This window comes from Salvelinus alpinus, chromosome 7 (assembly GCF_045679555.1).
Source record: "Salvelinus alpinus chromosome 7, SLU_Salpinus.1, whole genome shotgun sequence".
Taxonomy (NCBI): domain Eukaryota; kingdom Metazoa; phylum Chordata; class Actinopteri; order Salmoniformes; family Salmonidae; genus Salvelinus; species Salvelinus alpinus.
The window spans coordinates 58,009,578-58,242,195 of NC_092092.1; the positions used below are offsets into that span (position 1 = coordinate 58,009,578).

The 232,618-nt window shown below is 44.7% G+C and overlaps 7 protein-coding genes and 1 pseudogene across 28 annotated transcripts in view; 2 read left to right on the forward strand and 6 right to left on the reverse strand.

Moving 5' to 3' along the window:
* Positions 1-1,676: 1,676 nt before the first annotated feature.
* LOC139581894 (opsin-3-like) lies at positions 1,677-5,514 on the reverse strand (annotated as a pseudogene).
* A 27,975-nt stretch (positions 5,515-33,489) lies between these two features.
* Positions 33,490-36,868, reverse strand: LOC139581312 (transcription cofactor vestigial-like protein 2). 3 transcript variants are annotated; one of them, XM_071410926.1, is made up of 5 exons: positions 36,744-36,842; positions 36,582-36,656; positions 35,344-35,555; positions 34,806-35,201; positions 33,490-34,535 (listed from the first exon to the last, which is right to left on the reverse strand). In XM_071410926.1, exons 3-5 carry the CDS (start codon positions 35,534-35,536, stop codon positions 34,498-34,500), a joined length of 627 nt encoding a protein of 208 aa, XP_071267027.1. In that variant the 5' UTR covers positions 35,537-35,555; positions 36,582-36,656; positions 36,744-36,842; the 3' UTR covers positions 33,490-34,497. The 3 variants fall into 3 exon arrangements, with proteins under 3 accessions (XP_071267027.1, XP_071267025.1, XP_071267026.1); XM_071410924.1 differs by having other exon boundaries at positions 36,582-36,868; XM_071410925.1 differs by having other exon boundaries at positions 35,344-35,740; positions 36,582-36,853.
* Positions 36,869-39,244: 2,376 nt separating this feature from the next.
* Positions 39,245-46,766, reverse strand: adgrg4a (adhesion G protein-coupled receptor G4a). Its single transcript, XM_071412098.1, has 16 exons — positions 46,716-46,766; positions 46,139-46,164; positions 45,386-45,528; positions 44,985-45,114; positions 43,994-44,100; positions 43,592-43,796; positions 43,274-43,439; positions 42,462-42,611; positions 41,859-41,978; positions 41,613-41,765; positions 41,385-41,506; positions 40,696-40,964; positions 40,277-40,382; positions 39,870-40,156; positions 39,624-39,725; positions 39,245-39,506 (listed from the first exon to the last, which is right to left on the reverse strand). Exons 1-16 carry the CDS (start codon positions 46,764-46,766, stop codon positions 39,346-39,348), a joined length of 2,298 nt encoding a protein of 765 aa, XP_071268199.1. The 3' UTR covers positions 39,245-39,345.
* A 15,396-nt stretch (positions 46,767-62,162) lies between these two features.
* LOC139581330 (ensconsin-like) lies at positions 62,163-126,658 on the forward strand. 18 transcript variants are annotated; one of them, XM_071410950.1, is made up of 21 exons: positions 62,163-62,255; positions 77,381-77,542; positions 79,360-79,440; positions 83,073-83,236; positions 84,553-84,661; positions 85,463-85,543; positions 86,956-87,060; positions 89,868-89,978; positions 90,498-90,596; positions 95,160-95,282; positions 99,015-99,157; positions 114,438-114,568; positions 114,720-115,012; positions 116,198-116,324; positions 116,428-116,608; positions 116,693-116,797; positions 117,061-117,108; positions 117,274-117,394; positions 122,393-122,579; positions 122,690-122,973; positions 123,106-126,658. In XM_071410950.1, the coding sequence occupies exons 1-21, from the start codon at positions 62,210-62,212 to the stop codon at positions 123,111-123,113; spliced, it is 2,709 nt and encodes a 902-aa protein (XP_071267051.1). In that variant the 5' UTR covers positions 62,163-62,209; the 3' UTR covers positions 123,114-126,658. The 18 variants fall into 18 exon arrangements, with proteins under 18 accessions (XP_071267051.1, XP_071267052.1, XP_071267056.1 ...); XM_071410951.1 differs by having other exon boundaries at positions 99,039-99,157; XM_071410955.1 differs by lacking the exon at positions 95,160-95,282.
* A 42-nt stretch (positions 126,659-126,700) lies between these two features.
* Positions 126,701-141,621, reverse strand: LOC139581332 (four and a half LIM domains protein 1-like). Of its 2 annotated transcripts, none has more exons than XM_071410969.1 (6): positions 141,466-141,621; positions 131,430-131,611; positions 130,771-130,948; positions 130,455-130,624; positions 127,686-127,872; positions 126,701-127,486 (listed from the first exon to the last, which is right to left on the reverse strand). In XM_071410969.1, the coding sequence occupies exons 2-6, from the start codon at positions 131,583-131,585 to the stop codon at positions 127,332-127,334; spliced, it is 846 nt and encodes a 281-aa protein (XP_071267070.1). In that variant the 5' UTR covers positions 131,586-131,611; positions 141,466-141,621; the 3' UTR covers positions 126,701-127,331. The 2 variants fall into 2 exon arrangements, with proteins under 2 accessions (XP_071267070.1, XP_071267069.1); XM_071410968.1 differs by lacking the exon at positions 141,466-141,621 and adding an exon at positions 134,733-134,913.
* Positions 141,622-146,202: 4,581 nt separating this feature from the next.
* On the reverse strand, positions 146,203-166,318 carry LOC139581314 (sodium/hydrogen exchanger 6-like). The gene is made up of 16 exons (XM_071410927.1): positions 165,578-166,318; positions 163,150-163,349; positions 162,446-162,523; positions 161,911-161,987; positions 161,674-161,786; positions 161,169-161,274; positions 157,537-157,678; positions 156,536-156,641; positions 156,321-156,409; positions 156,085-156,198; positions 155,726-155,837; positions 151,512-151,665; positions 151,271-151,301; positions 151,085-151,170; positions 150,788-150,893; positions 146,203-150,505 (listed from the first exon to the last, which is right to left on the reverse strand). The coding sequence occupies exons 1-16, from the start codon at positions 165,867-165,869 to the stop codon at positions 150,227-150,229; spliced, it is 2,085 nt and encodes a 694-aa protein (XP_071267028.1). The 5' UTR covers positions 165,870-166,318; the 3' UTR covers positions 146,203-150,226.
* Positions 166,319-167,783: 1,465 nt separating this feature from the next.
* Positions 167,784-178,329, forward strand: taf7 (TAF7 RNA polymerase II, TATA box binding protein (TBP)-associated factor). Its single transcript, XM_071410928.1, has 12 exons — positions 167,784-167,955; positions 168,148-168,224; positions 168,558-168,636; positions 169,092-169,225; positions 169,577-169,697; positions 169,846-169,904; positions 170,477-170,549; positions 171,065-171,178; positions 172,609-172,809; positions 176,641-176,753; positions 177,440-177,499; positions 177,990-178,329. The coding sequence occupies exons 1-12, from the start codon at positions 167,916-167,918 to the stop codon at positions 178,032-178,034; spliced, it is 1,116 nt and encodes a 371-aa protein (XP_071267029.1). The 5' UTR covers positions 167,784-167,915; the 3' UTR covers positions 178,035-178,329.
* A 17,715-nt stretch (positions 178,330-196,044) lies between these two features.
* The window catches only part of LOC139581316 (dystrophin-related protein 2-like), a 114,190-nt gene continuing 77,616 nt past the window's right edge, over positions 196,045-232,618 (reverse strand). Inside the window, exons 14-24 of one of the 2 annotated variants that reach the window (XM_071410931.1) lie at positions 226,588-226,745; positions 216,991-217,157; positions 216,726-216,840; positions 214,971-215,107; positions 213,348-213,413; positions 207,454-207,519; positions 205,870-205,986; positions 202,292-202,541; positions 201,215-201,332; positions 200,848-200,937; positions 196,045-200,604 (exon numbers count right to left, since the gene is read on the reverse strand). In XM_071410931.1, the coding sequence (XP_071267032.1) occupies positions 200,585-200,604; positions 200,848-200,937; positions 201,215-201,332; positions 202,292-202,541; positions 205,870-205,986; positions 207,454-207,519; positions 213,348-213,413; positions 214,971-215,107; positions 216,726-216,840; positions 216,991-217,157; positions 226,588-226,745 (1,304 nt within the window). In that variant the 3' untranslated portion in view covers positions 196,045-200,584. Of the gene's footprint in view, positions 200,605-200,847; positions 200,938-201,214; positions 201,333-202,291; positions 202,542-205,869; positions 206,020-207,453; positions 207,520-213,347; positions 213,414-214,970; positions 215,108-216,725; positions 216,841-216,990; positions 217,158-226,587; positions 226,746-232,618 lie in introns of both variants that reach the window. The other variant, XM_071410929.1, reaches the window with a different exon arrangement.

Genomic DNA, 232,618 nt, shown 5'->3' on the forward strand with positions numbered 1-232,618 from the left:
CTTCCCACTCCAACACATCATTACTCTTGCTTCCTACGTTGGCCCTCTTTATGCTTTCTTTACTAGACGCTCCACTGCTCTATTTCCCCCCCCCATGTCTTTCCACTACCGACCATTCCTGGCTTTTCAATTGCCTCCATTTAATCCGCACTACTCATCATTAACCTTTTACCACATTCAACGATCTCAAACTCACTTGTGGTCAAACAATCGGTCTCATTCGTTTCATTCGTTTCTACACAGCTCAACCTCCTGTCGCGGGGGGGCGGCGACAGCATTCAGCCCTCAAACGTCTACGATCAGTGTATATAACATTATCCTCACACAAAATCAAAAGATCAAGGAAACTGATTTGACGTGTGTCAGATTGCATAGGGAATCTCAGGTGCTCAGAACAAGAGTTAAGCTTGGAACGTCTGGAGCTGTTTTGCGTCACCCCTCCATAAAACAAATATATCAATGCACCATTTCATAACGTTAGGCACATTGTTTTGTTGGTGAGATGATTGATAATTGACCTTTTTTATTTACTTCATGTAACCCACATACACATGAGCATAGTTAGGAGCGATAGGGGATCCCATAGCAGTACCCTTAGTCTGGATAAAGAAGTTGTTTTGAAACATTAAATAGTGAGTACTATTTCAGTATTTCAGCCAACGTTATAATGCATGCACTGGAGGGTAGTTAATTTGGATCACAAAAAAAAAATGTTCCATGGCTTCAATACCGCTCTCATGTGGAATATTAGCAAAGATTTTTATAACTAAACCAAGAGAACACAGCCTGTCGTTTCCAATGTGAACAAATGAGTCAGAGGGCAGAACAATCAAGGAAGTGGGCAGAGCCAAGCATGAGCTAGCGAGATCCTATTGGCGCGTTCTAGTCTGCATCTGCATATTTCCGTCAGGGAACGCAACCTTTGTGCACATGCAATAACTCAATTCGCCTTGGCACTCTTAAACAATGCCATTTTTTTGGGGTTGCAAAGGCTAAAGTCTACATAACTTAGTCCACTCTGTTCATAACATTCTAGTTTTGGGAACCGAAAACTATTGAGATCAAATGTTTCATTGATGAGAGAATTTACAGTATGTCGGCAAAAATCTCTTGTTCCATCTTCTCCCACTGCCAGCCAGTGGGCTTCCTCTCACTACCATATTTGGTATTGAGTGGAAGCACCAAGCGGATGCTTAACATTTATACATCGGGTGAAATATCACTCATATTGTTCTTTAATAGTGTATAACCAGTCAACATCAAAAGTAACTAACAAAGTATTCTCAGGGAAAGGATAACATACCAGGAAGTGATGTTGCAGGCTAGCTCAGTGCTGCCCTCTCTGAGTAACTCAAGTTGTAGGCACACTGGGCTACTGCAGGCTGTCATTATCCTTGTATCGTCTGTGTGCGATTTTAAAGTAAATCGGTTCAAAGACATACATCTGGTGTATTAAAAGCAATTTCTTCCTTGGTGGCTTCAATGAGAGGGGGCAGTCGTTCTCCGCTGTTCGCAGGTCATGGTGTTCTGAGTTTGGATTTGTGTTGCGGTTCCTGTCCATTAGTGTTTTGTGTGGACCACAGGAAGAATAGCTGCTGCTTCTTCTGTAGCAAATGGGCGTCTGAAATAAAAATTCACCTCAGAGAGTGGTTCTCCCAGCCCTGTAGAGGGCGCTCTCAGGGGGTGTAGTGGCCCACCAGAGACCCGGTGTGCCACTCACTCCGCAGGCCACACGGGGGGGAATTGCTGGGGTTCCTGTAGCCTAGTGTATGTGGAGAGCCGAGCGAGTGCTGTTTTGGGGCCAGGGAGGGGTGTGAGAGAGGTGTCCCGGGGGAGTGTTCTCCTCTCTGCTGGGTGTTGAAGCCGTACACAGACTGGGGCTCCCCTCCTCACAAAGGCCACGAAACATCTGTGAAACTGACAAACACACACACCACTTTGAGTATCAATCTCTTTCACGCACACTGAAGCAATAGCATTTGACAACTCATCCATGAAAATAGAACACACTGTACTTCTAGTTTAGTATGTGTACTCTATTAACAGGAGTTATTTTAAATCCAGTCTGTGTTGATACTCGACTCCTCTTCTTGGCTCAAGGGAAGCCAGAGACGACAGATGTCAGCCAGTCCGTTCTTAAGTGTCATTGGTAGCATCTGGGAGGCAGGATTGCAGAGGGTGTTGAGAGGCACAGAGTAATTACTGGGAGTGTGTCCTCACAATGACAGGAGCCAGGGTGTCACTGTCAGTAGTCCTTGTGGGGACATTAGCAGTGTCACTCCACCCAGCCCCTGTCTGCTCTTCACTGACAAGTACTTTAACCCCCATTGATCAACCGAGCTCTCATAAGAGACCTGATTATCTGGTCAAGCTAAAGTCATGTCTATGAACCTGAACCCGGGTTCAGTACAACACTGAAACTGAACTAGAGTATTTAGCAAAAACATAATGTCAGCATGGTAGGACAAACCACATAAAATGAAACCTCAATGATATCCACAGTATGGACTCTGAAAGGCTGTCTGTGCTTGTTTTTCTGGGCTCACATACCAGGATGCAATAGAAGGCTGTCTAAGCTGCACCCCACTGCTGTAAAGGCTACACGACAGTTGAACACCATTGTCCCTCTGGTCTGCCCTCTAGCGCCCCCTCTCACCTGGTTGTTGAACAGCACGTAGATGACAGGGTTGATGACGGTGCTGCTCTTAGCCAAGACGGTGGGCACCACGCTGGCCACAGGGGTGACCAGGCCTGACCGGCCGAAGGTGGCCACTAGAGCCATGACGCCGTAGGGCATCCAGCATAACAGGTAGCACGACACCATGGACAGCACCATGATCAGGATGTGCTGCTCTCGCCTCTGGGCCAACTGCAGGTTGGTCTTAGCCACCTGGGAACAGGAGGGAGAGAAGAGTTGGACTGCCAATTTTTTTTATTATTGTTGCTATTATCAATGTGTAGCACCCACTTGTAATGCTGTGGTGCTAGTCATGCATGTTAGGGGTTCAAAGACAGTGGATCTTATGTAATGTGTGAAAGAGCTAAATGATCAACTGTGTCAATTTCACTTCTCAGAACAGAAGGTTCTTCTGCATCATGTCTTGGGGTTAAAAGTAGCCCAGTCCTGGCATGAGACCTCCCCAGAGTTGATTTAACATTGTGTAATGTCCTAACGTAGCTAATGAGCATGGCCGACTAGGGATATACCAGCCAATCAGGAGTAATAACAATGTCAGTTCCTGTAAAACATTTCCTCCCTGTCTGTCACCAGACACCTCTTAGATGCTCAATTAGACTGAGCCTTGTAGCCCATAACCGGTGTTATAAACACAATGTTCAACCATGTAGTGGCAAGAAAAAATGTGAACCCTTTGGAATTACCTGGATTTCTGCATAAATTGGTCATAACATTTGATCTTCATCTAAGTCACAACAAGACAAACATAGCGTGCTTAAACTAATAGCACAAACTGTATTTCTCGTCTATATTGAATACATAATTTAAACATTCACAGTGTAGGTTGTAAAAAAGTATGTGAACCCCTAGGCTAATGACGTCTCCAAAAGCTAATTGGAGTCAGCTAACCTGGAGTCCAATCAATGAGACTGGAGATGTTGGTTAGAGCTGCCCTGCCCCATTTAAAAAAAAAATAATACATTTGAGTTTGCTATTCACAAGAAGCATTGTTTGATGTGAACCATGCCTCGAACAAACGAGATCTCAGAAGACCTAAGAATTGTTGACTTGCATAAAGCTGGAAAGGGTTACAAAAGTATCTTTAAAAGCCTTGATGTTCATTAGTCCACGGTAAGACAAATTGTCTATAAATGGAGAAAGTTCAACACTGTTGCTACTCTCCCTAGGAGTGGCCGTCTTGCAAAGATGACTGCAAGAGCACAGCGCAGAATGCTTAATGAGGTTAAGAAGAATCCTAGAGAGTCAGTTAGACTTACAGAAATCTCTGGAACATGCTAACATCTCTGACGAGTCTACGATACGTAAAACACTAAATAAGAATGGTGTTCATGGAGGACACCACGGAAGAAGCCCCTGCTGTCCAAAAGAAACATTGCTGCACGTCTGAAGTTTGCAAAAGTGCACGAGGATGTTCCACAGCGATACTGGAAAAATATTATGTGGACAGATGAAACTACAGATGAGTTGTTTGGAAGGAACACACAACACTATGTGTGGAGAAGAAAATAAATGTGTTGATGGAATTTATATGAATGACTAGAATAATCCACTCTGAACCCTGAAGCCGTATAATCGTATGAGTATGAAATTGATTAGAATTATGTATGACCATAGTCTGTACAATATGTCTATAAACCTTATTTGAATAACAGACAGACTGTCTGAGCAAGATTCAGTGCCGACCTTGGCTGGGGCCACAGAGTACTTCCCAGTCTCCCTATCTTGAGGGAGGAGGGGGAGTAAGTCTCACGGAATCCCCTAATCTTGTCGGCTGGGTAGCAGGACATTGTGTGCTAAGGTTGGTGAGAATGTGTGTGCGTATGGTTGTGTTAGTGTGAATGTGTGTGCGTGTGTTAGTGAGTGTGAATGTGTGTTCATGACAAGCCAGTATAAAATGAATTGTTTTGTACCATAGAGTAGCGCGCTCTCGTAAATACACTTTCTGACTATTGTAGCTGGGCCTCCGTCTGATTCATTTCAACCAGTTTCCTACAAATTCTGGGTTTCAGGCTGAGTAGTTCATTGAATTGGGTTTATGAACATTGAGAACATAATTCTCGTGACAAAAAGTGACAGCACACCAACACCTCATCCCAACTGTGAAGTATGGTGGAGGGAGCATCATGGTTTGGGGTTGCTTTGCTGCCTCAGGGCCTGGACAGCTTGCTATCATAGACGGAAAAATGAATTCAAGTTTATCAAGGCATTTTGCAGGAAAATGTCAGGCTATCTGTCCACCAATTGAAGCTCAACAGAAATGGTCCTGTTGTGTCACCCAACGACCCAAAACAAAGTAGTAAATCAACAGAATGGCTTCAGAAGAAGATACGCCTTCTGGAGTGGCCCAGTCAGAGTCCTGACCTCAACTCAAGAGAGCAGTTCAGTAGTGTAGTGTAGGCTACATGGCTTTTGTCGCATGTTGAAATATTAGAAAACTAACTGAAAAACGAATTGGCGAAACCGTACCACTTGCAATCATGGTGTCCAATGAGCCATCTTACTTGGATACTTGCCGCGAAACTGAACGGAGTTCCGAAAACACACACGAGGATGTCGCTCACGCTGATGTTCAACAGAATGGGGTTGGTGGGCGTCCAAAGCGACCGAAACTTTGCGAAGATAAGGAGGACAAGAAGGTTGAGGAATCCCAACTCCAAAATGAGCCCAAGGCATACTGCCACCACCGTGTGGCCAGTCCTGCTCAGGCCGAAGGAGTCCTGGGGCACCAAGGTGTCCCCATCACTGACATTGGTGCTTAGGTTGGAAGCCCCTCTGTTAGTGGTGCTGAAATTCAGAACTGGTATGTGAACAACCATAGCGCACGCGGGCTAAACTAGGAACAATCTGGGTCGAAGCTGTCTCACGCATTCAAACTCGCGTACATGCTCGCTAACAGTCTTGGTGACAAAAAAAAGACATACAGTACTCCCAGTTAGTATCTCGCTCCAAACTGGGTGACCTCAGTGCAAGATAGTGAGTGTCTTCGCACCCCCTTAGAAGTCAACCAGGTAAGGTTACTTATCCAGTGGACCATGTCTCTGTGCATATGCTGCGTTCACACAGGCAACCCAATTCTTATCTTTTATTCACTAATTGGTCTTTTGACCAATCTGATGTGAAAATATGATGTGATTGGTCAAAAGACCAATTAGTGGATCTGAATTGGGCTGCCTGTAAAAAGTTTAAAAAAATGTATAGACCAATGAGCTATTGATTTTCATCTGAAAAGTCTGGATGTTATATTTGCCCCCTGACAGGGGCAATTGTAAAAGCTGGGGTCAAATGTAAAGCCTAAAAATGAACCAGATGAACTCACTTAACTTCAAAAACATTAATGTTTATGAATTATTATATACATATGTAATTATTTTGTAAGAAATATAAGTATTTTTATGTACATAACCAACCGTGACAACCCTATTTGCGAATGGCCCTTCGGTTCCTCAAAACAATGTTTAGCCAACATGTAGTGATGGAAATTATGCTAGTTTGAAATCTTTGACATTAATGCTCAGGGCAGTTTAAGAAAAATACAGCTGGTGGAAAAACCGACTTTCACCCCTTAAAAACAAACATTTGCCCATAAAACGTACAAATAGAGAGGGATTTGGCTGAAAATGTTCACGCAGGGAGAGAACCTAAATTGTTATGTATAGAGTGAGTTTCATCACTCTAGTCTGTTTTTGTTTGGAGAAATACAAGCATAGCACAGCATAGCCATTTATAGACTTAGAATCAATTATTTTTCATATAGAAAAGAATCTCAAAGATGTCATAAAGACTATTAGGATGAATAGACTTTTTCAGCCTTTGTTTTACGCCTTTGTTTTACGACGCCTGGACTACTGCAACGCCATTCTCTACAGGCTCCCTACCAAAACACTTGTCAGACTTCTTAGCTTTTATCCTCTGTCAAGTTACTTACATGGTTAGTCTGTCCTCATGTTTAGTATTCTCCATGGTCAGTCTGTCCTCATGTTTAGTATTCTCCATGGTCAGTCTGTCGTTATGTTTAGTATTCTCCATGGTTAGTCTCTTATGTTTAGTATTCTCCATGGTTAGTCTCGTATGTTTTAGTATTCTCCATGGTTAGTCTCTTATGTTTAGTATTCTCCATGGTTAGTCTCTTATGTTTTAGTATTCTCCATGGTTAGTCTCTTATGTTTAGTATACTTATTTAATATGTGATTTTATAGTTTTTTACCCCGCTGATTTTCTTGTCTGTGGGGGGGGGGGTCGATGTAAATAGTCCGGGTGGCCATTTGATTAGTTTAGTTGTTCAGCAGTCTTATGGCTTAGGGATAGAAGCTGTTAAGGTGCCTTTAAGTCCTAGACTTGGCGCCCGGTAGCAGAGAGAACAGTCTATGACTTGGGTGACTGGAGTCTTTGACCATTTTTGTGTCTTTCCTCTGACACCACCTAGTTATATACACTACCGGTCAAAAGTTTTAGAACACCTACTCATTCAAGGGTTTTTGTTTATTTTTACTCTTTTCTACATTGTAGAATAACAGTGACGACATCAAAACTATGAAATAACACATGGAATTATGTAGTAACCAAAAAAGTGTTGAACAAATCAAAATATATTTTATATTTGAGATTCTTCAAATAGCCATGCATAGCCTTGATGACAGCTTTGCACATTCTTGGCATTCTCTCAACCAGCTTCACCTGGAATGCTTTTCCAACAGTCTTGAAGTTCCCACATATGCTGAGCACTTGTTGGCTGCTTTTCCTTCACTCTGCGGTCCAACACATCCCAAACCATCTCAATTTGGTGGAGGCCAGGTCATCTGATGCAGCACACCATCACTCTCCTTCTTGGTAAAATAAACCTTACACAGCCTGGAGGTGTGTTGGGTCATGGTCCTGTTGAAAAACAAATGATAGTCCCACTAAGCCTAAACCAGATGTGATGGCATATCACTGCAGAATGCTGTGGTAGCCATGCTGGTTAAGTGTGCCTTGAATTCTAAATAAATCAGACAGTGTCACCAGCAAAGCACCCCCCACACCATAACTCCTCCTCCTCCATGCTTTACAGTGGGAAATACACATGGGGAGATCATCCGTTCACCCACATCGCGTCTCACTAAGACATGGAGGTTGGAACCAAAAATCTCCAATTTGGAGAGGACAAATTTCCACCGGTCTAATGTCCATTGCTCATGTTTCTTGGCTCAAGCAAGTCTTCTTCTTTTTGGTGTCCTTTAGTAGTGGTTTCTTTGTAGCAATTTGACCATGAAAGCCTGATTCACAGTCTCCTCTGAACAGTTGATGCTGAGATGTGTCTGTTACTTGAACTCTGTGAAACATTGATTTGGGGTGCAATTTCGGAGGCTTGTAACTCTAATGAATTATTCTCTGCAGCAGAGGTAACTCTGGGTCTTCCATTCCTGTGGTGGTCCTCATGAGAGCCAGTTTCATTATAGCGCTTGATTGTTTTTGCGACTGCACTTGAAGAAACTTTCAAAGTTTTAATGTTCCGTATTGACTGACCTTCATGTCTTAAAGTAATGATAGACTGTCATTTCTCTTTGCATATTTGAGCTGTTCTTACCATAATATGGACTTGGTGTTTTACCATATAGGGCTGTCTTCTGTACACCGCCCCTACCTTGTCACAACACAACTGATTGGCTCAAACATATTATGAAGGAAAGAAATTCCACAAATTAACTTTTAACGAGGCACAGCTGTTAATTGAAATCCATTCCAGGTGACTACACACTATGCATACACATGGATTTAGTACTGTAGATATGTGGTAGTGGTGGAGTAGGGGCCTGAGGGCACACATTATGTTGTGAAATCTGTGAATGTAATGTTTTTAAAATTGTATGAACTTCCTTAATTTTGCTGGACTCCAGGAAGAGTAGCTGCTGCTTCGGCAGCAGCTAATGGGGATCCTTAATAAATACAAATACCTCATGAAGCTGGTTGAGAGAATGCCAAGAGTGTGCAAAGCTGTCATCAAGGCAAAGGGTGGCTATTTGAAAAATCTCAAATCTCAAATATATTTTGATTTGTTCAACATTTTTTGGGTGACTACATGATTCCATATGTGTTATTTCATAGTTTTAATGTCTTCAATATTATTCTACAATGTAGAAAATAGTAATGAATGAGTAGGTGTTCTAAAACTTTTGACCGGTAGTGTAGATGCTGGATGTCAGGAAGCTTTACCCCCGTGATGAACTGAACCGTACATACTACCCTCTGTAGCGCCTTATGGTTAGATGCCGAGCAGTTGCCATACCAGGCGGTGATGCAACCGGTCAGGATGCTCTCGATGGTGCAGCTGTATATCTTTTTGAGGATCTGTGGACGCATGCCATTCCTGAGGGAAAAGGTGTTGTCGTGCACTCTTCACAACTGTCTTGGTGTGTTTGGACCATGATAGTTTGATGGTGATGTGGACACCAAGGAACTTGAAATTCTTGACCCGCTCCACTTCAGTCCCGTCGATGTTAATGGGGGCCTGTTCGGCCCTCCTTTTCATATTGTCCACGATCAGCTCCTTTGTCTTGCTCATATTGAGAGAGCGCTTGTCATGGCACCACACCGCCAGATCTCTGACCACCTCCCTATAGGCTGTCTCATCGTTTTCGGTGATCAGGCCTACCACTGTTGTGTCGTCAGCAAACTTAATGATGGTGTTGGAGTCGTGCTTGGCCACACAGTCATGGGTGAACAGGGAGTACAGGAGGGGACTAAGCACGTACCCCTGAGGGGCCGCAGTGTTGCGGATCAGCGTGGCAGATGTGTTGTTGCCTACCCTTACCACCTGGGGAGGCCCGTCAGGAAGTCCAGGATCTAGTTGCAGAGGGAGGTGTTTAGTCCCAGGGTCCTTAGCTTAGTGATGAGCTTTGTTGGCACTATGATGTTGAACGCTAAGCTGTAGTCAATAAACAGCATTCTCACATAGGTGTTCCTTTTGTTCAGGTGGGAAAGGGCATTGTGTAGTGCAATAGAGATTGCCTCGTCTGTGGATTTGTTGGGGTGTTATGCGAATTGGAGTCGGTCTAGGGTTTCTGGCATGATGGTGTTGATGTGAGCCATGACCAGCCTTTTAAAGCACTTCATGGCTTCCGAAGTGAGTGCTACGGGGCGGTAATCATTTAGGCCGGTTACCTTCGCTTTCTTGGGCACAGGGACTATGGTGGTCCATTGGATGAATCCTGGAACATATTCCAGTCTGTGCTAGCAAAATAGTCCTATAGCGTAGCATCCACGTTATCTGACCACTTCTGTATTGAGCGAGTCACTGGTACTGCCTGCTTTAGTTTTTGCTTGTAAGCAAGAATCAAGAGGATAGAATTATGGTCAGATTTGCCAAATGGAGGGAGAGCTTTGTACGCATCTCTGTGTGTGGAGTAAAGGTGGTCTAGAGTTTTTATTTTTTATTTTTTTTCAGTGGTTGCACGTGACATACTGGTAGAAATGAGGTAAAACGGATTTAAGTGACTTTGGGTGTCGTGAAAAGCACTTAAAATAAAATGTATTGTTATATTCAATTACTTATCCTACGTATTCTATGATCAAAGTACATGCAACCAACATACTACCACATCCATAATGAGATACATTTGTCAAAATCCCTTAATAATTCATGTTACAGTAGTTATATTGTTTTACTTTTTTTTTTAAAGAAAACTCATTGTGCCTGTGATAAAAATCTAGGCTAACATGCCATCACCCACACTACGTTGCTAGAAAACATTATTCCAGTGGCATTCATTAAATTCCTGATAGACGACTTTACCATTCTTTCTGTTTCAGCAGCAGCAACATGGCAACAATGCACCCATGTTAAGTTCCTGTTACTAGAAAATGGCCGGTAAGTGTGTCAGCAACTTGCTCAATGTATTCTGTTCTTCCCAGCAAAGTCCATCCATCAGACACTACCTCCTGCATTGCAAACCATCCTCAATGTGTCTGTTTGATTAATGACCACCCCAACTACCTTTGTCTTATCATCAACATTGTCGTGGACACTGTAGCAGTTCTCTCCTCTCACCAGCCTCTCTCAATCTACCTGCTGTGCCACAACCCCCCCCAAAAATAACAGAATCTAACGAAACCAGGGAGAGATGTCTGCCTTTCTGAATTTTGTGACTCCATGGAGTAGTGACCTGTGTGAGTGATGTCAGTGCCTTCTGTCAGCCGGTCATCATCAGAGGAGATCACTGTAAACCTCGGCGACCTGCTGGTCAATGGTGTAGCCGGGCGGTCGATCGCGTCCCCTCGCAGCCTCTCGCTGCCGTTATGTCTCTAATCATCCTCTACTCCGTCTTCAATCAGCTCCACTTACGTGTGAAGGGCTGCTCGCCACGCCGGCCCCTCCTGTGGTGCTTAGAACACACCTACGATGACTGACACAAGGGATAATGGGTGGGATAGAATGCTTGGGTAGGTGGGTGACTTGTGCGCTTCGGTTTCCTGGAGTAAAAAAAACAAACAGTATTATAAAGAGCAGCGCATCGCCTTTGAAGAGGTGTTCTTTTATATTACGAAGAAACATTTCCTATCTACGTCTCATAATGAATCCCTGCTTGTTTATTACTCCTGGTCACTGACTTCCTGAGTAACTAAAAGCCTACGAGTGAGTGGTCTTCGTGAATAACACATTGAAAACACACTGTTGATTGACATCTACCCCTTTAGCCACAGCTCAAGCTGCTGAAACCTGTGGTTTTGGAGAAAATGTGTATTCAGGAATGATACTCTTTATTCCCTCTCCACTGCTCTCTTCTGCCCTTCACAGATGTGACCCCATGCTTGGCTGTTTGGACTCTGAGAGTCCTCTTACACCTGTCACCTCCCTGTAGACTGGTGTCATAGGAGATGATCTGGTCTGTACATCACACCTATCCAACTGAATCCCCCTCCTAAGACTGTCATGATGATCAATATTGCTTCTCCAAACTATTACCTTTATTGGCACTGACTAATACGGCTACATACTGTATGTGGTTTGACAATGGATTGGGAAGGAAATTGGAATAGATTGACAATGTGGTTGATCAAAAGGAGTTGGCTGAAACTGATAGTGGTGTAAAGTACTTAAGTAGTTTGTTTTGTATCTGTACTTTACTATTCATATTTTTGCCAACTTTTACTTCACTACATTCCCTGACACCCGAAAGTACTTGTTACCTTTGGAAAAGAAAATGGTCCAATTCACACATTATCAAGAGAACATCCCTGGTCATCCCTATTGACTCTGATCTGGCGGACTTATTAAACACAAATGCTTTATTTGTAATGATGTCTGAGTGTTGGAGTGTGCCCTTGGCAATCCATAAAATAAAAACATTAGTGTGCCGCTTGGTTTGCTTAATATAAGGAATTTGAAATCAAATCAAATCACATTTATTTATATAGCCCTTCGTACATCAGCTGATATCTCAAAGTGCTGTACAGAAACCCAGCCTAAAACCCCAAACAGCAAGCAATGCAGGTGTAGAAGCACGGTGGCTAGGAAAAACTCCCTAGAAAGGCCAAAACCTAGGAAGAAACCTAGAGAGGAACCAGGCTATGAGGGGTGGCCAGTCCTCTTCTGGCTGTGCCGGGTGGAGATTATAACAGAACATGGCCAAGATGTTCAAATGTTCATAAATGACCAGCATGGTCAAATAATAATAATCACAGTAGTTGTCGAGGGTGCAACAAGTCAGAACCTCAGGAGTAAATGTCAGTTGGCTTTTCATAGCCGATCATTGAGAGTATCTCTACCGCTCCTGCTGTCTCTAGAGAGTTGAAAACAGCAGGTCTGGGACAGGTAGCACGTCCGGTGAACAGGTCAGGGTTCCATAGCCGCAGGCAGAACAGTTGAAACTGGAGCAGCAGCACGGCCAGGTGGACTGGGGACAGCAAGGAGTCATCATGCCAGGTAGTTCTGAGGCATGGTCCTAGGGCTCAGGTTCTCCGAGAGAGAGAGAGAAAGAAAGAAAGAGAGAAAGAGAGAATTAGAGAGAGCATACTTAAATTCACACAGGACACCGGATAAGACAGGAGAAGTACTCCAGATATAACAGACTGACCCTAGACCCCGACACATAAACTACTGCAGCAGAAATACTGGAGGCTGAGAAATGATTTATACTTTTAGCAATTCCATTTACTTTTGATACTTAAGTATATTTAAAACCAAATACTCAAGTAGTATTTTACTGGGTGACTTTCACTTTTACTTGAATCATTTTCTATTAAGGTATCTTTACTTTACTTCTTTACTACTATGACAATTGGGTACTTTTTCCACCACTGCAAACACTCAGCAAAATGGCTCCAACGTGGCAGGGGAAAGGTCAGACTCAGAGCTCATACTCCGAGGTCAAAAAAAGGTGACCTCACCACATAACCCATAGAGGTTATGTCACTTTTCTTTTTTTTCTTTTCTTTTTTTTTTTACTTCTGGCCTTAATTTTTCCTACCTGTGACCTCCTTTTCCTGCCTCATTAAAATCGTTTTTCTGAGTCATTACAGTCAGAGGTTAAAAGGTGAAGGCAGATTGAGGAGGAGCTATGAAGGCACAGAATCAGAATCAGAGAGGTGTTGAGTTATTTTCGGTTCTGTCATGTCAGTAAATGCAAGTCATGGTGATAGTTTCCAGTGGTGGAAAAAGGCTTCTCAGTTAAATGTTAGAGACAGATAGAAATCAAATGTATTTATAAAGCCCTTCTTACATCAGCTAATGTCACGAAGTGATGGGAAGGTGCTAAAATGAGTGCAGAGCCATCCATAATCCACAAGCATGTGGAGATACAGTAGTTGTTCCTCCATCTGCAGCTTTCAATGGGGGTCGTTGTGAGGGGTGGACCTCAACATGCTTGCCAGTCTGATTAGGAAAAGGGTGGGTGTGGGCGACGGCACCAGTACATACCAAGCCCATATCTATTATCATGTGTTTCACAAGGGTAGCCACAATCTCATTACCATAGGATGCAGCAGAAATTGTTCCTTAAGAGCTTTGTTGTTGTGTTGTTCAGTTTCATCTTTTATTATATATATATTTTTTGAATGGCAGGGCTGAAGAATCACACAAGAGCTCCTCCAGACATGTTGCTTGATTGACTGAGGCTGACATACTTCCCTTCGAATGATGTAAACCAGCATACTCTCTGTGTTTCATGTGCTCTCCACAAGCCTTGAGAGGAGGGAGGTGAAAATGAAAGTAGCCCTCTTCCTATGCTACTGCCTCACCTGTCTGCCCTCTTCCTATGCTACTGCATCACCTGTCTGTCCTCTTCCTATGCTACTGCCTCACCTGTCTGTCCTCTTCCTATGCTACTGCCTCACCTGTCTACTGCCTCACCTGTCCGTCCTCTTCCTATGCTACTGCCTCACCTGTCTGTCCTCTTCCTATGCTACTACCTCACCTGTCTGTCCTCTTCCTATGCTACTGTCTCACCTGTCTGTCCTCTTCCTATGCTACTGCCTCACCTGTCTGTCCTCTTCCTATGCTACTGCCTCACCTGTCTGCTCTCTTCCTATGCTACTGCCTCACCTGTCTACTGCCTCACCTGTCCGTCCTCTTCCTATGCTACTGCCTCACCTGTCTGTCCTCTTCCTATGCTACTGCCTCACCTGTCTACTGCCTCACCTGTCCGTCCTCTTCCTATGCTACTGCCTCACCTGTCTGTCCTCTTCCTATGCTACTGCCTCACCTGTCTGTCCTCTTCCTATGCTACTGCCTCACCTGTCTGTCCTCTTCCTATGCTACTGTCTCACCTGTCTGTCCCCTTCCTATGCTACTGCCTCACCTGTCTGTCCTCTTCCTATGCTACTGCCTCACCTGTCTGTCCTCTTCCTATGCTACTGTCTCACCTGTCTGTCCTCTTCCTATGCTACTGCCTCACCTGTCTGACCTCTTCCTATGCTACTGCCTCACCTGTCTGTCCTCTTCCTATGCTACTGCCTCACCTGTCCGTCCTCTTCCTATGCTACTGCCTCACCTGTCTACTGCCTCACCCGTCCGTCCTCTTCCTATGCTACTGCCTCACCTGTCTGTCCTCTTCCTATGCTACTGCCTCACCTGTCTGTCCTCTTCCTATGCTACTGGCTCACCTGTCTGTCCTCTTCCTATGCTACTGCCTCACCTGTCTGACCTATTCCTATGCTACTGCCTCACCTGTCTGTCCTCTTCCTATGCTACTGCCTCACCTGTCTGTCCTCTTCCTATGCTACTGCCTCACCTGTCTGTCCTCTTCCTATGCTACTGCCTCACCTGTCTGTCCTCTTCCTATGCTACTGTCTCACCTGTCTGTCCTCTTGCTATGCTACTGCCTCACCTGTCTGTCCTCTTCCTATGCTACTGCATCACCTGTCTGTCCTCTTCCTATGCTACTGCCTCACTTGTCTGTCCTCTTGCTATGCTACTGCCTCACCTCTCTGACCTCTTCCTATGCTACTGTCTCACCTGTCTGTCCTCTTCCTATGCTACTGTCTCACCTGTCTGTCCTCTTCCTATGCTACTGCCTCACCTGTCTGACCTCTTCCAATGTTACTGAATCACCTGTCCGTCCTCTTCTTATGCTAGTGCCTCACCTGTCTGTCCTCTTCCTATGTTACTGCCTCACCTGTCTGACCTCTTCCTATGCTACTGCCTCACCTGTCTGTCCTCTTCCTATAATACTGTCTCACCTGTCTGTCCTCTTCCTATGATACTGTCTCACCTGTCTGTCCTCTTCCTATTCTACTGCCTCACCTGTCTGACCTCTTCCTATGCTACTGCCTCACCTGTCTGCTCTCTTCCTATGCTACTGCCTCGCCTTTCTTCCCTCTTCCTATTCTACTGTCTCACCTGTCCGTCTTCTTCCTATGCTACTGTCTCACTTGTCCGTCCTCTTCCTATGCTACTGTCTCACCTGTCCGTCCTCTTCCTATGCTACTGACTCACCTGTCTGTCCTCTTCCTATGCTACTGTCTCACCTGTCCATCCTCTTCCTATGCTACTGCCTCACCTGTCTGTCCTCTTCCTATGCTACTGCCTCACCTGTCCGTCCTCTTCCTATGCTACTGCCTCACCTGTCTACTGCCTCACCTGTCCGTCCTCTTCCTATGCTACTGCCTCACCTGTCTGTCCTCTTCCTATGCTACTGCCTCACCTGTCTGTCCTCTTCCTATGCTACTGCCTCACCTGTCTGTCCTCTCCCTATGCTACTGCCTCACCTGTCTGACCTCTTCCTATGCTACTGCCTCACCTGTCTGTCCTCTTCCTATGCTACTGCCTCACCTGTCTGTCCTCTTCCTATGCTACTGCCTCACCTGTCTGTCCTCTTCCTATGCTACTGTCTCACCTGTCTGTCCTCTTCCTATGCTACTGCCTCACCTGTCTGTCCTCTTGCTATGCTACTGCCTCACCTGTCTGTCCTCTTCCTATGCTACTGCATCACCTGTCTGTCCTCTTCCTACGCTATTGCCTCGCCTGTCTGACCCCTTCCTATGCTACTGCCTCGCCTTTCTTCCCTCTTCCTATGCTACTGCCTCGCCTTTCTTCCCTCTTCCTATGCTACTGTCTCACCTGTCTGTCCTCTTCCTATGCTACTGCCTCACCTGTCTGTCCTCTTCCTATGCTACTGTCTCACCTGTCCGTCCTCTTCCTATGCTACTGCCTCACCTGTCTTCCCTCTTCCTATGCTACTGCCTCACCTGTCTGTCCTCTTCCTATGCTACTGTCTCACCTGTCTGTCCTCTTCCTATGCTACTGCCTCACCTGTCTGTCCTCTTCCGATGCTACTGCCTCGCCTGTCCGTCCTCTTCCTATGCTACTGCCTCGCCTGTCTGACCCCTTCCTATGCTACTGCCTCGCCTTTCTTCCCTCTTCCTATGCTACTGTCTCACCTGTCCGTCCTCTTCCTATGCTACTGTCTCACCTGTCTGCTCTCTTCCTATGCTACTGCCTCACCTGTCTGTCCTCTTCCTATGCTACTGTCTCACCTGTCTGTCCTCTTCCTATGCTACTGCCTCACCTGTCTGTCCTCTTCCTATGCTACTGCCTCACCTGTCTGACCTCTTCCTATGCTACTGCCTCACCTGTCTGCTCTCTTCCTATGCTACTGCCTCGCCTTTCTTCCCTCTTCCTATTCTACTGTCTCACCTGTCCGTCTTCTTCCTATGCTACTGTCTCACTTGTCCGTCCTCTTCCTATGCTACTGTCTCACCTGTCCGTCCTCTTCCTATGCTACTGACTCACCTGTCTGTCCTCTTCCTATGCTACTGTCTCACCTGTCCATCCTCTTCCTATGCTACTGCCTCACCTGTCTGTCCTCTTCCTATGCTACTGCCTCACCTGTCCGTCTTCTTCCTATGCTACTGCCTCACCTGTCTACTGCCTCACCTGTCCGTCCTCTTCCTATGCTACTGCCTCACCTGTCTGTCCTCTTCCTATGCTACTGCCTCACCTGTCCGTCCTCTTCCTAGGCTACTGCCTCACCTGTCTACTGCCTCACCTGTCCGTCCTCTTCCTATGCTACTGCCTCACCTGTCTGTCCTCTTCCTATGCTACTGCCTCACCTGTCTGTCCTCTTCCTATGCTACTGCCTCACCTGTCTGTCCTCTCCCTATGCTACTGCCTCACCTGTCTGACCTCTTCCTATGCTACTGCCTCACCTGTCTGTCCTCTTCCTATGCTACTGCCTCACCTGTCTGTCCTCTTCCTATGCTACTGCCTCACCTGTCTGGCCTCTTCCTATGCTACTGTCTCACCTGTCTGTCCTCTTCCTATGCTACTGCCTCACCTGTCTGTCCTCTTGCTATGCTACTGCCTCACCTGTCTGTCCTCTTCCTATGCTACTGCATCACCTGTCTGTCCTCTTCCTACGCTATTGCCTCGCCTTTCTTCCCTCTTCCTATGCTACTGCCTCGCCTTTCTTCCCTCTTCCTATGCTACTGTCTCACCTGTCTGTCCTCTTCCTATGCTACTGCCTCACCTGTCTGTCCTCTTCCTATGCTACTGTCTCACCTGTCCGTCCTCTTCCTATGCTACTGCCTCACCTGTCTTCCCTCTTCCTATGCTACTGCCTCACCTGTCTGTCCTCTTCCTATGCTACTGTCTCACCTGTCTGTCCTCTTCCTATGCTACTGCCTCACCTGTCTGTCCTCTTCCGATGCTACTGCCTCGCCTGTCCGTCCTCTTCCTATGCTACTGCCTCGCCTGTCTGACCCCTTCCTATGCTACTGCCTCGCCTTTCTTCCCTCTTCCTATGCTACTGTCTCACCTGTCCGTCCTCTTCCTATGCTACTGCCTCACCTGTCTGTCCTCTTCCTATGCTACTGCCTCACCTGTCCGTCCTCTTCCTAGGCTACTGCCTCACCTGTCTACTGCCTCACCTGTCCGTCCTCTTCCTATGCTACTGCCTCACCTGTCTGTCCTCTTCCTATGCTACTGCCTCACCTGTCTGTCCTCTTCCTAGGCTACTGCCTCACCTGTCTGTCCTCTCCCTATGCTACTGCCTCACCTGTCTGACCTCTTCCTATGCTACTGCCTCACCTGTCTGTCCTCTTCCTATGCTACTGCCTCACCTGTCTGTCCTCTTCCTATGCTACTGCCTCACCTGTCTGGCCTCTTCCTATGCTACTGTCTCACCTGTCTGTCCTCTTCCTATGCTACTGCCTCACCTGTCTGTCCTCTTGCTATGCTACTGCCTCACCTGTCTGTCCTCTTCCTATGCTACTGCATCACCTGTCTGTCCTCTTCCTACGCTATTGCCTCGCCTTTCTTCCCTCTTCCTATGCTACTGCCTCGCCTTTCTTCCCTCTTCCTATGCTACTGTCTCACCTGTCTGTCCTCTTCCTATGCTACTGCCTCACCTGTCTGTCCTCTTCCTATGCTACTGTCTCACCTGTCCGTCCTCTTCCTATGCTACTGCCTCACCTGTCTTCCCTCTTCCTATGCTACTGCCTCACCTGTCTGTCCTCTTCCTATGCTACTGTCTCACCTGTCTGTCCTCTTCCTATGCTACTGCCTCACCTGTCTGTCCTCTTCCGATGCTACTGCCTCGCCTGTCCGTCCTCTTCCTATGCTACTGCCTCGCCTGTCTGACCCCTTCCTATGCTACTGCCTCGCCTTTCTTCCCTCTTCCTATGCTACTGTCTCACCTGTCCGTCCTCTTCCTATGCTACTGTCTCACCTGTCTGCTCTCTTCCTATGCTACTGCCTCACCTGTCTGTCCTCTTCCTATTCTACTGTCTCACCTGTCTGTTCTCTTCCTATGCTACTGCCTCACCTGTCTGTCCTCTTCCTATGCTACTGTTTCACCTGTCTGTCCTCTTCCTATGCTACTGCCTCACCTGTCTGTCCTCTTCCTATGCTACTGCCTCACCTGTCTGCTCTCTTCCTATGCTACTGCCTCACCTGTCTACTGCCTCACCTGTCTTCCCTCTTCCTATGCTACTGCCTCACCTGTCTGTCCTCTTCCTATGCTACTGTCTCACCTGTCTGTCCTCTTCCTATGCTACTGCCTCACCTGTCTGTCCTCTTCCGATGCTACTGCCTCGCCTGTCCGTCCTCTTCCTATGCTACTGCCTCGCCTGTCTGTCCCCTTCCTATGCTACTGCCTCGCCTTTCTTCCCTCTTCCTATGCTACTGTCTCACCTGTCCGTCCTCTTCCTATGCTACTGTCTCACCTGTCTGCTCTCTTCCTATGCTACTGCCTCACCTGTCCGTCCTCTTCCTATGCTACTGTCTCACCTGTCTGACCCCTTCCTATGCTACTGTCTCACCTGTCTGCTCTCTTCCTATCCTACTGTCTCACCTGTCTGCTCTCTTCCTATCCTACTGTCTGCTCTCTTCCTATTCTACTGTCTCACCTGTCTGTTCTCTTCCTATGCTACTGCCTCACCTGTCTGTCCTCTTCCTATGCTACTGTCTCACCTGTCTGTCCTCTTCCTATGCTACTGCCTCACCTGTCTGTCCTCTTCCTATGCTACTGCCTCACCTGTCTGCTCTCTTCCTATGCTACTGCCTCACCTGTCTACTGCCTCACCTGTCCGTCCTCTTCCTATGCTACTGCCTCACCTGTCTGTCCTCTTCCTATGCTACTGCCTCACCTGTCTACTGCCTCACCTGTCCGTCCTCTTCCTATGCTACTGTCTCACCTGTCTGTCCTCTTCCTATGCTACTGCCTCACCTGTCTGTCCTCTTCCGATGCTACTGCCTCGCCTGTCCGTCCTCTTCCTATGCTACTGCCTCGCCTGTCTGACCCCTTCCTATGCTACTGCCTCGCCTTTCTTCCCTCTTCCTATGCTACTGTCTCACCTGTCCGTCCTCTTCCTATGCTACTGCCTCACCTGTCTGTCCTCTTCCTATGCTACTGCCTCACCTGTCCGTCCTCTTCCTAGGCTACTGCCTCACCTGTCTACTGCCTCACCTGTCCGTCCTCTTCCTATGCTACTGCCTCACCTGTCTGTCCTCTTCCTATGCTACTGCCTCACCTGTCTGTCCTCTTCCTAGGCTACTGCCTCACCTGTCTGTCCTCTCCCTATGCTACTGCCTCACCTGTCTGACCTCTTCCTATGCTACTGCCTCACCTGTCTGTCCTCTTCCTATGCTACTGCCTCACCTGTCTGTCCTCTTCCTATGCTACTGCCTCACCTGTCTGGCCTCTTCCTATGCTACTGTCTCACCTGTCTGTCCTCTTCCTATGCTACTGCCTCACCTGTCTGTCCTCTTGCTATGCTACTGCCTCACCTGTCTGTCCTCTTCCTATGCTACTGCATCACCTGTCTGTCCTCTTCCTACGCTATTGCCTCGCCTTTCTTCCCTCTTCCTATGCTACTGCCTCGCCTTTCTTCCCTCTTCCTATGCTACTGTCTCACCTGTCTGTCCTCTTCCTATGCTACTGCCTCACCTGTCTGTCCTCTTCCTATGCTACTGTCTCACCTGTCCGTCCTCTTCCTATGCTACTGCCTCACCTGTCTTCCCTCTTCCTATGCTACTGCCTCACCTGTCTGTCCTCTTCCTATGCTACTGTCTCACCTGTCTGTCCTCTTCCTATGCTACTGCCTCACCTGTCTGTCCTCTTCCGATGCTACTGCCTCGCCTGTCCGTCCTCTTCCTATGCTACTGCCTCGCCTGTCTGACCCCTTCCTATGCTACTGCCTCGCCTTTCTTCCCTCTTCCTATGCTACTGTCTCACCTGTCCGTCCTCTTCCTATGCTACTGTCTCACCTGTCTGCTCTCTTCCTATGCTACTGCCTCACCTGTCTGTCCTCTTCCTATTCTACTGTCTCACCTGTCTGTTCTCTTCCTATGCTACTGCCTCACCTGTCTGTCCTCTTCCTATGCTACTGTTTCACCTGTCTGTCCTCTTCCTATGCTACTGCCTCACCTGTCTGTCCTCTTCCTATGCTACTGCCTCACCTGTCTGCTCTCTTCCTATGCTACTGCCTCACCTGTCTACTGCCTCACCTGTCTTCCCTCTTCCTATGCTACTGCCTCACCTGTCTGTCCTCTTCCTATGCTACTGTCTCACCTGTCTGTCCTCTTCCTATGCTACTGCCTCACCTGTCTGTCCTCTTCCGATGCTACTGCCTCGCCTGTCCGTCCTCTTCCTATGCTACTGCCTCGCCTGTCTGTCCCCTTCCTATGCTACTGCCTCGCCTTTCTTCCCTCTTCCTATGCTACTGTCTCACCTGTCCGTCCTCTTCCTATGCTACTGTCTCACCTGTCTGCTCTCTTCCTATGCTACTGCCTCACCTGTCCGTCCTCTTCCTATGCTACTGTCTCACCTGTCTGACCCCTTCCTATGCTACTGTCTCACCTGTCTGCTCTCTTCCTATCCTACTGTCTCACCTGTCTGCTCTCTTCCTATCCTACTGTCTGCTCTCTTCCTATTCTACTGTCTCACCTGTCTGTTCTCTTCCTATGCTACTGCCTCACCTGTCTGTCCTCTTCCTATGCTACTGTCTCACCTGTCTGTCCTCTTCCTATGCTACTGCCTCACCTGTCTGTCCTCTTCCTATGCTACTGCCTCACCTGTCTGCTCTCTTCCTATGCTACTGCCTCACCTGTCTACTGCCTCACCTGTCCGTCCTCTTCCTATGCTACTGCCTCACCTGTCTGTCCTCTTCCTATGCTACTGCCTCACCTGTCTACTGCCTCACCTGTCCGTCCTCTTCCTATGCTACTGCCTCACCTGTCTGTCCTCTTCCTATGCTACTGCCTCACCTGTCTGTCCTCTTCCTATGCTACTGCCTCACCTGTCTGTCCTCTTCCTATGCTACTGTCTCACCTGTCTGTCCTCTTCCTATTCTACTGCCTCACCTGTCTGTCCTCTTCCTATGCTACTGCCTCACCTGTCTGTCCTCTTCCTATGCTACTGTCTCACCTGTCTGTCCTCTTCCTATGCTACTGCCTCATCTGTTTGTCCTCTTCCTATGCTACTGCCTCACCTGTCTGTCCTCTTCCTATGCTACTGTCTCACCTGTCCGTCCTCTTCCTATGCTACTGCCTCACCTGTCTGTCCTCTTCCTATGATACTGCCTCACATGTCTGTCCTCTTCCTATGCTACTGCCTCACCTGTCTGTCCTCTTCCTATGCTACTGCCTCACCTGTCTGTCCTTTTCCTATGCTACTGCCTCACCTGTCTACTGCCTCACTTGTCTGTCCTCTTCCTATGCTACTGCCTCACCTGTCTACTGCCTCACCTGTCTGTCCTCTTCCTATGCTACTGCCTCACCTGTCCGTCCTCTTCCTATGCTACTGCCTCACCTGTCTACTGCCTCACCTGTCTGTCCTCTTCCTATTCTACTGCCTCACCTGTCTGTCCTCTTCCTATGCTACTGCCTCACCTGTCTGTCCTCTTCCTATGCTACTGCCTCACCTGTCTGTCCTCTTCCTATGCTACTGCCTTACCTGTCCGTCCTCTTCCTATGCTACTGCCTCAACTGTCTGAACTCTTCCTATGCTACTGCCTCACCTGTCTGTCCTCTTCCTATGCTACTGCCTCACCTCTCCGTCCTCTTCCTATGCTACTGCCTCACCTGTCTACTGCCTCACCCGTCCGTCCTCTTCCTATGCTACTGCCTCACCTGTCTGTCCTCTTCTTATGCTACTGCCTCACCTGTCTGTCCTCTTCCTATGCTACTGCCTCACCTGTCTGTCCTCTTCCTATGCTACTGCCTCACATGTCTGACCTCTTCCTATGCTACTGCCTCACCTGTCTGTCCTCTTCCTATGCTACTGCCTCACCTGTCTGTCCTCATCCTATGCTACTGCCTCACCTGTCTGTCCTCTTCCTATGCTACTGCCTCACCTGTCTGTCCTCTTCCTATGCTACTGCCTCACCTGTCTGTCATCTTCCTATGCTACTGCCTCACCTGTCTGTCCTCTTCCTATGCTACTGTCTCACCTGTCTGTCCTCTTCCTATGCTACTGCCTCACCTGTCTGTCCTCTTCCTATGCTACTGTCTCACCTGTCTGTCCTCTTCCTATGCTACTGCCTCACCTGTCTGACCTCTTCCAATGTTACGCCCTCACCTGTCCGTCCTCTTCTTATGCTACTGCCTCACCTGTCTATCCTCTTCCTATGCTACTGCCTCACCTGTCTCACCTCTTCCTATGCTACTGCCTCACCTGTCTGACCTCTTCCAATGTTACTGCCTCACCTGTCTGACCTCTTCCTATGCTACTGCCTCACCTGTCTGTCCTCTTCCTATGATACTGTCTCACCTGTCTGTCCTCTTCCTATGCTACTGCCTCACCTGTCTGACCTCTTCCTATGCTACTGCCTCACCTGTCTGCTCTCTTCCTATGCTACTGCCTCGCCTTTCTTCCCTCTTCCTATTCTACTGTCTCACCTGTCCGTCTTCTTCCTATGCTACTGTCTCAATTGTCCGTCCTCTTCCTATGCTACTGTCTCACCTGTCCGTCCTCTTCCTATGCTACTGACTCACCTGTCTGTCCTCTTCCTATGCTACTGTCTCACCTGTCCATCCTCTTCCTATGCTACTGCCTCACCTGTCCGTCCTCTTCCTATGCTACTGCCTCACCTGTCTACTGCCTCACCTGTCTACTGCCTCACCTGTCCGTCCTCTTCCTATGCTACTGCCTCACCTGTCTGTCCTCTTCCTATGCTACTGTCTCACCTGTCTGTCCTCTTCCTATGCTACTGCCTCACCGGTCTGTCCTCTTCCGATGCTACTGCCTCGCCTGTCCGTCCTCTTCTTCTGCTACTGCCTCGCCTGTCTGACCCCTTCCTATGCTACTGCCTCGCCTCTCTTCCCTATTCCTATGCTACTGTCTCACCTGTCCGTCCTCTTCCTATGCTACTGTCTCACCTGTCTGCTCTCATCCTATGCTACTGCCTCACCTGTCTGTCCTCTTCCTATGCTACTGTCTCACCTGTCTGTCCTCTTCCTATACTACTGTCTCACCTGTCTTCCCTATTCCTATTCTACTGTCTCACCTGTCTGTTCTCTTCCTATGCTACTGCCTCACCTGTCTGTCCTCTTCCTATGCTACTGCCTCACCTGTCTGTCCTCTTCCCATGCTACTGCCTCACCTGTCTGTCCTCTTCCTATGCTACTGTCTCACCTGTCTGTCCTCTTCCTATGCTACTGTCTCACCTGTCTTCCCTCTTCCTATTCTACTGTCTCACCTGTCTGCTCTCTTCCTATGCTACTGTCTCACCTGTCTGTCCTCTTCCTATGCTACTGCCTCATCTGTCTGTCCTCTTCCTATGCTACTGTCTCACCTGTCCGTCCTCTTCCTATGCTACTGTCTCACCTGTCCGTCCTCTTCCTATGCTACTGCCTCACCTGTCTTCCCTCGTCCTATGCTACTGCCTCACCTGTCTGTCCTCTTCCTATGCTACTGTCTCACCTGTCTGTCCTCTTCCTATGCTACTGCCTCACCTGTCTGTCCTCTTCCGATGCTACTGCCTCGCCTGTCCGTCCTCTTCCTATGCTACTGCCTCGCCTGTCTGACCCCTTCCTATGCTACTGCCTCGCCTTTCTTCCCTCTTCCTATGCTACTGTCTCACCTGTCCGTCCTCTTCCTATGCTACTGTCTCACCTGTCTGCTCTCTTCCTATGCTACTGCCTCACCTGTCTGTCCTCTTCCTATGCTACTGTCTCACCTGTCTGTCCTCTTCCTATGCTACTGCCTCACCTGTCTGTCCTCTTCCTATGCTACTGCCTCACCTGTCTGACCTCTTCCTAGGTTACTGCCTCACCTGTCTGACCTCTTCCTATGCTAATGCCTCACCTGTCTGTCCTCTTCCTATGATACTGTCTCACCTGTCTGTCCTCTTCCTATGATACTGTCTCACCTGTCTGTCCTCTTCCTATGCTACTGCCTCACCTGTCTGACCTCTTCCTATGCTACTGCCTCACCTGTCTGCTCTCTTCCTATGCTACTGCCTCGCCTTTCTTCCCTCTTCCTATTCTACTGTCTCACCTGTCCGTCTTCTTCCTATGCTACTGTCTCACTTGTCCGTCCTCTTCCTATGCTACTGTCTCACCTGTCCGTCCTCTTCCTATGCTACTGACTCACCTGTCTGTCCTCTTCCTATGCTACTGTCTCACCTGTCCATCCTCTTCCTATGCTACTGCCTCACCTGTCTGTCCTCTTCCTATGCTACTGCCTCACCTGTCCGTCTTCTTCCTATGCTACTGCCTCACCTGTCTACTGCCTCACCTGTCCGTCCTCTTCCTATGCTACTGCCTCACCTGTCTGTCCTCTTCCTATGCTACTGCCTCACCTGTCCGTCCTCTTCCTAGGCTACTGCCTCACCTGTCTACTGCCTCACCTGTCCGTCCTCTTCCTATGCTACTGCCTCACCTGTCTGTCCTCTTCCTATGCTACTGCCTCACCTGTCTGTCCTCTTCCTATGCTACTGCCTCACCTGTCTGTCCTCTCCCTATGCTACTGCCTCACCTGTCTGACCTCTTCCTATGCTACTGCCTCACCTGTCTGTCCTCTTCCTATGCTACTGCCTCACCTGTCTGTCCTCTTCCTATGCTACTGCCTCACCTGTCTGTCCTCTTCCTATGCTACTGCCTCACCTGTCTGTCCTCTTCCTATGCTACTGTCTCACCTGTCTGTCCTCTTCCTATGCTACTGCCTCACCTGTCTGTCCTCTTGCTATGCTACTGCCTCACCTGTCTGTCCTCTTCCTATGCTACTGCATCACCTGTCTGTCCTCTTCCTACGCTATTGCCTCGCCTTTCTTCCCTCTTCCTATGCTACTGCCTCGCCTTTCTTCCCTCTTCCTATGCTACTGTCTCACCTGTCTGTCCTCTTCCTATGCTACTGCCTCACCTGTCTGTCCTCTTCCTATGCTACTGTCTCACCTGTCCGTCCTCTTCCTATGCTACTGCCTCACCTGTCTGTCCTCTTCCTATGCTACTGTCTCACCTGTCTGTCCTCTTCCTATGCTACTGCCTCACCTGTCTGTCCTCTTCCGATGCTACTGCCTCGCCTGTCCGTCCTCTTCCTATGCTACTGCCTCGCCTGTCTGACCCCTTCCTATGCTACTGCCTCGCCTTTCTTCCCTCTTCCTATGCTACTGTCTCACCTGTCCGTCCTCTTCCTATGCTACTGTCTCACCTGTCTGCTCTCTTCCTATGCTACTGCCTCACCTGTCTGTCCTCTTCCTATTCTACTGTCTCACCTGTCTGTTCTCTTCCTATGCTACTGCCTCACCTGTCTGTCCTCTTCCTATGCTACTGTTTCACCTGTCTGTCCTCTTCCTATGCTACTGCCTCACCTGTCTGTCCTCTTCCTATGCTACTGCCTCACCTGTCTGCTCTCTTCCTATGCTACTGCCTCACCTGTCTACTGCCTCACCTGTCTTCCCTCTTCCTATGCTACTGCCTCACCTGTCTGTCCTCTTCCTATGCTACTGTCTCACCTGTCTGTCCTCTTCCTATGCTACTGCCTCACCTGTCTGTCCTCTTCCGATGCTACTGCCTCGCCTGTCTGTCCTCTTCCTATGATACTGTCTCACCTGTCTGTCCTCTTCCTATGCTACTGCCTCACCTGTCTGACCTCTTCCTATGCTACTGCCTCACCTGTCTGCTCTCTTCCTATGCTACTGCCTCGCCTTTCTTCCCTCTTCCTATTCTACTGTCTCACCTGTCCGTCTTCTTCCTATGCTACTGTCTCACTTGTCCGTCCTCTTCCTATGCTACTGTCTCACCTGTCCGTCCTCTTCCTATGCTACTGACTCACCTGTCTGTCCTCTTCCTATGCTACTGTCTCACCTGTCCATCCTCTTCCTATGCTACTGCCTCACCTGTCTGTCCTCTTCCTATGCTACTGCCTCACCTGTCCGTCTTCTTCCTATGCTACTGCCTCACCTGTCTACTGCCTCACCTGTCCGTCCTCTTCCTATGCTACTGCCTCACCTGTCTGTCCTCTTCCTATGCTACTGCCTCACCTGTCCGTCCTCTTCCTAGGCTACTGCCTCACCTGTCTACTGCCTCACCTGTCCGTCCTCTTCCTATGCTACTGCCTCACCTGTCTGTCCTCTTCCTATGCTACTGCCTCACCTGTCTGTCCTCTTCCTATGCTACTGCCTCACCTGTCTGTCCTCTCCCTATGCTACTGCCTCACCTGTCTGACCTCTTCCTATGCTACTGCCTCACCTGTCTGTCCTCTTCCTATGCTACTGCCTCACCTGTCTGTCCTCTTCCTATGCTACTGCCTCACCTGTCTGTCCTCTTCCTATGCTACTGCCTCACCTGTCTGTCCTCTTCCTATGCTACTCTCTCACCTGTCTGTCCTCTTCCTATGCTACTGCCTCACCTGTCTGTCCTCTTGCTATGCTACTGCCTCACCTGTCTGTCCTCTTCCTATGCTACTGCATCACCTGTCTGTCCTCTTCCTACGCTATTGCCTCGCCTTTCTTCCCTCTTCCTATGCTACTGCCTCGCCTTTCTTCCCTCTTCCTATGCTACTGTCTCACCTGTCTGTCCTCTTCCTATGCTACTGCCTCACCTGTCTGTCCTCTTCCTATGCTACTGTCTCACCTGTCCGTCCTCTTCCTATGCTACTGCCTCACCTGTCTGTCCTCTTCCTATGCTACTGTCTCACCTGTCTGACCTCTTCCTATGCTACTGCCTCACCTGTCTGTCCTCTTCCGATGCTACTGCCTCGCCTGTCCGTCCTCTTCCTATGCTACTGCCTCGCCTGTCTGACCCCTTCCTATGCTACTGCCTCGCCTTTCTTCCCTCTTCCTATGCTACTGTCTCACCTGTCCGTCCTCTTCCTATGCTACTGTCTCACCTGTCTGCTCTCTTCCTATGCTACTGCCTCACCTGTCTGTCCTCTTCCTATTCTACTGTCTCACCTGTCTGTTCTCTTCCTATGCTACTGCCTCACCTGTCTGTCCTCTTCCTATGCTACTGTTTCACCTGTCTGTCCTCTTCCTATGCTACTGCCTCACCTGTCTGTCCTCTTCCTATGCTACTGCCTCACCTGTCTGCTCTCTTCCTATGCTACTGCCTCACCTGTCTACTGCCTCACCTGTCTTCCCTCTTCCTATGCTACTGCCTCACCTGTCTGTCCTCTTCCTATGCTACTGTCTCACCTGTCTGTCCTCTTCCTATGCTACTGCCTCACCTGTCTGTCCTCTTCCGATGCTACTGCCTCGCCTGTCCGTCCTCTTCCTATGCTACTGCCTCGCCTGTCTGTCCCCTTCCTATGCTACTGCCTCGCCTTTCTTCCCTCTTCCTATGCTACTGTCTCACCTGTCCGTCCTCTTCCTATGCTACTGTCTCACCTGTCTGCTCTCTTCCTATGCTACTGCCTCACCTGTCCGTCCTCTTCCTATGCTACTGTCTCACCTGTCTGACCCCTTCCTATGCTACTGTCTCACCTGTCTGCTCTCTTCCTATCCTACTGTCTCACCTGTCTGCTCTCTTCCTATCCTACTGTCTGCTCTCTTCCTATTCTACTGTCTCACCTGTCTGTTCTCTTCCTATGCTACTGCCTCACCTGTCTGTCCTCTTCCTATGCTACTGTCTCACCTGTCTGTCCTCTTCCTATGCTACTGCCTCACCTGTCTGTCCTCTTCCTATGCTACTGCCTCACCTGTCTGCTCTCTTCCTATGCTACTGCCTCACCTGTCTACTGCCTCACCTGTCCGTCCTCTTCCTATGCTACTGCCTCACCTGTCTGTCCTCTTCCTATGCTACTGCCTCACCTGTCTACTGCCTCACCTGTCCGTCCTCTTCCTATGCTACTGCCTCACCTGTCTGTCCTCTTCCTATGCTACTGCCTCACCTGTCTGTCCTCTTCCTATGCTACTGCCTCACCTGTCTGTACTCTTCCTATGCTACTGTCTCACCTGTCTGTCCTCTTCCTATGCTACTGCCTCACCTGTCTGTCCTCTTCCTATGCTACTGCCTCACCTGTCTGTCCTCTTCCTATGCTACTGTCTCACCTGTCTGTCCTCTTCCTATGCTACTGCCTCATCTGTTTGTCCTCTTCCTATGCTACTGCCTCACCTGTCTGTCCTCTTCCTATGCTACTGTCTCACCTGTCCGTCCTCTTCCTATGCTACTGCCTCACCTGTCTGTCATCTTCCTATGATACTGCCTCACATGTCTGTCCTCTTCCTATGCTACTGCCTCACCTGTCTGTCCTCTTCCTATGCTACTGCCTCACCTGTCTGTCCTTTTCCTATGCTACTGCCTCACCTGTCTACTGCCTCACTTGTCTGTCCTCTTCCTATGCTACTGCCTCACCTGTCTACTGCCTCACCTGTCTGTCCTCTTCCTATGCTACTGCCTCACCTGTCCGTCCTCTTCCTATGCTACTGCCTCACCTGTCTACTGCCTCACCTGTCTGTCCTCTTCCTATGCTACTGCCTCACCTGTCTGTCCTCTTCCTATGCTACTGCCTCACCTGTCTGTCCTCTTCCTATGCTACTGCCTCACCTGTCTGTCCTCTTCCTATGCTACTGCCTTACCTGTCCGTCCTCTTCCTATGCTACTGCCTCAACTGTCTGAACTCTTCCTATGCTACTGCCTCACCTGTCTGTCCTCTTCCTATGCTACTGCCTCACCTGTCCGTCCTCTTCCTATGCTACTGCCTCACCTGTCTACTGCCTCACCCGTCCGTCCTCTTCCTATGCTACTGCCTCACCTGTCTGTCCTCTTCCTATGCTACTGCCTCACCTGTCTGTCCTCTTCCTATGCTACTGCCTCACCTGTCTGTCCTCTTCCTATGCTACTGCCTCACATGTCTGACCTCTTCCTATGCTACTGCCTCACCTGTCTGTCCTCTTCCTATGCTACTGCCTCACCTGTCTGTCCTCATCCTATGCTACTGCCTCACCTGTCTGTCCTCTTCCTATGCTACTGCCTCACCTGTCTGTCCTCTTCCTATGCTACTGTCTCACCTGTCTGTCATCTTCCTATGCTACTGCCTCACCTGTCTGTCCTCTTCCTATGCTACTGTCTCACCTGTCTGTCCTCTTCCTATGCTACTGCCTCACCTGTCTGTCCTCTTCCTATGCTACTGTCTCACCTGTCTGTCCTCTTCCTATGCTACTGCCTCACCTGTCTGACCTCTTCCAATGTTACGCCCTCACCTGTCCGTCCTCTTCCTATGCTACTGCCTCACCTGTCTATCCTCTTCCTATGCTACTGCCTCACCTGTCTCACCTCTTCCTATGCTACTGCCTCACCTGTCTGACCTCTTCCCATGTTACTGCCTCACCTGTCTGGCCTCTTCCTATGCTACTGCCTCACCTGTCTGTCCTCTTCCTATGATACTGTCTCACCTGTCTGTCCTCTTCCTATGCTACTGCCTCACCTGTCTGACCTCTTCCTATGCTACTGCCTCACCTGTCTGCTCTCTTCCTATGCTACTGCCTCGCCTTTCTTCCCTCTTCCTATTCTACTGTCTCACCTGTCCGTCTTCTTCCTATGCTACTGTCTCAATTGTCCGTCCTCTTCCTATGCTACTGTCTCACCTGTCCGTCCTCTTCCTATGCTACTGACTCACCTGTCTGTCCTCTTCCTATGCTACTGTCTCACCTGTCCATCCTCTTCCTATGCTACTGCCTCACCTGTCCGTCCTCTTCCTATGCTACTGCCTCACCTGTCTACTGCCTCACCTGTCCGTCCTCTTCCTATGCTACTGCCTCACCTGTCTGTCCTCTTCCTATGCTACTGTCTCACCTGTCTGTCCTCTTCCTATGCTACTGCCTCACCGGTCTGTCCTCTTCCGATGCTACTGCCTCGCCTGTCCGTCCTCTTCCTCTGCTACTGCCTCGCCTGTCTGACCCCTTCCTATGCTACTGCCTCGCCTCTCTTCCCTATTCCTATGCTACTGTCTCACCTGTCCGTCCTCTTCCTATGCTACTGTCTCACCTGTCTGCTCTCTTCCTATGCTACTGCCTCACCTGTCTGTCCTCTTCCTATGCTACTGTCTCACCTGTCTGTCCTCTTCCTATACTACTGTCTCACCTGTCTTCCCTATTCCTATTCTACTGTCTCACCTGTCTGTTCTCTTCCTATGCTACTGCCTCACCTGTCTGTCCTCTTCCTATGCTACTGCCTCACCTGTCTGTCCTCTTCCCATGCTACTGCCTCACCTGTCTGTCCTCTTCCTATGCTACTGTCTCACCTGTCTGTCCTCTTCCTATGCTACTGTCTCACCTGTCTTCCCTCTTCCTATTCTACTGTCTCACCTGTCTGCTCTCTTCCTATGCTACTGTCTCACCTGTCTGTTCTCTTCCTATGCTACTGCCTCACCTGTCTGTCCTCTTCCTATGCTACTGTCTCACCTGTCCGTCCTCTTCCTATGCTACTGTCTCACCTGTCCGTCCTCTTCCTATGCTACTGTCTCACCTGTCTGCTATCTTCCTATGCTACTGTCTCACCTGTCTGTCCTCTTCCTATGCTACTGTCTCACCTGTCTGCTCTCTTCCTATGCTACTGCCTCACCTGTCTGCTCTCTTCCTATGCTACTGCCTCACCTGTCTGTCCTCTTCCAATGCTACTGCCTCACCTGTCTGTCCTCTTCCTATGCCACTGCCTCACCTGTCTGTCCTCTTCCTATGCTACTGTCTCACTTGTCCGTCCTCTTCCTATGCTACTGTCTCACCTGTCTGTCCTCTTCCTATTCTACTGTCTCACCTGTCTTCCCTCTTCCTATGCTAATGCCTCACCTGTCCGTCCTCTTCCTATGCTACTGCCTCACCTGTCTGTCCTCTTCCTATGCTACTGCCTCACCTGTCTGTCCTCTTCCTATGCTACTGTCTCACCTGTCTGTCCTCTTCCTATGCTACTGTCTCACCTGTCTTTCCTCTTCCTATGCTACTGTCTCACCTGTCTGTCCTCTTCCTATGCTACTGCCTCACCTGTCTGTCCTCTTCCTATGCTACTTTCTCACCTGTCTGTCCTCTTCCTATGCTACTGTCTCACCTGTCTGTCCTCTTCCTATGCTACTGCCTCACCTGTCTGTCCTCTTCCTATGCTACTGTTTCACCTGTCCGTCCTCTTCCTATGCTAATGCCTCACCTGTCCGTCCTCTTCCTATGCTACTGTCTCACCTGTCTGTCCTCTTCCTATGCTACTGTCTCACCTGTCTGTCCTCTTCCTATGCTACTGTCTCACCTGTCTGTCCTCTTCCTACGCTACTGACTGTCTCACCTGTCTGCTGTCCGTCCTCTTCCTATGCTACTGTCTCACCTGTCTGTCCTCTTCCTATGCTACTGTCTCACCTGTCTGTCCTCTTCCTATGCTACTGCCTCACCTGTCTGACCTCTTCCTATGCTACTGTCTCACCTGTCTGTCCTCTTCCTATGCTACTGCCTCACCTGTCTGTCCTCTTCCTATGCTACTGCCTCACCTGTCTGTCCTCTTCCTATGCTACTGCCTCACCTGTCCGTCCTCTTCCTATGCTACTGCCTCACCTGTCCGTCCTCTTCCTATGCTACTGTCTCACCTGTCTGCTCTCTTCCTATGCTACTGCCTCACCTGTCTGACCCCTTCCTATGCTACTGTCTCACCTGTCCGTCCTCTTCCTATGCTACTGTCTCACCTGTCTGACCCCTTCCTATGCTACTGTCTCACCTGTCTGCTCTCTTCCTATTCTACTGTCTCACCTGTCTGCTCTCTTCCTATGCTACAGCCTCACCTGTCCGTCCTCTTCCTATGCTACTGTCTCACCTGTCTGTCCTCTTCCTATGCTACTGTCTCACCTGTCTGTCCTCTTCCTATGCTACTGCCTCACCTGTCTGTCCTCTTCCTATGCTACTGTCTCACCTGTCCGTCCTCTTCTTATGCTACTGCCTCACCTGTCTGACCCCTTCCTATGCTACTGTCTCACCTGTCTGCTCTCTTCCTATGCTACTGTCTCACCTGTCTGTCCTCTTCCTATGCTACTGTCTCACCTGTCTGTCCTCTTCCTATGCTAGTGCCTCACCTGTCTGTCCTCTTCCTATGCTACTGTCTCACCTGTCCGTCCTCTTCCTATGCTACTGCCTCACCTGTCTGACCCCTTCCTATGCTACTGTCTCACCTGTCTGCTCTCTTCCTATCCTACTGTCTCACCTGTCTGCTCTCTTCCTATCCTACTGTCTGCTCTCTTCCTATTTTACTGTCTCACCTGTCTGCTCTCTTCCTATGCTACTACTGAAACACAATGCAACACCCCTCTCGATGTCGTCCCTCTTTTTTTTAGTGTCAATGGATAAAGAATTTCACAGTTATGTTTGACACCTTTTAGCAAAGTACCGTTCAAAAACATTTACAGGGCGGAAGATGCATTGTCATGGCCACTTTGTTCTAACCAACATTTTAACAAAAATTCTCTGCCCAGTTCGGAGAGGAAAAATATTTTATTTGTATTACTGAATATAATCCACTATGCATCAATAAAATATCCACACATGAAAAATTAATGAGAAAACAAATTAACATTTGAATAGTCTAATATTATTTTCAAGTGACATTTTGTACATTTGGCACCTCTTCCCTCTTCATGTTTTCAGCCATATGGTGGCAGTATGGTCACACTTGTTCTAAATGGCTCGAGGTCTGTTCCTGGGAGAGTAATGTACACTTTCCAGGCAAAAGATATTTCATCTAATCCAGATCAATCCAGATGTCCAGATGTTTTTGCACTTCATTAAGATGTAACAGATAAATTTTTTATGTTTAATCCAAAGTCTTACAACTAAATTATTACAGTAAAAGAGCGTTGTGTCAATGCCTACAGTGCAAAGTAGATTGCTGCTGAGCATACGAAGTAGACAATTCCTGAATAACCTTTTTCATAAAACTCTCCATAAACCCCTTTCATTTTCATGGCAATCATTTATAAGGATATCAACTGCATTTCATTCATTTGCTATGAGCTAAACCTTATTAGCTGGTTCCACATCACAAATGAAAATCACATCAGAACCCCCTCCTTCCGAAGTCCACACATTGAAGGAAGAAACAGCTATTCATAAACACCAGTATTTCAATAAATGTTTGAAATTGTTAAATTGTAAAAAATTAAAAATACAATTACGTAGGAACTTGATGTAAGTATGTAATGTAAACTTTCTCCACAATCGAAACAGGCTATTTTTGATTTTTGATTTAACACTGACCCCCCCCCCGACTCGTTGAATTATAATCCGGTTTGCAAACAGGTTAGTCAGAAAGTGTTTTGTTTCTGAGAGGCCGTTCCAGCTGTTGCATTTCAAGGAACTGTAATCCTTCCGAGAGTGGCTGTGGAGGAGGCCGGTTTGGCAGGAAATTGTCTGATTACCAGAGGGAGCACAGCATGCATGTGTTGCAGACTCTTCTCTCTCTTCCCTGCGCACTGACACTTCATTTAATACCAATACAGGTCCTTTTTCTCCAGAACTATTCCTGAAAGAGGGAAGAATAGGTGATGAATAACTCAAAACAGACCTTTTGAAAACCAACCAAACAATCAAATGATATGAAGTTGAGAAAAAGCACTGAATCACAGGTACTGTGAAACCTCCCTAATCTTCACAACACCAATGAATTTTGGATGGTAGATTTATCTGACAGTGATCTAGGCTACAGTTCACTATCTAATCTATGTGTAAGAGAGACGTCTTCCTCTTCCTACACATGAATAGTGATAAGGGATCTGTGTTGAGGAAGCCATACCTGAGTCAGGGTTCATGGGTTCTCTGAAGACCGGGTGACCTGTCCAGCTAGGGAAAAGCTCTGGTTTGGAGCCTGAGACCATGTCTGCAGCCACCTCTGACCGGTCACTGTGGAGGAGATTGAGCAGGGAGTTGGTGTAATGCTGTCCAGTGACCCCCAGGCCCTCAGGGGACATGGCATGGGGATAGGCCATGGCGGGCAGGCCCAGACCACCATGTTGCCTGGAGGCGGAGGCCCAGGGGCTGGGGCTCTCGTCTGGGGAGTCGAGGGCGGGGGGGTGGCTGGAGCTGGACTCCTTGGTGTTGCTCAGCTGAAGGGAACCAGAGACAGGGGCAAAGTGGCCTTCAGACCAGGACGGGGTTGAGACACCCCACTGACAAGACGTTAAGTCAGACTCTGAAACAGATTGAGAAAAAGTATCTAGAATTGTATTTCATTGTGTACATTTCACGTCAGTGAACACTTGTTTTCTTGTTCGGTGCACACAGCATCAGGATGATAAACTTAATTGCACAGTATGAGATATGAGTCTGCTCACCAGATTTGACAGCTTTGCGGCTCTTTTTGCCCTTCCCGCTGGGGGCCTTGTTCTTGCCGGCCTTGCCGAGGGCACGGGTGAAGTGTTGGTCCACCATGCTACCAATGTCACCCTGGAAGTAGGTGAAGATGACTCTATCGGACTGCACCTCTGTCTTTACAACTTCCTGGGGGCTACCTGAACGAACTGCCATCGCTGACTCAACTCAGATCCTGGTGGAACATAGTAGAGTACAGTGGAGGCTGCTGAGGGGAGGATGGCTCATAATAATGGCCGTAACGGAGCATATGGAATGGCATCAAACACATGGAAACCATTTGTTTGATGTATTTGATACCATTCCGCTCCAGCCTTTACCAACGAGCCCGTCCTACCCGATTAAGGTGTCACCAACCTCCTGTGGTAGAGTACAGTAGTTGGAAGGTAGAGAACATTGATATTGTGAATAGCAAATCCATCTGTAGGCTAGGCTACTCATACAGCATGTGATTGTTTCATTAATTGGAATTATGCCGTTTGTAAGTCTATCATTTAGGATATGGATTTAATTTGCTTTGCTTTATCTTGGCCAGGTCGCAGTTGTAAATGAGAACTTGTTCTCAACTAGCTTACCCGGTTAAATAAAGGTGAAATAAAAATGTAAATGTTATAACTCTCTCGGTTTGGATCGGATTTCCTGACTTGGATGGAGGCTGTAGCATCCAGGGGAATTAACCGATCATCTCGCCATGAAGTAGTCAAATAGTTATTTTTTTATTTTGTTTTAATCAAAAAAAGGAAAGTCCTGAGGGGCTTATTTGATTCACCAACAGTTGAAAAATCCCCGTCAGCCGTGTATGTATGACCATAACAGAATGGGCAGGATAAGCTTTCCAAAACGTGACTGAAATTACATATTTTAATTGCAGATATCTGTTATTTGAAAACAATGTCTGCTCGTCAATACACACATTATAGGTACAAAGTAAATCGATGCTTATTGCTGTCCACATGTTACAAGCTACATACCTTTCATCACAACTTAGTGATAAAAATCTGATAAAAATCAACAACCATATAATATTGAATGAAAAAGTTCCTAAGTGACATAAATCAGAGAATAATAGATACACCATAAATGGTTGTGGTGAATTATAATAATCAGAGATGTATCTGCAAATATTGTTAATACCATATATTACATTGACAGTATTCTTAGATTATATCAGAAGAAAGGAATACATGACATGTACTCTTACCTGAGCAGGTGAGCTCCTCTGACCAAGGACCAAGTTCCTAGTTTGATTGATTGAAGGAACCTTTGCTGTTGTTGCCTACATGTAATTGCCAAAAATGAGTCAAAATATCATTCCTTTGACAACAGAACTGGCATTCTTCAAATGCTGCTGATATAACACAACCTTTGAAGATCGTCGTGCTCTCTCAAGTTTCCAGATTGACGGAGTAAACATCAAACTCTCCGCTTATTGGAGTCAGACAACCTGCCTCCATTCAACACATCCAGCGCTCCAGCTGTCTGCTGTGCAGTAGACATCGGGAGGGAGGGTGTGACGCGCTATAAACTCGGTATGATGAGAATGTAACTCAACAAGTTCCTCCACACACTTGCAGCACCTTTATAAAAACATTCCTTAGTGAACTGCACTGCCAAAAACGTCTGTTCACTTTTAGAAAAGAGTTTATGGGAACACATTCTCTATGGGAAGGGTTTGTCAGTTAGAAAGTTTGGAACTATCTACAGTTTGATATTGGAAGGGTTAAAATAAATAATAGCATGGTTATAGAATGGCTATTGCTTTGTGATATTTACATTATCATACTTTCTGTGCACTGTGCAAGTAATAATCCTAATGTCAATCTAAGACAAGCATTGAATGCTCAGTATAGATGGTTTCCTACGAGCAGAATGCAGACAGCTGAGCATTTTCAGACAGTAACGTAATTGCAATAATGCAATAAATAAATATTTTATATTCGTGTCACGCCCTGACCTTGATCAAATCAAATATATTTATATAGCCCTTCTTACACCAGCTTCTTACACCAGCTGATATCTCAAAGTGCTGTACAGAATCCCAGCCTAAAACCCCAAACAGCAAGCAATGCAGGTGTAGAAGCACGGTGGCTAGGAAAAACTCCCTAGAAAGGCCAAAACCTAGGAAGAAACCTAGAGAGGAACCAGGCTATGAGGGGTGGCCAGTCCTCTTCTGGCTGTGCCTGTTGGAAATTATAACAGAACATGGCCAAGATGTTCAAATGTTCATAAATGACCAGCATGGTCAAATAATAATAATCACAGTAGTTGTCGAGGGTGCAGCAAGTCAGCACCTCAGGAGTAAATGTCAGTTGGCTTTTCATAGCCGATCATTAAGAGTATCTCTACCGCTCCTGCGGTCTCTAGAGAGTTGAAAACAGCAGGTCTGGGACAGGTAGCACGTCCGGTGAACAGGTCAGGGTTCCATAGCCGCAGGCAGAACAGTTGAAACTGGAGCAGCAGCACGGCCAGGAGATCCTTTTAATTCTCTATTTGGTTAGGTCAGGGTGTGACTAGGGTGGGCAATCTATGTTTTCTATTTCTTTGTTGGCCTGGTATGGTTCCCAATCAGAGGCAGCTGTCTATCGTCTCTGATTGGGGATCATATTTAGGCAGCCTTTTCCCACCTGTTGTTTGTGGGATCATGTTTTTGTGTAGCTGCCTGTGAGCAGCCCAGAACTTCACGTTTCGTTTTCTTCTGTATTGTTTTTGGTGAGCTTCATATTTATTAAACATGTGGAACTCATGTTTAAGTACGCTGCGCCTTGGTCCATTCATTCAGATGAACGTGACAATTAGACTTGAAATTCTTATTTGAAACAGCTCTCTTTAGAAAACCAGAGCAGTATTCCATATTCATACAGAGAACCACAATGAAAGTCACAGCCACCAATGAAGAGGTGATGCAGACATCTTTTCACTAGTCAACACAAGGACACATTGCCTTGTAACCATACAGCTGAAACAACATGAGATGTTATGCTGTCATATGCTTGACACAGATCGTCATTGTCAGATGTGTTGAACTTTCCATTGAAATGTCCCCAAGTTCATATTCGGCACCTTTTGAATGGACCACATAGCCTTGTCTTTGTGTCAAAATGCAAGTGCTATTCATAAGCTGTATTTGAGATGGAGAAATGGAGAAAAGACTGAAAATAAAAGATTCTACCCTATGCTAAACCACATTCATCAACCTTCAAGTCTTTTAGAGGAGGCGGTAAACATAACGTGTTTCATTAAATGTCATGGATTGTTTCCTGTTAAAATGGTGAGAGACACAGCCCAACAGAATGCCTACATTACGAGGCTTTGAAAATATATGTTTCTATGAAGTCTAGAAAGGTTTTGAAGTGTCGTTGACTCTTTAAACTTCAAGGTTTTCATTCCTCTTCTTTATTTGCAAAAGTTTTTAATTTAACATCATGAAAAGATAAACAGAAACACATTATGGAGAAGAGAAATACAATTTACCAAATAGAATGCACAAGGTACCAACATATTGATAGTTTACTACAACAATAGTCCACTTACAATACACATCATTCATAGAGTTTGTGTCATTTAATGCACAGAACAGGCTAACACTTACACCTAGATTCTGTTTATCTCCTGAGGAAGTTGAGACTGCACTGCAGAGAGACATACGACAGTGTAATTCAGAATGGACTGAACTCAGGTGTCTGTTATGATGTCCTGAGCTCAAGCTTTTCCCATTGTTTCAGGTGAAGGATGTTATAGCACATGTTGTGTAAAGTTCAGTGTCCCTATGCTGTGAGCCAAGCTAGTTCATCTAGTGGATCTAGACTAGGCCCCCTGGTGGAGCTAGACTAGGCCCCCTGGTGGAGCTAGACTAGGCCCCCTGGTGGAGCTAGGCTAGGCCCCCTGGTGGAGCTAGGCTAGGCCCCCTGGTGGAGCTAGGTTCCCTGGTGGCACTTGACTAGGCCCCATGGTGGAGCTACAGTAGACTAGGCCCCCTGTTGGTAGGGTGTGCCAGAGCTACAGCTAGCTGTAGTGGAGTCATCAGAGATCTTCCTAGAGGAGGTGTTGACAGACTTGACAGATGGAGAGCGGTGCACCAGCTGGTTCTGCTTGGTCTTGCTGCCCATCGTCATGGAGCGGCTCCAATCTAAACCGGGTTAAAGGTAAAAATGAAGCAACTTCAGGAACACTCTCTATGAACCATATTTACATTTACTTTTGAGTCATTTAGCAGACAAACTGCTCGGAGGTCCCTCGACTGTACCTGAGTAGTCATTGAGCCTGAATCGGCCACAGCACAGATGGATCCTCCACTGCTTCCTCACATTCTCTTTCATCAGGCAGTGGAAGACAAAGATAAAGAACCCTGAAACATAGACAGAGAGAAAAAGAGAAGCCCCATTATCTCCTATTTCTCTCTCCGCCTGCCTGCTTACTTGCCTCTCGCTCTCGCTCTCTCTTTCTTCCATACCTTCTTGCACAATAGACACCATTATATTGGTCCCCTTACCTTGCAGACTGTTGAGGACAGAGAAGAGGTAGAGCATAGGGACCCTGGCTGGTCCCCAGGTAAAGAAGGCTATTGGCCAGGTGAGACCCAATAGGAAGGTGAGACTGGCCACCGCTCTCAAATCATGCATGGCACAGTGCTTGTTTCCTGTTGCTGCAGGCTTATTGGTCTGCATGTGGCGAATTTGGACCAGAACCACAATGAACACGACCACGTTAAAAACCAGGACCAGCAGCACGAAAGACACGACCGTGACGTAGAAGAAAACATTACTCTGTATCCAACAGCTGAGAAAGGGAGTGGGAGAGAGAGAGATGATTAATAACATGGATGTGATGAACTGCCACACACCCCTATCAATAACCTGTATCAGTAACACTGGTCAACTGGCCGTGCAGCACACTCACAATGGCTCAGAGCCCTGTAGAGAGTCAAGCGAGGCCTCAGATAGAACACTGCCATAGGCATCCTTCTCTATGGCCAGGACCAGGCAGACAATCACCAGAGGAATGCCTGTGTGGAGACAGAGAACTTTACCTCTTCATTCTATTCCCTCATCAAACATGGTCAGCTAATCCGTTAGATCAGGGCCTGTGTAAACGTTTCAAACACTGACTACAATACAAAAGCGTTGAAAAGGAAAGTAAATCACTGTCATTTACCTTGAATTGATTTATCTTTTCTTTTTTTCTCGACTCAAGGCTCTCAACACATATTTCAATTTTATTCCGATACAAGCAAATATAAAAAGATAATTGTAGTCATACAATTCTTACTCTAAAAGATTTTAATGCAAGTGTCCTTATTTTGCTTCAGACTGCCTTACCCCAGCCGAGGGCGCAGAACTTGTGGATGTAGAAGGGGACATAGACGTTGAAGACCTTGACCAGAGCGAAGTACATGTGGACGGCCTCCAGGCCCATCCAGGTGAATGAGGCTAACAGGAAGTAGTGCAGCGTGGCTGCCGTGCTGATGCAGAGACCGTAGCTGCCGAAGGAGGACAGCCAGGAGTCCAGCAGGAAGACTAGGTTCAGGCCCAGCAGAGCCACAGAAAGGTTGATGAGGATCTTAGATGGGTAGTCGCTACGCAGCTTCCTTTGACGGAGTGGAAGAGAGTGAGCGAGAGAGAGAGAGAGAGAGAGAGAGAGAGAGAGAGAGAGAGAGAGAGAGAGAGAGAGAGAGAGAGAGAGAGAGAGAGAGAGAGAGAGAGAGAGAGAGAGAGAGAGAGAGAGAGAGAGAGAGAGAGAGAGAGAGAGAGAGAGAGAGAGAGAGAGAGAGAGAGAGAGAGATGAATGGAAAGAGGGTGAGAATGAGAAGAATAGTGTGAGTGGCAGATGAAGCACAGGAGGAAATAAGCCAATGACACAGAGAGAAAGGAGGAGAGATGGAGAATGTGACGTGAAAGGCTACAGAAAAGTAGAGAACATAGTGTGTAGTAATATCACCAAATAGTCTGCCCTGTCTGTCCCATCCATGAATCTGCCTCCTTGACTATCTGTCCGGATGCTGACTTACTCAAAGACCACGTAGGTGAGTAGGCTGATGCCCAGGAAGATGGAGGACACACCACAGCCCAGGTAAGAGATGACCGTTAGGATCTCCTGGTCAGCCTCACTGATAGGAGTCCTGGACACATCCTGTAGGACACCACAGAGGTCAAAGGTCAATAGGAGCCTCATATCAGTCCAGATGCAGTGCACTAATGTCTTTTGTTTCCCTCAGTCGACAACAAAGATGACTCACCAGGAGCACGCCGAAATGGGTCAGGTGGTAGCATTGGCAGGTGGTCTGATAAGCGGAGGTGGTTGGAAGTGTCTCACAGCCGTTGCTGTCCCATCCACCGCTCCCATTGTTCTTCTGGAAGTCCCAGTATACACACTCCACCTTGTCGTTTTTCTGTTGGGGAAGCAAAGGGTGCAGCTAGTCAGGCTCTAAAGCAGAATCATCACTACGTTCAGTGGTAAGATGAAGCTATTTTTCATTCCTCACCTCTTTAGGCTTGAGGTGACGAAGTGTCACCACCACGGGATCCCTGAGGTTGCTGACATTGCTGTTGTTGACACTGGCAGACACCACATAACTATTCAGCGTCCAGTTGATTGCTGGGTCCTGTGAATGATCATAAAACTTTAACACTGAACTACTGTACATTTGCTGCAAGCTTTCCTTCTAAATAAGTAAACCATCCTTCATAGTTTCCTGCAGTCAAGTGACCACATCGCCCTCTAGTGGCCTCATGGGTGGAACGTTATTAATATTGTTCATCATTTCCAAAATTACTTTTAAAACGTTTTTAAAAATATATATTTCAGTTTTCTGTGATATATATTAAGTGTAATATTGGGATGCAAACTCAAAATGTAATACATTTCAACTCTATATCTGACATGGTACAGGTGTCTTCTTTTTTTAAGCCATAACCTTGTGTGTGAGGTGTATACTTTTGTTTCAAAGTAGATTTTTTTAAGACTACCAAGAAACACTCTGTGTGACCCTGATTTAGTCCACTGAAGTAAAAGGTTATTAATTAACCAAAAACCATGATGCACCTCATACGTTGTTTACGACATCAAGCCATTCTTAACCAGGTACCTTGAAAAGCTCCTGTATGCCATAGAAGTGGAACTGAACTCTCTTTTTTTTGTTTCCCTGGGGGAAGAAGTTGTGAAGGGACTGCGGAAGGGAGATGGACGCGACTGTGCCATCACAAGGCCGACTCAGGAATGTCTGGTTGACAAAGGTCTATAAAAGAAAGTGGTGTACAAATAATCAAAACGCATGTACAATAATTTATTCAAGTGGACAAATATAACTAAATTTCATCATGGAACTAAAGGTCCTTGTTCATTGCACCACAATGACAACAATGGACACGTGTTGGAATAAACAATGTTCTTGTAAAGCAATGTCCTTGTTTCTGTAAATCGTCATAAGTTCATTACTATTTGCTGTTTCAGCACAGTTGAAATGAATGCTACAGATGTAGGATCTTAATTTGATCACCCTGTTGCAGGAGAGCTTTTCTGCAATGCAGGAAATGTAAAAACTTGTAATGTCCACATAATAATTCACATTTGCTGTTATGCAGGATTATGTATCTTTTCCTTTTTCCATATAACATCTACATGTGTCATACATTTCTCTGTTCACTTAAGGACATGTCCTCATTTAGATGGAATAAAAACAGTCCAGTTAATCATGTAATTTATTTTTGGTAAGGAAGGGCTCAGTATATCACAGGGAGCAAAAAAGAACAGAACATTTATATTGACATATTGACAGGACAGTTATTTGGTTGCACTGCTGGAGCATGGACACTGTAACTCTGAGTTGTGATACTCACTGTCTCCCAGTCAAAGCCAGAATGTGCTTGATCAGACAATAGGGTCATGTTACAATTTTACCTCTGGATCAAGGCCAGTCGAAAACGAGGAGACACCAAACGTGAGGCCCTGGAACTGCTCGGGATCTACGTTGATCATGGAGAGGGCCAGGGAAGGGACGGTCACATTTAGTGACTCCTCAGGGAAATCCATCTGGTCCCCAATGCTGTCTGTGATACCCAGAATTCTGTTGGGAACATGATGGAAAATGTGAGTGACAGATTTGTCTTAAAGAACAGCAGAGGAGGAGGAAAATACACAGGTGACATCAAAAAATTAGGAAAAATTACATTAAATCTTGCAACCATATTCCCTCCCCCCATTGCCCCTTCCCCTTACTCGTTGGCGACCGCTGACAGGTCAGAATTGGACACCAGGATGTCAGCGATGATGTTGACAATATCCCCGCCGAGCTGAGGGGTCACTGTGCTGACCCACAGAACCTCATCCAGCTTCTGGACCACGGTGGCCACCTGAGAGTCACTCAGGTCCCCCTCGTCACCCAGGAGGTTCTTAATCATGTCCACCACATCTGCTGAGTTGTCTGGGAGGAAAGGACACAAAGTCCAATGTTATGTAACACACTGCACTTTGGAATATTTCAATATAATACTACTGAAAAACACAGGGGAAGAGGCTAGGGAAGAACATGCATGCCATAGCTACAGAACAATACATAACAAATGACTGTTATTTCACCAAAACATAGTGACTGGTATTTAGACTGCACAAGGCACTTACTTGCTGTGACGGTGACTTTATCCAGATCAGAGATGGTGATTACCGGCTTGCATGCCTTCAGGTTTGGCTTAGCCCATTTGGCTTTCTCAGTCACTCCATCTAACTCACTAAAAGGAAGAAGGGGGCCAGGAGAAAAAGAGATGAAGGTGAAATGAGCAGAAGACGAGAGGACCAGTCTTGTCTTGTTCTGATCTGTAGTCAATAACCAATTTGTTACTATTTTGCATAATTGCACACCTTTTTTTACGATGATCAAAAAAAAAGATCTTGTGTATTGACATTTCAGGGAGAAGGGTGTACTACGGAGGCATCATGGGAAACATAAGTCAAAGGGCTTTCTTTCAATTATAGGTGATGATCCTTTTCTTTCCCTTCAATGTTTACTTCCTGCAGTAAACCTTCCCCTGGTAGGCTTAATAAACATTGACATAATGTATCACTGCTTGCATAATACACGCTAGGACAATGTTTCACTCTGACACCAGAGGCGTTCCGTCCACCCAATTCAATTGAAGGAAATGTATTCTTGCTTGATTGCTCGCACTGAGTGTTCCACCAGTGTCATCTCTGTGACTGAGTGATTGTGTGCACATAGGTAAGAGCGTGTGTGACAGGGTTGCACTGTGTCTAGAAGACATTTGAAGGATCTCTTCGCTGAGCCGTCTCTATGGCAACAGGTGATTTTACCCATAGAAATATGATTTTGCCCTCTGACCGTAGTCACAGCTCTGCTATTGAACAGGTTAAAAGACATATTCTGAACCCTCAGAAAGACGTATAGCGCTAAGATGATTCAGCAAGAATAAAGCTTTTGAATAAAGCTAACAAGATCTACCAAACCATGGAATATAATGCACATCATTTTATTTCACAGTATCTACTATATAAACCACCATTTATGGTACTCCCACCATCATCACTACAGCCATGAGATTTTCCGACCCCAATTAACAAGCATTATTGCAAATGTAACGTTAGCTGGGCCTTTCACCATTTCCTGGAAGCCCTTGATCCACGGTTCTTCTCACAGATCATAGTTTTTGTCATCTGGACCTCTGTGATTGGCCATTTATACACGCCCCAGAAACTCTCATGGGTGTCCTTATGGCAGCTCCCAGGATCTGGAGAGGGGAAAATAGGTTAATAAGTCAGGCACGTTCCGTCCTCCTTTCTCTCTTTCCTCCTTTCCTCTCTTTCTTTCTTTCTTTCTATATTTCTTTCTCTCTCTCTCGCTCTTTCTTTCTTTCTTTCTTCCATGCCTCCCTCCTGAAAGTATGATCTGAGAAAGTATGATTGGTGACAGCAGTTGGGTGGACACCATTCATTCACTCTAATATAGATCAGAAAATTGAATACAGATGGAGGAACGGTCAAAGGTCAGCCATACTGTACCTATATGTGAAACGTGGACATCTCTGCGGTCAACCTGGATCTCTTCATCAACATGGTTCCCAGACAGAAGGTCAGTGATGAGTGTTTGAGTGGTCGTGACGTTACGTGCATCAGCATCCTCAACCTGGAAGGTACATCTAAACCTACAGACAAAATGTGGGATGAAAACCCAAAACCAACCTGGCAACCAACCTGGGGCCGCAGGTAGCCTAGTGGTTAGAGTGTTGGGCCAGTAACCGAAAGGCTGCTGGATTGAATCCTGAGCTGACAAGATAAACATCTGTCGTTCAGCCTCTGAACAAGGCAGTTAGCCTGGTAGACTGTCATTGTAAATAAGAATTTGAAGTTAACTGACTTGCCTAGTTAAATAAAAGGTCAATTTAAAAAAACAGATTCAGTAAAAAAATGGTTACTGAAATGTCAACAGCATACTAAAACAAGTTGGGGAAAAAACAAAACACAACATGTTGGTATCAATATCTATCAAGTCTACATAACAAAATGGCAACTGTTTTTTGCCATTTAAAAAAAAATCTCTTACCTTTTTATTATCTCTTACCTTTTTTATCATCTCTTAACTTTTTGTTTATCATCTCTTAACTTTTTTATCATCTCTTTCCATTTTGATCATCTCTTAACTTTTTTTATCATCTCTTTCCATTTTTATCATCTCTTAACTTTGTTATCATCTCTTTCCATTTTTATAATCTCTTAACTTTGTTATCATCTCTTAACTTTGTTATCATCTCTTACCTTTTCTCATGTCTCAGCTCAGCAGTCTAACAGAGAAGACACCACAATTAAATATGCACTATACATCTTACTTAACCAAACACAATTCATGGCTTGTGGGCAATAAATTGTTTACTCATATTGAAAGCCATAAACTTACAGTGTGGTAATAAAGATTATGCACATTCATTTTGGCAAATGTATAACTGGTTCCTTACTGCTGCGATTATGATTCAATGTAGTTACACCCTAAATCAATTTCCATTGTTGATACAATCATCTTTTTAAAAACAGCCTCACCATCTCCAGTTCTTGAATCTTTTTATGATCATTGACTCTACAACAAAAACACATGGAACAAGCCCCCGTTAAAAGGCACACCTCAGGGTCTTGTTTTTCTTATGCTACACAACATGTCATAATGTAGGTAATGCCAGGACTTACTTATAAGTCGAGTTTAAAATATTGATGTTTAATACGTTCATCTGGGCTTTCCCAAGCTTTCTCTGAACCTGTAACCCAGACAAAAAGACGCTGTATCGACCGTTAGGCTGAAGAGAATGTTATTATACGTTTATCATCCTCCAGTGCTTCTTACCCACTTCTGAATGGTCTCCCCTGGGTCGTTGCCAGTTACAGTAGTTGTCATATTCAGTTTCATATTAACTCTGTAGAAGGTGGATGCAATGCCTAATAACAGCATAACAGTGGAAATGATTGTACATTTGAACAGCCTTCATCTCTCAACCTAGGTCTTACACCTATGGAAAATAAACTTATTTCAGAGTCACTGATATTTTTCTATGAAAATTTTGTAGCGTTAGCAGACAGGTAATCAAATCTGTCATATTGGCTGACCTGGTTTTGTTGAGTTGAAGTCTAAAGATTCTCTGGTTGTAGACAGGCCAGTGGGATTTGCAGGCACTCCAATGGATGGTTGCGGTGTCTCTGTAGAAGTGCCAGGGTCTACAGACAAGAAAGGAACCAGCTTCTTTAGAATAGATTGGTGAAAATGTAATGGAAGCCAATTTCAGGTCAACCTTAGTGCATAGCAGTTAAGCATTTCTATTTTATGAAAGAATTGTGTCACCAGATGCAGTAGTGCTGGTTGGTGAGCCAGTAGTAGTTCTGGTTGGTGAGCCAGTAGTAGTTCTGGTTGGTGAGCCAGCAGTGGTGCTGGTTGGTGAGCCAGCAGTGGTGCTGGTTGGTGAGCCAGCAGTGGTTCTGGTTGGTGAGCCAGCAGTAGTGCTGATTGGTGAGCCAGCAGTGGTGCTGGTTGGTGAGCCAGCAGTGGTGCTGATTGGTGAGCCAGCAGTGGTGCTGGTTGGTGAGCCAGCAGTGGTGCTGGTTGGTGAGCCAGCAGTGGTTCTGGTTGGTGAGCCAGCAGTGGTCCTGGTTGGTGAGCCAGCAGTGGTGCTGGTTGGTGAGCCAGCAGTGGTGCTGGTTGGTGAGCCAGCAGTGGTTCTGGTTGGTGAGCCAGCAGTGGTGCTGGTTGGTGAGCCAGCAGTGGTGCTGGTTGGTGAGCCAGCAGTGGTTCTGGTTGGTGAGCCAGCAGTGGTGCTGGTTGGTGAGCCAGCAGTGGTCCTGGTTGGTGAGCCAGCAGTGGTGCTGGTTGGTGAGCCAGCAGTGGTGCTGGTTGGTGAGCCAGCAGTGGTGCTGGTTGGTGAGCCAGCAGTAGTCCTGGTTGGTGAGCCAGCAGTGGTGTTGGTGTCAGTGGGAGGAGAAGCTGTTACGTTGGGGAAAGCCCCTGTGAGGAATGAGCAAGATATTACACAACGGTGTGCATAACAGCATGCAAAAATGTGAATGTGCAATCCATTTGCATCCATGTGCATGTGTGGGCATGCTATTTGTATGTGTATATGTGAATATGTACAGTACCAGTCAAAAGTTTGGACACACCTACTCATTCAAGGGTTTTTCTTTATTTTTTACTATTTTCTACATTGTAGAATAACAGTGAAGACATCAAAACTATGACATAACACATATGGAATCATGTAGTAACCAAAAAAGTGTTCAACAAATCAAAATATATTTTAGATTTGAGATTCTTTAAAGTTGCCACCCTTTGCCTTGATGACAGCTTTGCACACTCTTGCGCTTTCGCCCAACAAGCTTCATGAGGTAATCACCTGGAATGCATTTAAATTAACAGGTGTGAATTGTTAAAAGTTCATTTGTGGAATTTCTTTCTTCTTAATGCATTTGAGCCAATCAGTTGTGTTGTGACAAGGTAGGGGTGGTATACAGAAGATAGCTATATTTGGTAAAAGACCAAGTCCAAATTATCGCAAGAACAGCTCAAATAAGCAAAAAGAAATGACAGTCCATCATTACTTTAAGACATGAAGGTCAATCAATACGGAAAATTTCAAGAACTTTGAAAGTTTCTTCAAGTGCAGTTGCAAAAACCATCAAGCTCTATGATGAAACTGGATCTCATGAGGACCACCACAGGAAAGGAAGGCCCAGAGTTACCTCTGTTGCAGAGGATACGTTCATTAGAGTTACCAGCCTCAGAAATTCCAGCCCAAAGAAATACTTCAGAGAGTTCAAGTAACAGACACATCTCAGCATCAACTGTTCAGAGGAGACTGGTTGAATCAGGCCTTCATGGTCGAATTGCTGCAAAGAAACCACTACAAAGGACACAAATAAGCAGAAGAGACTTGCTTGGGCCAAGAGGCATGAACAATGGACATTAGACTGGTGGAAATCTGTCTTTTGGTCTGATGAGTTCAAATTTGAGATTTTTGGTTCCAACCGCCATGTCTTTGTGAGACACAGAGTAGGTGAACGGATGATCTCCGCATGTGTGGTTCCCACTGTGAAGCATGGTGGAGGAGGTGTGATGGAGCGGGGGTGCTTTGCTGGTGACACTGTCTGTGATTTATTTAGAATTCAAGGCCCACTTAACCTGCATGGCTATCACAGCATTCTGCAGCGATTTGACATCCCATTTGGTTTGCGCTTGGTGTGACTATCATTTGTTTTTCAACAGGACAATGACCCAACACACCTCCAGGCTGTGTAAGGGCTATTTGACCAAGAAGGAGAGTGATGGAGTGCTGTATCAGATGACCTGGCCTCCACAATCACCCGACCTCAACCCAATTGAGATGGTTAGGGATGAGTTGGACCGTAGAGTGAAGGAAAATTAGCCAACAATTGCTCAGCATATGTGGGAACTGCTTCAAGACTGTTGGAAAAGCATTCCAGGTGAAGCTGGTTGAGAGAATGCCAAGAGTGTGCAAAGCTGTCATCAAGGCAAAGGGTGGCTACTTTGAAGAATCTCAAATCTCAAATATATTTTGATTTGTTCAACACTTTTTTGGTTACTACATGATTCCATATGTGTTTTTCATAGTTTTGATGTCTTCACTATTATTCTATATGTATAAAATATAAAATAGTAAAAATAAACAAAAACTCTTGAACAGCTAGGTGTGTCCAAACTTTTGACTGGTACTGTATGTGTGTGTATGTGTATGCGTGTGTGTCTACCCACCTATGGGGCGTACACTGAGGCTGCTGGGGTCTGCAATAAGGGTGACTCGGCCAGAGTTGAAGGCTACACTCAGCTTTCCAAAGATCTCATTCTGGGCCACTCCAACATCAGTCTCAGGACTAACACTCACATAGACCAGACAGCTGACACTGTGGAGAGAGACACTACAGTGAAGCAACACAACATCAGACTAGAAACTATAATGTCCATTATGCATCCTCATGCTGGCATACTATTGACTTTCCTGAGGAAGATTACTTATGCATTCTCCTCGTACCACTGGTCAGAAGTTGAGTTGAACTTGAGTTGAATTTTTCTTGATTCCTGGAAACAGACACATATTTATGATTTTAGTTGTAACTTGTAAGGTCTCTTAATTACAATTCTCCTACTTGTTCATGAGTTTACCTCTCCCCTCGTCTGTAACCTGACAAAAGGGTTTACGATGAAAGCCTGTCTGACAGTTTCCTGCCTGTCCTGTTGAATAACAACGTTATCTGGAGTCCTTCAGTGCTGTCCCTATCAGCACGGTGCTTCTCTGAGGATATTGCAATCCTCATTATGGAAAATCAAAATGAGGCACTGGATAGTGACGTACCTGAGCTTTCTCTGTGTCTCGCACACTAGGATTATAGCCCACTTGACAGATCTGGCTGTGTGGGAACACAGATAACACTAGAGATTAGACGAAGGGGCATGTGTCCACACAGTGTTCATTTCAATGTTCTAGGTTGCTTCAACACACACATACACACGTCATCTATATTCACACAAGATGTGATGTATGTTAAAATAACAATTGCATCCAACCGACTGTTGAAAGTCTAGACAGTGTTGTTCTTTATGTTGGTTTCTCATATAGATATGGCTTCGCTATAGTACACGCACATACAAGCACCCACAAACATACACGCACACTTGCACACACGTACGCACATACGCATGCACATACAAAAACACCCCCCCCCATTCGAGCAATGCTGTACATTGTATTCCAATGGACAAATCCGTTCAATTGACACATAAAACTACCTTGGAGATGACACAAAGATGTCACGCACAGAAATGTTCCCAGGAAATATGGTCCCCAGCTGATGGAAAATGACAAAAGAGACAAATAGGGTTCATATTCAACTGGGATTGAATATCATGGCACCTTTATGAAATGGAAAAAGCAATCCTTTATCACATTCTTCTTACCCATATGCGTATGATGTCCTCTGGGGAATTGACAGACTTGTCAAGAGGGTGCCGTTGTGCTATGACGACCTTCATTTTAATTTTGAACATTGACCATGCTGGGAAAGGTGACCGAGACAATCCAACCGGAGAAGACAGGGCATTAACCAGATATTCCATTATAGAAATCACATACAGATGTTCCCTCACATTACCTACAGATGTTCCCTCACACATTATATCAAGAGGATGAAATCTCCCTACTTACTCAAAGAATACATATTTTGTCACAATCCTTTTTACCCCTTTACTGTACATTTGTTCAGTGGGACCCTTTGAATAGAATAGAATCGTGCCCAGGGCTGCCTTTCTCAATAGGACTCAAAATAGAATACAGTAGAAGACAATAAGTACGGAAGCTAACCACACTGGAGGCTAGTGTCATCTTCAGGTAGGCAGCTCTGGTAGTCCCAGTCGCGGGTGTCCCAGCTCACCACGTTCCCATCGGCACAGCTATGGGCCCTCACCTCCTCAGCCGTCTGCTCCCGCCCCCACATCCTGAACAGGCTGATGTCCCCCAGAAAGTTCTTCCCATCCTCAAACTCCATCACCCCATCTACTATGTTATGGGACACCCCCAGGGTCAGGGTGCCATTGTGGGCCAGTTGCCGGGGCAGGCTAGCGTTAACGTGGGCGTCCAGGCGACTGCTCCCATTGATGTAGAGCCTGAGCCTCTCTGAGTTGCTGGACCAGGTGAGGCAGATGTTTTGCCAGTGTTCCAGGGGCAGGTTCTCTGGTACCGACCACTCCTGCCCAAACAGCCATGCCACCAGGAGCCCTACCCGGCCTGCAAGCCCCAGCTCTACCTGCCTCTCGCCAGGCGCCTTGTACACAAAGCCGGTCCACTCAGGCGTCATGATCTTCTGGCACAGGTGCACACACACACTGAGTTCTTCCAGGGGGGGCATTACACACTCCTTACCCAGCTGCCACATACATGGACGGCCCAAGAACACCGCCTTCCTACCCCACAGGCTGGGGCTCGGAGAGCCTGGCACAAACACAGAACCAACGTCACACACTGACATTGAACATTTTGGGGACAATTGGACAAAACCTCCTCTAGTGGAGTTCAGTCTTCAGCCATAATGCATTCTATTGACACTACTTTTACACTAGCATTTATACAATTGCTTCATAATCACTTAATTAAATATTGGTATGTGACCAATACAATTTGATTTGATTTATTTATGGCCATACCGGAACATGGAAGACAGGTGGTTGCCAGTACACACAAACACACTGTCATGAAACAGGGCCTCCTGGCAGAATCCATCACCAGTCTAAAACAAAAGAGGAATATCTCTCCATGTAAATATCATGTCAGAAAAGGGGAACAGTGAAGTCTATCTACAAATAGAACCGTTATCAGACAAGAGTACAATATACAGTACCAGTCAAAAGTTTGGACACACTTACTCATTCAAGGGTTTTTCTTTATTTTACTATTTTCTATATTGTAGAATAATTGTGAAGACATCAAAACTATTAAATGGAATCATGTAGTAACCAAAAAAGTGTTAAACACATCAAAATATATTTGAGATTTGAGATTCTTCAATGTAGCCACCCTTTACCTTGATGACAGCTTTGCACACTCTTGGCGTTCTCTCAGCTTCACCTGGAACGCTTTTCCAACAGTCTTGAAGGAGTTCCAACTTGTTGGCTACTTTTCCTTCACTCTACGGTCCAACTCATCCCAAACCATCTCAATTGGGTTGAGGTCGGGTGATTGTGGAGGCCAGGTCATCTGATGCAGCACTCCATCACTCTCCTTCTTGGTCAAATAGCCCTTACACAGCCTGGAGGTGTGTTGGGTCATTGTCCTGTTGAAAAACAAATGATAGTCCCACTAAGCGCAAACCTGATGGGATGGCGTATCGCTTCAGAATGCTGCGGTAGCCATGCTGGTTAAGTGTGCCTTGAATTCTAAATAAATCACAGACAGTGTCACCAGCAAAGCACCCCCGCTCCATCACACCTCCTCCTCCATGCTTCACGGTGGGAACCACAAATGCAGAGATCATCCGTTCACCTACTCTGTGTCTCACAAAGACATGGCGGTTGGAACCAAAATCGGAAATTTGATTTCCACCAGATTTCCACCAGTCTAATGTCCATTGGTCGTGTTTCTTGGCCCAAGCAAGACTTCTTATTTGTGTACTTTAGTAGTGGTTTCTTTGCAGCAATTCGACCATTAAGGACTGATTCACGCAGTCTCCTCTGAACAGTTGATGTTGAGATGTGTCTGTTACTTGAACTCTGTGAAGCATTTATTTGGGCTGGAATTTCTGAGGCTGGTAACTCTAATGAACGTATCCTCTGCAACAGAGGTATCTCTGGGTCTTCCTTTCCTGTGGCGACCCTCATGAGAATCAGTTCCATCATAGCACTTGATGGTTTTTGCGACTGAACTTGAAGAAACTTTCAAAGTTCTTGAAATTTTCCAGATTGACTGACCATCATTTCTTTTTTTCCCTTCGATTATTCTTTATTAATTTTTTTATTAACCCCTCCACCGCCCCCCATCTTCGGAGGACAAATATCTTTTTTTGCAACATATATATATGTAAATATACAGTATATATGTCTTAAAGTAATGATGTATTGTCGTTTCTCTTTGCTTATTTGAGATGTTCTTGCCATACTATGGACTTGGTCTTTTACCAAATAGGGCTATCTTATGTATACCACCCTTACCTTGTGATTGGTTCAAACGCATTAAGGAAAGCAATTCCACAAATGTACTTTTAACGAGGCACACCTGTTAATTGAAATGCATTCCAGGTGCCTATCTTTTTTGGTTACTACATGATTCCATATGTGTTATTTCACATTTTTGATGTCTTTGCTATTAATCTACAATGTAGAAAAATGGTAAATGGTAAAAATTGTAAAAAATTAAGAAAAACCCTGGAATGAGTAGGTGTGTCCAAACTTGACTGGTACTGTACATGCAAACAACACTATGACTTACCTGTGTCATCCCCCAGTCCAAAAAGCAATGTCCTTCGCCAGATAAAACAAGCAAATGAGAGTTGAATAAACTGTCTCTTACATGTCTATAACACCAAATGGAAGGTTAAGAGAAAAAGATTGACCTCCTGGGATAATAGTCTTTGTTGAATGAGGGAGACTATAATGTCTTTCTCTTTAAGAAGACCTGCACGCCCTCTCCTTTTGTACCCTGGCTTACTTATTAATCAGACACAGAGCAATAAACATAACTAAGGCAACGGAGGGCAGATTGACCATGATATCTACAACTTTAGTTCTTCAAATATGGAAATACGTATATACAAATTCTACCCAACTTAGAATTCTACTCAATGTATGTGAAAGGCTTTGGGTGAATGGTTTTGGGTGATTTACTTGGTCCTGTCACTATATTCTGACTATAACACATGTTCCTGTTGATTGGTATGGAGCTAACAGACAGACATGTCCAGAGAATCAGTAAGGAGTGTTGGGAAACTGACTGGTGCCTTGACATCTTATACACCGTGTGTTTCTAATCCTGGGTGCTGATTGGTTAAAACCGCAATCCAGACGGTGTCTATTCCACAAGTTACCACCTGCTAAATCTATGACCTTAAAATGCCTATTTACTCTGTTCCATCTGACTGCGCAATCCACTGTCTCATCAACTCAGCCAGGCAATTTATATACTAGATCTACATTGTAAAAAGCATCTAGGCATTATCTACCATTTCTTTTAGACTAGCATTTGGTTTTCAACAGTGGAGATTTGTAATAACCTTGCTCTCTGTCTCTCTGAAATTTGCAGCATTGCGTCAGTATTGAAATTTGATCTCCTCTAGCATGTCGTGGTACACACCTTCCACGTCCATCATTATTCTCCATAGAACGCAAAGCCTCTTGTTGATCATCCCTTATGTAATGTACAGAACGTGTGTGTGTATCCGTTACTTATCTAGTCACTTTGCCCTACTATAAGTACATACAGTGCCTTCGGGAAGTATTCAGACCCCTTGACTTTTTCCACATTTTGTTACGATATAGCCTTATTCTAAAATGGATCAAATAAAAACAAATCTTCAGCAATCTACACACAATACCCCATAATGACAATGTGAAAAACTGTTTTTAGAAATGTTTGCAAATGTATTAAAAATACCTTATTTAAATAACTATTCAGTTCCTTTGCTATGAGACTCAAAATCAAAGTCAGGTGCATCCTGTTTCCATTGATCATCCTTGAGATGTTTCTACAACTTGATTGGAGTCCACCTTTGGTAAATTCAATTGATTGGACATGATTTGGAATGGCCCACACCTGTCTGTATAAGGTCCCACAGTTGACAGTGCATGTCAGAGCAAAAACTAAACCATGAGGTCGAAGGAATTGTCTGTAGAGCTTCGAGATAGGATTGTGTAGAGGCACAGATTTGGGGAAGGGCACCAAAACATTTCTGCAGCATTGAAAGTCCCCTCGAACACAGAGGCCTCCATCATTCTTAAATGGAAGAAGTTTGGAATCACCAAGACTCTAACTAGAGCTGGCTGTCCGGCCAAACTGAGTATTTGGGGGGCTAGGGTCAGTTTGTTATATCTGGAGGACTTCTCCTGTCTTATCCGGTGTCCTGTGTGAATTTAAGTATGCTCTCTCTAATTCTCTCCTTCTCTCTTTCTTTCTCTCTCTCGGAGGACCTGAGCCCTAGGACCATGCGTCAGGACTACCTGGCATGATGACTCCTTGCTGTCCCCAGTCCACCTGGCCTTGCTGCTGCTCCAGTTTCAACTGTTCTGCCTGCGGCTATGGAACCCTGACCTGTTCACCGGACCTGCAAAAATTTAGGATCACCACTTTATTTTAAGAACGTGAAATGTCAGAATAATAGTAGAGAGAATGATTTATTTCAGCTTTTAATTCTTTCATCACATTGGCAGACAGACCATTGGCCACTCTACCATAAAGGCCTGATTGGTGGAGTGCTGCTGAGATGGTTGTCCGTCTGGAAGGATCTCCCATCTCCACAGAGGAACTCTGGAGCTCTGTCACAGTGACCATCGGGTTTTGGTCACCTCCCTAACCAAGGTCCTTCTCCCCCGACACATTAACTACTGCAGCATAAATACTGGAGGCTGAGACAGGGAGGCAGTTGTCACACTGAGCATTGTTGGTGGGTGAGCACACTGGCAGTTGTGTGGCCTGTCCTGTCTGTGGACCTGATAACAGACGTAACAAATAGACTTTGTCTGTCTGTCTGTCTGTCTGTCTGTCTGTCTGTCTGTCTGTCTGTCTGTCTGTCTGTCTGTCTGTCTGTCTGTCTGTCTGTCTGTCTGTCTGTCTGTCTGTCTGTCTGTCTGTCTGTCTGTCTGTCTGTCTGTCTGTCTGTCTGTCTGTCTGTCTGTCTGTCTGTCTGTCTGTTAACCTGCCCCTGGCTCTACACCTGTGCCTACTGTCCCAGCACTGTGGCTATGGTGATGGGGAGAGGGGGGCTTCTGTGTGCCGTGTGCTGAGGGGCAGTTCAGTGCCTAGACTGGGTTAGCCTCCTGCTGGCAGTGCATTCGGTGTATTCTGCTAAACCGCCAGGAGAGTGCAGCGTGCTCACCCACCAACAATGCTCAGTGTGACAACTGCCTCCCAGGGTTGGATATCTATAGGGGGCTGGTGGCACCTTAATTGGGGAGGACGGGCTCATAGTAATGTCAGGAACCGAATAAATGGAATGGGTTCGAACACATCAAACACATAGTTTTTATTCCAATAACTTCAAGATAACCGAAGCCACTGTAATCTTAGAGACCAGTAAGGAAACAGGATTGGTCAGGATCATCCCCATAGGCCATTCTGCATACATCATTATGTGTGGTGTTTATGTGTGGTGTTTATGTATGGTGTTTATGTGTGGTGTTTATGTATGGTGTTTATGTGTGGTGTTTATGTGTGGTGTTTATGTCTGGTGTTTATGTGTGGTGTTTTTGTGTGGTGTTTATGTATGGTGTTATTAACTCCTGATGTGGACCTGTCGTGGACCTGTCGTGGATGCCCTCACAGCAGACAAGGTCAACAGCCAGCCAACAGATTAATGCTGTTTAGCAAACAACTACAACATCACCGTAAGCTTTCCACTGGTAGCTCCTGTTGATTTTCAAATGATTCTTCTCAGAGTGAGAATTAGTCAACAGAATTTCATTTAATCAGAATTGGCCATCACTATTTCCAGGAGAAGTTCCAAAGGAGTTACACTGAGTAATAGTACATGAAGTCGTAAAACTAGTTGTGTAGATGAAGGTTATGTGTGTATTGTTGAGCTACAATAGTGACACTGGATACGGTTCATGTCTCCATGGCTCTTATTGGTTCAGTGACTTCGACATCGACCTACCTACTACTTATGTTGCTCTGGGCCTTTCTACTGTTCATTGAAAGATTCAGTGAGTTTTGCCTTTACTGAAAAGAGAACACTAGTACCCCCTCAGAGAGACAACCAGTACCCCCTCAGAGAGACAACCAGTACCCCCTCGGTGAGACTACCAGTACCCCCCTCAGAGAGACTACCAGTACCCCCTCAGAGAGACAACCAGTACCCCCTCAGAGAGACAACCAGTACCCCCTCAGAAAGACTACCAGTACCCCCTCAGAGAGACAACCAGTACCCCCTCAGAGAGACAACCAGTACCCCCTCAGAAAGACTACCAGTACCCCCTCAGAGAGACAACCAGTACCCCCTCAGAGAGACTACCAGTACCCCCTCAGAGAGACAACCAGTACCCCCTCAGAGAGACAACCAGTACCCCCTCAGAGAGACCACCAGTATCCCCTCAGTGAGTCCACCAGTATCCCCTCAGAGAGACCACCAGTATCCCCTCAGAGATACCACCAGTATCTTCTCAGTGAGGCCACCAATATCCCCTCAGAGAGACCACCAGTATCCCCTCAGCGATACCACCAGTATCCCCTCAGCGATACCACCAGTATCCCCTCAGAGAGACCACCAGTATCCCCTCAGTGAGACCACCAGTATCCCCTCAGAGAGACCACCAGTATCCCCTCAGTGAGTCCACCAGTATCCCCTCAGTGAGACCCCCAGTATCCCCTCAGTGAGACCACCAGTACCCCCTCAGTGAGACCACCAGTACCCCCTCAGTGAGACCACCAGTATCCCCTCAGAGATACCACCAGTATCCCCTCAGTGAGTCCACCAGTATCCCCTCAGTGAGACCACCAGTATCCCATCAGTGAGACCACCAGTATCCCCCCAGTGAGACCACCAGTACCCCCTCAGAGAGACCACCAGTATCCCCTCAGAGAGACCACCAGTATCCCCTCAGTGAGTCCACCAGTATCCCCTCAGTGAGACCCCCAGTATCCCCTCAGTGAGACCACCAGTACCCCCTCAGTGAGACCACCAGTACCCCCTCAGTGAGACCACCAGTATCCCCTCAGAGATACCACCAGTATCCCCTCAGTGAGTCCACCAGTATCCCCTCAGTGAGACCACCAGTATCCCCTCAGTGAGACCACCAGTATCCCCCCAGTGAGACCACCAGTACCCCCTCAGAGAGACCACCAGTATCCCCTCAGTGAGTCCACCAGTATCCCCTCAGAGATACCACCAGTATCCCCTCAGTGAGTCCACCAGTATCCCCTCAGTGAGACCACCAGTATCCCCTCAGTGAGACCACCAGTATCCCCCCAGTGAGACCACCAGTACCCCCTCAGAGAGACCACCAGTATCCCCTCAGTGAGTCCACCAGTATCCCCTCAGAGATACCACCAGTATCCCCTCAGAGAGACCACCAGTATCCCCTCAGTGAGGCCACCAGTACCCCCCTCAGAGATACCAGTGAGTCCACCAGTATCCCCTCAGAGATACCATCAGTATCCCCTCAGTGAGGCCACCAGTGCCCACCTCAGAGAGACCACCAGTATCCCCTTAGTGAGTCCACCAGAGAGAGAGAGAACTTCCTTTGCCCTGTTCAAATAATACACCACTGTGGCACACTAAATGCTGTTACACAATCCAACTGTATGTTTTCAAAAACTGAAATCAGGTTTTCTGTGTCAAACAGGGCTATTCCCTGGGTTTCTCCCCTGAGGTCCTTTCTAACCTCCATGGGTTCCAGGATCTGTTCCAGTACCTACACCCTACTGTCCCAAGCCGCCGCCCTCCTGCCCCGCCTTGACATCGTTGCTAGGATACATCTCGCTCTGGTGGCCACTCACACGGTGACGTCCAGGCCCTAGGGACATGTTGCCATGACTCCAAGCAATCCAAGCTCAACTTGGCCTTTGTGACATATACACTCCCCTAAATATTTATTTGTACAGTGAAGCTAAAACATTTAATTTGTCTCTATATTGCAGTATTTTGGATTTGAGATCAAATGTGACATATGAGGCGACAGTACGTAATGTCACCTTTTATTTGAGGGTATTTTCATACGAAACTATTTTACCATTAAGAAATGAAATCACATTATGTATCTAGTCCCCTCATTTGAAGTATTTGGACGAATTCACTTATATGTGTGTTAAAGTAGTCAAAAGTTTAGTATTTGGTTTCATATTCTGATATATCAGCAATATTATACCCCCAGAAATATGACCCTCCCCTGTTATTGGTTATGGTGAGAGGTTAACATGCCTTGGGGGTATGATCTTTTTGTGTCTAACTTCCTCACTCATCATTATTCCCGATTCATTCAGGATTATCTGTAATCGTGGTAGCATCCACATTAATGTAGAAGTATTAAAGTAGTCAAAAGTTTAGTATTTGGTCCCATATTCCTAGTACGCAATGACTACATCAAGTTTGTGACTCTACAAACATGTTGGATGCATTTGCAGTTTGTTTTGGTTGTTGCAAACTATGTTGTGCCCAGTAGAAATGCCATTTTGGACTCACTTTACAGAGAATACTGAATGAATTGTGAATAATACTGTGTGAGAAAGTTACAGATGCACAAATATCATATACCATATATCATAGACAGAGGAGGTTAGCATTTTATATCATATTCCCAAGACATGCTAACCTCTCACCATTACAATAACAGGGGATGTTAGCATTTTATATCATATTCCCAAGACATGCTAACCTCTCACCATTACAATAACAGGGGATGTTAGCATTTTATATCATATTCCCAAGACATGCTAACCTCTCACCATTACAATAACAGGGGATGTTAGCATTTTATATCATATTCCCAAGACATGCTAACCTCTCACCATTACAATAACAGGGGATGTTAGCATTTTTTGGGAGGGGGGGTATGATCTTTGTGCCTCTGTAACTTTCTCACACCTTAATATTTACTCAATATTTACTATTCATTCATGATAATCGGTAATCATGGTAGCATCCACATTAATGTAGAAGTGTTCAGAAACATATTATATTCTTATTTAAAATAAAAGTGACTCCAAAATGACACTACGTTATTTACCATTCATTTCTGTTGGCCAACATAATCTGAAACACAACCAAAGCAAACTGCAAATGCTTCCAACAAGTTTGTAGAGTCACAAGCTTTATGTAGTCATTGCGTGCTAGGAATATGGGACTAAATACAAACATTTTGACTACTAATGAGTGAATTTGTCCAAATACTTATGACACCTTCAATTGGGGGTACTATATACAGTACAGAAAGTGCTTTCATTTCTAAACGGTAGAACAGATATGTATGAATGAAAATATCCTCAAAGAAAAGGTGACATTCTGTACTGTTGCCTCATATGAACCATTTGAACTCAATTCCAAAATGCTTGAGTATAGAGCCAAATGAAACGTTTTAGTTTCACTGTACAAATAAATACGTAGGGGAGTGTACTATATGTAGCACTATGACCTGAATCCTCATCATGGTATGCCACACCATGGGAAAGGGACACCAGTATAGTGCAGTTTGACATGAGACTCCTGGAAAATGTTCTAGTTCTGCAACTTATTGTTAGACAGTGGGGCTACCAGCTTGTTATATGATATCCAATTATGTCAATGTTCCTTTAGTAAAACAACTCAAAGGGAAAGGGACCAGAACTTGACCGTTTGAAACTTGATTTTTTGGTCTAGAAACTGCTATTGCTTGTTCACAGTGGGTTAAATCAATCCATTCAATGTATAGCCATTATATATGTAATACCCTTGAACTATTTTCTGTTGCATAAGACAGAATGGTATCATTTGTCTGCATACTGTAAGGTGTGAATAGTCAGCATTGTAATGTGACCTAGATTACTTTTTCATCTGAGTCACAGGATGCAAAGCACAGAGACTTGGCAATGAGGCCCTTTATCTACCTCCCCAGAGTCAGATGAACTTGTTGATAACGTTTGTATGTCTCTGTGTCCAGTATGAATAAAGTAAGCGGTAGTTTTGCGAGCCAATGCTAACTAGCTTCAGTGCAATGACTGGACGTCTATGGGTATCTGCTAGCATGCTTTTCAATGCGAAGCTAACTCTAACTTCCTTCATACTGGACACAGAGACATACAAATACTATCCACATGTTAATCTGACTCTGGGGAAGTAGACAACGGGCCCCAAAATCTTGAAGCATCTCTTTAACCATGTCAATGGGAAGGCCTATGATGAATACCGGTATAGGGTTTATGGTATCTCACTGCTATACCGGCCCAACCTCTCACTAACACTTCCATTATTTGTGATGGTTGTTAGTGTTAAATAACCTCTTCTGTATTGTTCAGGGCAGTATAACTGAACCCACAATGTATTTTGCTTTACCCTGTTTTCCATGTAAAATGAATGAGGGCCCCGCTGGCTAAGGCATGTGAGATGGGGTAGGACAGAAGCGTTAGTGTTGGATGAAAATAGACAGAACAGAGCGCAGGGAGGATGTGGTGTTTTCTTTATTTGAGGGGTTGGTTCACTACTGCTGCAAAGCAGTTCCTCCTGAAACTAACTCCTTAGACTCTTCAACTCTCTCCATAAGGTAAGTCCTCAAGGAAGCCAATGCCTTGACTTCTCTAAACTGCTTCTCTAATGTAATGTTATGACAGAAACAGAACAATATGATTGACACACAAATGCATCTCTAACTTTTATAGTGCATCTGACAAAGTTGAGCTTTTATGTTCTGACATAAATATTACTTTCTGTTTGAGTTCTAATTAATTGTATTCACACTATCATTCCCTGGGTGGTTTGATTACACTTTATATTCAACATGGCAAACTTTGATAAGCAACTGTTGCCTTCTCACAACCATAGATTTTCACGCTAGGTGGCGCTATTGCCTATCTATGGCCCGTTCCCTTGTTTTACTTGGATGTCCACGTAACCGCGTACTTATTATGCGCGCCTCTGTTGTCCAAAAACATTGAGAAGGAAAACTTCATAGAAATGGCGGAGGGTGCAACATCTCTGAAGGGTTTGCGAGCTCAAATGGGTAAGGAATACACTCAGCATAACTAATTATTAATGTGCCAATGTAGCTACTTAATGAAGTCGAATTTCCTCTACGTTGCTTGCTAAGTGACCCCTCTACCGGTAACCTACTCATTTTGAACATGTTTTGTGGCTAGCGAGCTAACCTTACCCGCTGACAAAAGGGGTTGGAAGTCCGCAACTCTGATCCCCTCCGGCTAGTTTGAAAGCTAGCTGTACAAACTACTAAGCTAGCTGCATGAAAATCAACGTTTACCGGCTCGTTTATTTTGCACTATATGTAACTAGTACAACGTTCCTATTGAATGTACTTATTGTAAAATAACATTTAAACCTACTCTAACGGAGTTAGCCATAGTAGCAGAACCAGAGAGCCAATCGTTGTTGGATCCAAAATTAAATGTAATCACCGGTTGGATCGGATCTGTATGCGTGCGCGCTGTTGAGGCGCCATAAATTGCTACCTAGCTAACGTTACACATCAAACTTGTTGAAATAGTTGCCTAATTAGTTAGCTAAGTATTAACTAATTTGCCAATAAACATAGTTAACTTTGCTAGCTGGGTAGCTACCTTATACCGTTCGCTAGCGTGCCTATTTTCTGACTAGCTAATTTAACTAATATTAGCTACAGTAACTACTTTATGGTCATCTTTGACATCTCCAAGTTCAAGCTAGGAGGTAACGTTAGCTAACGACTTGCTAGCCATTGTCTGCAAAGGAGCAAACCGTATTTTCTGGTTGGCTAGCTAGCCAGTTTAATCAGATTGACCCTGGAGAGGGCAGTTTATTCGAGTCATTATATTACATTACGGTAGCTAGCTGATTAAGGAGGCAGTTTTCCAACTTGTCTAGCTACTAGGCTGCACGAAACTAGTGTAAACTACACAAATTGTCTGTTGGCATGCTAAATGACCCTAGGCTAATTCTAGAACAATTATGTGCAAGTAACGTTAGCTACGTAAGTATTGCAAATTTTTTGTGCCTGTCTTAATGCCCAGAAAGGACGTTTGTTGTGGTATTCCTGAGGGCTTTGAATGAGAGTATTCCTGAGGGCTTTGGATGTTGACAGGTTTTGACCTGGAACTGGGAGGTGATTGGTGGTTTCATGGGATTTGAGAGGAAGTTATGGTGGTTTTTGTATGTTGCTTGCCTACCTAGCTAATTCCTCTCTAGAGACAAGTCACCAATGCACAGTTTCCCCTCATTGCATGTGGCTCATTGGTATTCAAGCAGTGAAGAGAATATGAAATTAAAAATATTTGTCTAAGCTTGTTCACATGTGACAGATTCCGTTGTCTTGGCAAAGTAGCTAGCTGCTACATTTATTTTATTTAACCTTTATTTAACTAGGCAAGTCAGTTAAGAACAAATTCTTATTTACAATGACGGCCTATGAACAGTGGGTTAACTGCCTTGAGGGGCAGAACTACAGATTTTACCTTGTCAGCTCGGGGATTCGATTTACATAACGATGTCTGACGTGGTTTTGCACTGAGTTCCACAGACACTGAACCAAAAGTCCACAAAGCTCCTCATGGGATGATAAGATTGTCCAGTTACTGCTAGTTTTCTTGGATGCAGTCAGTGATAAGGGGTTGTTTGTTTCTTGGGTATTTGGTTCCACTTTTTCACTGTACAAAATTGCTGAATAAGCCAACACTTTTTCTATGTCTTAACATTGTTTTACACGGAAGTTATTTTACGTTGTAAGCTGGGCCTCTTCCTGAGTGGCAGCCAAATGCACAGATGTTTACTGTGCGCCTGCATCAGGTCTGAATGCCCAGTTTGTTTTGACTCAAACTGTTGGACTGGGCTGAAATGCTAGTGTTTCTTACGTCAACATACCAGGTGTGAAGGGGTGTTTCTGAAATTAGGTCATATCTTTTCTTCATCCACTTTCTCATTCACAATTTTCACTCTGAAAGCTATATCCACTGAAATATGTGTCTTTGTGAAAGTATTTTCCAGAGATATTCAATCTTGCCTGTCAGTAGACTGCTGAGAAAGAGGGTGATGAGGGGAGGTTTGAAAAACCCAACCGCACTGTGTTCATACATAGGAAGGCTAACAAAAGAATGGCTGGAATCCAGTACAGCGTTAAAACACACAAATACTTGGTTATCTCCGCAAGATTGTGGGTTGTACCTACACTGTCATTATGAGTGTAGATCAGATGCCTGTGACTGGAACCTAGCAAGGCTATCTGAATCCTGGCTCTGCCTGGCCTGAAGAATCAAAAGCATGAAAAATATTTCTGAATTGTTCTGAGGGAACCAAAGGAGGAAATTGTTTAGCCTTTTTTGGTGCAGAAGCTTGTAGCAATGAAACAAACAACTAGTTAGGAGGAGCTCCTCTCATCCCTGCCTTCTACAGGAGGTTAACCCTGAGTTCAGAGGTCATGACCTTCTACAGTCTGAGATTGCAGAGCCCCCGACAGTGACACGGTTTGGTTCCATGGCAGGCATTACAGCACAGAGAGAAACGTGCCCCAGGCAGGTCAACTCTTTTATAGGGTGAATAAGAGCTGATTAATGTGTTGCAGTAAAATATCATGGAAGTTCGGATGTGCCCACTCATGCAAACGCCCCCACCCGCCCATCCTCTCACCATGGTGGAAAGATTTGGGAAGTAAATGTTGGCTACATTATTTGAATAAGAGGCCATAAGATAAGATGGCCCTCCCATTCTGACTATATAGAAGTGACTCACTGAAAAGCAAAGATAGGCCTAGTTTATATAATCAGCAAAAAAAGAAACGTCCCTTTTTCAGGACCCTGTCTTTCAAAGATAATTCGTAAAGATCCAAATAACTTCACCGTTCTTCATTGTAAAGGGTTTAAACACTGTTTCCCATGCTTGTTCAATGAACCATAAACAATTAATGAACATGCACCTGTGGAACGGTCGTTAAGACACTAACAGCTCACAGACGGTAGGCAATTAAAGTCACAGTTATGAAAACTTAGGACACTAAAGAGGCCTTTCAACCGACTCTGTAAAACACCAAAAAGAAAGATGCCTAGGGTCCCTGCTCATCTGCATGAACGTGCCTTGGGCATGCTGCAAGGAGGCATGAGGACTGCGGCACAGGTACAGGATGGCAACAACTGCCCGAGTTGCACCAGGAACGCACAATCCCTCCAGTGCTCAGACTGTCCGCAATAGGCTGAGAGAGGCTGGACTGAGGGCTTGTAGGCCTGTTATAAGGCAGGTCCTCACCAGACATCATCGGCAACAACGTCGCGTATGGGCACAAACCACCGTCGCTGGACCAGACAGGACTGGCAAAAAGTGGTCTTCACTGACGAGTCGTGGTTTTGGCTCACCATTGGTGATGGTCGGATTCGCGTTTATCGTTGAAGGAATGAGCGTTACATCTAGGCCTTTACTCTGGAGTGGGATCGATTTGGAGGTGGAGGGTCCATCATGGTCTGGGGCGGTGTGTCCCAGCATCATCAGACTGAGCTTGTTGTCATTGCAGGCAATCTCAACGCTGTGCGTTACAGGGAAGACATCCTCCTCCCTCATGTGGTATCCTTCCTGCAGGCTCATCCTGACATGACCCTCCAGCATGACAATGCCACCAGCCATGCTGCTCGTTCTGTGCGTTATTTCCTGCAAGACAGGAATGTCCGTGTTCTGCCATGGCCAGGGAAGAGCCCGGATCTCAATCCCATTGAGCACGTCTGGGACTTGTTGGATCGGAGGGTGAGGGCAAGGGCCATTCCCCCCCAGAAATGTCTGGGAACTTGCAGGTGCCTTGGAGAAGAGGGGGGTAACATCTCACAGCAAGAACTGGAAAATCTGGCACAGTCCATAAGGAGGAGATGCACTGCAGTACTTGATGCAGCTGGTGGCCACACCAGATACTGACTTTTGATTTTGACACTGCCCGTTGTTCAGGGACACATTATTCCATTTCTGTTAGTCACGTGTCTGTGGAACTTGTTCAGTTTGTCTCAGTTGTTGAATCTTGTTATGTTCATACAAATATTTACACATGTTAAGTTTGCTGAAAATAAATGCAGATGACAGTGAGAGGATGTCTCTTTTGTTGAGTTTAGATGCTTTGTGTCAGTTGACTGTATAAGCATTGAGCCTAGGCCTATCCACTCCATTGTGCTTGTTGGCCTGCCATGAGTGATGCTGATGAAACGTGATGTGTGGGTTACACATCTGAGACAGTCCTTGTGTGAACCCTAACGAGCCCAACTCTGGTCAGGGCATTCTGTCATTAGCCAGTGAGAATGGAGCTCAACCTGCTGTCGTCAAGGTGTCATCATCCCGGTGGCTCTGGAAATAGCCCCGGCTTACCTCTGAGTGAATGTGTCCCCAATAATCCTGGACAGTATCTGCTGTGTGTGTGTGCACCCTCATCACAGCTGTGCCCGGTGAAGGCTGTCATTATTAGACAGTGTGGATACATTCCCCTCCAGGCATTCCCCTCCATTCCCCCCAGAGGGAATGAGAGGTCACTTCACTGAACTCACTATTGTCTCTGACTGATATTTGTGTGTGTGTGTGTGTGTGTGTGGTGGGTGGGTGGGTGGTTGTGTTAAGGGTGGGGGGCTGTAGTTGTTACTGTTTCTTTGAGCCCTGTCTTGACGAGTGGCTGGACTCTATGCTTTATTTTTGGCTGACTGGTACTGAGCACTGAGGTGTCAATCTCACTGTAGCTTTGGACAGGAGGCACGAACGCAGCAGTCAGCATGTCTTCTTCAGCAGTGGCCCAATGTAAATGTATTGTGAATAGTATGTAATTTATGAACAAAAGGATATATGCCTCATACTCTTTTATATTGGTGTTCATTCATTACCCGTAGTGCTTTGAAGTTAGACATTTCCTGTTTGAATACTGGTGGTTTTGTCCGGCTGTGAACAGAACTGCAGCTGCATGATGGATCAGGCTGGCCTGCTTCCTGTTTATGACCAGTGACTGCCCTGTCTGTGGAGCCATGATGAGTGTTCCAGGACAAGACAGGAGCCCCCTGATGAGTTGGATTTTACTGCCTCCCCTAACTGCCTTGCCTGGGGGATGTTTCCTAGCCTAGCTAACCTAATCATTATAGCCAGTCTATTTACTATGCTATGTGTGATTCTAGAGAGCTAAGCTGTTGCAGTGCATATTGTACCCTAACTATCTAATAGGATAAGTTAGGTACTACAGACTAATCGGTTGAGGTGTTTCCCCCATCGCAGCAATGTAGTGCCGCTGTAGCTAGCAAGCATAGGTTAATTAAAATTGTATGTGCTCTATGGTTTGATGGAAAAAGTAGGTTGTTTTTAAACATATTGTATTTTAGTTGTGGACATAAAATAAAATAAATATTTTATCAGGTTAATCTCAGTCTCTTTTACAAGAGAGACCTGGCCAAAATGGCAGTACACAAAGTTGCAGACACATTTACAACATAAAACACGAAGCACTACAGTTTAAAAAAACCATACATTTACATACAGAAAAGCAAGATGGTTTGGGAAAGTGGCCCAACTGTGGGTCAAAACATTGATAGCCCTCTTTTATTTTCCATCATAGTGTTCAACCTAACTTTAAACACATTTTTAGATGGGACGAGCTCCTGTCATTTTAGGACCTTTTCAAGTTCGTTCCAAGTGGAAGGGGCAGCGTCCTAAAAATATTTTTTGCCCTAGCTCTGTACGGACCTTAGGCAAAATCAACTAGACACAGTCCTCTGTGCACAGACGATAGTTTTCATTTGACTGCTAGACAATGCAGTTACAAAAATAAAAGGGTAGCTGTCTCAATATGGCCTTATAAATATACATTTACCAATGATTTAATCTCTGAAGAGCTAACGAAGGCCAACCCACTCTCATGTAGAGGGTACAGTGATGTGAGAGCTTTGGAGTTAGTAACAAACCTCAGCTCATCATGGCTTTTATTTGTATTTATTTTTTTATTGCAGAAAACCAGTAGACAATGGCAAAATAAATGCAAACCTCTTTCTGGATGCTCAACACAAAGTACAGCTCATGTATTTTTTGTTTCATCGGGTAATGATTTGCAGAGTAATACTTATGGATCATTCTGAAAGAGACCTCTGACCTTGTTAACAAGAAGGTATTTGTGTGGTAATAACCAGACTTTTTCCCCCCAAGAGATATTATTGACAAATGTATTCCAGTAAGTTGTGACATAAGGTATTGATTCTATATCCCTTTTAAATAAAGCAGGGATAGATCTGTTCTGAGGGAGGAAGGAGAAACATATTTTCCCTATTGGAGAGTCAACTGGATTAAGCGAGGGTAAGAAGGTGAGGTCTGGCTACATCTGGCTACACCTCTAAATAACATGAGAGTTCCAGATGGAATAGCATCAGACTATGGCGAACTCTCTAGGTGTGACAGGGATATTGTAACGAGATAAATTCCTTATAATGATTGACAATCCTTCTGCATTAAAACGTTGACTCATCAGCAGGATATGATTATTAAACCAGTTCTTAAAAAAATAGACTTGTTTCTATACAATATATGTTCATTGTTCCAAATGAAATACCTATGCGGGGGGAAATTGTTTATATATTAACAACCACGCTAAGAATACTTGTCTATGAAAAGCAGATCATTTTGTAGGAATCAAATCATTGTTATAGTTACAAAGTAACATAAAATTGAAGTGGTCCCGTGTGGCTCAGTCCCGTGTGGCTCAGTTGATAGAGCATGGCGCTTGCAACGCCAGGGTTGTGGGTTCATTCCCCACGGGGGGACCAGGATGAATATGTATGAACTTTCCAATTTGTAAGTCGCTCTGGATAAGAGCGTCTGCTAAATGACTTAAATGTAAATGTAAGTCACCAAATAGGGAGAAGATTCAATTCCAAATTGAAGTTGTTTTCTTTAGGAAATGTTTAGCCCAATTTATCTTAAGTATTATTCAAAGTATGAAAATTGGAAAAAATTAGACCACCATATTCATAGTGACAGATTTCCTAATATAATGTGTATGATTTTTCCAGATGAAGTTGAAAAGCATCTGGTCAACCGGTTTACTTATTTTGTTAAGATGTAGGGACTGGGCTGCATAAGTAAGTCTGGAGATACCTTCAGCTTTAGAAACAATACTTGACCTTTTCAAGGATAAATCCCTCAGCAACCAATGGTTAACTTTTAATTTATTTTCAAAAATAGGTATGAAATTTAATAAGCATCTTTCCTGTTGATCCTTAGATATGGTAATCCCAAGGTACGTTACTTTTTCCTTGACTGGAATATTGCATATAGAGGGTATCACACAGTCTTTAACAGCAAACAATTCACACTTATTAAGGTTTAGGCAAAGACCAGATGCTTTGGAAAAAATATTTATCACATCGACTGCTCTAGGAATCTGGTCAGCATCTTTCAAAAAGAGGGTGGTGTCATTTACAAGCTGACTGGTGATGATATCTCTGTCAGCAATAGAGGTCCCTTTTTATATCGCTGGATTTAACAAAACTTGTAAAAGTTGGGTTGCAAGCAGGAAGAGGTTAGGTGAAGTTGGGAAACCTTGCCTAGTTCCTCTTTTCAATTCTAGGAGGAGTGCCATGCTCTAATTTAATGGAACTGTTCCCATTCGTCCCATGTTAGTGTCCAGCATGCGTAATGATGTCACAGGGACAAACATGTACAAGATATCACCATAATCAATTACAGGCACGAAAGTAGCGGAAACGATCCTCTTTCTCTCTTATAAAGAAAAACATGACTTATTATGAAAATAAAAACCCAACTTGAACCTTTCGATGTGGGTTTTAAAGGTGAGACACTCGTCTATCAAGAGACCCAAGTACTTGTAAGTTGCTTCTCTTTATACTCTATCTGCATAGTGACTATACGTGGGAGAGTCTGAGGTTTCATCTTAGATTTTGTGAAAAGCATCAACTTAGTTTTTTCAGCTTTTAAAAGCTTCTTCAGCTGATAGAGCTGAGTCTGGACAATAGTAACGGCAGATTGCAGTTCTTCAAAGGCCTTATTCAATGTTGCGGCACAATAATAAATAACTGTCGTCAGCATAAAAATTAAAACTAGCATTTGACACGTCATTATTATACCAACATTATTAAAGTGATTCTTTGGGATTTTGGCAATGAGGCCCTTTATCTACTTCTCCGTAGTCCGATGAACTCATGGATTCCATTTTGTATGTGTCTGTGTGCGGTTTGAAGAAAGTTGCTAAATAGTGATAGCCCAAATGCTAACTAGCGTTAGCCCAATGACTTGAAGTCTATACCCATAGATTTCTAATTGTGCTAAAACTAGTTAGCATGGGCTCGCAAAACTCCCTTCAAAACACACAGCTTTTGAACCAAGAGACTGCCTGATCAGATAATTCTATGTTGGCAAGTTTTTGCAACATGTCATGATCAACTCTGTCAAATGCCTTTGACAGATCGATGAAAAAGGGTGCCTTTTCTTGTCGATGGCATCAATGATATAATTAACAACATTTGTTGCTGCAGTAGAAGTGACATGCTGTTTTCTGAAACCTGATTGAAACGTAGATAAAATGTAATTGAAACGTAACTCCAATTGACAACGGATAGGCAGGCAAATTTGTTGTGTGTGTGTGCTAATGGTTTTGCTTAATACCTTCACTCAGTCACCATTGCTGTTGTCCCCATTGACATTACTGTTATAAAAACGCCACCCACGCTCTTGTCCGGCTTTGTGCTGCGTCATCCAGTCTGTCTGATTTACTGCAGCCAGCCCACTTGGGTCTAATGTATGCTTATCAATGCAAATCTCCATAGTGATGGATGCAGGTGTCCTCTCCCTCCTCTCGTCAGCTCTTTCAGTGTGCACAAGAACACCTGGCTCTTTCAGTTCTACAATACGTGGTCCTGTGTGGCTCAGTTGGTAGAGCATGGCTCTGGGTTCGATTCCCACGGGAAACCAGTAAGAAAATGTATGCACTCACTACTGTAAGTCGCTCAAATAAGAGCGTCTGCTAAATGACTAAAATGTAAAATACGTATAAGTCCGTGGTGAAAAGACCTGGATAAAAGCATTATATTCAATTGAAACCCCTATTGCGTTGTCCAGTTAATGTAGGCTAGTCTATGACCAATATTAACTTAGGATAAATTGATGGTTATCATTAGCCTCCCAGGTGTGGCAGAGTTAATGGGTTTGGACTGGAGCATAGGTGGTGTAACCAGGGACTCAGTCCTTTATTGTTGCTATGGTGTACTGTTATTTGCATGCTTTGTGCTGGAGGAGAGGGCTCACTGTTTGCCCACTGTCCTCCTTTGTGAGTGACCGAGAGGATGAGGACAGTGACTCAGACTCCCTTTTGCATATTCTCTATATCCTCTGGCCTGCTCTTTTAATCTGCGTCTGTGAGGACAGGCTGCACCTACTTCTAATCACGCTATCACACGAGCAGGGAATTATTTCAACTTCTTTTGAAGATGACTGTCTTCAGTGAAACTCTTTTTGGATCAACAATCTGAATGACCACTTCCCGGGCCAAGAGTCTGTCTATGAATAGTGTGAACACTCCAAAGGAACTCAGACCCCTCAAAAGATCCCCAGATGTGAATTGAACTGATACCATCTTGAGAGGTTGTCTGAGTTTGTTTTGCTTGAATTCTGTGATCTGTTCCCTTTTTTGGGGCAATGTGAACACAAAGCTCTCCAGGTTCGCTTGTCATTATTCCCACACCACACAGTAGACTACTGCAACACCGTTTCCCCTGCCATAACCCCTTACATTGGTGAGAGAAGATGATGTGCAGGTTCATGGAAAAAAAACGTGTGCTGTTTATGGATATTGATTAGAGATTGTCAAGGATGCACAGAAATTCAAAAATACAGTTTGTACTGACACGATGTTCAGCTTATTTGTTTGCAATATGTTTATCTATAGGCTAAAATAGCTTCATAAGCTGTTTATTGATTGTGGGGTTTGAATAGTGTGAGAAGACAACATATTTGGTGAGAATCATAACATGGGTACAAAATCCATTCTAGCTCTTAAAGGGGCAGTAACCTACATTGGGTGAACAATTTTAAATTAGGCATACAGCATTATTTAATCAGCAGTTATTCTACTGGTATTTTAATGTTACCAATAATATTTACATTTATCTTATTACAATTGTCATCTTTTAACGAAATGCTATCTATTAGCTTCCAAAATGTAAGTAGGTACAGTATATCTAGTTGTCCGATAGCACATTCTGATGGCGTGACTTGTCCTGTACTTTTACCCAGAGTGCATTGAGTGAATGTTGGAAAAATACACAGAACAAAAATATAAAGTGTTGATCCCATGTTTCATGAGCTGAAATAGAAATATGCACAAAATCTCTAATTTTGTGCACAAATTTGTTTACATCCCTGTAGGTGAGCATTTCTCTTTTGCCAAGATAATCCATCCACCTGACAGATCTGACGTACCAAGAAGCTGATTTATACAGCATGATCGTTACAGATGTGTGCCTGGGTACAATAAAAGGCCATTCTAAAATGTGCAGTTTTGTCAAATGACACAATGCCACGCACGTCTCAAGTTTTGAGGGCGCGTGCAATTAGCATGCTGACTGCAGGAATGTCCACCAGAGCTGTTGCCAGATAATTGAAAGTAAATTTCTCTACCATAAGCTGCCTCCAATGTCATTTTAGAAAAATGTGTCAGTACGTCCAACTGGCCTCACAACCACAGACCACCTGTAACCACACCAGCCCAGGACCACCTCATCCGGCTTCTTCACCTTCGGGATCTTCTGAGACCAGCAACCCAGACAGCTGATAAAATTGAGTATTTCTGTCTATAATAGAGCCCTTTTGTGGAGCAAAGCTCATAGTTGGCTGGGCCTGGCTTCCCACCCATGGCTGCACCCTTGCCCAGTCATGTGAAATCCATAGATTAGGGCCTATTGAATTTATTTAAATTGGCAATTTTCCTTATATGCACTAACTCAGTAAAATCGTTGAAATTGTTGCATGTTGCGTTTTTATATTTTTGTTCAGTATTTCTTTGTTCCTTTCTAAACATAGCAATGTGAAAGCAAAGAGTACTCTGACTTAAAAAAGTTGAATTGAACTGGCAGTAGAGTTAAGTCCTCGTTCAAAGGCAAGGGCAGTGTGAATTATATTTACCTTTTTTACCCAGAGCCCTGCCCAACTACATGACATGCCACCTCAGACCTGGCCCCTGATGACAGACCACAGACTTTCATTTGATAAATGTGGTCAATATATTGCCCAAGTGTTCATGTAAAGGAACTACTAATCTAAAGTTGGTCATTATGAAATTGACTGCAATCATTTTAAAAGCATTGTTCTGGATTTTTGCAATGAAGCCCTTTATCTACTTCCCCAGAGTCGGCTGAACTGGTGAATACCATTTGTATGTCTCTGCGTGCAGTTTGTAGGATGTTGCTATTTAGCGTTTGCGCAATTGCTAACTAGCATGCTAACTGTTCCCATAGACTTCCAATAATTGTGCTTTAAATCTACCTCAAACTTCCTTCATACTGGACGCAGAAACGTAAAAAGGTATCCACAAGTTCATCTGACTTAGGGCTCCCGAGTGGCGCAACGGTCTAAGGCACTGCATCTTCGTGCTAGAGTCGTCACGACAGACCCTGCTTCGATTCCAGGCTGTATCACAACTGGCCTTGATTGGGAGTCCCATAGTGCGGCGCACAATTGGCTCAGCGTCGTCCGGATTTGGCCAGCGTAGGCCGTCATTGTAAATAAGAATTAGTTCTTAACTGCCTTGCCTAGTTAATTATATAAAACAATAAAACATCCTGCACTGTCCACTTAAAAATTCTTTCAGTTGTCTTGGGTCTCTGAAAAGGTCTCTGCTTGGCTTGGAATGAGTGTGAATTGAGGCTTGGATTGACAGTGAGTGAGATGCATAAGCCCTTGTCTGGTCTCTCAAGCTGTACTCTGCATTGCTGAACAACAGTTGACATGTGACAGAACTGCCTAAGTCTTGGCAGGGCGAGGAGGACACCAGATGAATGGTGTGTTGTAAGAGTCCCTTTTAGGCTGATTTGATGAGGTTTTGAATTTCGTCTAGTGGATGATTCCTTATCTGCACCGACTTGGATCGGATTATATCTTTTCTCCTCTGTTTCGTACATTCAAGAGCTGTATATTGGCCTACGTTAATCTAATTTCACACCCTCTCATTGTGTTTTGTTTATTCCCCTGAGGGCAGGATGGATGTTAAAGTCGCTAGCTCACGAGACACCGCTACTTAACCATTCACCCCAAATGTATAATCTAATACTGAGCACCCCTCAGTTTCTACAGGGGCAGTGGGTTAGCTAGTTTGTGTATTAGACCTATCTGAGTCTTATGAAGGTAATCAGACAGTCAAAAGGCCATTGGAACACTTTTTACTTAACTGGGATTCCCACTCTGTGAAGCGTGATGAGAGGAAAAGTAAACTGATGTCCCCTTCCTATGGGATTATCAGCAGACTTTGACCGAGTCATTCATCTGTGACGACCTGAGTGAAAGATATTGATGCTGTTCCATTGAAGACTATGGTATTGATGCAGCTTTGTTTGTTTGCCGTGTTGGTTTTGTCCTCCCGTTGACTTTTGCTATCTGCTCTGTAAAGGCCAATGGCTAAAGAATAACATCAATGCCAGTCTGTTTGGGAGTGGAGGAGTGTTGCACTTAGAGATCCATTGTCTGTCGTTTGAGGTTTCTCTTCTCCAGTCAGAACCACACTGATATGGGCTAATGTAAAGAGCTGTAGCATAGTCCTCTTCTGTAGTCCACTTCATGTTCCTGATTTTGGAGTTTCCACTCACTGATAACCTGCCTTTTTGGTTTTATTGTGTTTGTCAGGCTGAGTTTTCTCCCGCATATTCTCGTCCTCTGTATATGACCTTTCCACTCAACAAAAAAACAGCATGGCAGATAGCAGTGAACACAGAGTACCGTCAGGGTCTTGTAAAGAGGGCCATTGTCACCACCACTCCCCATTGGATAATGCTTTAGTGTTGCTGTACTGTCTCACTGCTTAATGTTAGGGAGTTGGAGAAGCAGAGGTGCTTGGTTCCCTTTTGTTGCACTAAAGTTGTATGTGACATAAAGGCATTTAGACAGGACAGGTTATTTGATTACTTTGTTATCCGCCGTCTCACTCAGATTAGAGGTCGACCGATTAATCGTAAGGGCCGATTTCAAGTTTTTATAACAATCGGAAATCGGTATTTTTGGACACCGGTTTTGCCGATTTTATCTTTATCTCATCTTTATTTAACTAGGAAAGTCAGTTAAGAACACATTCTTATTTTCAATGACGGCCTAGGAACGGTGGGTTAACTGCCTCGTTCAGGGGCAGAATGACAGATTTTCACATTGTCAGCTCGGGGGATCCTTACAGTTAACTAGTCCAACTCAATAACGACCTGCACTCCACAAGGAGACATACTGCCTGTTACGCGAATGCAGTAAGCCAAGGTAAGTTGCTAGCTAGCATTAAACTTATCTTATAAAAAACAATCAATTAATCATAATCACTAGTTAACTACACATGGTTGATGATATTTCTAGATATTATCTAGCGTGTCATGCGTTGCATATAATCTGACTGAGCATACAAGCATACAAGTATCTGACTGAGCGGTGGTAGGCAGAAGCAGGCGCGTAAACATTCATTCAAACAGCACTTTCGTGCGTTTTTCCAGCAGCTCTTCGTTGTGCGTCAAGCATTGCGCTGTTTATGACTTCAAGCCTATCAACTCCCGAGATGAGGCTGGTGTAACCGAAGTGAAATGGCTAGCTAGTTAGCGGGGCGTGCGCTAATAGCGTTTCAAACGTCACTTGCTCTGAGCCTTGGAGTGGTTGTTCCCCTTGCTCTGCATGGGTAACGCTGCTTCGAGGGTGGCTGTTGTCGTTGTGTTCCTGGTTCGAGCCCAGGGAGGAGCGAGGAGAGGGACGGAAGCTATACTGTTACACTGGCAATACTAAAGTGCCTATAACAACATCCAATAGTCAAAGGTTAATGAAATACAAATGGTATAGAGGGAAATAGTCCTATAATTCCTATAATAACTACAACCTAAAACTTCTTACCTGGGAATATTGAAGACTCATGTTAAAAGGAACCACCAGCTTTCATATGTTCTCATGTTCTGAGCAAGGAACTTAAACGTTAGCTTTCTTACATGGCACATATTGCACTTTTACTTTCTTCTCCAGCACTTTGTTTTTGCATTATTTAAACCAAATTGAACATGTTTCATTATTTATTTGAGGCTAAATTGATTTTATTGATGTATTATATTAAGTTAAAATAAGTGTTCATTCAGTATTGTTGTAATTGTCATTATTACAAATAAATCAACAACAAAAATATCGGCCGATTTAATCGGTATCAGCTTTTTTGGTGCTCCAATAATCGGTATCGGCGTTGAAAAATCATAATCGGTCGACCTCTAACTCAGATATTTAAGCATGATGACTACTTTAGTATCCCATACACTCATGGGGCTTTGCTAGCCTATAGCACTGAACTGCAGAGACAATATTGCTGTTTTAAATGCTAATTTCCTCAAATTCTGCACATTTTGCCATCGGGAAGAGAGAATATTTGACAATTTAAAAAATAAATAATAATAATTAAATTCTAGTTTCCTGTAATTCTACACATTTGTCATGTGGCTGAGAGCGAATTCCATATTAAAACAATAACTGCATTTATACACATTTTATCATGGCTTATGCCTTGTTCATATGTTCTGAGGGACTCAAACATTATAACAAAGTCAATGCCATGACATTTTTTTTAATTTCAGGTTCTTCCTGGGATGTTTGTATAGAAAATCCCAGCACTGTTAGTGTTGTGACCAAAGCCCATCTGACCCAGTGTGTCACAGAGCCCTGTGTACAGCTGCCTGGCTGACCATTGATGAGGGGGAGGCTGGTGGCTAGAGGCTGAATAGATGGATTCTTCTGTAGTGTTAAATCATCTGAATCTCTCTTGAACATGCGTTCCTATGGAGGATAAACAAAGCACAGTGTAAACTGCTTACTCAGCAGCTCGTTATTCCAAAATCATTTTCGTTTCATTAGATGTCTTTTTTAAAATTCATTTTTATTGATCATGCTGTCTCTCTGTCTCTCTCTCTCTGTGTGTGCTTACAGCTGCAGCTGCGCAGGCACAGGCAGAGGAGCGGCGCAGCCTAGCAGGGAACAGCCCAGGGCCTGCATCCCCAGCAGCAGCAGCAGCAGCTAACACGCCATCCCCAGCAGCAGCTAACACGCCATCCCCAGCAGCAGCAGCAGCAGCGAAGTCTCCCCGACCAGGTAACAAAACAGCCCCTGCCTGCTGCATCTGTATAAACCCACACTGTCACACACACATGTATATATTATGCACAGGCCTACACAAGCATACATACCACCAGAATGACTTATGTCACCCTAACATGCTGACCAGACCGGACACGTCGCGTGCGCGAGCGTCGCAAAATAAATTTAGAAACCCATGTTATTAAATTATTGCACCCACACTGCTTGCGCGCGCCAACGAGCGTCTGCGACCCCAAGGGCTAAAATAGATGTCGTTCCTATTTCTGACGCAGATCGCGCTGCAAGTCTCTCCCATCTCCTCATTGGTTTATAGAAGCAGGTATCCACGTGCCATCTCCTCATTGGTTTATAGAAGCAGGTACCCACGTGCCATCTCCTCATTGGTTATACCCACGTGGGTGATAGAAAGACGAAAACTGTTTTGCCGGTTGTCGTGGCAATACAACGAAAGTTTAGATGCGATCACCATATAATTTAAACGATGAAAAGGCCTGGAAGGAGGAGAGATGACTAGAAACGATTCGGTTGGCCGTTTTATGTGTGGATTAATTGTTGGAGTAGAGATCCTTGTGCATTTCAGGTAAAATAACAACTCAATGTTTATCCCAGGACAAATTAGCTAGCAACAGCAAGCTAGCTAAACAGGACAAATTAACTTTAGCTAGCAAGTGCAAGCTAACTAGCTAAAATACCATACATGTTTAATGCTTTTCGACCTGTCCCCAAATTAATGTCAATGGTTCAGAGTTTGTTTTGATATTTTAACCTGCGTGTCATGATCGCGTTTGGCACGCGCCATCGTGAAACACCTTGCCCAAACCGGTTGCGCGCGTGCGCCATCGTGCTTAAATTTATTTTGTCCTGGGATATAAACATTGAGTTGTTGTTTTACCTGAAATGCACAAGGATCTCTACTCCGACAATTAATCCACACATAAAACGGCCAACCGAATCGTTTCTAGTCATCTCTCCTCCTTCCAGGCTTTTTCATCATTTATATTATATGGTGATCGCATCTAAACTTTCATTGTATTACCACGACAACCGGCAAAACAGTTCGTCTTTCTATCTCCCACGTGGGTATAGCTAATGAGGAGATGGCACGTGGGTACCTGCTTCTATAAACCAATGAGGAGATGGCACGTGGGTACCTGCTTCTATAAACCAATGAGGAGATGGGAGAGGCAGGACTTGCAGCGCGATCTGCGTCAGAAATAGGAACGACATCTATTTTATCCCTTGGTGTCGCAGACGCTCGTTGGCGTGCGCAAGCAGTGTGGGTGCAATAATTGAATAACATTGATTTCTACATTTATTTTGCGACGCTCGCGCACACGACGTGTCCGGTCTGGTCAGCATGTAAGCCTCTGCCATATTTCAAGGAGGCCTAGCTAATGTTGTATGTTTTTATCATGCACTAACATGATCTTAACCTCACTAGTCATAAATTAGGCCTACCTGCTGTAATTCATTGCAGAGTAGCCTAATCAGTCCCTCCGTGATTCCGCGATCACTATTTTATTTTTGTGCAAAATTAATAATTCCCTGGAAATCATGCAAGGGCTTGGAAATTTGACCGATATCCGCACTATTTCCACGTAACACAGTTACAGTAATATGACTCAAAGTGCATTAATGTCAGGTAGGCACATGATGGACACATCTGCCTGTCAGGTGATTCACTCAGTGACACTGCAGCTCATTATAATCCAACAACGATGCTCCACCCATGTCCACACTTTCTCCACCGCATGTGTGTGAAGGTGAGCGTGTTCCCACTTACCTGTGTGTGTGTCTGTGTGTGCATGCAGTCATTGATGGTGCTGCACTAAGGATAGACGAGCGTCTTCGTGTGGCGAAAGAGAGACGAGAGGAGGCCGATAGGCAGCAAGGTAAGAGCTCAGTCTGAATGGTGGTTCAGAATCCAACAGAACATTCTAGTAGCGGTCTCAGGAGACCTGTACACCATCCTCTTTAATGGGCCCAGTCTCTGACCCTGACCGTTTCAGCCCTAATTTTTTTATTTTATTTTTTTATTTCACCTTTATTTAACCAGGTAGGCTAGTTGAGAACAAGTTCTCATTTACAACTGCGACCTGGCCAAGATAAAGCATAGCAATTCGACACATACAACAACACAGTTACACATGGAATAAACAAAACATACAGTCAATAATACAGTAGGGGGGGGGGGTCTATATACAGTGAGTGCAAATGAGGTAAGATAAGAGAGATACGGCAATAAATAGGCCATGGTGGCAAAGTAATTACAATATAGCAATTAAACACTGGAATGGTAGATGCGCAGAAGATGAATGTGCAAGTAGAGATACTGGGGTGCAAAGGAGCAAGATAAATACAGTAAGTGGATGAGGTAGATAGATGGGCTGTTTACAGATGGGCTATGTACAGGTGCAGTGATCTGTGAGCTGCTCTGACAGCTGGTGCTTAAAGCTAGTGAGGGAGATATGAGTCTCCAGCTTCAGTGATTTTTGCAGTTCGTTCCAGTCATTGGCAGCAGAGAACTGGAAGGAAAGGCGACCAAAGTAGGAATTGGCTTTGGGGGTGACCAGTGAGATATACCTGCTGGAGCACGTGCTACGAGTGGGTGCTGCTATGCTGACCAGTGAGCTGAGATAAGGGGGGCTTTACCTAGCAGAGCCTTGTAGATAACCTGTAGCCAGTGGGTTTGGCGACGAGTATGAAGCGAGGGCCAACCAACGAGAGCGTACAGGTCGCAGTGGTGGGTAGTGTATGGGGCTTTGGTGACAAAACGGATGGCACTGTGATAGACTGCATCCAATTTGTTGAGTAGAGTGTTGGAGGCTATTTTATAGATGACATCTCCGAAGTCGAGGATTGGTAGGATGGTCAGTTTTACGAGGGAATGTTTGGCAGCATGAGTGAAGGATGCTTTGTTGCGATATAGGAAGCCGATTCTAGATTTAATTTTGAATTGGAGATGCTTAATGTGAGTCTGGAAGGAGAGTTTACAGTCTAACCAGACACCTATGTATTTGTAATTGTCCACGTATTCTAAGTCAGAGCTGTCCAGAGTAGTGATGCTGGACGGGCGGGCAGGTGCGAGCAGAGTGATCGATTGAATAGCATGCATTTAAGAGCAGTTGGAGGTCACGGAAGGAGAGTTGTATGGCATTGAAGCTCGTCTGGCGGTTAGTTAAGTGTCCAAAGAAGTGCCAGAAGTATACAGAATGGTGTCGTCTGCGTAGAGGTGGATCAGAGAATCACCAGCAGCAAGAGCGACATCATTGATGTATACAGAGAAGAGAGTCGGACCGAGAATTGAACCCTGTGGCACCCCCATAGAGACTGCCAGAGGTCCGGACAACAGGCCCTCCGATTTGACGCACTGAACTCTATCTGAGAAGTAGTTGGTGAACCAGTCAAGGCAATCATTTTAGAAACCAAGGCTGTCGCGTCTGCCAATAAGAATGTGGTGATTGACAGTCGAAAACCTTGGCCAGGTCGATGAATACGGCTGCACAGTAATGTCTCTTATCGATGGCGGTTATGTCGTCGTTTAGGACCTTGAGCGTGGCTGAGGTGCACCCATGACCTGCTCTGAAACCAGATTGCACAGCGGAGAAGGTACGGTGGGATTCGAAATGGTCGGTAATCTGTTTGTTAACTTGGCTTTCGAAGACCTTAGAAAGACAGGGTAGGATAGATATAGGTCTGTAGCAGTTTGGGTCTAGTGTCACCCCCTTTGAAGAGGGGGATGACCGCGGCAGCTTTCCAGTCTTTGGGAATCTCAGACGATACGAAAGAGGTTGAACAGGCTAGTAATAGGGGTTGCAACAATTTCGGCAGATCATTTTAGAACGAGAGGGTCCAGATTGTCTAGCCCGGCTGATTTGTAGGGGTCCAGATTTTGCTGCTCTTTCAGAACATTCGCTATCTGGATTTGGGTGAAGGAGAAATGGTGGGGGCTTTTGCGGGTTGCTGTGGGGGGTGCCGGGCAGTTGACCGGGGTAGGGGTAGCCAGGTGGAGCATGGCCAGCCGTAGAGAAATGCTTGTTGAAATTCTCAATCATAGTGGATTTATCGGTGGTAACAGTGTTTCCTAGCCTCAGAGCAGTGGGCAGCTGGGAGGAGGTGTTCTTATTCTCCATGGACTTTACAGTGTCCCAAAACTTTTTTGAGTTTGTACTACAGGATGTAAATTTCTGTTAGGAACGCTAAGGCTAGCTTTTTCAATCTGCCTGTATATTTGTTCCTGACATCCCTGAAAAGTTACATATCACGGGGGCTATTCGATGCATATTGATATTAGAGGCATGCGTAGCCAAGTGAACATACGGGTCCAGTAAATGGTTGGGCTCGCTGGGGATTCAGGAAGTTAGCAGGCCGGTGCTAGCAGATAGTAGGCCGGTGCTAACAAGCTAGCAGTTAGCAGACTGTGGCAAGCAGACCGGGGCCAGCAAGCTAGCAGTTAGCAGACCGGGGCTAGCAGTTAGCAGACCGGGGCCTTTGAGGGACGTAGCAATGGAGGTAAGTCTGTTTTTGCCTCTTCGTGCGGTGACGTCGATAGACCAGTCGTGGATTAGTAGGGTTCCAAGTTGCTCCAGGTAGCTAGCAGGCCGGGGTTAGCAGAATGGGCCTTCAGCGGACGTCACGCCTGAGGGGCCTGTTGGAATCCTCGGGCAGATTATGTCAGTATTCCAGTCGTAGAGGATCGGTGGGGTTCCGTGCCCCGTACAGTAGAAGGGGTCCGGATATTGTAACCCAGGAGTGGGCTTCGGTGGTAGCCCAGGAGCCCTAGCCAGGCTAGCTTCAAGCTAATTGGTGCTTGCTCCGGGATGGAAACGCTAGCCAGGAGTAGTCACCCGGGATTACGGTTAGCTAGTTGTGAAGAACCAGATGAAAATGTTCAGAGTCTGCGGTAGGAATCCGGGGATATGGAGAGAAAAAAATAGGTCCGTTATGCTCTAGTTTGAGTCACGTTGTACGAACTGGCGAGAGCTTTCCGAGCTAAAGGTTAGCTGATGACCGCTAGCAGTGGTTTCCTGACTGATAGCTGGTAGGTAGTTAGCTGGCTAGCTTCAGTTGAGGGATTCCAGATCCGAAGTAAATAGAAATACTTTAGAAAAAAAACAGATCCACGCCACATTGGGTGAGGCTGGTTGCAGGACAGTATTTAGAAGTTCAGGTTTAGGAAAATATTTTAAAAGATATGCGAAGAGAAAGATATAAAAAGATATATACAAGGGACACGACAGGACAAAGACAGAGACGTCTGACTGCTACGCCATCTTGGATCTGGATCTAATCAAATCATTGGATTAGCAACATACACAAGTACATACATTGCAAGTCCTCAGAGGCATTTCCTGTTAAGACAGGTAATGCCTTCTTTAGAGTGTAGAGGGACTTTACTGGGAGATTTAATGAGGTGACCTCTGGGCTGGTCACAAAGTAAACAATCCAATGTGTTTTCCCACCTTTTTTTCACCACACCCTTTCACACTAACCCATACTTGCACCCCCCCCCCCCCTTCTATAGCTACGAAGGAAACTCAGATCCTGGAGCGGGAGCGTAAGGCCAAGCTGCAGGTGGAGCGTCAGATGGAGGAGCGCCAGAAGAAGCTGGACGAGCAGCGCAGGAAGGAGGAGCAGAGACGCTCGGCCGTGGAGGGAAAGAGGAAGCAAAAACAGGAGGAGGAGAAGGTACAGGCCCCTGGGGTCATCCTCAACACCAGGGCGGCACTGCAGATACAGCTTGTATTATTGGGATATATTCTAGTCAACTCTTGGTGTATGCAGTGCTGGGCATGGAACTTTTTGGGCCACCAGCTACTGTGGCAGGTAGATGAGAAATATTTTCTTTCCGCTACAATTACTGCTGCATTTATTTTGGCGATAAATGTGCTCATACTTTACTTAATTCTTATTTATTCGCTAATGCGAGTGACATGCTTGCACTGTGGGGCCCAGACCACCCGCCAGCGTGACTGGCCGAATTAGACATCTTATCTTGATGTCAACACCGACCCGCATTTGGCAGGTGTTCATTTTAGGCCCTGAGATGCAGTGATTTGGGAATGATACAAATGTGTCTGGACCAGGCTATGCAGATGTACAAGTAAGCAAGAAGAATGTATTTCAATTGGTACTGGTGAACTTAACTCATCACGAGGTGGTTATGCTCAGGTCTGTGGTATTTTATGGTGTAGCCTAATTGGCAGAGTTAATGCTATGTCTCGGTTAGAGCATGGGTGAAGAACTTCAGTAAAGTCTGCATACTTTGGTACGTGTTATGAATGAAACCATATCCTGTTTTAGCTACTTTTCATGGGCGTCTGCTGCAGGAAGCTCAGTCCCTCAGAGTTCTTATTCCAGACACTTTGTTATTAGTGGCCTGCTGTTTTTCACCACTACAGCAACGGACCCAGAACAATTTAGTGTTGGTCGTGACATCTGAAAGATTTCAGAATTTAAAAGATATTATAGGGATATGTGTCTTTGTTTCAAAGCAGAACAGACAATTTGGCTTGATTGTTCTCAAATATGACGTTATCTGACATCTTGTTTGTCTCTCAAAATGATCTCCCTCACTTACCCCTTCTCCCATCACTATGGTCATATTGTAGTGAACTGTTATTGTCAGCTAGTCAGACAGAAAATGGCATTTCACCTTGAGTTACCTCCTCAAATCATTCTGGGACATATGTTCATGTTGTCATTTTTGTCCCATTATCTGTTTGACCTTGTTTATTTTGGTTTGGGAGACCAAGATTATTTCTGAATGACTTTGCATTCTGCCACTGTGCCCATCTCTCTCCGTATCTCTCAATCCCCCCCTCTCTTTCTCCTCTCCATTCCCCCCTCTCTCTCATCTCTCGCTCCCTATCCCCCCCCATATCTCTCGCTCGCTATCCCCCCCCTCTCTCTCGCTATTCCGCTCCTCTCTCTTTCTCGCTCCCCCCGTCTCTCTCCTGGTCGCTTTCTCTCCCCTCGTCTCTCTCTGTGTGTGTATGCTGCAGGAGCACTATGAGGCGGTGATGCGGCGGACCCTGGAGCGCAGCCAGAGAGTGGAGCAGAAGCAGAAGAGGTGGTCCTGGGGAGGGGTTTCAGAGTCAGACAACCGACCTGGTAAGGAACCCTCCATCATACCATTCCCACTCTGCTCTCTATACCATATAGATAGGACTACAAAATGTGTAGGACTCCACGTGTGTGTGTGTGTGTGTGTGTGTGTGTGTGTGTGTGTGTGTGTAAGAAGTTTCCGTTTCTGCTTTTCTGACAGCGGGACGCTGAATGACACAAGTCGGTTAAACTTGCTGTTGCATCCTCACATTGACTGGCTCGTTATTGGTTCTCTGTCAGCTGGAGTTATGTTGATTGGCTCTGTGTTTCTCAATGTTTTCTGTTTTTATTTGAAGTCTGACTGCCTTTAGTTAATGAAGCATACTATTAATGTGTAGTGACATAGCTGCCTCACTGTATCACAAACATTTTTTAGTTTTTGTTTCAGGCAAGGCATTTATTGTACATAGAGGGGCAGTTTCCCAGTAATAGATTACACCTAGTTCTGGATTTAAAAACTTGATCGAAGATAGTCTCCATTTGAAAGTGCTTTTCAGTCCAATTGTGCTTAATCTGTGTCAGGGAATCCGGCCCATACTGTATAAAACCAATGTACTTAGTATAGGTCCAAAATATGTACGTTATCAGTCCATTTATTTGACATTTCTGTGGTCTGATCCCATAGAGCCTCATCCAAGTCTTATGATGTGAGCCTGTTTCCCAGCAGCTGTGTTGTGGGCTCTGATGGTCAGAGAGGTGAATCTATTGATGTTTGTCAGTCAGCCCTGTTCCTCTTCCACTCTGTCCATGTGGGGGGGTTCATGTCTCTTCTGCCCTCTCCCTGCTGAGACCCTTTCTCACCCACAGGAGACCCTGACGCAGGCGCCTCCTCTCCAGTAGCTATAGTTATCTCCCCCGCGTCTCCAGAAAAGCCCCCCAGGACTCAAGGTGCTGGTTGATACCTGTACTATACCTACAGTACAGTAGCATGGACTGGCACTTATGTTAACCACCAGCCCTTTTCTTAGTCACTCACTCCCTCACTAATATCTTCCTGTTCTCCCAGGGATGGGTTGAGGTTGCTTGTATGCACAGATCTAGGATCAGCTTACCCTCCCCCAATCCTAAAATGAACCGTCAGGAGGGGAAATGCAAGGCTGACCTTAGATCAACATGTAAGGGGAACTTTACTGTCGCTTCTGTCCCACATGCCTTGGGCTCGCTGAATGGAAACGCAGCCTGTGGACTTCCTCTCCTTCTTTCACTCTCACTCACTCTAGCACTTCCAGGTCAGCTGTCACATGGAGGCACTGAGCTCTCTGAGCAGCACTGCTGTTGACTGTTTCACGCATGTGCCAACTAATGTCCACGTTCTCTTGACTGTTCACCTGTGGTGTCTATTCAGTTATTTTCAGGATTTTCAATTCTTTCCACTAACTGCTGTGCCTGGCTAAGAATTGGAATGGCTTTGGTCTGGCCCTTGATGTTCATGTATAAAGAATGTATGAAGTAAAGATGCCGGTGTAATGCTATTTGCCAAGCAATGTCGGCACTAAAATATGCATCAATATTCAGAATTTCCTTAGATTGATCAATAGTGATGGGGGGGAAAATCTGTAGTTACATCGCAATATTATTTCAATCCTATGACTTCTAGTATCGAATTATATATTTTTTGCTAGGTAGCATTAGCTAGTGCGAGTCGGCTGTATCTGCGCCAAAACTGTTATTTTTCGTCCTATGGCTTGTTCTCCATCTTTTTAAATAGTGAGCTAACATGTTGTGCCTCACTTTTATATCCATGGCTGATCAAAAACTCATGCTCTCTTGTGTCTCTGCAGCAGACATATAGGCTGCATTTAAACAGGCAGCCCAATTCTGACATTTTTTCTACTAATTGGTCTTTTGACCGATCACATCAGATCTTTTTCAGAGCTGTTCTGATTGGTCAAAAGGCCAATTAGTGAAGAAAGAAAATCTGAATTGGGCTGTCTGTGTAAACGTAGCCATAGTAAGCAATATGTTTTGGAACATCAAATTACAGTATCTAATCACAATACATCTAGAATCGTGAAAATCACAATACATATCAGCACCGAACTATCGTGATAATATCGTATTGTGAGGTCCCTGGCAATTCCCATCCCTATTGATCAATAAAACATTGCCCCACCAGTGCAGTATACCATAGACATGACACTAAATGAGTGTTGAATATTAGCTGCAGGCAGGACATTCGGACACTGCAAGACCCCTGCCCCCTATCTCCCTCTTTCCTCTCCCCCACGCCCAGTCTCCTAGTGGTCCTCCTGTATAACTCCCTCGTCCCTCCCTGTCTGTCTGTCCCTGCCTCCCCTTAGCTGACAAGCGCTCTACCTCCACAATGAACCTGAAACAGCCGGCCGATTCTGGCATCAACAAGCGCCTGTCCTCCTCCGCCACCCTCATCAAATCACCTGACAAAAGTAAGTCCCTACCCACCCTCATGCCCAGCCACTGTCACAGTTGTTGTCAACCTTGTTGACCCTCTTCTTCCTATGTCCAGGAACTGAGTGACAAGCTGATCAGAGGAGCATTAAGAGACTGGTAAACAAATGCTGTGGCTCGCTGTCTCTGATCTCAACCAATGACAAACCCAGCATGAACTTGTGATTCCATTGCATCCTTTTAGTGCTCCCTTCCACTTTTTAGTGCACTTTGTGACACAGGGAAGTGTCTCAGAATCATAAGGAGGGGTGCCAAAGTATCAGTAATCTGTTTATGATCTTCTCTCTCTCTCCTCTCCTCTTCAGTAGTCATTGTACTGTACCTTCCTTTCTTATTCTAATGCAGTTCATCCTGATTAGATTCACAAGGAATTGCACTGTTTCTGACCTTTTGAGAAGAATCATCATTCTGGGTCCAATCTAGGCTTATAGCGTATATACAATATACCGGGGTATTTTGAAATACCGGTGGTATGATTTTCAATACTGTCCCTATTTATTATTTTAATGTATTTATTTAATTTTATTCACAAAAAATCAATTGAGCCAGTCACATGGTATGCTTGTTTATAAAGAGCACGTGGAGCAAACTGACGTTTTCTAACGTGACGCCCACTGTTGAGCAGCACAAGAGAGGTGATCACGTTGCGCTTTAAATTCACTACTATTGTTTTCCGCCTAAATATCTTAAATTATAGTTATAACTCTCAAAGTGCTAAATCATTTTCTCCAGCTCAGGGCTCCAGTTATGCATTTGGCTTGCTAACTTGCTAGGTATAGGTGGCTAGCTTGCAAAGTCAAACTTCTGGGTTACAGCAGAGACAATCAATCCCCTCCTGGATCAATTGTGAGTAGCCTTTTGACATAGTTTATAATTTGGGCTGGGTTGTCTGTCCTTGCATTTACTTTATGTTCTCTTGTGCTTGTTAGCATTTAGGTAGCGTCCGCTATTGCAATTTGCTAGTACTTTTGTTCTCATCAATATATACAGTACCAGTCAAAAGTTTGGACACCTACTCATTCAAGGTTTTTCTTAATTTTTTACAGTTTTCTACATTGTAGAATAATAGTGAAGACATCAAAACTATGAAATAATACATATGGAATCATGTACAGTTGAAGTCGGAAGTTTACATACACCTTAGCCAAATACATGTAAACTCAGTTTTTCACAATTAATGACATTTAATCCGAGTAAAAATTCTTAGGTCAGTTAGGATCACCACTTTATTTTAATAATGTGAAATGTCAGAATAATAGTAGAGAATGATTTATTTCAGCTTTTATTTCTTTCATCACATTCCCAGTGGGTCAGAAGATTACGTACACTCAATTAGTATTTGGTAGCATTGCCTTTAAATTGTTCAACTTGGGTCAAATGTTTCTGGTAGCCTTCCACAAGCTTCCCACAATAAGTTGGGTGAATTTTGGCCCATTCCTCCTGACAGAGGTGGTGTAACTGTCAGGTTTGTAGGCCTCCTTGCTCGCACACGCTTTTTCAGTTCTGCCCACAAATGTTCTATAGGATTGAGGTTAGGGCTTTGTGATGGCCACTCCAATACCTTGACGTTGTTGTCCTTAAGCCATTTTGCCACAACTTTGGATGTATGCTTGGGGTCATTGTCCATTTGGAAGACCCATTTGCGACCAAGCTTTAACTTCCTGACTGATGTCTGAGATGTTGCTTCAATATATCCACATAATTTTCCTCCCTCATGATGCCATCTATTTTGTGAAGTGCACCAGTCCCTCCTGCAGCAAAGCACCCCCACAACATGATGCTGCCACCCCCGTGTTTCACGGTTGGGATGGTGTTCTTCAGCTTGCAAGCATCCCCTTTTTCCTCCAAACATAACAATGGTCATTATGGCCAACAGTTCTATTTTTGTTTCATCAGACCAGAGGACATTTCTCTGTCTGATCTTTGTCCCCATGTGCAGTTGCAAACCGTAGTCTGGCTTTTTTTTATGGCGGTTTTGGAGCAGTGGCTTCTTCCTTGCTGAGCGGCCTTTCAGGTTATGTTGATTATAGGACTCGTTTTACTGTGGATATAGATACTTTTGTACCTTTTTCCTCCAGGATATTCACAAGGTCCTCTGCTGTTGTTCTGTGATTGATTTGCACTTTTCGCACCATAGTACGTTCATCTCTAGAAGACAGAACGCATCTCCTTCCTGAGCGGTACGACAGTTGCATGGTCCCATGGTGTTTATACTTGCGTGCTATTGTTTGTACAGATGAACGTGGTACCTCCAGGGATTTGGAAATTGCTCCCAAGGATTAACCAGACTTGTGGAGGTCTCCAATTTATTTTCTGAGGTCTTGGCTGATTTCTTTTGATTTCCCCATGATGTCAAGCAAAGTGGCACTGAGTTTGAAGGTAGGCATTGAAATACATCCACAGGTACACCTCCAATTGACTCAAATGATGTCAATTAGCTTATCAGAAGCTTCTAAATTCATGACACCATTTTCTGGAATTTTCCAAGCTGTTTAAAGGCTGTCAACTTAGTGTATGTAAACTTCTGACCCACTGGAATTGTGATACAGTAAATTATAAGTGAAATAATCTGTCTTTAAACAATTGTTGGGAAAATTACTTGTGTCATGCACAAAGTAGATGTCCTAACCGACTTGCCAAAACTATAGTTTGTAAACAAGAAATGTGTGGAGTGGTTGAAAAACGAATTATAATGACACCAACCTAAGTGTATGTAAACTTCCGACTTCAACTCTAAAGAGAGATGGCTGTGTCACAGCTTCATGGGTGTCTCGTTGTCTCTCAGGTGCTCGTGTGAGGAGTTCGTCACTGAACCGGTTGCCTAGAAACAACAAAGTCGACCTAGACACTCAGCCCACTAAGGAAGGCAGACAAAAGCTTCAGGTGGAACAGACAGGTGCATATTAAGCCCCCCCCATACACCACTATCCTCACCCAACTCAGCCATCCTCTTCATGCTCCACACTCCATTTGATAGGTCTGAGCAACCGTTGCCTGATGTGGCTCTGAAGCTTTTGACAACGCCCTCATTCCGCACAGGAAACGAGTGCCTATAGAGATTAACATATTTGATCTGGAGAGTATTACGTGTCTAGACATTTTTTGCTTGTTAGAGAAACAAATATTTTCTTTAAGCCTGAATAGTTGGCAGATGCAGGCTATCATCATACAGTACCGTGGTGCTAGACATCATGCAGCCCTCTATCGAGAGAGAGAGCAAGTAATCAGATTATGGTCATAGTGTCATTTTGCCACACAGTCCACTAACGTAGAATTCAAGGCATATTGATTTGTACTGTAATGAGAACAAAATTACTCGTAATGAAATCCATGTGTTTCGTGAGGCCCTTTTGTGGGAAATTGCTCCTGCCCCCTCTGTCCTTGATAGACTGTAACCCCACTCTCCTGTCTGTAGGCCCCTCCCTGATGAAGAGAAGCTCCTCCCTGACACGCGCTGGGGGGGGCAGAACGCCGACCCCCTCCAAGCTCGATAAGGGGACGTCAGATGACCAAGGTGGCTAGCATGAACCAAGTTTATATTTTCTTGTCCTTGTCTGCATTACTCGGGCCTCCTCCTTTTGTAATAACAAGCACGCATCTCCTCCAACATTTGTCTGCTCATTCACTTCACTCATATTCAGCTCCTAGTACTGATTTGTATGTGCAAGCTAGGGAGGTTTAGGCAGTTCAGGCTACTGTTGGTGCAGTGATTGTAAAATGCCGCAAGCTAGGGACTTAAAACTTCCAAACCGGCCTTCGTTCCTTTCCTCCACTCTTTCCTCCTCTCTCTATAGGTGTGCTCTTTTCCAGCCAACACTACACCCTCGACTGCCCCGAACTCCTGTGCCTTTGTCTGTCCCTGGTCTCTACCAGGGGTTCTCTCTGGTGCCTCGTGTCACTAACTCACCCTGCTCTTTCTCTTACAGATCTCTCCTGTATTGTTGCTCGCCTGCTGTGTTTAACTCCCAGCTAATCTTGTCTTAACCTCTCCCCTCCACCCTTCTCTCCCCCCCCCCCCCCTCTCTCATTCCTTTGAGCTGCTAAGCCCCAGGAATGGCTCCTAACTAACACAATGTTTTGTTTGTTGGTCACGTTGTGTTAGTTGTTTTGCCTGCAGATGACGTTTGTAAGCATTGGATTTGACACATGGTCTCGTGCACCGCGCTGTGTCTCGGTGCCATCCCACTGTAGCTCCTAGGGTTTAGAGAGCACTGACATGGCCACTGACACCCCTTGTTGAAATACTGTGCTACTGCTACTAACTGTGTTGTATTTCTGTTATTGTATGTCTGTGTTAACCATATCCCACTGCATCCAACATACTGTATGTCTGTGTTAACCATATCCCACTGCATCCAACATACTGTATGTATGTGTTAACCATATCCCACTGCATCCAACATACTGTATTTCTGTTACTGTATGGCTATGTGTTAACCATATCCCACTGTATCCAACATACTGTATTTCTGTTACTGTATGGCTATGTGTTAACCATATCCCACTGTATCCAACATACTGTATTTCTGTTACTGTATGGCTGTGTTAACCATATCCCACTGTATCCAACATACTGTATTTCTGTTACTGTATGGCTATGTGTTAACCATATCCCACTGTATCCAACATACTGTATTTCTGTTACTGTATGGCTGTGTTAACCATATCTCACTGTATCCAACATACTGTATTTCTGTTACTGTATGGCTATGTTAACCATATCCCACTGTATCCAACATACTGTATTTCTGTTACTGTATGGCTATGTGTTAACCATATCCCACTGTATCCAACATACTGTATTTCTGTTACTGTATGGCTATGTGTTAACCATATCCCACTGTATCCAACATACTGTATTTCTGTTACTGTATGGCTGTGTTAACCATATCTCACTGTATCCAACATACTGTATTTCTGTTACTGTATGGCTATGTTAACCATATCCCACTGTATCCAACATACTGTATTTCTGTTACTGTATGGCTATGTGTTAACCATATCCCACTGTATCCAACATACTGTATTTCTGTTACTGTATGGCTATGTGTTAACCATATCCCACTGTATCCAACATACTGTATTTCTGTTACTGTATGGCTATGTTGTAACCATATCCCACTGTATCCAACATACTGTATTTCTGTTACTGTATGGCTGTGTTAACCATATCCCACTGTATCCAACATACTCTATGTCTTGTAGTAGTTGTTCAAAGTGTCTGTATTTAGAGTATTCTCATTTACAGGGCAAATAGTTGCTCAGTGATATGAGACGCCATGAACTGTTTAAACATCCTTTAGCCTTTTTTTGTTTATCAACTCAATCTTTGAATCTCCCATACTGAGAGGAATCCCCCAACGAGCCATCCATGTCTGTCCTTAACCTGGATCCTTTCACTAACCAGACAGGGAAAACTCTCCCATCCCCAACCGTTCCTAACCACGTTCCCTGGCCGACCCTGACCTCCAATCCGTCTGGAGCTTCACAGCTGGCCCACTCTACATCTAACATGAGTGTCTACCACAGATGTCCCCTCTCTGTCAGGGAGCCTGAAGGAGGCCTCGACGCAAATCCCTTTATCCAAAGTGCCAAACAGGACTATAGAGCAACAGTCGATTACTTTAACATTTCTGTTGTTTATCGACCTTTGTTACTGGGATATTGGGCTTCCATAGGAACCAAGGGGGAACTGTAATCCTTCATTTCGTGAGATCAAGAGCTCTTGGTTTCTACTGTCAGACTCCAGGTCTCCTGCTAATATGTACCCCACTGTCTATTCACATACAGTGCATTCTGAAACTATTCAGACCCCTTGACTTTTTCCACATTCCACGTTACAGCCTTATTCAAAAATTGATTTTCCATCATCAATCTACGCACAATACCCCCTAATGACAAAACAGATTTAAGATTTTAGCAAACGTATTAAAAATGTAACTGAAATATCACATTTACATAAGTATTCAGACCCTTTACGCAGTACTTTGTTGAAGCACCTTTGGCAGTGATTACAGCCTCAAGTCTTCTTGGGTATGACACTACAAGCTTGGCAAACCTGTATTTGGAGTTTCTCCCATTCTTCTCTGCATATCCTCTCAAGCTCTGTCAGGTTGGATGTAGAGTGTCGTTGCACAGCTATTTTCAGGTCTTTCCAGAGATGTTCAAGTCCGGGCTCTGGCTGGGCCACTCAAGGACATTCAGAGATTTGTCCCGAATCCACTCCTGCATTGTCTTGGCTGTGGGCTTAGGGTCGTTGTCCTGTTGGAAGGTGAACCTTCGCCCCAGTCTGAGGTCCTGAGCACTGGAGCAGGTTTTTAGGTGCCTTTTGGCAAACTCCTAGCGGGCTGTCATGTGCCATTTACTGAGGAGTGGCTTTCTTCCACCATAAAGGCCTGATTTTAGAGCGCCTGCAGAGATGGTTGTCCTTCTGGAAGATTCTCCCATCTCCACAGAGGAACTCTGGAGCTCTGTCAGTGACCATCGGGTTCTTAGTCACCTCCCTGACCAAGGCCCTTCTACCCGATTGCTCAGTTTGGCAAAAATAGAATGTTTGTTTGTTTCATTCTGTTTCTACTTTTTTTATTTTATTTTTTTAATCACAAGTGCAATATTTAGGTGATTGTGTGTGTGGTCACACACGTTCTATTATAAAGGCTGTCATGGCTAACTGCAATATTAGTGTATTGTTTTTTTCTCAAGACTTGAGTGTCATTTGCTGTCAAGTCTAGGCAAAAATAACATTGGATTGCTTTCATTTTTTTTTTTAGCTGTGAGTTAGGTTCACATTAACCACTTTTTATTTTACACAGAGACTGATCATGTAGATCATATTCTTTGTTGTTTAATTAGTTAAAGCCTGCATTTCCCCCTAGCAGGGATATTTTTTGCGTGTTTCGGTGCAACAAAAAAAAATGCCTTTGGGCCCTCACCAGTTTGCATCCCTGAGGAAGAGTCTTGGTGGTTCCAAACTTCTTCCATTTAAGAATTCTGGAGGCCACTGTGTTCTTGGGGACCTTCAATGTTGTTGACATTTTTTGGTACCCTTCCCCAGATCTGTGCCTCGACACAATCTTGTCTCGGAGCTCTATGGACAATTCCTTCAATCTCATGGCTTGGTTTTTGCTCTGACATGAACTGTCAACTGTGGGACCATAGGCAGGTCTGTGCCTTTCCAAATCATGTCCAATCAATTGAATTTATCACAAGTGGACTCCAACCAAGTTGTAGAAACATCGCAAGGATGATCAATGGAAACAGGATGCACCTGAGCTCATTTTTGAGTCTCATAGCAAAGGGTCTGAATACTTATGTTAAGTTATTTATTTTATTTTATTTTTTATACATTTGCACACAAAAATCTACAAAACTGTTTTTGCTTTGTCATTATGGGGTATTGCTTGTAGATTCATTAGGAAATTGTTTTATTTAATCAATTTAGAAAAAGGCTGTAACATAACAAAATGTGGAAAAAGTCACGGGGTCTGAATACTTTACAAATGCGTAGTGGGCAGGGCCTAGAGTTACCGTCTTGGTTTGGCAATTTCAATGTAAGACTTTAAATCATTGTTCGATCCAATACAAAACACTGCTATAGTCTGAACAGTAGAAACCATATACTTTGAGCCCTTACCTCCATGTTCCCTGTCTGTCCTATCCACCCCATAGCACACCCCCTTTCTTGTTTGTGGGCTGAGTTCACTAATACCCTTTTTACCCCCCAGCATTCCCTCTGCACCAGGAACACACCTTGATTAGACCTCATTTGTAGTACTCTTCAGTTGCTTGACACTCACTCTGGGTCTGTGTCCCAATACTCTTTCCTGGTCTTGTCTTCATTCCCACTGGGTGAAAGGACTAGGTTTCCTCAAGGACTCCCTTTAAGACTATTGAGACACAGCCTTGGTTTCTTATGTGGATTCTCTCCTGTTACTGGTTGAAATCATATGGTGACCCCCCCCAAATCACGCCCCCCTTCCGCCCCTTTCTTTGTGTTGACCCCTCCCCCCCGCCTCCTTTTCTTCTTGTTTTGGCTTCTCCATTTTTTGGGGGGGTTCGCCATGTTCCGGCCGTGTAGCTCGCAAGCCCCTGGCAAGCCCCGTGGACGGAGGGTTCCTCAGTCGCCTTCTCACCCCCACCCAGGCCTCAATAGCTAGGAGCAAGAGCGCCGCAGCCCTGTCCGAAGGAGGCGAAGCCCCAGGTAACCCCCACAGAGGAGACCCCCTGTAGACAGTGAGGACCCAGCAACACACAGGGACCCACCCAACTGCTGTCCTCCATTATATCACTAGATACAGTATAAGATAATACCACCTCAATCTAAATCCCTGCCCCCATTACATCACCAGTTAATAGCTATAAATCACACATCCCAGGTCCCTACTCTGTCCCTAGCTGTATAGACATATATCTCTCTAGCCCAGGTCCCTACTCTGTCCCTAGCTGTATAGACATATATCTCTCTAGCCCAGGTCCCTACTATGTCCCTAGCTGTGTAGACATATATCTCTCTAGCCCAGGTCCCTACTATGTCCCTAGCTGTGTAGACATATATCTCTCTAGCCCAGGTCCCTACTATGCCCCTAGCTGTATAGACATATATCTTTCTAGCCCAGGTCCCTACTCTGTCCCTAGCTGTATAGACATATATCTCTCTAGCCCAGGTCCCTACTCTGTCCCTAGCTGTATAGACATATATCTCTCTAGCCCAGACCCATGCTACTGGCTAGGCAAATCCTTTGAAGAAAACTGTCCCTTTTCTGGTAATTTTTTTTGTGGTGGTTTGTTGTCCAAAGGTGGCTAAAGGCTATATCACTGTTGATAGGGTCCTGCTTGCTCAGTGGTACATGTCTTGAACAGAATGTGCTATCCAGTAAAAGTACACTTGAGATCACAAGGTTGTGCATACATATGTAGATGGGCGCCACACATACAGGTGCAGGACCTGCTCACATGCTCAGACACAAAACAGCTAAGACACAATTGGCTGGGGTGTGTAGAATCTTGTCTGGGAGCTGGTTCAGTGTCTGAGGAGCCTTGGGAATCAGAGTTCATGCTGGGTGGCTTTGCACTAAGCTACTTTCTTGTGGGCCCTGAGCAGCGTGCAGCTGGTTGCCTGAGAGATTGAGTGTTTGTGCTGGTAACTGGTCAATGAACCCAGGGAGCTGGAGACTTGCTAGACGGTAGTAAGAACCGGAGTCTCAGACCAGCAGTTTACTCTGGCTCTCTGTATGAAAGACTTATTCATTAGCACCCTTATAGAGGGGCTAGCTCCTGGAATACGCAGGGTTGTAGCTGACGTACATAATTCTCTGTGAAGGATTTGTCCTATTCAACTTTGGGGTTTTTGATTTGGATTGGATTCAAGCTGGATATAATATTGTGTGGCATTGGCATACTAGACTAAGCCCCCAAAACTCTGTCTTTTAAAAAACAGAAAATGCTAGAAAGCCTGAAATGACACAAAATATGAAGGAATAGGGATGGGAATTTTGCAAGGGACCTCATGATACCATATTATCAAAATACTTAGGATACGATGTATTGTGATTCGATATTCCAAACATTTTGCTCACCATATGTCTGCTGCAGAGGGACAAGAAAACCATGAAAACGAGTTTTGATCAGTCATGGAAATAAAAGTGATAAACAAATTGGCTCAAATATATACAGTGGGGAGAACAAGTATTTGATACACTGCCGATTTTGCAGGTTTTCCTACTTACAAAGCATGTAGAGGTCTGTAATTTTTATCATAGGTACACTTCAACTGTGAGAGACGGAATCTAAAACAAAAATCCAGAAAATCACATTGTATGATTTTTAAATAATTAATTTGCATTTTATTGCATGACATAAGTATTTGATCACCTACCAACCAGTAAGAATTCCGGCTCTCACAGACCTGTTAGTTTTTCTTTAAGAAGCCCTCCTGTTCTCCACTCATTACCTGTATTAACTGCACCTGTTTGAACTCGTTACCTGTATAAAAGACACCTGTCCACACACAATCAAACAGATTCCAACCTCTCCACAATGGCCAAGACCAGAGAGCTGTGTAAGGACATCAGGGATAAAATTGTAGACCTGCACAAGGCTGGGATGGGCTACAGGACAATAGGCAAGCAGCTTGGTGAGAAGGAAACAACTGTTGGCGCAATTATTAGAAAATGGAAGAAGTTCAAGATGACGGTCAATCACCCTCGGTCTGGGGCTCCATGCAAGATTTCACCTCGTGGGGCATCAATGATCATGAGGAAGGTGAGGGATCAGCCCAGAACTACACGGCAGGACCTGGTCAATGACCTGAAGAGAGCTGGGACCACAGTCTCAAAGAAAACCATTAGTAACACACACTACGCCGTCATGGATTAAAATCCTGCAGCGCACGCAAGGTCCCCCTGCTTAAGCCAGTGCATGTCCAGGCCTGTCTGAAGTTTGCCAATGACCATCTGGATGATCCAGAGGAGGAATGGGAGAAGGTCATGTGGTCTGATGAGACAAAAATAGAGCTTTTTGGTCTAACTCCACTCGCCGTGTTTGGAGGAAGAAGAAGTATGAGTACAACCCCAAGAACACCATCCCAACCGTGAAGCATGGAGGTGGAAACATCATTCTTTGGGGATGCTTTTCTGCAAAGGGGACAGGACGACTGCACCGTATTGAGGGGAGGATGGATGGGGCCATGTATCGCGAGATCTTGGCCAACAACCTCCTTCCCTCAGTAAGAGCATTGAAGATGGGTCGTGGCTGGGTCTTCCAGCATGACAACGACCCGAAGCACACAGCCATGGCAACTAAGGAGTGGCTCCGTAAGAAGCATCTCAAGGTCCTGGAGTGGCCTAGCCAGTCTCCAGACCTGAACCCAATAGAAAATCTTTGGAGGGAGCTGAAAGTCCGTATTGCCCAGCGACAGCCCCGAAACCTGAAGGATCTGGAGAAGATCTGTAGGGAGGAGTGGGCCAAAATCCCTGCTGCAGTGTGTGCAAACCTAGTCAAGAACTACAGGAAACGTATGATCTCTGTAATTGCAAACAAAGGTTTCTGTACCAAATATTAAGTTCTGCTTTTCTGATGTATCAAATACTTATGTCATGCAATAAAATGCAAATTAATTACTTAAAAATCATACAATGTGATTTTCTGGATTTTTGTTTTAGATTCCGTCTCTCACAGTTGAAGTGTACCTATGATAAAAATTACAGACCTCTACATGCTTTGTAAGTAGGAAAACCTGCAAAATCGGCAGTGTATCAAATACTTGTTCTCCCCACTGTATATATATATATACTGGCGTTTTGGTGCAGGTCCAGCCAGTAGAGCAATAATATTGCTATATATCTCTCGCTCTCTAAATGTTTATCCCGACATGTAACTATCAATTTTTCCCCCACCCAACACCATGAATGAATACTAGAAATGAATGCACTCCAGCGTGCTTGAGTGTTGCTATTGGATTGTGATGGTTATGGGTGTTTTATAGACTAATGTGTGTGTTTGTGAGCGCTGCCAGCGTTTTCTGCTTTGATGTGATGGTGGTGGGTTGTATGTGTGCTGTGTTCAGTGTCTGCTGTGGCGGTGTGCTCATTGCCGGGTTGTGTCGATGTGTTTTGCTATGAGCAGCACCGGAGCTTTGGCACCAATCAGGGGATGCCAGTCTCTGTCCTTGCTTCTCTCTGGCTCCATTCTCCAGCCCTTCCACTTCCAGTTTAGCCCCAATGCTTCAACAACCAACAGTGTGCTACCATAATCTAACAATAGGTTGTTTTGTGCTCTTATCCCCCAAACCATCGTCTTCCTCTCTTTCTACTCTTTCTCTCCATCGCTCTCTTTTTTTCCCCATGCCTCTGCTTTGCTCACCCAACTCGGCTGCTTCTACCCGTGCTCCCATTGGCTGGTTTCCCTGCGCTGCGATGACTGTGTCCTTTACCAGAGTGTCACCTGTGTCCTCGTTCAGCCTCGCCCAGCCCCCTGCACCTGATGCAGCGAGGACCCGTGCGCAGCCGCAGCATCGACCGGCAGAAGAGCACCACCCTGCCCACCTCGGCCTCGGCAGACCAACTGAACCCCTCACTGGTGAGACGTCATGAATCTAGAAGACACAGAATTAGCATTAATAGAATGGACAAATGGAAGACAGAATTAGTAGAGGCGCATACGTAGACATCTTAGAACTATTGTGTTCATGTGCATGATGACAAACTGTTAATGGGATGTGATTAGGTCTTATCTCGACTGTTTCAATTTTAGCGACTTAGCAGTCAGCTATGCGTGCGTAGTTTCTGTGTTCTTAGCAAGTACAGTCCCCTCCCAGGTCATCAAAAATGAATGAAGGAGACAGTGGAAATGTAGATCATGTAAAGGTGTGTGGGTTGTCTTTCCCAGAAGCCCTTTGGACACCAGGATTAAGTTACAGGAACAAGGTGATAACACTCTCGCCAAACCTGCAATGATGTTGGACAAAATAACCCCAGTATACAAATGTCACTCAGTTATATGCGTACATCCTCTATAATTTGCCAGTCAAAGCAGCCCTGTGGGTTATGCATCCATGATACTGAGCTGTTTTCGCTCAGATTAAATTAAATTGAATACCTTCATTGTCCATTGGGGAGAAGACCATTGTTCAGTAGAGAAATGGTTTTTTCACTCTTGCTGCATTAGAGATGTTTACCAAACAATTCAGTAAGACGAGGATGCCACTACTACATTCAAGTGTTTTAGCCCCCAAGTGGATTCATTGGGCATTAGCAGCGTCATGTTAGCCTCGAGACATGCTCCATGCAGCCTGAGGCAAGCTTTGATTCGTTCAGTGTCCTCCACTGCCTGGCTCTCTCGCCCTCTCTGTCCTTTCTCCATGGTCCTCCATGGATATGAAGGAGCGCCTTTGTCACAGACAGACGGACAAAGGAGCCCACAACAGGCTGAGTACAGTTGGAGTGGCTGGCTGTGGCTGGTTCAGGCCATGCAGAGCAGGACAGACAGACAGACGGAGCAGGCAACACCCTGGGCCTATCAAATCAAATTGTATTTGTCACATGAGCCGAATACAACAGGTATAGACCTTACAGTGAAATGCTTACTTACAAGCCCTTAATCAACAATGCAGTTTTAAGAAAAGTAAGTGTTAAGTAAAAAAAAAAATAATAATAAAAAAATGTAAATAACAAATAATTAAAGAGCAGCAGTAAAATAACAGTAGCAAGGCTATATACAGGGGGTACCGGTACAGAGTCAATGTGCGGGGGCACCGGTTAGTCGAGGTAATATGTACAGTAGGTAGAGTTATTAAAGTGGCTATGCATAAATAGTAAGAGTAGCAGTGGTGTAAAAGAGGGTAGCCCTTTGAGCTGTTTAGGGGTCTTAAGGGTTTGGGTAGAAGCTGTTAAGCCTTTTGGACCAAGACGTGGCGCTCCGGTACCGCTTGCTCTGCGGTAGCAGAGAGAACACTCTATGACTAGGGTGGCTGGAGTCTTTGACAATTTTTAGGGCCTTCCTCTGACACCGCCTGGTATAGAGATCCTGGATGGCAGGAATCTTGCCCCCAGTGATGTACTGAGCTGTACCCTCTGTAGTGCCTTGCGGTCGGAGGCTGAGCAGTTGCCATACCAGGCAGTGATGCAACCAGTCAGAATGCTCTCGATGGTGCAGCTATAGAACTTTTTGAGGATCTGAGGACCCATGCCAAATCTTTTCAGTCTCCTGAGGGGGAATAGGTTTTTTGTGCCCTCTTCACGACTGTCTTGGTGTGCTTGGACCATGTTAGTTTGTTGGTGTTGTGGACACCAAGGAACTTGAAGATCTCAACCTGCTCCACTACAGCCCCATCGATGAGAATGGGGATGTGCTCGGTCCTCCTCTTCCTGTAGTCCACAATCATCTCCTTTGTCTTGATCACGTTGAGGGAGAGGTTGTTATCCTGGCACCACACGGCCAGGTCTCTGACCTCATCCCTATAGGCTGTCTCACTGTTGTCATCGGGAAAACGTAATGATTGTGTTGGAGTCGTGCCTGGCCTTGCAGTCATGAGCGAACAGGGAGTGCGGGAGGGGACTGAGCACGCCCCAAATGTTGAGGATCAGTGTCGCAAATGTTGTTACCTACCCTTACCACCTGGGGGCGGCCCGTCAGGAAGTCCAGGATCCAGTTACCAAGGGAGGTGTTTAGTCCCAGTGTCCTTAGCTTAGTGAAGCGCTTTGAGGGCACTGGTGTTGAACGCTGAGCTGTAGTCAATGAATAGCATTCTCATGTAGGTGTTCCTTTTTTCCAGGTGGGAAAGGGCAGTGTGGAGTGCAATAGAGATTGCATCATCTGTGGATCTGTTGGGGTAGTATGCAAATTGAAGTGGGTTTAGGGTTTCTAGGATAATGGTGTTAATGTGAGCCATGACCAGCCTTTCAAAGCACTTCATGGCTAAAGACGTGAGTGCTACGGGTCGGTAGTCATTTAGGCAGGTTACCTTAGTGTTCTTGGGCACAGGGACTATGGTGGTCTGCTTGAAACATGTTGGTGTATTAGACTGTCAGGCACAGGTTGAAAATGTCAGTGAAGACACTTGCCAGTTGGTCAGTGCATGCTTGGAATACACGTCCTGGTAATGTCTGACCCTACGGCCTTGTGAATGTTGGCCTGTTTAAAGGTCTTGCTCACATCGGCAGCGGAGAGCGTGATCACACAGGTCATCCAGAATAGCTGATGCTCTCATGTATGTTTCATCTGGTAGGCTCGTGTCACTGGGCAGCTCACGTCTGTGCTTCTCTTTGTAGTCTGTAATACTTTGCAAGCCCTGCCACATCCGACGAGCGTCGTAGTCGGTGTAGTACGATTCAATGTTAGTCCTGTATTGACGCTTTGCCTGTTAGATGGTTCGTCAAAGGGCATAACGGGATTTCTTATAAGCATCCGGGTTAGAATCACGCTCCATGGAAGCGGCAGCTCTGCCCCTTTAGCTCAGTGAGGATGTTGCCTGTAATCCTTGGCTTCTGGTTGGGGAATGTATGTACAGTCACTGTAGGGATGACGTCATCGTTGCACTTATTGATGAAGCCAGTGACTGTACTCAATGCCATCGGAATAATCCCAGAACATATTCCAGTCGGTAGTAGCAAAAAAGTCCTGTAGCTTATCTGCTTCATCTGACCACTTTTTTTATAGACCGAGTCACTGGTGCTTCCTGCTTTTGTTTTCACTTGTAAACAGGAATCAGGAGGATATAATTATGGTCAGATTTGCCAAATGGAGGGAGAGGGAGAGCTTTTGTTTGCGTCTCTGTGTGTGGAGTAAAGGTGGCCTAGAATTATTTTATTTTTTCCCCTCTGGTTGCACATGTTGATAGAAATGAGGTAAAACGTTTTTTTTTTTTTTTTTTCTGCATTAAAGTCCCTGCACACTAGGAGTGCTGCCTCAATGAGTTTTCCTGTTTTCTTATGGCCTTATACAGCTTATTGAGTACGGTCTTAGTGCCAGCATCGAGTTGTGGTGGTGAATAGACAGGTACAAAAAATATAGATGTAAGGTCTCGAGGTAAATAGTGTGGTTTACATCTTATCATGAGATACTCTACCTCAGGTGAGCAAAACCTTGACTTCCTTACTTTTAGATTTTGTGCACCAGCTGTTGTTTACAAATATACACAGACCTCCACCCCTTGTCTTACCGGAGGCAGTTGTTCTATCTAGCAGATGCATCGTAAACCCTGCCAGCTGTATATTATTCATGTCGTCGTTTAGCCACGACTCGGTGAAACATAAGATATTACAGTTTGTCCCGTTGGTAGGATATTCGTGATTGTAGCTCGTCTATTTTGTTATCCAATGATTGTACATTGACTAATAGGACTGATGGTAGAGGCAGATTATCCACTCGCCACCGGATCCTTTCAAGGCACCCCGACCTACGTCCCCAATATCTCTGTCTCTTTCTCATACGAATCACATGGATTTGGGCCTTGTTGGGTGTCTGAAGTAAATCCTTCGCGTCCGACTCGTTAAAGAAAACATCTTGGTCCAGTATGAGGTGAGTAATTGCTGTCCTGATATCTAGAAGCTCTTTTCGTGTCATAAGAGACGATGGCAGAAACATTATGTACAAAATACGTAACAAATAATGTGAAAAAACACGCACAATTGGTTAGGAGACCGTAAAACGGCAGCCATCTCCTCCAGGCACCATTATGTTATCTCTCAATAGCCTGAGGTGGCTTCTTCCCCTTGGCTCTTTTCCTCCACTAACTGGACAGGGGAAGCAAATTCCTGGTAGGTAGCCGCCATCTGGTTTTGACCTAGTCCGGCCATCTGGTTTTGACCTAGTCTGTGTTTCCAGATCAGCAAGGATGAATGAGGAGATAAAGAGATGAAGCCACTTTCGACTGTTGAGATGCACCCTTGAGTGTCCTATTCAAGGAAAAATAGTCAGGGAGAGATTGCAGAGACAGACTCATGGGTAGGTATCTCCCCAAGGCTTGAGAGGACAGTGCTGAGCTAGGGTATGTGAAAATGTATGGGCTATCCAGAGTGCACATTAAAGGGAGACATGACGCGGGCAGACAGGCCAGTTTCTTTGTGTGTGTGGATGAGACGGCACTCCCTCATACAGTGGGGCAAAAAAGTATTTAGTCAGCCACCAATTGTGCAAGTTCTCCCACTTAAAAAGATGAGAGAGGCCTGTAATTTTCATCATAGGTACACTTCAACTATGACAGACAAAATGAGAGAAAAAAAATCCAGAATATCACATTGTAGGATTTTTAATGAATTTATTTGCAAATTATGGTGGAAAATAAGTATTTGGTCAATAACAAAAGTTTATCTCAATATTTTGTTATATACCCTTTGTTGGCAATGACAGAGGTCAAACGTTTTCTGTAAGTCTTCACAAGGTTTTCACACACTGTTGCTGGTATTTTGGCCCATTCCTCCATGCAGATCTCCTCTAGAGCAGTGATGTTTTGGGGCTGTTGCTGGGCAACACGAACTTTCAACTCGCTCCAAAGATTTTCTATGGGGTTGAGATCTGGAGACTGGCTAGGCCACTCCAGGACCTTGAAATGCTTCTTACGAAGCCACTCCTTCGTTGCCCGGGCGGTGTGTTTGGGATCATTGTCATGCTGAAAGACCCAGCCACGTTTCATCTTCAATGCCTTTGCTGATGGAAGGAGGTTTTCACTCAAAATCTCACGATACATGGCCCCATTCATTCTTTCCTTTACACGGATCAGTCGTCCTGGTCCCTTTGCAGAAAAACAGCCCCAAAGCATGATGTTTACACCCCCATGCTTCACAGTAGGTATGGTGTTCTTTGGATGCAACTCAGCATTCTTTGTCCTCCAAACACGACGAGTTGAGTTTTTACCAAAAAGTTATATTTTGGTTTCATCTGACCATATGACATTCTCCCAATCTTCTTCTGGATCATCCAAATGCTCTCTAGCAAACTTCAGACGGGCCTGGACATGTACTGGCTTAAGCAGGGGGACACGTCTGGCACTGCAGGATTTGAGTCCCTGGCGGCGTAGTGTGTTACTGATGGTAGGCTTGTTACTTTGGTCCCAGCTCTCTGCAGGTCATTCACTAGGTCCCCCCGTGTGGTTCTGGGATTTTTGCTCACCGTTCTTGTGATCATTTTGACCCCACGGGGTGAGATCTTGCGTGGAGCCCCAGATCGAGGGAGATTATCAGTGGTCTTGTATGTCTTCCATTTCCTAATAATTGCTCCCACAGTTGATTTCTTCAAACCAAGCTGCTTACCTATTGCAGATTCAGTCTTCCCAGCCTGGTGCAGGTCTACAATTTTGTTTCTGGTGTCCTTTGACAGCTCTTTGGTCTTGGCCATAGTGGAGTTTGGAGTGTGACTGTTTGAGGTTGTGGACAGGTGTCTTTTATACTGATAACAAGTTCAAACAGGTGCCATTAATACAGGTAACGAGTGGAGGATAGAGGAGCCTCTTAAAGAAGAAGTTACAGGTCTGTGAGAGCCAGAAATCTTGCTTGTTTGTAGGTGACCAAATACTTATTTTCCACCATAATTTGCAAATAAATTCATTAAAAATCCTACAATGTGATTTTCTGGATTTTTTTTTTCTCATTTTGTCTGTCATAGTTGAAGTGTACCTATGATGAAAATTACAGGCCTCTCTCATCTTTTTAAGTGGGAGAACTTGCACAATTGGTGGCTGACTAAATACTTTTTTGCCCCACTGTATATAACCATCCCTCTCGTCCAGTCCAGTTTCAACTGTTCTGCCTGCGGCTATGGAACCCTGACCTGTTCACCGGACGTGCTACCTGTCCCAGACCTGCTGTTTTCAACTCTCTAGAGACCGCAGGAGCGGTAGAGATACTCTTAATGATCGGCTATGAAAAGCCAACTGACATTTTCTCCTGAGGTGCTGACTTGCTGCACCCTCGACAACTACTGTGATTTTTATTATTTGACCATGCTGGTCATTATGAACATTTGAACATCTTGGCCATGTTCTGTTATAATCTCCACCCTGCACAGCCAGAAGAGGACTGGCCACCCCTCATAGCCTGGTTCCTCTCTAGGTTTCTTCCTAGGTTTTGGCCTTTCTAGGGAGTTTTTCCTAGCCACCGTGCTTCTACACCTGCATTGCTTGCTGTTTGGGGTTTTAGGCTGGGATTCTGTACAGCACTTTGAGATATCAGCTGATGTAAGAAGGGCTATATAAATTTGATTTTGATCTCCTCACAACTCCTCTCCTCACAGTAGAATGATCATACATGGCATGCACTTTGTCTAGTCTGCTTTGTGAATGCTTTGAAAGCTATTTCTACTAGTGGTTGACCAATTATGATTTTTCAACGCCGATAACGATTATTGGAGGACCCAAAAAAGCCGACACTGATTAATCGGCCGATTTAAAAAAAAAAAAAGAAATAATAATAATAATAATAAATAAAATAAATAAATATATATATTTTTTTTTTAATTACTTTTCTTTAAAAAAAAATATATATATATATACACTGCTCCAAAAAATAAAGGGAACACTTAAACAACACAATGTAACTCCAAATCAATCACACTTCTGTGAAATCAAACTGTCCACTTAGGAAGCAACACTGATTGACAATAAATTTCACATGCTGTTGTGCAAATGGAATAGACAAAAGGTGGAAATTATAGGCAATTAGCAAGACACCCCCAAAAAAGGAGTGATTCTGCAGGTGGTGACCACAGACCACTTCTCAGTTCCTATGCTTCCTGGCTGATGTTTTGGTCACTTTTGAATGCTGGCGGTGCTCTCACTCTAGTGGTAGCATGAGACGGAGTCTACAACCCACACAAGTGGCTCAGGTAGTGCAGTTCATCCAGGATGGCACATCAATGCGAGCTGTGGCAAAAAGGTTTGCTGTGTCTGTCAGCGTAGTGTCCAGAGCATGGAGGCGCTACCAGGAGACAGGCCAGTACATCAGGAGACGTGGAGGAGGCCGTAGGAGGGCAACAACCCAGCAGCAGGACCGCTACCTTCGCCTTTGTGCAAGGAGGTGCACTGCCAGAGCCCTGCAAAATGACCTCCAGCAGGCCACAAATGTGCATGTGTCAGCATATGGTCTCACAAGGGGTCTGAGGATCTCATCTCGGTACCTAATGGCAGTCAGGCTACCTCTGGCGAGCACATGGAGGGCTGTGCGGCCCCACAAAGAAATGCCACCCCACACCATGACTGACCCATCGCCAAACCGGTCATGCTGGAGGATGTTGCAGGCGGCAGAACGTTTTCCACGGCGTATCCAGACTCTGTCACGTCTGTCACGTGCTCATGTGCTCAGTGTGAACCTGCTTTCATCTGTGAAGAGCACAGGGCGCCAGTGGCGAATTTGCCAATCTTGGTGTTCTCTGGCAAATGCCAAACGTCCTGCACGGTGTTGGGCTGTAAGCACAACCCCAACCTGTGGATGTCGGGCCCTCATACCACCCTCATGGAGTCTGTTTCTGACCGTTTGAGCAGACACATGCACATTTGTGGCCTGCTGGAGGTCATTTTGCAGGGCGCTGGCAGTGCACCTCCTTGCACAAAGGCGGAGGTAGCGGTCCTGCTGCTGGGTTGTTGCCCTCCTACGGCCTCCTCCACGTCTCCTGATCTCTCCTCATTCGAATCCAAGATGGCGTAGCAGTCGGATGTGTCTTTGTCCTGTCTTGTCCCGTGTAAATAGTATTCGTATTTTTCGTATACATTTCGTATTTATTTTAATTTCACTTTCCATCTAGGAACTGAATATACATTCCTACATTCCGCCTCACCCAATGTGGTACGGACCTGCTATTTTTTATATACTTTAGAACCGTAATCCCCAATCAGAAGCTAGCCAGATAACTAGCTACTAGCTAGTAGTCAGTTAGCCACTGCTGCGGTCTTCGCCCTTAACTCGGACACAGCCAGCTTCAATACCGGGCCGATACCTGCCAGTCTGCAAGCGCGATATCAACCCAGAGCATATAGGACTGCTTTTTCTCTACCACATCACCGGATTCCTGACGCAAGCTCTGGACAATTACACCGTATCATCACAGCTAGCTAGCTGCAACCGAGTGGCTACTACTGGCTAACACCTCTGTCCCGAAGCAAGCACCAGTTAGCCTTGAGCTAGCCTCGAGCTAGGCCCATCTGCCGGCTAGCTGAAGAGCTAGTGCCACTGCCACGAAGCTAGCACCAGTTAGCAAACACTATTCTACAATTCACAACCTCTCTTTCGCCATCGCCATCTGGCTTGGATTCTCTGTCGACACAACCACGTCTGAGCAGACCCCCTCCGTCTGAGCAGACCACCCCCCGGGCTACTAACTTTACACGCCGCGTGCTAGCTTAGTGGAGGCCTCCTCTGCTCCATCTACGGCTGCCCCCTGGACACTATGATCACTTGGCTACATAGCTGATGCATGCTTGACTGTCCATTAATTCACGGTACTCCATTCTGTTTATTTGTGTCTTATCTGTCGGCTCTGTGCTTTAACTCAGGATCTGTGTGTAGTTAATCCGACCCTCTCTGCCTAGTCATCGCCATTTTTACCTGTTGTTGCTGTGTCAGACTAGCACCCTGTTATTGCTGCTGTTATCTTACCTGTTGTTTTAGCTAGCTCTCCCAATCAAGACCTGCAATCACTTTATGCCTTATTGTATGTCTCTCTCAAATATCAATATGCCTTGCATACTGTTGTTCAGGCTAGTTTTCATTGTCATTGTTTTGGTTTGCAATGGACCCTGTAGTTCCACTCTCCGTACCTCTGATACCCCCTTTGTCCCACCCCCCACACATGCGGTGACCTCACCCATTGAGACCAGCATGTCCAGAGATACAACCTCTCTTATCATCACCCAGTGCCTGGGCTTGCCTCCGCTGTACCCGCGCCCCTCCATACCCCTGTCTGCACATTATGCCCAGAATCTATTCTACCACGCCCATAAATCTGCTCCTTTTATTCTTTGTCCCCAACGCTCTAGGCGACCAGTTTTGATAGCCTTTAGCCGCACCCTCATCCTACTACTCCTCTGTTCCTCGGGTGATGTGGAGGTAAACCCAGGCCCTGCATGTCCCCAGTCACCCTCATTTGTTGACTTCTGCGATCGAAAAAGCCTTGGCCTCATGCATGTCAACATCAGAAGCCTCCTCCCTAAGTTTGCCTTACTCACCGCTTTAGCACACTCTGCCAATCCTGATGTCCTTGCCGTGTCCGAATCCTGGCTTAGGAAGGCCACCAAAAATTCTGAGATTTCCATACCCAACTATAACACTTTCCGTCAAGATAGAACTGCCAAAGGGGGAGGAGTTGCAATCTACTGCAGAGATAGCCTGCAAAGTTCTGTCATACTTTCCAGGTCTATGCCCAAACAGTTCGAACTTCTAATTTTAAAAATTAATCTCTCCAGAAATAAGTCTCTCACTGTTGCCGCCTGCTACCGACCCCCCTCAGCTCCCAGCTGTGCCCTGGACACCATCTGTGAATTGATCGCTCCCCATCTAGCTTCAGAGTTTGTTCTGTTAGGTGACCTAAACTGGGATATGCTTAACACCCCGGCAGTCCTACAATCCAAGCTTGATGCCCTCAATCTCACACAAATCATCAAGGAACCCACCAGGTACAACCCTAAATCCGTAAACATGGGCACCCTAATAGACATTATCCTGACCAACCTGCCCTCCAAATACACCTCTGCTGTCTTCAATCAAGATCTCAGCGATCACTGCCTCATTGCCTGTATCCGCCACGGGTCTGCGGTCAAACGACCACCCCTCATCACTGTCAAACGCTCCCTAAAACACTTCTGCGAGCAGGCCTTTCTAATCCACCTGGCCCGGGTACCCTGGAAGGATATTGACCTCATCCCGTCAGTTGAGGATGCCTGGTCATTCTTTAAATGTTACTTCCTCACCATATTAGACAAGCATGCTCCGTTCAAAAAATGCAGAACCAAGAACAGATATAGCCCTTGGTTCACTCCAGACCTGACTGCCCTCGACCAGCACAAAAACATCCTGTGGCGAACTGCAATAGCATCGAAGAGCCCCCGCGATATGCAACTGTTCAGGGAAGTCAGGAACCAATACACGCAGTCAGTCAGGAAAGCAAAGGCCAGCTTTTTCAAGCAGAAATTCGCATCCTGTAGCTCTAACTCCAAAAAGTTCTGGGATACTGTAAAGTCCATGGAGAACAAGAGCACCTCCTCCCAGCTGCCCACTGCACTGAGGCTAGGTAACACGGTCACCACCGATAAATCCGTGATAATCGAAGACTTCAACAAGCATTTCTCAATGGCTGGCCATGCCTTCTTCCTGGCGACTCCAACCTTGGCCAACAGCCCCGCCCCCCCCGCTGCTACTCGCCCAAGCCTCCCCAGCTTCTCCTTTACCCAAATCCAGATAGCAGATGTTCTGAAAGAGCTGGAAAACCTGGACCCATACAAATCAGCTGGGCTTGACAATCTGGACCCCCTATTTCTGAAACTGTCCGCCGCCATTGTCGCACCCCCTATTACCAGCCTGTTCAACCTCTCCTTCGTATCATCTGAGATCCCCAAGGATTGGAAAGCTGCCGCGGTCATCCCCCTCTTCAAAGGGGGAGACACCCTGGACCCAAACTGTTACAGACCTATATCCATCCTGCCCTGCCTATCTAAGGTCTTCGAAAGCCAAGTCAACAAACAGATCACTGACCATCTCGAATCCCACCGTACCTTCTCCGCTGTGCAATCCGGTTTCCGAGCCGGTCACGGGTGCACCTCAGCCACGCTCAAGGTACTAAACGACATCATAACCGCCATCGATAAAAGACATTACTGTGCAGCCGTCTTCATCGACCTGGCCAAGGCTTTCGACTCTGTCAATCACCATATTCTTATCGGCAGACTCAGTAGCCTCGGTTTTTCTAATGACTGCCTTGCCTGGTTCACCAACTACTTTGCAGACAGAGTTCAGTGTGTCAAATCGGAGGGCATGTTGTCCGGTCCTCTGGCAGTCTCTATGGGGGTACCACAGGGTTCAATTCTCGGGCCGACTCTTTTCTCTGTATACATCAATGATGTTGCTCTTGCTGCGGGCGATTCCCTGATCCACCTCTACGCAGACGACACCATTCTATATACTTCCGGCCCTTCCTTGGACACTGTGCTATCTAACCTCCAAACGAGCTTCAATGCCATACAACACTCCTTCCGTGGCCTCCAACTGCTCTTAAACGCTAGTAAAACCAAATGCATGCTTTTCAACCGTTCGCTGCCTGCACCCGCACGCCCGACTAGCATCACCACCCTGGACGGTTCCGACCTAGAATATGTGGACATCTATAAGTACCTAGGTGTCTGGCTAGACTGCAAACTCTCCTTCCAGACTCATATCAAACATCTCCAATCCAAAATCAAATCAAGAATCGGCTTTCTATTCCGCAACAAAGCCTCCTTCACTCACGCCGCCAAACTTACCCTAGTAAAACTGACTATCCTGCCGATCCTCGACTTCGGCGATGTCATCTACAAAATAGCTTCCAACACTCTACTCAGCAAACTGGATGCAGTTTATCACAGTGCCATTCGTTTTGTTACTAAAGCACCTTATACGACCCACCACTGCGACCTGTATGCCCTAGTCGGCTGGCCCTCGCTACATGTTCGTCGTCAGACCCACTGGCTCCAGGTCATCTACAAGGCTATGCTAGGTAAAGTGCCGCCTTATCTCAGTTCACTGGTCACGATGGCTACACCCACCCGCAGCACGCGCTCCAGCAGGTGTATCTCACTGATCATCCCTAAAGCTAAAACCTCATTTGGACGCCTTTCCTTCCAGTTCTCTGCTGCCTGCGACTGGAACGAATTGCAAAAATCTCTGAAGTTGGAGACTTTTATCTCCCTCAACAACTTTAAAAATCTGCTATCCGAGCAGCTAACCGATCGCTGCAGCTGTACATAGTCCATCTGTAAACTACCCACCCAATTTACCTACCTCACCCCCCATACTGCTTTTATTTATTTACTTTTCTGCTCTTTTGCACACCAGTACCAGTATCTCTTCTTGCACATGATCATCTGATGATTTATCACTCCAGTGTTAATCTGCTAAATTGTAATTATTCGATTTATTGCCTACCTCATGCCTTTTGCACACATTGTATATAGATTATCTTTTTTCTACCATGTTATTGACTTGTTTATTGTTTACTCCATGTGTAACTCTGTGTTGTCTGTTCACACTGCTATGCTTTATCTTGGCCAGGTCGCAGTTGCAAATGAGAACTTGTTCTCAACTAGCCTACCTGGTTAAATAAAGGTGAAATAAAAAAATGAAAAAAATGTACTGGCCTGTCTCCTGGTTGCGCCTCCATGCTCTGGACACTACGCTGACAGACACAGCAAACCTTTTTGCCACAGCTCGCATTGATGTGCCATCCTAGATGAACTGCACTACCTGAGCCACTTGTGTGGGTTGTAGACTCCGTCTCATGCTACCACTAGAGTGAGAGCACCGCCAGCATTCAAAAGTGACCAAAACATCAGCCAGGAAGCATAGGAACTGAGAAGTGGTCTGTGGTCACCACCTGCAGAATCACTCCTTTTTTGGGGGTGTCTTGCTAATTGCCTATAATTTCCACCTTTTGTCTATTCCATTTGCACAACAGCATGTGAAATGTATTGTCAATCAGTGTTGCTTCCTAAGTGGACAGTTTGATTTCACAGAAGTGTGATTGACTTGGAGTTACATTGTGTTGTTTAAGTGTTCCCTTTATTTTTTTGAGCAGTGTATATATATATTTTTATTACTTTTCTTTAAAAAAAAAAAATATATATATATTAAATGTTTTGTTCTTGTTGGAATTATTATATGTATAATATATATATTTGTAATAATGACAATTACAACAATACTCAATGAACTTTTATTTTAACTTAATTTAATGCATAAATAAAATACATTTGGTCTCAAATAGATAATGAAACATGTTCAATTTGGTTTAAATAATAAGAGAACGAAAGTGTAAGTGCAATATGTGTTATGTAAAAAAGGTAACATTTAAGTTCCTTGCTCAGAACATGAGAACACGAAAGCTGGTGGTTCATTTTAACATGAGTCTTCAATATTCCCAGTTTAGTTAAGAGTTTGTAGTTATTATAGGACTATTTCTCTCTACACCATTTGTATTTCATATACCTTTGACTATTGTATGTTCTTATAGGTACTTTAGTATTGCCAGCCTAATCTGGGGAGTTGATAGGCTTGAAGTCCTAAACAGCGCTGTGCTTCCAGCATTGCGAAGAGCTGCTCGCAAACGCAGGAAAGTGCTGTTTGAATGAATGCTTACGAGCATGCTGCTGCCTACCACCGCTCAGTCAGACTGATATATCAAATCATAGACTTAATTATAATATTGTAAACACAGAAATACGAACCTTTGGTCATTAATATGGTCAAATCCGGAAACTATCATTTCGAAAACAAAAAGTATATTCTTTCAGTGAAATACGGAACCGTTCCGTATTTATAGAACGGGTTGCAACCCTAAGTCTAAATATTGCTGTTACATTGCACAACCTTCAATGTTATGTCATAATTATGTACAATTCTGGCAAATTTAATTCCAGTCTTTGTTAGGAAGAAATGGTCTTCACACAGTTCGCAGCGAGCCAGGCGACCCAAACTGCTGCATATACCCTGACTCTGCAGCATATACCCTGACTCTGCAGCATATACCCTGACTCTGCAGCATATACCCTGACTCTGCAGCATATACCCTGACTCTGCAGCATATACCCTGACTCTGCAGCATATACCCTGACTCTGCAGCATATACCCTGACTCTGCAGCATATACCCTGACTCTGCTGCATATACCCTGACTCTGCTGCATATACCCTGACTCTGCTGCATATACCCTGACTCTGCTGCATATACCCTGACTCTGCTGCATATACCCTGACTCTGCTGCATATACCCTGACTCTGCTGCATATACCCTGACTCTGCTGCATATACCCTGACTCTGCTTACACTGAACGCAAGAGAAGTGACACAATTTCAGGCACCGCATTGATTATATGCAACGCAGGACAAGCTAGTTAAACTAGTAATATCATCAACCATGTGTAGTTAACTAGGGATTATGTCAAGATTGATAGTTTTTTAAATAAAATACGTTTATTGCTAGCTAGCAACTTACCATGGCTCCTCGCTACCTGCACTCTCATAACAGGTGGTCAGCCTGCCACGCAGTCTCATCGTGGATTGCAATATAATCGGCGTCCAAAAATGCAGATTACCGATTGTTATGAAATCTTGAAATCGGCCCTAATTAATCGGCCATTCCGATTTATTCGGTCGACCTCTAATTTCTACCCCACTAGAAGCAAACAGTTTTTAGAACTAAATTCACCCTGCTCTTTTACTAAGCAGTGTTCAGATAAACCCTGATTTTAAATAGTTATACAGCTGTACACACACACCTAAGTTTGGCATGCATGTCAGTTTACTGTCTGTGACCCTCTGTGTTACCAGGTGTGGGTGTCCTTGCTGTGCCCGGCAGCATACCCCTCTCGTGGTACGGGCTTTTTATAAATGGATTTATTTGAATCAGACATGCCCACATGGTAACCTTCATGGTGATGGTCAGTGCTGTGACGTTATTTAAAACCTGCTGTGTGCTGCAGTAGGGGGGACACTCTGAGACCACATGGGGAGACTGTCTGTGTCATGGATCAGGTGCTATCTGGTCACTCCATGTTATCGATCCACTTCTACTGGTTCACTGTATTCTCATGAAGGGTTGCTGTTCTAGTGTTAATCCAACGTGTTATTTTAAGGATACCCTAGCCGGATGACGTAATGGACTGAATTGTCTCTCTTTGTGGAACGACAGAAGGAGAAACAGTTCTCGTCGCCCGGAGGGAAGCGCCCCGCCTCGCCCTCCAACATCGCGGGACGCCACCGCTCGCCCTCCCCTGCCACCCTCCCCGCCAGCAAGAGAACCCCCTCCCCCAGTGCAGCAAAGTAAGACATCACATCTTTCCCCCAGAAAATGTGTTAACAATATTGAATATTAAACAATATTAGATGTTTCTTGTTTAATTGTGTACTATTGAAATTGTTTCGATTTGTTGGATAATTGATAAAACTGTCAAATCTTGTCTCCCCTCTACAGGCAAAGCCTCCGTAACCGTCCCCCGTCACCCGGAGGTACCAAACATCGCCCCCCGTCCCCTCAGCCCAGCTCGGCCAAGCCTCCATCCCCTCAGCCCACCTCGGCCAAGCCACCACCCATCCAGAGACCGGCCCTCACCCCGACCGGCCCCCCCACCCTGCGGAAGAAAGACTCCAAGCCAAAGGACCTGTGTCCCATCCAGGCTGTGGCCCCCCAGTCCCCAGAGCCCCCCCAGACCAGCTCAACACCGACTCCTACTCCCACATCCTCTAGTAAGACCAAAGACAAGGACGGTGAGCAAAGAGAACCTACAATCTCACTGAGATGGCCTTTCTCTCTGAGCTGAGTTAGCTATTTCCATCTGTTAGTACCACAGTCATGACATAAGGCTGAAATCTCACTTGAGTAAGGACTTTGCCGAGCTCAGATTAAGCAAGAACCAACGCTGACAATCTGTCTTCTGAGACTCACTTTCTTCGAATAAGGAGAGAAGGGGCCTATATTGTAAGCCTCTGAGGCAGTGCGTTGGAAACCCTGTATTGTATTACTGAGTTCCCATAAAGAGCATCAGCCTCTGCTGTGTCCTCTATCCGGATGTATCTAAATGATTTATGGCAGTGATCATCAACTAGATTCAGCTGCGGGCATATTTTTTGTTGTTGAGTGGATGGATCGGGGGCCAGAACATAATTATAAATGATTTGTAGACTGCAAATTGACCGCAAGAAGCCCAAACGGATATAATATGTATGTATATGATCTCTGTTATACGTGGAAATACTTGAACAGATTTCCAAAATTAAATTAACTTGGACCTGATTTCCTGGTATTAAAACAAATATACAAATGTCCAACATAGAGGGCCAAATAAAAAATAAAAACCCACGGGCTGCCAGTTGGGGAACCCTGATCTATGGCTTCATAGCTGTTTCAACACGGTGTGTTAGTGGCCAAGGGAAAGGGACATGGCAGCCCCAGCAGCAGCTTAGTGTGGAGCTGTAAATGCTCTGTGAACCAGCTGTAGTTACATCCTGTTAGCCCTAGAGGTCTAGTACCCCCTTCTGGTGTGAGTCCTGTACTATTACTGTAGAACTCATTAGGAGAAAGTTAAGGAGAGGATTAATGGATTGTGTGCGCTGAAGGCCCTCACTGACTTATTCTGCAGTAGGAGACAGATCTTTTGTAGCTACGTTTGCTAGCTAGCTACCTAGCTAGATAGCCAGCCAGCCCATAGAGAGAACATTGCATTGTGGATTTTGTAGTCGACTTGAGCTGCAATAGATTTCCACAACAATTTTCCTTGTTGCTACCAGCCTCCATTATAATGCCAAAATGAAACATTTGTTCACAAAAAATATTGTTCTCACATATTAGTGTTATTTAACACTGTATATTAAAGCAATGGTTTTAGGTGGATTTTTCCTTTAATGAAACAATACATTTACTAACCTCCTGTGTGGCTCCTATCGGTCTCTCAGAGAAGTCCATGGCGGGCACCAACTCTGCAGCCGAGGCCGCCATGATCCTTGCTGAGAACCGCCGTCTGGCGCGGGAGAAGAAGGAGAGAGAAGAGGCACTCCGAGTACTGAGAGAGGAGGAGGAGAAGTAAGGAGGCATGCTGCTAGAACACTTTCAGGTGGTCTCTCCATCTTTCTGGCGGTCTCTCCCTCATTCGGGGGGGCATTGACCTTTCCTATCCTATCTACAGGCTGAGGAAGGAGGAGGAGAAACGCTTGGCCGAGGAGGCACGGTTGAAACGCCTGGAGGAGGAGAGGAGGCTGGCGGAGGAGAGGAAGAAAAAGGAGGAGGAGGACGCTCTCATGGCGGAGGCAGACCGAGAGAGACTGGAGGCTGAGGAGGCCGGGAGACAGGCTGAGCTACAGAAAGAGGTAGGGACACACATTGACAGTGTTGGTGTCATTTTATTGTTTGATTGGTTGCTTGTGATTGACCACCTGTTTGTCCAATCGCAGCGTGAAGAGGCGGAAGCACAGGCTGCAATTGATGCAGAGAAGGTCCGCATTGAGAGGGAGAGGGTAATGGCCCAGAACCATAAGGAACGCATGGAGAGGAAGAAGGTGGGTGGAGAATCACCATCACATCATGCATGCTTGATCACACACTGCATACGTTGACTGGATGTTTCAGTAACCTGTTCATCATACATATTCAGTATGCACGCTCAGTGAAAATAGCACCTGCATCCACTCCCTGTATACCAACACTTGAACGTAAAGGCAGTCCAACCATTTTATAACTTGTTTTACATTGAGCATGTCTGCAGGGTGTAATTTGCCAGAAATTGTTCACGTGAATCTCCCTGTTTTTCTTCGACTTGCAGAGAATTGAGGAGATTATGAAGAGAACCAGAAAAGGGGACCAAGAAAAGGTGAGTTCACATTTCTCAAGCTCTGATATCTCCATGGAAACTGTGCTTTCCACAATAGCCAAATCAGCTTGGATTAAAAACATCCAGTAATCCTCCCACATACTAGTTGATACATATTTTAACTTGGACACATTTTAACCGGTGCACTGTCCGTGTCCTGTGTAGGGAGGAGATGATGATGATGATGATGATGATGGTGGTGGTGATGATGAGGATGAGAAAGGCATACAGGATGAAGAGGGAGAGGAGGAAGGCGAAGAAGAAACCAACTGTGTCGAAACCAAGGGTAACTGTCCACCATCACTTAACCATCCCTTTGACACAATGGGGGGTGTGTGTGTGTGAGACAGCTGGGCACTATGGGCAAAAATCCCATAAATGGACTGAGTTATAGCGATAAATAGAACGAATAACTTTAATGAGTTCTTGCTACTACTACTACTACTTTAGATGTAACTATCAACTGTCGTGTTAATTTCCCAAATTAGCAGACTTCTTTCATTTCTAACTTCATATTTCTCTGGTATAGGCTATTTATCCCAGTTATCGATATCAGTAAAATGCCTTTGGTAAGTTGTCGTTGTTAATAATTTTCACTATGTCATCCCAGCTCTAGCGTTCAAATGTTTAAACAAAGTTTGGATCCTTAACATTAAGTTTTTTTTAACCAAATTTAAATCAGAATGCAGTTATCACAAAACATATTATTTTCTGTGTTATAGCCTAACTAGATGGTTGGCTGTGAAGGCCTGGGGAATGTTGTCATTTAAATAAAAACAGAGGGGAAGGGGCCAACTTTAGGCTACTTTGGTGAATTTGCAAGGCATGAAAATCAAGAGGTTGTGAGACACAGATTTCTTAGACATTCTGCTCGCCTGCCCTCCCTCTCTTTTACCCTGGCTCGCCTGCCCTCCCTCTCTTATACCCTGGCTCGCCTGCCCTCCCTCTTATACCCTGGCTCGCCTGCCCTCCCTCTCTTTTACCCTGGCTCGCCTGCCCTCCCTCTCTTATACCCTGGCTCGCCTGCCCTCCCTCTTATACCCTGGCTCGCCTGTCCTCCCTCTCTTATACCCTGGCTCGCCTGCCCTCCCTCTCTTATACCCTGGCTCGCCTGCCCTCCCTCTCTTATACCCTGGCTCGCCTGCCCTCCCTCTCTTTTACCCTGGCTCGCCTGCCCTCCCTCTTATACCCTGGCTCGCCTGTCCTCCCTCTCTTATACCCTGGCTCGCCTGCCCTCCCTCTCTTTTACCCTGGCTCGCCTGCCCTCCCTCTCTTTTACCCTGGCTCGCCTGCCCTCCCTCTCTTATACCCTGGCTCGCCTGCACTCCCTCTCTTTTACCCTAGCTCGCCTGCCCTCCCTCTCTTTTACCCTGGCTCGCCTGCCCTCCCTCTTTTACCCTGGCTCGCCTGCTCTTGGCCAGAGTTCTGTACAGTGAGGGAAAAAAGTATTTGATCCCCTGCTGATTTTGTACGTTTGCCCACTGACAAAGAAATGATCAGTCTATAATTTTAATGGTAGGTTTATTTGAACAGTGAGAGACAGAATATCAACAAAAAAATCCAGAAAAACGCATGTCAAAAATGTTATGAATTGATTTGCATTTTAATGAGGGAAATAAGTATTTGACCCCTCTGCAAAACATGACTTAGTACTTGGTGGCAAAACCCTTGTTGGCAATCACAGAGGTCAGACGTTTCTTGTAGTTGGCCACCAGGTTTGCACACATCTCAGGAGGGATTTTGTCCCACTCCTCTTTGCAGATCTTCTTCAAGTCATTAAGGTTTCGAGGCTGACGTTTGGCAACTCGAACCTTCAGCTCCCTCCACAGATTTTCTATGGGATTAAGGTCTGGAGACTGGCTAGGCCACTCCAGGACCTTAATGTGCTTCTTCTTGAGCCACTCCTTTGTTGCCTTGGCCGTGTGTTTTGGGTCATTGTCATGCTGGAATACCCATCCACGACCCATTTTCAATACCCTGGCTGAGGGAAGGAGGTTTTCACCCAAGATTTGACGGTACATGGCCCCGTCCATCGTCCCTTTGATGCGGTGAAGTTGTCCTGTCCCTTTAGCAGAAAAACACCCCCAAAGCATAATGTTTCCACCTCCATGTTTGACGGTGGGGATGGTTTCTTGGGGTCATAGGCAGCATTCCTCCTCCTCCAAACACGGCAAGTTGGGTTGATGCCAAAGAACTCCATTTTGGTCTCATCTGACCACAACACGTTCACCCAGTTGTCCTCTGAATCATTCAGATGTTCATTGGCAAACTTCAGACGGGCATGTATATGTGCTTTCTTGAGCAGGGGGACCTTGCGGGCGCTGCAGGATTTCAGTCCTTCACGGCATAGTGTGTTACCAATTGTTTTCTTGATGACTATGGTCCCAGCTGCCTTGAGATCATTGACAAGATCCTCCTGTGTAGTTCTGGGCTGATTCCTCACCGTTCTCATGATCATTGCAACTCCACGAGGTGAGATCTTGCATGGAGCCCTAGGCTGAGGGAGATTGACAGTTCTTTTGTGTTTCTTCCATTTGCGAATAATCACAGAAACTGTTGTCACCTTCTCACCAAGCTGCTTGGCGATGGTCTTGTAGCCCATTCCAGCCTTGTGTAGGTCTACAATCTTGTCCCTGACATCCTTGGAGAGCTCTTTGGTCTTGGCCATGGTGGAGAGTTTGGAATCTGATTGATTGATTGCTTCTGTGGACAGGTATCTTTTATACAGGTAAGAAACTGAGATTAGGAGCACTCCCTTTAAGAGTGTGCTCCTAATCTCCGTCCGTTACCTGTATGAAAGACACCTGGGAGCCAGAAATCTTTTTGATTGAGAAGGGGTCAAATACTTATTTCCCTCATTAAAATGCAAATCAATTTATAACATTTTTGACATGCATTTTTCTGGTAATTTTTGTTGTTATTCTGTCTCTCACTGTTCAAATAAACCTACCATTAAAATTATAGACTGATAATTTCTTTGTCAGTGGGCAAACGTACAAAATCAGCAGGGGATCAAATACTTTTTTCCCTCACTGTATATGATGACGAGACGCTCATGTCTCCGCCCTAACAATGGGAATTGTTGTCCCAAAGGCGGGAAAGCAGGCGACAAGCTCAGGTCCAAAATAAATAAGACCATTTTGGAATATCCTAGCCTATTCATTGATGATAGGCCTTACTTTACTGAAGTTGCAGGACATTGTATGCCAAGAAATTGTGGGATACAGCTTTTGATTGCCGATAGATAGGCCTAGTGCACGGTTCTGACTGTCTGGTGGCTGACCTGCCTATACTGGTAGATAGGCCTAGTGCACGGTTCTGACTGTCTGGTGGCTGACCTGCCTATACTGATAGATAGGCCTAGTGCACGGTTCTGACTGTCTGGTGGCTGACCTGCCTATACTGATAGATAGGCCTAGTGCACGGTTCTGACTGTCTGGTGGCTGACCTGCCTATACTGATAGATGGGCCTAGTGCACGGTTCTGACTGTCTGGTGGCTGACCTGCCTATACTGATAGATAGGCCTAGTGCACGGTTCTGACTGTCTGGTGGCTGACCTGCCTATACTGATAGATAGGACTAGTGCACGGTTCTGACTGGCTGCCCGGTGGCCGACCTGGCTATACTGATAGATAGGACTAGTGCACGGTTCTGGCTGTCTGGTGGCTGACCTGCCTATACTGATAGATAGGACTAGTGCACGGTTCTGGCTGTCTGGTGGCTGACCTGCCTATACTGATAGATGGGACTAGTGCACGGCTCTGACTGTCTGGTGGCTGACCTGCCTATACTGATAGATAGGACTAGTGCACGGTTCTGGCTGTCTGGTGGCTGACCTGCCTATACTGCTAGATAGGACTAGTGCACGGTTTTGACTGTCTGGTGGCTGACCTGCCTATACTTGATCGATAGGCCTAGTGCACGGTTCTGACTGTCTGGTGGCTGACCTGCCTATACTGATAGGCCTAGTGCACGGTTCTGACTGTCTGGTGGCTGACCTGCCTGTACTGATAGATAGGACTAGTGCACGGTTCTGACTGTCTGGTGGCTGACCTGCCTATACTGCTAGATAGGACTAGTGCACGGTTTTGACTGTCTGGTGGCTGACCTGCCTATACTTGATCGATAGGCCTAGTGCACGGTTCTGACTGTCTGGTGGCTGACCTGCCTATACTGATAGGCCTAGTGCACGGTTCTGACTGTCTGGTGGCTGACCTGCCTGTACTGATAGATAGGACTAGTGCACGGTTCTGACTGTCTGGTGGCTGACCTGCCTATACTGATAGATAGGCCTAGTGCACGGTTCTGACTGTCTGGTGGCTGACCTGCCTATACTGATAGATAGGCCTAGTGCACGGTTCTGACTGTCTGGTGGCTGACCTGCCTATACTGATAGGCCTAGTGCACGGTTCTGACTGTCTGGTGGCTGACCTGCCTATACTGATAGATAGGCCTAGTGCACGGTTCTGACTGTCTGGTGGCTGACCTGCCTATACTGATAGATAGGCCTAGTGCACGGTTCTGACTGTCTGGTGGCTGACCTGCCTATACTGATAGATAGGCCTAGTGCACGGTTCTGACTGTCTGGTGGCTGACCTGCCTATACTGATAGATAGGACTAGTGCACGGTTCTGACTGGCTGCCCGGTGGCCGACCTGGCTATACTGATAGATAGGACTAGTGCACGGTTCTGGCTGTCTGGTGGCTGACCTGCCTATACTGATAGATAGGACTAGTGCACGGTTCTGGCTGTCTGGTGGCTGACCTGCCTATACTGATAGATGGGACTAGTGCACGGCTCTGACTGTCTGGTGGCTGACCTGCCTATACTGATAGATAGGACTAGTGCACGGTTCTGGCTGTCTGGTGGCTGACCTGCCTATACTGCTAGATAGGACTAGTGCACGGTTTTGACTGTCTGGTGGCTGACCTGCCTATACTTGATCGATAGGCCTAGTGCACGGTTCTGACTGTCTGGTGGCTGACCTGCCTATACTGATAGATAGGACTAGTGCACACACAGTACTGACTGACTGCCCGGTGGCCGACCTGACTATACTGATAGATTGTTGTGAATTGACAAAAATGTGGATTCATTTTTCTTAGTTTTAACGGAAACCGATACAGAAATGGCAGTTTAAACTTTAAGAAAAATTGTCCATCTGTCACATCCCTAGTGAGTGCAAACACTGTATGTGATTTACTTGTCTGTTTGCACAGACACCACTCCCTCTGTGAGTGTGCATGTTGAGTCATCTGCCTTCTGCTTATTTGTCCCCGCAGACGACGAGTCAACCCAGCCCGGAGATGTTGCCTTGGAGACGGACGGCCTGGATGAGGAGGAGCGTGGACTGGCCCGCAGCGAACCAATGGGAGTGCGGGAGGAGCCGTTGGGATGCGTGAACGGGATACCGGAGGCAGACAACAAGGAGAACAACAGAACCACCGCTGAGGAGCCTCTGGCTGTTAGGTATGACACACACCCACACACGGTATACCACTCCCAATTGCTCTAAACACAATGATATAGGATTATTTTGGCTATAGGCATCTTTCATTCACTCCCTCTCTCCCCTTCAGTCCAGTGCCTAAGGGTCGTTTAGTGGGGGGCTCAGAGTTCCTGAACGAGGACTCTAACAAGCTGGCCCCGGGGCTGAACGGTAAACCTGGCCCCTGGAGCTTCGAGGAGTTCATTGACCTGGGCGTCAACTCCAAGGGCCGTCCCCTCATCGATGCTGACGGCCGCAACCAGGGCCTCATCGACTGTGACGGGGCCCCCAAGGGACCCAGGGTGGCCTTCGAGGACAAGGGGACCCCCGTGGCCACCCTCCACCCCTCCAGTCAGCCCATCGAAGCCCTGTCAGGTGTGAGAGTTATTTTGGAAACAACTGTATAGTTGATTTACTGTACTGCACATGTTGTATAGAAAAGTGAATAGCTTTGTGGATATCAAATATTGACCCTTGTTCTCTTTGTGTCCCTCTTTCTCTCTCTAGAGATGTGAGGCTGCGCTCTCCCTTCAGAGGCTTGTGAATATTGCACTTCCAGAGTTCCTGTCCAGCTGAGCTCCAGACCCCCTTACCCTCTCCACACGTACACACCCGCCCTCAGCCAGAGGAAGAGCACAGGGGGTGAGAGGGGGGACAGGGACTCCCAGAACGCTAACTTTGCACCCCTACCACATGAAAAGAAAAACGCTTTTTAAAAAATCTAAAAAGAGAAACAAAGCTTCAGGGGATAATCTCTATTCCTCCATCAATGTGTTCACTTCAAGAGCTCTCATCCTCCCATACTTACAACAGTTGACACTTGGTTATTTTTAATGTTGTTTTGTTCATACTGTTGTTTAAGTGTTGTGCAGGGCGTGCGACGTAATTTATTAATTTTGTTGTCTTCGTTAAATGTAATTGCTGTTATCTCATGTCTAGTTTTAGGGGGGGTAGTCTGGTTTGAGAATATTCCAGGATGTATATACATAACACTTTGCTATATGATCACTATGAGTTCATTACTTCTCGTGTCATGAGTGAGTCAGGAAACTCTAGTACCCCCCCCCCCCCCCCAAGATGTGATAAAACACATTCTGATTGGTGGGCTGGGGAACCTGGGTATTGTAGTCTCTCAGGGTATGCCTACATGAGCCCTAAGTATCTCCAGTGGATGAGGGAGTATTTACACAAATGTGTGTTACGACTTGCCGGTTCCCAAACCAGAAGCGGCCCTATGTAACTAATCCCATCCTACCCAAATTGTAATCCGACCTTGAATTCTGGATTTGCTCTCCTTTAAACTCTCCAGGTCCTATTCTCCCATGGTTTACCCCTCTCCCCTATGCCCCCAAAGGGCTGGTCAGAGCCCCTCCGCCTTCCCTTGCCATCTCCCAGCACTCCCTCACTCCTGCTCTTTTCCTTATGGCCGCTAGGGGGCACTCAGGTCTATGAATCAAACAAATGGTTTTATGAAATGACTGTTGCCTACTAACCTAAGGTAGCAGGCATAAAATAAATGCCTGAGCGGGGCCGGAAGAAACCAGAAGCATACGGCTTTCAAGCTTCGCCTCTTCTCAGCTTTTCCCCTGAAAACCGGATGCTCCCGGTTTCTTCCGACACTGCTGAGGGTGGTTGCCTACTATTTCAAATTTACAAACTGAAGGATGTAGGAATTTGACAAAGCTGGTGATTTAGTAAATATTTGTGAACTGTGGCTGTTAACTTTCGGTTCCTGGTCTTTAGGTTTATGTCCTCAGATCTTGACATGTTATGTTTTTACATGTATGTAGTCTTAATGTTTAACTAACTCATATCAAATTTGAATTTAATTGCATCCTGAGCGCTGAGGTATAACTTGACCCCCAGCAATGACTGCATGAATTTATACTCTTAACATATGAATGGCTATAGCCCGTAACGGATTAACGTGTGTGTATGTTGGTTAATTGCAGTCAGACGAGGTCCATGAGTTTCATTTTACGTGACTTTTCTCTAAGAGGTGTACTAGTCCAGAAACTAACTTGAATGGTTGGAAGTTCTCTTACGACGCCCAAAGTTCCTTTTTCTAGGGCTAAAACACAGTTTTGACCTGGCTGTAGATGTATGGTGTCTCCTACTTTCGCTGTCTGTCTGTCTAGCTCGTTCCATACAAATTCCAGTGCTTCTCCACTAAGCTTCTATGTTACTTCTCCTGGCAAGAAAAAAAAAACGTTTGTTTCAATTATTTGTGTCATAATTTGGCCGTCTGTTTATATACAGTATATGAAAATATATTTACTCATATTTAAGTGTTATTGTATTATGTATGTAATCAGTATTGGGCCAATGCGTCTGTGTGGGTGGGGTGGTGTACTGGGAATGGATGTTACTTTATTTAAATGTTGGTTCTGTTAGACTCGTGCCCTTTGCCAGGGTAGTCAGTGCTGTTACCCTATGCTCTGTTCTAAATCATGCCCTGTCTCCTACCCACTAGGCACTTTAGTAGATTGGATTGGTGTCAGCAATATGGCAACGATTCCACAAGGTGAAGCTATTATATTGCTTATACCTATCAAATACTTACAAATGACCTCAAGTGCCAAGGGATAGGGACTAAGGGTTGGTGCGGAATTGAGTCAGGTCCGGTTTTGGTGTTACCCAGGAGGCTACAGGAAACCCTCCTGTTCTCCAGTACTCTGAGCCTAGGGCAGGGGATCCTCATACTGTAGAGGGAAGATGTCTGTGTATGTTGATTGAGGGCATTTTGTGAAGTTCTGACTTTCATTGCCTTGGTTCCCGACGGGTGGAATGGGGTGGAAATGTTTTAGTGCTTTATCACATAGTGTGAATGTTTGCAGGCATATGGTGTCTGAAGGTTGCAATAGGAAGGTTAACATGGACTCTTGACTACTGCGCCACACACCACTCTGTATAGCAGCAGTGTGACGGCTTGAGTCTACCGCTAAATGATGGAGATGGGCGCCAATGCGATTTGGTCAGTCTTGTTCTTGTCTCGTTTATGGGTTCCTTAAAATCTGTGTCGAGAAGCTTGAATTCCCTATGCTTGAATCGTCCAAACGGAGAGGTTTGGGGACCTTATTTTTTGCTTCATAATAAACCTGTTGACTCTGTCACAGTTAATAAACCAGAAGGTTTCTCTGAAATAGCTTTATATTTTACATACCTTATGTCTTGACTTAGACCCATGAGCTTCGCTTTGAGAATGTAACTTTAACTAAACAAACAAGCCCTTAATCATTTAACATGCTTCTCTCTCTCTGAGGAGAAACCTTTTTTGTTTTCATGTGCAAACAGTTTTATTATTCATCACAACATAAGACACTTTGCACTGTGGGAGGTTTTCCACTTCTTGAAAGGGTTGAAAAGCTTTCTAAAATGAATTACACGGGGTTGACTTGTCACCAAGAAGTAATTTTACTGTATAGGCCTGTTAAAGAGATGTGTGTGGTATTCTGGAAAGATCAAGTTTTCTCTAACCTCTCCTGTCTCCTCCCATCCAGTCCTTTTATGAACTCCCCTCCTTGGCTTGACTTACCTTTTATCTTTTCAAAGTGCAGGGGATTGCTGTAGACTTGTTCAATATGACACGCTTGTTCCTCGGTCAGGTCTACATGTGCTTAGCTAATGGCAGTGGCGCTGGCACATCCAGTCACAGATACTGTAGATCGGGCCAATACATGAGTCGCTGCTTTAATACCAGAAATGTTCCAGGTCCTGTTATGTTTTTTTTATTCCGATCCATTTCTGCATCTGTGGGCCTGAATACAGAGCTAACTGTTCTTAATTGATCTCATGATTCAGTCGCTATGACGGTAGAATAGAATGCCTTAGATTGAGAATAGGCTGTATTTTTATTTTATAGTTATTAATAACTAATCAAATGTGTCACGTGTCCTTACGTCGGCCATGACAATCATTCTAACCGACCAGGGCTACAATGTGAATATCAATAGCTTTTTCAGACCCTAACCCAAGCCATGTCCACAAATTATATTTGTAAATATATCTAAAGTGTTCTGAGAAGATATGAACTGTTAAAATAAAGTTTTGCTAAATAAAAGTAGGCGTTTGTCATTTCTGTCTAGCAAGTGAAAATACTCAATTTTATGGCTTGCCTTTATTGATCCATCATAATGTGCATTCACATCCCGAACTTTCCCTCCACGTCAGAAAGTTACAGTATGAGTACATGATTAGATTACCATCTCATAACACCACTTGATACCTACAGAAGACCTAGTTTGTCCATACTGATTATTACAAGAAGCGTTCGTTATATGTGAAACCCTCATACGTCACTCTGCAAACATCACTTCAGAGATGCCATGGCCGGTTTATTTAGTAAAGCTAGTATATAATTCAAGAAGCAATGGGAAGCATGTAACATGTAATCCCCATATTAGTATCATCAAAGCACTGTTCCAGTAAGGCAGTGAAAATAGCATTCCCTAATATGGCTATGCAGTGTTCAAGCTTGTTAGTATTGCATATCGGAGGCCCACAAAAGCAAACCAGTTGGCGTGTGTTAGTATTCAACAATGACAAAACACTGGAACAAGATTCCTATTTGGCTGCTGTTCAAATTCACTCAGGTAATTGACCTTTCTCTCTAGTTTTAACCCTTGGATTGACCTCTCAAATTTAGTTGCCACTAATTTATGTTCCTGACCCTGTCAAAACACCCCACCATGAATGACAGACAGAACTTTTTTGGCCTCCTTGGCTGGCTGTGCTCACAGCTTCTTAGCACAGTCAGGGCAGTAGATGTTCTCTCCGTTGATGACAAAGCGCTTGTTGGCCAGGGAGAGGGAGCATTTCTTGCAGTTGAAGCAGTATTCGTGCCAGGAGTGACCCTCGTAGTTCACCACGTTGGTCCCATGGCCAAACCCTATATTATGGGAGATAGTATGTGGAGCAGTCAGCATAGTAATGGGCCAGATATATGATGACCAGTGCCGCTCACAGTCAAAATATAATCTCAACAAAACAGAATATCACATAATTAAATCCTTTATCATAAAAACAGCATCTGTCCATACAATATCAGGCATACATGTTCATGTAAACTATATGTGTGGGTGCCTGACCTGTGATGGGGTTCTTGCAGCCGTTGCACTGCTTGGCAACGGAGGTCTTGTAGCAGTCTACACAGTAGACATGCTCTTCGTGGGAGGTGAAGCGGGTTCCGGACAGGTTCTTACGGCAGGTACGACACACAAAGCACTCAGAGTGCCATGGCTGATCCTGGTAGCTTATACCACCTGAAGTGATGGGCTGAGGGGAGAGAAACACCACCATGTTAGTTGTATTGGAAGACAGACTTACTCTCTATGAATAATAACAGAAAGCATTTCCTTAAACTTATACCTTAAGAATACTATAATTAGGTCTACTGTAATTACACTGTCATAAGGGACAGATTGAAATGTATTGGGGGGAGGGGTGGTCCAAAATAGGGGAGGGTTGTCAATTTTATTTATTTTTTGCTTTGGAGAGGGTAGTTTTTTGGGGGCCTGGGAGGGTAGTGTGTGTTTTTGGGGGGGGCATGGGAGGGTAGTGTGTTTTTGGGGGGGGCACGGGAGGGTAGTGTGTTTTTTGGGGAGGCACGGGAGGGTAATGTGTTTTTGGTGGGGGCACGGGAGGGTAGTGTGGTTTTTTTGGGGGGGGGAGGGTAGTGTGTTGTGGGAGGACGGGAGGGTACTGTGTTTTTTGGGGAGGCACGGGAGGGTACTGTGTTTTTTGGGGCGGCACGGGAGGACAGTGTGTTTTTTGGGGAGGCACGGGAGGGCAGTGTGTTTTTTGGGGCGGCACGGGAGGGCAGTGTGTTTTTTGGGGAGGCACGGGAGGGTAGTGTGTTTTTTGGGGAGGCACAGGAAGGTAGTGTGTTTTCTCCCTGGTTTACATTTGCTCTTCTGCTCTTATTTTTCCTATAAAAAAAATGGGTTGACTTTTGATATTACCCTAATAAAGTTTAGAAACATTTGTGAAGGTTTGGTAGGGTGTGGCTATCATTAAGCTTTAGCTACTGTAGGCCTATGATATGAAGACTGACTCCGACAGTTGAAATTGAGGTGAGGAAGACTGTTTCAGGCCTACCAGAGTTACTCCTATAATCTAACAATATAATGCTTATCTTTATACAAAATATTCTGATTGAAAATGTACGAATTACCCTCGTGTACGTCAAAATCTGTAGAGCAGACGCAGTACCCATCTGACATAAAGAAAAGCATGTTGTCGTAGCATGCTGCCGGCATCTCTCTCTGGAGTATATCATATTCATATCAAACAGTGGACACCTAGGCCTTTGCATGCAATGTCCTGATGCATTTAGTGCTCAAATCTCTGACAGCTGAACCGTGAGGTGGACAATTATTGTTTTTGGAAAAGTAGCCCCCCAAAAAAAGAGGCTATGAAGTTTTGCATATGCTACACATCGAAACACAAGGAATAGTGCTTTTGTAATTGGTTCTCGTCTTTAAGGACACGTAAATGTGGCTCATTTGGCTAGCATCCCTCGTTTATTGATGGCGCTGCCTGCGCCAAGTCGGCTCTGAATGCATATAGATGTCCATTCAATTTCTCAATTGTCCGGTAAATTAAAATCTTCACTGTCATGTCCGGTGCCAAATTTTCCTAAAGGAAACTGAAATGGCATATTGTTTTTATGAAGATTTTAGAATATTCGCATCAATCTGTCTACAATTGGATGTAAACCTAGCTATAGACACCCTAAAGACTCTGGCAAGTGCGCTAGTCCAGCGTTACTTTGATTATGCGTGCACATCATGGTTCACCAGCAGCCCCAAACATCTAAAGACTAAGAATAAAGAATAGGCTACCAGCCAAACAAGCTTGTAAGAATTGAACTTAAACTCCCCCCTCATACTCATCTGGAGGTGAGTCTGTATCTCTGTAATGTGTCTGTATCTCTGTAATGTGTCTGTATCTCTGTAATTGTATATGTATTTATGTAAAACATAGGGACCACAATGGAAATAGGTCCCTGACTTTATTGTGCAATCCTGGCCACTATTAACATGTTTGTGTATATATGTATTTTTTTAACTGACAAATCAGATTCAAACTGTGCAGGGGGGCAATTGATGAAAGGAAAGGGACATCTGTTACAAAACAAAAAGTTTAATGACATTCGGAGATACAAGCCAAGCCTTCGATACTGCGTAAGGAGGGATGTAGGGAGGGATGTATTTTCTGTTTGTTGACATAGTCTATTTATTGTGGTGTTGAAAACGCAAACCATGATATTGAAATGCTTGAAGTCGGTATACTTTGTTTATTGGTTGTATGGGGCATTGGCACAGAAACCTGTTGGTGGAAAATGTGTTGCATATATTTGATGTAATAATGAATATTGCATCAAAATGTTGAAAATCAGATTTTCCCCCTAGCTGATCATTGTCTGCAGCCAGCTTTGATCGTAATGTAATGACAGGCAGGGAGAGTGAGCTCATCTGTGGTGGTCGGTGAACCATCAACCTTCTGGCCTGTAGCCCTAAGTGGCAGCCCTAAGTCAATATCCACGTTTATAAACACAAATTCACTACAGTTATTTGTGGTAGTAAACATACTTTAGATTTAATTCTATGATGGGAAGGATGTTCAGTTTATTTTACAGTACAAGAGGAGGATCATGTGAAAATATATTTAATTTGAGGAGGGTGCATTTCTTTTATGACACCTTGAGTTGGACCAGCTCAACCCCCCCCCCCCTGTACATTTATATCTGTCCCTAACATTAAATAACATGGCAGGATAAAATGAAGCAAAATTTACTATCATTTTTTTTTAAATTCTGTATGTGGGTGTGTGAAGGGGAACATTTTGTTATTCACCTGCTTGCAGTGGAAGCATTTCTTGGCAAACTTCTTGTCATGGCACGGGCCGCAGTAGATGTCATCGCCCTTGTTCAGGAAGCTCTGTGAGCGGATTGGCTGCTTGCACTCAAAGCAGGTGAAGCACTCCTCATGCCACACCTTCTTCTTATACTCCACGTTCTGGGTTCCTGGTAATGCAAGATACAGAAGAATATAATTTTTTTAAACGGTTTCATACAGTGTGGGAATTTAAAATGTCAACAGCAGCCACGTGCACAGCACTAGGTCACTTTAAAGAAAAGATGAAGTGCATTGTGGTTATGGTTAAGCCCACCTGGCATGACCACCTTGTAGCAGGCCTGGCACCGGTTTCCATCCTCGCGGGAGCCACACTTGCCACACATGATCTTGCCGTCGTCCCTGGCGCTGAAGGGCTCGTTGGCCAGGGGCTTGTAGCACTTGGCACAGCGGAAGCAGTCCTCGTGCCAGTGGCGGTTCTTATGGTTCAGCTCCTGGACAGGAAGGAGGGGAGAGGGTCAAGAGTAAGATACATTAATACACACGGGCTTCATACACCTCATTAAACTGAGGCTCATTTCCCTATCAATTGTCGGCTACGGTATTCAGAGGAGTTTGCCAGAAAACAGAGAATGTCCATCTGGAAAGAGTTATTAGCATTGGAGATTAAGTGAATTTGAGTGCAGCGTAGCATGAAGGACTGACAGCCAATACAGGCAGACTACAGCCATGGTGAAACGATCCTACGGGGTTAGTCAGTAATGATAGTGTCTATAAGACAAGTGTCCGTGACTGAATGTTGACTGTTATGTTGTGGAAGCTGCTGCTCATTCAGGAAGAACAGATATGAAAACACTGGCCTTAATCTGGACATATGAACTGAAGCCAGTCAGCCTACTGAACACAAACACATTCACACATTGAAGGGCACACACAAACACGCACACTCACAAGGACAATCCACACAATACCCACCTTGGCATCAGCCCCAATGGGGCGACGGCATTCTGCGCAGGTGTTGGCGCAGAGCTTGTCGAAGCACTTTGTACACACGTGCTTCTCATCCTTCTTAATATACTTCTTCCCATGCAGGTTGTCACGGCAGTAGTAACAGTCGAAGCGTTCGGTCATGGTGGAAGTAGCGTAGCTCCTGGGCCCTGTACCAACACACGCAACAATCACATTTACTATTGGGGATCAAGTCATGTGTACATGATTTACTCATCAAATTCATTGATTGACAAATAAATAAATGTCATTGGAGATTAATTGACTGGAAGTATGTAAACTGTCGAGGCTCTGGTTCAGCTGGATGTGATGTTTCAGAGTCACCACAGGGAGGCAGTGTAGGTTACATTTTGATTGAGTCAACCACTACCGACTTCCGCGATACGGATTGAATAGAGCCCTAGATCTCAATATGGTCCATGTGGGTCTAAGAGAGAGTAATACCTAAATGACTTATTCATCATATTCTTATACTACTATGATGATCCTCAGCTATCTGCAACCCTGCCCTGAGTAATTCCAAAAGTCCTCACTGACCCTAACACACAGACACACACACACACAGACATAACACACATGTATTGATTGACAAAACACGGTCTTGTCTATGGAGCACCCAGACGCACAAAATCCTTTCCATAATCCAACATCCAAGCTAAGAGGAAGACATGTTCAAGCTGGTATCCCAGCATGTGTCCTGTCCTCTAATCAGAACCAGCCAGGTGAGGGGCTTAGCACCGGCATGCCAAACAGCTGAGGGAAGTGGAAAATGGCTGCCTCAAAATGGCCCACAGATGTCTGCCTGTCCTGAACAGTGCTTTAGCATGTAGTCATCACTCCATGTCGGACTCGGCCCCACGGGGGCTTTGCTGGAAAGTTTAGGCCATATTTTTAGAGTGCCTGGCTCACTCACTACAACACACCCCATCCAACCAACTCCTCCTCTCTCCCCCTTTGTGCCCTTTTTGGCAGTGTTGTTTCGTTGGCTGTTAGTGTAAACAAAAACGCCCCCCTGCTCCTCTCATCAACATACCAACATTCCCATCACAACGGGCAGAGACCTAGCTGTTTCCTGGAAGAGATTGGTGTGTTTATATGTTTGTGCTCTTGGGTCTCCCTGGAATGAACTATGCTCTTTCAGCCTTTTAGTGACTTATGTTTCATCTGGGTCATCTAAATTACACCAAAACTACCAAAGGTCAATCAAACTGTATCTCTATGCTGGGGTTAGCCGTTTGGGAGCCAGAACGAAAATATCTGTGATTTATGAGACACAACAGATGAGATATTATTGTGAGTTCTCAAGTATCTTAATCCAGTTGAATCAAATGAGCGTGATGGAGGGAAACACTAACAAGGGAATGACATTATATCCTGGTAGCCATGGGAACACTGCAAATATTTACGAAAGCCAATTGGTGCTCTTCGAGGTGTCTGGGGATGTGTGTGGTGAACTGAATGGGATGAGTTACAGACGCTGTGGTATGTGCTCTCTCCCAGCTGTAGTGTCCAGTGAGGATGGATGGGTGTGTGGAACAGGGGAAAGAGACAGACTTGTCTTCAGCTGTGCCAGAGGGATAAAAGAGGCAGCCCGGCTTAAGCCCCTATACTGAGTCACCGGTGAGTCACCCCCATTCTTATCTCAGTGGTACGAGCCAGCCAGGATCAGTCCAACAGAATCTAACTTGCAGGATTGGATCAGTGGCTTGATTATGGGGAGTAGGGTAGCAAGGTATCACAGTCTCAGAAGCCCGAATCCATCTAAAACTGAGTAAACCATGCATTCCATTCTGAGTGTATAAGCACTGTGCACTTGTGGCAGGGACATCACTGGGGCCGAGCTTCCTGCCATCCAGGACTTCTATACCAGGTGGTGTCAGAGGAAGGCCCTAAAAATGGTCAGACTCCAGCCACCCAAGTTAGAGACTGTTCTCTCTGCTACCGCACAGCAAATGGTACCGGAGTGCCAAGTCTGGCACCAAAAGGCTCCAGAACAGCTTCTACCCCCAAGCCATAAGACTCCTGAACAGTTCATCAAATGGCCACCCAGCTATTTGCATTGACGCCCTTTTTTGCACTGGCTCTATGCACACTCACTGGACTCTACCCACACACTCACACATACTACACTGACACTTTAACACACACACTACATATGCTCACACAAAACACACACATGCATATTGATGCCACACTCACACATAGACACAGTTTCACACTCTTTCACTCTCTTCACATACGCTGCTGCTACTCTGTTTATTATCTATCATGATTACCTAGTCACTTTTACCCCTATGTACATATTACCTCAATTAGCTCAACTACCACATATCCGTGTACATTGACTCCGTACCGGTACTCCTTGTATACAGCCTCGTTATTGTTATTTGATTGTGTTACTATTTCCTTTTTAATTGAGCAAATTTTTCTTACTTTTTAACTCTGCACTGTTGGGAAAGGGCTCATAAGTAAGCAATTCACAATCAGGTCTACACCTGTTGTATTCAGCAAGTGACAAATAAATGTTTGATTTGATCTAGGCCCACAAACTCAGAGAAGTGACTTTTGAGGACACTGTGGGTGCCACTGTGCCACCGTGACCATTATGGGTCTAGATTCCTAATAAAAGGGCAGAGTAATTAAACGCTAAGCCCTTCAGCTTCCGCCAATCGCATAGCTGGTGCCAGGGAGCCTGGCTCTCATCTCTCACTGATGGCAGATCAAAGCCAAATGGCTCCCAAAGAGAGAGTTATGGAGGTTAGGCAGATCAAATGTTAGTATCTACCATGTGATAACTCTGTCTGACTCATAATGTACCAAATCAATATTAAATGAAACATCTTTGATTCACTACTGACAGCCTAAATGATGCTGTCCCAAGGACTTAACTTCCATGAAGTGCATTAATCCTGCTGTAAATAGCATTGCCTTGAAAAAGGTCAAACTATCACTTTTCTCCCCAAAAACACATTCAACTTCTTTCTACCTCTATGGACCTTTTTGCTCCCTCTGTTGTGTCACAAGACCTTAGTTTTCCTTCCTTCCACCAGAAAAAAAATCAATAATCAGATAAAGTACTTCAGGTTCCCAAAATGTTTTCAATTCTGACCCACTAAACAAACCCATGTTTCTAACCAAGACCCAAGAGGAACTTCCCACAACCCACCAGTCAGTCTCCGACCGGACTTGAGAAAATCTCCCCAAACCACCACCACTATTCCAGCACTAGGTATCAGTAATGGAATAAAATCATCTATCACAATTATTTACCTGAAAGTCTGTAAGCCATGTTTAGGTCCAGGTAAGAGAGGTAAAGACAGAGACAAGGATCGGAGGAGAGAGTAGCATCCACACAGGGTGATCCACACATCCCACCAAGGTATAGGCTATATATACACCCCCTCTGATCCACGCCCTGAGGCTAACAGCTGCCCCTCACCCCGACACCCCACACCCCCTCACCCACACCCCCTAACCCCACACACAAACCCAACCATGAACCATTCCATTTTAGGATATGCATCAAAAGAATAGAGTGTAGGGGAGGGGAAGAGGGATTCCAACGCTCTGGAATGAGGACCACGAGGGACAACCGATAGTATACCCCCACTACCCCTATGATATTTGTTTGTTAGTGTGTAGAATGTGTTTGCAGTACATGAATGGATTAATATCAAGCACTGAAGCACTGCAACCGACCAGCTTGTTGATGTCATTACTCAGTGAAAGGCATTGTGCAAACAGGCTGAGTGTCAATCAAACCTTAATTTATGGTTTGTTTATTTAGTAACACTTTATATTACCATAAACACTTAGAACATGGTGGAAGGCTTTATAGGAAATATGAACAAATGTGTGTGTGTGTGCGTGCCCATGTTGCGTCTGCCTGTGTGTGTGTGTGTGTGTGTGTGTGTGTGTGTGTGTGTGTGTGTGTGTGTGTGTGTGTGTGTGTGTGTGTGTGTGTGTGTGTGTGTGTGTGTGTGTGTGTGTGTGTGTGTGTGTGTGCCTGCCCATGTTGCGTCTGCCTGTGTGTGCCTGTGTGTGTGTCTACAGTATATGTGTGTGTGTGTCTGTGTCTGTCTGTACTCCCATAACTCAATGATGTTTGCTCAAAACTATGTCCTAAAGCGATCCCAGCCAAGGTTATTCAAGGCACATGCGGATAATACATATTCAAGCACTTCGTTTTTCACTGTTGAATACCTCTGTGACCTCAGTGGCTCTCAGCAAAAATATTTCATTGAAAGTAGCGAAGATGACATTTGTAACACCAGGGATCATCAACTAGACTCAGCCACGGGACGTTTTTTTTCTTGAGCGGATGGTCTTTGGGGCCGGAACATAATTACTAATCATTTGTAGACTGTAAATTGAACGCAAGAATTCCAAACAGACATAACATTTGACTAAAACATAATAATTTCACATTTTTTGTATGATCGCATACACTGAGTGTACAAACCATTAGGAACACCTGTTCTTTCCATGACATAGACTGACCAGGTGAATCCAGGTGAAAACTATGATCCCTTATTGATGTCACTTGTTAAATCCACTTCAATCAGTGTAGATTAAGGGGAGGAGACAGGTTAAAGAAGAGTTTTTAAGCCTTGAGACCATTGAGCCATGGATTGTGTGTGTGTGCCATTCAGACTGGGCAAGACAAAAGATTTAAGTGCCTTTGAATGGGGTATGGGTAGTATGTGTCTGGCGCACCGGTTAGAGTGTGTCAAGAACTGCAACGCTGCTGGGTGTTTAACGCTCAACCGTTTCCTGTGTGTATCAAGGACATCCAGCCAACTTGACACAACTGTGGGAAGCATTGGAGTCAACATGGGCTAGCATCCCTGTGGAACGCTTTCGACACCTTGTGGAGTCCATGCCCCAACGAATTGAGGCTGTTCTGAGGGCAAAAGAGGGTGCAACTCAATATTAGGAAGGTGTTCCTGCAACAGGGTGATCAAATTAAAATCCTACATCTGTACACCCATCCCCCACACCTCCCCTTTCTGCCTTGTACAGCCTCCATTAGTTATTTTCTTCATTTGTCTCTCCCTCTCTCTCCCTCTGTCTGGAACAGGCAGTTGTTTTGTTGATTAAAGCTTTAAAGCTGTCTATGGTTTAGTACTGTACAACAATATTAATCAGTATTTGTGTTTGTGTGTGAATGTGCGTGTGTCCATGCTTATCCATGTGCACATGCATGTGTGTAATGTTGACAGCGGTGTGACAGGTTCATTTGCAGGTATTGCTGATGAGACTGTGCCTATTATCCTGGTAGACAATAGCAGAGGAACGCACGCCCACCTGCAAGTCCCTTAGGTCCTGCCCTATACAAGACAGAAATAGCACCACACACTCACCCTGGCTCCATCAGCAAAAACTAACCTCACCAGAACCACAAAGAGCTTTTCCAACTACAAGATGTACTTGGTTAGTTAGCCAAAAGCCATACAGACGTGACACATACTGTAGGAAAATTGACTACCTTCAGTTTCCTATCTTTGTAATCTATTGTGTCATGTTGCAGTGTGTCAGCCTGTCCAACAGAGATGGGGACTCTTTAAAGTCTCAATACATCCAGAGTTCTAGTGCATGGAAAGCTATTTCCCACACAAATGAGATGCAATGTGTGTCGATGGAGTGTTCCTCACTCTGGGGTGTGGCCTCAATCTCTACTCTCTCTAGGAGAGATCAAAGAGGCTGTTGGGAGGAAATCCTGGCAGCAGTTCTGTAGTGGTGGTGGGGGTGATGGATAATGTGGGGCGCGGGTAGCCTAGTGGTTGAGCATCGACTAGTACAAAGGTTCGCCCCTGAACGGCAGTTAAACTGTCCTGCCGCAGAAAATGAATGTCTTAACTGACTTGCCTAGTTAAATAAAGGTAAAATAAATAAAAAATGTAAAAACTCTGTGCATTAACATCACATATCTAACCAGACAGAGTCTTATTGCTCATGTTACCAGGGGGATTAAATAGGACGCCTGGAGTGGACTTTCTGACCAGACGCAGGAATGGCTGTGTCATTAGAACATGCCTCCACCTCTTCTACTGTGCAGACTAGTGTACTGACACAGCCTAAGATCACCATAGCGCTGTTCCCTGTGAGACAGACAGATATATCACTGAGGTCCATTGGAAACAGGCATTATTCATCTGGTGTTTGACTTGTCAATTACACATTTTCCGACCAACAGATGCCAGCCTCTGATCATGATATATGAGTTAAAGGATGGTTGTTATAACCCAGCAAGAAACAAAAGGACAGGTTTTCCAAAGGTTCAATTCTCATAATGATCCCTCTGTGTGTCTCTCTGAGTTCTGTTGTGACTCAGTCACGATCTGTTCCTGGTCCTGTTCTCTCTGAATTCGGTTGTGACTCAGTCACCATCTGTTCCTGGTCCCGGGCAGTGGATAGGGTAGTGATAGGGCCATCTTATCTCTGTCAGGGGAGTACTAAAGTATTACTGACTCACCACCACACACAGGGAGACAGTGACACAGCCACGGCACTACTGTACATCAACACACATTACCTAGCAACAACAGAGGTACGGGGAGAGTTGTGAGGTGTAGACTGACAGAATATCCACAACACTCAATTCAGGAATGACTTGTAGTCACGCACAGAGGTGTGTGTGTGTGTGTCCATCAAGGACAGCAGGGCACCAAAAAAGGTGGGGTACGTGGGGGGATTACTGTATGTGTGTCCTTTTCCATTCAACAGCCCCCAAACTTCTTCTCCCATGATGCAGAATTCAGACACACACACACACACACACACATTGATTAAGACTTCACGGTGGGCAGGCCAACACTTCAAGCTCCCTTTGCTTCTGCATGATTCACAGCTCTCTGGAACTCTGCAAAGGTCAACTGCTCCAATAGCTCAGTCTGCTCGGTTCGTAGGGATGGAGAAGTCTGTCCACAATATATATGTCAAGTTGACAAGATAGGACAATGGAAAGAGCACGTAAAGAAGGACAGACACATGTTCAATAGGTGTGAGTTTCCCACTGACTTCATCGGTCCTTATAAGCCAGCAGAACACACTTAAAAAGTGGTGAGACCCCAAATTGCATAATATGGTTACATTCACAGTCATGGAACGGAGAATCATGATTACATCAGTTTAGGGTTTGAAGAGTGACACACAGCTAATGGGAAAGAGGCAGATCTGGTCTGGGAGAGGGTTATGAGCTCTCTCTTTCTCGACCTCTTTACCTCTCTCTCTCTCTTTACCTCTACCTCTCTCTACCTCTCTTTCTCTTAATTCAATTCAATTTAAGGGGCTTTATTGGCATGGGAAACATATGTTTACATTGCCAAAGCAAGTGAAATAGATAATAAACACAAGTGAAATAAACAATAAAAAATGAACAGTAAACATTACACTCACAAAAGTTCCAAAAGAATAAAGACATTTAAAATGTCATATTATATCTATATACAGTGTTGTCACGATATGAAAATAGTTCAAGTACAAAAGGGAAAATAAATAAACATAAATATGGGTTGTATTTACAATGTTGTTTGTTCTTCACTGGTTGCCCTTTTCTTGTGGTAACAGGTCATAAATATTGCTGCTGTGATTAAACACTGTGGTATTTCACCCAGTAGATATCAAATCAAATCAAAGTTTATTTGTCACGTGCGCCGAATACAACAGGCGTAGACCGTACAGTGAAATGCTTACTTACAGGCTCTAACCAACAGTGCAAAAAAGGTATTAGGTGAACAATAGGTAAGTAAAAAAATTAAAACAACAGTAAAAAGACAATGAAAAATAACAGTAGCGAGGCTATAACAGTAGAGAGGCTATAACAGTAGCGAGGCTATATACAGTAGAGAGGCTATAACAGTAGAGAGGCTATATACAGTAGAGAGGCTATAACAGTAGCGAGGCTATAACAGTAGAGAGGCTATATACAGTAGAGAGGCTATATACAGTAGAGAGGCTATAACAGTAGCGAGGCTATAACAGTAGAGAGGCTATATACAGGCACCGGTTAGTCGGGAGTTTATCAAAATTTGATTTGTTTTTTAATTCTCTGTGGGTCTGTGCAATCTGAGGGAAATATGTGTCTCTAATATGGTCATACATTTGACAGAAGATTAGGAAGTGCAGCTCAGTTTCCACCTCATTTTGTGGGCAGTGTGCACATAGCCTGTCTTCTCTTGAAAGCCAGGTCTGCCTACGGCGGCCTTTCTGAATAGCAAGGCTATGCTCACTGAGTCTGTACATAGTCAAAGCTTTCCTTAATTTTGGGTCAGTCACGGTGGTCAGGTATTCTGACACTGTGTACTCTCTGTTTAGGACCAAATAGCATTCTAGTTTGCTCACTTGTTTTGTTAATTCTTTCCAATGTGTCAAGTAATTATCTTTTTGTTTTCTCATGATTTGGTTGAGTCTAATGGTGGTCCTTGTCCAGTAACTGATATGGGCCATACAGGAAACACAAGGTCCTCCAGTAACTGAGCCCACTGATCTAACATGTCACATTGTGTTCCAATGGGCATCCTGTCTGTGAACATTGGGTCCTGCTGCTATTGCTGGTGTGTCAGGCTTATGCGACTGGTTGATAAGACTAAACTTTACATGAACAAATTCTTCATGAAGGCACAAATGCTCATTTTACAAACAAATGGCACTTCATCAATGAGTCTGATTAGAAACAAGGACTGTACAGTAAAGTACCATATAATTTATCTACCATATTCTGAAAAGCTATGGGCGCTAAACCCAATCCAAAGATAATTTTTGGGGGTATTTTATTGATTAAAATGGTGACATCATTGTAGCAATGAGAGCCAGTCACAGTAGAGGAGGAGGAGCCACCCAGTGTGTTCTGATGCTGCTGCTGCTGGGAGAAAATGACATCATACATTTGACTTGGCAGCTGGCCAAACCAGTAAAGTGTAGCAGGGCTGAGGGGAACCTATTGTACTGTGTGTTTCCTAGAGGGTTTTTGGGCTGAGCTTGAATAACCCACTGGGGAAATGTAGGCTACTATTATGATAGTATTGTTGAGCATTGATGATTTTGACATGGGCTCAGGGCCCTATTCAATTAAAACGGGTTTCCACATTTAAACTACAGGATATGTCCAAAACAGCATTATTTGCAGTCCAGTTTCTTTTTGTGTCCCATTGTAAACAATACTTTGCCTGAGGTAGACAAATGCTGCTTTTTACTTTTGCCAGAAACCTGGTTTCAGGGTTTGATTGAATCGATGACATCATGCATGTACAGAACCTAATAATCTGTCTATAAAAAAAGTTTTTCAGTGAATCATTTTTCCTTATGTCAGTAAAACTATGAAACTTGGAATAATAATCATTAGTAAATGTAATTTACTAAACTGCTCATTCTAAACCATTACAATCTGGCCACATAGGCTACAGTAGATTACCAAGTCACACACTCCCCATATGCATATAGACACTTATAAATCCTTGGTTTCATCTGAACTTTGAAAATCTATAAATATTTGGTCAACAAAATGTACTGCAGCAGCTACTTTACAAATAATACTTGTGATGAATGATTGCCAATAGGCTAAAATGCACTACGAATAAATAACAGCACATGCCTCCAGGGAAGGGAAATGACTTTATATCACTGACTATTAAAATTCCAGCCCTCCTTATCAGACCTCTTAAACTGCTTCACCGCTATGCTGCCCACTACAAGGAATTTGATTCTGTAAACCAGCATTCAATGACCAAAATGCACATGCACATTGTGTCTAATGTTTTTTGCATGGACCCAAAACCAAAATGTTACAAAAACTGACAACAAATTAAATTCAAACATTTACTCATGTCATAGACAACCGGAGTAAAGAAATATATGTTATAACAAAACAAGTTCATCTTTTACGCACAACAGTCGGTCCACTGAACTTTTCCCAGTCAAAGAAAAACTTTATTCAACCATTATAACATATTTTCACTAGGTTTTAGATAGTTTTTTAATTCTCTAAATATGGCATTTGACTCACCTATCTCCACACCGATGCGTCCAACGGCAAGGTTTTTAGCGTGGATAACGGCAAGGTTTTTAGCGTGGATATACCAGACGCGTCGTTGACGCTCCTCAAAAGCGAGTGGAGCTCAGAAAAAAACAGCAGGATATGATCCAAACCTCTCCGTTCATATCAACAATGACCTCAGCCAAGAATTTACAAGCTGTAGCTAATAGGTTCTCACTGGCTAACACTGGAGGTACTGGAAGCAATACTGTTGCATTCAAAAGGGCCTCTGCTTCACAAAGCGCAATAAGCTACTCTTTGAGAACATGTATATGAATCAAGAAACTCAATAGAAGTTTGTAATGTTTTAGTACGGCCTGCATCTCTTGGTTTAGCACTAGCCCTATGCTTTCTTCATTACATAGATAGATTTAATGCCCTCATTAGGAGGATGACTTGTGCTGTCCAAAAAACGAATTAAGGATGAACAGTTTGCCATCTCTATGTCATTTATGTTAACCATACAGGATGCATGCGGGTATTCCCCAGTGCATAAGCACCTCCATCTTTGGTAAGAAATATATTTTGCTGAGAGAGATTGCAACAAGATGAGACACACTCAGCCTAAGTAGATACAGTAGGTGTATCCTTGCTTACCTCTCCTCCAGCCTGAACAGCTGTATTACTACAAAGGTATAACACAAGTAAATATTATTCAGGATACAATGGAACCACACACGTTCTATCATGTCAGGTACTGTATCAACGACATAAGAATAACCATATTCTCTATTCTTTCAGTCATATCAAAAGCATAATACTGTCAACATTGATAGAAATGGCTTGGCTTTACTATTGGCATTTATGGATGGGAAATCCCAGGGGGGTTCACACCCCTCTCCCAGTGGTTCTGTTACCCTGCTGGAAGGGCTCCTGGTTGGGCTGCCAGCCGCGCTGCCAGGTCCTGTAGGATTAGCTGTCTCAAGGGCATGGCAGGAGGCTTGGCTGGGAGCTCAGCTATTGTAAGGATCTACAAAAAAATGTAATAAGCTAAAAAGCTAAAGTATCCAGAGAGACCTGGACTCAATTTACACTGAACAAAAATATAAACGCAACATGTAAAGTGTTGGTCCCATGTTTCATGAGCTGAAATAAAAGATCCCAGAAATGTTCCATACGCAGATAAAGCTTATTTCTCTCAAATTTTGTGCACAAATTTGTTTACATCCCTGTTATTGAACATTTCTCCTGGGCCAAGATAATCCATCCACCTCACAGGTGTGGCATATCAAATTAGCTGATTAAACAGTATGATCATTACATAGGTGCACCTTGTGCTGGGTACAATAAAAGGCTACTCTAAAATGTGCAGTTTTATCACACAACAGAAGTTTTGAGGGAGTGTGGAATTGGCATGCTGACTGCAGGAATTTCCACCAGAGCTGCTGCCAGAGAATTGAATGTTAATTTCTCTACCATAAACAGCCTCCAATGTCGTTTTAGAGAATTTGGCAGTGCGTGTAACCAGTACGTGCAACCAATTTGGCAGTACGCCAGCCCAGGACCTTCACATATGGCTTCTTCACCTGAGGGATCATCTGAGACCAGCCACCCGGACAGTTGATGAAACTGTCAGAAACCGTCTTAGGGAAGCTCATTTGTGTGCTCGTCGTCCTCACCAGGGTCTTGACTTGACTGCAGTTCAGCGTTGTAACCGACTTCAGTGGGCAAATGTTCACCTTCGATAGCCACTGGCACGCTGGAGAAGTGTGCACTTCACAGATGAATCCCAGTTTCAACTGTACCAGGCAGATGGCAGACAGCGTGTATGTCGTCGTGTGGATGAGTGGTTTGCTGATGTCAACATTGTGAACAGAGTGCCCCATGGTGGCAGTGGGGTTATGGTATGGGCAGGCATAAGCTACGGACGACAAACACAATTGCATTTTATCGATGGCAATTTGAATGCAGAGAGATACCGTGATGAGGGCCATTGTCATGCAATTCATCTGCCGCCATAACCTCACGTTTTAGCATGATAATGCACGGCCCCATGTCCCCAAGGATCTGTACACAATTCCTTGAAGCTGAAAATGTCATGTTCCAGTGGAGTGGGACAACATTCCACAGGCCACAATCAACAACCTGATCAACTCTATGTGAAGGAGATGTGTCGAGCTGCATATGGCAAATGGTGGTCATACCAGATACTGACTGGTTTTCTGATCCATGCCCCTACTTAAAAAAAAAGTTTCTGTGACCAACAGATATCTGTATTCCCAGTCACATCTCACTTAGTTGTAAACAAGCACTGGTGACACAGTTAATGAGAGGTAACACAGACCTCTCTCTTGGCATGGCTAGCAAGAAATCATGACACTTTCCTTCCGTAAACTGACGATGATAAGACCCTGCCGTTGGGCCTCCTCTGTGTGCTAATGAGGAGGATGATGAAGGTGATGCTATTGTCTTCCTGTAGATACCAAGGGCATCTGTATTGATATTCAATAACCTCTCTGTAAATGAAAGCATTACATATTTCCTGGATGACAGCTTTTCCTGACATACTGCATACAAATTTAGAGGAAGAAGAATCTTAGACAGGTGTGCTATGTCTTCCATTGTAATTTGAGGGTCTGGCTGGCTAGCAGAGTTAGCTACCTCATGCCATGTGTTTGCCATGACATTTAGCTTTCCTGTCCCCGTTACAATTTAGTAGGTGAGGAGTGGTTGCTAAGCCACCATACACTGTGAAGACCCACAGACACTCCATACAGGGTCAAACGTACAAGAGGCTCAGCCAAGGAGATGCATTTCTGAGAGGTGTGTGTGTGTGTGAGAGAGAAAGATAGTCACACAGGGTACTGGCTTTCAAGAGCAGACATGGCTCTCAAGAGAAGACAGGCTACAGTATGTGCTCACTGCCCACAAAAAGAGGTGGAAACTGAGCTGCACTTCCTAACCTCCTGCCAAATGTATGACCATATTAGAGACACATATTTCCCTCAGATTACACAGATCCACAAAGAATTTGAAAACAAACCCAATTTTGATAAACTCCCATATCTACTGGGTGAAATACCAGTGTGCCATCGCAGCAGCAAGATCTATGACCTGTTGCCACAAGAAAAGGGCAACCAGTATTTACAAACTCCATTGTAAATACAACCCGTATTTATGTTTATTTATTTATTTTTTTCCCCTTTTGTACTTTAACTATTTGCACATTGTTACAACACTGTATATAGATAGACATAATGACATTTTAAATGTCTTTATTCTTTTGGAACTTCTAAGTGTAATGTTTACTGTTCATGTTTGTTGTTTATTTCACTTTTGTTTATTATCTACTTCACTTGCTTTGGCAATGTTAACATATGTTTCCCATGCCAATAAAGCCCTTAAATTGAAAGAGAAGAAAAGGGGGTGAGAGAGACAATGGAGGGAAGGAGGGAGGGAGAGAGGAGGAGAGAGAAAGTGGCAAAGACCCTCAAGAGAACATGAGGTAGTCCCAGTCTCCCTTCAATGAAGTTGATATTTCCTCCCTGAGCTGTAATGGAACCAAACAGGCATTCTGGGGTTCTGCCCTTATTAGGAATGTATCCTGATACTGAGGAAATGTGCTGGAGGGAGAACGCCTAACAATCTGGCAGTAGAGAGTCGCCGCTCATCTGAAACACATCTCCACCCTGGAATGGTGAATGGGAAATGTCTATCCCTAGACTATGGTTAGGGTCAGGACAGTAATGTCTCATGACTAGGGAAAACTCTGGGTCCTATTTATTCTTGGTTCATCAGAAATGGATAAACCCGGCCTTTTTCTAAAATGTATCTTCTTAAAATAGGATTTTTTAAAACTAATCTTAAAAAAGGGGTACATGGGAACATGTGGAACCCATGTTTATGTCTCTGTGTCCAGTATGAAGGAAGTTAGAGGTAGTTTTGGGATCCAATGCGAACTAGCGTTAGCGCAATGACTGGAAGTCTATGGGTACTAGCACCCATAGGATTCCAGTCATTGCGCTAACACTAGTTAGCATTGGCTTGTGAAACTACCTCCATACTGGACACAGACATACAAATATTTGTAAGTCGCTCTGGATAAGAGCGTCTGCTAAATGACTTAAATGTAAATGTAAATAGTATCCGAGTTCATCAGTCTCTGGGGAAGTAGATGAAGGGCCTCATTGCCAAAATCCCAGAGTATCCCCTTAACCCAGACCATAACCACACAGCTAACCGTATGCCTAACCCTAACCTTAATGAAGACCTAAAAGCTCATTTTTGTTTTCATCCTTTATTTATATTATAGCCAATTTTGACTTTGTGGCTGTGGTAACTAGTGACAATCTTATTTTTGGTCAGGAAAATCTCCAAGTGCACCTCCCATACCTACATCTGCCCTGGGAGGAAAACTTACTACACCTCAGCCTGTCAGTCCATGAGAAGGATGGGCTATTCTCTATGGAGAGGTGAAAAAATAAAAGAAATGGCTGAGACTCAGGCTGTCCATAGGGGGAATGTGATACACTGTTAAGGGTTGAAGGCCAAGGCTGGTGGAGAAATTACTGGGATGAATTCAGTTTTTCCTGTTCTTATTCCCGGCCAAACCTTAGGGGAAGGTCAGGACTGGACTTTCTGGATCTGGTAAGCCATTAGCTAACATTACATTCTTCCACCAGGACATGTTCAGAGGCAAACCAGACCGGGTCAACATCATCATGCTGATGTGAAATCAGCAGGTCAATAAGGAGACATTACAGAGGGTTCAATCAAAAGCACAGGCTGTGTTTATTGACCATTGCACGCAACTTGAACAGGTGAGAATATTTACAGAGATGTAAACAGTCAGTACCTGCAACACTGAGGAAGCACAGTGTGACACACACAGCGAAGTAGCAGTATAAACACATCGGACAGTCTGAAAACACAGAGTACAACAAGCCCCTTTGGTCAGCTACTTCAGACTAGTGTCAACATGTTAATTACAAGTTACCATAGTTACCATTCATCGTTCAAAACAATAGAACACATACTGTAAGAACAGTACAGGCAAGGTATAAGGTGACCTATAATGGGTCTTTTTTGACATTACATTACTTCATATGTTAGTTATAGACTGGTACACAGTCCTGATCTTGCTTGATTTCTTTTTTCCTTAAAGTGAAGACGGAGTCAGTGGCATGGAAAAGCAAGGAGGCCAATCTTGTTTCTCTTGGTTACATAGATCATAACCTGTGCATCAATGGATACAACCCTTCAGGTCGTGACCTCTGACAGTTATGACATGACCATGAGTTTCTACTGAAAATCATAATTCACAGGATTCATGTCAATTCCTTCATAACCCCAACAAAAGCCCCTTAAAAACAGCAACACAAACATGACAAATGGAACTTACAAGACAAATCTAACTCAGACAAAGGTTTCTTAAAAGACAAGTGCAAATGCTGCGCCATCGCGGACACTCGCCTTATTTCCCTTCTTCATCAAGAATAAACAAAACAGAGAGAGAAAAAAAACTATATATAAAATGGTGGGAAGAAAAATAATTTCCTGCACATTGTGGTGTCAAGAGGCATGCTTGATAAAAAATAAAAAAGGAGTCCACACGTCGTCAGAGGTTCCTGCACAACAGGAGATAACACTAAGTGGTACACTGCCTTCCTCTACCCCTCCCTCCCCAGGTGCGAAAGTGAATAACATTGAATATAGGTAGAATGTCCACTATTTCTCTCTACCTCCCTTTCCTCTGCTCCTACCCCGTCCCTCTCTTTGTACTTCCCTCCTACTCTGCCCTCGCTCTCTTTCTCTCCTCTGTAATGCTGTCTGGCACAGGGCCTGATTCCATCCACATCAACAGTGCGTCGTCAGGGTGGTGTCCGGTCAACACTTCCTGCTATACCACATTAACAGCCACCACTGATCCCAGACCAGTCACAGAGCAAACCCCCATGTAGCCAAGCAGCTAAAAGGAGCTACTCACTCTGGTGCCAGACATCAGCTATAAATAAACCCAGCCCCCATACATTGTAGCGCGAGGCATATAGGATACATTAGAATCTAATATAACCTATTGTTTGATTATTTTACACAAATAAAGTATTGCACACATACATTTTTCTACAACCATTTCATTTTCTTCAACTGATCCCTACCAGCTTTTCTCTAAATATCTACTCTGAATCATAGAAACACAGAAATGATTGCTTCAAACATATCTTCATATCATTTCAATAACAAATATGTCTGTAGTTTTGGATCATTTAAAATCAAAATGTTATGATTCCAACTGGCCTATTCAAGTTGTTTCTGATAGCATGTACCAATCCTTTGTCACGTCATACAGTACTAGGGACAATATAGTCAATGACTCAAGGCAGTTAACAGTTGAACTGCGGTCCACTACATACAGTGTGGCTGCAGCACCTCAACAATGTTTGACATGGACATACTCAGGCCATTTCCATAAATCATCCAACCAAGCAAATTCGATTTGAAATAGAATAGAATAAGAAATTAATGTTTATCCAGATATATTTGCCAAAAACAAAGCAAATTAGATCCTTAATTATGAGCTACTGTAACATGTTCCCTCTACTACTCCTGTAACTAAACCAGATAGATCTTAGCCAATAGGAAGCAAGGGCTTAGCCCAGATGGAAGTACACACTAGGTTTGATTTGAGTAACATTTCAATCCCTAATGTCAAATATACACCATGTTACACGTGTATAGTATTAGAATTACAGTGAAAACGAGGATGTAGCTAAAGTACTTATAGTATGTTGCAAAATACATCAAGTTTTTTCAGGCTGCCTGCACTCAATTTTCATCAAATGTCAATGAAGGAGGAATGGCACCAACTTTCACCGTACGGGACATTTAGAACTCGCACTCGAAACAGCCCTTTTTTCTGCTTCTGTGGTGAGTGACATCAGGTTCTAAAAGAAGATGTCAAAACCTCCCAAAGTCACAGTCTAAGGTCATTGTGGGAGATCCAAGACGTGTGCTAGGTTACACAGAGCGAGCTGAATTATATTGTTAGCTTGGTTGAACCAGGCTAGAACATCGTTAACTATCTACAGACCAATGGCTCAAAACACAGGCAGCCTGTCAGCCGTAGAGAGGTCGCCACCCAGTGGACGGAGGAGTGTATCACTTCTAAAAAGGGAACATAAACTAGTGGTCACTCAGGCACTTGATTCTAACCGTATGCATAGCAACACAATGCAACGCCGAGCCACTAAGTCAGCCAGCATCCCTTGGATCACACAGAGAAGGCAGCAACATTCAGAATCAGACCCCAAAACAGGGCTACAAAACTCAGTCAGCCCCTCGACCTACCCACTCCCCACGCATTACAAAAAACAACCGTATTATGCACCCTGTGATACAGAGACAAATAGTATTAGCTAAGCTAGCTGTTGCACTGTGACCTCCACATACAGACTAATGCATGCGTATAGACGACTCTGCAGCGCTACGGTGAGCAGATTGCCACGTGCTTTCATTGGGTCCTGTTAGAAGACAAACTGAGAAAAGCTATCGGTTTAACCAAATCAAAAGGAAACATGAATAAATGATTCATATTATAATGATGGCGACAGGAGTAGAAATTAACAAACAATAATGAGGTAGACATGGATTAACCACTTGAGAAACTCAAAGAGGAGAGGCAGTGGGGGAGAGAGAGAGACAGATGAGGAGCTGTATGAGAGAAGAGGAAAGACAGAGAGAGAGAGAGACAGATGAGGAGCGGTATGAGAGAAGAGGAAAGACAGAGAGAGAAAGAGACAGATGAGGAGCGGTATGAGAGAAGAGGAAAGACAGAGAGAGAGGAGAGAGAGACAGATGAGGAGCGGTATGAGAGAAGAGGAAAGACAGAGAGAGAGAGAGAGAGAGAGACAGATGAGGAGCGGTATGAGAGAAGAGGAAAGACAGAGTGAGAGAGAGAGAGAGAGAGAGACAGATGAGGAGCGGTATGAGAGAAGAGGAAAGACAGAGAGAGAGAGAGGAGAGAGAGAGAGACAGATGAGGAGCGGTATGAGAGAAGAGGAAAGACAGAGAGAGAGAGAGGAGAGAGAGAGAGACAGATGAGGAGCGGTATGAGAGAAGAGGAAAGACAGAGAGAGAGAGAGAGAGAGAGACAGATGAGGAGCGGTATGAGAGAAGAGGAAAGACAGAGAGAGAAGAGAGAGAGAGACAGATGAGGAGCGGTATGAGAGAAGAGGAAAGACAGAGAGAGAGGAGAGAGAGAGAGACAGATGAGGAGTGGTATGAGAGAAGAGGAAAGACAGAGAGAGAGGAGAGAGACAGATGAGGAGCGGTATGAGAGAAGAGGAAAGACAGAGAGAGAGGAGAGAGACAGATGAGGAGCGGTATGAGAGAAGAGGAAAGACAGAGAGAGAAGAGAGAGAGAGACAGATGAGGAGCGGTATGAGAGAAGAGGAAAGACAGAGAGAGAGGAGAGAGAGAGAGACAGATGAGGAGCGGTATGAGAGAAGAGGAAAGACAGAGAGAGAGGAGAGAGACAGATGAGGAGCGGTATGAGAGAAGAGGAAAGACAGAGAGAGAAGAGAGAGAGAGACAGATGAGGAGCGGTATGAGAGAAGAGGAAAGACAGAGAGAGAGGAGAGAGAGAGAGACAGATGAGGAGCGGTATGAGAGAAGAGGAAAGACAGAGAGAGAGAGAGAGACCAGTCTCTTGCTGATCTTAGTTGATCTAATTCCTGCGGGGAGCAGGAAGTAGAGTGAATTGGTCATCTGGCTAGCTGGCCTCTCTTTCGCCTCACATCCGCATGCGGTGTCGTGGGTCGGCGAGCGGGGGCTCGGAGTCGTCCATGGGCAGGACAAGACGAGTACCCCTCATCACCAGCTCGTGGTCCCCGTACGTCAGCTCGCGGTCCAGGTCGTCAGCGGAGATGACGGCGGAGGTGGTGCCCGCGGGCCCGGCACTGGTGTGGGCGCCGCTGGCGTCCGTGCTCACAGTGATGTCACCGTAGGTCAGGCTGATGTCCCCGTCTGTCAGGATGAGGTCCGAGTCGTCGTCCTTCAGCTGGCACTCGTTCTGGTGGCAGGAAAGAAACATTTCAAAATAGGTTACCACTAGATGACACTTTGATTATGACAGTTCTCACTAATCAAATACTCCTGCTATAACTGAACTAATGCTTTAGCTTTGATGAAATCAGCAACTCCTCATTTGCGTTCATTCAAATATACACTATCCGCTGTGATACTCATTAAAACAAAGAAGAAAACACTTCCTCCCTACATGTCATCACTATTACCATAATCCCCCTAACAGGGTCACAGGGTTAATAGGAACACATGGTTGGTGGGGCCTGACCTCATAGGCCTGTGGGCTGGTGAGACATCTGGCCAGTGGTCCACAGCAGGCAGGCATGGTGACGGTGAGTGGGGGGCCGCTGTGGGTCAGGATGGGCTTCAGGTAGCTGGAGAGGGCGTAGAGTCAAGGCCTCCACTGTGTCACTTAGTAACAAAACAAACTGCTCAAATATGTAATGGGAGACTTACTATAGGAGAACCATCCGCCTCTTCTTCAGTACACCACTGCTGTCGGCTAGTATGTTATTGTATATATATGTGCAACTACTGCAATCAAATATATGACATCAAAGGATACTTGTGGTCAAAGTTGTACCAGATCCTGAAGAGCCAGGCACTCTCGTGTTTGGTGCTCCGCCGCTCTGATCCCTCTGTAATGCTCATCTGACGAGACACACAAGACTGATACAGCGATCCACTCAGAACAACAGACGATTACAGCATTCAAGTCAAATAACTCAACTTTCAGAGTCTTAATACTCACTGTGTTATCTGCGTCCGAATCGACTCCAACACTGTTACAAACGCAGATACACATAAATGAGTCGACCAGATCACAGTGGTCACAGACGATCATAATGAATATGGACAGGCAACCTTATGTGCTTTGTGTATCCTCGATTAGAATAAAACATCAATTCAACAAAGGTTCCGTTTGAAGGTGACAAAAATAAATAGGCAGACACCAACATCCCCTAACCTTTGACCCCCCGCGGTGGACCTACCGTATGTGCTGGCAGGAGAGCATCTGAGTGGTTCCCCCTCCACAGACCCACACAGTGAAGAAGACGATGAGGAGGGTGGTGGTGAACATCATCTGACGGGCGTACGTAGCCGTGTCCCGGATGGAAAGGGCAAAGGTCATCGCCCCGCGCAGACCTGTGGAGGAAGACAAATCAAATTGTATTGGTCACACATATTATTGCGGGTGTAGCAAAATGCTTGTGGATAATGTAAGAAATAACACAAAAAAACTAAATACTGCAAAGTTGCTTAGGAGCCTGGATTCTTCTGGAAACAAGGAGGGGTAATATTGTGTGTGTGTGTGTCTCTCCACAAGTAATATCACTTAAAATAGCTTTTTGTTAGATAACGTCACTGGTGTGGGAACTCTGAACATTTCCAATTATAGTGATCACATGACAATCAGTTAAAACAGGTCCATAGGGGTCATTGAAACAACAGGTGCTGGTATGACTCAAGTTACTACATTAATATTCTATAAAGGATGTACTGTATTAGCAAAACAGCATCTCCTAAATCACCGGACAAACAAAAGCAGACTTATAAATGAACATATATATTTTTTTAAAGCTTTGGGACAATTGGGACGATATTTCAAAAAATTCCCCAAACATATTTTACATACCGTCGTGGCCAAAAGTTTTGGAATGACACAAATATTAATTTTCACAAGTCTGCTGCCTCAGTGTCTTTAGATATTTTTGTCAGATGTTACTATGGAATACTGAAGTATAATTACAAGCATTTCATAAGTGTCAAAGGCTTTTACTGACAATTACATTAAGTTGATGCAAAAAGTCAATATTTGCAGTGTTGACCCTTCTTTTTCAAGACCTCTGCAATCCGCCCTGGCATGCTGTCAATTAACTTCTGGGCCACATCCTGAATGATGGCAGCCCATTCTTGCATAATCAATGCTTGGAGTTTGTGGGTTTTTGTTTGTCCACCTGCCTCTTGACGATTGACCACAAGTTCTCAATGGGATTAAGGTCTGGGGAGTTTCCTGGCCATGGACCCAAAATATCAATGTTTTGTTCCCCGAGCCACTTAGTTATCACTTTTGCCTTATGGCAAGGTGCTCCATCATGCTGGAAAAGGCATTGTTCGTCAACAAACTGTTCCTGGATGCTTGGGAGAAGTTGCTCTCAGAGGATGTGTTGGTACCATTCTTTATTCATGGCTGTGTTCTTAGGCAAAATTGTGAGTGAGCCCACTCCCTTGGCTGAGAAGCAACCCCACACATGAATGGTCTCAGGATGCTTTACTGTTGGCATGACACAGGACTGATGGTAGCGCTCACCTTGTCTTCTCCGGACAAGCTTTTTTCCAGATGCCCCAAACAATTGGAAAGGGGATTCATCAGAGAAAATGACTTTACCCCAGTCCTCTGCAGTCCAATCCCTGTACCTTTTGCAGAATATCAGTCTGTCCCTGATGTTTTTTTCTGGAGAGAAGTGGCTTCTTTGCAGCCCTTCTTGACACCAGGCCATCCTCCAAAAGTGCCATTCCTGAGCAAGCTCTGTACTGGTGGTGCCCCGATCCCACAGCTGAATCAACTTTAGGAGACGGTCCTGACACTTGCTGGACTTCCTTGGGCGCCCTGAAGCCTTCTTCACAACAATTGAACCGCTGTCCTTGAAGTTCTTGATGATCCGATAAATGGTTGATTTAGGTACATTCTTCTTTTTTTATTTTCTTACCCCTTTTTTCTCCCCAATTTCATGGTATCCAATTAGTTACAATCTTGTCTCATCGCCGCAACTCCCGTACGGACTCGGGAGAGGCGAAGGTCGAGAGCCATGCGTACTCCGAAACACAACCCAACCTAGCCGCACTGCTTCTTGACACAACGCACATCCAACCCGGAAACCAGCCGCACCAATGTGTCGGAGGAAACACCGGTCAGCGTGCACTGCGCCTGGCCCGCCACAGGAGTCGCTGGTGCGCGATGAGACAAGGATATCCCTGCCGGCCAAACCCTCCCTAACCCGGACGACGCTGGGCCAATTGTGCGTCGCCCCATGGACCTCCCGGTCGCGGCCGGCTGCGACAGAGCCTGGGCTCGAACCCAGAATCTCTGGTGGCACAGCCTTAGACCACTGCGCCACCCGGGAGGCCCCTTAGGTGCAATCTTACTGGCAGCAATATCCTTGCCTGTGAAGCCCTTTTTGTGCAAAGAAATGATGACGGCATGTGTTTCCTTGCAGGTAACCATGGGGTTGACAGAGGAAGAACAATGATTCCAAGCACCACCCTCCTTTTGAAGCTTCCAGTCTGTTATTCGAACTCAATCAGCATGACAGAGTGATCTTCAGCCTTGTCCTCGTCAACACTCACACCTGTGTTAACAAGAGAATCACTGGCATGATGTCAGCTGGTCCTTTTGTGGCAGGGCTGAAATGCAGTGGAAATGTTTTTAGGGGATTCAGTTCATTTGCATGGCAAAGAGGGACTTTGCAATTAATTGCAATTCATCTGATCACTCTTCATAACATTCTGGAGTATATGCAAATTGCCATCATACAAACTGAGGCAGCAGACTTTGTGAAAATTAATATTTGTGTCATTCTCAAAACTTTTGGCCACGACTGTACAGTACCAGTCAAAGGTTTGGACACACCTACTCATTCCAGGTTTTCCTTTATTTTTACATTGTAGAATAATAGTGAAGACATCAAAACTATGAAATAATACATACGGAGTAACCAAAAAGTGTTAAACAAATCAAAATATATTTTATATTTGAGATTCTTCAAAGTAGCCATCCTTCGCCTTGATGACAGCTTTGCAGACTCTTGGCATTTTCTCAACCAGCTTCATGAGGAAGTCACCTGGAAAGCATTTCAATTAACAGGTGTACCTTGTTAAAAATTAATTTGTGGAACTTCTTTCCTTCTTAATGCATCTGAGCCAGTTGTGTTGTGACAAGGTAGGGGTGGTATACAGAAGATAGCCTTATTTGGTAAAAGACCAAGTCCATATTATGGCAAGAACAGCTCAAATAAGTAAAGAGAAATGACAGTCCATCATTACTTTAAGATATGAAGGTTAGTCAATACAGAACATTTAAGAGCAGTCACAAAAACCATCAAGTGCTATGATGAAACTGGTTCTCATGAGGACCGCCACAGGAAAGGGAAACCCAGAGTCACCTCTGCTGCAGAGGAGAAGTTCATTAGAGTTAACAGCCTCAGAAATTGCAGGCCAAATAAATGCTTCACAGAGATCAAGTAACAGACACCTCTACATCAACTGTTCAGAGGTGACTGCATGAAATCAGGCCTTCATGGTCAAATTGCTGCAAAGAAACCACTACTAAAGAACACTACTCTGTCTTTGTGAGACGCAGAGTAGGTGAACGGATGATCTCTGCATGTGTGGTTCCCACCGTGAAGCATGGAGGAGGTGTGATGGTATGGGGGTGCTTCGCTTGTGACACTGTCAGTGATTAATTTAGAATTCAAGGCACTTATAACCAGCATGGCTACCACAGCATTTTGCAGCGATACGCCATACCAGCTGGTTTGCGCTTAGTGGGACTATCATTTGTTTTTCAACAGGACAATGACCCAACACACCTCCAGGCTGTGTAAGGACTGTTTGATCAAGGAGCGTGATGAGTGCTGCATCAGATGACCTGGCCTCCACAATGAGATGGTTTGGGATGAGTTGGACCACAAAGTGAAGGAAAAGTAGACAAGTGCTCAGCATATGTGGGAACTCCTTCAAGACTGTTGGAAAAGCATTCCTTATGAAGCTGGTTGAGAGAATGCCAAGAGTGTGCAAAGCTGTCAAGGCAAAGGGTGGCTACTTTGAAGAATCTAAAATATATTTTGATTTGTTTAACACTTTTTTGGTTACTACATGCTTCCACATGTGTTATTTCATAGTATTTAATGTCTTCACTATTATTCTACAATGTAGAAAATAGTAAAAATAAAGAAAAACCCTTGAATAAGTAGGTGTGTCTAAACTTTTGACTGGTACTGTATATATAACTGTGGCTGATATTTCATCCCCGGAAACCCTGAAATTGGATAGAAAGGGATAGCTTATTTTCCTTCACACGCCTTTTCTCTTCAAGTAAATACAAAGCTATTTATTCTGGTGACTGAACTTAAGCTGCAATTTATGAGAAAAGGAAATTGACAAACTGTGGCGCCAGATCTCTGTCTGACCACGTCACACACTGTACCAGCAAACATCATCATGTGTTGGAAGTTGGAGCTGATCTTGTTCCTGCGTCCCAGGTTGAGCAGGAAGGACAGGGGGTAGATGTTGGCTGCTCTTCCCAGGAACACTGCCAGCTGGGAGGGGAACACTGTCAAGGAGGCCTCCAAACAGTCCAGAGAAACAAAGAAACCCCTCCAGTCTACTGAATATTTGCACTCTAAAAAACATTAAAAAGCTATAGAATTTTTGTTCTTACCATGACCTTTCTGGTTTCACCAACTTTACATGCAATATAGTCCATACTCCACATTAACTCCCTACAGTGCTACTAAATCAAAAGTTGAATATTAATTGAAGTATTATAGTTTTGAGTAAAGATACGAAAGCCCCGACGATGAAGGTGGGGTTGAAGATGTGGTTCTTGAAGGTGAACAACGCCAGACCCATGTAGGAGAAGATGAAATTCTCCGCCAGGAAGTTCAGCAGCTCAAACAACTACAGGACAACACAAAAACAACCTTTCAGGGACTCTGATGGAACATCAACATTTAGCAGATGACATTGCTGTCCAAAGTAGCTTGCCCGTAAATAACTGCAACGGTAAACGTTGTCCTCACCTGTTTGGTCCTGTCCTGGGACTCAGGGGACAGGTTGTTGAAGGTGTAGTGAGCCTGAGTGATCCCACAGAACAGCACCGCCACCACACCTGTACACACAACATCAAGCAGACACACCCACATCGTGATTAACCATAATAAGCTGGGTGATGAAAAATAACCCGTGGGGTGGGACCATGACCTGAGTGTAGCTTTGCGGTAAGATGAGGGTTTACCTGTGAAGCCACAGGCCTCAGCCATTAAGAAGGTGCTCCAGGACATGAGGAAGAAGAGAGCCGTCTCCAGGAGCTGGAAGTCTCTCAGCTTAGTGAACTTAGTGACGTGAGGAGAACAGTCAAGGAGAAAATACGACATGAAACACTACACTGACATTAGGAACACCTGCTATTTCCGTGACAGACTGACCAGGTGAATCCAGGTGAAAGCTATGATCCCTTATTGATGTCACTTGTTAAATCCACTTCAAATCAGTGTCGACGAAGGGGAGGAGACAGGTTAAAGAAGGATTTTTAAGCCTCCAGACCTGGATTGTGTATGTGTGCCATTCAGAGGGTGAATGGGCAAGACAAAAATATCTAAGTGCCTTTGAACAGGGGTATGGTAGTAGCTGCCAGGCGCACCTGGTTTGAGTGTGTCAAGAACTGCAACGCTGCTGGGTTTCACCCTCAACAGTTTCCTGTGTGTATCAAGAATGGTCCACCACCCAAAGGACATCCAGCCAACTTGACACAACTGTGGGAAGCATTGGAGTCAACATGGACCAGCATCCCTGTGGAACACTTGAAACCTGTTGAGGGCAACTCAATACTGGGAAGGTGTTCCTAATGTTTTATACACTTAGTGTATACACTACACAACTCACTATACACTAGCTATTGCCACCATGGCAGAGATGGAGAAGAATGGCTCAGAGAGCGTGGCCAATTCTCAGTTCCCACATTTCATGGAGGAAGTGAAAATTGCAGTGAACTAGTTTTGAAATGGAAGGCAGTTTTATCTGTTTTGCTTTGTTGTTTTTTACAGAGAAGCTTAGAGAATTAAGTTCAACATATAGCAACAAGCAAGTTGATAATACCAAAAACCATAACTTAATACATTCTAATACAAGAACAAAAGCATTTCCATCTGTTTCTAACCTTGATGTTATTGCAACATCAATCTATATATTTCTAGACACTCAAATCACACAGGAAGTATATCACTGCGTAAAGGATATGAGTGCTGTCATGACCCCGGTGGCCACCCCCAGGGCGAATGATCCACTGAAAACACCCAGGAACACCCCGAAAGACTTCAACATGGCCATCACCTCAAAGGTGTGACTGTTGTCCCCCTCCGGCTGGTACGCCACGATGGACCTGGTACAAACACAGTCAATATTAGAAAAGGTACAACATAACAGAACAGTTCAGGTGCCCTATGTGGGTGGATGAAGTGTTATAAGGCTGGAAATGAAATACTGGTATGTACTGTAGCATTTCTGGAGCCTAGAAATGAATGTGCCTTGCTTGCAGAATACTTAAAGAAAACATGGACAATTTGGTATAATTACAGAACTAGAGAGCTGCTTTACAATGTGCTTTCATCCTGAGAAGGTTGAAAGTCTTGAATAATCTGCAACCCATTGATATCAGAACCAAGGTATGGTATATTCCTACAGACCAGGGGAGGGCTTAATCCTAGTGGACCCATAACTGATGATCATAATGATCCTAGTGGTCCCCATAACTGATGATCAGAATGATCCTAGTGGACCCCATAACTGATGATCAGAATGATCCTAGTGGTCCCCATAACTGATGATCAGAATGATCCTAGTGGACCCCATAACTGATGATCAGAATGATCCTAGTGGTCCCCATAACTGATGATCAGAATGATCCTAGTGGTCCCCATAACTGATGATCAGAATGATCCTAGTGGTCCCCATAACTGATGATCAGAATGATCTTAGTGGTCCCCATAACTGAAGATCAGAACGATCCTAGTGACCAAAGACTACACTGTATAGTACTAGTACTACCGTTTGCATGCCCAGTCTGTTTGAAGTGCAGATGGATCTCTTAGGCAAATACGGTGTGGCTTGCTTTCATAGTTTCATATGGAAATCATTAAGGAATGATGAGATTGTACAGTATTGTACAGTATATAAATATTTGTGTATGGACATCTGCTAGTAAGTACTGTACGTGATGCCATTCTTTTAGTAGCAATGTGCTACACTAGAGGGTTCTATAGGAATTCTAGCTACCAAGTCCGATCCATCTTCAGGTATTCCAGCTACCAAGTCCGATCCATCTTCAGGTATTCCAGCTACCAAGTCCGATCCATCTTCAGGTATTCCAGCTACCAAGTCCGATCCATCTTCAGGTATTCCAGCTACCAAGTCCGATCCATCTTCAGGTATTCCAGCTACCAAGTCCGATCCATCGTCCGGTATTCCAGCTACCAAGTCAGATCCATCGTCCGGTATTCCAGCTACCAAGTCAGATCCATCGTCCGGTATTCCAGCTACCAAGTCAGATCCATCGTCCGGTATTCCAGCTACCAAGTCAGATCCATCGTCCGGTATTCCAGCTACCAAGTCCGATCCATCTTCCGGTATTCCAGCTACCAAGTCCGATCCATCTTCCGGTATTCCAGCTACCAAGTCCGATCCATCTTCCGGTATTCCAGCTACCAAGTTCGATCCATCTTCCGGTATTCCAGCTACCAAGTTCGATCCATCTTCCGGTATTCCAGCTACCAAGTTCGATCCATCTTCCGTTATTCCAGCTACCAAGTTCGATCCATCTTCCGTTATTCCAGCTACCAAGTTCGATCCATCTTCCGTTATTCCAGCTACCAAGTTCGATCCATCTTCCGTTATTCCAGCTACCAAGTCCGATCCATCTTCCGTTATTCCAGCTACCAAGTCCGATCCATCTTCCGTTATTCCAGCTACCAAGTCCGATCCATCTTCCGTTATTCCAGCTACCAAGTCCGATCCATCTTCCGGTATTCCAGCTACCAAGTCCGATCCATCTTCCGGTATTCCAGCTACCAAGTCCGATCCATCTTCCGGTATTCCAGCTACCAAGTCCGATCCATCTTCCGGTATTCCAGCTACCAAGTCCGATCCATCTTCCGGTATTCCAGCGACCAAGTCCGATCCATCTTCCGGTATTCCAGCTACCAAGTCAGATACATCTTCCGGTATTCCAGCTACCAAGTCAGATACATCTTCCGGTATTCCAGCTACCAAGTCAGATACATCTTCAGGTATTCCAGCTACCAAGTCAGATACATCTTCCGGTATTCCAGCTACCAAGTCAGATACATCTTCAGGTATTCCAGCTACCAAGTCAGATACATCTTCAGGTATTCCAGCTACCAAGTCAGATACATCTTCAGGTATTCCAGCTACCAAGTCAGATACATCTTCAGGTATTCCAGCTACATCTTCAGGTATTCCAGCTACCAAGTCAGACACATCTTCAGGTATTCCAGCTACCAAGTCAGATACATCTTCAGGTATTCCAGCTACCAAGTCAGATACATCGTCAGGTATTCCAGCTACCAAGTTATATATATCTTATTAATGTATTCCAGCTACCAAGTTAGATATATCTTCAGGTATTCCAGCTACCAAGTTAGATATATCTTCAGGTATTCCAGCTACCAAGTTAGATATATCTTCAGGTATTCCAGCTACCAAGTCAGATACATCTTCAGGTATTCCAGCTACCAAGTTAGATATATCTTAAAGTTAGATACATCTATCCCTAAGAACTTTGGCAGAAACACTTCAACAGCTTTTCATTCAATTCAAACTGGAGGAACTATTAGGCCTAGATTTTGAAACTGGTAAAATATGGGGAACCACTCATGAAAGATTAGCTGAAGCTTGGAATTAGTGATGTTAGATAACATGTCAAAATCCAAATGGAGTCAATGGAATGGAAACCACTTGTTTTATGTGCTTGATACCATTCCATTGACTCCATTACAGCCATTATTATGAGCCGTCCTCCCCTCAGCAGCCTCCATTGGACGTAACAACAAACTTGTATCACCCAAACAGCAAATCACCAGGACTCCATACCACCAGAACCGGGTTGCAGTTTTAATTGGTGCCTCAAGATTTTCCCTAATGCATACCTCTGGATCTAATATGGGCTCAATACTCAAAACTTTTAGGTTCTGCAAACACCTGACGAACTTTGATTTGAGAGAACTATCCCTTTCTGGGTTGTACTTGTGCTGTGGTTCATATCTGCTATATGGAGTGTAATAGCTGGTCATTTGCCGTGCATGTTCTAACGACGCAAAAAGAAACCACTACAAAAGCACTGAGCTAGCACACCAGTTCAGGGGAGTGTCTCGCGTCGCCGCCACACCCTCTACCCACTGATTGGCTCCAGGGGCGTGCCGCACCCCCGCACTGAGCCAAACATAACACAACCGAATTCTGAAATAATAAAGAGTTCCCGGCAGAGGGAATGTAGTGGTTAGGGTTACCAAAAGGTCAGCCTCACAGTATTAATACTAGGCTTGTTATTGGTATAGTGCCAGGTCACACACAGGACAATCCATACCAACAAGTTGTTTGAGGGTGTCTGTGTGCGCATGTCCATGAACCTGTGTGGGTGTGTAGGCCAAACACCCCCTTATCCTGCCCAAATTATATATTTTTAAATAATTTAAAAACAGTTTCAAAGTACATCTGTTGAAAGATGAGGTTTGTCAGCCAAAGCTTCAAAACAATGGATCGCAAAGACAAACACAGAACTTCACAACGTGAGTGTGTACACACAGGCGCACAGACAGACGGTAGACAGGTGGGTCAGGTTAAGACGGAGGACTCACGAGGACAGCACCACAGCCACGGCGTCGTTGAGAACGCTCTCTCCAAACAGCAGAACGTACAGATCCACGTCCACCTGCAGCTCGTTGAAGATGGCCAGCACCGTCACTGCAGGACGAGAGACACAGTAACCCACGTTAGACTGTCTACAGAATGGCACAATCACATGCAGATGGAGCCCCAAGACCACATTCTAGAACGTAAGACGGGCAACATATAGTTGGCAACATTCTACTAAAAACAACCCACAAATAGAGCCCTATAGGTTAGAAATCACTGGTGGTGTGTGCAGTCATAACATTCAGTACATCAGCCTATGCTATATTCCACAACTCACATTATTCCAGTCACTGAAATAATTAGTGGCAGTGCATGTATTTGCAGCTTGTGAATCAGGAAAACCCCCTTTAAATAACTATGTATGAACTAGGCATATTACTAGTGAAGCAAGCGGTTGAGCATTATGTAGTGTACTAAAGAGGTGACTGAGGTGAACGGGGTCTGTACCGGGGTCAGTAGCAGAGACGATGGCTCCAAACAACAGGCAGTCAGTGAAGAAGAAGTCCCCGTCAAGCTGTCCCACTTGCTTCATCAGCGTGACACAGCCATACATCAGCAAACTGCACAGAGACAGAGATCATGCTACTTCAGCTGAGCATTTCTCTGACATGTCACACAAAGGACTAAAGGTGCATAAACACACAGATGTAATGCATACATGTATAATGCAGGGTATAAACTCACCCAATGATGAAACATGATATGACTGTTCCCAGAAAGGCATAGGCTAGGATGGACCCCATGTTCCTGAAGAAGTGTCTCTGGGAGAATTAGATGAAGGATTAGGCCTAAATATTACCCAAGAACAAATCAACACTGTGATTTAACTATCATTTAATGCTGCAATATGTAACTTTTTGGGCGACCTGACCAAATTCACATGGAAATGCGTGTTATAGATCTGTCATTATCATTGAGAGCAAGTCTAAGAAGTGGTAAATCTGTTCTGTGTGCACTATTTCTATGCTCCCCATATTTAAGTTTAGTTTTTGTATCTTTTACTTTTGGTTTTGTACACCAGCTTCATCTGAAAATACAATATTTGTGGTTCTGGAAAATATTTCTCACTGCGGTTTAGATGGTAAAATGATTATCTACACTATACTTGCTTGTTTTATCACAAACTGAAATTAGGCAAACTGTTAGCATTTTAGCAACCAGGAAATGGTAGAGCGATTTCTGCATAGAGCATCTTTAAACAACTAACTACATGTCTTACCCTCTTCAGACTGTAGCCGGCATGGAAGATGATGGGGGGCAGGAGGATGTTAAAGAACACTTCGGGATCAAAGGTCACCTATAGAAAAGAGGAAAAACACAAGAGGGATTGTATTACATGACTGAACTGTAGTGTCCCACTGACTATGGAGGACTACAACTAATAAAACCTGTTATTATTAGTTAGAATCTAATTATAACTAACAAGGGTTCTGAATCCCTTTTCAATTGTGTTGATGGATGAAAATAGCGCTAGTTGTTATGTTTGTTAATCCAATGTCCTACGGTTAGGCCTAGTTCTGATCAAGCCTCTTTAGGCTGACATCAACTCTAAGTCCTAAATGGCATCAAGGAAAGGTTTATTTTCTCTGATCAGGTGACACAGTGTTTGCATAGAACAGAGCTGAATAGTGCTCTGTAGGCTACCTCAGGACATGACTGATTACATATGCTATGCTCCGAGTTAGACACAGTCTCATGAGTGTGTGTCAGACAGTGAGTAAGTGTGGAAAATGTCTAGGGAAAGATTGAGAAGGAAATATGTCAACAAAGGCAACCTACTTGCCTGATTCGTACTAAGCCTCCCAAACAGCACTTCAGATATGAAGAAACACGTTCAGACAACAACCATGCCATCTGTAAGCATCCACTGTTTTGGTCAGTCAAGCCATTCATAACTAGGACCACATCTGTTTGGGACTCTACCTTGCGAAGCATCTCGTTGTCTTGTACATCATTGATCTCAGAGGGGCTGATCTCACCCTTCAGACTGTACTCGTAAAACTTGCCACTGACGTTGACGAGCAGTGTGGGCGGGCTGGCATTGACATGGCAACTGAGGGTGACGTTACTAATGTCACGGGGTACGTGGATACCATAGCGCAGGACCACCCCAACCAGCACACCTGGAGGGAGAGAGAGGGAACAGAGGGAATTAAATGGGGTGAACAAACACAGAATTGCACCTATGAAAGCCCCTACAGTACATGGCACAAGGTAACCCATGCTAACTGGGTTCACATTTGTCCTCTCCACCCTTAAAGCTGGTACAGCAGCACCTTGTGAATTGTAAATAAATAACCAGGTAACAGGCTTCAGGGACGTGCATGGAGTACAGAGTACTATACTAAAGTACAGTAAAACACTGAAGCAAGTTGGACCTTCCTGGGTGTATAACACAGAACGGTATGGGTTTAGTGCATGCACAGTCGCATAACTGATCAGGCATGAATATTGTTTCCCAACAACAGAGATGTACACTGAACAAAAATATAAACGCAACAGGTAAAGTGTTGGTCCCATGTTTCATGAGCTGAAATAAAAGATCCCAGAAATGTTCCAGACACACATAAAGCATATTTCTCTCAAATCTTGTGCACAAATTAGTTTGCATCCCTGTTAGTGAGCATTTCTCCTTTGCCAAGATAATCCATCCACCTGACAGGTGTAGCATATCAAGATGCTGATTAAAAAGAATGATCATTACACAGGTGCACCTTGTGCTGGGGACAATACAATTGTGCAGTTTTGTCACACAACGCCAGATGTCTCAAGTTGAGGGAGCGTGCAATTGGCATGATGACTGCAGGAATGTCCACCAGTGCTGTTGCCAGAGAATTTTATGTTAATTTCTCTACCATAAGCTGCCTCCAATGTCGCTTTAAAGAATTTGGCAGTACGTCCAACCGGCCTCACAACCGCAGACCACGTGTAACCACGCCATCCCAGGACCTCCACATCCGGCTTCTCCACCTGCGGGATCGTCGGAGACTAGCCAGCCGGAAAACTGATGAAACTGTGGGTTTGCACAACCGAATAAATTCTGCGTAAACTGTCGGAAACCATCTTAGGGAAGCTCATCTGCATGCTCGTCGTCCTCATCAGGGTCTTGACCTGACTGCAGCTCGGCGTCATAACCGAATTCAGTGTGCAAAAGCTCACATTTGATGGCCACTCGCATGCTGGAGAAGTGTGCTCTTCACGGATTAATCCCGGTTTCAACTGTACCGGGCAGATGGCAGACACGTGTATTGTGTCGTGTGGGCAAGAGGTTTGCTGATGTCAACGTTGTGAAGAGTGCCCCATGGTGGCAGTGGGGTTATGGTTTGGGCAGGCATAAGCTACGGACGACAAACACAATTGCATTTTATCGATGGCAATTTGAATGCTGTGAGATACCGTGATGAGATCCTGAGGCCCATTGTCGTGCAATTCATCACCTCATGTTTCAGCATGATAATGCACGGCCATATGTCGCAAGGATCTGTACACAATTCCTGTGAGCTGAAAATGTCCCAGTTCTTCCATGGCCTGCATAATCACCAGACATATCACCCATTGAGCTTGTTTGGGATGCTCTGGATCAACATGTATGACAGCGTGTTCCAGTTTCCAACAATATCCAGCAACTTCGCACAGCCATTGAAGAGGAACGGGACAACATTCCACAGGCCACAATCAACAACCTGGTCAAACTCTATGTGAACAAGATGTGTCGCGCTGCATGAGGCAAAAAACGGTGGTCATACCGACTGGTTTTCTGATCCATGCCCCTACTTATTTTTTTTTTTAAAGGTTTCTGTGACCAACAGATATCTGTATACCCAGTCATTTGAAATGCATAGATTAGGGCCTAAATAATTTATTTCAATCGACTGATTTCCTTCTATGAACTAACTCAGTAAAATCTTTGAAATTGTTGCATGAGTTTATATTTTTGTTCAGTATAACAGTGATACAGCCATTCTAGGACTCACATAGACCTAGCTAGGCATTATGTTGTCTCTACCGCATCCCTATAGGAATGACAACACTGTCAGCATATTTCCAGGTAATGTTAAAGGAATACTGTGAGAGTTAGTTCCTTGTTCTACTTCCTCAGAGTCAGATGAACTCGTGGATACCATTTTTTTAATGTCTCTGCGTGCAGTATGAATGAAGTTAGCGGTAGTTTCGCCAGACAATACTAACTAGCGTTAGCGCAATGACTGGGAGTCTACAGGTATATTAGAAATGCTACGTAAAGATGCAATGACCTGTATAGTTAACTACATAAACAATATGACGATGAGTAATAACAATATCAATGACATCATGCAGTCTCCTGACAAGTGGGCCTCTCACCCATACTCACCATAGATCATAGCTAGTCCCGTTTCATGCAAAAACCTGAAACGACGGTGCTTGAATAACCATATAGTTAAAATCGTAAGGGTTAGGAGCATGATGAAAATCAGCAGGTCGGCACTGTCTTGTCTGTGGTTATCTTCAACCTTCCTCTCTGTTACGATGTTCTCCATGGCACTATCCTCTGCCCTGCAAACACTGATGCAGAACGACAAACAAGTTAGAACGGTCAAGGCTAACGTCTTCGACATCTTCCGAGTAGCGTTGACTCTGAATTTATTGTAACCCATGTTGAACATTCAATCTTCAAGATAGTAGCTACGTTGTCGTTATTCAAGGTTTCTAGATATATATTTCATGCGAGATAACTAAGCGGAGACAGCAACAGTAGATTGATGTTTTCCTTCTCTTCGGTGGGGTTTATCGGCGGTTGGCATCAAACGTTATGGTGCATTATCGCCACCTTCTGTACTGGAGTATGGGCCAGAGGCAGGGAGAAACTAAATCCTACCTGCCAGCCCCGTTGCTTTAAAAAAATATAACAACATATTTGAGACTATATCTAATAAAGTTCTACTCAATATAATCTTTAAAATGATTTCCTGTATCCCCTTCTCCCTCATACTAGTTCTCAGCCTCTCTCTTTCCTCTGATACTGCCCACACTGTAGCAATACATGCTCCTCGGTCTCTGTTTCCTGGCAATAATCACACTTTCCTGTTGGATTCTTTCCTTAATCTTCTAAAAATAGCCTCCTCTCTTCTGTCCCTTCCTGGCGATGGATGGTTCCGGAAGGGAAAATGTTTTTTGTCTCCGTATTGCATTTTTATTGTTCAAATTAAAAGTATTTTCGGTTGATAAAAATAAAATATGATAATGCTGCTAATTGTATGTGCCCATATTAGTGATGAATGTGTCAAACTATATATTGATTTGTAGATATTATTATTAACTCTTGAGATATAGTTTTTCTGGTTAGAACTCTTATTATGAAGTTTGCTTTGGATTTTGACCGGGAAGTTAAAGACGTCACTCTAGTAGTACGATGGTTACTAGTTACCACAGCCACAAAGAATAAACCCCGCCCATACAATTTCTCTTCTTAAAATAAAAATAAAACCATAACCCTAACCTTAACCACACCGCTAACCTTATGCCTAACCCTAAGCTTAAATTAAGATAAAAAGCTTATTTTTGTTATGAATTTTTGTCGTACCCTCTTCACAACTGTTTTGGTGTGTTTGGACCATGACAGGAACTTAGTGATAGGTCCAGAGGAACTTGAAGCTTATGACCGTCTCCACTACAGCCCCATCGATGTGAATGGGGGCGTGTTTGGCCCTCTGTTTCTTGTAGTTTCAGCTCCTTTATCTTGCTGACGTTGAGGGAGAGGTTGTTGTCCTGGCACCACACTGCCAAGTCTCTGACCTCCTCCCTGTAAACTGTCTCATCATCGTCGGTGATCAGGCCTACTACCATCATGTCAACAGAAAACTTAATGATGGTGTTGGAGTCATGTGTGGCCACACAGTTGTGGGTAAACAGGGAGTAGAGGAGGGGGCTAAGCACGCACCCCTGAGGGGCCCCTGTGTTGCGGGTCAGCGTGGCAGATGTGTTGTTGCCTAGCCTTGCCACCCGAGAGCGGCCTGTCAAAAAGTCCAGTATCCATTTGCAGAGGGAGGTGTTTAATCCCAGGGTATTTAGTTTAGTGATGATCTTGGAGGGCACTATTGTGTTGAAAGCTGAGCTGTAGTCAGTGAACAGCATTCTCACCTAGGTGTTCCTTTTGTCCAGGTGGGAAGGGCAGTGTGGAGTGCAATAGAGATTGTCATCTGTGGATCTGTTGGGGCTGTATGTGAATTAGAGCGAGTCTAGGCTAATGCAAAATGGTACGCAGCGTCATCTGGATATGTGTGCAACAAAAGTTCAACATTCACCTTCTGCTACCATTTCTGTCAAACCATTCACACATACAGTTTGACTCATATGTTCCATAAATCCAACGTATGCAACACACAGAACGTTCTACAACTGCTTCTGCAACCCAATGCCGAAAGGAAAACGCAGCGTAACATCGGAAATGAATGTACTACGGTGTACTAAACTCTGTCGGTGTGATCGAGGCGTTATACGGCACTGTGTGTGCTGCAGTTACACTGCACTGACTGCAATATTTTTCCGAAAGGGATTTACTACCGTCCTGCTCCCATTCTGACCAGTAGGTGGCGGAATAGTCCATTGAATTAGGTCAAACGTAATCAAAGAAGAGTCTTCCGGTTTGCTGTGTTGTTTCTAGCTGTGTGTGCATCGACAAGGCTCTTTATTTTTCATTTCAAGTAGTCACCATGCAGAACAAAAAGACCAAATCGAACTCCAAAATAAAAGGTACGTTTTGTTAACATGTAGAATAGGAGATCGCCAGTCTTCGGTGAAGCTAGCGTAACGTTAACGTTAATAGAAACTCAACCAGACAGCTAACTAGCCAGCTAACTAACTAACCAGCTAGCTGGCTAGCTAGCTAGATAATCAAACCTACCAAATATGACTATTAATATGTTATTATGCACTGATTTGCAGTGGGGAAGGTCGGTTCGAAAAACAAAGATGACGCACCCCATGAGCTGGAGAGTCAATTTGTCCTGCGGCTGCCTACGGTAAGAAAACATATGGAATATAATGGGATGAGGAGCATTTTTGGTTTTGTGTATTTTTTTAATAGCCATGTATCTCAAATTCAAAATGATGCTATTTTTTAACCAACTTAGCTACAGTCTACATGCTGAAACGTGTGAATATTGTATCAGAATGAATGTCACCATGATTGATTTATAATTGCCAACCATAATTGAACCTGAGACTCGAACACTCGTTTGCCTGTATTGTACCTTTCTGTGCACCCATATCTTGAAATAAAGGAAATCATACTTGACATGGCATAAACTGTTTCGGGATTGATGTATATTTTGTATATATTATCTCTGTCAAAGGAATATGCCTCAACAGTGAGATGTATTGCCCAGTCTAGCAGCATGAACCTCAAAGACAGACTCACCATTGAACTGCACGGTAGGTATTGAGCCTTCATGTCTTGTTAGTTCAAGTGTTCCTTGTTGTTTTCATGGAATGGTCCTAACTGTTCACTCACAATATTACCATCTGCCGCAAAGGAAGTTGGTCACACTCTGTAATATAGTAAGTTAGGCTTTGTAATTTGCATAATTCAAATCAAGGATAAGGTAAATTGGCCTCATTAATCATGCTAATGAAGCAACTTGAAATTAAAGTAGAGGGAACCTTGTTTAACCCTGGTGCTCATTTAACCTTTTTTGGTTCAGAAGCAGTTATACCAGCATCACATTACAGAATGGCCATTCCTTCCCAAGAAAGCACCTATTGCCAACATAAGGATGAAATCATAGAAGTAGGATAATTACAACGGACATTCAAGTAAACCTTTTATGGATGACCAGTAGTCAAATTATTTTTCTATGTGTGAAATGACATCGTATGATGTTCTGCAGCTGATGGTCGTCATGGCATCGTGAGAGTGGACCGTGTGCCTTTGGCGTGTAAACTGGTGGATCTGCCCTGCATCCTGGAGTCTCTGAAAACAGTGGACAAGAAGACCTTCTATAAGACTGCTGACGTCTGTCAGGTAGGACAGGAAGGATGCTCTCATACAAGCACCATATAGGAGTAGGATGGTGTATGAAGTCTCCAGACCAGTTGTCAATGGCTGCAGTGTCTGCTCTAAGATTTAGAATGCCCTGTTTCTGTATGACAGTTCAGTCATTTAACAGACGCTCTTATCCAGAGCAACTTACAGGAGCAATGAGGGTTCAGTGCCTTGCTCAAGGGCACGCCGAGAGATTTTTCACCTAGTCGGCTCGGGGATTAGAACCAGGGATTATTGATAATGACCTCACATAGTGTTGGTTTATATATTTTCAAGCATTCTATAAGGTTGATTATTCATTGCTCTTTGACCCTGTTCTGTGTGGGGTAGATGCTGGTGTGCACGTTGGATGGAGACCTCTACCCTCCCTTGGAGGAACCCACCGGTACTGTAGACCCCAAGAAGAAGAAGGACAAAGACAAGGACAAGAAGTTTGTGTGGAACCATGGCAGTAAGTAGGCATATATCCCCTCTGTATTGAAATATGCTGAGTGTAGCACTTTGCAGCCTGCAGAGACTTAACTTCAAGCCTCAGCCAATCTGCAAGTTTCCTTTCTGATGGTTCTGTTAACTTTAAATCATGATGTTTTGGTCTCCAGTCACCTGTCCTCTAAAGAACACAAGGAAGAGAAGATTCAGGAAGACGGCAAAAAAGAAGGTACTGACATCTTGTGTTTCCCCTAGAGCGCTCTCTCCCCCTCATCTTGTGAATATTTTCTTCAGATGATGTCGGGATCTCGTCCCAGGCCCTTAATTCAAACAACACATTTACATTTCATAAAAGAGGAACTGCAGCGGATGTAAAAACTAAGATTTACATAAAAATAAAGGCCTTCCATCTTCATTTGCCCCAAAGGTTTGCAAGAGAGCAATCTAGCTCTCTGCTTTGATCCAAGTGACAGAGAGCGAGTGAGAGGAAAGATTCCTACTTTGTCTTTTGAATAAATCTTCTTTAAGGTGCAACACCATATCGGTTTGGCTCGCTGTTCTTAATCGCTAATGTGTTTGCTGGCACATGGCCAGCCATTCGCTAGGTGTGTGTGTGTGTGTGTGTGTGTGTGTGTGTGTGTGTGTGTGTGTGTGTGTGTGTGTGTGTGTGTGTGTGTGTGTGTGTGTGTGTGTGTGTGTGTGTGTGTGTGTGTGTGTGTGTGTGTGTGTGTGTGTGTGTGTTTGCATGCGCGCAGAGTAGTCTGGAGGCATGAAGTAAGTCTAACCTGATTTCCTCTGCAGTACATCGAATCTCCCGACGTGGAGAAGGAGGTGAAGAGATTACTGAGCACGGACGCAGAGGCCGTTAGTGTCCGTATCCTTTAAGCTAGCTCACTGGGGCAAACACGCGCACAACACTCTGTCTCTAACGCTGCACCAAACCGTCACTAGGTATTGCAGTACCCTTTTATACACGCACTGTAAATGAAACACAACACATCCAATAGCTGTTGACCAGCGGGGGCCCTACTCTGCTGGGCCTCACCTGAACTGAATCCTGCTAACGTGTTAATGTGAGACCTGCACACCAACACCTTCGTCAATAAGCACTGTGATGAAATGATGAAGCAGGAGGAACTATTCCCCAGGTCGTTGATGTAAATGAGGTCAACCTACCTGGTGGGGGGGAAAAACAAGCACAGAACATGGGACAGCATCAACATCGGAGTGCACCTCCCTTAGTGTAGATTTCAATGGACGGTGGTACATGTTAATATGTCCTTGTAGGCCCATAGTGAAGCCAGTTTTGAGTAGCTGGAACGTGACATAACTTAATGAAAGCAGTGAGGTAGTGTTTGGTGTACAACGTTTCCCTAACTTGGCGTTCAGGCTGGGAGGTGATAGCTGAGGATGAGACCAAGGAGGCAGACAACCACGGCTCTCTGGCCAACCTGGACTCATCACCTGGGACATCGGGACACAAGATGGGGCATGGCTCCTCAGGTAAGCACCATGGAAGTGGGCAAAATGTAGTAATACTATAATATGATCATTTAGCAGATGTGTAGCTTCCGTGCAGAGTGACTCTCAGTTAACTTAATACATGTATTCAATTTGTGGACTATGTTTGGAATGAGAGCCATAACTGATATTACAGGCTCCTACCACCTTAGGGCCATCACACCCACACAGAAGTTAGAACATACAGTATGCCACATAGCCTTTCACTGTTCCAACGCAGTACAGTAGTACAGTAGGCCTTAGTGCAGGGTTTCCCTAACTTTCTTTTGGCCCACAACCCTATTTTGGTATCAAAGAAAATTTGCACCCCCCCACCATGTAAAAAAGCGATGTCATCAACGGCCAATGTTAACTTTTTTCATTGGGGCTATGACAGTCTATTACAAATCAGTCTGACAGTACTTTTGACAGTATTTCAGTCTGAAGGAAGTTTGAAGTGACTGAAATGCATCAGAAAAGTATTGGGATGTTCAGAAGATCATCAGACAATCATTTTGTTTGATCTTGATGTTCTTTTCCCCTCAGTGTGATTTAGTGCCTGGTCTTGTCCACTCTGTTCTAATGAGGCTTGTTGGGTATTGTACAGAGAAACAGAAGACCCATACGTGTTCCTGAGAGTCTAATCTTTCAGTGATGGGGTCATAATATGTAGCTTAAACCAATCAAAAGATAGAGCCACATTTGTAGGAAGAAAACAGAAACCTCTTTGTTTATTACAGTCACATCTAGCGGCTACCAGAGGTTACTGACACAACCCCGGTTCTAGGAACCAAACAAGATTATTATTATTTATTTTTTCAGTTTCTCTCGCGACCCCTAGTTTGGGATACACTGCTATAGCTTGTTCTCCATCTTTTTAAATAGTGAGCCAACATGTTTTCAGCACTTATTTCCCTGACTGATTAAAACTTGTTTAAAAACTTGCTCTCGTCTCTGCAACAGACATACAGTTCCTTCAGAAAGTATTCACACCCTTGACTTTTTCCGTTTTTTTTGTCACCGCCTGAATTTAAAATGGATTCAATTTAGATTTGTGTCACTGGCCTACACACAATACCCCATAATGTCAAACCATTCAAAAGATAGAGACATATTTGTAGGAAGAAAACAGAAACCTCTCTGTTTATTACAGCCACATCTAGCAGCTACCGGAGGTTACTGATGTTTTCCCGGTTTTATGAACCAAGTGCGAATTTGGTTCGAATACCATTTTCAAATTAGGTGACCGCACATGGGGTCCGGACCCCTAGTTTGGGAAAAGCTGCCTTGGTGTTTCTAAAACTGTCCTAAAGGGAGGATTGTGTTTTGTTGGTGAGGAGTGGTCGCAGTAAGAAGACTGAATTATCATTATTAAAATATCAACAAAAAAAAATTATATTTGACAAAATGTGAAAATCGATGTTTTCTTCCAGCGCAACGTGACGAGCTGAGGGAGATCTTCAACGACATCAGCAGCAGCAGCGATGATGAGGAGGATGAGGGGGACCTGCGTCATGAGGACGAGGACCTGAACATCATGGACATGGAGGAAGACCTGGTTAGACAGCTCCAAGACAAACTCAACGAGTCATCAGACGGTGCTCGGGACGAGGCAGACAGGAACAACCAGATAGGTGAGGCCGGATGGAGAAGAGGGGTGGTGGAAAGAGAAAGAAGGGCAACGGAGAGTGGGCGAGTTTGTTTTTCATCGCCGGGGCGATTGGGGGGTTGAAGATTGCAGTCATAGATATTAAGAGATTGGCATTCTGTCCCCAGGTTGACACAACATGTTCCTTTGCAATAACATTGTTATTTCTATTCTAAGTGGAGTGTGATTGTTTTGTAATTGGTATAAACATGGCGCCTGTCTACAGTATTGGAATAGCAGCCAATGTGGGGAGAGGAGGAACGGGGGGATGATATGTGGCTGTAATAGCAGCACAGAAGCACAGAGTACAGACAGACAATAAGAGGACCTCAAATCACATGAACCACTCTCAATGTCCCCATGTCAAAACGGACGACGGCAGTACCCCACCCTACACAAGTGCGCTTGAGTTGGAATGAAGCTGAGTTTTCTAGGTCAGAGAGACATCTCCCTCCCTCCTCCCTATCCCTTCATCTCCAGTTATATCCCCATTCAGAAGACGGACAGGTACTCGCTCTCTCCTCCTGGGGCTGGTTCAGCCACTGTGCTTTCTGTGACAGCTCACTGGCTTACATGGAACCGTCTGTCACACAGCCACCCCCGTCCTGCAGCTCTCCCGACACTCTTGTAGGGCTGCCTCTTTCAAAGTCTGGCTGTGGCCGTCTACACGTAGTGCTTGTAATGAGGACCATGGCATCTGAAAAAGGGTTTTCAATCAATACTGACTGTGTGGGATGATGTTAGCTAAGACGGTGGCTCAGAGTGTATTAGGTTTTGATTGAATTGAATGGAAGCCACATGACCGCTGTTCCTTAGTAATACGAGCCCCTGTGGACCAGAGAATGAGAGCAGTCCGTTCTATTCCTTCTATTTCTATGGAGCAGAAAGCTAACATTCACCTCAGTCACTTAGCCTGGTCTTATATTCACTTTAAATATGCCTATTGCACACTTTAAAACCCAAAGTAATCTGTCAAGCTGAATCCGCGTCCTATCACATCAGTTGTGTAGATCCGTCTATATGCCTCAATCCCCAAATGAATGGAAAAGATAAGCACTGACTAAAATCAGGAAATTGATACCTGGGGTCTGTATTTTTTTATTTAACAAGTCAGTTAAGAACAAATTGTTATTTACAATGACGGCCAAACCCTCCCCTAATCCGGACGATGCTGGGCCAATTGTGCGCCACCCTATGGGACTCCTGATCACGGCCGGTTGTGATACAGCCCGGGATCGAATCAGGGTCTGTAGTGACGCCTCTAGCACTGAGATGCAGTGCCTTAGACCGCCTTAGACAACTGCGCCATCTCAATAGTCTCACAACGTTGCGTCTTCTCTCATCTTTTTTTATACCCTGAACAATCTAAATCTAAATTCAACATGTAAAGTGTTGCCCCCATATTTTATGAGCTGAAATAAAACATCCCAGAAATGTTCCACACGTACAAAAATCTTATCTCTAAAAAATTCTTCCTGTTAGTGAGAATTTCTCCTTTGCCAAGATAATCCATCCAACTGACAAGTGTGGTATATCAAGAAGCTGATTAAACAGCATGATCATTACACAGGTGCACCTTGTGCTGGGGACAATAAAAGGCCATTCTAAAATGTGCCGTTTTGTCACACAACACAATGGCACAGATGTGTATGGTGTCGTGTAGGCGAGCAGTTTGCTGATGTCAACCTTGTGAACAGAGTGCCCCATGGTGGTGGTGGGGTTATGGTATGGGCAGACATAAGCTACGGACAACAAACACAATTGCATTTTATTGACTACAATTTGAATGCACAGAGATACCGTGACGAGATCATGAGGCCCAAGGTATCTGTGACCCACAGATGCATATCTGTATTCCCAGTCATGTGAAATCCATAGATTAGGGCTTAATGAATTTATTTAAATTGACTGATTTCCTCATGAACTATAACTCAGGAATATCTTTGACATTTTTGCATGTTGCATTCATATTTTTGTTCAGTGTATGTATATTTTTACAAAACATCCACATAGAGAGGCACTATACCATCCCACTATATCATCCCTGCCCAGACCCACAGCCCAGTCTCCAGCACCCGTATCACTCTCCAACACATGGCCTCAAACTGCACCATTTTGTTCCTCTCTGTCGCCCACACACTTAACATTTAGATAATTAAGCATTTGCTTTCCATTGTGCGATGGAGGATTAGTTGATTTCCAATTAAGTATACGTTTTTTTCAAGATGATATATGAGAAAAGTATCGTCTAAGCCAGCAGGTTTCTCACTACACCCCCAAATGCCGTGTCATGAAATATGCAGACAGACGGATTAAAAGTGAATGTACATTGTAATACTACTGCCAACGTTCTTACTCCGCCCATAACTTTTGGATTTTATAGTATTCCCAGAAGGCGTGCATTATTTAGTCATTGTTCGTTTTACACTTAAGTCATGACTCTGCCTTTGTGCTGTAGAATTGGTGAATTCTGTCTCTTGTATAATCAATTCTATACATTAGTTTATACTGGTTTGAGCATAGATTTTCATGACCTGGAATTTTGTTAGCGCCAACATTCCCTCCACTCTGTGCCAATAGTCTTGGTTCCAATAGTTTATATATTTTTTACATCTTAACTATCATATGAACATCCTTTTCTTACTCAGATAAGGTTTCTTCAAAATTACTCTGATGTCCAAAAGATTTCAAATGGACATTTCTTGATATGAAACTTTTAAGTTGCATGTGTTTGAAAATATTTACACTACCGTTCAAAGGTTTGGGGTCACTTAGAAATGTCCTTGTTTTTGAAATGACATTTTAAAAAATTGTCCATTTTAAAATAACATAAAATTGATCGGAAATACAGTGTAGACATTGTTAATGTTGTAAATGACTATTGTAGCTGGAAACGGCTGACAAGTCGTCAACTGGCAGCTTCATTAAATAGTACCCACAAAACACCAGTCTCAACGTCAACAGTGAAGAGGCCACTCCGGGATGCTGTTCTTCTAGGCAGAGTTCCTCTGTCCAGTGTCTGTGTTCTTTTTCCCATCTTAATATTTTCTTTATATTGGCCAGTCAGAGATATGGTGAAGTGAAGAGGCATCCCGGAGTCGCCTCTTCACTGTTGACGTAAGTGTCATCTGGGGAGGAGCATGCTCATCTTCAATATGTACCCATGTTCCTCTTTAGTGCGTTTAACGATGTCGCAAGTAAAAGCCCTGGGTGTCCGCTTCTCAATGTCTCCTTTTCATCATTCACACTCTAATTAAGGAGCTGGAAGAAGGAAGCTTGTCCTCTGTGTATCCTGATCAGTGCAGGTCAAAGAGAGGAAGCCCTGGTTGTTTTTCTTTCTTCAATTGGGCCTGTAGCAAATGGCTGGTCTTGGTGGTGCTGTGTGTGGAAGAGTCAGTTGGTTGAATCTCCATACAAGTCGCCTCCTTTCAAGTTTTCCTTTCCCTGCGTCCTACGTATCTTAAATTGATGCATGTCTCGTGGTAGGCGTCCAGCGTATTGTTTTCACTCTAATGTAGGTTAAAGGAATAGCTATCTTTCTGTGGTTTTTCTTCTTCATTAGTCCACTTTTGATACGGTCCCGACATGTTTTGCATGTCAGCAATCAAGTTCAAGATATAGGACTTTCAAAATGCAAATTGTAACATCAACATTTTGGGACGAATGAAGAACATTCGAGGGGGGGGAAACTCTCTTTTTAGTGTGGGTTATTCCTTTAAAAAGTGGAGACAAGCAGAGGAATACACTTGATACTATGGAGATATGAAGTAGACTGTGTGTTTTGAGATGGGAATGGTTCCTTTGTCTGTTCCTGTAGTGATGGAGTACCAGATGCAGATAGACTGTGTGAAGGCCAAGCTGAAGGAGACGCGCGCCCGCAAGAAACAACAGGAGGACCTCATCATGAAGGTGGAGAACCAGGCCCTGAAGGTGAGTTATCGACGCACACAACTTTGACATTACGTTTGATTTATTCAGCAGACTGAGATGACCACAAAGGATGATTCATAAATAAGGCCTTCAAAAACAAGTCTTAGTAGCAGGCTCATATTCACCCCCACACTCATATTCACACTTTCACTCAAACACACACAACGAGACACTCTCTCACTCACACACGCAGACACACACCGAGGCAACCTTGGAGGGAGAAGTCTTTATGTGGAATATTACCCCTCTAAGCGACTGAGTGTAAAACTTCCCAAACTCAGACCGCATAAAGAAGGCATAAATATTACATTTCCACCATCAGCCCTTTGGGGGGGGGGGGGGGAGCATTAAAAAATCATTGTTCCGCCAACTGCTCTTCGGGGACAGATTTACAACGTGTGAGACACGGGCGGGGACAGATTAATTTTTTTACCATGTCGTTTCAGCTCTGTGCTCGGCTGGCCGGGTCTGGCTGTGATCTATCTTTCACTGTTATTATCACAGCCACAGGAAAAGGTCACGGTTGTCTGACTGGCATTCCAAATGGCCTTTCTGTCAGATGGAAGATACGCTCGCTAGGAAACGGCGGCATGCTGAAATTTCAAACATCAAAACAAGCTAAGGGAACTGTCTAATGACTGACCTCATTTTTTGTTTTCCCTCCCCTCCCTCTCTTCTTTCTGCAGAACCGCTTTCAGGCTCTGCTTAATGAAATTATCCATCAGGAGGAGAGAGAGATGGAGCAGGTAATGTTGTCTGAGGAAGACGGGAAAGGACATTTTAAAACTGCATCAGTTTATGACCTCTTGTTGGTTATGAGTTATAAATGTAATGAATTATTGTCTTTGGTATCAAGCAGCATTTGCTGTAAAGGAATGTGAAGGTGCAACTACGCTGCTTGAATAAGAGAGACAAACTAACCGAAACATGTTTGTTTGTGAGAACTGCTGTTGTCTTCCTCTAGTGACTGAACATCCCTACACATCCAGCTTTTAGAAGGATAAGGGTGGTCTTTATAGCCAACATCCAAGCCAATTGGTTTGCTCAATCTTAATCAATCTTAATTTGGATTGTCAAGAACTCCTAACACCAATCTGAGTATCTGTATCAACTTGTGTCTGTCTTCACATCAGCTTGGTTAATGTTGGAAGATGTGTTATTCATCCACTTAGCCTACCAATGACACCCGGGCGTTCGGCATCAACCGATCTCTGCTCCGTTTCTCTGTCCCAACAGCTGGCCTCGCTTCAGGAGCAGCTGGACTCGCTGATCGAAAAGTGACCCAAGTGACCACCAGGGGGCAGCCAAGTGTCAAATAGGCGCAGTGAGAACCACGGGGGAAGAGCGAAGAAGCATCTGCCACCTCTGACAACCCTCCTCAGTGACATGCTGTGTCATTCCATTATACATTTTCCCTTTAGCCTCCAGACATCATGACATAATTTGTTGAAGGATTCATTTTTATTTTGTATTGTTCCTATTTTAATTCTGGGATGTTGTCGTGTTAGTAGGATTATAGAATGAGGGTTGTCTGTCTGCTACTCTGTATGAATAAACACTTTGTTTTACCATTCAATCGTGTGTCTGTGTTTGACATTTTCTAGTGACACCGTCTTACTTCATCTGAGTGACTATTACATACTAAGTCATCAACCCTGTTGACTGGACAGTGGTCTCCTATATCCTCTGATTACCCTCCTACCTTCTAGAAAGATTTTCTTCCACAGTGATCTCTCTCTACCTCGCCCTCACATGTTCCTCTGGTCACCCGCCTCTGACTTCATACAGGGGATTATTCTGACGATTGAGGGGGGGGGTGGATTAGCACACTCAGATTAAAATGGCCATCTCCAAAACTCTGGTAATCCAGCCATCTGTCAGAGAGCAGGAGGGATGCCCCGGGCTGCAGCAGGACGCCAACACAAACAATCCCGCCTCACTAGGCTAATTAGGGAGAGCAGGAGAGTGAGAGGAGAAAGACACACACTGGGAAGTGGCACACGCTCCACTGCCTTTCTCCCAGAGCCTGCAGTGTAGCCCCATGGTATGAAATACACCTTTATACATTCTGACAGTTTACAGAAAAGGAGGTTTGGTCCCGAAATGGAGGAGACGTACCTACTGAACAGCCAAGAAGAACGTTCTGGCTGGAGGGACTGGCCCAATGCCACGTTTAACGCCTGGGACCAAGGTAACACCCTGCATTCGTGATGGCATCGATTCCTTATAGGGCAATACTTTTGACCAGGGCCAGCATATAGTGCTCTGGTCAACAGTAGCATCCTATATACTGTACGGAATCGGTTGCCATCAGAAAACGCTGAACTATAGAAATGCCTAGGGTTTAATGTGTGGAGGAAATGATGCAATGTATAATTAGCATTGTGTAGTAATTAATACTTCACAGACTGATGCATATTTTTAGAGAGCATTGTATCTCTCTGCCCACCTCAATTAGACTCTGTTGAATAATTCATGCAAGCAATTAAAATATTCTGTATCTGAGCGTAACACACCACAAACATTTGGTCAACGCAATTGCTACACAGCGTATTGGCATCTGTGGGGTTTGAACAGTCGCGGATCAGTGTGTTCGTGCACGGGCTGTGTGGTACTGATCTATGGCTGATGACGTCCCCTAACCACACACAGACACCTCACCACATCCAGCCATATGGCCCTGGGCCTGAAGTCCAAGGATGACAAAGATTTTCCGGGACAATGCCAACATGAATATCTGGCCCGTTCCCCAATTGTGTTCTGTGCTGCTCCCATTCTGTCGAGGAGCCTCCCACTCGGTTCCACACAGTTCAAACCAACACAGCATACAAATGACTCACATTAAAGAGAGCAAAAGAGGTTGGGGCCGTAGCATTCCAAATACATACAGACAGAATTGAGCTGAGGGTCAGCCAGAGTCCATAAACCCCCCCCAAATGACACTGTGTGTGTATGTGCGTATGTGTGTGTGTTGACAGTGGAACGTTCTGGAACATATGACAACAGCCTCCTCTCCTCTGCTCTGCTCTGCTCTGCCACCTAATCCCCACTCTCTACCCCCCCCCCCCCTCCCTCCAGAAGCTGTTGGACAACTTTGAGCGCAGGGTGATTGACGGCAGTCATAAAACCAAAGTGCCGGCACTAGATTTTTGTGGGGAAGATGTTCAAGATGGAGGTGTGGGAGACACTGCTGACCTCCATGAGGATCGGAGAGGTGGCCGAGTTCTGGTGTGATGCCGTTGTGAGTCCAGCGACCGTTCTGGTTCAAACGCACAGACACACACACTTTCCCCTACCCGAGGTGAAACAGAGGTCAGAGTCAGAAGACTCAGGGACTTTCAATTTTCTGGTAATTAGTGTTCACTGGGATGGGGGAGAAAGCTGCTCCTCTCCTCCTTCTCATGCAGATGAAGCAGCCTCCGGTGGCCACCTACATGCTCTTATTAAAAACTGAAACAAAGAAATATTTTTGTGCGCCTCAATTTCTCTATTTCTCTCTCCATCTGGAGAAACAAAGAGTAGGAAGCATTTGCAAGTCAAATGGGGCTATTGATTGTGATTCGTTAGTTTAGGGCCGCTGGTTCATCAACCAGCAGGGGTGAGGTGAGCCACATCAATGTTTGTGTGGTGTTCCTGTCTCTAGTCAACTCACATTTTATTTGTCACGTGCTTCGTAAACAACAGGTGTAGACTAACAGTGAAATGCTTAATTACGGGTCCTTTTCCAACAATGCAGAGTTAAAGACTAAGAGGAATAAATACACAGAGAATAACAAATAAATAGTCAAAATAACATGGCTAGAGTATAAACAGGGAGTAGCAGTACAGAGTCGATGTGGAGGGGTACGAGGTAATAACATGGCTAGAATATAAACAGGGAGTAGCAGTACAGAGTCGATGTGGAGGGGTACGAGGTAATAACATGGCTAGAATATAAACAGGGAGTAGCAGTACAGAGTCGATGTGGAGGGGTACGAGGTAATAACATGGCTAGAATATAAACAGGGAGTAGCAGTACAGAGTCGATGTGGAGGGGTACGAGGTAATAACATGGCTAGAATATAAACAGGGAGTAGCAGTACAGAGTCGATGTGGAGGGGTACGAGGTAATAACATGGCTAGAATATAAACAGGGAGTAGCAGTACAGAGTCGATGTGGAGGGGTACGAGGTAATAACATGGCTAGAATATAAACAGGGAGTAGCAGTACAGAGTCGATGTGGAGGGGTATGAGGTAATTGAGGTAGCAATGTACATATAGGTAGGGGTAAAGTGACTAGGCAACTAGATAGATAATAGACAGTAGCAGCAGCAGCGTATGTGGTGAAAGTGTGTGGTGTCAGTATGCATCTGTGCGCGTGTTATGTGTGTGTGGGCGTATGTAGTGTGTGTGTATGTGTGTGTTTTAGTCTCAGTATGCATGTATGAGTGTGTAGGTTGAGTCCAGTGTGTCAATCCAGAAACTGTCAAGCGCTATGATGAAACTGGCTCTAATGAGGACCGCCACAGGAAAGGAAGACTCAGAGATACTTCTGCTGCAGAGGATATGTTCATTAGAGTTACCAGCCTTAGAAATTGCAGGCCAAATAAATGCTTCACAGAGTTCAAGTTTTTATTTTATTTGTATTTTTTATTTATCCGTTATTTTACCAGGTAAGTTGACTGAGAACACGTTCTCATTTGCAGCAACGACCTGGGGAATAGTTGTAGGGGAGAGGAGGGGGATGAATGAGCCAATTGTAAACTGGGGATGATTAGGTGACCGTGATGGTTGAGGGCCAGATTGGGAATTTAGCCAGGACACCGGGGTTAACACCCCTACTCTTACGATAAGTGCCATGGGATCTTTAATCTTTAAGTAACAGACACATCTCAACATGAACAGTTCAGAGGAGACTGCATGAATCAGGCCTTCGTGGTCAAATTGCTGCAAAGAAACCACTACTAAAGTACACCAATAAGAAGAAGAGACTTACTTGTCCTTTGGTCTGATGAGATTTGAGATTTTTGGTTCCAACCGCCATGTCTTTGTGAGACGCAGAGTAGGTGAATGGATGATCTCCGCATGTGTGGTTCCCACCGTGAAGCATGGAGGAGGTGGTGTGGTTGTGTGGGGGTGATTTGTTGGTCACACTGTCAGTGACTTATTTAGAATTCAAGGCACTTATAACCAGCATGGCTACCACAGCATTCTGTAGTGATACGCCATCCTATCTGGTTTGCACTTAGTGGGAATATCAATTGTTTTTCAACAGGACAATGACCCAACACACCTCCAGGCTGTAGAAGGGCTATTTGACCGAGAAGGAGAGTGATGGAGTGCTGCATCAGATGACCTGGCCTCCACAATCACCCGACCTTAACCCAATTGAGATGGTTTGAGATGAGTTGGACCGCAGAGTGAAGGAAAAGCAGCCAACAATTGCTCAGAATATGTGGGAACTCCTTCAAGAATGTTGAAAAAGCATTCCAGGTGAAGCTGGTTAATGGAATGCCAAGAGTGTGCAAAGCTGTCATCAAGGCAAAGGGTGGCTACTTTGAAGAATCTAAAATCTGAATATATATTTTGATTTGTTTAACACTTTTTTTGGTTACTATATGATTCCATATGTGTTATTTCATAGTTTTGATGTCTTCACTATTAGTCTACAATGTAGAAAATAGTAAATATGAAGAAAAACACTTGAATGAGTAGGTGTGTCCAAACTTTTGACTGGTACTGTATATATAGGGTTAAGGTGACTTGGCATCAGGATATATGATAAACAGAGAAGCGGCAGCATAAATTATGATTGTATGTGAGTGTGTGTGTAGAGTCAGTATAAATGTGTGTGGGTGTTATGTATGTGTTGGAATGTCAGTGTGTGCGAGTGTGTAGAGTCCTGTGAGTGTGCATAAAGACACAAATTAAAATAAAATACAAGGGTCAACTCAGACTTGTACCGCTTGCTTTGCAGAAGCATAGATAACAGTTTATGGCTTAGGTGGCTGGAGTCTTTAATCATTTTCCGGGCTTTCCTTCCACACCACCTGATATAGAGGTCCTGGATGAAAGGGAGCTCGGCCCCAGTGATGTACTGCGCTGTCCGCACCACCCTCTGTACCGCCATGCAATTGAGGGCGGTGCTGGTGCCATACCAAGCAGTGACACAGCCAGTCAAGATGCTCTCAATGGTGCAGCTGTATAACGTTTTGAGGATTTGAGGGCCCATGCCAAACCTTTTCAACTTCCTAAGGGGGAAGAGGCGCTGTCGTGCCTTCTTCACGACTGTGCAAGTATGAGTGGACCATTTTAAGTCCTTAGTGATTTGGATACAGAGGAACTTGAAGCTCTCGACCCGCTCCACTGCTGCCCCGTTGATGTGGATGGGAACGTGCTCGCACCCCCCCTTATCAATCAGGTAACATTCTGAATATACACTGAGGGTACAAAACATTAGGAACACCTTCCCAATATTGAGTTGAACCCCCCCTTTTGCCTTCAGAAAAGCCTCAATTTGTCGGGGCAGGGACTCTACAAGGTGTCGAAAGCGTTCCACAGGGATGCTGCCACATGTTGACTCCAATGCTTCCCACAGTTGTGTCAAGTTGGCTGGATGCCCTTTGGGTGGTGGACCATTCTTGATACACACGGGAAACTGTTGCGTGTGAAACACCCAGCAGCGTTATCGTTCTTGACACACTCAAACCGGTGCGCCTGGCACCTACTACCATACCCTGTTCAAAGGCACTTAAATCTCTTGCCCATTCACCCTCTGAATGGCACACATACACAATCCATATCTCAATTGGCTCAAGGCTTAAACATCCTTCTTTAACCTGTCTCCTCCCCTTCATCTACAATGATTGAAGTGGATTTAACAAGTGATGTCAATAAAAGATTACAGCTTTCACCTGGATTCACTTGGTCAGTCTATGTCAGGGAAAGAGCAGGTGTTTTTTAATGTTTGTCTACTCAGTGTTCAGCTATGGTTTGGGGAAGGGTTAAAGGGAGAGGAGAAAAGAGGGGTTGAATGCATTACACACAACACACACAGGTTTAACAGGTAGTACACACACACCAGTGATAATACACACAACACATATACACACACACACCAGTGATAATTGGCACATCCCATTAGCAGTACACCCCCCACTGTTTACTGAAACATATCTAAACACATGCAGCACCACACCTCCACACACACATACACACACACCACTGCCGATCACACACATCTGTCCAAACAAACACATCTTGGCGCCCACAAATACATCTCCAGACAACCATTCCAACCATTTACATTACAAGTCAACTCCAAACACAGCCTTCTCTCTCTGTCTCCAACAAACAACATCTCATCCTGCCTCAACCACTCAGCTCACAAACAAAACGGGTTATGCAACCAGCCACTAACCACCAGGGGTACAGGCAGAGGCAATAACAACAACCTGGATCCTTGGGATGTCATTACCCCGTTTAAAATGATTAAGGTAAGGGTTAAGTGTAGGGACGTCCTAAGGATCTTGGATACCACGAACCAACATTAAATCCTCAGCCAAGTGGAGCTGGGTCGTGTTCAGTAGGCAACAAATGAAGAAAACTAGGAGGGACTAAAAGGTCTTGTCCAATAAGAAATGCTAATTTTCATTTTCAGTGGCAAAATGTTTTGCTAAAATGTGCGTTATTAAACTAGACCCTGGATTACTTTTTCATTTGCTCTGCCTGTCGCCCCTGCTCTCCCCAGATGGGAGACCCCTTCTCCTACAAGCGGGATTTGTGGATATTGGACAAGGATGAGAAGATGAAGGAATTTCCACATTTCCAGGGATTAGCACTGTGCTGCCTTCTATGATTGTCTCCATAATCCTCAAGGAGTCTGACATACACAATATAGCTCAGTACCCTATGAATCATACTGAACCCTGAGACACTGTCCATAGAGGCTGTCTTTTCTTGGCTTCACTCTCTGTTCCACTGCATCGACTTATAGCGATGGCTGTGTGCGTGCGTGCGAGCGTGCGAGCGTGCGTGCGTGCGTGCGCGCGAGCGTGCAAGCGTGCGAGCAAGCGTGCGTGAGAGAAATCGTGGAATCCCTCCCAGCTCCAGTAGACCAGTAGGAACTGTTGAGTCCCAGTCCTCATAATGAGGCTTATGGGAATGGCCTGCCTGCTGGTTCCTAGTACCTTCCTTCTTCTCATCTACGAGAGCACCTTTCCTCCCTCTCTTCCTCTCAATCTCCTCCTCTCCCCTCCCATCCTTTTCCCCTTTGCCATCTCTCACTCTCTCCCCTCCCCTTGTCGTGTCATATTATCTTCTAGTCTCCATCACTTCCTATCTGCCATCCACCTCTCCTTAGCGTCCCCTCCTTCACTCCTTCCCTCCATCTGGGGAGACATCTTCTTTCTGAGTTGGCGGAGGCTCTCCGTGGAGCTCTGTTATTGCCGGAGGCTATGAAGAAATCTATTTAAATGTTGGCAGAATGAAATATTTAGAGGGAAGTGGGGATGAAATAGAGCGGAAAAGAGAGGAGAGCCATCAATGGGGATGTAAACCGGGCATTCCAGCCCACTCCTCAGAGAGACAGGATTAGGTGGTGTTTCTGAGACAGGGGGCCTGAGTCAGAAGGACACTCTCTGTTTCTTTCTCAGTCTCTCTCTTTTATATTTCTCTATCTGTCTCTCTCTCTCTCACTCTTTCACACGCCATCTCATGTGCACACACACACAACAACACACACCCACACACACAACAACACACACACACACACACATTATATCCCTCAGTAGGTTTGACGTGTTCTGCGCTGATAAGAAAACACAGTAATTGGCGATGTACCATATTCAAGCATTCACAGGCCTATATGAATAAAAATGACTATCACAGCTATTTCATAGTTAATGACACTACACTGGTGCATCCATTCTAATGAAGCCTCAATTTCAAAGATAGTAGTGAATATTGATTAATATTTCCATCTTATACCTTAATAGAATCTCTCTGTCTCTGTCTCTCTCTCTACCGTTCTCTCTCTCCACGCTTCCATTAATAACATCTCTCTCTCCTCCCTTCTCTCTCCATGCTTCCATCTCCCCTCTCCCCTTTCCTACTATAAGAGGCCTTAAAGGAATTGTATGGTCAATCCGCCTTCTGCATTGTGGCAATGCGGCATTTACGGTGATACGGCCTCTGCAGAAGTCAGGGCATTCATACTTCTTGTGATTTGTGTAGCAGATCAGAGCTGTTGAGCAGAGCTGTTGTGAAGGAAGTTGTGAAGGAAGTTCGTTTGTGTTTATACAGGACCTCCCGCCCCCACCTACCTTCAACCACACTGTTACAACATTTGGTAAGCGCACTGATATGCGGTTCAGAGCTCGATTTGGCCTCTGCATGCGTACGGAGGCTCCGCAATTGCGTCACACCCTTCACAAGGAGCCTCCGGCCACAAATTTCTGATCGAGCATTTCAATTGGCTTTAAGGCCTATGCTCAGAGCTGCCAATTGACAGCATTGGTCGTGAGACACATGCGTTTGACACGCTTCTCACGCGCACACGCCACACCTCTTATATCTCACCCATTGGAAAGTACTGCTTTTATTATTTGTATTTGTCCATTGTATAGTGCGTATACAATTTTTAATTTTCAACTGTGCTCCACATCGGTTTGAAATCGAAGCATCTACGACCGCAATTGAATATTACGCGCGGAACCTCTATCATTGTAAGGGAATGTATGGGATCAAAGGGGATTGGATGCGAGTTGTAAAGAAACACCCATCAAGATTAGATTGGAGCTGAATGGAGCTGAATGGAGAGAGAACGTTCTCCACTGAGATGATACAACTGTTTAAAGAGCAGCACTGTAGCGCTGTTTTATGTACAATGTTGTCAACACAATTAGATTTCCGTTATTCCCGTCCCAATTCAGCCTTTTGACAGCATGTACTAAAATCGTTTTAATCCACACTTGCATTAGTCCCCTCGTTTGGTGATTGGCATTTAGGCTGTGACAAGGAAAAAGCAGCAGACAGACAGACCTACAGTATGTTTTAGCAGGGAAGTTTGGTAGTGACCTGCTGATTGGTAAATATTCAAATAATTTTGTCAACCCAAAAGTGTAAGTTTTGATTCTAGAGGGGGTACAATAAATATACAAATACTTAGGGGAAGATTTATGTAATCTTGTCTTCAGGAGATTTCATTATCAATTTACTTTATTTAGTCTGATCAGTGGAACAATTCTCATTCTTACCTTAATGGGCTAAGCTATAGGGTAATGAGCGTGCTTCTCAGCAACAACACTACTGCTGTTCCCCACACTAACAGTATTTTATTATTACACTTCTTCACAATTTTTCCAGTGTAATCACAGATTTGAAATCTGATAGGCCTACTTGTCTTGTTGAAAATGAATTATATGAGGCAATGTATTTTTACAGCCTTTCATGGACAGTTTTGAATAAGTCATGCAAATAAGCATTGGATATTAGATTCTCCAGGCCTTGAACATAATTTTTCACATTTTAGTATTATGCGGATTCTAGTCAGAAATGGTAGGGGGACTCACAACTCATAAACACATCATATTTTGTCTATGTAAGATGATGGCAGGGATATTCAACAAGTTGGCATAAACCCTAGGATATTGATGTTTATCAGATTTCTCTTCAAGGTTGGGTGATTTTGAGAAATGAATTGTTATAACAAGAACATTTTCAAACACCAATCATTTGGGAAACATAGATCAGGGAAGGCCAATCCTCCTGGAGAGGAAGCAGGATTTTCTTCCAGACCTATTTTAAAGAGATAGTTCACCAAAATTACAAAATATAAAAGGTTTGTATCCTTACCTTGAAAGCAGTCTATGGACAAGAAGACAGCAATCTCTGGTTTGGTGACCCACTGCCATTAATACTATAATAGTATTTGATTTGCACAGCATTCCCACTGACCTTCCCTCTGTCTCCCCATCTCATTTCACTACTGTCTGAATAGTGTCAAACCACTTAAGAAAAGTGTTTAAAATAATATTTAATCCCCCGAAAATCTCAAAATAACAAAGTCATCGAATTTTGAGTGTTCATTTAATGTTAAAAGTTTGTCTGAATACCCCTGACCTGTAAAATGTTCCTCCCCCAGACCCCGTCTAAGCAAAGTCTCAATCCAAGCTTTCTTCAAAAGTTGGCAGTCCTGCCCATGCTGCAGTGTGGAACGAGAAGGAAGCCAATAAATGCTTTCACATTGTGTCCAACCCGGACATACGCTTGCCTCTCTGGTACACAAAGAGCGGAGGGCCCTCGCTGATAGAATGAGGGGGAAATACTGGGAGGAGAAGGAGAAATACTGGAACTGCCTGGAGCAGGAGGAGAAAGAGGGGAAGAAAGGGGAGGAAGAGGAAGAAGAGAAAGAGGATGCAGCGTAGGATGAGAGCAAGGAGACCGAAGTGAAAAAGGAGGATGAATGCAAAGATGAAAAACCATGGAACATGGTTGTAACGAACGGTGAAACAGCCATTACTGCTACAGTGAAAGATAAGGCTACAATGAAGGATGAAACAGCCAATAAGAAGGCAGAGAGCAGTCTGGAAATCCAGACCAATCAGAGCTCTCCGTCCGTGGGAGAGGGGATGGACTGGCAGCAGAAGTTAAGACATCACGTTCCTGCAGAAGGAGGGCAATGTCCTGCTTACAGAGAAATACAGCGAGGCCACAAGGAGGCCCTGGAGCATGTGGACTTCATTCAGAACAAGGTGTGTTAGTTCCTTCAGCGGTCAGTTGATTCAGTGATATTTTAATTCAGTGATGTGTTCCAACGGTGTGTCCATTAAGTGGAATGTTCATTCATTCATTGGTCTCTTCATTCAGGGTAAGGTTTTCATTCAGTGTGAAACAACATTCATCTAGTCACATAACTGATAATACACTTGGAAATAAGTATTTAGAGAGAAAATCATGTTTTATTAGAGTGGCAAGCTGAAAAACAAAATGAATGTGGTTATGAAATGATTAAGAATGATGACGACAATCCATAAAGGCAATAGGACATTTGCTGGATAATGTTTGTGTTTTTGGATGATCTTTTGAACACAAGGTGACTCCTCTAAGAGACCGAAGGAGAGCCATCGGTTCATGCCATCTCACAAGCTTTAATCATGTTCCATTGTTGCCACTCCACTGAAGAGAGAAGAGCAAGGCTACAGGGTTGTAGGTACACTGGCAGAACAGAACAGGAACAGACAGAGGAGAGATGGAGATAAAAATAACAGAGACCCTTGGAGATTTAGTGACAGCGCTTGCCCAGGCATCTCTTACTCTCTGTTACCCCCCCCCCTCCCCCTCCCCCTCCCACTATTTCTGTCTCTCCCCCTTGCTCTTTCTCTCTCTGTCAAGCTTTCTCCATTTTCTCTCTGTGTCTCCCTCTCTCTCTCTCTCTCTCCCCCACCCACTCTTTCCCTCACTCTATGTATCCCTCCCCTCTCTCCATCCCCCTCCCTCCCGTCATCAATATATTTGCCTCTCCCTCCCTCTTTCCATCCCTATATCTCTCTCTCTGCCCCCCCCCCCCCTTCTCCCTCCTTTCCTCCCTCCCCATCCCTCTCTCATGGTGGACTATAAAGAGAGGAGGGAGGACTGGGACTCTCTGGAGAAGGTGCGTGTGCCGAACACTCTCAACCTCAGCCAGTGTCTGCTGGTGCTCAGGGACTATCAGGAAGTTGTGACGCTCAACACCAAGCTGCTCAAGAAACACACGTGTACTTTCCTTCTCACACACACTACCTCTCATTCTGTATGCTTTTCTCTTCCTTTGTCTTTGTTTCTTACCGCTCCTCGCCTCTGTCGGTTTCCCTCTCTCTTCCTGTACCTGTCTCCTCTTCGTCTGTTTCTCTCTTCATCACCCTCTCTCTTCCTGCACCTGACTCCTCTTCGTCTGTTTCTCTCTCCATCACCCTCTCTCTTCCTGCACCTGACTCCTCTTCGTCTGTTTCTCTCTCCATCACCCTCTCTCTTCCTGTACCTGTCTCCTCTTCGTCTGTTTCTCTCTTCATCACCCTCTCTCTTCCTGTACCTGTCTCCTCTTCATCTGTTTCTCTCTTCATCACCCTCTCTCTTCCTGTACCTGTCTCCTCTTCGTCTGTTTCTCTCTCCATCACCCTCTCTCTTCCTGTACCTGTCTCCTCTTCGTCTGTTTCTCTCTTCATCACCCTCTCTCTACCTGCACCTGTCTCCTCTTCGTCTGTTTCTCTCTCCATCACCCTCTCTCTTCCTGCACCTGTCTCCTCTTCATCTGTTTCTCTCTCCATCACCCTCTCTCTTCCTGCACCTGTCTCCTCTTCGTCTGTTTCTCTTCATCACCCTCTCTCTTCCTGTACCTGTCTCCTCTTCGTCTGTTTCTCTCTTCATCACCCTCTCTCTTCCTGTACCTGTCTCCTCTTCGTCTGTTTCTCTCTCCATCACCCTCTCTCTTCCTGCACCTGACTCCTCTTCGTCTGTTTCTCTCTCCATCACCCTCTCTCTTCCTGCACCTGACACCTCTTCGTCTGTTTCTCTCTCCATCACCCTCTCTCTTCCTGCACCTGTCTCCTCTTCGTCTGTTTCTCTCTTCATCACCCTCTCTCTTCCTGTACCTGTCTCCTCTTCGTCTGTTTCTCTCTCCATCACCCTCTCTCTTCCTGTACCTGTCTCCTCTTCGTCTGTTTCTCTCTCCATCACCCTCTCTCTTCCTGCACCTGACTCCTCTTCGTCTGTTTCTCTCTTCATCACCCTCTCTCTTCCTGTACCTGTCTCCTCTCTCTGTTGCATCATTCTCTAGGTACTGTTTTCTAAAGACAACAGTCAAGAGTGATATTCATTGTTTCCTTTTAATCTGAATTATTTATCACGGAGTGGATGTGATATTGATTTACTGATCATATCCTTCTCCTTCGCTCTTTCTGTTATTTCACTCCCTTTGTATTTTTCTTCTCTATTCCTCTCTTACTCACTTTCTGGGCCTGTCTCCTGTTCCCTCGCTCCTTCGCTCAATCTCTAACTACACATAATTTACTCTGTCTCCATCTCCCCCTGTCTCTTCTAATATCCCTCTCTCTTATTCCCTCTCTCCTCCCTGCTTTTTCTCCTCTTACTTCTTTCTGACTGTTGACTCTTCCATTTACTTCCCTCTACAAATGTCTTCCTCTACTGTATCCTCTATTCCTCCCTCCTCTAACCCTTCCTCCTCTATCCCTCCTCTACCCCTCCCTCCTCTATCCTTCCCTCCTGAATCCCTCCCTCCTCTACCCCTCTATCTATTCCCCCCTCCTCTACCCCTCCCTCCTCTATCCTTCCCTCCTCTACCCCTCCCTCTTCTATCCTATCCTTCCCTCATCTACCCCTCCCTCCTCTATCCCTCCACCCTCTATCCCTCCCTCCTCTATCCCTCCTCTACCCCTGCCTCCTCTCTCCCTCCTCTACCCCTTCCTCCTCTACCCCTCCCTCCTCTACCCCTCCCTCCTCTATCCCTCCTATACCCCTTCCTCCTCTATCCCCCTCTTCTACCCCACCCTCCTCTATCCTTCCCTCCTCTATCCCTGCCTCCTCTATCCCTCCCTCCTCTATCTTCCATCCTCTACCACTCCCTCCTCGATCCATCCTTCCTCTATCTTCCCTCCTCTACTCCTCCTTCCTCTATACCTCCCTCCTCTACCTCTTTTCTACCCCCCTCCTCTATCCTTCCCTCCTCTACCCCTCCCTCCTCTATCCCTCCTCTATCCCTCCCTCCTCTATCCCTCCCTCCTCTACCTCTCCCTCCTCTATCCCTCCCTCCTCTACCCCTTCCTCCTCTACCCCCCTCCCCTACCCCTCTCTCCTCTATCCTTCCTTCCTCTATCCTTCCCTCCTCTATCCCTCCCTCCTATTTCTCTGTAGATATCTTCAAGGCAGTGTACCAGCAGCCTAGGGCCCACTTGGCTCTGTGCAACGAGCAGGAGGCCAGGAAGCACTTCCAGATGTTGGAGCGTTTGGAGCCCAGGTTCAAGCCCATCGTCAATCAGGAAAATAAGAGGATGGGTAAGAACCTCTGGAACAAGCACGTCAGCAATAAGAAGAACTACTGGGAAGCTACAGAGGAAAAGTGGGGCCCTGAGGAGAAGAAAGTAAAGAAAACTGGGGGGGAGTGTTGGGAAAGAAGGGGAAGCAGACCCGACTGTAAAAGAGGGAAGTAGTGAAGGAGTGAGAGAGGAGAAGAAGCAAGAGGTAAAGGGGGTGGGGGGAGTGGGAAGACAGCAGCCACTGCTGAGAAAGAGGGAGGTGGTGGTGGAGTGGAAAAGGAGAAGGCTCGTGGGAAGAGAACAGAGAGTGTAGAGGTAGAGAGATGGACAGGCGGGGTAGATAACAGAGCAGGAGATAAAGAGACAGATATGGCAAGGAGATAACGTACAGTTGAATTCGGAAGTTTACATACACTTAGGTTGGAGTCATTAAAACTCGTTTTTCAACCACTCCACACATTTCTTGTTCACAAACTATAGTTTTGGCAAGTCGGTTAGGACATCTACTTTGTGCATGACACAAGTAATTTTTCCAACAATTGTTTACAGACAGATTATTTCACTTATAATTCACTGTATCACAATTCCAGTGGGTCAGAAGTTTACACTAAGTTGACTGTGCCTTTAATCAGCTTGGAAAATTCCAGAAAATTATGTCATGGCTTTAGAAGCACAAGTCTGGTTCATCCTTGGGAGCAATTTCCAAATGCCTGAAGGTACCACGTTCATCTGTACAAACGATAAAAAAGAATGTGTCTGACTATATGCTGGAAAGACTCCTGTATTTATTTCATTTTTACTTTTGCGTTTTACTGTGAAAAGGCTATGTTTTTTTATTTAAGTAGTATGTGTTCAGGAAGTGGAAATTAGTCTAAGCTATAAGAAGTTTGTTAATGGATATTTATATTTTGTGTTTTAAGTTATCATTTCAGGTTTACTTGGTGTTATCACTGTTACACACAATGATGGCAAGTATAAACACCATGGGACCACGCAGCCATCATACCGCTCAGGAAGGAGACACCTTCTGTCTCCTAGAGATGAACGTACTTTGGTGCGAAAAGTGCAAACAATCCCAGAACAACAGCAAAGGACCTTGTGAAGATGCTGGAGGAAACAGGTACAAAGTATCTATATCCACAGTAAAACGAGTCCTACATCGACATAACCTGAAAGGCCGCTCAGCAAGGAAGAAGCCACTGCTCCAAAATCGCTATAAAAAAGTCAGACTACGGTTTGAAACTGCACATGGGGACAAAGATTGTACTTTTTGGAGAAATGTCCTCTGGTCTGATGAAACAAAAATAGAACTGTTTGGCCATAATGACCATCATTATGTGGAGGAAAAAGGGGGAGGCTTGCAAGCCGAAGAACACCATCCCAACCGTGAAGCACGGGGGTGGCAGCATCATGTTGTGGGGGTGCTTTGCTGCAGGAGGGACTGGTGCACTTCACAAAATAGATGGCATCATGAGGGAGGAAAATTAAGTGGATATATTGAAGTAACATCTCAGACATCAGTCAGGAAGTTAAAGCTTGGTCGCAAATGGGTCTTTCAACTGGACAATGACTCAAAGCATATTTCCAAAGTTGTGGCAAAATGGCTTAAGGACAACAAAGTCAAGGTATTGGAGTGGCCATCACAAAGCCCTGACCTCAATTCTACAGAAAATTTGTGGGAAGAACTGAAAAAGCGTGTGCGAGCAAGATAGCCTACAAACCTGACTCAGTTACACCAGCTCTGTCAGCAGGAATGGGCCAAAAGCTTGTGGAAGGCTACCCGAAAGGTTTACCCAAGTTAAACAATGTAATGGCAATGCTACCGAATACTAATTGAGTGTATGTAAACTTCTGACCCACTGGGAATGTGATGAAAGAAATAAAAGCTGAAAGAAATAATTTGCTCTACTACTATTCTGACATTTCACATTCTTAAAATAAAGTGGTGATCCTAACTGACCTAAGACAGTGCATTTTTACTTGGATTAAATGTCAGGAATTGTGAAAAACTGAGTTTAAATGTATATGGCTCAGATGTCAGGGAGGTCAGGGAAGGCTGCTATAAAGGCTAAATGTCAATCAACTGCCCCCCAGGAAGTAAACAAGGGTTGCACAGGGAACAAAGACACCAATGAGACAAGAAGCAGTACCATTCAATCCGAATCAACCAATAGGAGTACATTAGCCACAGCTGACCTTCCTAACCAGCAGGCCACAGAGGTACTTTCAGAGGTAGCTGAGGTGAGTCAGGTTAGACACACAGATGGACAGACCTAACAAAGGAGAGAGTCAGGTTAGACACACAGATGGACAGACCTAACAAAGGAGAGAGTCAGGTTAGACACACAGATGGACAGACCTAACAAAGGAGAGAGTCAGGTTAGACACACAGATGGACAGACCTAACAAAGGAGAGAGTCAGGTTAGACACACAGATGGACAGACCTAACAAAGGAGAGAGTCAGGTTAGACACACAGATGGACAGACCTAATAAAGGAGAGAGTCAGGTTAGACACACAGATGGACAGACCTAACAAAGGAGAGAGTCAGGTTAGACACACAGATGGACAGACCTAACAAAGGAGAGAGTCAGGTTAGACACACAGATGGACAGACCTAACAAAGGAGAGAGTCAGTTTAGACACACAGATGGACAGACCTAACAAAGGAGAGAGTCAGGTTAGACACACAGATGGACAGACCTAACAAAGGACAGAGTCAGGTTAGACACACAGATGGACAGACCTAACAAAGGAGAGAGTCAGGTTAGACACACAGATGGACAGACCTAACAAAGGAGAGAGTCCGGTTAGACACACATATGGACAGACCTAACAAAGGAGAGAGTCAGGTTAGACACACAGGTGGACAGACCTAACAAAGGAGAGAGTCAGGTTAGACACACAGATGGACAGACCTAACAAAGGAGAGGCAGAGGAAAGCAAAATGGATGAAGGGAGAAAAACAGAGGGAAAGAGTTCTGATGAACAGCCGTGTCCATCAGAGGGACAAGCAACACCAAGCCTGGGGTCCCCACTGGAAATATCCATCCCTCCACCAAGTCCAAAAGTAAACACAATAAAAACAGGTAAAACATAGACAGGCATTGATGTGATTCATGACATTGATGTGATTCATGACATTGATGTGATTCATGACATTGATGTGATTCAAGGCATTGATGTGATCATGACATTGATGTGATTCAAGGCATTGATGTGATTCATGACATTGATGTGATCATGACATTGATGTGATCAAGACATTGATGTGATCAAGACATTGATGTGATTCATGACATTGATGTGATTCAAGACATTGATATGATTCATGACATTGATGTGATTCAAGACATTGATATGATTCATGACATTGATGTGATTCAAGACATTGATGTGATTCATGACATTGATGTGATTCATGACATTGATGTGATTCAAGACATTGATGTGATTCAAGACATTGATGTGATCATGACATTGATGTGATCATGACATTGATGTGATCATGACATTGATGTGATCAAGACATTGATGTGATTCAAGACATTGACGTGATTCATGACATTGACGTGATTCATGACATTGATGTGATTCATGACATTGATGTGATTCATGACATTGATGTGATTCATGACATTGATGTGATTCATGACATTGATGTGATCAAGACATTGATGTGATTCATGACATTGATGTGATCAAGACATTGATGTGATTCATGACATTGATGTGATTCAAGACATTGATATGATTCATGACATTGATGTGATTCATGACATTGATGTGATTCAAGACATTGATGTGATTCATGACATTGATGTGATTCATGACATTGATGTGATTCAAGACATTGATGTGATTCAAGACATTGATGTGATCATGACATTGATGTGATCATGACATTGATGTGATCATGACATTGATGTGATCAAGACATTGATGTGATTCAAGACATTGACGTGATTCATGACATTGACGTGATTCATGACATTGATGTGATTCATGACATTGATGTGACTCATGACATTGATGTGATTCATGACATTGATGTGATTCAAGACATTGATGTGATTCATGACATTAATGTGATTCATGACATTGATGTGATCATGACATTAATGTGATTCATGACATTGATGTGATTCAAGACATTGATGTGATTCATGACATTAATGTGATTCATGACATTGATGTGATCATGACATATCATGTGGTGATTACCATAATTCAATTCAGGGTCATACTTGGTGGCATACACAAAAGACAAGCAGACGTCATGTATAACAAATACAAATTGTATTTATTCTTTGTACACAAAGAGTAGAAAGCAGCCAGTAACCCACTCGTTAATAAAAAGCCTTTCTTTTTCAATAATTTTATACAGATTAAAAACCGATGGGGAGGACAACAACAAGGAGGAATGTCAGTACAGTACACAATTAAATAAACAAATAAGTAAATGACAGACACATTAGTCATAAACAAATGGACAAGTAATGAGGCGTAGTAACGTTGCTTTAAAAAAGACAGTAGAATAGAAAAGATGAGTCTGTGTTTTGCGGTGGCAGGGCGTCTCTGTGTGGTAAAATAGGCTAGGCTAGTGTATGTCGTTGTAGCTCTGATTCCCATAAGAGGTTAAGTAATTCATGGCCCTGCCGTGTTCGAGAACACCAACAACCCTCCCTGTGTCTCGTAACGATGCCAAGGTGCCCAGAACTCAGCGTGCACAGAAGGTCACGCCATTAGGAATAATGAGCGGCGCTCTATAACGGGTTGACCAACTATATATAGCAGGGACACAGCCATACCCGTTGGCCATGTCCTCTAAACTGTTTCTGTCTCCGGCGACTAGGGCTTCTCCTCAATCACGCTGAAAATGATCGGACTGGTATCCAGCGTGAGGTCGCGCTACGGGGAGCCCGAGACACTACTCGTAGCGCTCCAATGTGGTTCGAGCTCCACAGTGGTTTTATCTCGAACATTAGATGCCTCAGATGGATAATCACATGACTACAGAGAGACGTGACGCAGGCAGTATAACGCAGTGTTCTTACAGAGGCTTCGATTCGATGGGCTACAACACAATGCCACTACAAAGACAGTATGGACTTCTGGGAGTTAAAGTAAGAGGGACACAGTGAAGAGCTACAGTTTTCTGCTGCACTGTTACATATCGTTATATCAGTCTGCCGAACTACCTGCTGCAGTGGTGTAATCATTCATTCCACCTACTCTCTCCTACCTCCAGTATTGTCCAAAACACACAAAACATTTACAGTGCCTTCAGAAAGTATTCATGCCCCTTGACTTATTCAACATTTTGTTGTTACAGCCTGTATAAAAAAAATATACTTTTCCACCCTGACCCATCTACTCACAATACCTCATAATGACAAAGTGAAAAAATGTTTTTAGAAATGTTAGCAAATGTATTGAAAATTAAGTACAAAAATATCTAATTTAAGTATTCACACCGCTGAGTCAATGTTAGAATCACTTTTGCCAGCGATTACAGCTGTGAGTCTTTCTGGGTAAGTCTCTAAGAGCCTTGCACACCTGGATAGGATTTTGCCTGAACATAGCTCTATTCAGTTTCTTTTTATAATAAAAAAAGGTCCCTGAGTCCTTGCCATTGACAAGCATTCCCATAACATGATGCAGCCACCACCACCATGCTTGAAAATATGAAGTGGGGCTCAGTGATGTGTTGTGTTGGATTTGCCCCAAACATAACACTTTGTATTCAGGACATAAAGTTGATTTCTTTACCACATTTTTTTCAGTTTGACTTTATTGCCATATTGCAAACAGGATGCATGTTTTGGAATATTTTTTATTCTGTAAAGGCTTCCTTTCCGTGCTGTCATTTAGGTTAGTATTGTGGAGTAAACATTTCCCCAAAAATAATTCCACTTTGACATTATGGGGTATTGTGTGTAGGCCAGTGACACAAAATCTAAATGTAATCAATTTTAAATTCAGGCTGTAACACAACAAAATGTGGAAAAGGGCACGGGTGAATAGTTTCTGAAGGCATATAGGTCTACATGACATATGGTTTCTAGGCCTAATCGCTGTAGTTCGTAATTGCACACACAGAGAGCGAGAGAGTTGTGATGCATTCACAGCTGCGTATATTCAGAGCCAAAACTATGTTCAGGGGGCTCATCAATGTGTAATGAGACGTGTGTTTACAAAAAAAAAAAAATACACATTAAAGAGGTTTCCAAAGAGTAAACATTATTTGCGTTGCGTGTTTTTTTCACTTGAGCAATTCTTTGTTCCTGGATCCTGTAAAGAAGGATGACGGTGCACGTCAGCCCTTGGCAAAGGTAGAACAGATGTCAATGATAATGACTTTCTATGCCAGTTAAACACTAAACAGTGGCAGGCATTGTTCAGCGGGGGTGGTTAAGGAGTGATCGGGGGATAAGGCGGCTGAGGTATGGAATCGAGGCGCCCTCTCTTCCCCATATGGTTATTATCATTTCGATTATGAACGGCGCCCCACCTTGCTGACTCTCAACCTGTACAGTGTACAGTTCCCTAGCAACAGCAGCAAAACAAACAGACAGCCACGACGGAACTCGATGATGTGAAATGTGAACGCCGGCGCCTGGAGGGGATAAAGTCTAACGAATACTGGGATGGGATTCAAACTGAAATCTGTTCTTGGCAATAAGGTCAGAATGTTCTCTGAATGAATACAAACTATTCACATCATGGCTCCCTGCGACTGTGGGTGTAAGAACTTTATGGAAGTGGTACCTCATAAAAAAACAGAGCATCTGTCCTCTTTTTTTCTAGCAAACCGCTCGCCTACTGTCTGCGTCCGTCTCTTGGAGATTTGCTGTGGCAAGCACATCAAAGTGGATGGCTCCTCTCCACTCAGCCCAGGAGCACTAAACAGACTATTTTCTTCCCCTTTCCTTTGGTCTCTCAGATCTCCCCTCCTCCGAGCCTCCCTTCCACTTCGCTATCACATTCCCAGCATCCTCCCTCCCTCCACCCCACCAAAGCCCTATTTGACCCCACCCTTTTAATTAGTCTCTCAGGTGCTAGGCCGCTCTAGCGCTGTCAATTCCCACTGTCTTCCCTGTCCTTACTCATAAAGACTCTCTGATGCCTCTAATGCAAAATGCCACAGAACCCAGACCCCTAAACAGAACTAGCATCTGATATTGAATGACATTCACATCCACCCACTACACCCAACTGATGCAATTTCGTCCTCTGATTGTGAAAACACTGAATGACAAAAAAGGCATATGTGAGCCAGTACTTTAACATCTGATAGACAAATGGATGAGTCACAAGCATAAAAAGAGAAAAGAAGAGAGGGAGAGGGGGAGGAGAGAGAGGAGAGAGAGAGCGCCAGGGCGAACTCCATTTAATAATGTTTGAGGCAGCAACATAAAACACACGTATTGGTCCATGCTGAGCTCTGTCTGGGATTAAGGCAAATAGACTGTGCTCTGTCTGGAGCGTCACATGATCCTGGTGTGATGGTAGCCCAACCGCCCCGCCAGCGTCGAGCTCCTACTATCCTAGGCATTTGTGTACCCCTGAAAGGTTTAAGCAACATGGGGCACTGGGGCACCATGTCTTCCCTGCTGTGCACGCAGCGGGAGCCAGAGGAGGGCCCGGCCTTTAAAGCTAGACGCTTTCTCAGCTAAACACATATCGGCGTTGTCTCGAGACTCTCCTCCTGAACAGAGAGACGCAAAATCACAGCCCTTCTTTCGTCACTGATTTCGTTTCACAAAAGTTTGCGGCTGTGAGTGCAAGCGTGTGTGCGTTTATACGTGTGTATTCCTACTGTATGTGATATGAATCTGAGTATGAGTACGTGTGTTAATACAGCATGAGAGTTCATCTGAAACAACTTGGGTCCGCGCGTGTGTGATATGTGCACTCACTGTGACAGAGAAAGAGGGGAGCCATGCGAGAGAGACGACAGGCATCCCAGTTTGGGAAGATTAGAGGAGCTGTGTGCACAGAAGCAGCACTGCATGCGCTGGCAGGCACTTTGGCTGTCTTAAATAAATCATAGGGTTTTACTGATGATGTGTCAGTCCCACAGAGTCAATAAGCTTGTTGTGGGTCCCGCTGGCTCCCCGACAATCTGCTCTGCTTTGCTCTGGGTACGCCTGCCCCAGCCGCATGAAACGCAGCCAGCCTGGCCCACATCGAGTCAACGCTGGTGCGCATGAACGCCTCGTTAAAAAAAGAGAAGTTTGAAACGCATTAGAAAACAGGAAAAACACAAACGCACGCAGTTACTGGATAGAACAAACATGATGGAAATCCTCACTCATTTTTGCATTGTGTAAAAGTCATTTTTGTGGAAGGTCCTTGTGCTGTATGGATATAAAACGTCACACCTTCGGACGACTACGTGGACGCTGGTTAGCACAGTGTCATGGCTGGGATGCTAGCGTTAGCCAGTAGTGGATTAGCTAGCTAAAACTGTTTCTGCCTGGCTGGGCTGCTAACGTTAGCCGTTAGCTTCCTTAGCCTCCTTAGCTGGTTAACACAGTGTCTGGCTGCACCGCTTAGCATAGCATAACTTTAGCCATAGCTTGTTAGCATAGTGCTTGGCCCGGCCTGGACGTTAGCATTAGCTGTTAGCCTTTGGCTCCCACAGGGGTGGTTAGTGCACAGAGGTCCAGGGGGAGGGAGAGGGGTCAGCTCTGGGTGAGCTGCTGTATGGGTCAAGGACCTGGTGCACTCTCTGTCCCTCTGACGGCAGCTATATGGGGCACGGGCCATCAGGCATCCCATCAGGCATCACTCTGCACTCCAAGCGTCGCCCTGGGTTAGATGAGTGACGTGGTTCCTGGAAGAGGAGAGAGGGGGAAAAGTGGCAATTAAGGGTCAAAATTCATTTTTAGAACACAAGCAGAATGGCCAGTACTCAATGTGGGTCTTCACCAGGCTAATGGGTTTTGATCAGGCTAGTAAACTGTACATACCCTGCTTCTATCTGCTGGAAGTAGACTCACTACCTTGATGGGCACAAGTAAATGGTTGTATCTGTGGCGTGTCTGTCTCAGGTCTGTAGGATCAGAGAGAGACTCACCAGGTTCTGAAGGGAAGACGTTTCTCAGCTGCTCTATGACCTCCTGCAGCTGCTGCACTGTGTCCTGTTCATGATCATCATCGCCATCTCCTGTCACACACAGCATCACACAGAGAGAGATGAGTGACAACAGAACATTCAATCATCTCATTCCAATGTTGTTATGGCCCACTAAATTTCCCCCCAAAATGTTTTCCAGTCAATAATCCAGCAGGAATCGCTTGGAACTTGCAACCCACCAGTGGGACCTAGCCTGATTGCTGTCTCTGTTCATTTGGCAAATGACGGAGTGGAATGTTAGCTAAAAAGACTGGTACCCAGACTAGACAGGACCTAATATTCGGGAACATTTGACTTAGTAGCTCACCTGCTGCCTCTGTGTCTGTGGTCTCTCTACTGGGTCCGTCCCCCTGACGGCCTCCCCCTGACACCGGAGATGACAGGGACGAAGGTTCCGACCCGTTGGCTTCCGAATCATCTTTGGGCTGGTGGAAAGTAAATAGTGTCATCAATCACCACAAAATTCCCATCGACAGCTACTTCAGAAAAGCACAAACGTTATTGGAATGTGTTGGTTGGGGTTGAAGGATACAGTAAACACGTAGACGCACTAAATACGTCAAAGTGTTCCAGTGAAACTGAAGGCTGCGTTGGCTGGGGATTCAGACCTAGTTGTACGATGAACAAAGGAAAATCTACTTTCTACGGAGATGAAAACAGAACGGTTGACACTGACAGTTGACTGCCCACACCCACTCCACCACTTCATATTGGAACAATAGACTGAAGGAAATAAAGAATCTACGTTCATGAACATTTCTTAAGAAGGGATTGAAAGGCATTATATGACATGGGAGGTTCATGGAAGTGGTGAGAAAGTTCAAATCTACAACTTTAGAATTCTTGGTACTCAGTCCCACTGTTCCCAATCCTATTCCCCTCTTTCCACTAAATGAACCATCTCTCCAGTCTCTCTTTCAATCTCCTCTCTCTATTCCCAATTTCCAAGTCTTTTCACCTGAGGAAATGCCTTTCTGTCACTCTTTCTTTCTCTCTCTCCCTCTACTGCAGCAGTACAAATGATCTTTCCATTCCTCCCTCTCCCTCTATATTCCCCATTCACACATTCCTATTCTCCTACAGCAGTGTCCTATTTTCTCTCAGTCCATCCATTCTCTTTGTTCCCCTTTTTTGCTTCCTTTTATCATTCTGCTTCTTAATCCCTCTTGAGTCTATCCCCCTCTTGCTTTCTCTCCTTACCGTAGGTATTTCCCTCAGTCTCTCATCAGCTCTATCCCCTTCCCTTTCTGTCTCTGTACCTGCAGTTTTAAGCCCTTATAGTCGTTCTCTACCTCACCCCCCCTCTCCTCTTTTCCAAGCCATCTTTTTTCTTTCTCCCCCTTCGCTTTCTTTCCACTTTCCTTTCCCCTTCCTCCCTCCCTACCTGCAGCAGTAACTCTCGTAGCCTGTGCAGCTGGGACTCCAGTTGTTTGTTGTGGTCCTCTAGGATCTGCATGCGTGTCTCCAGGCGAGTCTTGTGCTGCCGGAGGACCCTTGCCTCGGCCAGGAGCTCCTCGTCCTGCTGGCCCTCCGTGGGAGATCCCGGAACCCCCTCACCTCCCTCTGTCAGCTGGGGCGCCGCAGCCGCCTCCTCATGCCTCCACTTCAGCCGCCGCCACTCCCCCTGCAGCACCCTGGGGAATAGGAGAGAGGACAGAGACATCAGCAGACAGCATTTTAAAGAGCTGGGAGTTTTCACTGTCCACAATAGGCTATGCTAGTAAATGGTGTGAGCTGTCTGTAAGCGCCGTAGTGCGTATAACTCAATGACTTTATTTCTACTGTAAAGCACATTTCTAAAGATAATTAATTTCAAAGTGGTTTACAAATATAATAAAAAAAGAAACGAAAGATAACACAAAACGTTTTCTATACAAATATACATTTAAGATAGACAAGAATATTTTTTGGGAGACAAATTCAAAAAGTAAAACAGTAAAATAACAGTGGACATGAGAATACAGCGAAAAACGTATAAATAAATTAAGATGGCACTATGGCTGAGACAACTAAAAGCACCGTAGGTAAAAGTGCAGCTAAAAAAGTATGTCTCAACCTTTTTCTTCAAATTGTCTACCATTTCTGAGGCCCTCAAATCCTCTGGCAGGCTGTTCCAAAGGCCAGCATCACAGTGACTAAAGGCAGGGCCGGTTCCTGGCATACAGTGCATTCGGAAAGTATTCAGACCCCTTGACTTTTTTCACATTTTGTTACGTTACAGCCTTATTCTAAAATTGATTAAGTACATTTTTTCCTCATCAATCTACACACAATACCCCATAATGACAAAGCAAAGACAGGTTTTAGCAATGTGTGCAAATGTATAAATAAAAAAATACAGAAATATCACATTTACATGAGTATTCTGACCCTTTACTCAGTACTTTGTTGAAGCACCTTTGGCAGCAATTACAGCCTCAAGTCTTCTTTGGTATGGCACTACAAGCTTGGCACACCTGTATTTTGGGAGTTTCTCCCATTCTTCTCTGCAGATCCTCTAAAGCTCTGTCAGGTTGGATGGGGAGTGTCGCTGCACAGCTATCGGGTTCAAGTCTCTGGCTGGGCCACTCAAGGACTCAGAGACTTGTCCCGAAGCCACTCCTGCATTGTCTTGGCTGTGTGCTTAGGGTTGTTGTCCTGTTAGAAGGTGAACCTTCGCCCCAGTCTGAGGTCCTGAGAGCTCTGGAGCAGGTTTCCATCAAGGAACTCTCTGTACTTTGCTCCATTCATCTTACCCTCAATCCTAACTTCTCTCAGTCCCTGCCGCTGAAAAACCAAAACCACCATGCTTCACCGTAGGGATGGTGCCAGGTTTCCTCCAGATGTGACGCTTGGCATTCAGGCCAAGGAGTTCAATCTTGGTTTCATCAGACCAGAGAATGTTGTGTCTCATGTCTGAGAGTCCTTTAGATGCCTTTTGGCAAACTTCAAGTGGGCTGTCATGTGCCTTTTACTGAGGAGTGGCTTCCGTCTGGCCACTCTGGCATAAAGGCCTGATTGGTGGAGTGCTGCAGAGCTGGTTGTCCTTCTGGAAGGTTTTCCCATCTCCACAGAGGAACTCTGGAGCTCTGTCAGAGTGACCATCGGGTTCTTGGTCATCTCTTTGACCAAGGCCCTTCTCCCCCCATTTCTCAGTTTGGCCAGGTGGGCCAGCTCTAGGAAGAGTCTTGCTGGGTCCAAACTTCTTCCATTTAAGAATGATGGAGGCCACTATATTCTTGGGGACCTTCAATGCTGCAGAAATGTTTTGCTTCCCTTCCCCAGATCTGTGCCTCGACTAAATCCTGTCTCGGAGTTCTACAGATAATTCAGATAATTTACAGTCTGTGTGCTGATCATGCGAACTGACTAGTGACATAGTCAGGAAAAATGATCGCTCTAAACATATACACTGTATGAAAACAGAAATGTAATCGAGTTGAACTGTTGATTAGGATTAACTTGTGTTTAACATAAAGACGAATCCTGTGCATGCATCGTTTACCACAGCTCATAATTCATTTCTGTCTGTATGGAAACAGAAAGCCTTTGTCTCTATAACATTTGTGACGACCCTCCCACTCTGTCTGCCGAATTCTTTCTCTTTGCTCTTGTTTTCCTTATTAGGATGTCGGTGGGCGGAGCCGGGAGGGTCGTCAGCGAAATGGGACACACCTGGGCTCGGGTGTGTCCTGGGGATAAATACACCTTACCCCATTCATTGGGGAGACTCTCTCCACGCAGACACACTGCTGAATTTTGGTTGTGGCATTTCTTTATGCCTGTTTTGTTTGTTTGCATTGTCACATCTATGCACGTAACCACTCACTTACTCGACTGACTACACTCACCATTGTTACTTGTTATAGTTTACTTTAGTTAATAAATATATTTGTGTTATTCCTTGATCTCCATGTTGTTTCGCTTTCTGTTGCGGGCTACGAGTCGGTTCGTGACACATTTCGCACAGACAATAAAGATCACTTTTCTGAGCAGCGAAATTGTGCGCAGGAATCTTTTTCTTCTTATTTTCCTGACAATTTTCACAGAGCAAAGAAAGTTGAGGCATGGGATGACGGTACTAATTCTACCACATATGCATGAGCTACACACTCATGACTTCCACAATGAGTCTGTCAGAATAAATCAGAATAAAGGAAGACAGCTGCAGTGCTAAATGAGGAGCACACAGGATATACCTCATCATAACAATACAGAAATAATACCAAACTAGGTTAAGGTTTCAGACACCAGCTGTGTGTATATATGTTATTAATCTAGCTTTATTAACCTATTATTCATCGGTGACAAACGGAGAGCAAACAAATGTGTGTGTGTGCGCGTGTGTGTTGGCCCGAAGGTCAGGGGCACGTAGAAAATACACAATAGAATAAATATGATGAATCATACCTTTTAAAGTTGCCTCTGGTATCAAATGAAGTGTATGGGAAAAGCATGATTCTCTCTCATTTCAACTTTTACTTCAAGGTCTTAAGGGTACTTAAGTAACACAGAATCCTATTTGGGCACGAGAATCCAATTGATGTGTTCCAAAGCCATTTCTTTCCCATCACACTCATGCATCATACAGTAGTATACTCTGTTCACTATACAATCACCCTAACGATGGTGTAGTTCTCACATTGGGTGTCAGAAGCATGGATAATTGATTAGGATGGCCATGGTAGTGACCCTGTAGAGTTGTAAGAGCTAAAGCTTGGAAGTCCTACAGGTTCTAAGACCAAAAGGTTCTACACCTTAAAGGTTCTAAGACCTAAAGGTTCTAAGCCCCAAATGTTCTAAGGCCAACGGGTCCTGTGTCCTACAGGTACTAAGACAAAACAGTTCTACACCTTAAAGGTTCTAAGACCAAAAGGTTCTATGTTCTAAAAGTTTTAAGACAAAAAGGTTCTATACCTTAATGGTTCTAAGACCAATAGTTCTAAAGGTTCTAAGATAAGAGATTTCTAAGATTTTTCTCACCGGTTCTCGTTCTCCAGGCGGGCCAGCGTTCTCTGCAGCTCGTCCTTGTCCTGACAGTCCAGGTGGGCCAGCAGCATCTGTTGTCCGCTGGGGGAGTCCTGGTCCAGGGTGCCGGGGCTGGAGTGACGCAGGAGGTACTGATCTTCATCCCTGAGTCCCCCACATGACACAGCACAGGAGACACTCAGCACACTGAGCCACAACCCTGCCACCAGCAGCACAGCACAGCAAACAGCCACAGCACAGGACAGGACAGTGTACAGCCACAAACAAGACAGCACAGCACAGGACAGAGCAGCACAGCAGCACAGACAGCACTGCAGAAGCAAAGCGCAACAGACACATTGGTATGGTGGAGCAGTACTGACACGTAATGGCACAGACACACAGACAGCAACAGACACACGGACAGCAACAGCAGCACAGGCAGGATCGACGCACATGACATAGACAGACATGACATAGACAGACATGCAGAAATAAAGGACACTAATGACGCCAGAGCACAGCCAGACATACTGCAGCACTGGGCAGCAAGCTAACAGAGTGACATAAGAACGAGGGGACTCAGCACACACAAAGAGCAGCAGTAGAGACAGGACACAGAGACAGAAGACAGGAGACAGGAGACAGAGCAGTAGCCCTACTGACAAGAACAAAGTACAGAAACACTTGGAACAAACATAGCCACAGTGTCACAGTGATAAACCAGACACACAGAGCAAATAGCTTGCAGACAAACAGCACACTGAACAACTATACAAACAGCCATGTTGACACATCAAATAGGCAGCTTCACACACCATGCCAATGCCCTCCCTATCTCGCAAATACACACGTGCACATACAGACACACATACACAGACATGAACGCACACACTGACACACACACACAGACATGAATGCACCCACACATATACACAGATATGAATACACACACTGACGTGGACCTATGCACACACAACGCACATAAACACAAACACACCCTCGCTCTCTTTCTCTCGACACTAAAAACACACACAGTAAACCCTTTGATGGAGGCCACTACACCTTGGTGGTAAAATTCATTTTGTTATAGCAGTGCTCATAATGAAAACACACACACACGCCTCACCCCCAAAACACTCTCTGTCTCAGCCAAAGCCTTTGATCAGGGCCAACACCTGTGTCCAGTCAGTTTATATGATTCCTTAGTGAGGGGCTCACCTTATTGACTCCACCATTCACATCAAAGCTACTCCCCCTCTCCCCTCCTTTTCGCTCAGCCAGCCTCTGGCTCTTGACATCATGTTCTGTAGTATTTCAATGGGCCTCCCTCTCTCCTGTGTATTTGGTCTTTAATCACAGACTGTTATATGATGAAGGTGGAGTGTGTGCACTGCCTCGGCCATGGGTCCTTTTCATAAACTTGGTGATTATTTTATGTGACTGACCAGCCTTCCCTGAATGTGTGTGTGCACACTCGGGGTATACACACAGGCATACACATGCCGACACACTCCCTCAGACACATAAACACACACACACATACACTTGGCTGAAATGAAAGGGGTCAGTGTGTGGGGGAGGTGGGAGTGTACTCACAGACTCTCATCAGGCGACAGGCTATCTGTGAAGAAGGAACAATTCTGGTTCTCCATCTCTGCCAACCTGGACAACAGGAAAACAGAGAGAGAGAGAGAGAGAGAGAGAGAGAGAGAGAGAGAGAGAGAGAGAGAGAGAGAGAGAGAGAGAGAGAGAGAGAGAGAGAGAGAGAGAGAGAGAGAGAGAGAGAGAGAGAGGGAGAATAGGTAGGTACTCTGTAGTAAAAAGAGGTCAAGAGCAACAGATTGACAGATTTGATTTATTCTAGAAAGAAGAAAGGTTTTCATTCCAAGAAGAGCTATTCAGTACAGTACTGTATCGTAGTGTTTCAGGACCAAGGACAGCGAGTCTAGGTTTTCAGGCCTGCAGCAGTGACTGTTGTTTTTCAGTGGCATGGACAGCTACCCCACTGCACTTCTCTTTCTACTGCCTTACAGTGTAGTTGAGACGTTTGGCAGATCAGCACCATGGACAGCTACCACACTGCTACAGACTGTTAGCAGAGACAGAAGAGGAAGCGAGACACCCCACTCGCTGTATTGTTTCTTCTGGTTCAATGAAAGTCAATGAACTAAGTACACCAAACCCAGCTGCTATTGCATTTTGTGTTTATGGGAGACACACCCACTTAAGTTAACCAGAACAGACCATTTTTTCCCAATGGTAAATGGCCAGAGCGAACTATCTTAATATATCCACCATCTGTGCTGTTATACTCCTCCCCTATTACCAGAATCAGCTTAATTCACCAAATACATTTGCATGTACAGGAATTTGATCTGGCAGCTGAATAGGGAGAACTTTGCTTTTAGCGACACCTCACTCTCTCAGCAGTGGGAACGGCCTTCTGAGGGAGCTGCCAGGAATGCTGTGTTGGAACCACCAGCCATGTACAACCTCCGCCAGAGACACTAATGAAATGTGTCTCATGCTACTCAAGCTCCCGGCCCCCCACAACACACACACACACACACACACAATCCACCACCACCAAAAAACATCTATGGATTGACGGATGGAGGGAGAGAAAAGAGGGATGAGGATGGAGTGATGAAGAGAGATCCATCATTATGGCCCCTCCCACCAAGGCCCATAGAGAGTACAGGCCATCCACTCTCATCATTATGACCCCTCCCACCAAGGCCCATAGAGAGTACAGGCCATCCACTCTCATCATTATGGCCCCTCCCACCAAGGCCCATAGAGAGTACAGGCCATCCACTCTCATCATTATGGCCCCTCCCACCAAGGCCCATAGAGAGTACAGGCCATCCACTCTCATCATTATGATCCCTCCCACCAAGGCCCATAGAGAGTACAGGCCATCCACTCTCATTATTATGGCCCCTCCCACCAAGGCCCATAGAGAGTACAGGCCATCCACTCTCATTATTATGGCCCCTCCCACCAAGGCCCATAGAGAGTACAGGCCATCCACTCTCATTATTATGGCCCCTCCCACCAAGGCCCATAGAGAGTACAGGGCCCGACTTGGGCCCTTAATCCATCCACTCTCACTATGACCAAACCTGGCCCTTTATCCATCCACTCTAACCGTGGCCAGACCTGGCCCTTTATCCATCCACTCTGACCGTGGCCAGACCTGGCCCTTTATCCATCCACTCTAACCGTGGCCAGACCTGGCCCTTTATCCATCCACTCTGACCGTGGCCAGACCTGGCCCTTTATCCATCCACTCTGACCGTGGCCAGACCTGGCCCTTTATCCATCCACTCTAACCGTGGCCAGACCTGGCCCTTTATCCATCCACTCTGACCTTGGCCAGACCTGGCCCTTTATCCATCCAATCTGACCTTGGCCAGACCTGGCCTTTTATCCATCCACTCTAACCGTGGCCAGACTTGGCCCTTTATCCATCCACTCTAACTGTGGCCAGACCTGGCCCTTTATCCATCCACTCTAACTGTGGCCAGACCTGGCCCTTTATCCATCCACTCTGACCGTGGCCAGACCTGGCCCTTTATCCATCCACTCTGACCGTGGCCAGACCTGGCCCTTTATCCATCCACTCTGACCGTGGCCAGACCTGGCCCTTTATCCATCCACTCTGACCGTGGCCAGACCTGGCCCTTTATCCATCCACTCTGACCGTGGCCAGACCCGGCCCTTTATCCATCCACTCTGACCGTGGCCAGACCTGGCTCTTTATCCATCCACTCTGACTGTGGCCAGACCTTGTCCCTATGGCTAACAGACATTTATTTAACCACTCTCACTGTGGCCAGATCTGTCCCCTTAATTTAATCAGTTAGGTCATTAATCAAATGGTTGTTACAGGACCGGAAGGCAGGGTAGAGAGGAGAGGGAGCCTCACCCCAGTATTCTATGTGAGAGCTGTAGACTTGGCCCCTGTCCTCAGGACAGTCCTGATGATGTGGGAATTTGTGAGTTAATTCCTATGAGCCCACACTCTTAGAAAAAAGGTTACTTTTGGTTCCAGGTACAACCCTTTTTGGTTCCAGGTACAACCCTTTTTGGTTCCAGGTATAACCCTTTTTGGTTCCAGGTACAACCCTTTTTGGTTCTAGGTACAACCCTTTTTTGTTCCATGTAGAGCCATCTTTGGAAAGGGTTCTACATGGAATGCAAAAGGGTTCTACTTGGAACCAAAAAGGGTTGTACCTGGAACCAGGGATCTTCAAAGGGTTATCTTATGAGGACAGTAGAATAACCCTTTAAGGTTCTAGATAGCACCTTGAGCTTTCTCCCTCCCTCCCTCCCTCGCTCCCTCGCTCCCTCGCTCCCTCCCTCCCTCCCTCCCTCCCTCCCTCCCTCCCTCCGAGTCTGTACTAATGACAAAAGGAAACTCTCCACTGGTACCTTGGTGTGTGACACACCAGCAAATCTGGATCCAACCCAAAACATCAAATACCCACAATCCTCCTCTGGGACATCATATTATTACACTGGATGAACATGTACACCCCCTCATATGACTGACTAGAGAGAGACAGACACTCTGTTCTTCTGCTGTGATGATGTCAGCCTCAGGGACCTTTTAATGTACGTAGTTGCATGGCATGGTTCTGACAGCCAGGCGTTTGCATTACTATGTGAATAAATATATATAGTCCCTCATTTGATGTGTTTTTCAAGAGGGAGAGAGAGCGAGAGGAAGCGAGAGAGAGGGAGAGAGAGGAAGAGAGAGAGAGAGAGAGAGAGAGAGAGAGGGAGCAAGAGAGCGAGAGAGAGAGAGAGCAAGAGAGTGTGTGTACTGGAGCCAATTTTGCATGAATTGAATGGCATCTGTGCAATGTACATCATTAAAATAATCAGCTTTTTCTCATTTAGCGAGCTCTCAGATTATGTTGTAATATAGTTAAAGTATGCTTAAACTGTCCTCTGATAGACTTGTGAGGAGCTCAAGATGTTTCAGAACTGTAAGATGGCACACTACATCCAAAGTACATAAAAAGAGATAGAAACTGTAAAGCCAGCATAAAGCTACAAAGATACAACATCATCTCCGTCTTAACAGCAACTTCAGGAACACTGAGACTTCTTTGGCAAGTCTGCAAGCCAACAAATTAAGACATATGAGCATATCTCACTTAAGCAAATTGCACTGCTCCCTGCCCCATTTCTCCATGTCTGTTTATCTATCAGTGAAGTTTTGTGGATCTTCAGCTTGAGCCAAGGAGTTGTGCCAACTAAAGTATTCTAATTGGCAGGAGAAGACTAATAAACGTGAGAGGACTTTGGAACAAAAGCAATTACAGTTTTTTTGGATTGCTTACACACTAAAATTAAAAGTAGTACACTATTAGCAAAACCTTACACTCAAGAAGCAAAACATCAGCCCATATTTGCACAACTATAAGCACATTGTCAACCTCACACTTGTTGCAAAACTCTACACACAGTGATTTGCAAAACACTAAACACACTTAACATACATTACACACAAAAATCTATCATGAAGTCACGTCCTTGCAATACCAAAGCACTGACTGTCAAATTACCACACTGTCCAACCAATTGGTTCAACACAGTCATCAGGTGTGCAAACACCTCCACCGCCATGCCCATATGGGCCCTTACAACACAGGACTCATACTTACATTCTTGGACCAATTGCACAACATAACAGCAGCAAATCAAATCGATCATATGCAATACATTGTTGTCTGGGACAATGTGTCTTTCCACCGCTCTGCTCTGGTTCAGAACTGGTTTCAGCAACATCCACATTTCACCGTCCTATATCTTCCACCATACTCTCCATTCCTCAACCCCATAGAAGAGTTTTTCTCTGCATGGAGGTGGAAGGTATATGATCTCTGTCTCCAGGCTGAGGTACCCCTCATCCAAGCCATGGAGGAGGCCTGTGACCAGATGGAGGTAGCAGCAATGCAAGGATGGATTCGTCATTCAAGACGTTTCTTTCCAAAGTGTCTTGCTAATGACAACTTTGCCTGCGTGGTTTGATGAAATTCTCTGGCCAGATCCAGCTAGGCGAAGAGACATTGTCTAGTTATTTTTTATTTTATTTTTTTGAACTTACAATACGTAAAGTGACGTTTGGTCAACTTTGTTGATAGTAGCCTACTCTAATCACAGGGAAGTAGAAGTGCTAAAAGTGTTTTAGGTTTATCACAGCAGAGTGTAACTCGTGCAAACAGAGTATAGTAATGTGAAACGTGTGTGTTTCATATGGTAACAAAGTGTGGTTTTTAAAAAGAAGTGTATAGTTTTTACAAGAGTGTTTAATTTTGCAAAGGATCTGTAGTGTTTTGCTAATTGGGTGTGTGGTTGTGCTAATTGTGTGTAGTGTTTTGAAAACACGGGCCCTGTTTTGAAAATCGTGCTTAAGCAATCAAAAAAAACTGTAATACAAGTCAATGGAAATAATTAATATGAATGACTGGGAGAGAAAAGAATGACAACAATGTCTTAACTAAACAGTGAAAGAGACTGAAAGGGAACACATTCGGAGAGAGAGATAGAAGGTGTGAGAGAGAGAGAGAATAGAAGATATCCTGCCTCTGTTGGTGTGTGTCTCCTCTGTCTTGAATAGTGGCAAGGTGTGGAGCAATACTGCCTCAGGTAAGGAGCACTCTCACATACAACACATAAGAAGGTGATCTGTGTCCCGTGTCTGTGTCTCTCCCTCTCTCTCTCTCTCTCTCTCTCTCTCTCTCTTTCTGCAGTGATCTATGTCCTGCTCTGCTGTGGGCATGACTGCCCTGGGTGAGGGACCCCTCTGCCATGCCCTGGCTGTGCCCTCTCTGTAACCCTGTCAGACAGACAGCTGATCCGCATGCGCATCCTCCAGGTGACCAATGGACCCAGCGGCGTGCCACACTGCCCTACCATGCCGCCGGGCATCCACAACCAGGAGACCCCTGCTCACCCCAGACCGCGCTCATGCCCTTTTCAGTGTGTGTGAGTGAATGAGTAAGAGTTAGAGGGAGAGAAAGAAAGAAAGAACGAAAGAAAGAAAGAAGGAAAGGGAGAGAGAGGATACCCGCTGGGCACAACAGTCTCCACTCAGGCCGAAGGTCAGACCAAGATGGATATCTCAATCAACCTGTGGAGAGAGAACTGGGGAGTGCCAGGAGAAAAGAAGGAGGGAAGAACTGGAGTAAGCAGAGTTAGGTAAGGAAAGATGGGGGTCATTATTTTGGGCTGCTGTGTGTGTGTGTGTGTGTGTGTGTGTGTGTGTGTGTGTGTGTGTGTGTGTGTGTGTGTGTGTGTGTGTGTGTGTGTGTGTGTGTGTGTGTGTGTGTGTGTGTGTGTGTGTGTGTGTGTGTGTGTGTGTGCTTGATTCTGCTAGCAAAGTGCTCGATTCAGCACATCTGGTGAATGAGTGAAGGTGGCAGCGTAGCAGTATGGCAGACATACTGTGTGTGTGTGTGTGCATAACACCCTACCTGCTAGCAAAGTGCTCGATTCTGCTGTGTGTGTCTGCATGGGGTAGCTTGGGAGAGGAGCACGGCCTGGTCAAACACAGAAAAACATCATTAATACCTCTATTACTGGTACTCCCTAGTGTGTGTGTCTGTGTGTGTGTGTGTGTGTCTGTGTGTGTGTGTGTGTGTGACTTGCAAGCCAGATGTGGCCTTTAAACCAGGAGTTTCAAACCAATGTATTGAGGTAAAATTACTCTGGAACCAAAATAAGGTCTTATGAAATATGTATTGTATTGTCTTAAAGAATTGAATTATTTAATCTAATTGAATGATAACATATTTGCTTAGATCGCACTTGGTGAAGACCACATGACTGAAAATGAATTAATGCAACCATGTCTCCGTCACTAACAAATACAGTCATAGGTGGTAACTTTACAATTCACTCGAAAGACAAGGCACACTGGGAAATATGCAAATAAGTCTTTACACTAAGCAAACTGTTAATTTAACTCTGAAAAGTGTGGACCCATGTACAGTGCATTCAGAAAGTATTCAGACCCCTTGACTTTTTCCCACATTTTGTCACGTTACAGCCTTATTCTTCCATCTCATATTGCTCAAATAAACAGCAAACCTGGTTTCAAAAAACAGATAAAGCAACACCTCGCGGCACAACGCCTCTCCCCTATTTGACGTAGATAGTTTGTGTGTATGCATTGATATGTAGGCTATGTGTGCCTTTAAAAAATATATATGTAGTTCTGTCCTTGAGCTGTTCTTGTCTATTGATGTTCTGTATTATGTCATTCTGTATAATGTTTCATGTTTTGTGTGGACCCCAGGAAGAGTAGCTGCTGCTTTTACAGCTAATGGGGATCCTAATAAAACACCAATACCAAATCATCTAAAATTGATTAAATCGTTTTTTTCTTCATCAATCTGCACACAATACCCCATAATTACAAAGCAAAAACTGTTTTTTTGAAATTTCTGCAAATGTATTAAAAATAAAAAAATGGAAATATCACATTTACATTAGTATTCAGACCCTTTAATCAGTACTTTGTTGAAGTATCTTTGGCAGCGATTACAGCGTTGAGTCTTCTTGGGTATGATTGTATAAGCTTGGTACACCTGTGTTTGGGGAGTTTCTCCCATTCTTCTCTGCAGATCCCCACAAGCTCTGTCAGGTTGAATGGGGAGCGTCGCTGCACAGCTATTTTCAGGTGTCTCCAGAGATGTTCGATCGGGTTCAAGTCCACACACACACACATGCACACATAGACACATTCTCCACTCAAGGACATTCAGAAAGTTGTCCCGAAGCCACTCCTGCGTTGTCTTGGCTGTGTGCTTAGTGTCGTTGTCCTGTTGGAAGGTGAACCGTGGTCCTGTTGGAAGGTTCTGAGCACTCTGGAGCAGGTTTTCATCAAGGACCTCTCTGTAAATCCACATCATCTACAACCAACTACCCTCCATGTGCCAAGTCTTCTCTCCCCTCAACATCATATAATATAACACTTCATACACAAGCAGTCTCTCTCTCAACAAATAAAGTCAATGGCTATTTTTACAAGCTATTTTCCTGTCTTCTCGGTGGCAGTCTGTCTAGCCGTCTGTGTCTATAGGGGTATAACTCACGTGTCAGAGCTCTCGGCCTCCAGCACCGACTGGACAGGCAGGTAGCCCCGCTGAGGGTGCTTACTGAAGTACTGCTTCGACCGGAACTTGTTCTTCAGTGTCTTGGCAAAGTCCCGCATCTTCTCTCCTGAGGTGGTCTGACACATGGTTTACATGAAGGGACCGGGATGGAGGAGAGAAGAGGGTGATGAGGGGTGGGGGTGGAGGAGAGGAGAGGAGAGGGGGATGAGGGGTGGGGGTGGAGGAGAGGAGAGGGGGATGAGGGGGGGTTGAGGAGAGGGGGATGGAGGAGAGGAGGATGAAGGAGAGGAGAGGAGAGGGGGATGAAGAGAGAGGGATGAGGGCGAAATGGAGGAGAAGGGGATGGGGGGATGGAGGAGAGGAGAGGCGGATGGGGGGATGGAGGAGAGGGGGATGGGGGAGGTTAGGGGCAGTGGGAGGACAGGAAGACAAAGTGAACCACTTTAGAATTCTCCATACTCCATACTCTATACTGCACATACGCGTGCACGCAGGGACGCACACACACTTGTGCACACATGCACCCAGACACACACACACACACACACACACACACACACACACACACACACACACACACACACACACACACACACACACACACACACACACACACACACACACACACACACACACACACACACACACACACACACACACACACACACGCATGCACACACAGACACACATAGACACACCCGCGCACACACACGCACCTTGTGTTGAACTAAACTTTGTGATAGTGCCCTGCGGCTAATCCAGTACTCTGTCTCCCTCGGACCTGACTACCCACATCCACTCCATCATACAACCTAGCAGTATAGAAGTCAAAGCCCAGGTGAAAAACTCCAGCTCAGCTCCACTTCAAACTTCCCCTGGTTGACATACTGCCCTGGGAGAAATGATTTGGATGTCTCTCTGCCATATCTCCCAGCCTCCATTGACTGCAGCTGAAGTAGTGTGCTAGTGTGGCCTCCTCTTTGTGCACTCTCTTAAAGGGGCAATCTGCAATTGCTATATCCATTTTTGGACTGATAAATGAATTATATATGCCCATTGATTTGGAAGAATATAACTTATAAATGCCTTATGGGCTTAGTTCAGCTGTCGTACCCTATCAGAACCCACATTATAAACATGTCTTACTTCACTGTTTGTAAACAATGTAATTGTATGCAAACAATGTATAGCCTCAAAACATGGTTAAAGAGATAGTACACCCAAATTACTAAATTACATATTGGTTTCTTTACCCTGTAAGCAGTCAAGGTATGACAGCAATCAATGATTTGGTTTAGTCCCCTTGGCACTGTTTCCACATGCTAACGTGCTAGCATTTGTGGCACAAATCCCATTCAAGACATGGGACCGATACAAAAAAAATTCACGCATCATGTTCAAAACATCTATAAGTGACTTTGTTGAGGTTCACAATCAATTTGGGATACTTTCGTATGATTTGGACACGTGTGAAAAATGCTAATATCGGTCCCATGACTTGAATACTTGTGTGGTTACATATCTCCAGCCACAACCCTCAGCTGTGGACTGAAACAGTGGAGGGGTGGCCACTTTGTTATTGTTTAAACTGCAGATTGCCTCTTTAAGAGAAGAGTGTAGGTTATAGTGCGGGCTGTGTCTGAAATGGCACCCTATTCCCTACATAGTGCACTACTTTTGACCTTTAATAGGGTGACATGCAGGAGGCAGCCTGGGTGCAGTACTCTTTCTTACTGGGGTATAGTACTCCATAATGGGGTATTGGAGCTGCTTCTTTCCCTTGGTGGTGCGTCCCGTGAGGAAGCACGTCTGGCAGATGTCCACGTTGAATTGTTTCAGACTGCGGTACCTGTCAGGACAGATCGGTAGAATGGACGATCATATCACAGTCAGTAACAGAGAAGCCACATTAATAGCACTATCCTATGTGTGCGTGTGTGTGTATGTGTGTGTGTCACACATCCACCTTTCATCTCTGATAGAGGTACAATAGACCTGCCTGAATCCCTTGATGGGGCACTGTTTACAGATGTAACACTTGGCCTGGTGCTTGGCGGACTCGGCCACAGCCACACGCTGCAGAACAGCCAGCCACACTACAGACTGGGGCTCCAGACTCATCCACTCCAGGAAATGAGATACCTCGATGGCTGGCTTCCCTGGGGCCTACGGGAGGAAGAACATAGGAAACATTTTACCTGAGTATCTTGTACTTGTTCTGTCTCCTGCTTGATTGTCTGTAAAATGCTACTATCCATTACAGTTATGCAGAACAATTGACCTACAGTACCACTTCATCAAACTACCTGCGGTTCCATAGGGTACGTATTACTAGGTAATTACATATTCCATTAAAGTTCCCCTGGAAGAACTCTGTTAAAAGCACAAATACATAAACAGGAGGTTGATAGCGGCCAGAGAGAGGGGTGACATGCGTGAGGGCCGTGAGTATCTGTTGCTCTTCTAACGTTCCAAAGCAATTCCTGTGTTAGAGAGACAGCAGATAAACGGGATCACAGGAAGTCAGGTGAATAAAGGACAGCCTCACCAAGCGCAGAAAATCCATAATGTGCTAAATTCTCATTAAGTGTGCATCAGAGATGCATTAAAAGGTTGATTTCCCTGGAGCCTCGTCTCGGCTATGCCAAAGCAGGGTAATTAACGTATGTGTGTGTGCGTGCGTGTTATGGCTGCTGGAGTGAGGTCTCCAGGGGAACGAGGCTCCTCGGCTCTCTGCTCTTTTCTCTGCCCTGCTCTCCTCAACTCTCTCCTCTCCTCAACTCTCTCTTCTCCTCTCCTCAACTCTCTCCTCAACTCCTCTCCTCAACTCTCCTCTCCTTAACTCCTCTCCTCTCCTCAACTCTCTCCTCTCCTCAACTCTCTCCTCTCCTCTCCTCTCCTCAACTCTCTCCTCTCCTCTCCTCTCTCCTCTCCTCTCTACTCTCCTCAACTCTCTTCAACTCTCTTCTCCTCTACATGAGACTATCCTAGCTAGTAGAACTGGACCCACTGACTGTCTACAGTATCAATAACTAATAGAACTGGACACACTGACTGTCTATAGTATCAATAACTAGTAGAACTGGACCCACTGACTGTCTACAGTATCAACAACTAATAGAACTGGACACACTGACTGTCTATAGTATCAATAACTAGTAGAACTGGACCCACTGACTGTCTACAGTATCAATAACTAATAGAACTGGACACACTGACTGTCTACAGTATCAATAACTAGTAGAACTGGACACACTGACTGTCTACAGTATCAATAACTAGTAGAACTGGACACACTGACTGTCTACAGTATCAATAACTAGTAGAACTGGACACACTGACTGTCTATAGTATCAATAACTAGTAGAACTGGACCCACTGACTGTCTACAGTATCAATAACTAATAGAACTGGACCCACTGACTGTCTATAGTATCAATAACTAATAGAACTGGACCCACTGACTGTCTACAGTATCAATAACTAATAGAACTGGACCCACTGACTGTCTATAGTATCAATAACTAATAGAACTGGACCCACTGACTGTCTACAGTATCAATAACTAATAGAACTGGACCCACTGACTGTCTACAGTATCAATAACTAATAGAACTGGACCCACTGACTGTCTACAGTATCAATAACTAATAGAACTGGACATACTGACTGTCTACAGTATCAATAACTAATAGAACTGGACCCACTGACTGTCTACAGTATCAATAACTAATAGAACTGGACCCACTGACTGTCTACAGTATCAATAACTAATAGAACTGGACCCACTGACTGTCTACAGTATCAATAACTAATATAACTGGACCCACTGACTGTCTACAGTATCAATAACTAATAGAACTGGACCCACTGACTGTCTACAGTATCAATAACTAATAGAACTGGACCCACTGACTGTCTACAGTATCAATAACTAATAGAACTGGACCCGCTGACTGTCTACAGTATCAATAACTAATAGAACTGGACCCACTGACTGTCTACAGTATCAATAACTAATAGAACTGGACCCACTGACTGTCTACAGTATCAATAACTAATAGAACTGGACCCACTGACTGTCTATAGTATCAATAACTAGTAGAACTGGACCCACTGACTGTCTACAGTATCAATAACTAATAGAACTGGACCCACTGACTGTCTACAGTATCAATAACTAATAGAACTGGACCCATTGACTGTCTACAGTATCAATAACTAATAGAACTGGACCCACTGACTGTCTACAGTATCAATAACTAATAGAACTGGACCCACTGACTGTCTACAGTATCAATAACTAATAGAACTGGACCCACTGACTGTCTACAGTATCAATAACTAATATAACTGGACCCACTGACTGTCTACAGTATCAATAACTAATAGAACTGGACCCACTGACTGTCTACAGTATCAATAACTAATAGAACTGGACCCACTGACTGTCTATAGTATCAATAACTAATAGAACTGGACCCACTGACTGTCTACAGTATCAATAACTAATAGAACTGGACCCACTGACTGTCTACAGTATCAATAACTAGTAGAACTGGACCCACTGACTGTCTACAGTATCAATAACTAATAGAACTGGACCCACTGACTGTCTACAGTATCAATAACTAGTAGAACTGGACCCACTGACTGTCTATAGTATCAATAACTAGTAGAACTGGACCCACTGACTGTCTACAGTATCAATAACTAATAGAACTGGACCCACTGACTGTCTATAGTATCAATAACTAGTAGAACTGGACCCACTGACTGTCTACAGTATCAATAACTAGTAGAACTGGACCCACTGACTGTCTACAGTATCAATAACTAATAGAACTGGACCCACTGACTGTCTACAGTATCAATAACTAATAGAACTGGACCCACTGACTGTCTACAGTATCAATAACTAATAGAACTGGACCCACTGACTGTCTACAGTATCAATAACTAATAGAACTGGACCCACTGACTGTCTACAGTATCAATAACTAATAGAACTGGACCCACTGACTGTCTACAGTATCAATAACTAATAGAACTGGACCCACTGACTGTCTACAGTATCAATAACTAGTAGAACTGGACCCACTGACTGTCTATAGTATCAATAACTAGTAGAACTGGACCCACTGACTGTCTACAGTATCAATAACTAGTAGAACTGGACCCACTGACTGTCTACAGTATCAATAACTAGTAGAACTGGACCCACTGACTGTCTACAGTACCAATAACTAGTAGAACTGGACCCACTGACTGTCTACAGTATCAATAACTAATAGAACTGGACACACTGACTGTCTACAGTATCAATAACTAATAGAACTGGACCCACTGACTGTCTACAGTACCAATAACTAGTAGAACTGGACCCACTGACTGTCTACAGTACCAATAACTAGTAGAACTGGACCCACTGACTGTCTACAGTATCAATAACTAATAGAACTGGACACACTGACTGTCTACAGTATCAATAACTAATAGAACTGGACACACTGACTGTCTACAGTATCAATAACTAGTAGAACTGGACCCACTGACTGTCTACAGTATCAATAACTAATAGAACTGGACCCACTGACTGTCTACAGTATCAATAACTAGTAGAACTGGACCCACTGACTGTCTACAGTATCAATAACTAATAGAACTGGACACACTGACTGTCTACAGTATCAATAACTAATAGAACTGGACCCACTGACTGTCTATAGTATCAATAACTAATAGAACTGGACCCACTGACTGTCTATAGTATCAATAACTAATAGAACTGGACCCACTGACTGTCTACAGTATCAATAACTAATAGAACTGGACCCACTGACTGTCTATAGTATCAATAACTAATAGAACTGGACCCACTGACTGTCTACAGTATCAATAACTAATAGAACTGGACACACTGACTGTCCTGTCTACAGTATCAATAACTAATAGAACTGGACCCACTGACTGTCTACAGTATCAATAACTAATAGAACTGGACACACTGACTGTCTACAGTATCAATAACTAATAGAACTGGACCCACTGACTGTCTACAGTATCAATAACTAATAGAACTGGACACACTGACTGTCTACAGTATCAATAACTAATAGAACTGGACACACTGACTGTCTACAGTATCAATAACTAATAGAACTGGACCCACTGACTGTCTACAGTATCAATAACTAATAGAACTGGACCCACTGACTGTCTACAGTATCAATAACTAATAGAACTGGACCCACTGACTGTCTACAGTATCAATAACTAATAGAACTGGACCCACTGACTGTCTACAGTATCAATAACTAATAGAACTGGACCCACTGACTGTCTACAGTATCAATAACTAATAGAACTGGACACACTGACTGTCTACAGTATCAATAACTAATAGAACTGGACCCACTGACTGTCTACAGTATCAATAACTAATAGAACTGGACACACTGACTGTCTACAGTATCAATAACTAATATAACTGGACCCACTGACTGTCTACAGTATCAATAACTAATAGAACTGGACCCACTGACTGTCTACAGTATCAATAACTAGTAGAACTGGACCCACTGACTGTCTATAGCATCAATAACTAATAGAACTGGACCCACTGACTGTCTACAGTATCAATAACTAGTAGAACTGGACCCACTGACTGTCTACAGTATCAATAACTAGTAGAACTGGACCCACTGACTGTCTACAGTATCAATAACTAGTAGAACTGGACCCACTGACTGTCTACAGTATCAATAACTAGTAGAACTGGACCCACTGACTGTCTATAGTATCAATAACTAGTAGAACTGGACCCACTGACTGTCTACAGTATCAATAACTAATAGAACTGGACCCACTGACTGTCTATAGTATCAATAACTAATAGAACTGGACCCACTGACTGTCTATAGTATCAATAACTAATAGAACTGGACCCACTGACTGTCTACAGTATCAATAACTAGTAGAACTGGACCCACTGACTGTCTACAGTATCAATAACTAGTAGAACTGGACCCACTGACTGTCTACAGTACCAATAACTAGTAGAACTGGACCCACTGACTGTCTACAGTATCAATAACTAATAGAACTGGACACACTGACTGTCTACAGTATCAATAACTAATAGAACTGGACCCACTGACTGTCTACAGTACCAATAACTAGTAGAACTGGACCCACTGACTGTCTACAGTACCAATAACTAGTAGAACTGGACCCACTGACTGTCTACAGTATCAATAACTAATAGAACTGGACACACTGACTGTCTACAGTATCAATAACTAATAGAACTGGACACACTGACTGTCTACAGTATCAATAACTAGTAGAACTGGACCCACTGACTGTCTACAGTATCAATAACTAATAGAACTGGACACACTGACTGTCTACAGTATCAATAACTAATAGAACTGGACCCACTGACTGTCTATAGTATCAATAACTAATAGAACTGGACCCACTGACTGTCTATAGTATCAATAACTAATAGAACTGGACCCACTGACTGTCTACAGTATCAATAACTAATAGAACTGGACCCACTGACTGTCTACAGTATCAATAACTAATAGAACTGGACCCACTGACTGTCTACAGTATCAATAACTAATAGAACTGGACACACTGACTGTCTACAGTATCAATAACTAATAGAACTGGACCCACTGACTGTCTACAGTATCAATAACTAATAGAACTGGACCCACTGACTGTCTACAGTATCAATAACTAATAGAACTGGACCCACTGACTGTCTATAGTATCAATAACTAATAGAACTGGACCCACTGACTGTCTACAGTATCAATAACTAATAGAACTGGACCCACTGACTATCTACAGTATCAATAACTAATAGAACTGGACCCACTGACTGTCTACAGTATCAATAACTAATAGAACTGGACCCACTGACTGTCTACAGTATCAATAACTAATAGAACTGGACCCACTGACTGTCTACAGTATCAATAACTAATAGAACTGGACACACTGACTGTCTATAGTATCAATAACTAATAGAACTGGACCCACTGACTGTCTACAGTATCAATAACTAGTAGAACTGGACCCACTGACTGTCTACAGTATCAATAACTAATAGAACTGGACATACTGACTGTCTACAGTATCAATAACTAATAGAACTGGACCCACTGACTGTCTATAGTATCAATAACTAATAGAACTGGACCCACTGACTGTCTACAGTATCAATAACTAATAGAACTGGACCCACTGACTATCTACAGTATCAATAACTAATAGAACTGGACCCACTGACTGTCTACAGTATCAATAACTAATAGAACTGGACCCACTGACTGTCTACAGTATCAATAACTAATAGAACTGGACCCACTGACTGTCTACAGTATCAATAACTAATAGAACTGGACACACTGACTGTCTATAGTATCAATAACTAATAGAACTGGACCCACTGACTGTCTACAGTATCAATAACTAATAGAACTGGACCCACTGACTGTCTACAGTATCAATAACTAATAGAACTGGACATACTGACTGTCTACAGTATCAATAACTAGTAGAACTGGACCCACTGACTGTCTATAGTATCAATAACTAGTAGAACTGGACCCACTAACTGTCTACAGTATCAATAACTAATAGAACTGGACCCACTGACTGTCTACAGTATCAATAACTAATAGAACTGGACCCACTGACTGTCTATAGTATCAATAACTAATAGAACTGGACCCACTGACTGTCTACAGTATCAATAACTAATAGAACTGGACCCACTGACTGTCTACAGTATCAATAACTAATAGAACTGGACACACTGACTGTCTACAGTATCAATAACTAATAGAACTGGACACACTGACTGTCTACAGTATCAATAACTAATAGAACTGGACCCACTGACTGTCTACAGTATCAATAACTAATAGAACTGGACCCACTGACTGTCTATAGTATCAATAACTAATAGAACTGGACCCACTGACTGTCTACAGTATCAATAACTAATAGAACTGGACCCACTGACTATCTACAGTATCAATAACTAATAGAACTGGACCCACTGACTGTCTACAGTATCAATAACTAATAGAACTGGACCCACTGACTGTCTACAGTATCAATAACTAATAGAACTGGACACACTGACTGTCTACAGTATCAATAACTAATAGAACTGGACACACTGACTGTCTACAGTATCAATAACTAATAGAACTGGACCCACTGACTGTCTACAGTATCAATAACTAATAGAACTGGACCCACTGACTGTCTACAGTATCAATAACTAATAGAACTGGACCCACTGACTGTCTACAGTATCAATAACTAATAGAACTGGACCCACTGACTGTCTACAGTATCAATAACTAATAGAACTGGACCCACTGACTGTCTACAGTATCAATAACTAATAGAACTGGACACACTGACTGTCTACAGTATCAATAACTAATAGAACTGGACCCACTGACTGTCTACAGTATCAATAACTAGTAGAACTGGACCCACTGACTGTCTATAGTATCAATAACTAATAGAACTGGACCCACTGACTGTCTACAGTATCAATAACTAGTAGAACTGGACCCACTGACTGTCTACAGTATCAATAACTAGTAGAACTGGACCCACTGACTGTCTACAGTATCAATAACTAGTAGAACTGGACCCACTGACTGTCTACAGTATCAATAACTAGTAGAACTGGACCCACTGACTGTCTATAGTATCAATAACTAGTAGAACTGGACCCACTGACTGTCTACAGTATCAATAACTAATAGAACTGGACCCACTGACTGTCTATAGTATCAATAACTAATAGAACTGGACCCACTGACTGTCTATAGTATCAATAACTAATAGAACTGGACCCACTGACTGTCTACAGTATCAATAACTAATAGAACTGGACCCACTGACTGTCTACAGTATCAATAACTAATAGAACTGGACCCACTGACTGTCTACAGTATCAATAACTAATAGAACTGGACCCACTGACTGTCTACAGTATCAATAACTAATAGAACTGGACACACTGACTGTCTATAGTATCAATAACTAGTAGAACTGGACCCACTGACTACACAAAGCAACAACAACCAAAACACACACAATGTACACTCTCCATGGCCTCATAAAGTACAACAGATTTCTCTCTCTATACATACAGCCCACGGAGGGCCACAGCACAGAATGTCTACTGTAGTGTAACTTCCTCCCTCTGATCCTGCCATCCTCTATGGAGAGCCAAACCCCCTCTGTCATGAATGACTCCCCTACACCTCTACGCTACACCCTACAACCTACACCCTACAACCTACACCCTACACCCACAGAACGTGCTAGCGCGTGTCATCCCCTCACTTTGACTTCATTGCCATGCCAACGTGATAAATTGTTTATCTGGGCACTTCTGATTGGAACTACACTGATAATAAAATCTGCTCATAAAAGACATGACATACAGCAAATAGAGTTGACAAACAGGGTTTTAATCCCCTGTGGCTGATATCAGGAGCATGGACGGGAATCGAGTGACATTTAATTACGGGTCGGCTGTAAAAAAGGGAAGATTTTTAAATATTTTTTAGAAAGGTTTTAAAAAGCCACCGCCCAAAAACCTAGTACCTACTCGTCCCAACTCTACCATTAAAGGGACTGCTTTAAAAAGACATTTCTCTACTGAGCTAAATGCCATGAGGCGGGATTTCAAAAAAGCTGATCCCCCCCATGTATGAGAGTGGAAATGACAATGCCCTAGGTTCTTCTATGTCTCCATCTGCAACACTTTGAAATTATGTTATGCCCATAGATTCCATATGGTTCCCCTAACAGTATGTTAAACCAGATTGGTTTCACAAAACAAATTTAAAACATGTCCACAGACCACATTGGTTCACACAGGATTTCACTCAGAAAGAACAATTTGATCAGTAACACCTATGATCAATGACCCCAACATAGTGCATTGTAAGCACATTTATGATGCTTAAAGGCCCAGTGGCGTCAAAAACTAGACTTGACTGTGTTTTATATATATTTCCATATATACTGTGGAAAGTCAGTTAAGAACAAATTCTTATTTACAATGACGGCCTACCCCGGCCAAACCCCAAACCGGACGACGCTGGGCCAAATCTGCGCCGCTCGAAGGGACTCCCAATCACGGCCGGTTGTGATACAGCTTGGAATCGAACCAGGGTCTGTGGTGACACATGTAGCACTGAGATGCAGTGCCTTAGACCGCTGCGCCACTCGGGAGCCCAAAATACTGTGAAATTGTGAAAATGATGATAATGCCTTTTTAAGATCTGTTTGAAAAGACTGCCTGATATTTCAGCCTGTTTTGGTGGGATGGAGTTTTGGCCTGCCTGGTGACATCACAAAAAAAAAGAGAATTTCAAACCTCTCTGCCAATAACAGCTCACTCAGACCACTCCCAGACAGTCCTAGCAAAATTCTTGCTTGAGAAATTGCGTGGTGTCTGCGTGCGTGCGTGTATGTATGTGTTTGCGGCCTGCGCACGTCTGTGTGTGTGTCTGTCTGTGTGTGTAGGTGATCTCACCATACGGAAGCAGCTGCGTACACTGGGCTCCACATTGCTCCCCCCGAAGGCGGCCACCTCTCCCAGCTGTCGGGGGATCTGGATGGCTTCATAGAGCAGCATAGTGAGGTAACGCTGGTCTGTCAGACCCCCTGGACCAGACACCTGCCTGAACAGGTCTGACAAAACATACAGGGTTAATAAATATGTGTGTGTGTGTGTGTGTGTGTGTGTGTGTGTGTGTGTGTGTGTGGGTGGGTGTGTGGGTGGGTGTGTGTGTGTGTGAGACACTATGTTCACCCATGTGTAATGTGTAGTATCTAAGCCTGTGTGTAATGTGTAGTATCTAAGCCTGTGTGTAATGTGTAGTATCTAAGCCTGTGTGTAATGTGTAGTATCTAAGCCTGTGTGTAATGTGTAGTATCTAAGCCTGTGTGTAATGTGTAGTATCTAAGCCTGTGTGTAATGTGTAGTATCTAAGCCTGTGTGTAATGTGTAGTATCTAAGCCTGTGTGTAATGTGTAGTATCTAAGCCTGTGTGTAATGTGTAGTATCTAAGCCTGTGTGTAATGTGTAGTATCTAAGCCTGTGTGTAATGTGTAGTATCTAAGCCTGTGTGTAATGTGTAGTATCTAAGCCTGTGTGTAATGTGTAGTATCTAAGCCTGTGTGTAATGTGTAGTATCTAAGCCTGTGTGTAATGTGTAGTATCTAAGCCTGTGTGTAATGTGTAGTATCTCAGCCTGTGTGTAATGTGTAGTATCTAAGCCTGTGTGTAATGTGTAGTATCTAAGCCTGTGTGTAATGTGTAGTATCTAAGCCTGTGTGAAATGTGTAGTATCTAAGCCTGTGTGAAATGTGTAGTATCTAAGCCTGTGTGTAATGTGTAGTATCTAAGCATGTGTGTAATGTGTAGTATCTAAGCCTGTGTGTAATGTGTAGTATCTAAGCCTGTGTGTAATGTGTAGTATCTAAGCCTGTGTGTAATGTGTAGTATCTAAGCCTGTGTGTAATGTGTAGTATCTAGGCATGTGTGTAATGTGTAGTATCTAAGCCTGTGTGTAATGTGTAGTATCTAAGCCTGTGTGTAATGTGTAGTATCTAAGCCTGTGTGTAATGTGTAGTATCTAAGCCTGTGTGTAATGTGTAGTATCTAAGCCTGTGTGTAATGTGTAGTATCTAAGCCTGTGTGTAATGTGTAGTATCTAAGCCTGTGTGTAATGTGTAGTATCTAAGCCTGTGTGTAATGTGTAGTATCTAAGCCTGTGTGTAATGTGTAGTATCTAAGCCTGTGTGTAATGTGTAGTATCTAAGCCTGTGTGTAATGTGTAGTATCTAGGCATGTGTGTAATGTGTAGTATCTAAGCCTGTGTGTAATGTGTAGTATCTAAGCCTGTGTGTAATGTGTAGTATCTAAGCCTGTGTGTGTATACAATATGTCTGCTTGTGTGAACGAGAGTATATTTAAGCAATAAGGCACGAGGAGGGGGTGATATATGGCCAATATACCATGGCTAAGGGCTGTTCTTGACCACAACACAACGCGGAGTGCCTGGATACAGCCCTTAGCCGTGGTATATTGGCCATATACCACAAACACCTGAGGTGCCTTATTGCTATTATAAACTGGTTACAAAATGTAATTAGAGCATTAAAAATAAATGTTTTGTATACCCGTGGTATATGGTCTGATATATCACAGCTGTCAGCCAATCAGCATTCAGTGCTTAAACCCCCCAGTTTATAATACTAATATTCACACCTATACATACAGTACATTCGAAAAGTATTCATACCCCTTAACTTTTTCCATATCACTCGGACAGAGCTCCAGAGGAACTTCCAGAAGGACAACCATCTCTGCAGCACTCCACCAATCAAGCCTTTATGGTAGAGTGGCCAGACCGAAGCCACTCCTCGATAAAAGGCACGTGACAGCCTGCTCGGAGTTTGCCAAAAGGCACCTTAAGGACACTCAGACCATGAGAAACAAGATTCTTTGGTCTGATGAAACCAAGATTGAACTCTTTGGCCTGAATGTCAAGCGTCACATCTGGAGGAAACCTGGCACCATCCCTACGTTAAAGCATGATGGTGGCAGCATCATGCTGTGGGGATGTTTTTCAGTGTCAGGGACTGGGAGACTAGTCAGGATCGAGGGAAAGATGAACGGCGCAAAGCACAGAGAGATCCTTGATGAAAACCTGCTCCAGAGTGCTCAGGACCTCAGACTGGGGCGAAGGTTCACTTTCCAACAGGACAACAACACTTAGCACATCGCCAAGACAACGTAGGAGTGGCTTCGGGACAAGTCTCTGAATGTCCTTGAGTGGCCCAGCCAAAGTCCGTACTTGAACCCTATCAAACATCTGTGAAAAGACCTGAAAATAGCTGTGCAGAGACGCTCCCCATCCAACCTGAAAGAGCTTGAGAGGATCTGCAGAGAAGAATGGGAGAAACTCCCCAAATCCAGGTGTGCCAAGCTTGTAGTAATACCCAAGAAGCTTGTAGTAATACCCTTGTAGTAATACCCAAGAAGACTCGAGGATGTAATTGTTTTTTTATGTGCAATTTTTATTTTATTTTGCATCATCATTATGGGGTATTGTGTGTAGATTGATGAGGAAAAATAACTATTTAATACATTTTTGAATAAGGCTCTAACCTAACAAAATGTTCAAAAAGTCCAGCGGGCTGAATACTTTACGAATGCACTGCATGTACCCACATCCATGTTCTCAGTATTTCTCTATGTGTGTGGGCGATATTTCCCTCTGCATGTATCTAGGTATGTTGGGAGAGAGAGAGAGAGAGAGAGAGAGAGAGAGAGAGAGGCTCTGCTCACACTTACTGGCCTGAGGCCAAACCCCGACCAACAACATTGGACACTTTATGGAACAAAAAGCCTTCACTATATCATCCTGGAATATCCAAGGTCTGAGGTCATCTGCCTTTGGCCTAAAGAGCAGGAACCCGGACTTCACCAAAGAAATCGGTAATGCAGACATTGTCATCCTGCAAGAAACATGGTATAGAGGAGACGGACCCACTGGTTGCCCTCTAGGTTACAGAGAGCTGGTAGTCCCATCCACCAAACTACCAGGTGTGAAACAGGGAAGGGACTCAGGGGGAATGCTAATTTGGTATAGAGCAGACCTAACTCACTCCATTAAATTAATCAAAACAGGAACATTTTACATTTGGCTAGAAATTCAAAAGGAAATTATCTTAACAGAGAAAAATGTCTTCCTGTGTGCTACCTATATCCCCCCACTAGAATCGCCATACTTTAATGAAGACAGCTTCTCCATCCTGGAGGGGGAAATCAATCATTTCCAGGCCCAGGGACATGTATTAGTCTGTGGCGACCTAAATGCCAGAACTGGACAGGAACCTGACACCCTCAGCACACAGGGGGACAAACACCTACCTGGAGGTGACAGCATTCCCTCCCCCATATGCCCACCTAGGCACAACTATGACAACATAACCAACAAAAACGGGTCACAACTCCTGCAGCTCTGTCGCACGCTGGGTATGTACATAGTCAATGGTAGGCTTCGAGGGGACTCCTATGGTAGGTACACCTATAGCTCATCTCTTGGCAGTAGCACTGTAGACTACTTTATCACTGACCTCAACCCAGAGTCTCTCAGAGCGTTCACAGTCAGCCCACTGACACCCCTATCAGACCACAGCAAAATCACAGTCTACTTGAACAGAGCAATACTCAATCATGAGGCATCAAAGCCAAAGGAACTGAGTAACATTAAGAAATGCTATAGATGGAAGGAATGCAGTTTGGAAACCTACCAAAAAACAATTAGGCAACAGCAAATTCAATCCCTTTTAGACAACTTCCTGGGTAAAACGTTCCACTGCAATAGTGAAGGTGTAAACTTGGCAGTAGAAAATCTTAACAGTATATTTGACCTCTCAGCTTCCCTATCAAATCTAAAAATCTCAAATAGAAAACCGAAGAAAATGAACAACAATGACAAATGGTTTGATAAAGAATGCAAAAATCTAAGAAATAAATTGAGAAACCTGTCCAACCAAAAACATAGAGACCCGGAAAACCTGAGTCTACGCCTTCACTATAGTGAATCACTAAAACAATACAGAAATACACTACGGAAAAAGAAGGAACAGCACGTCAGAAATCAGCTCAACGTAATTGAAGAATCCATAGACTCTAACCAATTCTGGGAAAATTGGAAAACACTAAACAAACAACAACACGAAGAATTATCTATCCAAAATGGAGATGTATGGGTAAACCACTTCTCCAATCTTTTTGGCTCTATAACAAAGAATAAAGAGCAAAAACATATACATGATCAAATACAAATCCTAGAATCAACTATTAAAGACTACCAGAACCCACTGGATTCTCCAATTACCTTGAATGAGTTACAGGACAAAATAAAAACCCTCCAACCCAAAAAGGCCTGTGGTGTTGATGGTATCCTTAATGAAATGATCAAATATACAGACAACAAATTCCAATTGGCTATATTAAAACTCTTTAACATCGTCCTTAGCTCTGGCATCTTCCCCAATATTTGGAACCAAGGACTGATCACCCCAATCCACAAAAGTGGAGACAAATTTGACCCCAATAACTACCGTGGAATATGCGTCAACAGTAACCTTGGGAAAATACTCTGCATTATCATTAACAGCAGACTCGTACATTTCCTCAATGAAAACAATGTACTGAGCAAATGTCAAATTGGCTTTTTACCAAATTACCGTACAACAGACCATGTATTCACCCTACACACCCTAATTGACAACCAAACAAACCAAAACAAAGGCAAGGTCTTCTCATGCTTTGTTGATTTCAAAAAAGCCTTCGACTCAATTTGGCATGAGGGTCTGCTATACAAATTGATGGAAAGTGGTGTTGGGGGTAAAACATACGACATCATAAAATCCATGTACACAAACAACAAGTGTGCGGTTAAAATTGGCAAAAAACATACACATTTCTTCACACAGGGTCGTGGGGTGAGACAGGGATGCAGCTTAAACCCCACCCTCTTCAACATATATATCAACGAATTGGCGCGGGCACTAGAACAGTCTGCAGCACCCGGTCTCACCCTACTAGAATCCGAAGTCAAATGTCTACTGTTTGCTGATGATCTGGTGCTTCTGTCACCAACCAAGGAGGGCCTACAGCAGCACCTAGATCTTCTGCACAGATTCTGTCAGACCTGGGCCCTGACAGTAAATCTCAGTAAGACCAAAATAATGGTGTTCCAAAAAAGGTCCAGTCGCCAGGACCACAAATTCCATCTAGACACCATTGCCCTAGAGCACACAAAAAACTATACATACCTCGGCCTAAACATCAGCACCACAGGTAGCTTCCACAGAGCAGTGAACGACCTGAGAGACAAGGCAAGAAGGGCATTCTATGCCATCAAAAGGAACATAAATTTCAACATACCAATTAGGATCTGGCTAAAAATACTTGAATCAGTCATAGAGCCCATTGCCCTTTATGGTTGTGAGGTCTGGGGTCCGCTCACCAACCAAGATTTCACAAAATGGGACAAACACCAAATTGAGACTCTGCATGCAGAATTCTGCAAAAATATCCTCCGTGTACAACGTAGAACACCAAATAATGCATGCAGAGCAGAATTAGGCCGATACCCACTAATTATCAAAATCCAGAAAAGAGCCGTTAAATTCTACAACCACCTAAAAGGAAGCGATTCCCAAACCTTCCATAACAAAGCCATCACCTACAGAGAGATGAACCTGGAGAAGAGTCCCCTAAGCAAGCTGGTCCTAGGGCTCTGTTCACAAACACAAACACACCCCACAGAGCCCCAGGACAACAGCACAATTAGATCAACCAAATCATGAGAAAACAAAAAGAGAATTACTTGACACATTGGAAAGAATTAACAAAAAAACAGAGCAAACTAGAATGCTATTTGGCCCTAAACAGAGAGTACACAGTGGCAGAATACCTGACCACTGTGACTGACCCAAACTTAAGGAAAGCTTTGACTATGTACAGACTCAGTGAGCAT

Coding starts and splice junctions, on each gene's coding strand:
- adgrg4a (XM_071412098.1), bottom strand. CDS start 46,766: ATGACAACTACTGTAACTGGCAACGACCCAGGGGAGACCATTCAGAAG. Junction 41,507..41,612: donor CCCATTTCGGCGTGCTCCTG/GTGAGTCATCTT, acceptor GGTGTCCTACAG/GATGTGTCCAGGACTCCTAT. Junction 40,157..40,276: donor CTACAGGGCTCTGAGCCATT/GTGAGTGTGCTG, acceptor TCCCTTTCTCAG/CTGTTGGATACAGAGTAATG.
- LOC139581314 (XM_071410927.1), bottom strand. CDS start 165,869: ATGTTCAACATGGGTTACAATAAATTCAGAGTCAACGCTACTCGGAAG. Junction 151,302..151,511: donor CTCTCCTGCCAGCACATACG/GTAGGTCCACCG, acceptor CGTTTGTAACAG/TGTTGGAGTCGATTCGGACG. Junction 151,171..151,270: donor ATTCGGACGCAGATAACACA/GTGAGTATTAAG, acceptor GTGTCTCGTCAG/ATGAGCATTACAGAGGGATC.
- LOC139581332 (XM_071410968.1), bottom strand. CDS start 134,832: ATGTGTGGATCACCCTGTGTGGATGCTACTCTCTCCTCCGATCCTTGT. Junction 130,949..131,429: donor CCATTGGGGCTGATGCCAAG/GTGGGTATTGTG, acceptor CTTCCTGTCCAG/GAGCTGAACCATAAGAACCG. Junction 127,487..127,685: donor CTGCAAGAACCCCATCACAG/GTCAGGCACCCA, acceptor CCCATAATATAG/GGTTTGGCCATGGGACCAAC.
- taf7 (XM_071410928.1), top strand. CDS start 167,916: ATGCAGAACAAAAAGACCAAATCGAACTCCAAAATAAAAG. Junction 167,956..168,147: donor ATCGAACTCCAAAATAAAAG/GTACGTTTTGTT, acceptor ACTGATTTGCAG/TGGGGAAGGTCGGTTCGAAA. Junction 168,225..168,557: donor TTGTCCTGCGGCTGCCTACG/GTAAGAAAACAT, acceptor TCTCTGTCAAAG/GAATATGCCTCAACAGTGAG.
- LOC139581312 (XM_071410924.1), bottom strand. CDS start 35,536: ATGGCAGTTCGTTCAGGTAGCCCCCAGGAAGTTGTAAAGACAGAGGTG. Junction 35,202..35,343: donor CCGCAAAGCTGTCAAATCTG/GTGAGCAGACTC, acceptor AATCTGTTTCAG/AGTCTGACTTAACGTCTTGT. Junction 34,536..34,805: donor ACCCATGAACCCTGACTCAG/GTATGGCTTCCT, acceptor TCCCTCTTTCAG/GAATAGTTCTGGAGAAAAAG.
- LOC139581330 (XM_071410950.1), top strand. CDS start 62,210: ATGGCGGAGGGTGCAACATCTCTGAAGGGTTTGCGAGCTCAAATGG. Junction 77,543..79,359: donor AGCGAAGTCTCCCCGACCAG/GTAACAAAACAG, acceptor GTGTGCATGCAG/TCATTGATGGTGCTGCACTA. Junction 90,597..95,159: donor GGGGACGTCAGATGACCAAG/GTGGCTAGCATG, acceptor CCGGCCGTGTAG/CTCGCAAGCCCCTGGCAAGC.